Raw genomic sequence first — 288,358 nt, forward strand, 5'->3', positions numbered from 1 at the left:
CCCTGAATGACCTGAACGGAGACTCCCAGGGTTGCAGCCTGCTGTCCTACCACAGGCCTGACCCCAGCACTCCCAACCCCTGCTGACCCCTCCTGCTCTGTTCCAGCCCCTCTTCCCAGGAGTTTTAGGAGGTGGACACAGGGGGTCCTCCTGGGATGGAGGGCAGGGGAGCCGCCCGCTGAGCACCACCTGCATAGGACCTCAAGCTGGCATGGCCCAGACTGTCCAGAGCGGGAACCAGGGCCCTGTCCTGACACTGACCAGGGCTTCAGGCACAGAGTGCTGAGAACTCCTGGGCACCAGCTCCTGAGCCGCATGCTGGTAACACCGGGCTGCTGCTGACCATAAGGACAGGGACAGCACATGTCGGGCAGGAGCAGCCACAGGCCCGCAGCTCCCCAGGGTGCTGATCACCAGGTTGCTCCCTGCAGGGAAAGCGACTCAGCCCTCCCCCAGCACCTCCTTGGTCCTGGGCCCCACACTGCCCCTAGGCTGCCACCTTGGGGCCACAGTCGGTTCTTTTCCCTCAAGGGCCTGTTGTTCTGCCTCTCTGCCCACTTCCCTTGCCCTGGCATGGGGACCACAGTGTCCAGGGCCCTGGTCACCAATACACCTGCTGGCCTCCTCTGCGGGTGGGAACGAGTACACAGCTGTGTCATGTGCAGAGATGCTGTCCAGCAAGACTTGGGTTTTAACTGATTCTGTTATTCCCCTCCCCACTCAGCTTCTCCTCTTTTAAATATCATTGTACATTCTTTTGGAGATTCACAAAGTGCTGTAAAATAACACAATGAATGATGAGTGGGGATCACCCAGCTTCAGCAGTCAAATATTCTTAATTGTATGGAAGATGCCTATGGGTTTCCTTTCTCTGCCTGAGTTCATTCTCCAGATTCCCTAGGGTTAGTGGTCTCCAGATTGCATTTTTCTCCACTCGGGGTGATGTTTTGCTCTCGAGTCAGACTCAGGAGCCGAGGCTGGGGATGGATCCCGGGTGGTACGGTATGGGATGAAGGTGTCCCAGTGGTATCTTCCCCACTATGCCTGCCCTGGGGTTGCTATCAGGGACAGGTCTTGTCCTCCTCCAGCCCCATCTCACTTGGGCTCCTGCTGGGTAATGCCGTCTGCCATGAGGCCCTCACCAGAAGCTGGTGCCCGTGCCACACTCTCGGGCTGGTCAAGCCACAAGCTAAAGTGAACTTTCATTTTCTAAGCAACGCAGCTTCAGGTATTTTGCTATTGCCACACAGAGTGGGCCAGGACTTCCCTCCAACTTCAGCAAAGTGCCCTCCAATGTGCTTGAAGGGTTTCTGAGAAAGCCTCTTCCCAGAGTATCAGGTGCTCCTCATTCCAGATTTCAGCTGAGGTCTCCTGAAAGCCCACTCTGGCTTCCTGTGCCACCTAAACACCCAGGCACTGAGTTCTCTTTTAGGGGTAGCTAGGAGTAAAGGCAGAGGCCAGCTCAGCAGCACTGCTCAGGGCATCTGGGAGTCCGGCAGGACTTCGAGTCCCTCCAGTCAACCTCAAGAGAGGGCACGGGACTCATTTGTGTCCTGAGAGACAGGAGATTGGCAGGTGCAGGGAAACACTGAGTCTGCGAATTAGCTGCCACTTCTTACAGGGCGCTCTGGAGCCGCTCCTGCGTTTCAAGTGAGCCATGGGCCCGCGTGCACGGCTGAGAGCTGTGGCTACATGGCCGCAGAGATCACCTCTGACAGTGGTGCTTAGGGAGCGCAAGGTGAGCCTGCGTGCTAGGGCCCTTCCCACCCACAGCACGTGACCTCAGTACACAGACCAGACCCCTCCAGCCCGCTGCTCCAGCCCTTCCTTGAGAATTACTCTGAGTCCCAGGGCCAAGGGCTCTGCTCCTGTGGTGTTCACACACAGGCACAGCCACATCACCCATGGGACCCAGCGTGGGAGACCAGTGTCACCCACCTGGGCAGGACCTTCCCCAAGAGCAAATCCCACTCACCTCCATCGTGAATCCATTGGATTCTGCCAAATGTGCCTCCTGCCTATGCTACCAACACCTGGTCAGTTGGGCAGTAGACGCACTATTGGTCGCTTGTCACCTCACAGCCCAGAGTGTGCATCCTCAGTGACTGTGATGTCACAGAAGCCTGCCAGCCAACCCCAAGTGGCTCTGCTGTGGCAGGGGGTCAGGGTCCTCAGTCCTGGCTTTATCAAAAGTCACCACAAGTGGGGCCTGTGTTTTCCCCAGGGCCCAAGCGAAGAGGGCAGGGCTCTGGCAAGGGTGCCATGGAACCAGTGGTGCAATCCAGAGCACCTGCCCCTTTGTGTCAGGCTCCCTCTGGGTTCCTGTGGAGCTGTTTGGTGGGACAACTCAAGGGTTGAACTCTGCAGTCCTGATTTTTTTCACTTTTTCCTGAAGTGGCCAGGGCCCCATAGTAAAGGAGAAGTTCCAGTAGGGAAATCATCTAGAAACTTGGAATGCACAGAGGGAAGATAATACAAATCTCTCAGTGCCAAGTATGTGGTGCCATGTATGTGATATAAATTTATAAGGTATTATTGCACATTTCAGAAATATATCACCACACTGTATATTCTAAATGTCTCATACTGTTCTCGGCTCTCTGATTTCTCAAATACGTCTTCTGTGCTGTCAAATATATTTTAAAAGTAAGTATCTTTTTAATGGCCCAAAGTGGGTCACCTCGACAGAACAGGAGAAAAATCACAATTTCTCCTGGTGCTAAGTGCTTTGTACATGCAGAGGTGGCCAGAGAGAGGGAAAAAGGAGACTGCTCTTTTCCAGGTTGTGATGTAGGAGGGGTGAGGTTGACAAGGTGCATGGGCCCAGATGCTACCTGCAAATCTGGCTCCATGGTACCTTCAGGAGGGAAGAGAAAGGGGTGTGGTCTCTGCTGTCGTGGTGGGAGGGGACAGAGGGAAGGGCACAGCGTGTAGCATGGACCCTTGTCTGGGCTATCCTATTTACTCCTCCTCAGGTCCCTGGGTGTGGCATTTTATCTCTGATCTGCCGACCAAGAATCAGGCCCAGGGCCAGGTAATGCACTGAGGGTCATACTGCTTGGGCCTGGAGCCCAGGTGTCTGGGGCTCCACACCCAGCACTGCCAGCAGGGGATGCGAGGTTGGCCCTGTGTGTTTGCCCAGGGTGTGCCTGTGGGAGAGGCTGTTCTGAGTGTCCCTTTGGAGACAGTGGCCCTGTGACCTGAGCTCCTGCCCTAGCCAGCTGTTTGTCATCAGCTCCTACCCTGGCAGCAGCTCAGCCTGCAGGCTTTCCTAAGCATTTGCTTGAGGGGAGAGATGCCAGGGCCCATGCTGTGTCTTTCTTTCGCCAGCTCCCTTCTCTGCCCTTGTACACACAGCTGTCTATCAGAAGGGTGTTGAGTCAAGGCCAAGACCAAGGCTGTATTGCCCTGTTCACCTGTCAATCAGGGGGCCCCTCCCCAGGAAGTACCACCTCTTATCTAGGACATCGGGGTGGTACCATGTAAGCACTTCCATTTTTTCGAAAGCTCATAAAAAGTGAGGAAGGACGGAAGCGCTCTCTCCTCATAGACTCAGGACAAGCAGAGCAGGGTATGATGATTCCCTTCCCTTAGCCCATTCTCCATTAATAAAGCCCTAATGGGCCTGTGTATTTTTCTCACTTTGTAACTAAAGTTTACCACACTGCAGGCTGTGTTTGGGCCTGTATTTAGAATTCTTCTCTAAGTTAAAGGCAAGAGTCTGGAAAATTAATTTAGGCCCAGACCCAGCCCATAACATTCCCAGTCCCAGACTGACCCACTCAGGAGTCGGGTCAGGTCCGTGGATCCCACCATTTTGGGAGACGCCCATGCTTTCACTGGAAGGGTCTCTGCCAGGACATCTTCCCTGCAAGCCTGGGGCCCTGGTCCCATGCTCCCCTCACTGTCCGCAGGAGCTGTTGGGAAGCTGATTTCTCAACCCCTCTGGCCAGGGCTGCCCTCTAGCTCTTGTCTCCAACTCCCAGGCCAGGCCCACAACCTGGAGGTCAGGTTGGTTCTGGCCTGCTGACTGTTAGCAGTGTGGTTTGTTCAGAACCAGTACTGCCCAGGCTGCAGGCGGGAGCCACGGCAGTACTTAGAAAGCCATGGAGTTGTCAGCAGCAACCCTGTTGTGGCTGGAGGCCTCCCTGTGGTTTACGGACTCTGTCTATGGGCGAACCTGGAAGAGAAGGTGGCCCCAGTGATGAATGAGATTTTGTTTTAAAAAAGTTTTATTTGTTTGCAAGGCAGAGTCACAGAGTATGAGAGAGAGAGAGAGAGAGAGAGAGAGAGAGAGAGAGAGAGAAAGAATATCTTCTTTCTGCTGATTCACTCCCCAAATTGTCGAAACAGCCAAGACTGGGACAGACAGAAGCCAGGAACTAGGAACTCCACTCGGGTTTCTCACATGAGTGGCGGGGGCACAAGCACTTGGACCATCTTCCACTGCCTTCCCAAGCACATTAGTAGGGAGCTGGATCAGAAGCATATCAGGTGGGACTGAGACCAGACTCCAATATGGAGTACCAGGGTTGCAAGCAGTGGCATAACATGCTGTGCCATGATGCTGGTCTCACAAGGGAGATTCAGTTCCTCTTTTTTCTGCCAATATTTTATTATATCAATGGCACTACATTTAAATGGCCATGAAGGCCAATTCAATGTAGTTCCCTTGGAATAAAATTCAAGGATTTGAAATGCAAGGGTTCATGGGAGAATGTAATTAAAAGCTGTCTATTTGGGTGCAAAGCTTTTTGAAATCCATGCATAGTTTGTTAATCATACGTACATTTTCCATGAACTGTTTGAAGACCTGTCATCCACAGCAGCGAGCTGGGTGAGGAAGGGCAAGGCTCCTCCCACAAGTGGAGGCCTCCTAGAGGGAATGAGCTGTGGGTCATGGGTCAGCCTCTGTGTCCTGGGGCTGTCATGGAAGGACCTCTTGGGGAGTCAGCAGGGGAGGCTCAGGAGGCTGCTGGGGCAGAGGGCAGGGCTGCAGCGTGAGGGAGAAGCTGACATGGGCAGCAGTGTGCTCAGATGGAGGGGCAGCTTCCTGCTTCTCAGTTCCCACCCCTGATGTCCATCCTCCAGGGGATGACTTCAGTGGAGGGTACAATTCCTGTCCTATGAAACAGCTCCATCCCCTTGTGGTCCTGTCAAATAAAAGAGAACCCAAATAGGAATCTGGGCTGGGCTAACCCAAACACTCTCAATGATGAGATTCTTAATCATTGCCAACAGCAGGAGGCATGTTGGTGCTGACCCGTCCCCACACGTCTTCCTGTTGCATCACCCACTGCCACCTGTACTGCTGGTTTGGTGCCAGTGCCCGGCCATCATCCTCTGCCTCACTCAGGGTGAGCTCGGTTGCTACAGCAACAATACCCTGGGATCTCAGCGGTGTAAAGAAGCACATCCATTTCTCTCTCAGCTTGCAGGCTCTCCCTCACTCAGGCAGGGAGCAGCCTCCCCTTCTCTGCTTCCCTGAGAAACAGGGCTCCTGTCCTGGCCTTTCTGCTTCAGAGGCCCCAGTGGTCAGGAGGGCCTTCCTGGAAAATCATCTGTGTCCCACCCTGTGGGCTGTGACCAGTCAGGGGTATCAGGGCAGCCTGCATCCACATCTGGTTCCAGGTGGGTTCCAGTTGCTGGAAAAACATCCCTGGAGATTTCCTCTGTCTCTGTCCAGAGTCTGAGACCAGCAGGGTGAGGGGTGGCAGCCATTTTGGTGGGAAGATCAGCACGCCAGTGGCGTATGTGGTGGTCTCTGTTCCCGTTTCTCCTTTTGGGGTACTTGCCAAGATTCTATCAAGTATGTGGGCTCAACCAGATGCCCTGGGGACTCTTACCTCTACGAGGCATGTATGGCATCATCCTGGACCCACTGACCAGCACTGGATTCCAGAGGCAAATGGGTCACTCTGGGTCGCTAGCATGGTGCTTGTTTGTGTGACCTTGGGACACCAAAATGGTGCAAACATGTTGATTTGGGGTGATTCTTAGATATAAAATATATTCAGAATTTTGGATACTGACAGCTCGCTCGCTGCTGACTCTGGTGTTTGCCCTGTGTGTGGGTAGATCGGTGTGTCATCACACACTCCCCAACTGCAGTGCTGTCTCTGGTCCACAGCACCAAAAGGTAGCAAAGGTGGTGACCAGGTTCCTTTATCCTGTGCTTCCCCCAACCCCCTTATCTCTGGTTACCAGGTGGTCTCCCCAGCCCCTCTGCAGACTCTGTGCCAAGTATATGGTGGTCCCTGGCTGCACCTGTATTCTCAGAGGACTTTCAAGACTATTGCTCTACAGTGCAATGAGCTCCAACAGAGGCCGTTTCTTGCTGTTGATTCAGTGGTGATGTAGTGCTCTCATGTGCTGGTCTTTTTCTTTTTCTGTTTTAAAAGATTTTATTAATTTTTTTGAGAGGCAGAGTTAGAGAGAGAAGGATAGACAGAGAGAAAGGTCTTCCATCTGCTGGTTCACTCCTCATATGGCCACAATGGCCAGAGTTGAGTAGGTCTGAAGCCAGGAGCCAGGAGATGATTTCTCTGGGTCTCCCATGAGGGTGCAGGGGCCCAAGCACTGGGGTCATCTTCTATTGCTTTCTCAGGCCATAGCAGAGAGCTGGATTGGAAGAGAAGCAGTGGGAACATGAAATGGTGCCTATATGGGATGATAGCACGGCTGGTGGAGGCTTAACCTGCTATGCCACAGTGCTGGCCCCATGGACTGGTCTTAAGTCATGCAGAATGGAGGACAGAAATTCCTTGTGAGGATGGGCTCTTTTACCTCTACCCTACCTCCCTGCTGGAGATGGCGTATGGAAGGCAGGTGTGTTATCAGTAATGATAGAGGTACCATTTGAGGAATGCAGCAATTATAGCCTAGAGTTCAATAGAGGACATGGTAGGGACATGTGCTGTTCTGCTTCAATGCTATAAAACACCAAATACTAAATTTAACACCAACAGAAAATGAGCTATCTCCCACGTTTTCCTGTGCACTATGATTAAGAATTGCATTGTGTGGACATCATCAATGAAACAAAATAATGACCTCTAAGAATGCCACTGGAAGCCAGAGTTCATGGATGGTGTGTATGATAGATGATGTAATGGTCACACATGAGTAATGATGTCACTAATATCAAATAACTTGAGAGGCAAAATATCTATGTTATTTCACTAAATCAGTTTCCAAGGTCAATAGCCGTGGCTCCTGAATGATAACAGTGCTGCTACCTTTTTCTTATTGGAGGGGATGTAAAAATGGTATACTGGACAACAAAGGACATGAAGAGATGGTATGCTCATTGGACAGAAAGCAATTACATCAATATCCATATATACAAATACACCCAGCAATCACCAGAATCCTGAGAGTGAACATCTCCATGTCTCCCAAAATTTTCCTTGTGCCCTTTGGCAAACTTTCTTTGTGCTCCGTCCCACTACTCACTCTCTCGGGGCAGCCACTAGTCTACTTTCTATCATTATACATTAATTTGAATTTCTAGAATTTTCTACTAATAGAATCATTCAGTATGTCCAAATATTTAAATAGATACAAGCTTTTTAAAAAAGATATATTTTATTTATTTGAAAGAGTTACAGAGAGAGGTAGAGACAGAGACAGAGACAGAGAGAGAGAGAGAGAGATATCTTCCTTCTGTTGGTTGACTCCCCAGATGGCCGCAACGGCCAGAGCTGTGCCAATCTGAAGCCAGGAGCCAGGAGCTTCTTCCTGGTCTCCCACATGGGTGCAGGGGCCCATGGACTTGGGCCATCCTCTACTGCTATCCCAGGCCATAGCAGAGAGCTGGATCAGAAGTGGAGCAGCTGGGACTAGAACCGGCACCCATTTAGGATGCTGGTGCTTCAGGCCAGGGCGTTAACTTGCTGTGCCACAGTGCCAGCCCCAACAGAAACTTTTAATATTTTGGGGGTAAATATTGAAGAATGGAATAGCTGCCTCATCTTGCAGCTTTCATTGAATTCCACAAATTTTGGTGAGTTTTTTTTTCTTAAATTGTTTTAATTCATTAAAATACCTTCTAATTTCCCTTTTGATGTATTCTTTGACCAATGGGTTACTCAGAAGTGTGTTATTTAGATTCCAAAAATTTGGTGATGTTCCAGATATCTTTCTATTGTTGATTGCTAATCTGATGGCATGGTAATCACAGAATTCATTCTGTATGACTTAAATACTTGAAAATTTGTTGACACTTGTTTTGTTTTTTGTATTTCCCCACACAGTTACTATTTTCAGTGCTTTTTGGTCCTTTGTGTAAATCTAGATTTCTATATGAATCATTTTTCTTCAGATATCTTTTCCTTCATGTGTGTGAGCAAAGGAGAGAGAAACAATATAAGCTCTCTGATATCTTTTCTTTTAAGGACACTAATCCTATATGAGCAGGGCCCCATATCTATGACCTTATTTAGCCACCAATACCTCTATAAAGACCCTATCTTCAAATGCAGTTATACTGGAGGTTGAGACTCCAATGTATGAGTTTGTGAGTGAGGGGCACAATTCATTCCATAGGAGAAGATGACTTGGAAATATGGAGACAGGGGTGAGGGGTAACTTGGGGGCAACAGAAAGCTGAGGGAAGAGAGGAGTTCATGGAAATGCAAGGCCAACACAATGAGACAATGCGGTCATAATAAAACGGACAGTTCTAGTGCACTGTGTAGGTATTGTGGGCAGCTCTTTACCTGGGTGACCTCTGATTCCTCGTGGCACTGGGTGTGGTCAGCTTGCTTTAGAGTTCAGGAAACAGAGACTTGTGGAAGTTGGATAACCTGACGGAGGTTCCTGCAGCTGCTGAGGAGAGCTGCATTCAAACTGGGCTCCCTTAACCCAGGTGTGCTGTTTTCGCTAGGCTCAGCTGCCTCTCGGTAGGGGTTGCTGCTGAGAAGAGACCTGGCTTGGAAGAGGCTTAGGAAGCATCAGTGAGGCTGTGGGCGTCAGAAGGGAGGCCTTCTGATGTGGGTAGTTGGGAGCTATAGAAGTGTGCCCTGGCCAGTGTAGACCAGCGTGAAGGACATTGGTGCTCTTTGATGTATCTGTTGGGTACTCATGGAAAAGATGACTCCAGGGCTTGGTGTTGTGGTGCAGCAGGCAAAGCTGCCCATTGTGATGCCAGCATCCTGTGACCCAGTGCTGGTTTGAGTCCCAGATGCTCTGCTTCTGATACAGCTTCCTGCTAACACACCTGGGAAAGCAGCAGAAGATGGTTCAAGCACTAGGGACCTTGCACTCACATGGGAGACCCAGATGGAGTTCCAGGCTTCTGACTTGAGGCCCGCCAGGCCTAGCTTCAGTGGTTGCGAGAATTTGGGGAGTGCACGAGTGTGGAAGATCTTTCTGTCTCTCCCTCTCTGTCACCGTCTTTCAAATAAATAAATAAATAAATCTTTAAAAAAAAGAAAGAAAAATGACTCCAACTTCTGTGGTGGGGAGAGGGGGAAGGTCCCCAGCTGTATTTACTCCAGGTTCTTATCTCCATGTGAGATAAAATTCAAATGAAGCAACATGCTCCTGAATAATCACTGGGTCAATGAAGAAATTAAAGCGTATCTTGAGACAAATGAAGTGGAAACTGACATATCAAAATCTGTGGCAGCAGCCAAAACAATTCTTTTTTTTTTTTAAGGATTTATTTATTTATCTGAAGAGTTACACGGAGAGAGAAGATGCAGAGAGAGAGAGAGAGAGAGACATAGAGATAGATACAGGGGCTGGCGCTGTGACTCACTTGGTTAATCCTCTACCTGTGGTACCAGCATCCCATATGGCACCAGGTTCTGGTCCCAGTTACTCCTCTTCTAGTCCAACTCTCTGCTGTGGCCCGGGAGGGCAGTGGAGGATGGCTCAGGTGCTTGGGCCCCTGCACCTGCATGGGAAACCAGGAGGAAGCACCTGGCTCCTGGCTTCAGATCGGCATAGCTCTGGCTGTAGTGGCCATTTTGGGGATGAATCAATGGAAGGAAGACCTTTCTCTCTGTCTCTGTCTCTCACTGTCTAACTCTGTCAAATAAATAAATAAATTTTAAAAAAGAGAGAGAGGTCTCCATCCGATGGCCCACTCCCCAGCTGGCTGCGCTGATCTGAAGCCAGGAGACAGGAACTTCCTCCGGATCTCCCACGTGGTGCAGGGGTTCAAGGACCAGGCCACAGCAGAGAGCCAGATCGGAAGCCAAGCAGCCCGGCCCCGAACCGGTGACTATATGGGATGCCAGCGCCCCAGGCCAGGGCGTTAGCCCTCTGCACCACAACACTAGCCCCAGCCAAAGCAATTCTAAGAGAGAAGTTTAGAGCAAGAAATACCTACAAGAAGAAAGTTTTCAAATAAGCAATCTGTTGTCATAGCTCTAATAACTAGAAATAGGAAAAGAACAGCTAAGCCTAAAGTTAGCAGAGGGGAGATAATAAATATCAGAGAAGCCATAGGGATCAGTAAGAGAATAGGAGAGACCAATAAAACCAAGAGTTGGCTCTTTGAGAAGACAAAACAATTTGACAAATCCTTAGCTAGGCCAGGGAAAAAAGGGGGCTCAAATAAAATCAGAAATGAAAGAGAGAACATTAAAACTGATACCACAAATACACAAAGGATTATAGGAGGTCACTTTATCAATTACACAGCCATACAGAAAAACGGATAGATTCCTAGATACATATAACCCACCAAACTGAATCATGAAGGAATAGAAAAGTTGAGTAGATAAATAATGGGTAAAGAAATTAAATCATTAATAAAAATTCTCTTACCAAAGAAAGCCCAGGACCTGACGCCTTCATTGCTGAATTCTACTAATAATTTATAGTAGAAATCATACCGGTCCTTTTCAAACTTTTCAAAAATATTGCAAAAGAAGCTATACTGTCAAACTTATTTTATGAGGCCAGCATTACTGTAAAACCAAAACCAGACAAGGATACTGCAGTGAAAGAAAATTATAGGCCAATATTCCTGACGAATGTGATTGCAAAAATTCTCAATGAAATACTAGCAAATGGGATTCAATAGTGCATGAAAAGGATCATGGGTCATCACAGAGTGGGACTTATCTCAGAGATGCAAGGATGGTTCAACACAGGGAAGTCTGTAAATATGATATATCACATTAACAGAATTAAGGACAAAAACTGTATTATCACCTTGAAAGATGCAGAAAAAGCATTGGACAGAATTCAGCATTGTTTTAGGATAAAAGCTGTCAACAAGCTAGTGAAAGTGGAAGAAGGACTGTACCACTTCACGATGAAAACCATATATGACCAATCCACAGGTAACATCATACTTAATGGGGAAACATTGAAAGTTTCCCTCTAAGATGAGGAATGAGACAAGGATGCCTAATTGTATCATTATTTGACATAGTAGTAGAAGTCCCAGCCAGAGCAATTAGGCAAGAGAGAAATAAAACGGCAATAAAATCAGAAAGAAAGAAGTTAAATTGTCCTTATTTGCATGTGAAATAATCTTACACGTAGAAAACACTGAATACTCCTCCTCCAATTGTTAGCACCAAAAATAAATTCAGTAAAGTTGCAGGATGAAGAATCAGCAACAAAGACTAGACAAGTTTCTAAACACTGATAACAAACTGTCCAAAAGAGGCATGAAGAAAACTCCATGCACAATAGCTACCAAAAATATGAAAAAATTAATCAGGGGGGTGAAAAACTTGTATAATGGAAATGGAGGAAGACACAAATAAATGGAAAGATATTTTATGACTTTGGATTGGAATAATTAGTAATACTTTTTAAATGTCCATCCTACCCAAACAATCTATAGATTCAATGAAATTCTTATCAAAATTCCAGTAACACTTTTCATAGAAATGGAAGAAACAATCCTGAAATTCATAGGAAACCACAGGAACCTTAAATCCGCAAGCCATCTTGAGCAAACAGAATAAAGCTGGAGGCATCACACTACTTACTCTCAAAATATACAGAATGATATAGTAATCAAGACATTGTACTGGTATAAAAATAGACACAATAGAACATAATAGAGATCCCAGAAACAAGTCAGAATGTTTATGATCAATTTATTTTTTTAAACTTTTATTAAGTAAAAATAATTTCCAAAGTACAGTTTATGGATTACAATGGCTCCCCCCCCATAACTTCCCTCCCACCCGCACCCCTCCCATCTCCCGCTCCCTCTCCCCTTCCATTCACATCAAGATTCATTTTCAATTATTTGATCAATTTATCTGTGAAAAAATTGCCGAGAACACATAATTGAGAAAGGACAGTCTCTTTGATATGGGATGTTGGGACTACTGGATAACCACACGCAGAAATATGAAGTCAGGCTTTTATCTCACAGGACATAAATGTAAGACTTGAAACTGTGAAATCTAATAGAAGGAAACATAGGAAAAAGCTAGTCTGGGCAGTTATTATTTGGGATATGAACCTCAAAGCACAGGTAACAAACGTGAAAGAGACAAGTGGGATTACCTCACACAAGAAAACAATCAACAGAGTAAGGGGAAAACAGTTGAAACCATACATCTAGTAAGGGGTCAATATCAAACAGATAAGGTGCTCATATTAAATAGTAGCCAAATCAATAACTCAGCTGAAAAATGGGCAAAAGATCTGACTAGAAATTTGTCAAAATAAGATGTACAAATAGCTAACATGTGTATGAAAACAAATTCAGCATCTCTATTCATCAGAGAAATGCAGATTAAAACCACCATGAGATGTCATGTCACACCTGTTAGAGTGGCTGCCATAAAAATGAGAAAGATAATATATCGGAGGAGATGTGGAGAAAGAAAGATAATATATCGGAGGAGATGTGGAGAAAGGGAAACACTCATACTCTGTTGGTGGGAATGTAAATTAGTACAACCGCTATGGAAAATAGTATGGTTGTTCCTCAAAAAATTCTGCAACCCACCATTTGCCCACCTTGGCCAAGGCCCGGGCAGCTGCCGAGGCCGGCAGTCTGTGGGGCTCCATTTTGCTTCTCCTTTGGGCTGAAGACTTTTTTTCTTCACCATTTCTTCCCCCAGCCATGGACAGGGCCTCTGGGTCCAGGGACGACAACCACACGAGAACTCTGGGGCAGCTGTGTCGGTTGCAGCATTCAAGTCGCAAGTACTTGATCCGGCACCTGCAGCCTCCCTGGATGCCAAGGGCCGAGCAGCCAGAAGCGCACCTGCACACAGTTGTGGGAGGCGGGCAGCGTCCCGCGGGACAACGGCTGCGCCTGGACGCCCACCCCGTGGGCAGCGCTCCCCGGCGGGACGCTGTGACCCGGAAGTGCTGCTGGCGCGTGACCTGCTGCTCCCGCGCGCCTGGGTTCCAGCCTGAGCGTTGAAGAAACGGCCAGGAGCCGCCAGGAGCTGGTGTCCGAGGCTGGGAAAGACCCCGCCCAGCCAAGGGTCAGGCCCGTGGTGGCCACGCCGTTTTCGGGGACGTGCTGGAACTCTTCGTGATTTTCTGCGGGGGCCCTAGCGGTTCTCCACGGCGGCTTCCGTAAGTTTTCACCTCAGGACTTTCAGTTTTGTTCCTGAGAAACGGGTATTTTCCCCTCCTACAGGGAAGGTTGATGGAGGAAGGAAGGTGTGGAAGAGAGGGAGAGAGGGGGAGAGAGAGTAGGAGACGGGAGGAGAGGAAGGAGGGAGGGAGGGAGGGAGAGTGAGCAAGAACTTTTCCCGCCGGCCCTGAGAACATCTTGTGGCCAGAAGTACCCGTGGCGCCTCAGTGAGAAGAGGCCATCGCCGCCTCTCTTTTCTGAATCGTACTGAAGTGTGACCTGTGCTGCAGTGTGCCTGCGGAATTCACAGGTGTACAGCTGAGGGACTGTCACAGACCCAGCACGCGTGGCACTAGTGTTACGATGAAAGTAAAAACAGAGCCGGCGCCGTGGCTCACTAGGCTAATCCTCCGCCTTGCGGCACCGGCACACCGGGTTCTAGTCCCGGTCGGGGCGCCGGATTCTGTCCCGGTTGCCCCTCTTCCAGGCCAGCTCTCTGCTGTGACCAGGGAGTGCAGTGGAGGATGGCCCAGGTGCTTGGGCCCTACACCCCATGGGAGACCAGAATAAGCACCTGGCTCCTGCCATCAGATCAGCGCGGCGGCCATTGGAGGGCGAACCAACGGCAAAAGGAAGACCTTTCTTTCTGTCTCTCTCTCTGTTCACTCTGTCAAAAAAAAAAAAAAATAATAATAATAATAAAAAAGAAAGTAAAAACAGAACCGTACTGAAACCCAGGACTCCCTCTTGGGCTGTGTTCCACCACTGCTCTGGTCTTCTGATGCCCAGTTTTATTTTTCCCGGATATGTGTGTCTTGCTTTTGTGGGGCAGCGTTATCTTTGTGAGGGTCGTCTGCATTCTTCCAGTGGGTCATGGAAGGCTCGTTCCCGGGGCTCTAGCGTTCCTGCCTCCATGGCCATTGGAGTAGTTCTGTCTGCGTTCTAGTGCAGCTCCTCTGAATGTCTGCAGCAGAGAGCTACCATGATAGGGCCCTGTAGTTATGGTGTGTGTGTGTGTGTGTGTGTGTGTGTTTCTTTTTCAAATCTTGTAATGTCGGCTGGAACCGCGGCTCACTAGGGTAATCCTCTGACTGCGGCGCCAGCACCCTGGGTTCTAGCCCCAGTTGGGGCGCCGGATTTTGTCCCGGTTGCTCCTCTTCCAGTCCAGCTCTGTGCTGTGGCCTGGGCGGGCAGTGGAGGATGGCCCAAGTACTTGGGCCCTGCACCCACTTGGGAGACCAGGAGGAAGCACCTGGCTCCTGGCTTCGGATCAGTGCAGTGCGCCGGCCCTAGCAGCCATTTGGGGGCTGAACCAACGGAAGGAAGACCTTTCTGTCTCTCTTTCACTAACTCTATCTGTCAAAAAAAAAAAAAAGTTTCTAGAAAAACTGGAATTAAAATGTAAGCTTACTTTGATGCAAAACAGTTTTGAAATCCATGCGTCATTTCTTATACACGCTTTACCTGATCTTTTAGAAGCGTCTTTGTACACATGGCTTTCAAAAAGTTTTGCACCAACATAAACTGAGCTTTTATCCCAGTTTCCCGCCAATTTTTGCAGCCCCCTCAGACTTGCTCTCCACTCCTGATGTGTTTCACCAGCCGCGGGTTTTGTCTGTTCTGGAGCGTCCTGTTAGTGGAATGAGACGTCATGTTGCTTCCAGAGCCTGTGGCTCAGCCATGCTTGCTGCTGCACAGAACCCTCGTGTGTTCCCTGTGATGGCTGAGCACCCTGCAGGACGTGAGCAGACCCGTGTTGGCAGCTGGCAACCCCTTCTTACTCTGATGGCCATTTGCATGGTTTCCCGTGTTTGGCTGTGATGAGCAAAGGTGCTGTTATATGTGATCTTGTCCCAGTCTGCCTGTGAATGCACATTTTCATTGTTCTGGGGGAAATGCACCTACCAGTAAGATAGCTGGCTTCTAGAGTAGGTGTAAGGTTTTTGAAGAACTTGCTAAACTGGTTTACAATGTGGTCGTACCATTTTATACTCTCTAAGGTGATGTTTGGGAATTCTGTTTTCTCCCCATCCTTGCCCACATTCAGGGCCATCAGTTGTTTTACACTAGCCATTGTATTGTGTAAGAGCACCCCATGTGGTCTTTTTTTTTTTTTAAGATTTTTTTTATTTATTTGAAAGTCAGAGTTATACAGAGAGGGGAGAAAGAGAGAGAGAGAGAGAGAGAAAGAAAGAAATGTCTTCCATCTGATGGTTCACTCCCCAATTGACCACAATGGCTGGAGCTGCACAGATCCAAAGCCAGAAGCCAGCAGCTTCTTCCAGGTCTCCCATGCGGGTGCAGGGGCCCAAGGACTTGGGCCATCCTCCACTGCTTTCCCAGGCTATAGCAGAGAGCTGGATTGGAAGTGGAGCAGCCGGGTCTCAAACCGGCTCCCATATTGGATGCTGGTGTTTCAGGCCAGGGCATTAACCCACTGTGTCACACTTTCGAGCCCCCCCATGGGGTCTTAATGTGTATTTCTCTAATGACTAATGATGCCCAGCACTTTTATTGTGGCCTGCAAGGAGGGGCTTCTTGTCCATTCACAGCATTCCATCATGAAGTGTCCAAGACTTCTGCTCATATTTTATTTTTAAAATGTTGATTTTAATGGACATACAATATTTATCTTTATTTGTGGGATACAGTATTCTAATTCAGTACTTGTATACAGTATGTAATGACCAAATCAGGGTAATGAGCATTTCTACATCCTTATATATTTTGTTTAGAGCCTTAGAGTTCCTGTCTTCTGGTTCTTTTCAGAACAGTGGGTTACTCTGAACTGCACCTGCTCTCTTGTGGTGTTGAACACTGGAACTTATTCTAACTGTATTCTGATACCTGTTACTCAACCTGTCCCTGCCCTCCTCCTCTCTACCCTTCCTACTTTAATATTCACTATTTTCCTACTGAAGTATGTGATCTTGTCCCAGTCTGCCTGTGGATGTGCATTTTCATTGTTCTGGGGGAAATGCATACTTCCTGCTACTTTGGGCATTTCCTGGCTTGGATGAATATGAATATAGCCACTGTAAACACTTATCACTAGCTTTTTTGCAAATATATATTTTCATTTCTCTTGAGTAAATATCTAGAGATGAATTTCTAGGTTGTATACTAAATGTATGTTTCACTTGAAAAGAAATGGTTAAACCACTTTCCTAGAATGGCTGCTTGGAGTGGGAATTTGGCTTAGTAGGTAAAATACTACATGGGACACCCACGTCCCTAATCGGAGTACCTGGGATTGAGTCCCAGCTCCACTTCTAATTCCAACTTGCTGCTAATGCACACCTTTAGAGGCAGCAGGCTAATGGCTCAGGTAGTTGAATTTCTGTCACCGGGGTGGGAGATTCAGCTTTAGTTCCCAGTTTTAGGCTTCAACCTGGTCCTGCATCTGCTGTTGGGTAATGAACCAGCAAATAGGAGGTCTGTTTCTTTGTCTTTCAAATAAATAAATAAATAATAAACATAAAATCACTGTTGCATTTTGGGTTTGTGGGTGTTTTAGTTGCTTTATATTCTCCCCAAGAATTTTCTTTTTTTCCTGGTAAATGTTTACTATAACGGTTAGTTGTTATTGCTTAGTTTGATCAAGGTCTAGTGTTGCTGAGAAGCATCTCAAAATGGAGTCTAGCATTAAGACATTAACTGTGGAGGTGATAATTGAATTCTGCATGTTGCAATTTGATCTTTAGGGCCAGTCTGACCTATGCATGTCTTCCTTAATTTAAGGAGTTGATTTTTAATAAAGAATTGACTCATAATCATTATAATGAATACAGAGGGACTACAAGCTAAGGGAGCGAGACTGAGGCCTGATAAATCTCCATTTGCAGCAAGGGTCAAGCCAGCATCTGTCTTCTTGTAGTCATATTGTCAGTACTACTGCAGCATCAGGGTGTGGCTGGGGCTTGGGTGATTGCTGCATACGCCTCTTAGATGAGAGGAATGGCACTCGTTGGATCTGGGGCTCAAATCTGAACTTAGCACTGTGAGGTCCCTCGTGCCTGGCCTGGTTGTGCATCTACGGGTACAGTGTCAGCACTTAGCTCACCGCCAGTGTTCGGGCCATGCTGCTCTCTTCTCTTGACTCGATGTCCCCTGGGAGGCAGAGTTCTGGGACTGGGTTGGCAGCTGGTACCAACTTGTAATTTTCTCCAACTTTTTAAGACAGAGTATACATTTGCTACAGAATATGAAATATGCTAACATTCTTGTCGAACACTTTGGGTGTTAATGTGAATTTTTTTACCCTTTGACAGAAAATGTCATGGATATTTTAAGAGGAAAAAGGGAGAAGGGGTATGAATTCCCTCGTGGTGCCATCCTTCTGGAATGACAATATATTCTCATCTTAACTTCCTTACCTGTAACTTTTATCTGAGAACCTTTCCTGTGTCATGTCTGGTAGCTTGTTAGTTTCCAGTAACATATATTTTAGATGAAGTTTTCATCTTTTTGATGACACTGTCATATATTCGATCTTGACTTTGAGTCTACTGTCTCGCATTCTTGCTTGTCCTAATAAAATCTCCTCTGTCTTTTGCCATGGCTCAGCCATCTCTTAAAGTCATGAGTCGGGAAGCTGAGTCTTGCATTAGCTTCTGCTATGTTGATACTTCATACCCATTTCTCTTCCAAAGTTGTGATTTTTGGGTGGAATAAAAATTAAAATATAATCACAATCTCTATCTATGTTCTTCACTTTTCCTCTGGGTCTCTGAAATCTTTCTATGTGCAAATCATTTGCTTTTGATTTTACTTACTTTGAGTAATAGGGGAGAGGTTCATGGTCTGTGAGCTGCATACATATTATAAGACTCCCATCATGCATCAGGTTCATGTTTCAGGGGAGCACATGTCTGTCACAGCAATGCTTGGTCACCTAAGCCTGTCATGTTGGTTACTATTTCCTCAAACAGAGTCCATCACGTTAAAGCACCAAAGGTAAAGTTTTATAAGGATTGGTGAGAAGGTCACAGGAACATTGTATTAGTCTGCTTTTGGTTCCTTTAACTAAAATATCTTCAATTAAAATCTTTTTCTTGGAAAGGCTTGATTTCAGTGTATAATTTGGAGGTCACAGTTCATGATTAGGTGGCCCCATAATCTAGCATCTGATGGAGACTGGTCATGGTGAGTATGGAGGAATAATTATGTGGTGAGCCAGGCAGGTAAGAGAACAGCTGGCTAGAACTTTAATATAATTATTTCTTTGAGAACCACTTCCAAGGGCACACCTCTGTGGCCTAAAACCTCCCACCCAACACACCTCCCAGGTGCCATAATTAGATCAAGTCTGTGTCTTTAATCCATCAACCTTCAATGTTAAGATAGTGGAGTTAATTTAATTTTATTTTTTAAAGATTTATTTATTTATTTGAAAGTCAGAGTTACAGAGAGAAGGAGAGGCAGAGAGAGAGAGAGAGAGAGAAAGGTCTTCCATCCGCTGGTTCACTCCCCAGTTGGTCACAACAGCTGGTGCTGAGCTGATCCGAAGCCAGGAGCCAGGAGCTTCTTCTGGGTCTCCCATGTGGGTACAGGGGCCCAAGGACATGGGCCGTCTTCTACTGCTTTCCCAGGCCATAGCAGAAAGCTATGTAGCCAAGACTAGAACTGGCACCCATATGGGATGCTGGCCCTGCAGGAGGCAACTTTACCCACTACACCACAGCGCTGGCCCTGGTAGTAGAGTTTAGTGCTGTGGCATAATGGGTAAAGCTGCCACCTGTGGCGCCAGCGTCCCACATGGGTGTGGGTTCAAGTACTTGCTGCTCCTCTTCCGATCCAGCTTTCTGCTATGCCCTGAGAAAGCAGTGGAAGATGGCTCAAATCCTTGGGCCCCTGCACCCACATGGGGGACCCAGAGGAAGCTCCTGGCTTTGGATCAGCCCAGCTCTGGTTATTGCAGCCATTTGGGGAGTGAACCCGTGGATGGAAGACCTCTCATGCACTTTCTTACTCTCACTCACTCTGTCTCTGTCTCTGTCTCTGTCTCTGTCTCTGTTTCTCTCTTTCCCTCTGCTTCTCTGTAATTCTACTTTTCAAATAAAACAAATAAATTAAAAAAAAAACAGTAGAGTTTAACCATCTTGTATGAGTTTGGGGAAGACAGGTCTTATTCAACCCATGACAAATATTCAGGAGCCAGTAATTACCTATCTAACTATGTATCTATGTATCTGCATGGAGTGAAAATGTGTACCTCTGAGTAGGTCAGTAGCTCTCAGCAAAAGGAGTGTGTTGGCCGGAAAGAAATCACAAAACAGTTCTGCCATAGTGTCTCCTCTGCAGAGCATTGCTGGCTACCAAGCTCTTTTGGACATGGCAAGTGTTGTTTTCTCTCCAGTTTGTTCAGACTCCTCTGTAAATTCTGGATGTTTCTATTTATCCAGAATGTCTGGTGCTCATCCTCCACAGGCAGAATTGAGAACATACAATTTTAACACTGAAACAGGCCAGAGATTCTTCCTACTTTAATCCTTCTCTTTGTATGCCTGTTCTCTTATCTGTAAAAGTGGACATAATGGTGCCTTTCGCTATTGGAAATCCAATAGGATCATGTATGGAGCGGTACCCAGGATAGATAGTATGTGGCATGTGGCATGTGCACAAATGACTTTGAGCCATAGTCTGTCACATTCTGGCACTGGACACTGATTCATCCTTTCACTTCGAGAATCCTTTTCTTTCTGACTTCCTTCTCTCTTGCTTTACGACAGCTCACTGTCTTTGCAAAGCCCCAGGCTGTGGTTTGTAGAATTCTCCTTGGAAACCACAATAGCATTTACTCATTTCCATCCTATCTTAAACTTTCCATTTTTGCATTAGTTTCACAAAGAGCACTGACAGAAGCTTGTGAATTCCATTTGAAAATTCTCTTTTAACTAGGAATAGAGCTCAAGTTATACAGACTTGAAAGCACTAAGAGACTGTGGGTGCTCTTAAGTTTTCTGAACGAGTTTAAGGCTCTAATTGCTTCATTGTTGTCCAGTCAAATTATTCTCAGTCTGGATACCAGGTTCTTGAAGGAGTGGTTAAAACATCCATAGCCCCTATCTCAGTACTTGTGTTTGATCTCCAGCTCTTACTCCTGGCTCCAGTTTCCTGCCGATGTAGACCTGGGAGGCAGTGGTCTCTCTGTTGGGTTTGGGCCCTGTTTTCATTCTTTTTCTTTTTTTAAAGATTTATTTATTTGAAAGGCAGAGTTAGGGAGCCAGAGAAATATTCTGTTGGTTCATGGCCCAATGGCTGGGGCTGGGCTAGGGCAGACTGGGCTGAAAGCAGGAGCTTCATCTGGTTCTCCCATGTAGGTGGCAGGGGTGCAAGCACTTGGACCATCTTCCACTGATTTCCCAGGTGCATTAGCAGTGAATTGGATTGGAAGTAGAACAGCTGGGATTTGAACTGGTGCCCATATGGGATGATGACATCACAGACAGTGGCTTAACCCACTGTACCACACCAGCCCTTGAGTGATTTTTTCGCACTTTGAATTATTACTGTGTGATTCTTTTACCATCTGAATTATTTCTCAATAGGCAGATCCTGGTGTTTTCTGTAGATAACAGTTTCATTAGCTGAGACAACATGAGTAACTTATTCCACATCTGATTCGCAAGAAGGTTTGAGGTAGCTGTAGCTATATCCTAATCACTTCTCACTGTATTTTAGTTATTTACAATAGCGGGCAATTGCTTGAAGGCAGGGATCAAGCTTCATCCTTAAATTTTCTTTGCCTAGAATGCAGCCTCATAAAAAAATAACAGTAGCCACTATCTGTTGAGCTTCTATTAGGAGCCAACTGCATTATCTTATTTAATCACCACAGCAACCACTGGGATACATGCAGTTACATCTCTTTCTTTATGGATCAGACAATGGCATTGTAGAGAGGTTAGTTAATAGGCTCACATTTCCTACTGTAAAGTGGTAAGGCTGTGGTTCAAATGCCACTGGTCAAACTCCAGGGCCAGGCTCTGAGATGCTGCACTGTTTTATTTTGTGTTTGGGGCATCAAGCACAACTGAATTGAACACCTGACTTCTTCTTTCTCACCAGAGTGCTTAGGTAAGATGGGATCAGATATTTTTTAGAATTATCTTCCTTCTCAAAGCCCACTCTTTCTCTTAAATTTCTGAAATCCAAGTTGTAACATCTAATATATATTTTAAGCTTTACCCAACTGTTTCATCTTTTACTACCATGGAATGATATGACAGCGGAGTGAACCAGTGGATGGAAGACACCCCCCCGCCCCTCCTTCTCTATGTAACTCTGACTTTCAAATAAATAAATAAATATTTAAAAAAAGATTTATTTAAAAAAGAAAAGTCTAGGGTGACATTTTGGGTTACTTCCTTCACTGTCTGCTATCCTTCCGTCCAGTTCTTGTCTGGAATAGGTCATATTCTCTCTCTCTCTCTTTTTTTTCCGGATAGGCAGAGTTAGACAGTGGGGGGGGGGGGTGGAGAAAGGTCTTCCTTTTCCATTGGTTCACCCCCAAAATGGTCGCTATGGCCGGTGTGCTGCGCTGATCCGAAGCCAGGAGCCAGGTACTTCCTCCTGGTCTTCCATGCGGGTGCAGGACCCAAGCACTTGGGCCATCCTCCACTGCCCTCCTGGGCCACAGCAGAGAGCTGGACTGGAAGAGGAGCAACAGGGACAGGATCCAGCGCCCCAACCAGGACTGGAACCTGGGGTGCCGGCTCCGCAGGCTGAGGATTAGCCTAGTGAGCTGCAGTGCTGGCCACCAGCCCTTCTTTTTAAGGCAGGTGTTAATGAGACTTTGGGTAAGGTGCAGGCTGAAGTCCTACACACTTCCATGAGCAAAACACATTTTCATTCTCAGTTTTCTACAATGCTTGAAGGCAGTTGTACTTTGGAGATGGTCTCTCCCGAACACCTGCAGGGTACAGCTTTGGGACTCGGAAATCAGGATTTGGGACTTGGACCAGGATCACTGCCTCTCACACGTGTCCCTAAAGATGCAGTATTTATGGAATAGAGCTGGTTTAAAGGGGGATGCTGAAGTGAAAAATTGAGAAAATAGGCTGTTTTCAGCTGTGCTTGTAAAGCTTGGAAAATCAGGAGCCACATAAAGGATTAACCCAGTCTGTTTCCTGCTGTGCTTTTGCTAGGACAGACTCCCTGTAGGCCTTTCTGCCAGACTTTCATTAACAGAGTCCCCATCACCGACTCGAATCAGGCCCTGACTCTGGTCAGATTGCTTTGCAGGGATTTGTTCTGAGCAGGTTGGTGGCAAACGCTTCACTTTAGACACGGCCAAGAAGGAGAATGTGGTTTTGTTTGGTGGTAAAATGCAATTGCAGCTATTGGGGAAAAAATAGGAAAGGAGAGAGTCTCTGATGTGTGTTTTAGCATGGCATTAGGACCTGTAGAGCTATAGCCTAGAAGTGACTAATTGGCTCCAGTGTAGAAGTCAGGACATGCCCTGACTTAGGTTAAGCTCTAAATAATATGTAGGGAGAAATGACTTGGTTTGGCAGTCTGCAGTGCCGCAATTTGCCCGTAGGGAGAAGGAATTCAAAATTTATTAGTTTCCTATTCAGGCTCTTGATCAGTTATTATGTTATGTTAGTTACCTTTATAAAAACTCCTTTGAAAATAACTTTTTTTTATTTTTATTTTTTGACAGGCAGAGTGGACAGTGAGAGAGAGAGAGACAGAGAGAAAGGTCTTCCTTTTGCTGTTGGTTCACCCTCCAATGGCCGCCGCGACCGGTGCGCTGTGGCTGGCACACCGCGCTGATCCGATGGCAGGAGCCAGGTGCTTCTCCTGGTCTCCCATGGGGTGCAGGGCCCAAGCACTTGGGCCATCCTCCACTGCACTCCCTGGCCACAGCAGAGAGCTGGCCTGGAAGAGAGGCAACCGGGACAGAATCCGGCGCCCCGACCGGGTCTAGAACCTGGTGTGCCAACGCCGCAAGGCGGAGGATTAGCCTAGTGAGCCACGGCGCTGGCCTAAAATAACTATTTTTTTAATCACTCCAATTTTATAAATTAAGACACAGAAGACTTAGCACTACGTCACACGTTTGGTCATGATGGGACCCAGATCTGATATCACAGCCCACGATTTACAAGTGGCAGATCAGTGTTTTTTATACATGGCTTAATCTCAACATAGGATCTGCTTCATTATAAACACACACACACACACACACACACACTCACATACGTGTGCACATGCACGCAGCGAAAGAAATCAATGGCCCACAAGCATCTATGGAGGAAGTGTGATTATAAGGAAGACATCCTTGAGTTTACAGGGAATAAACCTTTCCTGATCAATCTCACTCCCTTTGTTGATAGTTACTGGATATAAAAAGTTGTGAGGAAAGACCTTAATAATGATCTTCTTGAGGGGCCAGCACTGTGGCATAGTGGGTAAGGCTGCCTACTTGTGACGCTAACATCCCATATGGGCACTGATTCAGGTCCTGGCTGCCCTCCTTGCGCAGCTCCCTGTTAATGGCCTGGGAAAGCAATGGAAGATGGCCCAAGTGTTTGGGCCCCTGTTACCCATGTGGGAGACCTGGGTGAAGCTCCTGGCTTTAGTGTGGTCCAGTGCTGGCCATTGCAGCCATCTAGGGAGTGAACCAGCAGATGGACAATCTTTCTGTCTTTCCCTCTCTGTAACTCTTTAAATAGAAAGTCCTAAAACATGACTGGACTAGTAGTTGTGGCAGTGGGCCATTTCTCTTGTACTCTTGCCAGCTATGACCCCTTCCCTTTGCAGGCATTTCCTCCTCCCTCCTGTGACCCTGCTTAGATGTACACACTGGGACTCCATGTAAAGCTCCTGGCTCTGGGTGCACTCCTGAAGGCTGACTGTGTCACAGCTTGTTTCTGTGTTCATGCTACTGACAGAGCCCTTTACATTTTGGAGATCTCTCTCTCTTCCAGCCACTGGAAGGCTGATGATGGCACCAATTTTAAGTCCTGATACAACCCTGACATGTGCCTTGAATCTTTGTGGAGGGGCAAGGGTGGGCTTCTGAGAAGGGTGGGGAGCTAGTGGTGGGTGTGAAGCAGTGCAGGGCAGAAGTGGAGATGAGCAGGTGGCCAAGCTAAGTTTAGGCAGTGAAGTCCAAATAGCAATGATCTGGGGTAAGATGAGAAGGCCCAGACGTTCCTTGACTTGGTTGGGAGAGAGTGACCATCTCATCCAAGTGACAAGGAGACTAGGCCAGCAGCTGCTTTTGTTTCCATCCATTGTGGATCAGAGCAGCCCAACTCAGTGGTTTGAAACAATAAGGATTCAGTTAGCTTGAGAATCTGCAGTAGCTGGAGTGCAGCTGGGCTGAGGGTGGGCGCCTTGGTTTTCCCTTCTATATAGGCCTCTCTACATTCACACCCCATCCTGCAAAAGGTATGTGGGGTTTCCTCACAGCCTGGTGGTGGGGCAATCAGGGTGAGCATTCCAGAGAACCTGGCAAAGCTGCAGGCCTTTGATGGTCTCCCCTTAGGTTGCATCACTTTGTACATTCTATTTATGGAGTCAGTGCAGAGGGCTGTCCCCATTCAAGGGGAGGGAACATGAGCCTTGGTTTAGAATCACATGGTAAGGGCAGCAGGTGAGATGAAAGAGGCTCCTGTGGTCATTTTGGGAAAGTCACCGAGGCCAACAGGAGCTGCAAAGAAGAGAAAGGGGGCAAAATGTGTTCTGGGCTTTCATTTAAGGATTTGTGTCTCACTCTCCCAATGGTTTTTTAATTCCATCCACAAGTGATGGATGGGTGCTGAGGAAGTTCACAGAGAGTGTTTTGTTCTGAGAATATTGAAACTTTTTCTGATAGAGGTAGCTCCATTATTGGCTTATTTTATCCCAGTTACAGCTTTAGTGCAATGGGTGCAATTTGTCTTCTGGTGGACTAGGGAAGTGGAGGTCTCTTCTAGTTGGAGAGACAGCAGAGGAAGGCCTGAAGAATTTGTTCAGAACATTGTGTGTGTGTATGTGTGTGTGTACCTGTACCTTTCAGAAGGTAAGTGGTTACACAAATGAACTGCAGTGCAAAAAGGCTGAGGCACTGTAAACTAAGCCCTGGAGACCAACTCAACAAAGAGAGAGGCTTTTTGACATTTTCTAGTCTCCAGGACAGATTCAGGCCCTGGAGCCCACAAGACAAGAAGAGTGTTTTATGTAGAGCTGTCCAAGGGTTCACCCATGCTTTTGACCCTGATGGGCAGAAGAGGCATCAGGTAACAATTGCTTCCCCTGTGTCATGGGGAGCTGTGGCTCCAGTGGAGACAGGGTGAGGCTAAGACCTTTTAAAATTGCTAACTGGTATTTGATTTTTTAGAAAAATATTTTTAACTTTGAGAAATGGGTGTGTGTGCACATGTGTGTGTACACACACACAAGAGCTCCCAAATGCTGAATGACTCCCCAAATGCCAGCAACAGTTAGAGCTGGGCCAGGCTGAAGCCAGGAGCTAGGAACTCATGCTGGGTTTCCCAGGTGGGTTCAGGGACCCAAATACTTAAACCATCACCTTCTGCCTACCAGGTCCACATTAGCAGGAATCTGGAATCAGTAGTGGACCTGGGACTTGAACCCCGGTACTCAGATATGGGATGTGAATGTCCTAAGTGGCTTAACTGCTAGGCCATATGTCAGACCTTTAGCTGTCATCTCTATAATGTCACTTCTGTTTTTCCTTTAAGATGTAGGAGATAAAGGTGATATAGGAAGGAATCTTTCTAGAGAACCCACTGCCATGGGGATGATAAGCATTCAGTGGATGAGTGGTCATCCAGCCTGATTTAGGGACTAGTACCTTTTCAACAGATGCCATGGTGCAGTGCACTTTGTGAGCTTTCATGGCTGCTGAATGTATCTGAATTGGGAAGGCTGGCACCTGGTTGGGATGAACGTGTGTGTGTTTGGGGGGGTAAATCTCACTTTTTAAGTTGTGATTTTCTTTCTGGATCATAACTACCTGAGAGAGTAGGGTTCTGTGCTTCTCTAAGGATGCAATATTTCTGTCAATGGCCCAACATTCCAAAATCCAAGCATCATTTGAATATAAAATAGTGTTCTAAATTGTAACTGCCTTAGGAGTAGGTACTAATTTCCAGACTTTGTTTTATTTAGTTAAAATGTCAGTCAATCAGACAAGGGTTTTATATTAAAAGTGTTTCAGGTACTGGTGGTGGAAGAATGACCAAGTTTTTGCTTGCAAGTCATGAGCTTATTTTGGTGAGAAATATTTATCAAAATAAATGAAAGCATTTATGTGCAGATGATTTGGAGAATTGATAAGTGCTATGAGGGAAACAAACAGTAAAATAATAGAAATTGATCTAAGTGGTCATCAGGAGGGTCTTTCGGAAGGGTAGCATTTGAAAAGGAAATAGCCATCAGAAGACCATCAGAACGAGACAAGAATGCAAGGACGCTGGCGCTGCAGCTCACTAGGCTAATCCTCTGCCTGTGGCACCGTCATCCTGGGTTCTAGTTCTGGTTGGGGTGCCGGTTCTGTCCTGGTTGCGCCTCTTCCAGTCCAGCTCTCTGCTGTGGCCCAGGAAGGCAGTGGAAGATGGCCCAAGTGCTTGAGCCCTGCACCCGCATGGGAGACCAGGAGGAAGCACCTGGCTCCTGGGTTTGGATTGGTGCAGTGTGCCGGCCATGGTGGCCATTTGGGGGGTGAACCAACGGAAGGAAGACCTTGCTCTCTGTCTCTCTCTAACTCTGCCTGTCAAAAAAAAAGTGCAAAGACATAGCAACTGGGCTATGATATGATATATATATCATACACACACACTTTCTCTATATATATACTTATATATAGTAATGAGTTTGGTTTACTGTAAGAGCAGTGAGGAGTTACTGGAGGGTTTCCACATGCAGGTAGTGAGATGTGGTTTAGTGTTTAGGAATATCACTCTAGCAGTGTGAAGAATGGACTGTAGAAGAACAAGATGGAGGCAGCAGGCTGACCCAGTGGCTTAGTTTAGGATGTAGCAGTGGAGATGGTGAACAGTGATTCAATGTCTGCTGTGTTGTGAAAGCTGAACCAGTGAGATTCACGTGTGGTTTGGGTGTGAACTGGAAGTAAACATGGAAAACTGTTAGCTTTTTGACCCAAGGAGCTGAGTGAATTGTCAGACCATTTTCTGAAAATGGAGAAGTGAAGTTAATGCTTGATTAGGCCAAGTTCAGAGTGGTAAATAGATGTCTTAAGTGAAAGTGTTGATTTGACTGCTGGATGTCTAATTCAAGGTGGAAATCAAGCCTTGAGTTACAGATTCGGGACTTAGCAGCCTAAAGATGGCATTTAAATTATTAGAATGGATAGGATCACCTAGGGGGAGAGGGGAGAGGAATGAAAAAATGGGAAGGCTAAACACAAGCTCTGTGTTTTGCTGACTTTAGAGATCTAGCAACTGCAGAAAGGTTGTGATGATTGGAGGAAATCCAGGCAGATGTGGAGTTCCGGGAACGAGGAGAAGCAAGTCCTTCAAGAAGGACTTCCTGATCAGCCCCCTCCAGTGCTGCTGGTAAGGCTTGCAGAGTGGGAACTGAGCACAAACTCTGTCCGGGCTTAGGTGACCTTGATAAAAGCCTTCTCAGTGGAGTGATGGGGACAGAATGGGATATAGAAAATAGGTAACAGTGGGTGTGGAAATTTTATAGGAAAGTAAACAAAAGAAATAGAGCAGAGCTGGAGGGGAATGCATGATCAAATTAAGTTTCCCTTTTATTTCTAAACAGGAAATATTAATACATGACTTTCCAGGGGAGGAGGCAGAAAGGAGAGACGGAGGGAGGGAGGGAGAAAGAAGATGACAAAGGCACATAGCCAACGCAGTGTATTAGATGTTGTAAGATGAAATTATTTTATTTTTAATTATTTTAATTTTATTTATATATATTCTTTCTCTTTTTGGAAGTGAGGTTGTCAAGAGTGAGAAGGAATCTGTTTCACTAGGGACAGTAGTAGTCATGACTGTGAAAGTTGGATGTTGATGTGAGTTTTGAGGACATAAAACAAAATTAAGACCAGTTAGCATGATTATGGATTTTCTTATGGAATGATTTAGCTCCCAGTGTTAGGCAAATGTATCTTTAAAGTGACAGATAAGCTATTCTTGTTCTTGTGGGCCATAGCTTCTGTCTCTCTCTCTCTTTTTTTTTTTTTATTTTGACAGGCAGAGTGGACAGTGAGAGAGAGAGAGACAGAGAGAAAGCTCTTCCTTTGCCATTGGTTCACCCTCCAATGGCCACCGCGACCAGCGCGCTATGGCCGGCGCACGGCGCTGATCCAATGGCAGGAGCCAGGTGCTTAGTCTGGTCTCCCATGGGGTGCAGGGCCCAAGCACTTGGGCCATCCTCCACTGCACTCCCTGGCCACAGCAGAGAGCTGGACTGGAAGAGGGGCAACCGGGACAGAATCCGGTGCCCTGACCGGGACTAGAACCTGGTGTGCCAGCGCCGCAAGGTGGAGGATTAGCCTAGTGAGCCGCGGCACCGGCCAGCTTCTGTCTCAATATTCAACTCTGCCATTATTGCATAGAAGTAGGCATAGATAATGTAGAAGTGAATGAATGCAGTTGTATTACAATAAAATTTACTCAAAAACTGGCAATCCATTTGGTGCAAGATGATTAATTTCTTCTGGTCTATCTGCTTGAGTGTGCAGGTACAGGCAGAAGATATGGGGTGTCAGTAGTCTCTTCTGCCAGCAAGTATGATGGAGTAAGAAAAGGTGCTAGAAGATCAAGCATGTCTCCAAGAGATCTAGGTAAATGTGTTGTGCCATGGACTGTGAGTGGGTTAAGAGAGAAATGAGGATATGGGGGCAATGATGGAAAACGCAAAGAGGCCAAATCAAGAATTCCAGGTCTCTGTAAGATCAGAGAATGGCAGAGATTGAAGTGCTAGGCTCAGTTTGCTGAAAGTTGGAAGGTGGGGGATGGATAAAGGGAAGTATATGTAATAGAGACTGCTCAGAGGTAGAGTAGTTACTGGTGGTCTGGAAGGCAGGGGAATGGAATGGAACAGGAGGAAAGATTAATGAAATGAAGAAGAGAAGTTGTTGAGTTGAATTAGCAATGTATTTTCCAAGAATGGTGATGTATGAGGATACTTCAAAAAGTTTGCGGAAAATGGAATTAAAAGATAAATTTATCTTGGTGCCAAAATTTTTAAAATTGGAAAAATGAGGTATCTTCAAAAACTTTGTAGAAAATGTGTATTGTGAAAAAACACCAGGTACAGATTGCATTTTTTTCCTCCAAAATAGACATCTTCTGGTATCATCTTCCACAGACTTTTTGAAGTGCCCTTGTGAGTGTTGCTGAAAAGGAAGACAGTGACCTGGACTCTACTGTATTCAGTGAGTGAGGAAGAGTGACCATGTGGTCAGCAGGTGATCGCAACAATGAAGGCAACAAGGGGTAAGTTTGAACTTAGACTTCAGAAGCACCGGGATTTATGAGGGAGGGAGGGGCACTTCACTGGGGAAAATGAGGCTCCTGAGCCCAGCTGCAGGCATGGTGGACAAGGCCACCACGGGGAGGGCTGCAGGATGTTTGCTGTGCACAGTGACAAGCTGGTGTCCTCTCAAGAAAAGGGAAAGGAAGTTCAGCTCAAGACCACACGCTAGGAGAATTTACTGACGGTTGAGTATGAGTTCCAGTGATGGTACAGGCTGTCCTGTCAGCTGGAGAGGAGGTGGCCCCTGAGCATACGTGACAGACAGCTTGGGATGGTGGCTCTGTCCTGGAGGGACCGGGAATGGGTGGGTAGTGTGGCAGTTGGGAGAACAGGGCAATGAAACCTCTGGTCAACTGCCTCCCTTTTCTTTTTTTTTGAAGTGCTTTTAAAGTGCATTTTAAATAGACTTTTTAATTCACAAATAGTTGCATATATATATATATGATGAACAATAGAATTTTTTAAAAATCAAGCTAATGCATACATCCATCATTTCACTGATATATTCTCTTTTTTTATGGTGAGAATGATAATCCACTGTTTCAGAAACATTTAATCTCACAGTGTATTATGAACTGTGGTCATCGTGCAGGGCAGATGCTCACTCTAGCTGATTCCACAGTCTCACTGAAACTTTGAACGCTGCCATCAGTATCGCCTTTTGCCTCATACCCCTCCCCTCCCACCTCTGAGAACCACCTTCCTGCTCTGTTTCTATGAGATCAGCATTTTAAGATTTCACATATGAGGATACTATAAAAAGATCATGGGAAAAGCTTGTTATGAAAAAACATACATGGATTTCAAAATTATTTTGTCTAAAAATAGACTTACCTTTTAATTCTGTTTTTCTGTGAGCTCTTTGAAGTGCACCCTCTCATGAGTGAGATCATACAGTATCTGTCCTTTTGTGCTTGGCTTATTTCACTGGGCATGATGTCCAATTCCTTTTACTATGTGAAATACAATGACCAAATTAAGCTTGTTCAGAAATTTAAATTGAGGTGACTGGAACCATGTTTGAATAATTATAAAGAAATTTTTTAGCAGTTATGGTTAATTAACATTAGTTTACGTCTTTCTTAAATTGAGGAAAATTGTGTCCTCACTGCATTTTGTGACGGGGTTGAAAGTTTTCCAACCTGCAGTGGATTCTTCAGCTTTGGTGCGCAGTAAGTCACACGAGATGTGGTGTGACAGTGCCACCTGACCAAAGGGAGAAAAGTTCGTGGAGTTGCTCCTAACTGTGGCTCTTTGGAACTCCTCTGGGGGAAACTGAACTACGTAGTAGAACATATTCTAGAAATGTCTTTGCACTAAGGTCGAGAGACACGTGTTGGGACCTGGCCTCCTGAGGCTGTTTTCCCTTGGAAGAAGAAAGTCTGATAAATGCAGCAGGGAGAGACCCCATGTGGGGAGGGGTGTCCAGTGACGGGCTGTGGCTGACAACAGTGGAAAGTGAGGGCTGCGTTTTGTGTCCCTGTGATAGTGGGTATATTTTAACTTGATATTTCCTTTGCCAGCAATATGGAAAAGGAGAATAATATCATATGATAATGTCATATAGGACAGTGGGTAATTAGGCCACAGAAATAAAATTTTAATTGTATAATTACATTCTTAAGTTGGACGTTTGCCTTACTTGCTATTTATCTGCATAGGAAATTTATTTAAAAAAAATTTGTTTATTTGAAAGGCAGAAACAGAGAAGGAGGCAAAGGAAGGGAGAGGGGAGAGGGAAAGACCTTCCATCCACTGATTCACTCCCTAAATGGCTGCAATGATCAGGGCTGGACCAGGCAGGAGCCAGGAGCTTCTTCCAGGTCTCCCACCTGGGTGCAGGGGCCCAAGGACTTGGGCCATCTTCTGCTGCTTTCGCAAGTGTATTATCAGGGAGCTGGAACAGAAGTGGAGCAGCTGGGATTCAAACCAGCACCCATATGGGGTGCTGGCACAGCATGCAAAGGCCTAACATTCTATGCCACAGTGCTGAGTCAGGCAAACTTTTATGAGCCATTTTTGTGAACTTTTATATACTTTTTGTGGGATGTGGCTGAGGCACAGTGGAACTTAAAACTGGATGCAAAGCCACATGTTCTACTCAGACACCTGCTACTAGACTCTGATAGAATTTACTGAGAGGTACTAAATCACTTTGACTTTGTAATTCTCTCTCTCTCTCTCTCTCTCTCTCTCTCTCTCTCTCTGTGTGTGTGTGTGTGTGTATCACTGTTGTATGAGGAAAGGATTTCAGAATACTGCCCAAAATAAATGGGAACTGGGTTAAGTCTCTTGGGGGATTCCTGAAGGCAGTAGAATGTGAGGATGATTCTGGAATTGCAGAGGATAGCAGGCTCTTCCCTTAGGACTAGCACTTGTGCTCACATGGGATGCCAGCACCACAGGTGGAGGCTTAGCCTACTATGCTACAGTGCCAGCCCCAGCCCTCCCTTGATTTCTACAATGATCTACTTTCAGTTTAGTTTACACTCATAAGATTAACCCTACACCCTACACTAAGTAAAGAGTTCCACAAATAGAAAACACTATTACTCAATGGTAGAGAAAAGGGCTATAAATAGTCATTGAATCTCAAAATGTCAATTTCACTGCTAGACATTACATTTTTGCTACTGTGTTACCACGGATCATGGAAAACCTGATGTTTGTCAATTTGGGACTGGCTTGTTTCACTAAATATAATTGTTTCCAGTTGCATTCATTTTGTTAAAGACAGGATTTCATTCTTTTTTTACAATTGAGTAGTATTGCATATTACATCTATGACTATATCTATACCACAATTTCTTTATCCAGCCATCAGTTGATGGACATCTGGGTTGATTCCATACCTTAGCTATTGTGAACTGAGCTGCAGTAAACATGGGAGTACAGATAACTCAAATGCTGATTTCATTTCCTTTGGGTAAATTCCCAGAAGTGAGATGGCTGGATCATATGGTAGGCCTATATTCAGATTTTTGAGGTCTATCTCCATCCTGTCTTCCATAGTGGCTGCACCAGTTTATATTCTTGCCAAGAGTGGATTAAGGTACCTTTTCCCACACATCCACACGAGCATTTATTGCTTGTTGATTCTGTATGAAAGCCATTCTAACTGGGGTGAAGTAAAAACTAATTGTGGTTTTGATTTGCGTTTCCCTGATGGCTAGTGATCCTGAGCGTTTTTTCATGTGTCTGTTTGCCATTTGAATTTCCTCTTTTGAAAAATGTCTGTAGAGTCATCCAGTCTGTTCAACTAGATTATTTTGTTGTTGTTGAGTTTCTTGAGCCCATTTAGAGTTGATGACAATCAATTGACCATAAATGTATGCATTTATTGTGGACTCTAAGTTCCATTTCATATATATATATGAAATATATATAATTAAAATAATATATAATATATAAAAATAAATATAATATATATATATATATATCTGTCGTTATGGTAGTACCACAGTGTTTTGATGTTAGGAAATGTGTCTTTTTAAAATTCTTTTTAAATAATTTTTCTTATTTGACATGTAGAGTTATAGACAGTGAGGGAGAGAGAGACAGAGAGAAAGGTCTTCCTTCCATTGGTTCACTCCCCAAATGGCCGCTATGGCCAGTGCTGTGCCAATCTGAAGACAGGAGCCAGGAGCTTCTTCCTGGTCTCCCATGTGGGTACAGGGGCCCAAGCACTTGGGCCATCCTCCACTGCCGTCCCAGGCCACAGCAGAGCTGGACTGGAAGAGGAGCAACCGGAACTAGAACCCAGCACTCACATGGGATGCAGGCCCTGCAGGCAGAGGATTAACCAAGTAATCCACGGCGCCGGCCCCAGGAAATGTGTTTTTTTTTTTTTTTTTTTTTGACAGGCAGAGTGGACAGTGAGAGAGAGAGACAGAGAGAAAGGTCTTCCTTTGCCGTTGGTTCACCCTCCAATGGCCACCGCGGCCGGCGCACTGCGGCCAGTGCACCGCGCTGATCCGATGGCGGCCGGCGCGCTGCGGCCGGCGCACCACGCTGATCCGATGGCAGGAGCCAGGAGCCAGGTGCTTTTCCTGGTCTCCCATGGGGTGCAGGGCCCAAGCACCTGGGCCATCCTCCACTGCACTCCCTGGCCACAGCAGAGGGCTGGCCTGGAAGAGGGGCAACTGGGACAGAATCCGGCGCCCCAACCAGGCCTAGAACCCTGCGTGCCGGCGCCGCTAGGCGGAGGATTAGCCTAGTGAGCCGCAGTGCCGGCCCAGGAAATGTCTTTTAACATTATTCTTCATTTTCTTTTTTTAAAAAGATTTATTTATTTATTTGAAAGTCATAGTTACACAGAGAGAGAAGAGGCCGAGAGAGAGGGCTTCCATCCTCTGGTTCACTCAACAATTGGCCGCAACAGCCAGAGCTGCACCGATCCAAAGCCATGATCCAGGAGCTTCTTCCTCTGGGTCTTCCCATGTGGGTGCAGGGGCCCAAGGCTTTGGGCCATATTCTGTTGTTTTCCCAGGCCATAGGAGAGAACTGATTATCCTTCATTTTCAATATTGTTTTTCTATACTGGGCCCCTTATATTTCCATATGAATTTTACAGTATCTACATCAACTTCTGAAGAAGAGGCAGCTTGAATTTTTGTAGGACTTAAAATGTTTATCTTTCTAAAACTTTGGGGAGTATTATATTAACAATATTACATTTTCCAACTCAGGAACACAATGTGTTTCTCCATTTTTGTAGGTATTTAATTTTTTACAATTATGTTTTGCAGATTTTAGGTTTCTATGTTGAAATCCTTTTGAAAATGTTATTCTTATATTTTGATAGCAATTATAAATGGAATTGTTTTCTTCATTATTTGTTCATTGCTAACAGTAGAAATACAGTTCATTTTGGTGTATTGCTCTTTTATCTTGCAGCCTTGTTGAACATGTTTATTAGTTTCTTATGGATTGCCTAGGATTTTTCTCTACTTAAGATCATGCTGTGTGAGAATACAGATAATTTTACTTCTTTTCCAAAGAAGTTGTCTTTTTTCCCTTTATATTGCGTTTTCAATTACCCTGTCTAAAGCCTACAATATAATGTTGAATAGAAGTGGCGAGAGCAAAAATACTTGTATTTTTCCTGGTCATGGAAGGAAAGCTTTCAGTTTTTACTACTTAGATATCATGGTAGCTGTGGGTTTTTCATATTTATCCATTGTCAAAATTGAGTTTATCTTCCATTCCTAGTTTGTTGAATTTTTTTTTATCACAAAGGGCATTAAGTGTTCTCAAATACTTTTTTCTTTCTATAAAGTTGATCTGTGGATTTGTTTCTTATTCTATTAACATGATTTACTGCATTAATAGATTTTTTTCATGCTAACTACCCTTTCATTCCTGGGATAAATCTGTTGCTCACACACATAATCCTTTTATTATGCTTCTGTATTCTGTTTGGTAGTGTTTTGTTGAGGAATTTTACATTCTCTCTATATTGTTTAAGACTTAATTTATTTAAGAGGTAGGGTTATAGACAGAGAGGGAGAGACAGAGGGAATGGTCTTCCACCCTCTGGTTCACTCCCCAAATGGCCACAACATTTGGAGCTGAGCAATGCAAAGCCAGGAGTCAGGGGCTTCTTCTAAGCCTCCCACGTGGGTGCAGGAGCACAAGCACCTGGGCCATCTTCCACTGCCTTCCCAGACCATAGATGAGAGCTGGGTTAGAAGAGGAGCAGCTGGGACTTGAACTCTCACCCACATGAGATGCTGACACCATAGGCAGTGGTTCTACCCACTATGCCAAAGTGCCAGCCCCTTTTACATCTATATTTATGGGTGATATTTATTTGTAGTTTTATTTGTGATATATTTTATTTTGGCATCAGTGAAATACTGGTATCCTGGAATAAGATGGAATATTTTCCCTTCATCTACATTTTGCAGGGGTTAGTGAATTAATTATCCTATAAATGTTTGGGGGCATCTACCAACAAAGACATCTAGTCCTGGACTTTTCTTCATGGGACTTTTAAATTTAATTATTAATATAGTTTTTTTGTTATAGGTATATTAAGATTTTATATTTCTATTTGAGTAAGTTTTTAGTAGTTGTGTATTTCTATGAATTTATACACTTTATCTAAGTTGTCTAACTTATTAGCATGTGATATTTCCATAGTGTTCTGTAATATTTTGAATTTTTGTAAGGGTGGTAATGTCCCTTTCATTTCTGATCTTTACTAATTTAAGATTTTTTTCTGTTTTCTTTTTCTAATTATGTTTATATGCTTCACTGATTTTTTTTAAGTAATCAACTTTTGGTTTCCTTGGATATCTGAATTTTTTCTATTCTGTTTATGTCAGTTTTAATCTTTATTTTTCCTCCTGTTTGCTTTAGATTTAATTCTCTGTTTAGTTTTTTAAGGTGAAAGTTTAGTTTTATTGATATGATATCTTTATGCTTTAGTATAAACATTTACAGCTATAAAATTTCCTGTGGAAAACAGTAGAGATGTGGGGTTGGCATTGTGATATAGCAGGTAGAGCCACTGCCTGAGATGCCAGCATCCTATACGGGTGCTGGTTCGTGTCCCAGCTGTCCCACTGCTGATCTAGTCCTGGTAATGGTAGCAGAACATGGCCTGAGTACTTGGGCCTGTCACCCGTGTGGGGGACCCAGAAGCTCATTGCATTGGCCTGGCTCTGCCCTGGCTGTCGCAGATACCTGGGGAGTGGACCAGTGGATGGAAGATCTTTTTCTCTCTCTGTTTCTCCCTCTCTGACTCTTTCAATTAAATAATTAAATCTCAGAAAAACAAAAACAGCATAGATGTTCCTCAGCAAACTGAATGTATAACCACCAAATATTCCAGCAAGGAACAACATGATATCAACATTCTGCCAGTGGCTTCTTCCTATTTGTAAGGCGGAGGCTGCAGTAGCTCCTCGCGCTGGTGCGGGTTTTCCCTCCTCGGCTCTGCAGGGCGGGTGCTCCGTCTGGGAGTCGTAGCTGCCTGTCAGGCCCGGCTGTAGTCGCTCTTGCTCTCCCTTGCGCGCCCTTGGGCCAGGCGGGGCGCAGCGTCCCGAGCAGAGGGGGTGACAAAGGGGGCCGCCCCCACCCCTCTCTCCCGTGCCAAGATGTGGATCCAGGTTCGAACCGTGGACAGCTCCCAGACACGCACCATCAAGGACGTTTCTCGTGAAGCTACGATCGAGGAGCTGCGTGAGCGGGTTTGGATATACTTTATTTGACTATGATGCTGGACTGAATATTATTCAGCTACTAGTTTGCCCAGACTCTGATCTTCCTAGCACATCTAAACAGACTGATATACAGGTCAACCCATGTTCTAATAATCCACCTAAAGTCAAGAAAACTTCAAGAGTGGGATCTTCCAGTCAACCATCCACATCAACTCATGTCTATCTTATTGATCCTGGCATTGGACTATATAAGGTAAATGAATTGGTGGGTGCCAGAGATGTCGGCCTTGGTGCTTGGTTTGAAGCACGTATACAGTGTTACTAGAGCTTCTGATGGACATTCACCTGGCAAAATTCCACTGAAGAATGGCAGTTCTTATACAAGGACTAATGGAAATAGAAATCATAATTCCAAAGAGAACATAAACAAATTGGACAGTGTACCCTGTATGTCTACTCTGTTGCTGCTGATGAAGACATTATTTATCATATCCAGTATGATGAATATCCGGAAAGTGGTACTCTAGAAATGAATGTAAAGGATCTTCTACCATGAGCTAGAACCATTTTAAAATGGAATGAACTAAATATTGGTGATGTGGTAATGGTTAATTATAATGTAGAAAATCCAGGAAAAAGACGTTTTTGGTTTGATGTGGAAATTACAACATTGAAGACAATCTCAAGGACCAAAAAGAACTTCGTGTGAAAGTTTTCTTGGGGTAAGACTCTCCTCACTGATGCCATTTAATTAATGAATTAATCAGGGAAGATGAGTTTTAGATGTTGAGCACATATTCCTTTGTTAAAAAAAAAAGATAGCTCTTATTAAAGGTGGAAATTTCATACTGTAGGAGAGAGTATTTTTTAAAAGATTTATTTATGTATGTATTTGAAAGGTACAGTTGCAGACAGGCGGTGGGCGGGGGGGAGGGTCTTCTGTCCGCTGGTTCACTCCCCAGATGGCCAGGTGGCTGAAGCCAGGAGCTTCTTCCAGGTCTCCCAGGCGGGTGCAATGGCCCAGAGACTTGGGCCATCTTCCGCTGCTTTCCCAAGCCATAGCAGAGAGCTGGATCGGAAGTGGAGCAGCTGGGACTCAAACCAGCACCCATATAGCAGGCAGTGGCTTTACCTGCTACACCACAGCACCGGCCTCTGCAGGGTGAATATTTTTATACATTCTTGAGAATTTTTTAAAGTGAGAATGGCTTAATTCTTCATCTCTTTTCAAGTTTGGAGTTATTTGAAACAGTCTTGGAAATGGCTGAGTATTTTATTGGAGAAATCATTACTTATGAAATTCTTATAAATCAAATGAAACATTACATAAGAGCATATTTAAAATTATTATTTGTTTGAAAGATAGTTTGCAAAGAGAGAGAAGAAAAGACAGAGTTCCTGCATCTGCTGGTTCACTCCCCAATGGCTGCAGCGTTCAGGGCTGTGCCAGGCTGAAGCCGGGAGCCAGGAGTCTCCTCCAGATCTCCCACATAGGTGCACAGGCCCAGGGCCCCCTGGCCATCTTCTGCAGCTTTCCCGGGTGCATCGCAGGGAGCTGGATCAGAAGTGGAGCAGCTGGGACTGAAAACAGTGCTCACATGGGATGTTGGCACTGCAGGCCATGATGTAACCTGCTATACCACAGCACTGACCCCTACATAAGAGCATTTTAATAGCCATAATTACTGTTGAAGATCAGTGTTGATGTACTAGAAATGGATGACAACCTAACAGCTATCTGCTGGACTTCTAAGATTAGCTGCAATTTTCCTTCATAGTAATTTTCTTCAACAAACTTAATAGAATTTCAAATGCAAAAAGTCCCATGGACTATTAGATCTTGCTATTTCCATTATTACTTCTTTGAGATGTTTTCCCCATGATACAAAGTCCTAGGCATTGTTTCAGTTACCTTCTTACACTTAGGAAAATACCCCATCTGCCTTTTCTGAATCGAGTTTATTTGCAGAATTATCACTAGTTTACTTTTTAAAAATGAAAATTCCTGTAAAATTGTTTCCAGTTCTTTATTATAAATAATACTTAAGTAATGATCGTGATGTATGCATTTTATGCATATTATTTCTTTATAATTATTTCTTAGGTTTGAGCATTGACCTTGAGTGTCCTCTTTTACATACGAGAAACTTAGATCTTTGTCAAGTTCTGGTTAAATGGATTAGTGATACAAGGTGACACATCTGGGAGTAAGCATCTGCTTATTGTTAAAAATATAAAGCAAAGGAGGTAAACCACAGTCTGCTAGCCACCTGTGTTTGTAAATTTTTTTTAAACACTACAGTTCCTTACTGCCATTAATCATCTATGGCTTTTTGTGCTCAACAGCATTGTTAAATAGTTATGACTTTTTATACTAATCACTATCTGACCCTAATGGAAAAGTTTTGCTGATACCTGAAATAAGGAAAGAGAATGTGAGCTACTGAATGAAACTTGTATTTTAGAAAACAAATTTCAGAACTTTCTATACAGACAAGTGTGAGTCTAATTCTGAATTCTAAACAACTTGACATTTCACGACCAAGAAAAAGAGAAAGCAACCTAAATAAACTGCTGAGCAGGGAACCTTGCAATGCATTTGAGTGTTGGAAGTATAAAAAAGTATGCATGCCCAATAGGAGGGTAACACAGTATACTTAAAAGTACTGAACTAAAAATGTTTGCTATAAAAAAGTTCCCCAAATGATTCTCAAAGTGGGGCACCCTGACTTTAAGGACTAGAACTATGATTTAGTGAAAATTATGGATAGACAAATACTGATTTGATAAAACAATGTGATGGCTATCCAAATAGTAAAACACACTGTTTTATAAAATGCTTTTTATCATTTATGATTTTACTAGAAGTGTTAGGAACATAAGAGCTAAAACAAAAAGTGTGACTTATGGGTGGGATTTTTTCCATAACTAGAAATCTTTTTGCCTTATTAGAAAGAACGGGTAAATACTCACAGTGAAATAACCATGGTAAAGGTATATAGCATTAGAGTTCCATGGTTCTGGAGTCCCATTCACTCTAACTTTTGTCAGACTTAATTTCTACTAATCAGAGGGTTTTGATTTGCATTTCCTTCACTATGAATGGAGTTGAGAACCTTTTCCTGTAGTTATTGCAATTTGAATATCTTTTCTGAGCATCTGATTTCAAACTTTAGTGTGCTGTTTTGTTTTTAACTGAGTAGTCTGTCTTACTAGGTTTTAGAAGTTCCATTTATGGAGACTAGACCATTTCAGTTGTATAAAACAAAAATATCATTTCCAACTCTAGCACTGTGTTTTTTCTTTATGATGTTTGGATATAGTTTTCTTCATTTTAACGTAGTTGAAGTTATTAAAGTTGAAGGGAGTTTTTGTGCTTTTATGTTGTACTTAAGGAACTTTCCTATCCAGAGATCATAAAGATACTCTTTTACTACCCAGGTCATCCTTTCTTGTTCTTTAAGTAGGCCTTATATGAGGGTACTTTGGAAAAATGGAATTAAAAGATAAAGCTTTATGTTAGTTCAAAAAAGTGTAATCCATGTATGTATTTCTTCATAATATGTACTGCTGTTACTTTTTGAAGAGCCCTTACATGCATGAATTTCAAAAATTTTGGGCACCAACATGAATTTTTATTTTAGTTCCATTTCCATGTACTTTTTGAGATACCCTCATATATTCTTAGCTCTGTGTATTTTCATCTGAATTTTCTAGTCATTTTTTCCTCTTACTGGCATCCTAGGAATGCAAGAAGCCTTTGGTCTTGCTTCCAGTAGCTTTACTAGACTTACTAATTTTAATTTAAATCTTAATTGTTTGGGAATATCTACCATTATAATCTGAATTATGACATTTTTGTTTTGTCTTTTCTTCATTTTTGATGTCTTTGTCTTTTTTCACCATTTGGGCCTTCCATACATTGTTGAAAAAAAGTAGGGAGAACTAACATCTTTTTTTACCTCCTGATCTCCAGGACAAAACTTTTAAAATTTTGTCTATAATGTATTTCTTAAAATTCATAAAATAACTTGGTGAATAATTCTTTTCTTGTCTTATAGTAGTTTTGTGTCCCTTTCTTGAATGTTTGGTAGGACTTTTAAGTCCTTTAGGGCTGAATTTTCTTTGTGGGAAAGTTTTCTATGGTTGATTAGATTTCTGCAATGATCATTGGACTATTCCTATTTTCTGTTTTTTTTTTTTTTTTTTTTTTTTTTTAAGATTTATCTATTTTATTTGAAAGGCAATTGCAGAGAGGAAGAGAGGGGGGGGGTCGTCTGTCTGCTGGTTCACTCCCCAAATAGCCACAACATGGTCTGGGCCAGGCAGGAGCCAGGGCTTCATCCGGGTCTCTGATGTGGGTACACAGGCTCAAAGACTTTCCCAGGAGCATTAGTAGGGAGCTGGATCAGAGGCAGGGCAGCCGGGCCTCGGACTGGAGCCCATATGTGATGCCGGCACCACAGGCAGCAGTTTGACCCACTGTGCCACAGTGCTGGCCGCATAATTCCTATTTTTTGAAAAATGTTTTAAATTTTTTAAAAATTTGACAGGCCCAGTGAGACAGAGAGCTCCTATTTGCTTGTTCTCTTCCCAAATGCTCACAACAAACAGAGCTGGACAAGGCCAGCTAGGACCCAGGAACCCATCCAGGTCTCCCATGTGGGTCTCAGGGATCATGTCACTTGAGCCATCACTTGCCCCCTGGGTCTACATTGGCAGTAGGCTGAAATCCGGAGCCAGAGCTGGTGCTACATCGGGCACTCTGATGTGGGAGGTGAGCATTTTAACAGCTATGCCAAACACCTTCCTTTCTTTTTGAACTGGAATTTAATTATCTAGAAATTTGTCCATTGCATCTAAATTTTTAAATTTGCCATAAATGTATTTATTAACCATATATTTTTAGGTGTATGTTATCTACTATGATATTCCTTACTTTATTCCTGAATTTAGTTTGTGACTTTTTGATCAGTCTCATCAGAGGTTTATCACATTTGTTAGATTTTTGCAATGAACTAACCTTCAGCTTTAATCCTCTCTATTGTATTGAAGGTGCGAAGGAAGAAGCAAATAGAGGACATGACTTTTAATCTGCCCTGGAAATTTGATAAGGGAACTTGGAGTTAAAGTTCATGCTTGTTTCTATTTTTAATTTGTGGGTACCAAAAAGTGAATATGCTTGAACTGTGTAATTCTAGTTAGCAAATACCATTTTTAAGTTGTCACTTTTTGTTTGTATTTTAGCTTTGAAGAAAAAGCACAGGTTTGGGGTCTAAATACCTTTTTCAAAACAGTGTGTCCACTTGCTATTATAATAAATATTGTATTTAATACCATGTGAAGTTATATAAGTTTAAATACTCACAAGTAAAGTTGAATTTGAATCCTGTAGCAAGAAAATTTAACCTTACTAAACTGTAAGTATGCTTGCTTTACTTACAGTGTCATTTATATGAGATTTCATTTATTTTCTAAATTGTTGCATACTTATTTATCATGAAGTCTTTTCAGTAATATCCTTATCACTGAATATACCACCATTTTCGCACAGTACATCTTTAGTGTCTGTATAAAGTTATAACTCAGAGTTCACTGTGCTCCAGCAGTGCTGGCCTCCTTGTGTTGCTTAATCATATAAACATGCCCTTGCCTCAGAGCTGTGGTCGTGGTGTTCCCTCTGCCTGGTCCCACAGAAACTCACTTGGCTTGCTTTGTCACTTGTTTCACTCTTTTGCTCCACTGTCACTTCAGAGTGGCCTTTCTTAGTTACCCTCTGTAAGATCACACATTTAGATACTAGGCATAGGTTACCTGAGTTCATGTTTACCCTTTATATCTTCTTTACAGCATTTATTATTACTAGGCTTTTCTCTATTTCTGTTACCCAACTTGTGTTTTCTGATTGCTGTTAAGTGAAAACCACCAAAAATTAGTGACTTAAACAATAAAACATTATTTTATAGCTCTGTAGATCTAAGAAGTCATAAATGAGTTTGGACCTCACTGGACCAAAATCAACAGGGTATGTTCTTATTTAGACTCTTAGAGGAAAATCTGTTTTCTTACCTTTTCAAGCTCTTAGAGGCCCTTTGTATATTCCTTGGCTTTTTGCCTCCTTCATCCATCTTCAAAGACAGAGTGTTACATCTCTTTGACCATTCTTTTGTAATTAGATCTCCCTCAGATTATCTTCTGCTTCCTCTTCCACTTTCAAGGTCCCCTATGATAACGTTGTGCTCACCTGGATAATCCTCCATTGCAAGGTTCTTAAATATATCTGTAAAGTTATTTTTACCATAGAAGATAATATACTCACAGATGTCAGGACATGCAATCCTTTGGAGCCCATTATTCTATCCATCATACCAGCAGAATGTTATTGCATGGATTTTTTTGTTTGTTATGTGCCAGGTACTGTTCTAGGCCCTAGCTGTAATAGGTTTTGGCAAGTACAGAATGTCATAGATTCTGAGAGATTTAGTTTTTTGTTTATTAAAAGCTCTATAAAGTAAATGAGTGGTTAAGACACCAGCATCCCACATTGGAGTATTTTGGTTCAATACCTGACTCTGGCTACTGACTCCAGCTTCCTGTTGATGTAGAGCTGGGACACAACAATAATGGATGGCTGAAGTGATTGTGTTCTTGTCACCATGTGGGAGATATGGATGGCATTTCTGGCTTCTGGCTTTGGCTCAGCCCAGTATTGGTCATTGTTGGTCTTGTGGGTCATCTGATCATGCCATTCAACTTTAACATAGATAATATCCTTGAACTTTTTTAGATCACACAAGGTATTATAAATTCAAATCTGGCAACCTATGAGAAGCCTAGCTTGTACTTCAGTTCTTAGCAGATAATTTTTTCTCCTTATACTTAGCTATAATATTTTTAAAAAAGATTTATTTACTTATTTGAAAGGCAGAGTTACACAGAGAGGGAGAGGCAGAGAGAGAGAAAGAGAGGTCTTCATCTGCTGGTTCATTCCCTGGTTGGTTGCATTGGCTGGAGCTGTGCTGATCTGAAGTCAGGAGACAGGAGCTTCTTCCGGGTTTCCTGCATGGGTACAGGGGCCAAAGGACTTGGGCGGGCCATCTTCCACTGCTTTCCCAAGCCATAGTGGAGAGCTAGATCAGAGGTGGAGCAGCAGGGGACTTGAGCCGGCGCCCATGTGGGATGCTGGCGCTGCAGGTGGCGGCTTTGCCCCCTAAGCCACAGCGCCAGCCCACTTAGCTATAATACTGAAGCAACTATGTTTACTTTATTTCTGTAATCTGCAAGATATTTTATCTTTCATTATCTTTAACTATGAGAACTGTTGGATGTCCCAGCTTTATTTTAGGGTCCTTCTTAGACACCTCATCTCAGACTTTTCTTTCTTAAAATTATATAATGTGTTGTATCATTGTCTTCTATTTGGTGCCCCAGCTTTATTTGGGGATTCTTCAGAGGCCAGTTTCTTTTTTTGGTAAAACCTAAAATAATGTTTTATAATCTTGGTTTATTAGGGCCAATAAAATATATTTCTTGAAGGAATAACTTGAGACTGTATTAACATGTTTTGGTTGTGAAAGATGACTTCATCAGTTTTGTACAGAAGAAATGTCTGTGGTGAGCCCATAACTGAAATGTTGGATAAATAAAAAGTTGGCTTTCAGCTTTGAAAAAAAAACATTATATCAAAGGAAATGGGGTGATTATATATCAGAGATAACCAAAGCCCTGTGTTTATTGCAGCACTGTTTACAGTAACCAAGATGCCCATTGATGGGTGAATGGATAAAAACACGTGGTACATAAACACATTGGAATCTTGTTTAGCCAGAAAAAAAGATTTAAGTTGTGTCACGTGAGGCAACAGATAGACCTGTGTGAAGTGAAATAAACCAGACGGAGAAAGACAAATACCATGTGCCCTTCACTCACTGAGGGAAGTTGATCACATACATGTGAAGAGTAGCATAGGAGTCGTTAGAGTTTAGAAAGAGTAGGGGAAGGCAAGGACAGAGAGAAGGTGGATAAGAGGTACCACAATACATCTCAGGTGGTTAGAAAGTGGTTCTCACGTTCAGTAGCACAATAGGATAATCATAGTCTATGACAATTAATTTTACATTTCAAAATAGGGGTTGAAAAATCCCCAGCACATAGAAATCATGGTATTTGAGGAGATGGAGATGATACTTATCTTAATTTTATTATCATTTTATTATACATTGTACCTGTGTCAAAATATAACACTGTGCTCCATAAGTGCAAATATTATGTGTGTTACAGATAATAAATAAAATGTCTTCAGAGCACTTGTTTTGCTTTTGCTGAATCCCCTAAATTTTAGTATATTGTTTCTTCATTTTCATCTATCTCAAAACATTTTCTAATTTCCCTGTTGATTTTCTCCTTTGATCCGTTGATTATTTAAGAGTGTTTGCTTTAATGCCTATATATTTGTGAATATCCTACATTTCCTTATGTATTGATTCCTAACTTCATCCCGTTCTTATCTCATTCCATTCCATTCCGTATGATTTCCATCCTTCTACGTTTACTAAGACTTGTCTTATTGCCTGACATACAGTCCGTCCTTGAGACTGTCTCATGTTCATTCAGTAAGTACATGCACTCTAAGATTGATGTAGGTCTCTAAGAGGTCTGTTAAGTCTAGCTGGTGGACAGCATTGTTCAAGTCTTCTATATGCTTGTTAATTTTCTTCTAATTCTTTTCAGTATTGAAAGTGGAGGTCTTTGTCTTTATCCATCATTGTGGATATTTATTATTACTTAGAATTGCCTAAGAATCTATAATTATCTCAAAATAAAAGTTTAATTTATTCATTTTTAAAAATATTTTATTTATTTGAGAGGGAGATTTACAGACAGAGGGAGAGAGAGAGAAGTCTTCAATCACTGATTCACTCCCCAAATGGCCACAATGACTGAAGCTGGGCCTATCCAAAATCAGGAGCCAGGAGCTTCTTCCAAGGTCTCCCACGTGGGTGTGGGGACCTAAGCACTTGAGCCATCTTCTACTGCTTTCCCAGGGCATAGCAGAGAGCTGAATCAGAAGAAGGTCAGCTGGGGCACAAACTGGTGCCCATAATGGATGCTGGCGCCACAGGCAGAGGCTTAGCACACTGTGCTATAGCCCTGACCCCTAAAAGTTTAAACTATCTGTACAGGGGCTGGCACTGTGGCACAGCAGGTTAAAGCCCTGGCCGGCAACACTGGCATCCCATATGGGCACAGGTTTGAGTCCTTGCTGCCCCACTTCCAATCCAGCTCCCTGCTAATGCACCTGAGAAAGCAGTGGAGGATGGCCAAGTACCTGGGCCCCTGCATCCATGAGAGAAACCCAGAAGAAGCTTCTGGCTTCAGATCGGCTCAGCTCCAGCCATTCCGGCCATTTGGGGAGTGAACTAGTGGATGGAAGACCTCTCTATCTCTGTCTCTACCTCTCTCTATAACCCTGTCTTTTGTTTAAATAAAATAAATCTTTAAATAATAAAACATCTGTACAAACTTCTAATTGTAATGGAGCTCTGTTATTGGTCCCTTGTTTGGCTTTAGTTATTGGAGACCTCTCCCCACTTAATTCCTCTCAAATTGAAAGCCTTAGCTTTGCTGGTAAATCTAAAAAAAAAAGTTGCATTTAACATCCTGTTCTTGAAGTGTCAAGATGAATCAGTACACAGCAGTACACAGCAGGTGGCAGAGCCTGAGCCCTGGGCATGACCAAGTTGATCTTGGAGGAATTGTTCAAAGGTAGGGATGATTAGGTCTCAGTCTGCAGAGTGGAGTTTCAATTATAAGTCAGTAATAGAGTTAGAAACCAAACTGGTTGAGGTCAATGTGGTTAATAAAAAAATAGCACAGGCACAGTTGAAAGTCAAAAACTAAGAGGGGACAAACAGTGAATGGGAGTCACTGTGTCGGAGAGAGAGCAAGAAGGTGCCAAGGTGCAGATCAGGGGTCCCACCAAGTCAAAGCAAGTGTTCTCTCTGGGAACGTCTGCCAGGCCTGGCGGGGTTCTTCTCCATGCCTTATTTCTGGCTGCTTTTATTCGTGGTCCTCTAGAGGATTTTCCTACCTCTTTAAAGGTGCCCATGACTTCTGGTGGTCAGTGGGCTCCTTATGTGCCTCCAGCAAGAGGACTCCTGCTTTTGGTCACACAAACTGTGCAGGGCCTACAATAAGCTGAGTATTGCGCCATGGAGAGTGTCTGGTGCAGCCTCTGGCCCATAGCATAGACTCAACAGATGTGATTTTCTGTTTGCTCCTCTTAAGTTGTGCTGTGTCTTGTATGCCATTGAAATTACACTGAAATTGCTTACTTATGCACTTATTTATGTGTTTATTGACTGGCTCTGGCAATCCTTGAGATTCCCTTGGGGAAAAAACATGGTGTAATGAAAAGAAGCTACCATTGAGCATGCCTAGCTCTGAAAACTACAATGATTGAGTCAAGTTATGGCACATCTTTGTGTACATATGGTACACACACATAGCCATGCAAACATGTGCACCTGCACGTAGATGCATACACTGGCACCACACACACCAGAGCATGGCTATTGTAATTATTAAGTTTGACATTTGTAAAGCACCAGCACTGGGCCTGGTGATCAAAGAGTGGAAGTTCCTTAATATTTTCTCGCATTTCTCCTTCCATTCCTCTGCCTCGGCTTTTGCACCCTCCCCTCTGTGTGTGTGTGTGTGTGTGTGTGTGTGTGTGTGAGAAAGAGAGAGAGAGAGAGAGAGAGAGAGAGAGAGAGAGAGAGAGACTGAGACTGGCTTTTACTCATTTGGAAAAATAAGCTCAAACATTCTGGAATCCATTGTCCAGAATGAGATTCTGGCTTTAGGCAAGTCAGCCACCAGATTTGATAATTTTGTTCTTGAAGCTAACCATTTCTTGTAGCTAAATTCACCAGATGGAGCAGAGGTAGAAGGATAGGTACAAGAGTGCTCCTGCTCACAAGAGGCTTATTTTGCCCCTTAAGTACACGTGAGTGTTCCTGGTCTCTGCTGCGCAGGAGTCTCAGGCTCCTGTGACCGTGTCATTCCTTTTGCTTTCCCTCCATCCTCATAGAGATGGTGGTTGTGCTGCTGCACCTGGATTTTGTTACCGTGGTTACAGCTACAGTCACTGATGGAGAAGGGGCAGGGAGCTGTATATTTATCAGGGAAAATTATACTGACATTTAAATTGGAAGCATCATCATGGAGTACAGCTGCTGAGGAGTGGGAGTGCATGTGGCCCCTTTGCAACTGGGATGTGGGGAAGACTCTTGTCTCCTTCCGTGTGTGTGTGTGTGTGTTCATGTGTTCATGTGCATATTCATCCCTTAGCCTGTAACATGTTTGGAGATCTGAGATTCTGGTTGGGAATAGGAAAGAGCCTTTTTATTCTTTATTTTTAAATTTATTTTCATCTACTTGAAAGGCAGAGTGAAAGGGAGATGGCGAGAGAAAGATCTTTCATTCTCTGGTTCACTCTCCAAATGCCTGTAACAGCCAAGGGTGGCCACTGCTGAATCCAGGAGCCTGGAACTCCATCAGATTCGCCATGTGGGGGCCAGGGCCCAAATATTTGGTCCTTCTGCTACCTCCCAGATTTGCATTAGCAGGAAGCTGGATGGGAAGCCAAGTAGCCAGGACTTGAACTTGCACTTCTGTGTGGGATGTGAATGTTCCATGCCATGACTTAGCCTGCTGTGCTCACATGCCTGCTTGAAAGCCTTTTCAATGAGTTGAGGGGTCAGTGCTGAATCAGAAGTTTCTCTTCAGATGCTATAAATGATGACAAGACAGTCAGATGTGAGCAGAGAGTGATACCTCTGAAGCTTTAAGGAGTTGAGATGGATAGCCAGATGGACAGAGCTTGGGAGGGAGGCAGCAGTCTGAGGAGGGGGGAGATGGGACAGAGCCTTGGCTAGGTGGGTGCTGGTGTCTACAGTCTGCTGCTGGGCCCTGGGGCCTGGCAGGCTTGTGGGAGGTAGCAGGTGGATTAGCTCAAGGATGCCTATGCTGTCTGGAAAGTGGCAGAAGCAACTATACTACTGACTTCTGTCTTCCCCTCCTTGGCAAAGAAGATAATTTAAGGACAGACTGGTTGTGAATGTTGTCTTTGTGCAGTAGCAGGCTTGAAATATATAAAACATATCCACACAGAAGTGAATTTGCCACTGGAGTTCTTCCTTGTTAGTCAATTAACAAATATCTACTGAGTTCCTACTCCATGCCAGGGCTGAAGGAGCATCAGGCCTGCCGTGCTCTTCTTTGTTCTTAACCTCAGTGTCCTCACCTTAATTCAGCACCTGCACTCAGATCAAGTGCACCCTCCTGAGACAGGCATTAGGACATTCGAGAGGCTAAGAAGCTGTAGGCAGAGCTCTCGGAAAAACCTCTAACTGGCTGTAGGTTTAGACTCTACTTTCCAGCAGGTAGACGGAACAAAGCTCCTTGAAACCTCTGAGCCAGTTCCTAGCTTAGTGCCAAGAGTCCAGGATGGTGCTGATGGAGGATGCCTTGTCCACTTTACCTCATTTTTCTGGTATTGAGTAATCTAAACGGAACCACTTCCATGAATACTTTGGGAGATGAAGAGCTTAAACATTCTGTGTTCTCATTGGTTAGTCTGGAGAGGATGTGTATGTGGCCAGCCATGCATACACGAAACTCCATCCATTTGTGCTTTTACCTCTGTGTGTACATCCAAGTGGGTGCCTGCATGTGTTCAGGTATGCAAATGTGTGTGTGTGTGTGTGCATTACATACAAGAGGACTTCAAATAAGTCCATGGAAAGTGTGTATTATGAAAAAACCTATGAATTTTAACAGTTTTTTTGCACCAAAATAAACTTATCTTTTAATTCTCTTCTTTTCAAGAACTTTCTGAAGTCTCCTCATATGTAAAAGACCTCTCAGTGTAGGCATTTGGAAATCAGAACTTGATTTGAGGGTTGCTGCTGCTTCTCATAAGCTCTGTGATTTGAGCAGGCAACAGTAGCTCCTTGAGCCACATTTTTTTCATATGCACATGGAAATAATTAATCCTATTTATTTATTTTTTATTTATTTATTTTTGACAGGCAGAGTGAACAGTGAGAGAGAGAGACAGAGAGAAAGGTCTTCCTTTGCCATTGGTTCACCCTCCAATGGCTGCCGCGGCCGGCGCACCGCGCTGATCCGAAGCCAGGAGCCAGGTGCTTCTGGTCTCCCATGGGGTGCAGGGCCCAAGCACTTGGGCCATCCTCCACTGCACTCCCGGGCCACAGCAGAGAGCTGGCCTGGAAGAGGGACAACCGGGACAGAATCCAGTGCCCTGACAGGGACTAGAACCCGGGGTGCTGGCACCGCAGGCGGAGGATTAGCCTATTGAGCCATGGCGCCGGCCAGAAATAATTAATCCTATATCACAGGTGTCTTTGGGAGGATTATATGCAATAATCAATATAAAGCATCTGTCAAGTGCCTGGTACCAAAAGGGTGATTAACAAATATTTCAGCTCTCTTTCCTCCCTTTCCATCTCCCAGCTGCAGAAAGGCATGCCTCAGATTTTGTTGTTATTCTCAGCTGGAAAAAATGGCTCTAACTTAGGCATATCAATAGCTTGAATCATAGGCAATTTATAGAGTTTTGTAAAAGCATATTCACCTACTTGTTCTCATATCCATTGGCCACAGCAAAGCAGTCAAAATCATTCTTAAAGAAAATTTTTTAAAAGATTTGTTTATTTGAAAGGCAGAGTTACAGAGAGAAAGGAAGACACAGGGATCTTCCATCCCTTGCTTCACTCCCCAGTTGGCCACAAAAAGCCAGGGCTGGGCCAGGCTGAAGTCAGGAGCTAGGAGCTTCTTTCAGGTCTGCCACATGGGTGGCAGGGATTAAAGTACTTGGACCATCTTCTGCTTTTCCAGAAGCATTAGCAGCTGGATTGGAAATAAAGCAGCTGGGGTTCAAACTGGTGCCCATATGGGATGCCATCTTGGCAGGTGAAGGCTTAACTTCCCCAAATCATTTTAGTTGGTGACATGTGGAAGAAAGAACAAGAAGGCCCAATCCATGATAGCAATGCCTAGGCTCCAGCTCCCAAGGTCTTGGCTTGAACAGAGGAGGATAGGACTGCTCCATATAGAATGACATGCAGACGCAGATAAAGTACCCTCCTTGTCATCCCTTCTTTGTGTTTGGCCACAATTGGTCCCCAAGTCTTGGAATGCCATCCCAAAGAGGAGTGGGGAAATTGCCTCCAGATTTAGCAGTCCTTGATTGTGGTTTCATATCTGAAAGATCAGGGGCTTTGTGTCAGGTGTGAGAGGCTCTGGGGATGCCTTCCTGCTTGGTCTAGAACCTTTTATTACAGCCCTGCCACTGGCAGGTGATGGCTCTACCTGGGCAGGAACCTTGAGCTGGTTCCCTCTGAGAAGTGGCTGACACTACTCTTGCATTGGTGGCTCCTTGTGTTTGGGACTCCCAGTCCACCTAGGATAGGGGTTCATGGCCTGTGTGTTTGTCTTCATCCATTTTGAGCAAGAGCCATGCTGGGATCTGTAGCCATTCTGGCTAGGTTCAAGAGTGGTATAGTTGAATCTAGGGGACAGGGTTAAAGAGCAGAGCTGCAGTTAGACTGTGGAGGGTAGGATTTAGGGGAGACCAAGACTGATGTGCAGTCTCTGGGATTTCTTATAGCTGTGCAGCTTGGCCAGTGTTAAGGTGGGCCAGGGAAGAATGTAGAGGAAGTAATGACCTTGAACATCGATATTACTGAACTGCTGAGATATTTACTGCAAAGGAGCTATATTCATTCCTTATTTATCTGTTGCCACAGGATCACATCGATTCATAAATGTAAGAAGCCAAAGGCCTTTATTTATTCCCTCTTTACCCAACTGAAACAGGCAGCAGCAACCCTGCCCCTATTCCATCCTTAACCTCCTCCAGACATGGGCTGTAGAGAAGTTTCCATGTCTGTCTGTGAGTGTGCAATCCTTAGTCAAACTCAAGTGTCACATTTTTAAAATTTTTTTTCCAAGATCAATTCTTCAAAATTACTTAAAGTTCTTCATTCTGTGGGCCAGCTTGGTTTCCCAGAGGGCTAAGCTGGCATCCCATATTTGGAGTGCTGATTTGAGTCTTGGCTGCTCCACTTCTGATCCAGCTCTCTGCTAATGTGTCTGGGAAAGCAGTCAGAAGATGGCCCAAGGAATTGGGTCCTTGCACCCATGTGGGAAACCTGGATGGAGTTGCAGGCTTCTGGCATTGGCCTGGCACAGTCCCTGCTGGTGTCAAAGTCTGAGTGTTGAAGTCCAGTCAACTGCGCTTGAGTTCCATCAGTAAGAACACTAACCAAATCTTTCTCTTCATTGAATGCAACTTAGTATCTGTCATTGTGGGTAATGATTTTTTTAAGATTTATTTTTATTTGAAAGAATTTCAGAGAGAGATCATTAGATCTTCCATCCACTAGTTTATTCCCCAGCTGGTTGCAATCCTATGGGTTATGATTTTTTTCTCTAGTTTGTTGAGAAGCTGAAATGAAAATTTATTAAAAAGCTTCTATCTGCTGGCTCATTCATAAATGGCTGCAATAGCCAGGGCAGGGCCTGACTGACCAGAGCTAAGAATCCATCTGATTTTTCCAATGAAGCTCTCAGGGACCACAGTACTTGAGCTACCTTTCAGTGTCTTCCCAAGCACTAATTAGCAGAGAGCTAGATCAGAAGCAGAACAGCTGGAACTCAAACTTGTCCTCACATATGGGATGATGGTATTGCAAGAAAGGGCTTAACCCACTATGCCACAATGTCAGCCTTAACTGAAAATTTAAATATTTTCTGCTCAACTTCTTACACACACACACACACAAACACACACACAGACACTTGAAAATGTGGACAACAGAATTAAAAGGTAAGTGTATTTTGGTGTGAAAACATCTTAAATCTATGTCTAGGTGTGGAGGACACGTAAATCTATGAGTGTGCATACACACAGGTGCTTGTACAAAGTTTGTGATATGCAAGAGCTTAACTGTGCGTTTGCTTCTTTGTTGTTTTCATTCTCTATACTTCCTATATTAGGTGGGAATATAGTTTAGGTTAAAACAAATGGGGATGGGATTTAATGGTTTCTGTAAGGTGGAATTCAGGGAATAGAATTGACTCAGATAGAAATAGATTCAAAAGATCAAAATATTATCAACAAATAGCTAAAAGCTCAAAAGCATCATGAGGACACTGACATTTCTTTTCATACCTCTCTGTTGTGTTGCCTCTGGGTTTTTTATTGAGAAGACTTTTTCCCACTGTGACACACATGTCCCCCAGGCACTAACTGGCCTGACCCACAGGCGGCAGAAGTTCTGTCCCAAAAACTCCAACAGGAGTTCTGAAGCTTGATCAGAAAGCTGATTCCCTGACCAGCCCTGACCTCCAACTCTGGTTATCAGGCCTGATTCAGGGTCTGCATTCCCATGGTTTCCCTCCAAATCCCTATAATAACCTGGCTTGGACCAAGGTGAAGCCAGGAGCCAGGAACTGCATCCAGGTCTCTTTCAGGGGTGGCAGGACCCCATCATGTGAGCTATTCCCCAAGATCTGCTGTGGCAGGAAGCTGGAGTTGGGAGCCAAAACTGAGAACTGAACCCAGGCACATGGATGTTTCTTAACCATTAGGCTAAACAGCTGTCCCCAAACAAGGCTCTTTAGACTAAGAGAGAAGGAACTTAGTGCTTGGCAGACAACACAGTCCATGTGATGATTCTGTCTGGTTTTGGCTACAGTAGTCTTCATTACTTTCAGCTTTGCTTTTTGTACTTTCCATAACTTAGGGCAACTATGATCTGAAAATATTACTGAAGTGCAATGCAGAATTAAAGCATTTTGAGAGAGAGAATATGCACATAACTTTTATTGCAGTTTATTGTGATAATTGTTATATTTTCTTACTAGCCATTATTAATCTCTTAATTGTACTTAAATTATAAATTTAACTTTATTAGAGGCATATATATATATGTGAAAAAAACAGTCTTGCATATATAAGTTTGATATTACCCATGCTTTCAGGCATCCATTGGGGGTATTGGGCATTTCCCCTGTAGAACAAGGGAGGCTAAGTGTAATCTGTCATTTTCTGCAACATTTGGACTCTGGACAATGCCTCATGTCTTTGTTTTCTGTCCTGTCATTCCTTAGCCCTTTCTTTCCAGACTGGAAGCTTCAGTGGGAACGTGCTTCCTCTGGGAAACACACAATACATCCAAAATGAGCAATGCTTGTTTGAAACCAAACATGTGGGTTTAAGTATTCCTCCTGCAATCCCACCACCACTACCACCACCATCATCAAGAATATCCATTTCTTGAATACTTAACATGTGCCAGACCCTAGCTAAATGCCTTGAGACAGAATCTCATTGTATCTTCACAATAAAACATTATTCCCCTTTGTCTTCACAATGGGACAGATATCTTTCTTTGCTCTATTTTACAAATAAAAAAGCTGAGGCTGAAGTCACAGTACACAGAACAAAGACTTGAATTGTATTTTCAAGACTCCAGGTCCTATGCTCTCGACTAAGCTCTTTGCCATTCCCCCAAAGCATTGTAATACTAATAATTTACCTAATGTTAACATAATTTTTCCGCTTTCTGAGCACTGTTTCTCAATATACGGCCCATGGACCACTTACATCAAAATCACTTGGGATTGCATGTTAAAAATTCAGATTCCTGGGCCTTATCCAGAAATCCTGTTGGAATCTGTGGGTAGACTGTAATGATGATAGCTCTCATGTGATTGTTTCCAAAGTGTGAGAGCAGTTGTTGAGGGAATTGTAGGATGACCCCTCTTCATGCTTATTTCAATCATTTGGTTACTTCCTCATGACAGTTCTCTCAGCAGCAATAACCTTTGAACTCAATGAGAAAGCGGAACAAAGAGCAGCACTTGGCCAAGGTCAGGATTCTCAATCTGACCTTAAGGTTCAGTTTTGTTTATAGGGAATGAGAAATTTTAGCTCAGCTAGAAAAGCTCCAAGTCAGAGCTGCTAGAATGACTGGCTCATTCCCATCCTCCAGTTCAGATAAATATCTCCTGTTGAATTTATCATCCTTCTTAATTTCTTCATGGTATTTGCCCAAATCTGTAATTATTATTTACTGTAGTCCCTCCTTACCTGTGGTTTAGATTTCTGATGTTTCAGTTACTTATACTCAACAGCAGTCCAAAAATATTAAAGGAAGAATTGTGCAAAGAACCAATTTGTAAGTTTTAAATTGTACACTGCCATGAGTAGTACAATAGGATCTCACACCATCATCCTCTGTCTTGCCTGGGAAGTAAATCATCCCTTTGTCTAGTGTATCCACATTGTATAAACTACCCTCCTGTTAGTCACTGCATAGCCATATTAGTCTCAGTTATGAAAACCTATACAGGTTATTAAACTATCTGAAGTTTCAGGCATCCACTGGGGAAGTCTTGGAACATATCCCCTGAGGATAATTGTGTTAATCCTCTCCTTATCTGATTGGAATGCAGCTTCCCTGAGGGCAGGGGCTTTGACGTTGCTGAGGAGAGTCACCACAGAATCCAGAGACTAGCACACGCCTGACACCTTGTAGATGCAGGGATACTTAGGAGAATGCATCACTCAGCATGGAACACATCATGCTGAGTGATACAAGCCAGTCCCAAAGGGAGAAATACCATATGTTCTCCCTGATCGGTGACAATTGACTGAACACCAAAAAGGAAACCTCCTGAAGTGAAATCTACACTATGAGAAACGGTGACTTGATCAGCATAGCCCTGACTGTTAATGAACAACTTAATACATTATCCCTCTTAGTAGTTTTTTTTTTGTCTGTTATACTTAATATGACTGGTTTAATTCTGTAATTAATACACAGTTATTCTTAAGTGTTGAAATTTAACTGAAATGTGATCCCTGTTAAACATAAGAGTGGGAATAAGAGGGAAGAGATGTACAATTTGGGACATGCTCAAGCTGACTTGCCCCAAATGGTAGAGTTAGAAACATACCAGGGGATTCCAATTCAATCCCATCAAGGTGGCATGTACCAATGCCATCTCACTAGTCCAAGTGATCAATTTCTGTTCACAATTGATCATAATGAAAGGACTAAGAGTCAAAGGGAGCACATAAACAAGTCTAGTACCTGCTAATACTAACCGATAGAATAAATAAAGGGGAGAGTGATCCAACATGCGAAGTGAGATACTCAGCAGACTCATAGAATGGTGGATGTCCTAAACAGCACTCTGGCCTCAGAATCAGCCCTAAAGGCATTCGGATCTGGCTGAAAAGCCCATGAGAGTATTTCAGGCATGGAAAGCCAAGACACTCTGGCAAACAACACAAAACAAAACAAAACAAAACAAAACAAAACCTAAATGAAAGATCTCTGTGAGTGAGATCCCAGTGGAAAGAACAGGTCTTCAAAGAAGGAGGTACCTTTCTCTGAAGGGAGGAGAGAACCTCCACTTTGACTATGAACTTGTCTAAACAAGATAGGAGTCAGAGAACTCAAGGGGCTTCCATAGCCTTGGAAACTCATGACTGGTGCATAGGGAGATTACTGATGCCATAAACAGGAGTGTCAATTGGTAAAGTCAACAACAGGAGTCACTGTGCACTTACTCCTCATGTAGGATCTCTTTCCTTAATGTGCTGTACATTGAGACTTAATGCTATAACGAGTACTCAAACAGTATATATATTTCACTTTGTGTTTCTATGGGGGTGCAAACTGTTGAAATCTTTACTTAATGTATACTAAACTGATCTTCTGTAAAAAAAAAAAGAAGAAGAAATTATCAATTCCCAACTTGACTCTCACTGGGATTAAACATGACAATAGGTCTGATCTGATTTCATCATCATTTAAAAAATCATCTATTATTTTTCACTTTATGTTTCTGTGTGGGAGCAAACTGTTGAAATCTTTACTTAATGTATGCTAAACTGATCTTCTGTATATAAAGAGAATCGAAAATGAATCTTGATGTGAATGGAAGGGGAGAGGGAGTGGGAAAGGGGAGGGTTGCAGGTGGGAGGGACGTTATGGGGGGGGAAGCCATTGTAATCCATAAGCCGTACTTTGGAAATTTATATTCATTAAATAAAAGTTAAAAAAACTAAAAACACAAAAAAACAAGAATGCATCAGTGATTTAGTGGAAGAAGCATGGCAGTGGCAGTCTCTTGATAGTGACCTAAAGGCTGGCACCAGTGTTGTGGACTGAAATGCTTTCTATCATTTGAAGTCAAGCCTCAGCAGCTTCTTGGGAGCATGAGAGTAGGTGCCAGTATCAGTTAGAATAAGCAAGTGCATAGGATCCCCAACAGCACTCTGATCCAAGCAGCTGTTTGAAACAAGTCAGAGGCCACATGGAAGACATGTATTGGAGATTATGGGAAAAATACACCTGACTGGCCTGTGGCAGGCAGGCCCTCGATTTGGGCAGGATTTCCTGGTGCCCATGAGTAGTGTGGGCTATTGATTCTGTTTGGCTATTCGTGTTCTGTTTAGCTGGGTTAGGCCCAGTGGGAAGAGTGAGGAGAGATGAGCCTGAGATGTACTGTTGTCATAGGGGAACTTTCCCAACCTTTAAGGCTTTCACAGGTGCCCTTCTGCCTGAGAGCAGAGTCCTGGGCAAATAAAACAGATTATTTTAGTCTCAACTGTCTAACATCTTCATCTATGTCATGGGTATAAATGTAGAGACAGTGAGCATATGATGATCAGTGTTCTAAGAAACTTGTTCTCAGTTCACGATTGCTGTCCCTGCTGGCTGTGAGGTGGGGAATATTTGGGTGTATTCCTAACCTTGAACCCCATGCTGATGGGCAGGAGGCCTTTTCTACTCTGTTCCTTGAGGCTCTGCACTGAGACATGAGGCACAGGCAATAGTAATATCTTTTACTCTTGATGACACAGGCTCTTGCTCTCCTCCTTTTGAGGTTTCCATGCCTGTGGTTCCTTTTCTGTGGGTGGTGGTGTAAAAGGATTATCTTGGATTAGATCCTGAAACATCTCCCCCAAATGCTGAAATGCTACATCAGGTGTTTCAGTGTCTTCATGTCTCAGCAACAGAATATTGAAAGGTTTGAATTCTGCCTCTAATTTCTGACTATTCTCTGCTTCTAGAAATTTATTTGTGGAGATTTCAGTATAAAATGAATACATGCTCATTAAAATATTTAGAAAATATAGTAAATTAGAGAGACAAAAATAGAATTAGTAACACTACATCCCCAAAGAACTGCTGCTAATATTTTAGCTTTTTACTATCCTACAAATTTATTTTGAACAGCTTTTAAAGGTTTGTGTTTGTTTTACATAGAGTAATCATGGCTGTATACACAATTTTCTATCCCCAGGTATAAAGTTATAATGGTAACACAGCAGCTTTTCCCTGTTATTATAAGCTATTCATAAATATCAATTGTGTGTACACAGTTGCTTTAATCATTTCCTTACTCTTGGACATTTAGGTTGTTTGCAATTATTGAATAATGCTGTGATGAACATCTTTGCGTATAAAACATTTCCCACATCAGGAAATTTTTTTTCTTAGTGTGAATTTCATGGAAATGGAGCCACAGTGTTCATGTTTGTAAATTACCCTTACCAGCAGCTGAAAAGTAACTTGTGCAAATTATAATAAGGTGCCATTTCCACCAGGAACTTGACTGCCACCTACAGGAAAATTGTCTCAATAACTACATCTATCATTCTTGCAAGGAGAGTAGTGCCCCTTGGAGTTGTTCAAAACTCAACCTGTACAACCATAAGTGGCAGACCGATGCAAATATTTATAAGATTCAAAACTCCTTTCCATATTTTCTTTATATATTTGAGAGGCAGGGAGCTCTCATCTGCTGGTTCACTACCAAAATGTCTACAGCAGCTGGGGTTGGGCCAGGGCTGAAGCCAGGGGCTGAGACACAACCCAGGCCTTCCACGTGAGTGCCAGGAATGCAGTTACTTGAACCATCGCCGCTGTCTCTCAAAGTGCACATTAGCAGAAAAATGGAATCAAGAGCCAGAACTGGGAATAAAGCTCAGGTATCCCTATGTGAAATACAGGCATCTTTTCCCCCCCAAAGATTTATTTTATTTGAAAGGAAGAGTTAGAGGAACACACACACACACACACACACACAAAGAGAGGGAGGGAGGGAGAGAGAAGAGAGAGAGTGAGAGATCTTCCATCTGCTGGTTCACTCCCCAGATGGCTGCAGCTGCCAGAGCTCGATCAGACTGAAGCCAGGAGCTTCTTCCTGGTCTCCCATTGGGTGCAGGGGCCCAAGCACTTTGGCCATCCTCAGCTGCTTTCCCCAGGCCGTTAGCAGGAAGCTGAATCAGAAGTAGAGGAACTGGAGCATGAACTGGTGCCCATATGAGATGCTGGCATCATAGATGGTGGTTTTACCTGGTACCCCATGATGCTGGCCCCGGATGCAGGAATCTTAACTTCCAGGCGAAACACTCTCCCCAGTTCTCTTAATGGTAGTGTATGAGTATGCCATTTTACCATGCTTTAGTATGGAAACTTATTTTAATTGTTCTAATTTTTGAGGGACATGGTCCTTTATTTATTTGGATTACTAATGAGGTTTAAAAATCATGATTTTCAGTTTTCTCTAAGGAACACAAACTCTTTTATCAAAGATAGATTTTTCTTTCTTTTCCAACAAAGAAATGTTAAGAGGAAGCTGATAACTGAGGCTAGGACTGGTGCCCAACTAGACAGAAGGTGTGTGTGGCATATGCCCAAGTCTAGGTCTCTGTGGCTGGGAACACACGGAGTTGGCTCTCAGAGTTTCCAATTCTCCCTTCTAAGAAGGATTCCTCCTGCTCTTTGCTGTCACTCTGGATTTATCCAGGGAGCCCTTGGCTGTCCTGTGAGGGGTGCGGAGTGGGAGTGTGCTCTGCATGAACCCACTGGGCGGCGGCTTTTCGGCTCGCTCAGCTGTGTCCCAGAAGCCTGAGGCATGGCAGCGGCACACCAGCACCAAAGTGAGTTCTGTGCTTAGGAGCTGTTCCCTGAGCGGTGGGCCGCCTGCTGAGCTGGCCGGCCACAGCATGCTCGTGAGGCCTTCCTGAGGCCCTCATCCACACTTCTCTACACACTGTGAGGTCTTCTCAGCTAGAGCCCGTGCTTAGGCCTCATCCATCCAAGAAAAGTGTATGAGCTCCACCGTTTCTAAGCAACAGCTCCAGTCCCTGTGCACAGTGGCCAACAAGGTCAAGTGTCCTGTCCTTGTAGAGCTCTTTGTGGCTGGCAAGGCAGAAAACAGACGAGTGGTCAGATAGATGAGTAAGGCAGCGATGTGCTCCTGAGTGAGGAGGGTGGTGGCTGGGGACACAGGAGGCTCTTTTGAGGAGATGGCAGTTGAGCTGAGACCTGAATGACCTTGTAAGTGAAGAAAGAGGCAGCTCATATCTATTGAGACATTACCAGATGTTTTTTGGAGATTATAATTTTATTTATTTATTTTTTGACAGGCAGAGTTAGTGAGAGAGAGAGAGAGAAATGTCTTCCTTCCATTGGTTCATCCTCCAAATGGCCGCTACAGCTGGCATGCTGCACTGATCCGAAGCCAGGAGCCAGGTGCTTCCTCCTGGTCTCCCATGCGGGTGCAGGGCCCAAGCACTTGGGCCATCCTCCACTGCCTTCCTGGGCCACAGCAGAGAGCTGGGTGCAGGGCCCAAGCACTTGGGCCATCCTCCACTGCCTTCCTGGGCCACAGCAGAGAGCTGGACTGGAAGAGGAGCAACAGGGACAGAATCCGGTGCCCCAACAGGGACTAGAACCCAGAGTGCCAGCGCCGCAGGCGGAGGATTAGCCTAGTGAGCTGTGGTCTGGCCTGGAGGGTATAATTTGATTAGTGCATGCTTCAAGGTGTAGGATTGCATCCGATGGTCATAGAGATGAAGGTCCTGCAGCTCATAAGCTTCAGAGCCAAATTTGTGGTCTGTATATGAACAAAATCCTTGTGCCCTTTGCACCAAACCAGATCTGTATAAAAGGGGGGTGATAGGCCTTGGGGCTGAGCAGCCACAGTCCCTGGGTAGTTTGGGCAGTGATGAGAATGAGGACGAGACCAAGATCAAGAATCATTCCCTTCCCTTCTTTCTCCCACCATTTTTTTTTCCATCTGAAGTTCTCTCTGTGTTTTTTTTTTTTTTAAGACTGATTTATTTCTTTGAAAGTCAGAGTTACACACAGAGAGAAAGAGAGGCAGAGAAAGAGAGAGAGAGAGAGAAAGAGAGGCCTTCCATTTGCTGGTTCACTCCCCAGTTGGCCGTAATGGCTGGAGCTGCACTGATCCAAAGCCAGGAGCCAGGAGCCTCTTCTAGGTCTCCCACGTGGGTACATGGGCCCAAGGACTTGGGCTATCTTCTACTGCTTTCCCAGGGCATAGCAGAGAGCTGGATCAGAAGTGGAGCAGCTGGGACTTGCACCAGCATCCATATGGGATGCCGGCACTGCAAGGGGCAGCTTTATCCACTATACCACAGTGCTGGCCCCTCTCTGTGTTTATAATTGGAATATTCCTTGATGGGCAAGGCTAGCATAGTGAATAGAGAGAAAAAACCTGCTGCCTCAGAAAATCTCACATACACCCTCCTCTACCTCCAGAGAAGCCAGCCTCTAATGAGGAGATGCAAGTATGTGACACATTTCTTTTTATCATTTTTAAAATTCTTTTTATTTTAACTTTATTTTTTTATGTGAGTTGTACTATGTTTATCATCTTGGCTATCAATAGACAAAAGCCTCTGTCCCAGATGAACCCAAATTGAAACAAGTGTGGGCCCTTAGGAAGCCCTCATCAGTTCTAGCTGTGTTGAGTCTTCTGGGAGCTGTTTTAGCTACGGCCTGACTCCAGGCTGTGTTGGGTTAGAATTCTGGATGGGGCCTGCGCTGTGGTGTAGCAAGTAAAGCCGCCGCTTGCAGTGCCGGCATCCCATATGGATGCTGGTTCAAGTCCCGGCTGCTCCACTTCTGATCCAGCTCTCTTCTGTGGCCTGGGAAATCAGCAGACGATGACCCAAGTCCTTGGGCCCCTGTACCCACATGGGAGACCCAGAAGAAGCTCCTGGCTTTGGATCAATGCAGCTTGGGCCGTTGTGGCCATTTGGGGAGTGAACCTGTGGATGAAAGACCTCTCTCTCTGTCTCTCTCTGCCTCTGCCTCCCTGTAACTATGCCTTTCAAATAAATAAATAAATCTTAAAAAAAAAAAAAGGAAAAAAAAACTCTTCTGGAGAGGATCAAGGATGAAGTCATCACCTCAGAGCCTGTTTTTTTTTTTTTTTTTCCCTAGTGACCTGTGACATTATTGACATTTTCCAACACTAAATGTATGAAGGAACTAAGCCCCTTTGGACAGGCACTGTGGCCCACACAGGAAACAGACAGCCCTGCGATTTAGTATGTGCAGGCCCAGCAGGATCCAGTAGAAACTTTGACATCTTAATCATGTTCTTACTCAGTCATCCACAGCTAATATATCTTCCTGGCAAAGCAGGTGTCTTCCATAAGGAACACAACGGGGGCAGATTGTTATCGTAAGAGGCTGCCAAAGTCTGCTCTAAATTGTCCCTGAACCACTGATAATAAACCAAATTGCTACAAATAGACATCAGTTTGCAGAAATGTTAGCTGTCCAAGGGATGCCTTTGGCTTGGGGAGCAGAGGCAAATGTGTTACAAGTATCAGGTGTGTAGGAAGGGAACTTGAAGTTAGCTTTTAGGACAGCCATTGGGTCAATTGTGATAGTGAGTTGTGCTGTTCCTTGAGTGTTCCCAAGAGTTTGTCGTCAGCCTCCTCAAATCACAGTTGGTATTTTCAACAGTATGCTCCATTGGACTGGACAGGTTTACTGCTTTGGAATCCTAGGCCATTTGTGAGACTGTTTGAGTTCTCGTGTGAAAAAGACTGATGAGTGAGAAATTTTATCCTGTTTTGCATCAGGGTTGTACAGTGGTGACTGAAGGAATGGAGTGGAATTGGGCCAGAATCATTGCTTTTACTCTGTTTAGTCCAGGGTTCCTTGAGTGTTTGGAGAGCTGGGGCTAGAAAAGAGTAGAACCCTTTCCCAACTGTCTAAATGCAAGACTGTAGTGAGCTAGATGTGGAGCACTGGGCCTCATGGGCAGCAACACACACTCACCTTCCCAGGGGAAGTTTTGGTGGGGACCTTTGAAGGGTCAAGACAGAGAGGAGAAAGTACATACTCTTTTCCCATTGACTGCCTGGGCTTTTGTCTCTTTCCTTTTTAAAGCACAGGCTACTGTTTCAGAGAATTCTTTATTTTATAAAATTTGGAATGTAAACAGAAAGGGAAGAACCAAAGTGTTATTCATAGCCTCACCATCCAAAGATGAGCAATAACACACATTTAAGCCCATTTTCTTTCTGTCTTTCACTCTGCCTGGTTACTTTTACCTAATTATGATTTTTTTACTCACATTTTATTTCACTGTATGTGTTATTACTGATTCTTTATAAACCACTTTAATGGCTACATAATATTCTAACAGATGGGAATAGTATAAATTACTTAGCAGTTGTTGAATGTTCAGATTTTTTTCAGTGCTTATTTTTATAAATGAGAGTACACTAAATATCTCTGAAAATAACTCTTTCTCTGAATTTAAAATATTTCCTGAGGATGCAGTGCTAAAAGCACAATTACTATGTTAAAGTAGGTAAGTATACCCAATACTCTTTTATGTGTTTTCTTCCCCTCCCCCTCTCCCTCTCCCCCTTTCATCATGCTATAGGTTAGGTCTCTAAACTTACTGATCCTACATAGCTGCAATTTTGTACACTGTTACCTAATGTTCTCAGTATAATGCATGGAGTATGTATGGGTGTGTGTGTAACCAAGTTAGTTTCCTGAAAGTCATACAAATAGACAAACCCAGCCCCATTTTCCTAAATTTTGTGTTCCATTAAATGATCCTCACCACTGTAACCACAATAGCAAGGCTTACTAATGATAAGAAATCTGATTGTTATGTTGGAAGATAACTGCGATATTTTTCAAGTGCATTTGAGATCAAAATATACCTGGAAGGGAGTGGGCATTTAGCTTTACACTTAAGATGCCTGTATCCCACTTCAGAGTTTCTGAGTTCAATTCCTGGGCCCAACTCCGGATTCCAGCTTCCCACCAATGTAGACCTTGGGAGGCTGTGCTGATGGCTCAAGGAATCAGGTTTCTATCAACCACATAGGAAATGTGGATTGAGTCCTGCTCCTGGCATGGCCTGCCCCAGCCCCAGCCCCAGCCATTGTGGGAATTTAGGGAGTGAATCAGAGGTGGGAATTCTCTCCACCTCTGTCTCTAAACTTAAAAGGAAAAGTTGCGTGGGAGCTGAATGTGGGAGTTCCTGCTTGCAGGAACAGGCCTGTTACCCACAGACATCTGGGACCTGATGATCAGAGACAGAGCATGGCTTCAGATGGGACACCAGGTGGGGTGAACAGACCCCATCCATGTGAGTTCTCAGCCTCACAGAAGTTTACATGAAACATCAGTTTAAAGAAAACATAAGTTACCCCTCGTTCCATCCTCAGATAATTACGTGGATCTAAAGCTTGTAAATAAGATGCCAAAGTAGCAATTTTGGCAACCTTAATTTCCAGGACACTAGAACTTAGGGAGGCTGTGCTAGAAAAAGGCAAATAAGTGCTGTATTTATTTATATGGCATTTATATCTCATTAGCGCTCTGCTAACATACTTAGAAGTGTATATATACTCATGTTAGAGACCTTTTATATAAATTATTCATTAATTATGTTGTAATTAAAGTTATATTTTTACGTTTTTTAAATACACCATTGACACACATATATAAGGAGAGAGCACACATGCATGCACGCTCACTGAGCTCATGAGAGAGCTGTCCTTTCCTTTCCCTCCAGGCTCACTTAAGGCTTTCCATTTTCTATTGCATTCTGCTTGTGTCTCGGGACTGTTACAAATGCTCGGTAGCTGAGAGTGCACTAAAGAGGATCTAGGTACCTCACTGAGCCTAATCATGGCCTCTACAGTAACAAGAACAATGACAGCTGAATGTCTTGCTTAGGCTGGGTCAGCAGCTGTGCTGAGCATCTCCAAGGATTCTCCGATTTTATCAGCACAGCAACTCTGGGGTTTGGTGTCGTACCCATTTTATAGGCAGACTGACTGAGATCTTGAGGGCTTAAATGACTTACCCAAGCTCATTCATCTAATTGTCAGTGCTCAGGGGTGGGTGTGGCCCAAGGCTGAGGCATGCAGAAAGGAATCACTTGTTTCACATTAAGCCTAGAAACGAAATACTCATCTGCATGGTTTTCAAAACATTTCTGTGTTCCAGTGAATAGATCTTCTGCTTCCATTTCCATGAACTTTTGAAGTACCCATGTGTGACATTCTTGTATTTTTTTTTAAGATTTAGTTATTTATTTATTTGACAGGTAGAGTTATAGACAGTAAGAGAGATAGGAAGGTCTTCCATCCATTGGTTCACTCCCCAAATGGCCACTACAGCCAGTGCTATGAGGAGCCAGGAGCTTCTTCCTGGTCTCCCATGCAGGTGAAGGTGGCCAAGCACTTGGGCCATCCTCCACTGCCCTCCCAGGCCACAGCAGAGAGCTGGACTGGAAGAAGAGCAACCAGGACTAGAACCCAGTGCCCATATGGGATGCTGGTGCCACAGGTGGAGGATTAACCAAGTGAGCCACAGCACCCAGCCCGCATTCTAGTATTTTAAAAGTGAAAAGATAGAGTAGGATGTAAGTTTAGGATTTTTTTTTTTTTACAGGCAGAGTGGACAGTGAGAGAGAGAGACAGAGAGAAAGGTCTTCCTTTGCTGTTGGTTCACCCTCCAATGGCCGCCGCGGGTGGTGCGCTGCAGCCGGCACACCGTGCTGATCCGAAGGCAGGAGCCAGGTGCTTCTCCTGGTCTCCCATGGGGTGCAGGGCCCAAGCACTTGGGCCATCCTCCACTGCACTCCCTGGCCACAGCAGAGAGCTGGCCTGGAAGAGGGGCAACCAGGACAGAATCTGGTGCCCCGACCGGGACTAGAACCCAGTGTGCCGGCGCTGGAAGGCGGAGGATTAGCCTATTGAGCTGCAGCGCCGTAGGATGCTCTTTAGTTGTAGTGAGAGTGGACTGTCATAGCTAGTGACCAGTTGTGTTCTCTGCAAATACTAACAGATGCACCATAATGAGTTGGAGAGGTCCCTTCAGCACCAGAGTTTGGGTCACATCCAGTGCAGGGAAGCTCTGGACAGAGGCTCTGAGCCTGGTTTCTGTGTGGCTGAGGAAAGGGCCATGGAAGAGGCTGCCACCTTGAATGGCCAGCCTTACCCCTGGCATTCCAGGACACAGACCCAGAGCCTGTACTTTCAAATGTTGCACAGCTCATTTTTTAAATAAAGTTTTTATTTAATAAGTATAAATTTCATAGATACAGCTTTTTGGATTATAGCGGTTCTCCCCCCAATACCCGCCCCCATACTTCCACTCGCGTACCACCTCCTACTCCCTGTCCCATCCCATTTTTCACTAAGATTCATTTTTAATTATCTTTATATACAGAAGACCAACTCTAAGTAAAGATTTCAACAGCTTGCACTCACACAGACACACAAAGTATAAAGTACTGTTTGAAGACTAGTTTTACCATTAATTCTCAGTACAACTCATTAAGGACAGAGGTCCTACATGGGGAGCAGGTGCACAGTGACTCTGGCACAGTTCATTTTTTAAAACTGAATTTTGAGGCTTTAGATTTCATAAGGCTGACATTTTTGGCCTGGAAAGCCAATACTTTCCAATGCATTCTTGTTGAGGAATGTGGATGTTTTGTTCAAATCCTAAGCAAAAGTCAATTACAGAGTAAAAGGGAAGGTAAAATATATACAGTTATAAGCCAGAACGTAATGACAGTCATATCACGTGATGGCAGACCTGTAACACTGCTAAGGCTACATGTTGAGGACATTCTCTAGCCTCAAGAACCTACATTTTGTATAAAAGTAAGCTGAGGGACCTGGTGCTGTGGCGTAGTAGGCTTAGCCTCCACCTGTGGTGCTGGCATCCCATATGGGTGCGTTTTTGTCCTGGCTGCTCCTCTTTCAATCCAACTCTCTGCTGATGGCCTGGGAAAGCAATGGAAATGGCCCAGGGGCATGAGCCCCTACACCCCCATGGAAGACCCTGAAGAAGCTCCTGGCTTCAGATCAGCTCAGCTCCGGCCATTGCAGCCATTTGGGGAGTGAACCAGCAGATGGAAGATCTTTTCTCTGTCTCTCCCTTTCTAACTCTACCTCTCAAATAAATTTAAAACATTTTTTTTAAAAAAATGGGAAGCTGAAAATAACTTATGCATCTTAAAAAATTCAGAGAACAGTAGAGTGAATCAAATGGGAGGAGCAGTAGATGTCAGAGGAAATGAAGGTGATAGAAAATAAAGAGGAACTGTTCACAGCACAGCCTGTGGAGGGATGGAGTCTGTGTTGCACTGGGGTTTTGCACTTGCATTATTGGGCTACTGGTGCTCCAGCTCTGCTAAAAGCTCAGGTGCAGGCCCTGAGGGGCACAAAAGATTTGCTCTGGTCAGAGTTTGGTTGCCGTGGTAACAGTACTCTGTGATGGTGGTGGGGCTTTAAGCCGTGACTGGGTCAGAAGGGCTCTGTCCTCCTGAAGGGGCTGATCCCAGTATCACAGGAGTGGCTCAGTCCTTGAAAGAGTGCATTCTTGACAAAAGAGTGACTTTGCCTGACTTTTCCTCACAGGCCCTCCACCCTGTGTAACACCCCGCCAGAGATGGCCCTTCACTGGGAATTCCAGCCTACAGAACCCAAATGAGTGCCTGTTGTTGATAAACTGCCCAGTCTGTGGTGGTCTGTTACAGCAGCAGAACATGGGCTGGGACATGGGCTTCTGCCAGTGTCTGATCCTGCTATCTGTTGAGCTTGGTAGCAGTCCTAACAGTAATTGCTGTTTCCTGAGCACTTACTCCATGCTCGTGGCCTTGCTGCATTAGCTTATTAATCTTTACAGCTTCCTACAAGGTAGATACGTTTTCCACACTTCCAACGCTAGGGAATGAGCCCTAGTTTAGAGGTTTCATTTATCCAGTGGTGACTTCCTGAGTGTTTACTTTGTGCTAGGCAGCCTTCTCAGTGAAGGTGCAGTGCTGAACAAAACGTGCCTGTATGGATTTCCATCCTAGTAGCAACTGCCCGAAGTTACCAGAGGGGAGTTGTGAAGCTGGCTCACGTCATTAGTCACTTCCAATCTGCTTTCCTTTTTCAGCACCACACCCTGACCACATGGCTTCTGACCACTGCACCTGCTTCACAGGGGACTGGCACCTCAGTGTGGAGATGAGCAATGGCGAACACACAGAAGGGCCTGGTGAGTGCCAGCCAGTGTGGCTCACATTCACTTTGTTCTCACATGGCCCTGACCTCTTTCAGCTCTCATACACATGTCCCGAGCAGAAGGTCCAGTGCCTTTGTGTGCTCAAGGATTTAACTTTACCCAGAAGGAAGTCTTGCCTGTGTCCTTGGAGTGTGACCCGTGACAGGATGGTCTCTGTCCACATAGGAGCACTGGGTCCTGCTGCAGAGTCTACAATACAATTTGGGGATGGGGCTAGCCGTGTGAGTCAGTCTCAGTGGGCACTGGCCATGCTAGAAAGAACAGTGATGTGAATGGCGGCTGTCTATCACATAGTGTCCGGTGACCCCAGAGGCACTGAAGACTTAGATCGAGCACATAGACAGTCAGTCATGCCTGTGGGTGGAGACCCGGTGAAATCCCTGAACACCAGAGCTCGAGTGAGCTTCCCTGGTTGACAGTACTCTGCGTCGTCACACACGATCGCCAGGAGAGTGACAGTGTCCTGGCTCCACAGGGGATGGACAGCAGGAAGCTGTGTCCTGGGTGCTTCATCCATTGGCTGAGCCAGTCTGTCCTTTCCCTGCATTAAACCCTAACTGTGAGTCTTTCTGTGAGTCCTTCTGATTCATTATCAAAACTGAGTGGTTTGAGGGAACGCTCGAGCTTGCAGTAGGGGTCAGAATGGAGGGCCATCTTGTGGAATGTTCCCTCAAACTTTGCACCGAACTTCAAACCTTGGGCAGTACACTTCCCAGGTCTATTTTGGGGATATGTTAGATTGAGAAAAACTGAAACCAGTCTGCATAATAGGAGAATGCCCCAGCTTCATGCTGGAATCATTGCTCCAGCAGTGGCCAAAGCAGCCTGTGCCCTGAGAACAGCAATAGCAGGGCAGGGACAAGTTCTGAAACCAGGCCCCAGGGCTTGGGGATCTGTCTCCATCAAGGGTGAACGTGCACCTTAGGGTGTGCAGCTCACACCTCGGGTGATAGCTACTTCTTCCACGGCCTCAGAACGTTTTCCCTCCTTTATGTGATTACTTATTTACATCCTCTGTCATCCTAAAGGGATTGGAAGTAACTTGAATAGATATGTATGTGCTCCAGTGAACTCACTTTCCAAAAAAAAAAGGGGGGGGAGGGAAGTGGCAGAGGAAGAGGGAGGGGAGCAAATGGGAAAGGAGCAAGAAGAAGGAGTTGGGTTGAGATTCACATCCAAAGTGCGCACCATAAACATTGCTTGCATCTATTCATTACGTTGTTTAAAGCCTCCATGTCCTTATTTATGTGCATGTTTGTTTATTTACTTCCTTATTTATTTATTTCTGGCCTACTTACTCTGTCTCTGACATTTCATTGCACTAAGAGCCTTCTACTGTAATAGTTGCTTGCCAGTGTTCTCCTGCATTCCTAATGGTTTTGCCTTACGCTACGATGCTGTGTGATTCATTTCCAGTGGTTCATGATTGTTAGTTCTTCATTATGGGCTACACTTTCTAGCTATGCAAAGTAAACCATTTCTCTACTTAATGCATTTTGCTGTGGATTCTATCTTGATACTAAAATGGGTACTCCTAAGCTATTATCTGTGAACAGCCACTATACCCTTGAGTAACTTTTTAATGGCAAGGTTTCAGTGTCATTTGGTTTTGTTTGTTTCTGATAAAAGCAGTATATATTTGTATTTGTTTTCAATGCAGTCCCGGAAATCTTGAGCTTGACAGAAGAGTTTAAAGTGATTGTGTGTTATCAGAGTTGATGTTTGGTATTTCTCATTCCCACACTAACAGGTCTATCTTGAAGTTCCGGATTTCCTTCATCCATCTTCCCAAGTCTCCACCATCTCTCTCTAATTAACATTCACCTCATCTTCCTTACCTCCATAAATTGTATCACCAGACATCCAAATTATTGCACATTTATGAGTAAAGCAGGGGTCTGTGTTTCCAACGAGCTTCTCAAGGGGGCACTCATGGTGGCTTGGGTGCAGATGGGAGAAGCATTATAGGTCAGCTACACTGTTGGTATATGGGGACGGAGCAGGTTGGCAGATTGGGGACCCCCATCACCACCAAAATGATATAAAGAGCTTTGCTTGGGACACAGAGTTTCCTCCATGTGGCTGTTCCAATGCATTTTGTTTCACTATTGCCCTTCTAGTTGTCTACTAGGGAGCTCTGAGTTGCTCTGTTCTGTTCATCTCTTTCCAAGGTCAGCACACTTGTCTGGGACATGTCCACTGTCACATTGATTTTTAGAACGTGCTTTACTTCATTGGTGTTAGGCTGAGGTCAAAGGCCTCTGCTTCTAGAAGCTGTGGTTCATTTTGGTGGGGTGTTGGGAGAGAATTATTATCTCCGTAGCTGTGTGAGACCCAGGTTTTAAATCAGTTGCTTTCGAGATGCCCTGGCCTACTCAGGCTTATGTGTTTTTTTGTTTGTTTAATCTTCAGCTTAGAGCTTCCCCTGGGTTATCTTAGAACAAATTTTGTTTATCCCTGTTGTTTTGGGCAGTTTATTATCACTCTTACTATTTTGACTTCTGTTTCAATCCAGTTTTATCTCATTTCCATATTCTTGACAATTCAAAAATAATTTTTGGTCCATTGAAAACAATTTATTTCCAAGGCTGCTTCTGGTTTCATTACACTAACGAATCTCTTGGGAAAAAGGTAAACTTATGTTTCTCTTTATGGATGCTTGGAATTTCTTTGATATCAGTCTATTTCTTTCTTATCAGATTGTATTTTTTGATTCTACTGATGACATAAAAGAGATAGTTTAATTCTGTTTTCCCCCATAGAGTATGATTTTAGAGAGTTGCTTTATCTCTTTTTCTCTTAATGATTCACAAAGTCTGCAGGGGCCTCTGTATCCCTCCCTGCCCCCTCTAGTTTTTTCCTTTTGCTATTTACTCATTCTTCACTGCAGAGCCATTTATCCAGGCACAGAAAACTTTCAATTCACTTCTGACCAGGTACAAGTTATAAAAAGAACACCCCTTGCCAAGAAAGGTTGCACATTGAATTTCCTGAATCAGTCACTTTCATTGGCATTTTATTCATCTTGTGCTGCCAGAGGCCACCAAGTGCCTTTTCAAAGTATTCCAGGAGTGGTGGTCTTCAAATGGTAGCTCTTGAGTCTACAGGAAATGGAAATATAACTACTAAATCATTTTTCTGTACTATTGACAAATGAATAAATGATGTAAGTAATGGGCAAAATGTAATTTTGCTCCTGAGTTGTCTCTTTCTCATGCTGTTTATGGGATGAATTGGAAGAGGGTCAATTCTACAAGGTCATGGGGTTTCGTTAAACATATTACTAGGGAGGGTTATAAAGTGAAGATCAGCAAGGCAGAATTCTGGGTTCCTGATCTCCAGGCATCCTTCTGGGATACCCCTGCACCAGAGCCTTTGGGATTTGTTTTGTCTGTGCTCTGTAGGAGGGTCTTCAGCAGAGTCACCACCTCCCTTGCTAACCCTTTTAATCTATGCTGCCTTGGTGGTGACAGAAGAGGTCAGATGCAGTTTGTTTAGGGAGGCGTTGGAATATGTATCAGGAGATGCTGGGAGGCTCTGAGAAACTGTAGATCTTCTACTACTAGCAGGGGGCCAGAGCTCCCCATGGATGACTGGGCTCAGGCCAGTCACCTACCACTGGGTGTTGGAGTAGTCCTTGGTCTTGGTCTCAACCACAATGCAAAGCACTTTCCAGAGAAATATCTAGGGATCATTTTTCCGATGACCCCACCCAATTTTCCACAGATTATGATTCATAAGGATGTCTAAAATTTGGTCAGTAAAAAGAATGTCTTTAATTTCCCATTCAATCTTAGCCTATGAATCTGTGGGATTTTTTAAGTTTATTTTTATTTATTTGAAAGGCAGAATGACAGAGAGTTGGAGAGAGAGAGAGAGAGAGAGAGAAATGTTTGGTTGATTGATTTATTTCATCTGCTAATTTTCTCTCCAAACTGCCTGCAACAGCCAGGGCTGGGCCCGGCTGGGGCTGTGAACTAGGAGCTCCATCTGGGTTTCCCATGTGGATGTTACAGGCACAAGTATGTGAATCATCATCTGTTGCCTCCGGAGTGTTCTTGAGCAGGAAGATGGATTGGAGGTAGAGGCAAGACTTGACCTCAGGCACTCTGATGCAGGATGTGTGTCCTAGGCAGCAGCCTACCCTCTATCACAACACTCATCCCACAAATCTGTGATTCTAATGCAATCTGTTTTTAAAGTTGTCACATACATATTTATCTTTTTAATATTTTACTTTGAAATAATTTCATATTTCTGGAAAAGTTGCAAAGATAACAGAATTCCCGTTTAGCTGTGAAAGAAGAAGGACCTCATCTAATATGTCCATATCCATATGTCCATATCCTAACCTCTAGAACCTGTCACTGTGTCACCTTAAAAGGCAAAAGGGACTTTGTAGCTGTGATTGACTTACGGTTCTAGAGAAGGGGATGCTACTCTGGTTGAACTTGATGACCCACAGTAAGCACAGGGGTCCTGATAAGGGAAAGGGGAGGCTGGGGAGTGCAGGAGGGATTTGGAGATGCTGTGCTGCTGTCTTTGAAGAGGGGACAGGGATATGAGCCAAGCTGGAAGCTGGAGAGGCAAGGAAACAACTTGCTGAATAGGCCGAGAGTTTTACTCTGGGAACAGGAGAGTGTTCTGGACACAGATGGCGGGTGGTGATCATTGCACAGTAATGTACACGTGCTGAATGCCACTGGTAAATTTTTTGTTATGCACATTTCACCAGTTCTCTAAAAAGGAAAGGAAGGGGCTTGCGCTGTGGGGTGTAGTGAGGAAAGCCACTGCCTGCAGTGCCAGCATCCCATATGGGTGCCGGTTCGAGTCCTGGCTGCTCCACTTCCAATCCAGCTCTCTGCTGTGGCCTGGGAAAGCAGTGGAAGATGGCCCAAGTCCTTGGGCTCCTGCACCCACGTGGGAAACCAGGAAGAAGGTCTGGCTCCTGGCTTTGGATCAGCCCAGTTTTTTCTGTTTTGGCCATTTGGGGAGTGAGCCAGCTAATGGGAGACTGACTCTCTCTCTCTCTCTCTCTCTCTCTCTCTCTGTGTGTGTGTGTGTGTGTCTTTGTGCCTCTGCCTTTATGTATCTCTGCCTTTCAAATAAATTAATATGTCTTTAAAAAACATGGGTGGGGGAAACAGATTCTGCCTTAGAGCCTCCAGAGGGAAGATCTTGATTTTAGCCTAGTGATGCTTCTGCCCTGTAGAATGATAATGTGCTTGTGCTGTTAGGTCAGAAAGTTGTGGTCCTTTGTTATAGCACCAATAGCAAACCAGGCCAGTTCCCTTCACTTAGTTTTCCTTAGTGTTAAATCTTTTGTAAACATGCTCTGTGTATTAAAACTAGGAAATTAACATTGGAACGGTCTTGTTAACTAAACTTCAGGTTTCAGGTTTCCCCCAGGTTTTCCACTGGTGTTCTTTACCTGGTCCCCTCATCCAATCCAGGATGCCACCTTGCATTTAGCTTCCATTTACTTTCATTAGTCTGGTCTAAACTGTAACAGTTTCTCCATCTTTTGGTTTTATGAGCTTGGAACTTTTGAAGAGTCCTGGTCTGATGCTTGTGGCATATAATTAATTTAGGTTTATTTTCCTCACGATTAGAGTGAAGTGTGGGTTTGGATGAGAAAACCACAGAAGTGACGTGCTCTTCTCATCATATCACACTAGAGGGTGTCATGTGATATCAATACATTCTATTATCAGTGGTGACAGTGGCTGAGAGTGATGGCACATTTCTCCACTGTGAAGTTCCTGTTCTGCATTTCCAGACTTCCCTCTATAAAGTTGCTGCAGTTTTATTTCACAGTCTCTATTGGTAAAGGTATACGAGATCTTTCAGAGTCACCCGAATTGGGTGTGAATGCCAGATGTGCCACTTCCCAGTTTTACAAAGTTTGAAAATCAATCTCATATCCACGAGCCTCATGCCTTTCTCTGTAAAACTGGAAGAGTGAAAGCTATGGCTGTCATGAGGATGACATGAGATGGCACAGCTAGTTACTGAGGAAATACTCCTTCATCCTCCACAACTTCGCCAGAGTCAGGTTGAGGGGAAAGGGTGGCAGTGGTGGGTATCAGTGATGGACAAGTGATGATAAGGACTGTGCCTGCTGAGAGCTCACCATGTGACAGGAAGGGTGGCCATGTGCATATCACAGCCTGGGCCTGCAGAGCACCGTGAGAGTGCACAGTGTGAGCCTCTTCCCTGGATGTCAGGAAGGTCGCTGGGCACGGTGCTTGGGAGGTACGCAGAGCTCTCTGCTCTTGGGTGCACAGAAGTGTGCTCTCCTTGCTGCACCCTGGAGCACGTCCTAGTCTCCCACACTGGATCACAAGAAGGTGTTTTTCATTTTGAGCCCCATGGATTCAGCAGAGCCTTTGAAATGCCAGTGTAGGTGATGATGGGCCTAGAGGGAGCTGTGTCTGCAGTGGTTTCCTTGTGTCTCTTGTCTGGCGTGTGTCACTAGCCCAGTGTTGGGCATACATGCTCCATGGAAACCTCACGTTTGTGCATGGGGTCCTTCAGCACATGCTAATTGCCTGGGATGAAATCTGTCTTGAAAACTTACATGCATTCAGCCTGTTAAACTTTGCACAAGCATTTCAGAAGGGTATACTGCCTACGTGCATTTCTGATCCCTTCACTTTTTTTTTTTTTTGAAAGGCAGAGTTAGTGAGAGAGAGAGACAGAGAGAAAGGTCTTGCTTTCCATTGGTTCACCCCCCCAAATGGCTGCTATGGCCGGCGCGCTGTGCCAATCTGAAGCCAGGAGCCAGGTGCTTCCTCCTGGTGTCCCATGCGAGTGCAGGGCCCAAGCACTTGGGCCATCCTCCACTGCCCTCCCAGGCCACAGCAGAGAGCTGGACTGGAAGAGGAGCAACCAGGACAGAATCTGGTGCCCCAACTGGGACTAGAACCTGGAGTGCTGGCACCCAGGTAGAGGATTAGCCAAGTGAGCCACAGAGCCAGCCTCCCTTCACTTCTAAAGGAGAGATGAAACTTCCCGAGCCTTGTTGCATTCACAGGCAGTCATTGAAAGAAAACTTGTATATTTAAAAAGTGAAAAGTAAATGAACTCCTGCATACCCATTTCTGAAGTCCAGCAATCACAAGATTTGGGCACCTCTGCTTACTGTGTCCTCCCTCCTGGTTAAGAGTTTTCTGGCTGATATATTTAAGTAAATGCCAGGTATCCTGTCACTTTATACCTATTTTCTTTGGTGTGTATCTTTAAAAATATACAGCTTTTTGGCCGGTTCCATGGCTCAATAGGCTAATCCTCTGCCTGCAGCACTGGCACCCTGGGTTCTAGTCCTGGTCGGGGCGCCAGATTCTGTCCCAGTTGCTCCTCTTCCAGTCCGGCTTGGGAGACCAGGAGGAAGCACCTGGCTCCTGGCTTTGGATCAGTTTGGTGCACTGGCCGCAGCGGCCATTGGGGGGTGAACCAACAGAAAAAAGGAAGACCTTTCTCTCTGTCTCTCTCTCTCTCTCTCACTGTCCATTCTGCCTGTCAAAAAAAAATTATACAGCTTTTCAAACAGAATGACAAATGGATATCAAGCCTACTAAAAACCAATAGTGAACAGGATGGGTGTTCGCTGTAGTGGTTAAACTGTTCTTTAGAATGCCCACATCTCAGACAGCCTAGGTTTGAGTCCAGGCTCTGCTCTCCATAGCAGCTACCTGTTAATGCACATCTGAGAGGGCAGCAGGTGATGGCTCAAGTACTTGAGTCCCTGCTACCCACATGGGAGACCTGAATGGACTTCTAGGCTCCTAGCTTTGACCTGGCTCAGCAGCTCAGCTGTTGCAGGAGTTTGGGGAGTGAAGCAGCAGGTGAGAGATCTCTGTCTCTGCTTTTCAAATAGGAAATCGAGTTAACAAAGCAACAGTAACTTGTTGTTCTCTACTAAGAATGAAGGGTTTGGGAAGGCCCAGTGATTGCCGTTTAAGAATAGGCCCGAGGTTGGCTTCCAGTAGGTATTTGAATTGTAACTTTATCACTTATCTCTTCCCATGGAAAATCACTCTTCAAATCCTGAAGATGTCTCAGTATCCCCTGCACTCATCACAGCTTTGGCAAGAGGAGGTATTCTAGTCAGCAATTGTGTGGCAAACTCAGGCAGTTTGGGGAGGTATATTCTTAGTCCACAAGGAAGATAGGTTCCAGATTGTGAGAGGCCATTCTATAATCTGAATCACAGGAGACTCTGAGGAGGACAAGGTGCTGGTCTCACAACTCCAGAGTCTACTGTTCTTCAGGGACTGACCCATCAAGTCATTGATCTAAACAAGCACAGTGCAATTGAGCAATACAAGGTTAGGCTGATTACATCACAGTGAACAGAAACCAGTTAGTAACATTGCTTTCTGAAATTCCGTGTGTGTTCCAGATATGATGCTAGTGAAATAAAATGGCCAACAAAATTTTTGGTGGGCTGCATAGTATTGCTAGTTTTTGACCTCTGTATAAAGTTTGGAAAAGCTTAAACTATGCTCCTCTCTTCTTATCCAGACAATTGGACAGACAAATGGAGTCCTTAAACAGGTTGTGAGGTCTACTCAATGATACAGTGAGGAGAGTTGTTGCCTGCCCGGGTACCTCAACCTGCACAATCTGCCTCTTCACGTTTCACTGTTGGCTTTGTGATTCTGTGATACCTTGTGATCCATGGCTCAAAAGAGGCTGGGGAACCACTGATCTGGTGGGTGATCACTGGGCATCTAGGAGGAGAGGGCCGTGCTAGGCAGGTCTTCAGTTGTCTCCTCCGTGGAACAGCTGAGGGATGAGGACAGAGGTCCCTTTCCTTTTCTGTGAATCTGGGTAGTCCCGACGTGTGGTAGTGCTGTGACCATCTGAGCAGTGTCCTACCGCATAGCTTCATCACCAGAGGAACAAATGGCTATGTTCCTGACTTGAAGTTTATGTACCAAGAATCCCAGCTCATCTCTCAGCAGCAGGTGAGTATATGATTGGATGTTGCCCAGCTGTGGGCTTCTCATCAGAGCAGGACAGCTAAATGAGTCTACCAGACAATGCCAAGAGTGCTGGCTGTCTGGGGCAAACAGGGAAATCACGGCTTTTCTACACATACACTGATAGTTTCTTTCCTGTACCTTAACAAAGCAACTCAACACAATTAGTGCAAACTACCAAAGGCTCTTGGTTATATGTAGCTAACGGATTCCATTTAAGGAGCAGGTAGCTAATGATGTGAAGCACAGACTGTAAGCCAGAAATCCTGAGGAGCTGCACTGCACATTTGCCTGGTGGGGGAGTGAGTGCACCTGGAAAGGCATCAGTGGACTAGAGCTGTGGTGTCCTCCCCAGTGTTACACAGAGATGCCCTGGAACTAGGAGGACCAGAACTTTGTCCCTTTCATGTTCTCAGCCATTCTTCTCTTCTTTTTTTTTTCATTGTCACTTCCTTTTGTAACTCCCTGACTGTTATGGTCCCAGCCCCATTGTCTTTGGAGCCCACCACAGCTGTGAGCCAAGAACACTTGCAGCAATATCCTGAGTGATCCCTTAGTGATGTTAGTGATTCCTCGGCCGGCGCCGTGGCTCACTAGGGTAATCCTCTGCCTTGCGGCGCCGGCACACTGGGTTCTAGTCCCGGTCGGGGCACCAGATTCTGTCCTGGTTGCTCCTCTTCCAGTCCAGCTCTCTGCTGTGGCCAGGGAGTGCAGTGGAGGATGGCCCAAGTGCTTGGGCCCTGCACCCCATGGGAGACCAGGATAAGTGCCTGGCCCCTGCCATCAGATCAGCGTGGTGCGCTGGCCACAGCGCGCCGGCCACGGTGGCCACTGGAGGGTGAACCAATGGCAAAGGAAGACCTTTCTCTCTGTCTGTCTCTCTCACTGTCCACTCTGTCTGTCAAAAAAAAAAAAAAAGTTAGTGATTCCTTTGGGTGCCTCATTCCTCAACTGCCCATTTGCTGCTGTCTCTTTAACTCTGTTGTGCGTATAGCTTGCTCGTAGAATGTTTATTGCCCAAAGAAAAATCTGTGCAAAAATTCCCTCAGCAACCTTTCAGTCTGTGGGTAGCCAGTCATTCCCTCCATGGAAGAGGTGTGCCATGCTTGCTTGTCTGTTGAAAGAGGGCCTGATGTGAAATAAGAATTCAGTGTGCAAAATAGAGGACACCAGGCAGGCCTTTCTCTGAGCAATGCCTTCAGACCTTTTTCCATTTTGCTAACATGTGTAACCTACTGAGATTTCCACTTTGTCAATTTTTGTACGTTACAGTCTTTGGGGAAATCATTGTTTCCTTTGAGTTTTTCCATAGCATAATTTTATAAGCATACAGGGCATTCCCTTATAATGTAAAATAATATCTATATATAACTGGCTCTATCTCCCTTCTTTGTAATTTTGTTGACTGATGACTTTTGTCTTGATTAGTTTCAGCATGACTTTGTCTCTTTTAATAGTATTTCCAGAGAACCAGGCTTTAGCTGTTCTAATTTTACTATTTTTCCATTTGTGTCAACTTTTGTTTATGTTATTATTCTGTATTATTTCCCATGTTTTCCTAGGATTTTTAAGGGGGATGCTTAACAACATTTTCCCTTTATATTTTTGTGTTGTGGAACTATATAATGTTGTAACAAATGAGATCTGCTATGCTCAGATTCCATAAATTTTACTATTTTAAAAATTATTTTAATTACCTGACAACGTTGTAGTCACTGTATTCTGTATTCTTTTCTTCACCTACTTCGTACATTACAACAGGAAAGTCAGAAGTATGGCTTTATCTTAAGATTGGCTGGGTTGGGGCCGGCGCCGTGGCTCACTAGGATAATTCTTCACCTTGCAGTGCTGGCACACCGGGTTCTAGTCCTGGTCGGGGCTCCGGATTCTGTCCCAGTTGCCCCTCTTCCAGGCCGGCAATCTGCTGTGGCCAGGGAGTACAGTGGAGAATGGCCCAAGGCCTTGGGCCCTGCACCCCATGGGGAGACCAGGATAAGCGCCTGGCTCCTGCCATCGGATCAGCGCGGTGTGCCGGCCGCAATGCGCCGGCCGCGGCAGACATTGGAGGGTGAACCAACGGCAAAGGAAGACCTTTCTCTCTGTCTCTCTCTCTCACTGTCCACTCTGCCTGTCAAAAAAATAAATAAAAGAAATTAAAGAAAAAAAAAGATTGGCTGTGTTGGAATCCCAGTTAATATACTCACCAACATGTGATTTTCTTTGGAGATGGATGGTGAGTACTGGGTGGATAATCAATGGGACTAGCTTTGTGTAAACTATGCTACTATGCTATGCTCAAGATTCTCTGGGTGTTTGGGGCTAGGGTTGAGGGAATTGCCTCCAAATGTGAGAATCTCAACAGGGGTTTTATAGCTGTAGCCATTACTTAGTTACTGCCAGACTCCCATAGTTATTGCTTTTGTTCTTGTTTTTGTTGTTGTTGTTATTAAGATTTAGTTATTTATTTGAAAGGCAAAGTGACTGGGACACACACATACACATCTTCTATTTGCTGATTCACTTCTCAAATGGTCATAACAACCAGGGCTATGCCAAGCCAAAATTAAGAGCCAGGAACTCCATTCTGGGTCTCATGTGAGTGACAGGGGCCTCCATACTTGGACCATCTACCAGAACTTTCCCTGGTGTATTGGCACGGAGGTGGATTGGAAGTGGAGCAGATGGGACTTGAACCTGTGCTCTGATGTGAGATGGCAGCATGACAAGCAATGATTTTAGTTGCTTTACCACAATGCCAGTCCTCTGTTCTTGTTTTTGCTCTGCATTGTATATTTGGCCAGATGCCTGCCTTTGTGGAGCACAATATTTCTCCTCATATGCACGTCATTCTTTCTACTCATGCTATAAATTATTTATCCCATAGACCACTTCACATTTTATACTTTTTCTTTTAGTCTGTTTTTTTGCATGAAGTGTGTTTGTGTGTGTGTGTGTGTGTTATCAAAGATGGTTTGGAATCTCCCAAGGGCTCATGGATTTGAAGCTTGGTCCCCAGTGTTAAGAGGTGGTAGGACCTTAGGGTAATTTACTACCTTAGTCCAAGGAAATAGATTATTGGGGTATCTCCCTTGGAAGAGATTAATCCACTTCTCATGGGACTCCATTTGGTTCCTCTAATACAGCAAGCCTGGCCCTCTCCAGTGTGTGGCTTCTGGTCCCACCCATGTAGTCAGTCAGTCTCTCTCTCTCGCTCACTCTCTCTGAAACACACACTGTCCCATCATGATGCTGTCTACCATGAGGAGAGGCAGCCAGGGCCCTTGCCAGAGATGATGCCATGTTGTTTGGATTTTCAGCCTCCAAAATTGTGAGCCAAATAAACTCCTTTTTTTTTTTTTTTTTTTTTATAAGCTACACAACCTCTGGTACTTTGATAAACACAGCAGAAAATGGCTGAAGACAGAGTGGAACATAAGTATTCTTGATTATCCACAGGTGGTAAAATGCAATAATTTTAAATTCCCTTTCATTGCATGTGAGAAGTTCTTGGATTTTAGTTTATTTCGGTAGCTTCTCTTTTCCCTTTTATTTTTTCATTGAACTTATGATTTAGATTGTTGATTTTTTCCTTGCATTATACTTTTTATTTCAAAATTAATATCATTATTATATCAAAAACCATGCTTACTGTCTGTGTTCACTTTTTCCCTGTGGTATGGGCTTCCTTACCTGCTTATCAAAATACTTCCAAGGCAACATGGCTTTGGTGCAGCCCTTCGCCTCTGGGTAACTGGATGACTGTCTTCACACAGTCATCCCTCAGGACCTGTGGGGCATTAGTTCCAGGACACCCCACACCCCTGCAGATACTAAAATCCATGGAGCCCAGGTCCCTTATATATAACTACCTAATATTTGCATATCACCTACACAGAGCCTTCTGTGTACTCTATATCATCTCTAGATTATCTAGAACACCTAATGCAATGCAAATACTATGTAAATTGTTGTCATACTGTGTTATTTAGCTTATCAGGACAAGAAAGTAAGTTTGTACAGGTTCAGTAAAGATGTAGGATTTTCCTCTGAATATTGTTGATCCGTGATTGGTTGGATCTGCGGATGCAGAACCTGTGGATACCAGGTGCTGACTACACCTTCTCTGGAGAGCCCTGACTAGTACACCCCCCATCTGTATTAATTTACATAAACCTGAATTCCTGTCACTGGGAACCTCTCAGGAAAATACCTTTATGTAGCCTAAGACCCTTGGCATGCCTAGATAGGATACTTTTTCACAAGAAGGGATGGGAATATTGTGCTGTTGCTGTTGGTACTCACCGTTTCTTTGAAGTTCTTGTAATTGTAACTTGGGAGGAAAGCTTGTGTGATCTGCTGTAGGCTCTGCTTAAAAGTCAAGATTGCTTGAATTTTATTTTTCTATCACATGCTAAGGAGATACTTAAAAGTACTTTCATGATGGCAGCATACCTGTGGCCCATTTACTTTATTTATTTTTTGACCCTAAGAAGTATTTGAAAGCTTTGGAACATACCCTGCCCAGCCCTCCTCACTGAGTTTAATCCCTGTGTCCCTGAGTCACTCTCATCTGCTGTCACCAAGGAGATCAATAGTTTGGGTTCCTTGGCTTTTGCCAATGACTGATGAACCCAGCCTCAACCAGAGGACAATACACTATATGTAATACCTGGACATTAATGGACACTGATTTTGAATGAGAACCGAAGGAGAATGGTGCCCTTTGGTCTTTCCCAGGGAAGGGAGGCCATCCCAATACTGGCACACCTTGAAGACTCCCAAGCCAGTGGTTCTCTGTGGTTGGAGTCAGCATCACCTGGGAAACTCAGTAACCACCCATAGGCCCAGGGCCCAAACCCTGTTATGTAACTGGGCCTCTGTGTTCTTTGTTGTTGTCCCCGGTGGCTGTGATAGGCCGTGGAGCCTCGGGTCTGAAAACCACAGCCCTAAATGCTACACATGCTCCGTTCTTTTCTTATTGGCTCTCTGGTGAATTTTACCTTCCCTGTAAGCTTTCCTGATAACCCTCAGAGAGATTCTAATCCTCTTTCTTTTTCTCACCCCAAACATACTAAGACGTTTGTTTGAACCTCTGATTCATCTGCTTCAAAGAACTTCCTTGTTTCTGGGTTTTTCCCATGTGAGTGGCCGAGCCCTGTTCTTGCACCCTCTTTGTCTCCATCCACTCTCCTTTTCCAGCTTCTTAGGCCGCTAGCAGGGGCTCCCGGTGATACCCGACATTCTGTGGTGACTTTGCTGCCCTTATTGACAATTTATTTTCTTTTTTCAATTTTTGTTTCTCCTAAGCTCTGTATGAATGATATCATTATTTGTAACCTTCCACCTGTAGCTCCCACCCCCGCAGTCTAATCTCAAACCAGCAGCTAGAAAGATCTTCTGAAAATACATTCATCCCTGGGTATCCCTGAGGGGTTGGTTTCAGAATCTCCCACGGATACCAAAATGCACAGATGCTCAAGTCCCTCATATGAAGTAACACAGTATTTGCATGTAACCTACGCAATCTTCCCCCTTACTTGAAACCATTTCTAGATTACATAGAATGCCCAATACAAGGTGAAGGCCATGCACGTGGTTGTCTTACCGTATTGTGTAGGGAATAATGCCAAGAAAATACATCTGTGTATGTTGAGTCCAGGTGCAATATTTTTACTGAATAGTTTGCTCATGGTTGCTTTGACCTGTGGATGCAGACCCAGTGAAGGTGGTTACCCATGAGAAGTCCAGATCCCATCCCTGTCGTGAGTTCATCTGATGTCCAGTGTATTTCTTTCCCCATCCTGCAGTACTTTCCCACCTGTGCGGTGGATGCTGTGATGTGTTGCTCCAGTCCCTCCTCAGGACTAGAATGTGTTTCTTCCAGCTGTCAGGCCCCTGTAGGAAAATATTCTACTGACAGAGAAAGCAACTGCTCCCAAGCCCGTGCCCCTTCCTGGGCAGCCTGCATCTGACAACTGGTGGATGAGTGGGCCTAGAGTCCCAGCCCCCCACTTCAGTGGGGGTGATGAGGATGGGACATCCCTGGGAGCTCCCCAGTGACCTAGCTGAGTCCTCTGTGGAGACCAGGTCATGGTCTCCTCCTTTGGTTCAACCCTGTGTCTTCTCTCTTTTTATTTATATATGTTGATCCCTAGAGTACTCCTCATAGAAAGCTCTTGCAGAATCCTCTCATTCTCAGAGTCTGCCTCATAGGGACCTGCATCACTTGGACACTTCCTCAAGTCCCTGTCCACCTTGTGTGGCTGGAACAGTGCTTAGCATGATAGCACCTGGAGTCTTTAGGGGGGTTCTTCCTCCTTCCATCATGCATATCATGATGGCTGCTTCCTTGCTTTGTGTCTGTGGTCAAAAGCCCCCTCATCATGGCCTCCTTACATAAAATGAAAACCTTGTGCTCATGACCTTATTTTATTTCCCACAATTCCCAAAACCATCTGACATAAATACTTTCTGGTTTATTATGTCTTCGCCTACTAGTATGTAAGTTCCGTGGGGGATATTTTGTTTCTTACTTTCCCCAGTGTCTGGTACAGAGTAGAAACCAAATAAATATTTGTTGAAGGACTGGATAATGAGTAAATTCTATTTGATTTTGATTCCCTGTTCTAAGTCTGCAATGACTGTCTCCTCTTATGTGTTCTCTTGTTTGGTTGCAGCCAGATGGCTGGGATTTCCAATGAGTGGGAACACACTCTGTAGTACCAGAGGACTTCACAAAGTTCTTGAAAAATGGATTTTTTTTTGACAGGCAGAGTTAGACAGTGGGAGAGAGAGACAGAGAGAAAGGTCTTCCTTCCATTGATTCACCCCCCAAATGGCCGCTACAGCTGGCGCACTGTGCCTATCTGAAGCCAGCAGCCAGGTGCTTCCTCCTGGTCTCCCATGTGGGTGCAGGGCCCAAGCACTTGGGCCATCCTCCACTGCCTTCCCAGGCCACAGCAGAGAGCTGGATTGGAAGAGGAGCAACCGGGACAGAACCTGGCACCCCAACCGGGACTAGAACCTGGGGTACTGGCACTGCAGGTGGAGGATTAGCCTAGTGAGCCACAGCACTGGGCAGAAAAATGGAATTTAAAGATGAATTTGTTTTGGTATGAAAAAAATTGAAACCATGCATGGATTTTTTTGGACGAAAAATAAACCTACCTTTTAATTCCATTTTCTGTGAACTTTAAAAATTATTTGAGAAGTAGAGAGGCAGACTCTGTCTTTCCCTCCCCCCTGAAGTACATGGAGTTAGGAGGGTCCTACCTACTGCTTTGCTCTTCAAATGCCTGCAACAGTTGGGGCTGGGCTTGGGCAGAAACTGGGACCTAAGAATTTTTTTAAAAGATTTTGGGTATTTATTTGAGAGAGAGAGTTACAGACAGTGAAAGGGAGAGACAGAGAAAAAGGTCTTCTGTCTGCTGGGTCACTCCCCAGCTTGCCGCAATGGCCGGAGCTGTGCCGATCTGAAGCCAGGAGCCAGGTGCCTTCTCCTGGTCTCCCACATGGGTGCAGGGGCCCAAAGACTTGGGCCATCCTCCACTGCTTTCCCAGGCCACAGCAGAGAGCTGGATTTCAAGAGGAGCAGCCAGGACTAGAACCTGTGCCCATATGGGATGCTGGCACCGCAGGTGGAGGATTCACCTGTGCACCATGGCGCTGGCCCCGGGAACCTAAGACTTTAATCCAGGTCTCTCATGTTAATGGCAGGATCCTGATTATTTAGGCTGTTAGCTACTGTCTCCCAGGGTTTGCGTTATCAGGAAGCTGGAAGTTGAGAGCCAGAGATAAGTATAGAACCTGAGTGTTATGATATGGGACATGGGTGTCTTAATCCTTAGCCCAAACACTCACCTCCCCCCCAATGCACGTTTTGAGGTACCTTCATATATTCCTGACTAGCTGATGTAGCAGTTGGTGGTACATGAAAAGGAGATAGGAGATTGAAAGAATTCCTAGAAAATGCCCATTTTCCCACAAGGGAGTTGGAAATAATCTTCTGACTTCTTTTCTTGCTTCTTCTGTGCTCTATTTGAACTGTCATATTTCAAAGCACTGGAGACTGACCTGTGTGTCTGTGACCCCTTTGTCTTGAACCTTGTCACTATCATGTGTGAATCACAAGGGGAGGTACAACGCGGTATTCCATGGTGATCAATAGCCCTTTGCTGGGCCATAGCATTAGAAACTCTCACTTCAGGGGACCAGTTAGTTTACTTGATTGTGGATTCATGCAAAGATACTGTTCTGTTCTGTAAAGTGTTAAAATCCCCATTCCTTAAAAACAAATGAATGCAAAGCCCTTATTTCAATTAAGAGAAATGAAAACGACTAAGTCCTGAATTTGGACTTACCTTGTTATTAAGGTTTTCTTTTTTAAAATTTTTCCCATATAGGAATATGAGGTGTGGGTATCCTTTTCTGTTGAGGATGAATTCAACAGAAGTCATTCAGCCTGATATTGGGAAGTTATTAATTGTGAAGGGCTCTTTGTAGACCCTACTGGATAACCCAGGTGAACAGGCAGGGACTGATAGAATTAACTGATAAGAATCTATCAGCACATGGGACCAGCATTTTGTTTTTTATTTATTTATTTATTTTGACAGAGTGGACAGTGAGAGAGAGAGAGAGAGAGAGACAGAAAAAGGTCTTCCTTTTACCGTTGGTTCACCCTCCAATGGCTGCCATGGCTGGTGTGCTGATTCGAAGCCAGGAGCCCGATGCTTCTCCTGGTCTCCCATGAGGGTGCAGGGCCCAAGCACTTGGGCCATCCTCAACTGCACTCCTGGGCCATAGCAAAGAGATGGCCTGGAAGAGGGGTAACCAGGACAGAATCCAGTGCCCTGACCGGGACTAGAACCCGGTGTGCCAGCGCCGCAGGCAGAGGATTAGCCTATTGAGCTGCGGCGCCGGCCAGGGACCAGCATTTTGGCACAGTGGGTTAATCTGCCTCCTGAAATGACAGCATCCCCTGGCTGTTCTCCTTCTGATCGAGCTCCCTGCTAATGCACCTGGGAAAGCAGCAGAGGATGACCCAAGTACTTGGACCCTGCAACCCTCATAGGAGACCTGGAAGAAGTTCCAGGCTCCTGGCTTCAACCTGGCTCCTCCCTGACCATTGGGACCATTTAGGGGGTGAATTAGCAGATGGAAGATCTCTCTTTCTCTCTGTCTTTCCCCCCCTCTCTCTCTGTAACTCTACCTTTCAAATAAATAAATAAATCTTAAAAAAAAGCAACTATCAGCACAGATCCAAGAACACGGGGCATTATGTATAAATATCCACCAGAGTAGCTGTTACTTCTTATTGGAGAAAAATGAGAATCCTGTGTGCCACTTGAAGAAAAATGAGAATCCTGTGTGCCATAGTCCAGAAGGTGGTGACAAACACCTTTAAGGGATGATTGATTCTTAAATGTGAAAGGGCCCTATGCGGGTAGCAGTTTGTGAGAAAATCCTCTAATTGGATGGTTTAAGAGCAGAGCCCAGCCTGTGTCCAGCAGGCCAACCCCTTTGAGAAGGTCAGGCATTCACAGTCTGCATATTTTTCTCTCCTGTCCAGAGTGTCAGGAAGAACTTGGGCATGGGAATCCGGCATGACTGCCTTTGAGTTCTTGGCTTTGCTGTTTATGAGCTGTGTGGCCCTGAGCATGGTATTTAACCTTGGTTTTGCTCAATATAATTTAAGATTAGTAAGCCCTCTGTCATCAGGCTTTGTGGATGAGCTGAAATAACGTTCAGTGTGTTCCCTGTTGTCAGGTCTGCATAGCTCCTGTTTGTAATGAAGAAGGGGGCTGTTCTGGGTGATGCCGGCCCCTGGCTTGGCAGGGCAAGGGATGAATGGGCCAAGTACTGATGTGGCAGCCCTGCCTCTGCCCTCTTCACTGACCTTACCTGGGGACCTGTGAGCTAGAGTTTCTTGGTCATTCAGATACCACAGCTTGGCAAGCCATTACCTCCCAGGAGGTGGGGATAGGTTTGTGTGCAATGTTATTCCTTTGGAAGGAGGAGAAAGGGAGATACTGAGGCAGGTTAAGGTTAACGTCTTTAAAATGGACAATAAATGTGCTGCAGAGCCAGAGTAGGAGGAAAATGCATGCCAAATGAACAAAGAATTCTTAGAGGTCTGAAGAGTGGAAGTTTAGTCTCCCAAATAGGACATTTTACCGCCTTGGGAAATTGGATTTGTTACCCTTTGGGACAGTGAAATTCCTGGATAACTTAGCAGGGTGTCTAGAATGTGGGCTCCCCTTGAATGATGCTTTTGAGCAGCAGGGCTCTTGCAGTGGGGCCATGTTGCCATGGAAACCCAGAAGCTGGAAGTTCCTCCATGCCTCCCAGAGGATGTCAGTTACATCCAGAAACTTGGGGAGCATAATGAACACAGACACTTGTCATTTTTCTAGGCGCCATCTAACATTCTATGTATTTAAAATATGCCTGTGGAAAGAAAAGCCTGTGGTTAAGTTGAGATGTTTATTTTAAGAGAATTCCCTTGTGTGGCTTTGACAGGGCAGACTTCTTCCCATCTTTGCATCTTTGCATTAAAGGAGAAAGTGAAGCCTTCCAGTGGTAAGTGGAAACACAGTTAGGAGATTCACTTATGGGGGTCCATTCAGGCCGTTACATCACTGCAGTGCTTTGTGGTCCTCCTGGTCCCCTCACATCACGATTCTCAGTCCGGGTCCTGGAAAGCTATGGAACAGTGCACCCACCCTTTTTGACCGATCAGCACATTTGTCTTAATTGAGCAGCGCAGGAAAGAAACCTTCATTAAACAGCACTCTCTTCAAATGTCAGTTGTTGAGAACTAAGAATCATACTTTTCTGCTTAGATCAATTTGCTATCTGAGGCCAGCTGTTAGGATCTGACTCTGAGAACACAAATCGAAAGTCTGCATAGAAAGCAGTCACGAGGAAGCTGGTTCAAGATCAGTTATTGCTGTTCATTTTCAGTTGAATGTATGTGTGATGGTTAATTTTAGGTGTTAACTTGGCTGGTTTAAGGAATACATAGAAACCTGGAGAAGTGTTGTTTTAGCATGTGAGTCTGAGTGGAGTAGGCAGGAAGACCCAGCCTCCATGCAGGTGGGCATGGGGGTCTGAAGAGACTAAATGGGTAGGCGATCTGGTCTCTCTCAGAAACAGCTGGGGCAAGCTCAGCTCCCACTTTGAAGGGCAGCTGCTAGTCTCTGGACTGAAGGCTTTTTCAGACGAGGCTGGGGATTGATAAGGTCAGGCACGTGCCAAGAGGTGAAAGAGCATATCTCATCAAGTTTGTCTTTGTCTAACCCTTTACACAGCCAAATGACAACTGAAAATCCAGTTTCCCTAGTTGAGAATCAAAGACCATGTCTCTTTGACTTCTTAGTTTAGGGCAACCTATTCTTTTTACTTTGCTTTTAAATGTCAAATCCTAAGTAGGTCAACAGAAATTAGCGTGTCGTTAGTTCTGTTAAGCTTGGTTCATGAAAATACAGCAAACTTTACTACATTTGGTTTTCAGGAATATTTGAAAATTGCATTCTATGGAGTGGATCTGGTTGCATCTAGTAATTGTCATATCTCTGCTTGCGGCAGAGAAGCTAACAGTATTGACATAGAAAGGCACAGATATTACTTGGCTTCCCTGATTGAATTGGGGGCAGTAATTACACAGATCCCCAAGTATGTATAACATGTGGCCCTGGACAAAGATTATTTTAGGAAACATCTTCTTGGTATACTTACTGGGATTATGGTAATTAGCACAATAAAAACAGGAAAGAGCAAGCTGAGTCTGAGATCTGTCCCTACACAGCTCTTTCCTCCAATATCATATACACTGCAGATGGGGGGCTGGCAGAATCATTACACACATCAAGTGTATTAAAGCAAGAAGTGTGGCACAGTGGTCAGAATTTAAGACTTCACATGGGCTTTGCACTAATTGCTAGTCTGTTTCTGGCAAAAGTCACTTAAGCAGTTTTCTCACCTCATATGTTATTAGAAAGCCAAACTGAATGAACACAAGGTTTCTTTTTGTTTCTACAGGAACATAGTCTGCTATGTGGCCTGCATGGACTGTGCAAATTTCTCTCTCCTTGACGGGCAGGAAAGGCACAATTCCCTGGTCAGCAAGAATTGTGTTACACCTTCCCAGCCCTCAACTCCCAGCCCAATCATGAGGGCTCCAGAAGACTAGAACATTTGCCCTACTTTTGCAGTGTCAGCAAGAGTCTAAACATCTAAAACAGCCTTTGAGATGTGTCCCACATCAGAGTGCCTGGGTTCAACTACTGGGTCTAACTCCTGCCTCCAGCTTTCTTGCTAACGTGCACTCTGGGAGAAAGTGGTGATGGTCTAAGTGACTGGGCTCCTACCGCCATGTGGATTGAGCTACCAACTCTGGGCCTTGGCCCTGGCCAGAGTAACCAAAAGTGTTGCAGGACACAGGCAAGAGGGGTGCACAGAAACAGGGGCAGAGGATCTGAAGCAGTTTGCAAGTGCCTGGTCTCCTGAGCCTGCTTCTCAGAGGATGTTCCAGAAAAGCTTCTTTTGCCACATTTGCTCATGGGGGCCAGACCTCCACAGACAAGGAAACTTCAAGAAACCAGCGTGAGTCAGGATGTTTAAAAATTATTTTTTATTCATTCATTTATTCAAAAGGAGAGAGAGAGAGAGAGACAGAAACCAACCATGTACTAATGTATTGCTCAAATGTCTGCTACAGCCAAGGGCTGGGAAAGGTTGAAACCAAGAGCCCAGCACTCAATCCAGGTCTCCTGTGGGGGTGGCAGTGATCCAGCTACTTGAGCCCCCACCTGCTGCCTCCCAGGGCGTGCATTAGCAGGGATCTGGAATTGGAAGCAGAGCCAGCACATGTACCCAGGCACTCCAGGAGTCAGAGGTTTGAATGCAGTGTATGAAAATGGGAGTTGTTTGAGCAGGAGTAGCTCTCTGGCTCCCCTTTTTCTACATCCTGGACACTCCTTTCATCCTTGCTATAAAAGTCCTGGCAAACTGCTTCTTGGGAAGGCAGCTTCTTTTCTGTAGAGAGCTACACTTTCTCACTGTCTCCTTGTCACAAGTAAGTAAAGCTTTCCACTGAGCAACTCCCACTTGAGGCTGATTATTTGGTGACACGCCAAGTGAATTGACCTCTTGTGTCCACTAACACCAGTCCTATTCATTGTGGGCATCTGGGGAGTGAACCAGTGGACAGCATCCATCCCTCTCTCTCTCTAATAAATATATGAAAACTATTTGAAGGTAAGCATCTCTCTCTAGAACCAACAGCAAGGGTTGCCCGGGGAGTGCACTTCACCGGCATGCTCCCCTACACTTTCCTGCATGAGAAGTAGAGATGACAATGACCCGATGGTGGCCTCAGTGGTGTTTATAGGATTGTAAAGTTGTAAATCTGGCAAATGGGAATAGCTTACAGTCTCTTAAATTTTTTAATATACTACTTTATATAAAATTAGAACTTTGAAAAGAACACAGCCTTGGTCACCTTCCCTGTGAGCTCTACTAATGATCATAATTTCATAGAGAAATTCCTCTTCTCTGGGCGGTGCCTCATCTGACTTGAGGCCCTCTGCAGCAGAGGGTGAAATTACCACAATGACAAGCCTCCTCATGGCTCTAACCCCAAGTGGACCCTTCGAAGGGTCCTGGATTGCGTCTGAGTCTGTTATCTCTGCAGGGAGACCAGCTGTCTTCAGAATTGCTATCTTCAGAATTGCGGCCCCATCATGTCATTGTGAAACTGCTGTTAGTAATCTCACCAGCATTTCCCAGATTTGTTTCAGATAAGCTTGAACACGTGCGACTCCCTGGCTTCTAGTGTTATTTAGAGAATTGGAGGACTTAAAGCACTTATTTTCTTCAACTCATTTCTCATCATAATACACCAATATCACAGTGTTTTTATTCTCCATTTCATTTTTATATGATCCTATTAGTTGGGGGAAACCCAAGTGATATTTTTCTTTACTGTGGCCTCGTCTCCTCTTTGCCTTTGTTAGAACTCAGGGATTATATACCTGTCACTAAATCAGAATTCAGCCATTCGCTTAAACAATTTTCAGTGGATTTCACTAGGGTTGGAGTAAAGACAGCTCCTTCTGCTCCATATAAATGATATTTACAACCTGTCTCTCTGTCTCTTCGGAGAGCAGTGATGCTCCTCCTTGGTTATTGAGGCTGGTAGCTAGGTTATCAGGGAACTGTCCATGTGGTACTCCTGGTGTTTTGGGCTGTGTTTATCAAAGTTAAAGTGAGACTTTGGATGGAGTGGAGAATGAGTCAGTGTTTAAGCGTGAAGCAGCATGGCCCTGCCATGACTCCTGCATGACTCAGCAGAAGCTTGGTTCAGGCATGTGGCAGTCATAATTCCCAGGTTTGGGGCTGCAAATGTCATTAGATTATCAGGTGAAACCAACACTGCATGCTACCGTGGAGCGGGTGATGCTGAAGGAACTCTTGGAGAAGTGGCTGCTTCAGGAGCATTGCTGCCCTACATTGCTTGCTTCTGTGGGGCCCCTCAGTAATGATATCCAGCCTAGCAAAGTATACTTTATGCATTCATGGTTATTTAAGTAATGCAGATTCCCTCCCCCAATGCACTCATATAATCAAAGGCCCCGTTCTTCTGTTTAATTTGACAAAGCACTCACTGACAGTTTGTAGTACTAGGAATGGTGAGAGGAATAGAGGTGAGACAGTTCCTGTGCATGTGGTGTCTGAGTTGAGTGGATTTGGTGAGGGACATGCTGTGACATAGTGACAGGGTCGGGGTGGGGGAGGGAGTCAGGGCTGAGACTGGGGAAATGACCAGCTGGGGGATTTTCCTCTCTAAGCAGGTGACTTCTACTGCACAAAAGCTGTTCCAGTACAATTCCTTTATAAAAGGGAACTTCAGAAAGTTTGTGGAAAGAGCATTTAGCCTAGCAGTTACAGATACCCATGGCTCTCTTCAGGAGGTCTGGGTTCAAGTCCTGCCTGTGTATCCTGACTCTAGTTAGTGCATGTGATGGCTCAAGTCAGGTCCCTGTCAACCACATGGGAGACCTAGCTTGAGTTCTGGCTCCTGGTTTTGACCTGGCAAGTCCAGCCCTGGCCATTGCAAGAAGTTAGGGAGTGAACCAGCAGATGGGAGCTCTCTCTTTCTCTCAAACAAAATGAGATGCCCTTGGATCCATTTTGCTTCCTGTCTTTCCTTCACACGAGGTATCCTTTCTGTCAGGGAATGATGCTGTTTCTGGCCTCCAAACATACCAAGTTAATACTTCTGCCATGAATATTCTGAATTCTCAGCTTTTCTTATCAGCAAAGAAAAAGCAATTTACTCCATAGGGCCTGATATCACTCTGGGATGCGTCATCACCATCTCTAGCTTGGACTACACCAGTACTCAAGCTTACTTCCTCACTGCTTCTTGCCCTGCTTCTCCTGTTTAATTTGTGACACTATAGTCAAAATAACTTATGTAATACCTAAGCCGGATCATGCCACTGTTTAAAAGCCATGAAATGACATAATTTCATTTATAGCAAAGGCCTCAAGTAATGGGCACCTACATAGTCCAGCCATGGTGACCTCTCAGACCTGACGTCATCGTGCCCAGAGGCAGGAAATAAGTTTAGTAAAGTGTAGAGGTGGGAGAGGTGGGAATTGTAGCGGGCTGAGGATGCTGAGGAATTTCTGATTCTAGGCCCAAGTTGGGCAGCATCTGTTCAGTTCCTGTGGCTGCCGTCTTTGAATGTGGGCATTCTGTATCACATGGTCTCTTTTTTTTTAATGTTTAAAGATCCATTTATTTACTTGAGAGGGAGAGTTACAGACGGGGAGACTCAGAGAGCTCTTCTACCTGCTGATTCACTCCCCAGATTGCTGTAAGGACCAGAGCTGGGCTAAGCCAGGAGTCAGGCACTTCCTCTGGGTCTCCCATGAGGGTGCAGGGGCCCAAACACTTGGGCCATCCAACTTCTACTGCTTTCTCAGGCCATCAACAGAGAGCTGGATTGGAAGTGGAGCAGCTGGGACTGGAACTGGCACCCACATGGGACATGGCACCAAAGGGGGATGCTTAACATACTACAGCATAGTGCTGGCTCCTCTTCTTTTTGGTTATGTTAAATCTCTTGAATATTAAATGTTGGTAGTAACTTTCCCTGATGGTTTTCCTGCTTCCAGTTATCTGTACACTCTGTGTCCTTGCTTCCTGCTAGTGCTCACTCAGTGGCTGCCTCCATAACGTGGCCTGCTCAGACCGCTGTACTTTAAATTTCATCTGCACCCTTCCCCATCCTCCTTCCGCAAGCATTCCTGGTTCCCTCCTACCTTGCTCAACATTTTCTTCCTAAGCACAGAAAATGCCCCTTTCCAGTGGCTATTTTTTCACTTACTTACTAGAATTATGGTAGTAAATAAATCCTCCCCCAGTGGCCAACTAGAATGTAAGGTCTATGTGAATAGGAATTTTATTATATTTGTTCCCTGTTGTATCCCAAACACACTGAGCGGGGTCTAGAAGATTCATTCTTGTTGAATGAATGAACCCAGCAGTTCTACACCTTCTCTCTGAGTATTGGTCCCAGGTACTGGGAGATTCTGACTCTTCAATCTGAGAAGGAGTAGCCAATGGAGTTATAAACCATTTGCTGGTTTTGCTGGAATGCTCTAGGGTGTGTTTTGTTATTTTCTGTAGAATTTAGATAAGATTGAAAAAATGACTCTTCTGGTCCCCCACATCCTCCCCTACACTGTACAAGAAAAGAGGTGCTTCCGAATTTGGGGACAGCCTGATTCTTGACCAATAACTTGCACCACATGGGGAAAGGCTCTGACTGTTCTGTCTGGGGGCACTGCCATGCTGCTTTTGGGGTCAGTATCCTTTGCCAACAGAATTAGGACTTTTTATAGTTGAGTGGGGGTGTGAATGTGTGGTGGCTGTTCACAGTGCCGTTTCCTAAGATACAATCTTACACCAAGGACTGGGAGTGGATGGAGTGCTTAGTTCAGTAAGACTGAATTTCCGATGTCCATCCTTGTGTTATCCTGTCATATTTTATTTTTTATGCTCTTACTAACTCATTATGGGTACAGATTCACCTGCAGTGCTATGTCCTGTTACGTCTTATTCATGTTCACAACATCATACTGAGGCATATTACATCTTTAAGCTTATCACCTTTACTTGAGGCATTCTCGATGTTCAATCACCTGCACACCTGTGAAGTGGACAAGTTAATATGTGGCATATAGGTGTCACCCAGAAAGCATTTCACAGTCAAAATCATGTCCATCAGTCCCAGAGGTTCTCTTGTGTTTGCTTGCAACTCCGCCTACCACTTCTCTGACCCTCTAAGGATCTTCTTTCTGTTGTTGTAAATTTGTTTTCATCTTTTGGAATTTAACGTCAGCGGAATCAGGAAGTATGCACTATTTTTGGTATAGTTTCATTTCTTTTTTTTTCTAAAAGATTATTTATTTATTTGAAAGAGTTACAGACAGTGAGAAGGTAAGACAGAGAGAAAGGTCCTCTGTCTGCTGGTTCACTCCCCAAATGGCCACAATGGCCAGAGCTGTGCCGATCCGAAGCCAGGGGCCAGGAGCTTCCTCAGGTCTCCCACATGGGTGCAGGGGCCCAAGGACTTGGGCCATCCTCCATTGCCTTCTCAGGCCACAGCAGAAAGTTGGGTCAGAAGTGGAGCAGCTGAGACTTGAACTGGCACCTATATGGGATGCTGGCACTGCAGGTGGAGGATTAACCTACTGTACCACAGCACCAGCCCCTGATATGGTTTCTTTCATCTACTCTAATCAGTATGATTTTCTCCATTTTTATTCTTGAGTACCATCCCATCATGTGGACAGTTAGCGGTTTCTTTATCCGATTGCACATTTGTGTTACTTCAGTTGTTGCCTACCTCAAACAAAGCTACTATTCATATTAACACACAAGTCTTTGTGTGGACATAAGCTTTTATTTCTCTTGGGTGAATGCCTTAAAGTGGAATGGTAGGTATGTGGTTAATTTTTTATGAAACTGGCCACTTATTTTATAAAATATTTGTGCCATTAGATTTCTGCTGTCCTGCCTCCTTGCCAACAATCTTTTACTTTTAGAGCTTCTAATAGGTTATACAGTGGAATCTTACTGGGGTTTTGATTTTCCATTCCCTAATGATTATTTTTTTTTTTTTTATTTTTGACAGGCAGAGTGGACAGTGAGAGAGAGAGACAGAGAGAGAAAGGTCTTCCTTTACCGTTGGTTCACCCTCCAATGGCCGCCGCTGCAGCCGGCGCACCGTGCTGATCCGATGGCAGGAGCCAGGATCCAGGTGCTTTTTCCTGGTCTCCCATGGGGTGCAGGGCCCAAGCACCTGGGCCATCCTCCACTGCACTCCCTGGCCATAGCAGAGAGCTGGCCTGGAAGAGGGGCAACCGGGACAGAATCCGGCGCCCCAACCGGGACTAGAACCCGGTGTGCCGGCGCCGCAAGGTGGAGGATTAGCCTATTGAGCCATGGCGCCGGCCCCCTAATGATTATTGATGTTGAGTTAATGGGTGATCTCTAATGGATATGCACTTACTTATGATCCATGAATCTATTTGGTAAAATACTCCTTCAACTACCTGGCCTATTTACATTGTATTATCTTCTCTTAATTATTTTAGAGTTCTTTCTGTGTTTTGTTTATAAGTTCTTTATCAGATATATACTTTACAACTATTTTTTTCCCTATCTGGTTTGTCTTTTAATTTTCTTAATGTCTTTGGAAAAGTAGAAATTCCTAATTTTAAAGAAACCTAATTTATCATTTTTATTTATATTTTGGATTGTAGTTTTTGTTTGTAGGCAAAGAAATCTTTGCCTAACTCAAGGTCACAAACATTTTCTGCATGTTTTTGTTTAGAATTTTTGCAGTTTTGGTTCTACATTTTGGTTTGATAAATTTTGAGTTAATTTTAGTATAAGGTGGGAGGTTTGGGTTTAATCTCTTTCGCTCTCATTTTCCACACACACACGTTCACATGTTCCAATTGTTCTTCATCTTTGTCAGAAATCAGTTAATTATATATGTATAGGTCTATTTCTAGACTCATTATTATGTTCAGCTGACTTATTCGTCTAATTTTGTTCTCTTATAGTTTAGTTTTTTGGGAGGGTAATCTGTGTCCTTTCTATTTCCATATGAATTTTAGAACAGTTTGTCAATTTCTATTTTTAAATAGCTTGCTGGGATTTTGATTGGAAGTACATTGAATCTATAAATTCACTTAGCACTAATTGACATTTGAAGAATATGGAATATTCCAATCCAAGGCATAGTATTATCTCTCAGTTACTTAGATTTTAATTTTTTTTTAGTTTGCAGTGCACAGATTTTATAGATATCTTGCTAAGTTTCTCCAAAAATTTCATTTTTATTATAGTGTATATTGTATCTTAATTTCAGTTTCCACTTGATTGTTGCTAAGACATAATAATGCTCTTGATTTTTGTAAACTAACTTTTTATCCTGCAATGCTATTTAACTTACTTATTAATTACAGGTGCTTCTGTGTAGATTCCATAGAATTTCCTACATGAACCATAACATCTCTGGCTAGTAAAGACAGAATCTACCTCAAGATGTTGTTAATGTCGTTTTCTTGATCTACTGAACTACCTAGAGCCTCTTGTATACTGGGAAGTGATCTGAAAATAGTTGTTCTCTTCTGCTTTGGTTGCTTTTCATTTCCTTAACTGCCTATTGCATCAGCTGGAAATCTTAGCACTATGGGGAAAGTGGACATCCTTACTTTGTTCCTGATTTTAGACACAGTTCTTTATTTTCAACAAGAATGATAGTACCTGCAGGTTTTTAGTATATTTCCTGCTCATATTGAAAACATTTCTATTCTACTTTGCTGAGAGTTTTATTAGGGTTGAATGCTGATTCTTTTTTTATTTTTAATTTCATTTAAATTTATTTGAGATGTAGAGTTACAGAGAGAGTGAGAGATAGAAAGAAAGGTCTTCCATCTGCTAGTTCACTCCCCAAATGGTCGCAAGGGCTGGGGCTGGGCTGATCTGAAGCCAGGAGCCAAGAGCATCTTCTGGGTCTCCCATGTGAGTGGCAGGGGCCCAAGCACTTGGACCTCCTCTAGTGCTTTCCCAGACCACTAGCAGGGAGCTGGATCAGAAGAGGAGCAGCCAGGACATGAACCAGCATCCATAGAGGATGCCGGTGCTGCAGACAGTTTAGCCTACTATGCCACAGTGCTGGTCCCTGAATGCTGATTCTTGTCAAATGCTTTTTCTGTATGTATTGAGTGATTTTTTAAAAGTCTGTTATATCGTGAATAACAGTGATGTCATATATATAGATCTTGTATACTTGGGATAAACTTCATTTGGTCATAACGTGTTTTCTTGTATGCCATTTAAAAAATTCATTAATATGGAAGGCAAGGAATGAACCAGAGAGAGAGAGAGAAAGGGAGATCTTCCATTCACTGGTTTACTCCCCCAGTGGCCACAATAGCCAGGGCTGTGCCATGCTGAAGCCAGGAGCTAGGAACTCTGTGTCTCACATATGAGTGGCAGGATTCCAAGTTCTTGGATCATCTTTTGATGTCTTCCAAGGTGCATCAGTAGGAGGATGGATTGGAAATGGAGCAGCTCAGACTCAAAATAGAATTGAAATGCTGGCACTTCAAGCAGTGGCTTTAACCCACTGTGCCATAGTACCAGCCCCTTTTTGCCTATCATTGTATGTACTTTGCTTAAATTTTTGTTAATAATTTTGAATATTAAGGCTATTGGTCTGCAGCTTTTGTTTTCCTTTTAATATCTCTATGTGGTTTTGAGGTCAAAGTAATGCTGACCTCATAGAAAGTGATAGGCAGTATTTCCTTTAATTTTCTGGAATAGGTTATGCAAAACTGTTATAATTTCTTCTTTGAGATTTTGATAAAATTCATGGAATCATCAGTTCTTGGAATTTTTTTGTGTGTGAAGGATTTTTAATTTTCCTGTATATTGAGTTTCTTTAATAAATATATAGTTTTTCAAAATGCATATTTCTTTTGTGAGCTTTGGTAGTTGTGTCTTTCAAGGACTTTCTCTCGTCTGTTTAGGTCATTGGTTTCCTTGACATTAGCATGTTAAAATATTCTGTTATTATCCCTTTAATGTAGGAGTGTGCAGGGTTTGAGTGATGTCACCATTCCCTATTCTGAAATTGGTGATTTGTGTCTCCTTCCCCTATGTATTCTCAGGCCAGTATCACCAGAGGATTATCAATTTTATTGACTTTCTTAGGGACACTTGTAGGTTTTTCCTCTATTGTTCTTCAGTATTCATTGATTTCACCTTAAGTTTCATCATTTTATTTCTTTGCTTTTGATTTATTTTTCTTTTTCTAGTTTTTTTTTAACATAGAATTTGTTGTCATTGAATTAAGAACTTTCTTTTTCTAAAAAAAGTCAGCATTTAATGATAAACTACCCCTCAATACTGCTTTAACTGAACCCACAATTTTTTTTTTTTGACAGGCAGAGTGGACAGTGAGAGAGAGACAGAGAGAAAGGTCTTCCTTTGCCGTTGGTTCACCCTCCAATGGCCGCCACAGCTGGTGTGCTGCTGCCAGCGCACCGCGCTGATCCTATGGCAGGAGCCAGGTACTTATCCTGGTCTCCCATGGGGTGCAGGGCCCAAGCACTTGGGCCATCCTCCACTGCACTCCCTGGCCACAGCAGAGAGCTGGCCTGGAAGAGGGGCAACCGGGACAGAATCCGGTGCCCCGACCGGGACTAGAACCCGGTGTGCCAGTGCCGCAAGGTGGAGGATTAGCCTAGTGAGCCGCAGCGCCAGCCTTGAACCCACAAATTTTTATAAAAATGAATGTTATTGTGTATTTCTAAGGTATACAACATGATATGGGATGCATTTGATAATGAAAAGGTTGCTCTGGTGAAGCAGATTAAAATATCCATTCTGTCTTGTAGTTACCTGTGTTTTTTGTTTTACTGGCAAGAGCAGTTAAAATCCATTCATTTAGCATGAATCCCCAATACAGGACACTTTAGTTACCTGTAGTCCTGGCTAGGATTTGGATGTAGTTTGAGTGTCTTCACGTATCTTGTCTTGAGGCTTCACGTATTGAAATTCAGTCCCCACTGTACAGTATTAAAAGGGTGGAAACTCAGCCTGAGTGTGGTGTCTGGTGGTAAGGCCTGGAGGAGATTGTTGGATTAGTGGAGCTCATTGGGGCAGGGCAGGGATGCGGTCCTGGTGGCTTTACCTGGAGAGGAGGTCGGACACAGAGCTATGTGCTCCCTGTCCCTTGCCCTGTGCTTCCCCAGGTGGCCTTGGGACTGACTGCAGGAAGACGTCACCATATATGACCCTTCGACCGTGCACCTCCATCACCTCTTTATCATGTGGCCTGTGTCAGGTATTTCCTTGTCATAATGTGAAGGTGACTGGCATGTCCTTGTGCTGTGCATTAGCTCTCTAGAATTGTCCATCCTGGGTTTGCTGCTTTGTGTCTTTTTTTTTTTTTTTTTTTTGACAGGCAGAGTGGACAATGAGAGAGAAAGACAGAGAGAAAGGTGTTCCTTTTTCCATTGGTTCACCCCACAATGGCCGCTGCTGCCGGCGCACTGCGCTGATCTGAAGCCAGGAGCCAGGTGCTTCTCCTGGTCTCCCATGCAGGTACAGGGCCCAAGGATTTGGGCCATCCCCCACTGCACTGCTGGGCCACAGCAGAGAGCTGGACTGGGAGAGGAGCAACCGTCACTAGAACCCGGCATTTTTTGTTTTGTTTTGTTTTTTCATTTGTTTGTTTGTTTGTTTTTAGCAGTTTTATTTTTAATGTCTTTAGACACCACCATACTGTTTCCTGTAATAGTTATAATTTGAAATACTTTGTTTCCATTGATGTTCAGTTCAAAATGATAATTTCCCATTTTGATTCCTTGTTTGATTTAAAAAGCACAATTCAGAGAGAGAACTAAATGAAAATGAGCAAAAAAATGCTTCCCTTTGCTATGAGCTACCAATGTGACCTCAACCAGATTACCATATGCTCTCACAAGCTGTGTGCATGGCTCTGGCACATCCTTGTTTCTCCTTGATGGCTCTGCTCAGAGACCTTTGTTGAGAATCATCTCCACTCTATTTGCCCTGGTGAACTTTGGAATCATGTCAGCAAGTTCCCCTCAAAACCAATCAGTTTTATAAGAATAAAATTAAGCCCATGCCTTATTCAAATACTTAATACAGTATGTATTAAGCTTCTGTATTTCAAGAATGTTTTTTTAAATTTGAGCAATGTCTTAGAGTTATTTTTTCATATAATTTTTTATGTTTGTCTTCCTAGGGTATTTATAATTTTATTCCTTATATATTACTTATGTAATTTTTAGAAACTATTCATGGATAAGTAAGTAGATTTACATGAACTCACTTTGAGGGATCAATGCTTAGAACATCATTAGGGAACTCATTAGTGTACCATAAATTCAGCATTCGCAGCATTCTTTTTTGTTTTAAGTGTTCTTATTTTTAGTTTCGGACAACAATGCACTGTAGAACCATAATGGATAGCTCTTGTGTACTTTCACCTTCTCCAGTGATAGCATCTCCCACAGCCACAGTATGTCCTATGCAAATCATATTGGTACAACTGAAGTAGACACCCTTTTGGGATTCACAATCAGTATTCCTTTAAAAAATGAAATATGGGGCCCAGTGCTGTGGCACAGCAGGTTAAGCTGCAGCCTATGATGCCAGCATCCGATGTGAGCATTAGTTTGAGTCCCAGCTACTTCACTTCTGATCTAGCTCCCTGCTGTTGCACCTGGGAAAGCAGGGGAAGATGGCCCAAGTGCTTGGACCCCTGCTGCCCTGCTACGCATATGGGAGACTCAGAGTTTCTGGCTGTTGGCTTTGGCCTGGCTGAGCCCTGGGCATTGTGGCCATTTGGGAAGTGAACCAACAGATGGAAGGTTTCCCCCTCTTCCACTTTCTGTCATTCATTCACCCAATCACTCTGCCTTTCTTTAAAAAAATGAAATATAGATGGATGTTTGGCATAGTGGTTATATACTGAATTCCTGGGTTCAATAGCCAACTCTGACTCCTGACTTCAGCTTCCTGCCAATGCAGACCCTGGGGGGCAGCATTGGTTCCAGACTCCTGGTCATTGGAAACATTTGGGGAGTGAACTCACAGATTGGAGCTCTCTCTGTCTCTCAAATAAATAAATACCTAGAGAATAGAGTGAACTGGAAAGAACATAACAGGAGGCAACATGAGGGGTGTTTGGCATGCTATGCTTATCACAACAGTTTAGAACTACTTGAGATGGCTGCATCCCATATTAGGCTGGGGTCAAGTCCTGGCTCTGCCCTTGATTCCAGTTTTGTACTGATTTGCACACTGAGAGGCAGCAAGTGATGGCTCAAGTGTTTTGAGTCCTTGCCACCCATGGGAGATAGAATTCTGGCTTCTGTCTGGCCCAGCTCCAATTTTGGAGGGCATTTGGAGAGTGAACCAATGGATAGGAGCTCTGTCTGTTTCTTTGCCTTTCAAATAAAATGAAAATAAATCAATTAATAAAAATTGTGAAAAGAAGACTTTATGAATAATATGGGTATTAGGTATGTTTTATGAAAGCTTTTTTTCACTCTTGCTGGGTTAGGATATAAAATGTCAGGTCTGTGCCCAAAAAGCTCAAAAAATATTGTGCTGGACCTTTATCAATTGTAATAAACTTCCCCAGTGTCTGCATAGATTTAGAATGAGGGCACATCTTTGCCTTTGGAAAGGAATCAAAAATAGGACTCTTTGTTATTTAAAAGGCATGAACCCTCGGGAAGGGGGGAAGTTACTTCCTGGCCACAAACCCCTGCATCATGTCACATGCCTCACCAAGTGTTATTTAGATGTCAAGTTTCACTGTAACAGTGTTTTCTGCTCCAAATGTTTTATACACTGGGCAATTAGGATAATTATTTCAGAATATATTAATTTCAGAATTGGAGTATCAGTGAGGCAGTTTCAACAGAGAATTGGGTACCTGGCCATTGTTGGGCAGGTCTTTCTGATTCTGAAATTCACATTTTTGCATTTAACCATGGTATGATGGAACTGATGCCTTCTCTGCTTTCCATGTGTGAGAATTAAAGGATAAATAGTCCTTGATTCGCCCTTCTTGTGGCTCCTAGTGGGGAAGGTGTTTCTTAGGTATGAAATAATGGCACTCTGTATTACTATGGGCATGCTAAAAGGATTTGGGTGGAGCATGGTGTAGGGCATCTGGGGAGAACATGTGGTGACCTCATGGGCAGCCAAGTGGCCCCTGTCCTGAGACTTGAAGGCCATGGAGGGATGCTCGGTGGATGAGATGTGGAAGGCAAACTGACAAGGAGAGAACTGTGTGATACACACAGCAACCAGAGGTGGTGGTGTTGGAAAATACGAGGACACAGATTTTCCTTCTCTTCTTTGGTGCATTTTTGGGTAGGGTGGGGAAATATTTGAAGAAAACACATAATTCTTGCAGAGGCAAAATGTAAGAAAGCCCTGGAGATCAGAAGAGAAGGGGGGCTGAGGGAGGGACTGCCCTTTGAAGCCTCTTAACAGAGCTCTGTAATTAGCACTGGGCAGGAACAAAGGCAGATCCAGGGGTGCAGAGAACCCATAAGCCTCAAAAATCTGAAAAGCGAATCAACTCATCATCATCAAGTACTTCATTGGGCGCCTGCCAAGTCCGCACACAGAGTTCTGTTCCTCATGGCAGAAATACATGCCACTGAGTTTGCATTCACTCTGCTGCCTCAGTCAGTTGTTTCACAGCCAGCATAAATCAATAGCAACCACCCGGGGCGCAGTGATTGTTGGAGGTTCAGCTCACAATGAAGACAGAACAAACCCCAAACCACAGGCATACCCACTGCCTGGACCCACAGGCATTGCTGAGGCCTGGGGAGCCAGGGAGCCATTCCAGCCCTCTGAGAGGGCCTGGGTTTGGAATAATAAATAGTTATTCACTGTTTAATCCTTCACCACCTGCATCATCTGAAAACCTCAGGCAGTAAAGGGCAGCTTGTTTGGGGCTGGTGTGGGTCTATGTGCACCCAGAGCACAGAGTATGTGGATCTAATGATCTGCCAGCTGACAGAGGGGCCCAGCCAGACACCATCTGACTATGGTGGCCACTAGAGAGCCTCTTCCTCTTCACCCTCTCCTGGAACCCAACCCTCCTCAAACATGGGATTAGAAGTTTTTGTAAAGAAACACCAAAGACTTTGATTCTAGAGAGTATTGTTTTTACAGAATTGCTGGAGGAGAGCTTGCAAATGCATAGGATCTAAAAATACTAGACAAATCCTCTTTTGGCAATGTCTTTGGGGAAATAGTGTCCCCTGCCCCCAGATGCTGGTGGTAGGTTGAGGACCTGGGAGAAGGAGCGCAGAGCTAGAGGTGACCAACAGCTTCTACTAGCCCTCAGTCACCAGGACTCCAGAACTGGAGGGCTTAACACTTCGCCCCTGGGAAGTTGACCCCGGCTAAGGCAGTACTGAGGAGAGGTTTCCCTGCACAGCGCCTGAGGCTGCAGATGGGTACCTGGGAGCACACAGAGCATCACTGAACAGGAGCCTGCCCCTGCAGCATCTGGGAGAAGGAATGGTAGGGCCAAGTCAGAGAAATTGAAGGCTTCGGTGAGTCCCTCATCTCTGTTTGGTAATGTGCTCTTAGATCTCACTACCCAATCTTGAGTTGTTGTCATTTCCCTCTCCAAGGGTCAGCCCCATAAAGTGACTTAATTGATTCTTTGCTTTGTCTTGTCTGGAGAGCCATTCCTCTAAAATGAAGTTTAGTTTTTTTTTGAGAGGCAAGGAGAGACAGAGGGAGAAAGACATCAGTCCTGTCTGCTGATTCACTCCCCAAATGCCTAAAACAGGCAGGACTGGGTGGAAGCTGGGAGCTGGAACTCCATCCAGGTCTCTCACCTGAGTAACAGGGACCCAACTACTTGTGCCACCTTGAGGCTTTCTAGGATGCTCATTAGCAGGAAGCTGAAATCAGGAGCAGAGCTCAGACTCAAACCCTGGTACTGCAGGGTGGGATGTGAGCCTCTTGACTGATGCCTCAACCACCAGGCTACCTATCCATCACTACGACTGGAGAATCTTAATATAGTCTGGGGTGAGGGTTTCTTCATGAATAGCACAAATATTTTTTTTATAGCACAAATATTAGAGTCTGGGATCTTCAAAACCTTGGGTTTTGAAATCCATAAGCCTCTGTTTAGAGGCTTTAATTTGGTATCACTTTTCTCAATGAAGCAATGATGCCGCTGATTGAAGGCCATGGAAAGTGTAAGGAGTGCAAATACCTGGGGAGAAAATTTCTCCAAATACATCCACGACACTTATTTGACAGAAAGTAAGCTTCTATCTGCTTGGATTCCCTCAAGCTAATTACAGTGTTTTAAAATTCCTTGTAATAAGACATGAAAAAAGAAATGAGATGTAAATAGTAAAATAAAACAATTGATGATTTTCTGGTTACATGGGTGCTTAGAAAATCTAAAGCAATCAATTCAAGCACTATTATTGTAGTCCAAAATGTAGAACAGTGCATGATAAAAATAATACATCTGTGTATATAAAAATCAGTATGCACAGTTGTGATTGTAGTGACCTCAAAATCTTTAGTCCTCCATTTTACAGAATATCCTATCATAAACTTGTTTCTCTGTTGTAGGGTGTTCTAAATACTATCTTCACAGTTGATGGTTTTTTTTTCAATAGAATTCTTAAAATCAATGGTTTTTTTCACTCCAACCATGATCGATAAGATGTGAAAAACAAAAAAATAAAGTCCGTCCATGGTAACAGATAACATGATGATCTACTGTCTCTAACTGAGGGTTTTGGGCCCTCATTTTTCCTGTCATCTATCATATGGCATACATAATATTGTCATCCTTATTTTCCTAAAAAGAATATTTACTATCAAAGACGTAAAAGAATCTTGACTAAATTTCCATGCGACCACCATCATGCAGTCAACACAGCAGAATCTAATAGATACCTACACTTTGAAAGCAAACAAAGAGCAAACTTCTGTATAGTCGAACATAACAAGATCAAGAGGAAAAGGACATGTTTGTGTCAAGTCTAACAAGGAGAAAAGATGAAGAGCTTATTCAAATGCACAAGCACTCTCAAGAATGCAGTGTTTTACTGTGTGAGGGATGTGAACAAAAAAGAGCATCTACAATTAGCCAAGGATTGATTGGAAGGTGTCCATCATTTTTAGTATTCAAAGAATCGCTAATGTGCGCTACCTTTAGAAGTCATTTTGTAGATGCTAAGCAAAGTGAAAAATTATGATAATGGAACTTAAAGTTGGTTGGTATATGGTCCTATTGACATGATTATTCATGACTGGTAAGGCTTGAAATGGGAAGAACTCCTTTCAACAACGTTGTGGAAATATTTAGTGAGAGACATAAAGGTCTTCACATTTTTCTTGACCCAACAGTTTCAAACTCTGTGAATTTATGGCAGTTTTTTTCCAGGATAAAAACTCCACATTTGCACAGATAAGTTTGTTGCAGCAAAAGAAGGGTGTGGTTAGTTAGTGTGTACACTGACAGGTCTGCTCTTGGACTTGCTCATTGACAAGTCTCTTAACTACCTGGTGACCTTGGGTAAATGATGTGACTAAACTGTGTCCCAGTTTCTTCATGTGGATAATCATGATGGGGCCTAAATTGAGAATTGTGGTGAGGATCAAATGAGTTAACAAATAGAGATTAACTTTAAAATGTGTGGAACATTGTTAAGCACTCTCTATAACAATGATTACAACAAAAATGTGTTTAAGAGATCAACTTAACTACTCAACAATAGGAGAATTGTTTAAACATTATATTACTCTGACATGATGCCGCTTCATAAAACCATTAATATAGTATTTTAATGACTCTAAGACAGAAAAACAAGGTTATGGTAGATTATTGAGCATAATGAAGGGCAAAAATTTCAAAGGTTCCTAAGGTTACAACCATGGAAAATATGCATGAAGGAAGGAAGAGGAAAAGTATCTGTTAGTGTAGGGTAGTTGGATCTGGGTAGTTTGCAGAGAAGTTCCTTTCTTCTTGTGTCACCTTTTTTAATTTTAAAAAAGTAAGCTATGCCATAATGAAACCAATTCCAATTCCTTTTTTTTTTTTTTTTACAGGAAGAGTTAGTGAGAGAGAGAGAGAGACAGAAAGGTCTTCCTTCCATTGGTTCACCCCCAAAATGGCTGCTACGGCTGGCATGCTGCACCGATCCGAAACCAGGAGCCACTTTCTTCTTCCTAGTCTCCCATGCGGGTGCAGGGCCCAAGCACTTGGCCATCCTCCACTGCCTTCCCAGGCCACAGCAGACAGCTGGACTGGAAGAGGAGCAACCGGGACAGAATCTGGTGCCCCAACCGGGACTAGAACCCTTGGTGCCAGTGCTACAGGTGGAGGATTAGCCAAGTGAGCTGGGGTGCTGGCCACCAATTCCTTCTAAACACTGCCTTTGGGTTTGGCTACTCCGGTGTGCTAAATTGAGAACTGGGGATGAGGTCATTTGTGGAACCTCAGGGGTTGCAGATGCCAGACTCGGCAGCAATAGCAGGGGGTGCACATTGGCATGCCCTCCAAGCCCCAGTCCATTCAGTAAGTGGCTCCAGCCCACTCTGCATGGCTCTGGCCCCTGCTGTGGGAGGCAGGTGATCCCGTCCAGCCAGATAATCTCTGTGAGATTCTTTGTTCCATTTTTTCTGTTGTTTTCTTTTTTTATTAAAGATTATGATGACTTTTTTAAAAAAAATACATTGATTTACATTATACATAATATACACTATTAAGGTGTAATTGGCCCACAAAAATCTGCCCATACTGAATGTGCAGAAGCTGGTGAGTTTAGAAAGATGCCCATGACTGCTACTACTACTTCATCAAGGTAATAACCTTGTCCATCACTTCTGAAAGTTTCCTCCTGCACCACTGCCCCCTTTTATTTGTTTTATTGTGGTAAGGACAAGAGACAGAAATGGGGCATTGTTGTTTAACAGGCATAATGGTTTCAATTTTGCAAGAGGAATAAGTCCTAGAGAGCTTCTGTATGTCATAGTGCCTAGAGTGAATGCACATGTAGCTACTTGAGGGGGACTTGGCTTTATCTGAGAAGATGCTAAGGGCCTCAGCATATGCTGCCGTTAGATGGTCCAGGGCAAACATTTGAACAGCACTTCCTGAGGAAGAATTGAGCAGTGAGATGACTGAGTTGCTGGTAATCTGGCCAGCTCTTGCCCTTGCAGGGATGAGCCTGTACCAGAATGAGACTAGAAAAGGTGGACTAGTTTATAAGAGTATTAAAGGGGAAGATAATCTGGGATCTTTATCCAAATGCTGGTGCCTTGGATGGTAATGGTCCTGTACTGGTATGATATTTAGATTCTGGCCTTCCAGAGATACTCGGACTCTAGGCAGAAAGGTATGGCTTGAGGCCAGATCACTTCTTTGCTTTGCCACTAAGGTGATGTCTGTGCATCATAGCAAATACACTGCAGTGGTGGTCTTTGTGTTTACTGCTTGATGTGTTAGGAACAACACTCATGGGTCCAACAAGACTGATTGTATTGGCTCATTCATTTTCTTAAGTAATATTTGAGGTCGACTGTGGGTCAGACACTATTCTAGGCTCTGGGGATATGTTGAGGGCAACAACCAATCCATGCCCTCAGGAAGACAGTGTTCACTCTGTACAGATGGCAATGAATAGGTTGGCAATGGCACATATCATTTCATGTGCCTGAGACTACAAAGAAAAATAAAGCAGGAGAGGATGGAGAGTGACAAGTGTAAGAGGGCCACTTCAGATAGAGTGGGGAAGACTTCAAGGGAGTTACATTTGGTCAATGGGCTAACTGCAAGGAGGAAGTGAGATCTGAGAGCTACATGAAACATAACAGGAAATTTTTTTGCCTCTACATAAATATACCTAGAATCCAGACACTTCTCCCAGTCTTCACTGCCAACTCTCTGGACCAAATCACCATTAATATCTAATCCTCCATCACAATTGGTCTGTTCTCAACACAGCCTCTAGGGTGTGTTTTTAGAACTCAAAAGTTGTACGGTGCAATTTTAGTGCTGAAAGTCATGAATGACTTCCCATATCGTTTACAGTCAAACTTCAAGTTCTTAGCATAGCCTTCAAGGTCTGATGTGAGCTGTGTTTGTCTCCTGTGGCTCTGTGAAGTAGGATGAGTGCTCTGCACAGTGTGGGCTAAGGCCTTTCACTCCAATTATCATCCTAAACCTGGAGGAACAGAGCCTTCTGTTGCTTCCTTGGGCCCATTGTTGACTCTGGACAGCTCCAGGGAGGCTGGAGACAGTGGAGACTGTAATAAGAGCTGAGGTCTAAGAGGGATTCCTATCTCACAATCCCACTCCTAGAAAACAATGAGAGAATTTGGTCAATGGCAAGGGCTGAAATCTATTGTGTTTAGGTAACTAAAATACACATCACCAATCTGGATGTTTTGACAGTGAACTTTATCTGCGGATTGATGTTGCATTCATTTTGCTAGTTCTGACATCAGATGGAGACCAGGTAAAGAACAGGTAAAACACAGTATTCTGGAGGCTGGGCCTAGAAGGGGCACACATCACTTTCTACCTAATTCCAATGGCCAGAGCTGATCATAAACCCCTCCTGGATACAAAAGGATAGGTAGATATTTGCCTGTGTGCCAGGAAGAGAAAGGTTTGGATGTCCTGCCACACCTGGAAGAGCTGGCTCCTGCGCATGAGCTGGGTCTCAGTGTTGAGAATTCCAGGCAGATGAAATGACATGACAGGCTGTGTTCACTCTTCTGGCAGAACTTGGGCCTTAGTCAGCACACCTAATGCTATGGCTTAAAATGCTATCTATACTCGGGTACCCCAGGCATTTTTATCTCCAATTCAGACCCCCTTCTGAACTCCACACTTGAATGTTGTTATCCAGCTGTCCACTGCAACTCTCTGGGTACTTAATGTATCATTCAAAAGTAATACTTCCAAAATGAAACTCCTAAATTCTTCCCTGTGTCTCCAAATTTCCTAATCTCAATGAAAAACAATTGCATTATGCCAGATACTCAGGACATGGCTTCTTCATTTATTTAGCTCTTTGCTAACATTTCTAGCTCATCAACAAGTTCCTTTGGTTCTATCATCAAAACAGCAGCATTTTCCATAGATTTTCCTTCTCTTTGCTAATGCCACCTTTGACTTAACCACCATCATCTTTTGCCTGGAGTTTTGCAATGTCCTACTGGTAGATTTCCCAGCTTTGTTCCTTGTCTCTTGTTCCTAGACATTCAAATTTCTATGATACTGACAGATCTCTCAGTAGAATCTTCTGAAAAAAGAAATCCCATTTTCAGAGGTCCATGGTCCCCAGAACTTTTCCAGGACCACTTCCATTCTCTTTTGAGGTACCCAGACCTGCAGGCTCTGTGTGGAAGATTTTCACTAAGCCCTTGGTCTGAGTAGCTTGGAAGCCAGTGTCAACTGGATCAAGTCTTTTTAATTCAAGGCGTATTTTAGGAATGGAGCACATCTTGGAGCTGTCTGGATACCTGTTGTCAAAATCTACCATCAGAATGTAAAATTCACACTATACAAACTAGTGTTCAGAGTACAGAAGGTTTATTGGACAAAGAATAGGTGGTCGTGAGCAGAACAGAGACATACAGAAATGAATCGGACAGTGCCCCTGCCCTGTCATCTCTTCCACATGGACAGCCACAATTCACCTCAGAGGAGAACAATTAGACTCAAGAGGTCCCGTCAGATGCAGAGGCTCACAGGGCACAGCTGGACTGGTCTGGCCCCCAGGGCCAGAGAGGGGCAGTGCCTCCAGTCTATGTCAATAGCTGGAAAGGGGTGAGGTAGGGACGAGGATGATGCTTTTCCTTTGGAATAGACAGGGAAACTGAGCCCTCCGGGGAGCCAGGGAGTGTATGTAGAGGTGGCCCAGAGAGGGGCAGGGCAGCATAGCCCTGTCTCAGTGGAGGTGGTGCGAGCTGTGGCAGTTCCCCTGATGACCCAGAAGCTGTGCAGGCAGGGCGGGTGGAGCTGGCAGGTGAGCAGCAACTGGGCACAGGTGTAGCCTGGTGCTGATACAGGTGGCTAGAGCACCACAAGGCCTTGTTGCAGGTGCTGCGTATGAAGGGCTTAGTGTAATGCATGGCGGCTCTGCAGCTGCAGAGGACAGGCAAAGACACTGGTGCACTCGGGTAGCTGTAGCTCTAGTGAGGCTGGGAATCCCTCAGCTGCACAGTGCACATGTAGAGGACTCGGCTGGCACTGACGAAGCTTGTGGTGGAGGGAGGAGTGTAAGTAGAGGCCTTGGGGGGCAGGAGGCATGACCTTTGGAAAGGAGGGCCAAGGTGGGGGGACCATGGTGGCATCTTAAGTGGCAACTGTGAAGAGGAGAGAAGTTAAAATCACCACTTCCTTCCCTTTTTCTCACTGCTAATGTTACCCCTTTCTAGGCCTTATTTTTTTAAAGATTTGTTTATTTATTTGAAAGTCAGAGTTACACAGAGAGAGGAGAGGCAGAGAGAGAGAGAGGTCCTCCTCCGATGGTCCACTCCCCAATTGGCTGCAATGGCTGGAGCTGCACTGATCCAAAGCCAGGAAGCTCCTCCAGGTCTCCCAGGCAGGTGCAGGGGCTCAAGGACTTGGGCCATCCTCCACTGATTTTCCAGGCCACAGCAGAGAGCCGGATCAGAAGAGGAGCAGCCAGAACTAGAACTGGTGCCCATATGGGATGCTGGTGCCCCAGGCCAGGGTGTTAATCCACTGCGCCACAGCGCCGGCTCCCTTTCTAGGGCTTTGACTGATCTTACCTCCAAAATGAAAACTGGTTTCAGACCAGGTCTGCCAGATTCCATAAAGATGCTCCTGGGCCACCTTCCATAGAACTCAGCAAGACTAGGGGCAACCTGCCCTTGCCCCTGAGTCCTCTACCCGGCCTGCTCAGAGCCTGAGTGATGTCCTCCCTCTTCACTTCCCTATCCTCTGTGCACCAACAGCAATCAGTTTCCAAGTCAGTTTCCTTCTTTTCGTCATCTCAGCCTCCCTGTCCCACACTGGGGACTGCCTGGCTCCTCCCCTTGGGCCACGCCTGAGCCTGGGGGATTCTCCAGACACCACCTGGAAAGCATCCCTTCTCTGCAGACATCTCTGCCTCTTGACTTCATCCCTGGGATTTCCCCAGAACCCCACTAGCCCAATTCCCTCCACACCTGTAGGCCTCTCCATCTTCCCCCACTACAGAACCCCTCTTTGGGATGCCTCAGACACCTTCCCTCTCAGCTCACCAGGGCCCCTGTGTCCTGCCGCCTGCCCTGATATGAGGCACTGATCTTTACTTCTCCCTGTCCTCTCCTAGTCCACGTTACACATACCAGGACAGCTGGGCTACCTTTGCCAAACTGTACCTTGGCATCCCCCTTTCAATATATGATTGGCATCTCTGTTTCCCTTCTTTCCTACCTCCTCAGCTCGCTGCCCTGCCCCCATTCACAGTAGGCCCTTGCACCTGTTTTTGGGTCTGTTTCCCAAACAGCTTCTCTGGTCCCCTCTGTCTGTAAGCCCACTCCTCGTCCAGGCATCTCTGCTCGCCAATCCTGCCACAGCATCTGAGGGTCCCCTCCTACTCCCCTTTATTACCAAAGGAGCCCTGCATCCCCCTTGGCCAGACACGTGGATCCCACCTTCCCCTTCCTTGCCACACAGCACACTCACCCTAGTGGTTCCAGCCTACACCCCCGGCTTTAGCCCCAACTCAGGCTCCTACATCCCTCCTAGGCCCCATACCTGGTGCATGGCCTCTCAGTCTGCAGGGGCTGCCATAGTCCTGGGGCTTTTCTTGGCAAGTGCACCCTAATGCCTATTTTAAACTTGAAGGTATCCTTGGAAAGATAGAGCAGCCATGCCTCGTAAGCTAGGTTTATATTGATGGCGTTTTCTAGAATGGGGATTTGAACCAAGACTCAAAAGGAGTCACAGAGGTCTGTGTTCCCTTGAGCTCACCCGCGCGCCCCTTAACTTGAATGTCCCTTTTTCATTTGACTCAGAATCGAGAGCACTTTCTGGTCTTGTTTTATTCTGTGGCTGAGATAGAACAACTTGTTCAAGTGTCTTGGGATATGTTTAATTAGATTAAGAGGCAAACAAGAAGTCACAGGTGAATGAGTGGATCACAAGTCATTACTGGGGCCACAGGAGCAGGGTTCATCTGAAAAGAAAGGAAAAGAGAAAGAGTAGGCCAGTAGGTCCATAGAGCACACGTGACCAAGTGGAAAATGGATGGGGGATCGTAGACAAAGGGGAGAGGGATAAAACAGAGCCCTGGCCAGAAGGGAGAAATGGGGACACAATTCTCAAAGCAGTAACCTGGGTGTAGACTCAGAATTCAGACTGGTGCAGCATCCATGCTTCCTTGTCAGTGAAACCCTTAAGCCCTTTAATATTGCACTCAGGTTGGTTGTTCGGAAGCAGCAAGGTGGGAGCTAGGGCCTGCAGCTGCTCGTCTCCCTGTTTCAGTTGTCATCTCGAGCAGGCACCTGAGGGACAGGAGCCAAGAAAGAAAAGGCCCTTCATTTCCTGCCCAGTGTTCAGTGCTGCACAAGCATTTTGTCATCGATTCTTTAACAGCCTGTAGGGAGGAATTATTACTCGTATTTCAAAGGAGGGGGAAATGTGATCTGGTGACATCAATCACATTGTTCATAGCCAAGGGATCTGCAGAGTTATACGTTTACACCTGGTGTTTGTGACATCTCAGCCTGTGCTCTTGGATGTAGCACTGTCCTCTCAACCATGAAAGCTGGACTGCAGGACAGTCCATATCTGAGTGATGGACAAGTGATGCTCGAGGGCAGGAACCACTTGCTTTCATTTCTGTATTAGGAGCATCCGTTACAGAACTTTGAAGATGCATGGTAAAAATACATAGAACCGGGCCAGCATTGTGGCCAGTGGCTTAATGATTGTAATGTGAGTATCCCATATTGGAATATTCATTTGCATTCCAGCTACTCTGCTTCCAATTCAGCTCCCTGCTTCCACGCCTGGGAAGTCAGAGAATGATGACTCAAGTACTCAAGTCCTCCGCCATCCATGTTGGAGACTTGGATGGAGTTCCATGCTCCTGGCCATTTGAGGAGTGAGACAGCAGATGGAAGATCTCGCTCTCTTGCTCGCGCTGTTAACTCTTTCTCATGCTGTCACTCTGCCTTTCAAATATGTAAACCTTTTTAAAAGCTAATTGTCTGAAATGGGCTATTCAACAGCTATCTTTTTTTTTTTATTATTTATTTGAAAGTCAGAGTTAGAGAAGGAGAGGCAGAAATAGAGGTCTTCTCTCCGCTGATTTTCTCCCCAGTTAGCCGCAGTGGCCAGAGCTGCACTGATTTGAAGCCAGGAGCCAGGTGCTTCTTTCCAGTCTCCCAGGCAGGTACAGGGGCCCAAGGAATTGGGCCATCTTCTACTATTTTCTCAGGCCATAGCAGAGAGCTGGATTGGAAATGGAGAAGCCGGGACTCGAACTTGCATCCATATGGGATGCCAACACTGTAGGCAGTGGCTTTACCAGCTATACCACAGTGCTGGCCCCAACTGTTATCTTTTAAATAATCACATAAAGCAATCTGAGCTTCTATGACACTAGGAAAAAGAGGTTGGTGCCTCCATTTTTATCAAGAAACTTTTACTTCATTGAGCCTCCCAATATCATTCTGCACTGTATACTGTATATAATTCCAACCACCTACCCCTTACACATATACTTCAGATGGCCAGGCTTGCTTGCTTTCAGGGAAAATTACCAGGCTTGTTTTCACTATAACTGATATTTCTCTGAGCATCAACTTCCATTGTCTTGGTAACTTCACCTCTCCTGCTGGGCTTTGTGTCCATAAAGGCACAGGAGGCTGGGGGCAAGGCTGTGGCTGGTTGTAGGAAAGCTCATTGTGTTACACTAAAGAGTCACTGTTGGGAAGGAACTAGCTGTGTGCTTTAGTATCCACGATCATCCACAAGGCATCCCTCCTCTATCTTAGAGGAAGAAAAGGAGCAGCCTACTGGAATACCAGCCTTAAAGAAGTGCTTCATGGTGCTGTGAAAATACACAGGGGAGCCACACAGAATGCAGCATCTGACCTTGACTCCAGGGCAAATGGTACTAATGTGAGCTCAATGCCATTTCACTGGGCCTGGGAAAAATGCAAAGCCCTTTGTCCTATGCCTTCTGAGCAAAGCTACTGAGCCACTATTCCTGCTTTGGAAACTGAAGATGGCCAAGCACTTTGCACCAGTATCTGAGTTCTCAGGGTCTGCAGGTGTCTCCCTTGGCTAGGTGGCTTGAGGGGAAATTACCCCACCTCTAGTCCTTTTCCCACAAGCAGGTGCCATAGAAGATGGGTTTCTCTTTTGCATCCAACAGTGTTTCAGGGCACCATGACCTCTTCTCAGGAGAGTTCTATGCAGTTTCCTCCTCTTAACCCACAGTCTCCCCTTTCTCTAGAGACCAAGTCCCCTTTCTTCAGGAGTCAAGCCTCCATACAATATTCTCAAAACGTGTTCCCAGGACCAACAACATCAGCGTCATGTGGGAACTTGCAAGAGATGGAGATCTCAGTCTGTACCCCAGACCTGTTGAATCAGAAACCCTGGGAGTGGATCCCAGTGAAATTCTGAGGCACTTTAAGGTTTGAGATCCACTGCTTTTGGCCCCAAAAGAAGCTCATTTTGTTGTATTGAGGATTTCACAGTAAAGGAGGAGGCTGGCATTCAGTTTTTATGGCAAAATCTCTTTGCACCAGTCATCCCCATGCCACCTCTGCCAGCAGCGTCAACTCCATCGTTTGATCTTCCTTTAGTTCTGAAGAGCTTTCGACTGAGCCTCACCCTTTGATGCTCCCTCTGCTTTGCTTCTCTTTGAGAAATTCATTCTCATTGTAGGTGAACTTTGACACCTCTTCACTGTATTGGCAGGTCCTTGACAGACTGTAAACATAAGGGACTTGTCTTTGAGGCAGGATGTGCAGGATTAGTCTAGACAAGGGCAGGAGTGACAGTACCTACAGAGAGATGAGGAAGGAAGATGACCCAGCTTGGGCTGTAACTTGTCCCCTACTTGCGGACAGTGGAGTGAATGTATATTCAGGGTCCATGCGGGGTTAATCCAGAAACAGGTGGTTGCACCTGTTTAGGGTGGGGAGCAGTAATGTTGCCAGATCTGGGGACTGGACCCCTGGAGCTCAGCTTTCCTGGGCAGAGGGACATGGAGAAGATCATGGTTGACAATGGACGCTTAGGAAGGGCAGGCAGCAAGGAGTTTGGACCAAGGTGGCTGTCATGGGAAGCTGCAGAGGACAGTGTTCTGGAAGGGCGTCCACAGCAATGGTCATGTGGTGTGAAAGTAACTGAATTTTAGAGGAAAAGTCAGTATCAAAAGATACTGCAGATTTTACAATGACCATGTCAGAGGGCTTGAAGCCTGTGAGAATTGAGATGGTCAATAGTATTATGAGCCCAGGTTAATAGGAAAAGGGCTGTAGTCAGCAGGTATTCCAGCATGCCTCGGCCTTTATGTGCAAGCCCTTTGTGCCTGGGGACAGCCTTCACTAGCCCACATTCCTTTACCTGTGGATGGGGCCACTTGGTGACAACCCATAGCCTCTCTTATTGCAGAACCCATTTATGGCTTCCATTTGTGATGGAAGCAGAGCTAGATAGCTGGTGCTGGGATTCTTCTTATTTGCACATTCAGTGTGTGAGGTTAGAGGAGTTTGATGTTCATTTCATTCTCCAGTGTGACTGCTGACATGATGAAAGACGTATCTGTCTGGACCCAAGCAGTCTCTTTAGCAGGAATACCCAGCTGCTTCAGAGGTTCATCTGTGGACCTTTTTCTAAAACTGATGGGTGATTTCTGTAGGTGACAAAAGGCCCGAAGGCCTCATTGTTGGTCATAATAGCTACACACTCACACACACACACACACACACACACACACACACACCCTGAGGACCAGTGTCTCTCAATTAGTGTTAATGGTTGATTATTTTCAGAGGCCTCATTCCATCCATCTCATCTGGATGACCTTGCTCCATACTGTGAGATGGGTTTCATGTGGGGCATGTAAGGAACTAAGCCCAAAACAGATTTTAAAAGATGATACATACCATGTGGAGAATAATCTTAGCTATCTTAAACATTTGTGAGTTCACATACAGGCTTGACAGTTACATTGCCTATGACTGCGTTTTCAGAGGGTGATAAACTACCCAAGAATGGGGGAATCAAAGAGTTCTTTGTCTTCCTTAGGTTATCCTCATGACTCCTGGGGCCACAGCTAGTGCAGGAGTTTTGCGGTATTGATGATACAGGAGACACATGCCTTTTAAGAAAGGAGGAAGAACTTCAGTTGTACACCATTTTCCGAGTGAGTACTGGATGTTGTGGATGTTGGGTTCCACAATAGGGCTGCATATTCTTTTGACAGTTTTCCAACACTATGTCCCATCCTGTTGAGTGTGGATGGGTTTGTGACTACTTCACCAAGAGAGCAGGCACAAGGGATGCTGTGTGACTTCTGAGGCTAGATCAAGGGAGCCAAGCAGCTTCTGCCTGGTTTTCTGGAATTCTCACCCCTGGAACCCTGAGCCTCTGTGTGATAAGTCTGACTACTTTACAGTGTTTTAATGGAGAGGTCACATTTAGGTGCCCTGAGCCCACCTTCTACACCTTTGAGATAAATCTAGCCAAGCCATTTGTAACAAGTCCATGCATTCAAGTCTTACTGGCTGGGCACCTAAACCTTGTGGAGTGGATATGAACCATCCTTGATCTGCCCAACCCAGATTTCTGACCTACTGAATCTGAGAGAATAATAAAATGATATTCTGTGCCACTGAACTTTGAGGGGGTTGTTGTGTAGCAGTAAATAAGTAGAACAGTAGGTAAGACTGGAATTAACATAGTAACAATAGCTACATATGGTACTATTCTTGTTCTACATATGGCAAAATAGGTCAAGCCAAAGTATTTCTAGTTAGCTTCAGGGGTGGGGGAATGGAGTAATAGTGATATCAAGATAAGTGTATCTTTATTTGAAGACAACCATGTGTCTCCTTGGGGAAGTACCCCAGAGAATTTTCAGGTTGGGGACTGGTCACCCAGGCATAACTGGCTGGTTGGTTTCAGGTGAACCATGTATGTGTCAGCATTCATGACCTCATTGGAGATCATTAAGCTGTCCAGTTCCCACTGAGACCCTGTGGACAGGAATGGTTTTGGTGTAGTAGGTTGTTAACAAGGAATTACTACCACAATAGTGCTGTAGAACATGCCTGTCCTCCCCCCAGTGGTTTAATGAAAAAGCGTTGATTTATCTCATGAGTCTAGCACAGAGATCTGAAGGAGAAGTCGTGAGGACTTTGCTGTTACCTGCAGTATCACCACTTGAGCTGTGCAGGGGGTTGTCCTGCTGCCGGGGCATCCCCATGTCAGTGCTTCAGCCACCAAGGGGGAAATTGCTGCTGCTGATGGTGCCTCTGATAGTGAGCTGAGAGTGCTAAAAGATGCTGGAGTAACAGCCACAGCTCTGCTCCAGGTGCCAGAACTGGAAGCAGGAAGAGTCCTTTCTTTCCTTTACCTATTTCTAGTGTCCTTCCCTTGACTCAGTGTTGGCCCAAAACTAACAGGAAGGAGGGACAAGGGATTCTGGGCAATGTAGTTTTTGAACTGCCTGCTCTAGAATCGCACAGCACAGGGAGGTGGGTGGGGAGTGGTTCCAGGGCTAAGAAACAGTAGGCAAATGACTGACACACTTAGGAATCTTAATTCTTGAAAACTTTAAGAGAATCTTTCAAAATATTGTTGACAAATCACAATAAATTAGAACTCTTTTTGCTAAGAAAAATATAATCCTGGGCCAATGTTGTGGCACAATGGATTAAACCACTGTCTGCAACACCAGCATCCCATGTAGGAGCCCCAGTTTGAGTCCCAGCTGCTCTGGGACTTGGGGCCAGGCCACCCACATGGGAGTTCCTGGCTCGTGACTTTGGCCTGGCCCAGCCCTGGCTATTGGGACCATTTGGGGAATGAACCAACAGGTGGATGATGTCTTTCTCTGTATGTCTCTCCCTCTCTGTCACTCCACTTTTCAAATACATAAATCTTTAAAAAGTATATAATCTGAATGCAAGACAACTTAAGCAAAAGCAAATTTGGACACCTAAAGCTGAATACTCAAAAAAAAAAAAAAAAGCTAGATATACAGGATTAAGTGAAGTCTTCAGCACTTAGTTTCTCTCCATCTCTACTTTCTCACTCTATTTTCTTTCTTTTTTGCTTTCCCATTCTTAGGCAGGATCTCTTATATGGTAACAAGACTCTCAGTAGATTTGGTACAATAACTTCATAGCCACAAAAATAATGGGGGGGGGGAGGTGGGCATTTGGCTTTAGCAGTTAAGACTCTGGTTAAGATACCAGTAAAGATGCCTGCATCCCATGTCAAAGTACTTGGGTTTGATTTCTGACTCTTAACAAGCAATTCCAGCTCACTGCAGACCTTGTGGGTTGAGGTGGGTGGAGAGACAGCAGATGATGGCTCAACTAGTTGGTTCCCTGCACCTTTGTGGGAGATCTGGGCTGAGTCCCAGGCTTCTGAGTTCTGGCTCCAGTCTGGCTCAGCCCTGGCTTTTGTGGGCCTTTGGGGAGTGAACTAGCCAATGGAAACTTTCTTTCTCTCCCTCCCTCACTCTCTGATTCTCTCTCAAATAAATAAATCAAATTTTACAATTAATAGGGATTCTTCCTCTCCCTTTCAGTTCTTCCACCCACATTCTTGAGCCAGTACTGATTGGTTCTGAAATGCCATGTGCTAGATTGTGCTAGGTTCAGCCACTTAAATATAGCTGGAGTTCAAGGATTGGATCCTGCTAGCTTCAAGGTTGGGGTAAACTCCCTCCCAGGATCTCTCAACTCTGAGAGGACTGACAGACTCAACCAGGAACTTTGACAGCTGACACACATACTCATCATGAGAAAATCTCTTGTTCCTAGTCAGACCTTTGTAGCTTTTTCACCTGAGTGGAGCTCCCCAGCTCAGCACAACAGGACTCCGGGGACTTCTGAGCACTGAGAATTTCACTTCTTAGGGAATCTCAGTTGCCTTCCTGGAGTCCATCCCCTTTCTGAGAGAGCCCCTCATTTCCCAGCCTTGCAGGAATCACCCTACACCAGCTTCAGCTGTGGGCTCCGAACACCTGGAGCCAATCAGTACTCCCTACCTTAGGGCCCTGTTCTGTGTTCATGGACTATGTAGGGAGCTCAGGAATCCCAGAGAAAGCTGGGGCATGGATTCTCTTTGCTGTGCTTGAATAGTAGTAGAGAACATTGCTATTGTTAAATCCACTATTGCATCCATTGCTGGTACTACCATTACTGTGATTACAAAAAACAGTGACTCTTGTAGAATTATGCTATGTATAAATAAATATATATGTACACATGTTCTTTATATATATTGCCTCACTTAGGAAAACAACCCTGTAGGGTAGAGGTCATTACTGTTCTCATTTTAAAGAAAAAAATTTGAACCAGAGAAGTTAAGTACTTGCCCAAGGTCACAGAGGTAAAATGCTGTGGTTTGGATTTAAAACAAGGTACACACGTTCTGCTTTGTGAAACTTGTAACTGGGGAAGACCTAAGTGGAAGTCTGAAGGTAGTGGGAGGCCACCATGTGGCACTGAGGTGTGCACAGATGGAGAGGAACCAAAGGTGCTGTCTTGCATGTCCAGTATCAAGTTCTTCCTGCAGCCAGAAATACCTAATTCTGCTCTTGTAAGTTACATGAATCAGTGGATTTTTCTGTATGACTTCAACCCTTGTGAGACAGGTTTCTTTGCCTTCCAACTGAACGAAACCACATGCAGAAGCTGGTTCCAGGGAGCAGAGGTTGACAGTGCTGGACACTGATGTGGCATTGACTGAGCTGACATGTGGAGAGGGGTAATGAGAGGAAAGCCTCCACTGCCGGCAGCAGGATTAACACTACTGGTTATGCTGCAGTGCGTTAACTGCTCAATTGCCCCCTGTTGGTTTTTGATATTCAGACCACTTATCTTTCAAGCTGTAGCATTAGGGGTCTTGGAGAAAATTAGGATGTTGAAGTTGGCCACTTGTTACAGCCTCCAGGAAGGCCTGCTCCAGTTATCTAATGATATGTACCAAACTGCTCTGAAACGCAGCAGCTTAAAACACACATTTATTATGAGCATTCACAGTATGTGGGGTGCCTGGGCTCACTCAGTGGTCAGTGCCTGGAGTCCATCATGTTGCCGTCCACTGATGGACTAAGAAAACTCAGCTGGGTTGGACGTGCAGACTGGTGCTCTCACAGGGCAGGGAGTTGATGTGGGTGGTTTTCTGGGAATTGTTAAGCTGTTGACCTGAGTGCCTTCAGGTGGCATCTGTAATCATGGAAGCTGATTATTTTGGGTTAAGATTTATTTATTTTACAGACAGAGTGACAGAGAGAGAGAGAGAGAGATCATTCATTCATTCACTGGTTCATTCCCCAAATGTCTACAGCAGGCTGGGGCTAGTCCATGCTAAAGCCAGGAGCCCAGAACTCCATCTGTGTCTCCCATATGGGTGGGATGGGCCTAAGCACTTGAGCTATATACCACTGCTTTTCCAGGTACAACGGAGTGAACTGGATTGGAAGTGGAGCAACTGGGACTCAAAACAGAAGTTTGACATGAGATTCTGGTGTTGCAGGCTGAACCCATGGAGCCACAACCCTGGGCCCTAAGCTCTGTTTTAAGAGGGTGTGTCCTGGGGCCAGCACTGCCTGCAGTGCTGGCATCCCATATGGATGCTGGTTCAAGTCCCGGCTGCTCCACTTCCAATCCAGCTCTCTGCTATGGCCTGAGAAAGCAGTGGAAGATGGCCCAAGTGCCTGGGCCCCTGCACCCGTGTGAGAGACCCAGAAGAAGCTCCTGGCTTCTGGCTCCTGGCTTCAGATTGGCACAGCTCTGGCAGTTGTGGCCAATTGGGGAGTGAACCAACAGATGGAAGACCTCTCTCTCTCTCTCTCTCTCTCTGCCTTTCCTTCTCTCTCTGGGTAACTCTTTCAAATAAATAAATCTTTAAAAAAAAAAAAAGGGCATATCCCAAGCATTCAAAAGGCCTGGATTTTAAGCTAGCATTCTGTCACTTATGACAGAGTCAGATGAACCCATTAGTTTTCAGAGGAAAGGGTCACAGAAGGGCAGGCTTGCTGGGAGGTACAGCTTTCTGGGATCAGCACGGTGCGCCAGCCACAGCGCACCATCCGCAGTGACCAACGTAAAAAGGAAGAACTTTCTCTCTGTCTCTCTCTCTTGCTGTCCACTCTGCCTGTCCAAAAAAAAAAAAATGCCAGAAAGAATTCAACTTTCCTTGGACTGCCACGGGCCCTGGGGAACACAAACAGAGGGACTGACTCTACTGGATGCAGATCTTTATCCCTGTTCCTCCCTGGTAGCAGGAAGAGCAACACCTGCTGAGCCTTGCACCGACCACCCAAAGCAAGTCAAGGGGATTCTAAGAGAGGAAAACCTCTTGACGTGGTGGGGGTGCACAGGTGAGATTGATGTTTATCAACCCAGATTGGCTTAGAGCAGCACCATTTATACTCTCCCAGATACCAGTCTGCTGGAGTGAATGAACCTGCCTCTTACCTCAGGTGTGTATGTGACCTGGGGCACCTCAGATGTATTCCACTGTGGCCCAGGGAGCAGCCACTGGAGGGAAAGTTTTCTTAGGGAAATAGCACACATGGGAGAGGGGGACCCCACCCAGGCCAGCACATCTCAAGCTGTTGTTTGCAGGGCGTCTGCTAACAATTCATTGGCCAAGAGCTGAGCACCTTCAGAGCACTGGGTATTCCCATTCCCAAGAAGGTTGGCCATGGATGTTTTGAATAACATTAGAAGCCTGAGCCGTATTGGGTTCAACTGCTACCTGTGGCATCCTATATGAGCACTGGTTCAAATTTGGCTGTTCTTCTGATCCAGCTCCCTGCTAATGTGCCTGGAAAAGCAGTGTTGAGTGGCCCAAGTACTGGGGCTCCTGCCACCCACATGGGAGACCCAGATGGAGTTCCAGGGTCCTGTGTCAGCCTGGCCCAGCCTCGGCTGTTGCAGCCATTTGGGGAGTGAACCAACAGATGGAAGATCTCTTTTTGTCCCCCCCTCCACCTCTAATTCTGCCTTTCAAATAAATAAATCTTAAAATAATCGAAATTCTGTGCCTGCAGAATCTTACCTGGGTGTGTCTGGCATAAAAGGGAGAAGTTTGGGTGTGCCTGTAAAGTGTTAGCCATCCTTGTCATGGAGCAGCAGCATAACACATGGTTGGGATTTTCTGTTATTTTTCACATTTCATACACTTATGATGTCATGTTTTCATAATCAGAACACACATGACAGAGAAAATGCCTTCTGAGAAGCCTTGTCCTTCTCAGCTGAGGGAAACAAGAACAAGACAGCCTCGATGGAGGGGATGAGGGCTGGGACTTTGGTTTTTCATCCCAGTGGTTTGCAAAGGAAAAGTGAATGCTGCAAAACCCACCTTGTTTTCTAAGCTTGTTCAATTCTGTGGTCAGGGCAGAGGCTAAAGAGCTGCTGTTTATAAGACGTTGACTTTTATTCAGGGCCGAGTGACAGGAAACTTTTGGTGGAATGGATGTGCATGCTCCATCCTGTTAAGAAGGCGATGAGTGCCTGGGTCAAGGATGCTCACTGTCTTCTCGGATTCCTCTGCTCTCCCTGTCCCCATCTGCAAAATGCCAAGGCTGAGTGCAGTGATCGGTGAGGTCCCTTGCAGATGTCACTTCCAGTAATTCCAACATTCCTCTAGCAGCTTGGTTATCTCCAGATCTAACAGGTTAAAAGACGCACCCCAAAGGAAGAGTTCTAATTCCCTCCCTGGCCTCGTGCTGACGTCTTTATGGTAGCTCACACAGAAGCACATGTGGGAGTTTCTTTTATTATGTTTCCCAGTTGCACAAATATTAATAGGTATTGTGGAAATTTAAAAACACAAACAGGATGGGCGTTTGATGTGGCACTTGAGATGCTCGCTGTTCCGGAGCCCTCGTCCCCTATAGGAAGGCCTGGGGTGGAGTGCCCATTCCGCTTCTGATTCTGTCTTCCCACTAGTGCACAGTAGGCATTAATGGGAGGAATCGGTGATGGCTGAAGTGCTTGGGTCCCTGCTACCCATGTGGGAGTCCTGAATTGAGTTCTAGGCTCCTAGCTTCAGCTTGACCCAGCCCCTGCTGTTGCATGCTTATAAGGACTGAACCAGTGATGAAAGTTCTCTCCGTCTGTCTCTCTGCCTTTCAAATAAAAATTAAATATTAAACAAAATTAAGGGCTTATCCTCCATCTGCCTTAAAAAAATAAAAATACAGAGAAAAAATTTACTTATAATTCCACCACTGTTAACTTTTTTTTTTTTTTTTGACAGGCAGAGTTAGACAGTGAGAGAGAGAGAGAGAGAGAGAGAAAGAGAAAGAACAGTCTTCTTTCCATTGGTTCACTCCCCAAATGGCCGCCACAGCTGGCGTGCTGCCCTGATACGAAGCCAGGAACCAGGTGCTTCCTCCTGGTCTCCCATGGGGGTGCAGGGCCCAAGCACTTGGGCCATCCTCCACTCCCTTCCTGGGCCACAGCAGAGAGCTGGACTGGAAGAGGAACAACCAGGACAGAATCCGGCACCCCAATGGGGACTAGAACATGGAGAACTGGTGCCACAGCTGGAGGATTAGCCTAGTGAGCCACAGCGCCGGCCCACTGTTAGCTTTTATAATACATTTCCAGTATTTTTCCATTGCATGTGTACCAGAACTATCTTGAACAACTATTTATTTATTTGAAAGGCAGAAAATGAGAGAGAAATAAATCCACTGGTTCACTCCTTAAGTGCTTGCAACTTCTGGGCATGGGCCAGGCTGAAGCCAGAAACCAGTAACCTATCCTGGTCTCCCGTATTAGCGGCAGGAATTTGAACCATCATCTGCTGCTTCCAAGGTGTGTTTGCAGGGGGATGGATCAGAAGTGGGTAGCCAGGACTCTAATAAGCACTCTAATAATCAGTTGCTGATCTCTCAAGTGGTGGCTGAACCTGCTGTGCCACAGTGCCCTCCCCTGAACTGACCTCATTTTTATTTTTGCTTTATAAGTTGTGACATTTCCTGTACAATTATCTTCTAATCTATTATTTTAATAATTACTAAACTAATATTTTTAATAATTATTAAACTAATAACTTCTAAACTAACATTTTAATAATTTCATAATAATAACATTATTAAATGAGATTTAATAATTTAAAAAATTTTCTTCATGGATTATAGTAGCAGTAACCCATTTTTGACCTTTATGTGTTTTCAGTGTGGGGAATGGATGAAGAGTTTGAACATCCTGGGTTTAAATACTGGATCTAGGATTCCTTACAGAGTGTGTGACTGGCCAGAGGTCCTGACACCTTTAAGACTCAAATGGAAACACAGCATCTACTATCTATGGAAGATTTCTTGTGAAGATGAAATAATACTGGTTATGACACAGGTCAGTGTCCCAGTCATGCATCCCATGCTTGCTCCCCACCCTGTCTTCTGCCTTCATTAGCAGCTTCACTTTCCACAGAGGACCCTCCAACTCTCTCTGTGGAACCAGAAAAGGAAGGCTGCAAACACTTGGCAATTAGATCATAGTATTTCTGATTTGAGTAAAAGATATGTACACATACATACACACACATATGTATAAGCCTGTATATATACTTATAAAAGGTAAATATATACACACACACACACACATATATATATATATATATATTCATTCTTGTGAGGTGATTGCTCTTGTCCCCAAGCTGGGTACAATACAGCATGAGTTAACCAGGTGTTTGGGTATCCCCAGCACCAGACAACCCTGTGAAGTCAGCTAGGGGCCATATGCCCTTTGCATTTCTCTGTGGAGAGGACATGCAGTAGATGAGGGTACCCAGAGCACCCACGGATCCTTGTATTAGGGACTCTTGTGTCCCTAGCTGCTCAGCCTCCAAATGATCCATCCTTTATATTAACAATACCATGTAGGGCAGCCTAGAACATGTTTGATCCCTAGGCCCCTGTCCCTTAGAGGCTGATGGTGACATGAAGGACAAGCTGTCCCCTGTAAAGGAGGGAGGTTTACAGAAACAGAGCTCCTTTAAGATAATTTCTTACAAGTATAATTACCCTTTTAAGTTTGGGCAGCTTTAAGGCTTTAATAAATATACACTATTTTGCCCTCAGAATGATTTCAGAAATTTACACTCTGTTTTCATGTGTTTTTACCAAAATTAGGATAAAATACATAGCTAAATTCCACTATTATGATTCTAAAATTAATATTTACATGCTTATTGAAAGAGCACCCAATTTTTTAAAAAATCCAGTGCATTTTTCTACAAAATGAGCTCTGCATCATTATTTTTAATGCAAGCTAGCATTCCATGGTATCATAGTGTTTGATGTAGTCAGGTATTTATTAATTAGTTTAGATAAATTATTTTGTTGTTTGCTAAATTTTACAGTGAGTCTTGAACATATATCTTCATAAATTTGTTCAATTATACTGTCAGTATAAATTTTAGAAATGAACTTGCAGAGTTAAAGGATAGTCAAGGGGCTGGTGTTGTGACGCAGTGCGGTAAGCCACTACTGGCATCACACACTGGAATGCTGGATTGAGTCCTGGCTACTCATCCAGCTTCCTGCTAATGTGCCAAGGGAGGCAGCAGCAGAAGGCGAAGATGGCCTAGGTGTTTGGGCCCCCCACCAGCCATGTGAGAGATCTGCATAGAGTTCCTGGCTCTCAGCTATACCCTGGCCCACACTTCACTTCTGTGGCCATTTGAGGAGTGAACCAGTGGATACAAGATCTCCCTCTCTCTCTCTCTCCCTGCCTTTCAAATAATTTTTTTTTAAATAATCTTTAAAGAATAAAAATAGGCTGGTGCCGTGGCTCACTAGGCTAATCCTCTGCCTGTGACGCCGGTACCCCGGGTTCTAGTCCAGTCGGGGTGCTGGATTCTGTCCCGGTTGCTCCTCTTCCAGTCCAGCTCTCTGCTGTGGCCCAGGAGGGCAGTGGAGGATGGCCCAAGTGCTTAGGCCTTGCACCCACATGGGAGACCAGGAGGAAGCACCTGGCTCCTGGCTTCGGATTGGTGCAGTGCGCCGGCCATAGCAGCCATTTGTGGGGTGAACCAAGGGAAGGAAGACCTTTCTCTCTGTCTCTCTCTCTCTAACTCTGCCTGTCAAAACAAACAAACAGAATAAAAATAAAGGATAGGCAGTCTTAGGACTTTCTGTTTTAAATCTACTCATTATCAGATCACTCCTAAAAAGGTTATGCTAACTTTGCCTCCTGCTAGGAGTAACCGATTCTGAATGACATTGATGACATTGATTATTGTTATTTTTAGCTTTGCTTTTTTTTTTTTTGGATCAAAAGATACAATGTTTAACATTTAAATGTCTATATTGCTATTTTTTCTATATTATATTCCTTAACCTGTTGATAAATTTGGTATCTTTTGTTTACAAGCCATTAACATTGGTCTCCTTGGGGATTTCCTATATTTTTTTCTTCTTTTTTAACTCAGATTCTGTTTGGTTTGCTGTGTATACTATTAATATTGCATTAATAAGTATGTATTATGAATAATAGCACATATTAGTATATTGCTATGTATTAGATTATTTTTCATATGTATTTTAATTTCACGAGTTTTTCATGTGACTCTTACCTGTCCTTTAGATGCCAAGCTCAGAATGTTCTTATCTCTAGATTACAGTTTTTAAAATTGTATTTCCATTATTTGAATCTTGATTTTCTCTGGAATCATTTAGATGGAAGCTAGAGATCAGAACCTAATTTTGGGGGGCATTTAATTGACTAATTTTATTGAAATAAAGATGTGTCTGTTTATGTTGAAAAAAAAAGTTCTCGTTGGCACTTTGCTGGGGACAGCACCTTTGAAATTAAGGTCGTGGTGCTGCTACTCAAACAGGCAGATCACAGTGCCAGCCTCCTTCTCAGCACAGGCCATGAGGATGGCAGATGGGGAGTCCTCTGTGCTTCGCAGAAGCTCCCACTTGTGCTCGGGCTTCTCGATCCTCCTGGGAATGCCAACTCTACCCCTAGCTCTTCAAATCTGGAGGGAAGTTTCTTCATTCAACAATTATTGAGGTTCTGACTGACTCTTTAGTGTTAAAAAGGAGTATCTCAGGTGCCCTGCCCTGAGATAGTTTACCACGGAGAAGGTATCATCTCCACCAGCTCACATCCCAGTGCAGGCAATAGGTATATGACTGACAGCACTGACTGGCACTCATCATCAGGGCCAAACTGTAATAGCTGCACACAACTGTGGGGTGCATCAGTACAAACCCCCCAAAACAGGGAAGGAAGAAACTGTGTGATAAATGGAACATTCTTCCATTGGATGAATCTAGGTCTGCAGTGGAGACATGCTGAAAATGAGGGCGATCAGCAGGGCAGCATCGTGCAGAAGCACTCCGTAATTCCCTAGCTCCTTTGGTCCCTTCACTACAGTGAAGATATCATTCAGGAACACAAAATACAGCGTCCAGGTGAAAGGCACCAGCAGAGCCTCTCTGTGGCCCTGCCCCCACCCCCATTGTGTTGAATGGTTAATCAGAATCTAGTTTCATTTTGTCCAAATTTAGCCAGTTTTCCTGTCACCAATTATAATAAATAATACATTGTTTATACATATGAGATTTGCCTGTATCGTAGACTACGTTTCATTTTGTCTGCTTTAGAAATCTGAGCTCAGGATGGCCCAGGTGCTTGGGCCCTGCACCCCATGGGAGACCAGGAAAAGCACCTGGCTCCTGGCTCCTGCCATCGGATCAGCGGGGTGTGCTGGCTGCAGCGCGCCAGCCGCGGCGGCCATTGGAGGGTGAACCAACGGCAAAAGGAAGACCTTTCTCTCTGTCTCTCTCTCTCACTGTCCACTCTGCCTGTCAAAAAAAAAAAATTATGATGAATTTATAGATTAATGTAGGAGAAAATGACATTTTTGCAATTGTGTTTTTCCTTCCAGGAACATGTGAGGTCCTAAAATTACATTCGTTAGACATGTGTCATTTCTTTCAGGTAAGTCTTGTTAAATTTATATTAGGCCATGCTATTTATTGCATAATATCAAAATAACTTGATTCTTAATAGCACCAGTTTGTGAGTATTGATATAAAAGCGTTTTCTTTTGTAAAGATTACTTTTGTAACCTAAAATGATTCTTAATTGTCGTCATACATTTTAACATGCTATTTTCAATTTTTATTTCTTTTTTAAATTAAAAAAATGTTAAGGTAAACACATTTCATGTATTTCATGGATACAGATTTAGGAACACAGTGGTACTTTCCAAGCATGCTCCCACCCTTCTTCCTCCTTCTTTTTTTATTTCCTCTCTTAATTTTTATAATGATATATTTTCGATAAGTGAATAGTTCAGCAAAAATACGAATTACACAAACGCTATTCCTCAACAGTAGAGACAAGGGATGTAGACAATTATTAAATCTTAACATGTCAGTTTCACTCCTACACATTACATTTTTGGTACAGAAATGTACACAGATCTGGTAAAATATATGATATTTGTCCTTTTGGGACTGGCTTATTTCACTAAGTATAATGGTTTCCAGTTGCATCCACTTTGTTACAAAAGGCAGGATATCATCCTTTTTATGGCTGAGTAGTATTTCCTAGTGTATATGTACAACAGTTTCTTTATCCAGTCATCAGTTGATAGACATCTGGGTTAATTCCTAGTAAGCAATCATACTTGCAAACCATGATGATTTGGGTCATTTTAGCTTCTAATTATACATTTTTCCCCTTTGAGGCATTAGGTAGAGGTTCTAGGACAAAAAAAATTCTGGTGATGCTAGGGTTCCTTCTTCCTTCTTGATTTATTAGCATGCTTCAAAATATGAACAACATTTTCTATGGATTCTGATTTTTTCATTGACATTTACCTAGTACTTTCCCAGAATCTACTAAGAGATTCATGCATTTTTTCTTCCTCTTATGTGATGAGTTAAATAACGTATATTTCTATTAAATTATTGTTGAATTTCCAGATAAAGTCTTTATTATTTTTTGACTCTGTTTTATATTATGCCACAGGATTCAATTTTATCAGACTTGGTTTATGATGTTACAATTTACAGCCATTTCAGCATTTTACTCCTCCTCTTCTTTCTCTTCCTCCTCATGCATGAATAAGCATGATCAGACATAAGCTGAATGCATAAAATATCTTAAAATGTACTTACATAATTTTTACCTTTAACATTATTCTTAAGGTATGTGTCATTATTTTACTTCAGGAAAATGATTTAGAACAGTTAAGTGTCCGAGTCATAAAATATTTCTTTGCAATAGAGCAAGAATTTTAATGTAATTCCAATTAATTTCTAAGCCTCTGATTTTAATCATTTCATGTATCCTTTATTTTTAGTGGAAAGATTGATACATAGATTATTTCTTAGTGCTCTCTTTGTCACATTTTATTATCAGGGTTGGGCTCATCTAGTAAAACAAGTTGAAATGCTTTCAGTCTTTTGAAATGTTATTAAATATTTTAAATATTAAATTAAAAATTTCCCCTGTATCTGAAAATATGTTTACTTAATTGTTCCAGAAGTGTGTATTTTCATTTTTCCTGTATCAAACTTGCTTGTTTTTACACATTTTATTGGCTTTGTAAAAGAAAAAGTACTCTATATATCAGTTATAGTGTTTTTCTCAGTTTGATTTGGTTTAAGAATTATGTCTTAGCTTCTTGGATTAAATACCCATCTCAATAACTCTCTAATATGATCATGAGACCAAACAAAGCTCATGTTTTTATCCTTCTTCCAATGTCCTACTGAAAAGACCTTACTCCTGTAGCAGGGATAAATGCGCACAGTCAATAAAGCACAAAATATGTAAGAAATTCAGTAATCAAGGGAGCATGTGACAGTAGGGAAGGGTTAGTGAGTAGGAAGGAAAGCCCTCTAGGAGTTTAGAGGAAGGATTCTACCCTACCTTACACAACTGAGCATGGACTACAGATTAAATGCATTAAGCCATGACAGAAATGTTCTCACAAGTACCACAAGATCTTTGACAATTCATTTGTCCAGCGAACAGTATAAACAATGAGAAAAGTGAACTCAAGAAAACAGAAATTGAAAAAAATACATTAGTAAATTTTAAAGATTAAAAATATTTGAGAACAACAAAAATCCCACGGATAAAACAATGATCACTAAACTAAATTAAAATTTCAGCAGAAGTAGTGGGTATTACATAACCAAACCAAACAAACAAGAAACAAAACACAAAGGATAGAACTACATATCTAGCCTAATGTTTTGTTACTCCTATGCCAAATATCCTCATTCCTCTCCCCTGGGCCCTCTGCAGATTACTTATGTAACTTGATAATACTTTGCCTGTCTGACGAATGCCTCTCTGTCACAGACAGGCACTTGATGTACTTTGGTCAGCAAAAAGTGAGTGAGTGGACTTAATGAGTATGATGCTGAACCGGGACTTTGACCACCTGTTGGGCCCCACTCTCTTCTCTTTGCTTCTCTCTGAAGACAGTCATGGAAAACCATATGGGGCTGCTCATTCAGCCCAGGGCCTATCTACAAGTAACCTGGGGCAGCTGATGCCCACATAGCACAAGGGAAATAGAATCCTTTCTTATTAGAAGCACTGAAATGTCAGGATTGTTTGTTATCACAATGTTTGGTAGTCAGCTGGCTGATTCCACAAGCTTGAGTAATTATCCCAAATTCGGGGGGGAAGCATAAGAATGAGTGAATATGAATTTTAAAGATAAAACTTGAAAGACAGGTGGGATAAGAATCCAGAACACATGGGGAAGGAGTTCAAAAGCATATTGTGATTAAATTGGAAGCACAAGAAGGGCATGAGTCGATCAGGGAATGATTACATTCTATAGAACAGTAAATATTTCTGTTGTGAAATGTGTCACTATTGTTCCCTTATTTTTTATTCAATGCAACTTTGCAGATTTCTTCTTTCAATTCCAGGACATTTTTTCTGATTACCTCTGATCCTGAAGTGTGTAGAACAATGAGTGATACCAAGTTAGTTCTTTTTGAAGCATCTAAAGGAAAATGACTATTTTTCATGATAATTCATCTCCTTTCTGTCTTATTGGTCCCTTGTTCCTGGCAGAAAACCAAAGGCCCCTGCTCTGTCCTGAATGTGCACCCCCCCTACACACAAGTTCCCCTCATGGTTCCCATGTTGGAAGTTAATTGCCGATGTTGTAGTGTGAAGAGGTGGGCCCTTAGGGTGTGGTTAAGTCCTGACAGTGAGGCCCTCACAGATGATGGACTGCAGGGGTTGAGGGAGTGGGCGCTGCCTTTCCCTCCGCTGAGGGCACAGCAGTGAGGCATCGTCCTGCAAGCCCGCGGCAGCCCTCACTGGACACGCCAAACCTGCACTGCCCTCACCGGTGCTCCCCATGCTCCAGCACTGGGAGGAGTGAATTTCTATTTTTTGTGAATCACCCACCCTCGGGCATTTTGTTAGACCAGCACAAGCAGACGAAGCCATCCTTGGTTTTCTGAGTTGGAAGGGGTATGGGAAGATAGCTTCAGAGCCTTGACTTTCTCCAGAGAAACAGGCAGGTTCTCTCTCTCTCTCTCTCTTTTTTGACAGGCAGAGTTAGACAGTAAGAGAGAGAGAGAGAGAGAGAGAGAGAGAGAAAGGTCTTCCTTTTGCTGTTGGTTCACCCTCCAATGGCCGCCGCGACTGGCGCTCTGAGTCCAGCGCACCACACTGATCTGAAAGCCAGGAGCCAGGTGCTTCTCCTGGTCTCCCATGGGATGTAGGGCCCAAACACTTGGGCCATCCTCCACTGCACTCTCGGGCCACAGCAGAGAGCTGGCCTGGAAGAGGGGCAACCGGGACAGAATCCAGTGCCCCGACCGGGACTAGAACCCGGTGTGACGGCGCCGCAAGGCAGAGGATTAGCCTATTGAGCCACGTCACCGTATGAAACAGGCAGGCTCTTCTTCACTCCCTGCTGTTGAGGCAGGAAAAGGGAAAGCTCATCCAGTGAACTGTGGCTGAGAAATCAGTTCTTTTGCTTTCTGTAGATCTGTTGTAATACATATTTAAAAACTAGTTATTTAAAAGTAAAATCCAAGGCATACTGGAGTTCTTGTTTCTCTTATTTCAAAGTGTAGCATGGTCTGTGCTGTGGTGTAGCAGCACCTCCTGCAGTGCTAGCATCCCACGTGGGCACCGGTTTGAGACCTGGCTGCTCCACTTCCAATTGATTTCCCTGTTAACATGCCTGGGAAAGCAGCAAAAGATGCCCCAAGTGCTTGGACCCCTGCCACCCACGTGGGAGACCTGGATGAAGCTCCTGGGTCCTGGCTTCCGACTGCCCCAGCTCCAGCCTTTGCGGCCATTTGGGGAATGAACAAGTGGATGGAAGACCCCCCTCTCTCTGTCTCTCTCTCTAACTCTGCCTGTGGGGAGCAATCCGGACTAGACTAAGTTACTCGAATTAAGACTTATTCTATGCATCTGCTCTCCCACAATGTGGCGTTGGGAGAGAAGTAAACAGCTTCTACACAGGTGCCTCCAGTTCAGCCAATAAACTGTAGGACTTGTTCCTGATTGGAGAGCAGCGTACTCGGCGTGTGGGCAGCCGAGTTGGGATTGGCGGAGGAGGACTATAAAGGAGGAGAGAGACGGCATGCACCGGGAACATCTATGGGGAACATCTAAGGGAACCCGTGCAGCCCCTGAGAGAACCGGCCGGCGGTGTGCCGCTCCCCTGCGGAAGTGGGGAATGTGGCCAGGGGGAACTGCCCTTCCACGGAGGTGGAAGGGATAGTAGCCAACCCGGGAAGAACCAGCAGCGAACCCGGGGAGGGCCGAGCAGACGAAAGAACAGCGCAGGGTCCTGTGTTGCTCCTCCACGAAGAAGGGGAGCGACACTGCCCTTCAAGTAAATAAATAAATCTTAAAAAAAAAAAAAGACAATGTGTCATACACCATCATCTCTCAGTTGATAAGGAGAAAAAGAGCACTTGAGTTTTAAGATAAAAACACATTTTCTCCTAAGTAGCAAGCATTTGAGGGTGCTTCAAAAACTTCATGGAGGGCCCAGCACTGTGGCGTATTGGGCTAAGCCTCTACCTGCTGTGCCAGCATTCCATATGGGTGCCCATTCATGTCCCAGCTGTTCTTCTTCTGATACAGCTCTCTGCTGATAGCCTGGGAAAGCAGTGGAAGACAGCCTAAATGCTTGAGTGATCAGAAATCTGTGAGTGATCAGAACCTGTCACTCCAGCCTCTGCCTCACAGGCAACAGTTGATGACTTGGGGAGAGAGAGCTCCGACAGTGAAATGACAGTGAAATTGCAGACAATGCAGCAATGCCTGGTTAGCCACCCCCCAAATACCCATAGGATGAACACAGATGACCTCGAGGTAATAACCCACATGAGGTCATCCCATCCGCACTCAGTGAGAATCCCCATGTTTGTGGCAGTCCCCAGGCACCCCAGGCTCTCAGGGCAGGCACTAGACCCCATCCCACCTGCATGTTTGCCGTTAATATAGGAGCAGACACAGAATTCAGACCCTGGATTCCAACACCTGTAAAAAGTCTTCTGCTAACCAAGGGCTGAGGATATGCTTGTATCTTTCCAGAGAATGTGAGACAGCCCATTTGGGTAGCAGCCAGAAACATCAAGCCTGCAACTGACAGTCAACCAGAACCAGCTGAACAAGACTGAGAGCACGCCTTGTTAGCGGACGCACCTCCCCTATCATCCTACCCTGAGGAACTGCCCATAGCCACATCCATTACTGTTTTATACCCACTAGCTCTGGTCAGCCACTCAAACGGCCCACAGCCTGTGTGCAGTCATGCTATTCCTGATTACCATTGTTCCTCATTCCTACCCCTTCTGAGCAAGCACTCCTGTGGTCTCCTGTTTTGAGCGCTGGTTAGTCAACGACGGGTAAGATCCCCTGGGGGACGACCTAAGACAGGCACAGCCGCATACGGAGACCACATCGAAACGGGGTCAACAATGGTATGGCCAAGATTCATGCCTCCCGTTGCTCAAAAATAAACGAAAAGGGGGGAATATTGTGGAATGAGGTGAGAAGGTCATGCCAAGATGGCTGCTGGCAAGTGAGTGTCAGTTACTCAGGAATGGCTTTGAAATCCACCTGGCAAGGGAGCCTGCCTGGTAACAGGCTGTGATTGGATGGCTTTGGAAACCACATGGCAACAGGTTGTGATTGGTTAGGGCATAAACCGCCCCTTGACCAGATTGGCTGCCTTAGCTATTTAAGCTGCTGTACCAACTGAAATAAATGAGTCTGCAGGCTGCTCACCTCTGGCCTGCTTTCACCCATCTCTGGGGGTCTGTGTGGTGACTCCATGCCTCTTGCCCCCACCATGCTCCTCCTCTCAGAACGAATCCAAAGCAACACCTTCCTACTGTTTACATGTCTCAGTTGGACATCGCTGTGCTTGAAATCAGACTCCTCCTTGATAAGGTGTTAAATGGAAGAATCTATGAGAAGAAAACTGAGAAGAAATTTGGGGAAATATCTAGCAAGCTAATGCTCTGGTTTTATTTTACTTTGTAAGATTTATTTTCTTTATTTGAAAGATTGCAATGGAGATCGGGAGAGACAGAGAAAGAGATCTTCCATCCACTGATTCAGTCCCTAAATGGCTACAATGGCAGGGGCTGTATGAGGCCAGAGCCAGGAACCCAGAAACAGAGCTTCATCTGTGTCTGACATCACAGCAGGTACCCAAACATTTGGGCCATCTTCCACTGCCTTCCCAGGGGCATTAGTAGGAAGCTGGATTGGAAGTGGAGCAGCTTCGTCATGAACTGGCACTCTGATATGGGATGCCCATGTCGCAAGTGGTGGCTTATCCCATTATACCACAGTGCCAGCACTAAACTAATGCTCTGTTAAGGGCAAGGTTTTCCTTTCTGAAAATGAACTGAACTTTGATTTGATGTAGGATATATGATATTGAAATCTGAGGAATGGTCTCCAAAGATGATCAGGCCCTAATAGTTGGAACCTGTGAAGGCAGTCTTACATGGAAGAGGGAAATTCACACATGTGATTGAATTAAGGGTCTGGTGTTGGGCAGATTGTCCTGGATGTTCCTGGTGGGTCTTTGGAAGAGAAAGGTGGAAGGAAACTCTACAATAGATGAGGAGAAAACAATGCCATGCTAGAAGCAGAGATTGGAGTGGTGCATTTTGAAGGTGGAAGTTAGGGCCCAAACCAAGAAATATATGTGACCCTTAGGAGGAGCAGCAAAAGTCATTAGGGAGCATGTGGCCTCACCAGCACCTTGACTTCAATCCAGTGAGACTCACCACTCAGACCTCTGGTCTCTAGAACTGTAAGATAATACATTGCTGCTGCATTAAGCTACCAAATATATGCTGATTTCTTACAGTAGCCTTAGGAAGCTAATACTGATAGTACCTGGCAAAATTGTTGTAGTTTCTGAATTGCCCTACATATTGGAAGACTCTGCTCTGAAAAAAAAAAATCCACAAAATTTTGTTCAATGTGCAACATTTGGTTTATTAGATTTTTATTTATTTATTTACTTTGAGAGGCACATAGAAAAAGAGAAATCTTCCATCAGCTGGTTGACTCCCTAAATGTCCACAAGGTGCTGAGCAAGAGTTAAAGTCAGGAGCCAAGAACTCAATCCTGGTTCCCCATGGGTGGCAGGATATACAATTATTTAAGCCATCACTACTGCTTCCCAGGGTCTCTATTTACAGGAAGCCGGAGTCAGGTGCTGGGGCCTGGGAATCCACCACAGGTATGTGATTGGAACCCCAGGTATGCTTACCCCTAGCCAAACATCCACCCCCAGTGAGTTTCTGTAGACCTAAATGTGCCCTAGGCACTATTCATTTGTGGAAATTATTTGGGATGAAGACTAGGAATGAAACCTTTCAGTTTTTTAAGGATTGAACTGTGGCCGCCTCGAGGTTGTTGATGTTTTAACCTGGAGTGGCTGTGAATGCAACCTTCTTTGTGGTGGGGTCTGGTTAGATGATATAATTAAGATAATGCCAGAGTGGGCTCTAATCCAACTGGACTGGCATCTTTAGAAAAGGGGGATTTTTGGATATGGAGGCAGACACATACAGGGGAGGATGAGACAAAGACACAGGACGACACGGTCTGCAGACGGGGAGCACCTGAGGCTGCCCGAGCTAGGAGAGGGGCAAAGAACAAGTTCCCCTCACAGCTCTCCAGGATCCAGCCCTGCAGACACCTTGCTCTCCACCTCTGAGCCTCCAGAGCTGGGATAGTGCACATTACACCCCTGATGCTCCAGCCCGTGGTCTGTGGGACTTTGTTTGGGGAACCCTAGGAAATGAGTACACAGCTATCACCAAGGTTTGGGCATTGCTGCTTTTTTTTTTTTTTTAAACAAAACTCCCATGTGCTACTGCATTCTCATGCCCTCTCATTCATTACTCCTATAGGCTACAGTCAAGCCTTCCCACTAGGAGTTGTTTTAATCAGGTTTTGTTTTATTTTTTTGAGTTTACATTTAAATTTTAAATGAATGAATTTCTAGGTAGCTAATTCTATGTTTACATTGGCAAACTGCCTTACTTAAAAATCTGAGTAACTCTCTGTCCCTTGCTATGCTTCTTTTATTCTTTCTCAGCTACAATCATAAAGCCCACATTTCATGGAACATGGCGTGGACAGGATTGCTAAATGGATTGGGATGGTCTTGAGTTTCCAGGACCCAAGGAGAGCAGAGTTCTGCAGATAATCTGGAGATCAGGAAAGACTGGGTAGAGAGTGGGAAAGTTCTTCACCCCTACCCCCAGTTCCCATTCATCTGTAAATGAGTCCAGAGGCCAGAACCCAAGTGTGCTTTTCCACTTTAAGTGGCTGAGGGCTCCCTGAGGGTTAATGCTCTTTCTGTGCTTAAGCATAACAATGCAAACCAAAGATTTCACTCCTTGGAGGTCTTGAATACAGCTGCTTGCATAGTAGCTGAAGGGATGCAGGGTTCCTGATAGGGACTTCTCTCTGGCTTATGCATCTTGAGTCTGTTCACATGCCCTTTTCTCATCAGACACCTACCTTCTAGGGAACTGGGCAGGGCAAGAGAGTGGGTGTGAAAGCACAGTGCTCAGATCTGTTTCCTCCCTGTGCGGTGTTGAATGGAGTCAGGTCCCAGGACCACCAGTCAGGGCAAGGCTACCTGCAAGGGCTGGCTTTCCTTTAGTCCTAGGCTTGGAGAGTTTATTTCTGACATGGGAGCTGGTGAGATGATCATGGATGCAGTGGAGCTGAGCTAGCGCGTGAAGGAGAGGTGCGTCTTAATTTGGTTTCTCTGACTTGGAGAATTTGTAGATCAGAATATTGTAAAGTTATTGCCACCAGTTTTAGTCACACCTATTGCTGAGAAGTGACATTTGGGTAGAGTTTTGTAAGGTGTCCAGCGCGTAACAAATCTTCCCAGGCAGACGAATCAATTAATTCACAGGCTTTTATTGGGGTTCTGCTCCCGGGCGAGGTTCCTGGGTCCCAATAGAGCAACAGAGCGGGGGTGGGGGGGTGGGGGGGTGGGGAAGTCGTGCTTCAGAGATTGGGAGAGCTCCTTTTATAGATTCAGGGCATGGGGGTTAAAGGTTGAGGCAGGTCTGATCCTCATTGGTTGACCTTTAGGCACCAGCAGTGACCTTGACAAGGACTTTCTTCCCTGCAAGTACAGGTAGGAACTTTACATTCCCGGAAGTATAGGCCTTCCTTCCATGCGGATCCCAAAGCTACCAAGTTTCAAGACTAATTTGATGGGAATTTAGAACAGAGAAATAGTCACATCACCTTGCTAATTCTACCACTACTCAGAAGTCAGAAAATCATAATAGGTAATCATTCTCTAAGAGTTTACTGTGTGCAGATCCTATTCTATGCATTTTTTCCTGCAATAATTCATTTAATCCACAGAAGAACCTTTTACAGTGAGAAATAGAGTGGAAGGTTCGAGTAATCACTGAGCCAGCACATCAGAAGCAAACATGTTTTAACAACTTGGCAAATAGGAAAATGATGTTCACTTGGCTTTAAATGCTGGGAACTGGTTTAGAATATGTTTAGAATATGCTGAGAAAGAAGCCTGCAGAGAGCGCTCTCCCTGCCTGCTGGGGAGAATACTCCCTAGAAGTTGCTTCAGGACCTGAAACACTGTTACATGTTTCCCACACCTAGAACTCTGAGTGTGTGTGTGTGTGTGTGTGTGTGTGTCTGTGTGTTTGAATCTATTCATGATTAGTATTATAACAAGTTTGTTTTGCTGTTTGTTTTTTATATTGAACCTCTTTGTGTCAGTAGGATGATTGGTTGATTGATTAGTTCATTATTTGTTGATTGAACACACCTGCTGTGTACCAGACCCTGGGCTAGGCACTGAGGACACACAGAGAACCATGTTCTTTGCACTAAAAATATTTATGATCTAGCTCAATTTTGACTGTGCCTGCTACAATATTGAGGCAAAAACCAACATTTAAATTACCCAGAAAAAAACTAAAAAGGAAAGGTGGGACTAAAGGGGAAACAGAATCTTTTAGGTGAAGTGACTCCCTAAACCCCAGAAATTAGGGGTAGGTTTTGCATCCCAGTGGGTTAAGCCACCACTGGGGATGCCTGCATTCTATATCAGAGTACCAGTGGAAGTCCAGGCTACTACGCCTCTAATCCAGTTCCCTACTAATCCTTGGGAAGCAGTAGATGATAGCCCAAGTAACATGGGTCTCTGCCACCCAAGTGGGAGATCTGGATGGAATTCCTGGCTCCTGGCTTCAGCCTGGCTTAGCACTGGCTGTTGTAGCCATTTAAAGAGTGAACCAGCAGATGGAAGATCTCTCTCTCTCTCCACCCACACTTTCTTTCTGGTATTCTGCCTTTCAAACAAATATTACAAAACAAACCCAGAATTCAGGACAAGGGGCTAACCTTGGTCTGTGCCAATCTCAACTGTTCTTTCTTCTATTTCCTTCTCCCTCTTCAGAACGAATAGGTGCCAGTAGTCCCCAGTTAGCCTGGCTGGAGGAATCCCCTAAAATCATGCTGGGGGGAGCAGAGGCTGTGCCTGTCCATTGGTCACAGACTTCATCCTCAGCTGTAACCATTTGTTTGCATGAATGCAGTGGGGAGATTTGTCTTTGTATTTTTTTAATTTTTTAAAAAGATTTTTGTCTCCGTCCTCCACTGAAATAAAAAGGTCAACCAAGGATCATGAACAAATCATGCCTGGAGTGGTGGAGAGAAAGCAAAGGGAGAGGCAGTGCTTTGTCTATGGATCAGCCTGTTTAGGACAGAGCTAAAAAACATTTTGTTTCAAGCCAAGTTTTGTGCATTTGTCAATAAAACCAGGCTTGGAAAGGGCAGAAATCAGCCCTGCTTGTCACAAAGTCCCCCATGGGTAAGAATCCATGCCTAGCAAAGGGGCTTGCAGATGGCAGTGTTCTTCATCCTAATAATAGTCCTGCTCTGGCCACCTGGAGCTGGGCCTCAGCAGACCCGGTGGTGAGGACTTAAATACAAGGTATGGCCCCAGGATGCTGCAGTACGTGAGTGAGGAGTGCACAAGGACAGGAGGGAGTTGATGTAGGATGCGTTGGTGAGCAGGCTGCTTTCACGGGCAAGTGGAGAAGTCAGAGTTTCCCAGAAAGTGCGTGGAAACTTTCACATTAGTTTTCTTAGGGATGTGGGGAGCTCACAGCTGGGCAGTGCCAGGAATTTGTAGTTCAATAGTTTAGTTCTCAGAGTGGTTGGGAACATTGGTTATGGTGAGATCAGAATCTTTGCATACAGATATGCTTGCTGGAACCTTCAAACATAGAGCAAGTGAACTTCACGATGCAGCAGCCTCCCTTGCTTATGGAGAGCCTGGACTGTGTTTAGGCCCTGACAATGCTCTGCAGGGCTAAGCAAGGCCCTTGCAGCTCAAGGATGGAGGACAGGAGCAGCAAAAATAGAATGTTCCCTTCAGCCATTAGGACCCAATGGGGCCTCCAGATTCTCCCAGGCTTGGGGTATATCTTTTATCTTGTGCAGTGAAATAAAAGGAAAAGACTGAAGTGAACTGGGAGGAAAAAAGAGGACTCATTGGGTGTGAAGACAGTTGTGGAAGATGGAATTCTGTTCAGCTTAGCAGGTGAAGAAAGAGGTGCGATTGAGACCTGATGTGTCCAGGGCTCCGTGACTTGGGGCCTGCATGGTCTACTTGTGTAAAGCTGTTGTTGAAACACTGCTTATACTGCAAGATACAACAGCACCCCTGATTGTCAAATAGCCACATCCTAGGTGGGAGGGTGTGTGCTCAATGGGGCACATGTGGGAAGCTCTTTCCCCATCCTCTCCCACACTTTTAATATTTTCCCAAATTGCTTGATGTCAACCGTGCTGTAATTTAATCTTCTTGAAATTAGCATGTTTCACTTTGTTTTCTTTGCTCACTGTTTTGAAGACAGCCTGGTTAAATCCTTCCCACTCATGAAATCGCTAGTCAAAATATTTTAGGAAGGAAGCAGAAGCATTCATTGTTTGCCTTATTAAAAATTAACACAGGCAGATGGAGAAAGACTACAACGAGTGTGCTTGTCTTAGTCCTACTTGTAGTCTGTCCCTGTCCTCATCTGGCACATGAAGTCTCAACTCATTATTCTCACCCCACAAGGTTGCAGGAATACAGGAATGAGACTGAGGTTAAAATATCTTAGGGTCACACCAGGGAAGGAAGTGGAGTCAGAGCTGGAGCTGGAGATGTTTGGGCCAGACCCATGTTGCCCCTGAAGCACTGTAATAGGGCAAGAAGAAGGTGTCTGTTTCTTGTGCATAACATAGTGAGAAAACTTGCCTGCTCTGAACTCCAAGCAGCACTTCCCAAAGAGAGCAGAAACTGTTTCTGCATTTCTGGATACTCTGCCCTCCAGTTATTTTTGAGTCTCTTGCCTATGAACTCCCTTGGATTCTTTGAGTCAGCCAGGCATCCGTGTCTGTGAGCACTCTTTGAGTCCTTCCCCTGTGCCAGATGCTCTCTTGGGTGAGAATAACTTGCTTCCTGCCCTCTTCGAGGCCGCAATTTTGTGGGGATGTGCTCCAAAAGAATCTTTGGCAGTAGGGGAAGTCCTCTGATGAGGCCAGTGTTCTGGGGATCCATGGGAGGGGCACCTGGTGGCCTAAATTATTCAGACAGCTATGTTTGGGAGCACAGCTTTCATCCTTACCTCTAGCAGTTTTCCACTCCAGGGACAAACAGCCCTAGGAAGGGGGAAAGCCTGGTGGTAAACAAACCTTCTTTCTCTAGCCAGGGTTGGGTAAGCTGCCTCGGGTCGCTCCTCACTTAGAACAGCAGTCTCAAAAGTGGGTCACAGCTGAGAGCCGTGAAGTGAAATGTTTTGTAGGGAGATCAATCATGAGAAGAAACAAGTGGTCCTTATGGTTTCACTGTAACCTACAACTTTTGATCAGAGGGGCCATTCTCCATTTTTTATTATCTGAGACAGCATTTAAAATAATGTTTAATGTTTTTGTTCAAAAGCAGAGTGTTGGGGATAAAAGTAAGGGGAAGGGTGGGGTAGTGGAAAGATTATCCATTCTCTGGTTCACTTCTCAAATACATGCAACCTCCAGGGCTGGGATGGGCCAAGCCAAAGCCAGGAACCAGGCACTCCATCCAGGTCTCCTACTTGGTTTGCAGGTGTCCAGTTACTTAAGCTATCACCTGCCGCTTTCTAGGGTGTACCTTAGCAGGAAGCTGGATCAGAGTGGGGCTTGATCTTAGGCCCTCTGATATGTGAAATGGGCATCCCAAGTAGCAGTTTAACCCTGGGTTAACCCACTGTGCCCAAATGCCAACCTCAAGGACAACATTGCTTTTAGGTGCAGTATTATGTCAGGCATCTCAGCTCTGATTGGGTTGTAATGTGTTTCCACATTGCAGACAAAGAACTTGAGACAGCAATTTGTTGACTTACTCAAGGTCACACTGCTTACCAACGTCTCGACTGAGGGGTGGAAGAATGTGCAGGATCTCATGGGGCCAAGAGCAGGGTGAAACCTAAGACAAGCCAGAGCCCACTGAAATTGACTGCAGCTCAAACTGTATTGCCTACAAACACCAAGGAGGCACTGTGCTGCCATGGGTTGTAGTTGTTGAGCAGAGCATGATGCAGTTGTTATGAGCATAATAGCAGGATCCCTAGAGTGTGGGGAAAGGTGGCAAGAAGAGGTGGAGACTTGATCCCACAAAGTCTGCTTCCATCAGAGAAATATGGACTCAGGCTTGCCGTTCTGCTGGGTCAGCAGGATGGGGAGTGCAGTGAAACTCAACAGGACAAGGGGGCTTGGCCAAATATTCAGAGCAGGGAGTCAATACCAGGGCACAAACCTGGGGTGTCTGGTCCTTCTGTCTGCCACAGGCCCACTAGGAATGAATCTAGCTCACCTGTTCACAGTGAGGAGTCTCTAAACAGACAGCCATGCCTTCCCAGAAATTCATTTTAATCTTTTAGATGTGAAGCACAACTTGAACTTTCCATTCTGCCATGGAAGCAGGCTGGGGCAGATTACAGGTGCCGGGCCCTGAACTGTTGTGAGGCAGAGCTCAGCATCCCCTTGTAGGCAATGACCTTGGCTGGCCACTGCTTGATGGTTGGGATCCCTTGTGGCACAGTCTCCCATGGCAGGGGCTCTCCCTCTCTCAGACCCTCTGCTTTACCAGAGCCATGGCCTCAGTGCCCCTCTGGGTTCCTCACGGTAAGCCAGAAAACACAGATTTGCAGTTGGCTGTTTTATACCCTGTCAAGCTCCCCAACAAGTCTGCTCTACATCTCTAATCAATAGGCTGAGCTGTAGCACCACTTCCCAGCTGTGGTGGACCATGGGCTGTGAAAGGCTCACTCTAGGACTTGGAGTCTGTCACTCAGGTGTAGCCACATAGACCTAAAAATCAGGGAAAGACACTGAGAAATGATGAGAAACAGGGGCTGTGAGCCTGCCTGAACCCCAAGGCTCTAGTTCTCTGCCTGCTCTGCCCCTCCTGTGTGTGGACACCAGGGAGGACCCCACAGACCCTAGTCCAGGGACATGCTGGACCTCCCGGCATTGCAGGGATGTCCCTGTGCCAAGCAGAGAATGCGCTCCAAGACTGCCTTGGAGAACTGGCCCCCCTGTCATTGGCTTATGTTGTCTTCAGATGAAATTCCTCTCTAGTCGCAGCTTCTCTCCACGCTCCTCTCCTCTGTGGCAGTGAGTCCCAAATACTCACTTACCCTGTGTGTGTCCTTCAGGCCCTTGCTGCCATTGCTCACATTGTCCCCACTGCTTGGAAGCCTACACATTGCCATTTCTTGAAATTGCCCTTCCTTCAGAGAGCAGCCTTCACAATAAAACTTTCTTCTATGCCTCCCAGGAGACCAGGAACTTATTGTCTTTCCTGCTCATAAATCTCTGCAATAGCTTTTATTATGCCCCTTCTGAGAGTTGGCTTTCTTTTCCCTCTAGGAGTCTCTCTCCTTAGATCAGGAGCTCCTGGAGGGCAGGGGCAACACTGATTTATTGTGCGTCCTGCCCAGGGCACTCATGGTGGCGTCCCCACACAGAAGGACCCAGTAGGTATCTCGAGACTGCAATGATAACCTACAGTCTGTTTTCCTCAAGCAACTTCCCAGGCTGCAGCCAGGGCATCACTAATTTCATGCTAGTGATCTCTCAAAACCTTCTTTTTCCTCACGTGGAAGGTAGGATTATAATTACTTGATGAAAGATAATGGCAGAATCTAGATGTCTGCCTACTTGATCCCAGTCCCCATATACTCCCCACTTGGACAAAAGAGCATAGGAAGGACCTACGTACCATAGGGAAAAACCCAGGATACAGTGTGCACTTTGCTTTTTTTTTTTAAGATTTATTTATTTATTTGAAAGAGTTACAGAAAGGCAGAGGTGAGAGAGAGAGGCAAAGAGAGACAGAGAGATCTTCCCTCCACTCGTTCACTCTCCAAATGGCCACAAAGGCCAGAGTTGGGCCAATCCAAAGCCAGGAGCCAGGAGCCTCCTCTGGGTCTCCCACATGGGTGCGGGGGTCCAAGGGCTTGGGCTGTCTTCTGCTGCTTTCCCAGGCCATAGCAGAGAGCTGGATCAGAAGTGGAGCAGCTGGGTCTCAAACTGGCACCCATATGGGATGCTGGCACTGTAACACTCGCTATGCCACAGCGCTGGCCCCAGGAACACAGAATTTCCAGAGCTTGCTGATCAACAAGGAATTCTGCTGGTCCCTCCACTCTGTTTATATTGAGCCTCATTTGTGTGCTTTGCCCCGATGCTAACTAACCTCAATACTTTAGCCATCTATGTAGTATTCTGCTGTGTGATTATATCTGCATTTATTCAGCTCATTACTAATTAAGATGGCCCAAGCACTGGGACCGTCTTCTACTGCTTTCCCAGGCCGTAGCAGAGAGCTTGATCAGAAGTGGAGCAGCTGGGACTCGAAACGGCACCCATATGGGATGTCAGCACTGCAGGTGGCAGCTTTACCTGCTATGCCGGCCCCTGTGGGCTTCTTGCAGAGGTTACACTTCCAGGTGCCCCTGTGGGTCCTACATATGGACTGAGCAGGGGAGCTGTCCTCTGTCCAAAATCAAGTTAGAGGCAGCCTTTAGAGGCTTATTGCAAAGGGTTTTTTTTCTTCAAAGTCTCTTGACTCTCCCTGGTCTTACCAAGACAAGGTGGGAGATTGTCACAGGTTCTACCTTGCTTACTAGATTCAGGGAACAAGACTCCTCTCTCCCCCACCAAAGGAGGCTTTTCTGAGTCTGGTTTTGTTAATGCACTGTTCAGTTGTTCCACCAGGTTTCCTTTCCTGCTGGACCAGCCTATTTCACTAATTCCATCTTCCTGAGTGTGCCCTTTTATCTTCCACACACTTCAGAGTTCCTCCATGCTGGTGAAATATTATGCATGCAGCTGTTTGGGGGGATTCCATCTTTGTAAACCCATTATTTGAATAACAACATCATGGCCTGAATTAGGCAGAAACAGAGTGGAAACATTATATACTGATGTTGGTATCAGACTTTTCCTTCTACCTGGGAGCCATTTTCCTTTGAGCATCAGTCATAAGATAGAGATGATCTTACCTACCCCAGATGGCTGCTTGAACATCAGATACCATGGGGTGTGTTCAGATCCTGCCACAGAGCCAGTGTTTGGCTCAATGGGTTAAGCTGCCTCCTACATCCATCAGAGTGCCTGGGATGGAATCCTGTTTCAGCTCCCAGTCCAGCTTCCTGCTAATGTGCCTGGGAGATAATTGATGATTCAAGGATTTGAATCCTTCCCAGCTATGTGGGAGACCTGGATGGATTCCTAGCTCCTTGATTTGGCCTGTCCCAGGCTCAGCTCTTGTGGACCTTTGGAGAGTGAACCAATGAATGGAAAATCTCAATTCTCTCTCTCCTTCTCCCTCCCTTTCTCCCTCTCTCTCTCTCCCTCCCTCCCCCCCCCTTTCACTATGCCTTTCAAATAAATAATGGTTTAAAAATCCTATCACAGTAAGTGGTTTAAAATAGGTCTTTGGTAGATGTTGGTACACTTTTAATTCTCTCTTGAAGGTTAACCCAAGATCCTTTCCCCATTTGACTACCTGAAACTTTTCCTAGGATGGAAGACTTGGGATTCAGGCTTGGCCAACATTACCTCATCACTTTTCTGTGAGCAAGAGAAGAACAGTGTCCAGTGCAGTGCAGTTATTGAGGATATGGGTTCTGGAGTCGGTTCTCCATAGCTGTGTTTCTGAATCTGCACAGATATATATCCAGGGTCCAGATGCCAAGCTTCTCCCTCATCCATTTGCCTATGGACATAATATTTCAGTGGTCATAATAGTATTCAGTCCACATAACTCTGCAGATTAAAGAAGAACATGTGTGTGAAATGGAAGTATAGATTTGATACTACACAATAAGTGCTGCAAACTACTTATACTTGAGTAAAAAACACTTTCAGTGGAAGTGAATAATGAAATTCATAGCAACCAACCATGGAGTGAATTTGCTTGTCATCAAGATAATCAAGAAGAAATAGTGACCAAAATACTCTGCTCCATTTGCAGACTTCTGGAATGCTAGGACTGGCAGGGCCTTTGGAATTCTAACACATCAGTATTTCCCACATTGTGATCCACAATGATTCATCAGTTTTCTAGGGAAAATAATACCCTGTGATCAAAAGAAGTCTGGCAGACATGACATTCAAATCCTTCCCATGCTTTGGAGTTTTAAGTCCACATTAGAATGTTAAAAGCTATGCAACTCCATAGTTTGATAAACTCATTTACAATTGTTTAGCCAGTCTTCACCCAACCTTACTTGACAATAAAACCGCATAGTTTACTGAGCACCATTTGAGTTATCTAATGCTACACAACAGATTGCCCCCACATTTAGTGGTTTCAGGTAACAGTGAAGATGTGTATTTCAAAATCCCATGTATTTCCTGTGCTGGAAGGTGGAAGATGCTGTCGCAGTTGGTGCTGTCTGGGGTGCCACTTCTCTCTCATATGATTTCTTGTTTCCAGATGGTTTTCTTACAAAGGTGTGCTCAAGACAGTGTTTCAGTAGGGCCAACAACAGAACCATTAGGCAGCCAAAGGCCTAACTCCTGAAAGTTGGACAACAGCACTTCTGTTGCATAATATCAGGTAAAACAAGTCACAAGGCCAGGCTGGAATCCAGGGATGTGAACACTTCTGTTCCTCTTGGTGGGAGGCCGAAGTCGCATTGCAGAAGGTCACTGAGAGTGGTACAAGGAAGTGCCATGGCCATCTTGGAGTACAATCTACTACTACACAAGGAACATTTTTTGAAACACAGTTTAGGAAATGCTAATATAGAACAAGTCCCACATTTTCTGGGTTTAGATACTGAGATTCTTGGGCATAGATTGGTTTTCCCAAGGATACATAGCTGGTAATCCACAGAGCTGAGGTTACGCTCTGGTCCTCAGACTCCAAGTTTTCTCACTTTACCATGTTGTTCCAGAGGATGACTGATTCTGAATGATTTCAGTGTTGTCCAAACACTTCCTCCCTAAATTTTCAGGGTCCAAGAACTTGTTGTTGGCCTTCTAAGCCAGTCTGGTTTGACTGTTAAAACAGGAATAACTCAATCCACCAGGGACTTGCTTCCTGTCTGTCCCTTCCATTTAGGATAGGTTCTGGTCAAACTTGGTGGTTTTGAATGGCATGTGCAAGGTGAGCTGTCTCTCAGAAACCTCTCGTGAGAACCACGTAAGCAGGTTTGCCAATACTTTTGCTGTGTTTCCTGGGTCTCTATTGAGTCCAGCATGTTTACAATCCACAGTCAGATCTTCACCTAATCCCCCATGTCTCTTAAACCACAATCCACCCCGGGCTAGTCACATCAGTGAATTTACTTAATGCTTATCTGAAATGGCAACTTATCCTAAACATGCCTTTCATGTTATTAAAATGTTTAAAAGCAAATCCAGAAATAATAACCCCTCTATGAATTTTCCCTGAACTGATCAAGACAAGCATGAAAACCTAACCTGATTTTTATGTCTACAAATTCTGTTCAAGCCCCTTCTACTTAATTTTTATGAAGACCCCTTATTTTGCATGCTCTGTGAGATTTTTATTGACTCTACTCAAAGCATGTTTGGGGCTTGGACATTTTCTACCTAAGTACAGTCTTCTGTTTATGTATAATGTGTTTGAATTTTATTTTATTTTATTTTAATGCCAGCACTATGACTTAGTCTTGGATTCTGTGCTTTCCAATGGAGGAAGACGCATCTGAATTGCTCTTTGCAGAAGCCCAAAGTCACATCTGCTGCCGCAGTGCCTGGGGAATACTTGGTGACAACAGCTTGGTCAATGTCTCCATGACACGGACCCCTAGCCACATTGCTTAAACATTTGCATGAACTTGACTTTAAATGTCCTAGCTTGCTTTGCTCAGGAAAAGACACATTAAACAAAGGCACGCTTTGCAGACAGGACACGAGACTGTGGCTTTGTATTCCTTTTGTATTAATGTTTATTGTGAACAGAACCCAGCCTCTCTCTAGATGGCATTTTCTGCTCATGTGTCACAGCGTGACAGGCTCTGAAGGCTGCATCTCCTTCCCATTCTTAGCTCATTACAAGGTGGGGTGAACAGAAGGATGAAGGGTTTTGTGGCTGTGATTTATACATGAGGAACAGAGGTAGATGTTAAGTCCCTCGCCTGATATTTAAATCTAAGGCTACCAGGGAACTAAACAGGAGAAAGAAAATAACAGGTGATGTTATAAACACAGCCAGTATCAAATAAACTTTGAAAGATCTCTCTGGAAATGCTGTTAAAATGCAGCTCAACTCTTTGTTTATTTGGTTGATTTTCTCTGAGGCTGAGGGTGCAAGAAGCAGGAAAATAAATACATCATGTGATGCCTGTGTTGGAGAACTACAGAGAGGCAGGTTAACTGATGAAGTTCAAGTGTCAAGGAGAAAATCCCCTTTGAGCCACTTTAGATCTCGGGAGGTGCCAATCTTCCTGGGCCCTGATATTAAAGTCCTCTTAGTGTGAAACTAGGTCCAGTTGGCAGAAGAGAGCAGCAAATGACATTTTGGAGGCTGGCCTAATCTGATGAACAATTAAATCACATTTCCCTGAAATCTGCCTTTCCAAATATTGTCTGTGCTCATGTCAAGATGGAAAGTCACTTTGTGCAAGCATGTTGGTTTAGAAATGAAATGTCCTCTAACATAAATTGAAGCAATTTCTCTGTTCATCAGGTCACCTTTCTAGAATTCTCCAAGAGTCACCTGCAGCCACAGTCTTCCATTTAAGCATCTGCCCTCACATCCACCCACTCCACTCCCTACCTTTCTTTCTACTTATTGACTCACCAGAATTAGTAACTCATTTTGGTGCTATTTCTGCTGTAGGGTTACCCAAGTTAATATGTATGTAACTGTGGCTGACTCATCATTCACTGGAGTTTGAAACATCAGAAGCAAAGAGTTAAGGGAATGGAGAAGCAGGCAGCAAGGTCATTGCAGTCTCCTACCAAGCAAGCTTTCTTTTCCCTGGGGACTGGGACCAGTTTCCTGTGAAAATGTCAGGTATCATGGAAGTGAGTTCATGAAGGAACTAAGATCAAAATGCTCCAATGTGTTCTTTTAGAAAATGAGAACATTATAGGAGAGATGTGTGCAGTCCTCAGAGAGGAAGGGTTGTTCAGAGGTGTGTGTGCGGTGGTGGTGGGGCAGGTAGATTAATGCAGAAGACTGTCACAGCCTAGGTATTCACTGTAGGGACAAGAGCCACTAAGCCAATTCATCTCAAGACAACCCTGGGAGCATTTGTGGGGAGGTCGGATAGTTAAAATGAGGGTTCATGAATCATTGATATAAGATTTTTTTAAAGTCAGCTTTGCTAACACTGAAATGGAACCATCCAACTTTGTCACTAGAGTGAGCAGTCTCTTAAAGGCCAGTTCCTCTGATGGACTGCATGCTGGGGAGATACCATAACTTGTATCTGAAGCTATATCATGCATATTTTCTCCTACCCAAGCAAAAGTAGAGTCAACTCCTCAGTAAGTAATAAAGTAGTACATGTTTTGTTTAAAAATATCTTTTTAGAGCTCCTGATTCTGGAATGTGGAATAGGTATTTCTCTATTGCTCCCACTAATGATCACTGAAAAAATTGGCTATTATTTAGAAAACAAGGATAAGAATACTGAAAGGTATAGAAATGAAGGCAGACCAACTAGGGACTTTAGCACCCAAGAAATCACACAGTGGTGAATTTCCTGGCTTTTCTGTGTTCTTACATATTTCAGACTGAGAACTCAAGAAGCCAGCATTTCAGAAGTCCCAACAAGTGTAGACAAAATAAGCCATAACCAAAGCCTGCTTTCTCTTGTCAAAGAATCAAGAAAAGTACAGCCAAGCAAGACAGAAATCACTTAGTCAACAGTCATTGGATTGCACATAAAGACCCTAGTTAGTCCCACCCTATCACAAGACAAGGCCAAGTGTGGAGCCTACACTTCCAGCTTCTTGATTCAGAAACGAAGAACCGCAGCACCCTCCTTGGGATGGTGTCAAGGCCCAATAGGGAACTTAGATTTTTCATCTTCACTTGTCTTTAGAGAGACCTGGCTTGTTGTCAGTGGAGGCCATATGGAACTCCTGTGTGTTCACCCCAAAGCAAGCCACTCATTGCAGTAATGAGACACCTCTCCTCCTTTGTACTGGGGTAGTGTCCTAGGAAGCATACCAGAGCCTTCTAGGACACTTTTGTTTTGTTTTACTTACGATGCAGGGAGGCACCATGGTGAATCTAGAGGAAGGAAAGAGGATGTGTGTGTGTGTGTGTGTGTGTGTGTGTGTCGAGAAAAAGATGAGCAAGTGCATGAGCAAGACCAAGTCAGAACTAGAGATGTGTAGAGCAGCATGTAAGAAAAGAACTACACTAACATATGAGGGCTCTTGGAAAATGAATCTAATGAGAAAACTATGCATGGAAATTTTAAAAAAAAAGTGTTCTGTAGCAAAACAAATGAAACATCTGGGTATACTTCCAACAAAATATGCAAAATCTCTATGTGGATCACCACAAAGCTCCTAAAAAAGTCTCAAGGAAGAACTAAACATTTGGAGACACATTCTATGGTCATGGATTGGAAGACTCAATCTAGCCCAGATATCTGTATTTCTTCACTGAATAGACCAACACAGTCTTAATCAAAATCCTATCAATGTGGCCAGCACTGTGGTGTAGCAGGTGCTGACATTCCATATAGACGTTGCTTTGAGTCCTGGCTGCTCCTCTTCCAATCTAGCTCTCTACTCTGGCCTGGGAAGCAGTAGATGGTGGCCCAAGTGCTTGGGCCCCTACCATCCGTATGGGAGAATCAGATGAAGGTCAGGGCTCCTGGCTTCAGATCAGCACAGTTCCAGCTGTTGTGGCCAATTGGGGAGTGAGTCAGCAGATGGAAGACCTCTCTCTTGCTCTCTCACTCTTCCTCTTCTTCTCTGTGTAACTCTTTGAAATAAATAAATCTTCAAAAAATCCTATCAAGATGTTTTACAGTTACCAAACTGATTTTAAAATGTATGTGGGGATGAAGATACCCTGAAGATCCCACTGCCCATAATTGAAGATGAACACACTGGAGGACTGACGTGTCACAGCTTCACTAACTTATGAGACAGCCAATCATGGCAATGTGGGATTAGTGAGTGTCAGAATGGTAACCCCGGAAGAGACCTTCACGAATACAGACTTTTGACAAGAAAGCAAAGTGATACAATGGAGAAAGTCTTCTTAAGAAAGAACACCAGCTTTGTGAAATCTCCATTCCAGGGAGGGCAAAGGACTGTCCAAAGGCAGGTGGCTTTCAATGGAGACAGATGCCTGCGGGTCACCCTGCACATGGCTGACCAGGGGTGGATGGTTCGAGGCCATAGGCACCAGGAAAGTCTCTAGGTGTGCGTTCCCATTAGTAACACTGTTTAGGGCATGCGCCTGGACAGGTGGACTGCCTGCACATCTCTGAGTACACTGTGGTCCACCCAGGAAGCCAGGGCAGAGCAGGGAGCACAGGACAGCCTTGACCTGGACAGGGGCCTTCCCATCCACTTTGGCTGCCCTGTAGCAACCTTGCCTGCAAGCTCATCATCGGGCTCACATCTTCCCCCAGATAAGGAGCAGAAGAAGCAGGTGAAGACTCCAAAATATGGCCTTATGGTTCCCAGGAACAAGAGGACCAGCCCTGAGCACTGGAGAACAGGAGCAGGCTCAGGACTGGCCCATGGCTGTGGCTCTCCAGCCTGGAGAGATGAGTCATCAGCACAGTAGCCACTTGTCACCCTCTATCTTGTCAGCTTCTGGCCTCAGCGTGATTCTGCAAAAAGCACCCTGTGGGGACCAGCGATTCTGAGCCCTTGGGGTCCTGCCACTGACACAGCCATGGCTCATTCAAGAACGGAGTAGAGTGGTCACTCCAAACCAGACTCAACAGCTAGAGAATCCTGGGCCTTCCAGACCCAGGGGAAAATGGCTATGGCCTAACCTGCCCCATTGGGATGACCCAGGTGGCTTCTGATGAACAGGGCCTAGTCGCCTTTTGGAGGTCGTGTGGGTTGAGGAAGAGGCTACAAGTGTCAGGGACCCTTGGAGAACTGGGATGCTCTCTCTGCCCAAGGTAGGGTTCCAGACTCCTTCCCTGTGGAGCCTCCAGGCCAGGAGCCTCTGAGCCAGGAGTCTCTTCTCCCAACGTCAGGGGACACATTCTCCATGCTAATGACCCCTAGTGACAGCATGACCTGGAGAAGCTGAACCCACTGTGACAGCAGCCCAGGAGGCCTGAGCTGCCAGAGGGCATGTGGGCATCTGGCCAGCCAGGTGTGCCACCAGGACAACCTGGACATTCTGGGGCTGCCTCCACCCACTGGCATCCTGGTCTGTGGTCAGAAGTGCCCTGGGGGTCCTCTCACGGGCTCAGGCCATGAGATGCTGGATTGTGAGAAGGGGCAGAGAGGATGGAAGCAAAGAGGGAAGAAGAGTGGGAACCTGGTGCCCACACACCCAGGACAGTGCACAGAGGTGATCATGGGCCTGGTCCCTTGATTGGGCCCACACTCCTGAACTGTCCCAAAGGCCACATGTACCCAGCCATTGCTGCTCCTCCAGTGCTCTCCTGGTCCACGCTGGGCACAGGTCAATCTCAGGAACTGATGGAGCACCCTGAGCCAGGTCTCTGCCTGCATCTGGAGGCTGTGGCACCTCCAGCCTCTTGCAGGGACCCTGTGTGGCAGCTCGGCTCCAGGGGTCACAAAATCAAATACATTCTGAAATAAACAATTTAGTATACAATCAACAAGGGGGCAGAAGTTCCCGGGTTCCCTCACAAAGGCCAGAGGGGTATGTGGCAGCCCACAGGAGCCTGGGTCTGTGTCCTATCTCATCTCCTGCTCTGAGGGTGCCCATAGCAACTGTGGCAGTGGGTTGGATCCTTGGCTGAGATAGGCTAGGGTGAGGCCACTCAGGGAGTGGGAGAGGAGCTCCAGAGAGGAACCTTGTCAATCAGGGAGTCCACTGGGCATAGAGAAGCTAGATTCTGGCCGAGTTGAGCTAGGGTGAGGCTGTTCAGGGAGGTGGAGAGGAGCTCCAGAGAGGAGCCTTGTCCATGGGGGAGGCTGCTGTGCTCAGACAGGCTAGGCTTCTGGCCCGTCTGAGCTGGACACCTGGTGGGCTCTTCTTCCCCTCCAGGTGCCCACACACATCCAGCTCCTCCATGGAATGGGCAGCAAGGAGGCCTCGAGCCAGGGAGGGCACACAGGCCTGGTCTCCCAGTGCAGAGCTGGCTCCTGCAGGCTCCAGCCCGTGAGTGTCCCCAGAGTGCATGGGGCTCCCAAGCAGGGTAGGCGTCTTCAGCCCTGCTCCCAGGGCTGGCACAGCCTGCATGGGCCCGGGATCCAGGGGCTCTGAGGCAGGTGGGGGAAGGGCCCTGAGATCCTGCTGGCCACCCAGCTCCAGGGGCCAGAAATCAGCGCCTTTGACAGGCGGGCTGAGATGTGGGAGGCCCCCCCATTGGGACAGGTCTCCCCTGCTATGCAAGCTCTGTGGGGCCAAGAGGCCCGGGCCACGCAGAGACTCTGAGGGCTTCACAGACAAGGCTGGGGATGAGGGCTCCGGGGAGGCACCCTCTTTAACGGCCTCCCTCATCATGCTCTTCAAAAATCGTCACCAGCAGGAGGAATCACAGGTTTCGCAGCAGCTTTGGCCAGGGAGATGCAGGGCACTCAGCAGCCTGGTCTTTCTCCTCTTCCTCCTCCTCCTCTTCCTCTTACTTCTCCTCCAGGCCGCTGTAGTACTCCTCGTCGTCAGAGTCGGAGTCATCATCTTTGAAGGTCACGTTGAGTTTGGTCAGGGAAGTCCAGCGCTGGAGGGGGCCTAGCTCATCTACCCAGGAGCACTGTGGGCCCGAGAGGCTGGTGGTGCCCCCTGACCCTGAGGCCCCCATGGAGGAGCCTGGGACATGGGGCTGGGTGCTGCTCTTGCCATGACTGCCCTTCTCCTCCTTGGCGTGTTGCTTGAAGTCGGGCTGAACGGCAGATCCGAGAGGACTGGTCCCCTCGGGGACAGAAGCTGAAGCCCATGCTGGCTCCTGGGGAGTTGCAGCAGCGGGGTGGCACCCTTTGCTCTCCTCAATGATGGTCTTGCGCTTGAGGGACACTGATGGGGGAGCGTGCTCCTGAGAGCCAGGTGGCACCTACAGGGCCGGGCTGCCATCTTCCATTGGTTTTGCTGGAAGAACAGATGGGTTTTGCTTCTGTATGGCCACCATCTGGCCTGCAGGGTGCCTGCCCTGACGTGACCCTTGGGGTCCCCATCACTTGGTGTGACGCTCAGGACACCTCCAGCCTTCTGGCCACAAAAGGAAAAGTGCTTGCAGCCTGGGCCATGGGAATGACGGGGACACTTCTGGTTCTTCCTGCAAGGCCCCACATGCTGGACACTCCTTGAGCCCCCCTCCTCACTCTCTCATCTCTGGGGACCGCTGGCACCAACTCAGGACCCCATCACCTACCCCACCTGAAATCCTGGGCCCTAACAGTGCATTGGCTGAGTTACCCGCATCTGAGTCCCTCCTGAATTGTAGGAAGGGAACTGAGCCTAAGATGATGGGGGTGAGAGCTGGGCTGTGGGGCAGACATGGAGTCTGGTTCAGGCCCTCAGGGACAGGGAATGCAGTTTCTAAAGAGGTGGCAGGAGTGCCCTGTGTTATCTGCCCCTGGGCCACTGTGCCTTTCCTGGTGAGATTGGGCTGTCACTGCTTCTGTCCCATGAGCACCAGGGTAGGCAGTACCTAGAAGCACAGTGGGGCCTCCCCAGTGCCTGAACAACCTGCACCTGGGCCCCCACTGCCAGCCTCTAGAGCTGGGACAGACCCATCTCTGCTCTTCATGGGGACCCAGGCGCTCAGGTCCTTGATGGCAGCAGCAGCAGCAGGGACGAGTACGGGGACCCCTGCCCACCAGAGCCCAGAGGCCAGTGCTGCTCCGGATCCCACTGACTTCTGTTGGCCCAAGGCTAGGACTGCAGAGCCCACACTCAGCTGCACTTGGGTTCTGCCGTGGGGGCCCCCAGCGCCTGCCTCTGCACCCACCCTGCTCACAGGAGTGGACTCAGCCCCCACAACTGGGCTCAGGGCACCTGGGCCTTCCAGGGGTCCTCAGATGGCTGAAGGAGATCCAGTGCCAGCTGGACCATCCCGCAGGAGGATCCAGGGAAGCTGCCCGAGGCCCCACCAGGCCATGCTGTCAGAAGCTCCTGAAAGCAGAACTGCTGAGCCTGGGGAGGTCAAGGAGGACTAGGAAGAGGTGAGACCCTGGGCAGGGCTGCCAGGGCTGGCACTCCCACTACTGACTCCCCCAAGGGAGCATGGGACGGGGCCGTGTGCTGGACTCACCTTCGGGAGGCAGGAGGCACTGGAGCTTCCCCAGCTCACGCATGGAGGCCTGCAGCTGCCTGATGACCGCATCCTCGCTCAGTGACCAGGCCTGCTTCAGGGTCACCTGCAGGAACTCCCGGATGTGGTCCCTGGACATCTTCAGCAGGCGCTCTAGACATGGGGGCGGGCATCAGGCTAGGTGGAGCCCTAGGGATGGTGCAGCCACCATGGCTGCTCCAATCCTTGTTCCTGCTCCAAACCCTGACCCTGGCCCTGTCCCCCACTTGCTGGCCCTGAGGCTCAGCCTCAGCTTGGACCACCCCCAGCAGGACAGGGCCTGCCTGGTCTGCACAGCAGGCTCCCTCTTGTGTCTGCTGGGCCTGGGGAAGCTCAGCCCTGCTCAGAGTCACAGGACACCAGGTCAAGAGAGCCAGGCACTGGGAAAGGAACACATGCAGGAACTCCTGGATGTGGTCCCGGGGCATCTTCAACACGGGCTCTGGACATGGTGGTGGGTGTCAGGCTGGGAGGCGTCATAGGGATGGTGCAGCCATGGTGGCTGCTCCATCCCTGTCCCTGCACCAGACATGGTCTGCAGACCCCCTTGGACACCCATGAGTGTCAAGCCCTAGAGGAGACTGATCAGGGGCCACTTTTCCTGGGCAATGACCTTGGCCACTTCTCCCAGTGGACTTTGGAGTTTTTGGGGTTGGAAATGAAATGGGATTTGCAATGCCCCCTAAGCTGACCAAGAACTCAGAAAACTCGTCCCTCCCCCAGGTTCTGCTCACCCAGGCCAAGTATGAGACCCCCCCAAGTCCTCCATCCCCAGCACCATGGCCTCTGATGGCCCTGAGGACTTACTTCGATGGACCTTGAGGACAGTGTATGCCATGATGGTGAGTACGTGCGTGCCCTCAAGGATGTAGATGTCCCACATCCTAAGTGCCAGGGGGAACGGCAACTGGGGACAGAGGCATTGGAGGACCCCGTGTGTCAGGGCCTCAGCAGGGCCCACAGTGGGTGAGTGTGCAGTGTTACAGGGCATCCTAGCTGTGCCCTAGAAGCCCAGAGAGAAAGAGCACCAAGACCTATCCAGGACCCCGGAGCCACCCAGACTGCTCTGCACACTTTGAAAGCCACACTGGAGATGCCAGACACACCAGGGACCTGGGGGATGGGTCAGCCCTTGGGCTGTGCTGACACCAGCCTCTGCCACTGGGGGTCCATGAATCTCCTGCCTCTCACTGCAGGGCTCTGGCCTTTGCCAGGCTCTCAGGATGGGTCCTGGTGGGACCTGTCCCCTCCTTGCTGTCCCTGAGGCTCAGCCTCAGCTTGGACCACCCTCAGCAGGACAGGGCCTGCCTGGTCTGCACAGCAGGCTCCCTCCTGTGTCTGTTGGGGCTGGGGGAGCTCAGAGTCAGAGGCCACCAGGTCAACAGAGCCAGGTACTGGGGCAGGAGCTTCCCTGGGCAAGGGGTCCCCGGGGCACTTACCCCATCCAGGAAGCCCTGGATGCACCAGTGCACGGTGTAGTCCTCCAGGTACACACCCTCCTTCTCCTAAGAAGAGGCAGAGGGGACTCAGGGCCCAGGGCCCAGGGCCCAGGCCTGACTCCCTCTAATCTGTGCCCTGTGGCAGAGCCCCTGGGTGCAGGAAGCCCAGCAGCAGGTACATCCCCTCTCCCAGCCATGCAGATTCCTGAAGGGACACAGGTCCCTCAGTCCACTCTGCCCTGGGGACAGCGTTTCCCTTCAATCTACGCAAACTCTGGGGGACCAAGTGCAGGAAATCAAACCAGCACCCAAGCTGCCGCAGTCTCCAGTAACGAAGAAAAGCCTTGGTGAGGACGTAGCTTCCCCTGGCCCAGGAAGCAGTCAGGACCCCTCTCTGTCCTCCCCTGCCTGAACGCAGAGCCCCGAGAGGAGAAAGGAGATGTTTACTTACCAGGTGTTTCTCCAGGGAGAGGAGCACGCGATGCATGATATCTCTCAGGTGGTGCTGGAATCGCTCCAGTTTTGGGGAGTCTGGTGTGTAGAAATCTGAGTAATAGCAACCCCCCAGCCCTCATTCAGGGTGTATTCCCAAGAAAGCTGGAGAGCCAAAGGCTTGGGGTGGGGTCTTTCTGAACACGGAGGGTCAGGGGAGGCTCTAACAGGCAGGGGAGCATCAGGGGAAGGGGGGTACAGCTGACAGCCCAGGGCAGTGTGCCTTAGTTGACTGCTGGGCTGACTGCAGTCACACTGGGTGCCTAAGGGCCATCTGGTCACTTGAGGTGTGGAGGGGTCACCATAGAATGGATGCTCCTTCTGCAGGTGTGTGGCTCACTGGGTGGAAGTCTCGGTAGAGAGATGTAAAGCAGTAAGGCCAGTACGGACCTAAGGGTCATTTGTCAAAGACAAGGCACAGGACCTTTGTGTGATGGGAAGTGAGGGGTATGGCTTGGTATTGGGCCCTCTGCCGGCCCTGGCTTCTAAGGAAGTATTCTGAGGGAGACTGCCCTATGCACGCAGCAGCCAGCGAGGGACAATGTCCCAGTCACTTGTCTGCATGCCCATCCCTGCACTTGCACGGACCACGCCCACCACACCCATCACCCACCATGCATCATCGCGTGCTGGCTGTCCTCCATGAGCTGGACTAGGGCCCAGAAAGCATCCTCTTCACTCAGCCACATCAGCAGCAGGGCTGCCACATGGCTTAGGCCTTGGCTGTAGCCCAATTCCTGGAAGAACACAAAACACATCAGAGGGACTTCCCCAGCTGGGATGATCTCACATGGCAAAGGTGACCTCTCCTGGGAGGGCTGAGCGTTACTACCAGGCCCCACTGCTGCCCCTTGGGTGTCAGGATCTCAGGGACTGGAGCACATGCCAGCTCTCAAAGTTCCTGGAGAGAATCCTGCAGGGACTGAGCGCAGCCTGTGCAGGGTTAAGAAGAGGTATGAGCCCCACCCCAGATGTCAGGAAGGGGAAGACTGTTGTGGGAGTGCAGACTGCACACCCGTGATGGCCTCTGGAGCTCTCTGCTGCACAGGTGCCCTGCTGGGCCCCACTGCAGATGTGAGGAAGAAGCACCATAGTAAGGCCTGCCTGGGCCAGAACAGAGCCCAGCCCAGGAGAAGGCTTCCGTTCTGCCCCCAGAATTGAGGTTGGGGCCAAGGAGGCCATGAGCCTGAACTCTACCCCTCAGTCTCTGCCTTGTGGATTAGAGAGGCCCCCTCAACACAGGCTGGGATCTCTGTGGCCAAGGGTGCCCTGCAGGGACTGCCGGGATAGCACCTGCGATATGATCCCAGAATATTCACGGGGTTGTACATCGAATATGTGAGGAGCACCTCGAATAAGGAGCGTTGTCTGGAAGAGAAAGGACAGAGGCTATCCGTGTGGCTCTGCCTAACACAGCCTGACAGCTACACGCAGGGCCCGTGATACTCTGCTCATGAGCAGTGACATCATCAGGGCACCTGCGTGTTGTCCACCGTGTGGGTGAGTGCTGCCTGCAGGGACACTAACATCTCCCATGGTGCAGTCACGTGCAGTTTCATTTCCCCAGGTGGGTGTTCATTGCACAGGTGAGCGTCCCACTGTGGGAGGTGCAGTCCCGTGGGTCTAAGCTGTGGAGAGTCAGCCTCCCATGCACGTTCATTCTGGTAGGGAGCAGCTCCTGTGGCCTATGTGTTCCCCATGAGCCTCTGTGGCCAAACTCCCCACCTCCCCCAGCCCGTGGCCACCACTGCCCTGTTGTGTGTCCCAGGGTTTGGCCTCTTGCAGACGTCCTGTGAGTGGATCACAGCACGTGTATCCTTTGAGGGACGCGTCCTCTCTTAGCAGAATGCACCTGAGATGCATCCAGGTGAGCCCAGGGCCGAGTCTCGTCCTGCCTCTCACTGAATCCCATTCTCGGATTCAGCTGTGACACGGGTTGCTTATCCGTGTCCCCACTGAGCATCATGCAGGCTAGTCCTGTGTCCAGTGACTGTGAACACAACCCTGAATCTTGCGTGAGGGTTTTCTGTGCACTCAGCTGTTCTGGTGGTTGTTTACATGTGCGTGTGTGCTGGGGGTTCGTGTGGAATGTGTGTGTTTCTCATTGTGAGAAATGGCCCTGGGTGCTGCCGGGGGCCTGGGCGCTGTGCTCTGTTCCTGCAATGAACCAGAGTGGTGCTCACCTCACATTGTCCCCAGCACCCGGGGTCCTCAGTGGTCTTAGTTCCCCCATTCTCACAGCTGTGCACTGGTGCCCCGTTGTGCTTTAGGTGCTAAGTGTGTGTTCATGCGTTGAGTAGAATTGTGTGTGCCGTCATGCAGGGGCCCTCCTGAGCCTTGGCCCATGTCAGGGCAGGGAACCCTGATTTGCTTTCTTGTTATTTAGATTTACAAACTTCATTTTATATATTTTGTAAATACTGTCTCCCCTTGTGTTCCTTTTCATTTCATTCTCACCAAAGTGTCTTTGGGAAAGCAAACTGTTCAGTATAAATAGAAGGCCATGGATCCATTTTTTTCTGTCCTAGAGCAATTACGCTTTAGGTTTGAGCCCAAGTCTCTCCTAGGACCCCATGTGTACCAGGACCCTTGTACCTCCCTCCCCCGGGACCCCTGCAGCCCAGAGGCCTCACTTGGCTCCGTATCGCTCTCGAAACATGATGTGACTTCTGAACGTGCGTGCTACCTCTTCATCGATCTGTTGGACTTGATCTGAGCACAACCTGGCCCGTTCCTTCATCTCCTGCAGGGCAGGGCCGAGGGGGAGGGGGCAGCCTCAGGATGAGCCAACCCCCACTGCCACACAAGCACCCCAAATCCACATCAGCCCTTCTGGTTGGCAGGGAGAGTTTTTCTGGGGGCAGCTCATTCCCCTGATCCAGGGAAGGTCAGGGGTTCCCCACTCACCTTAGGGCCCACGCCACCCCCAGTGCCCAGCAGAGGGGCCACTGCGGACCCGCTACAGTCAGCCTGAGGCCAGGGCCTCTGCCAATGTCCTTCTGTGCTACCTCTGCCTTCCCAGAGCAGGAGAGACTGAATCAGGCCTCCGAGCCTCCTCACTGGGCTCTCAGGCCCCACAGGACAGGAGTCAGCCTCACCCTGACCAGTCTTCAGGGCTGCCCCCTGCAGGAGAGCCCCAGCTCCATCAAGAGAGTGGACACCCTTCTTGGACTTGGAGCTGGCCCCAGGGGCAGCCCCCACTTGAAGACTTGGGGGAGGGCGGGGCTGGTGGCTCAGTTGCTCCTTGCTCCCTGATGTCAGCCAGGGAGGTGACAGTCAGCCCGGGGCCAGCCCTCTGATGGATCAGCCCTCATTCCCAGAAGCAGTTGAGAGCTGACTCTGATGGATGGAACCAGCAGGCCAGGTGGGGGCTGGGTGAGCTGAGGCCAGGCCAGGCATGAGAAGGCCCAGGTGAGGGCAGGGCCCGGTGAGCATAAGAAACACGCAAGCAGGTGTGGGGAGGGCCGTTTGGGACAGAGCCAGCTGAGGGCCCTAGCTCACAGGACTTCCACCTCATTCCAGGCCTTCTCTATGCATTCAGAACCCAGCACAATGGCACTGGGCAGTCCTGGGCCTAGAGGCAAGGCGGAACCACAGGGATGAGGGCTGTGGCCCTGACCGGATCCTTGTGTCCAGGCCCATTTGTGTGTGGGGAGACATGGAGGAGGCCTCTGGGGAGACATGGATGAGGCAGAGGGGAGGGCCGGGTGGGGGCCCCAACCAAATGACCACTCCTCCTTGGCATTACTTGTCCACCACGCGGGAGCCTCGGGCTCCTGACCAGGCCTGAGCAGGTTGGGCTGCCTCGGGTTGCGTGCAGAGCCATACCTCGAATTTGCCAGGGTTCTGGGCCTTCCTGGTATCCACGGAGAGCATCATGGCCCACACCTTGCCGCGCACCTGGGTGGGGATGCCTTTCTCAATTCTCCGGTGGAACTACAGGAGAGAGGAGGGTCTGGTGAGACCCGCCTCAGGCCCTCTGTCAGGGGGAGCGCAGGGTGATACAGCAGGAAGGGGAGCCCTGGGCTCTGTGCTGTGTCCCCAGATCTGCCTGGACCTGGGCCTCCTGACCCAACAGTGAGAGGGGGGCCGAGGGCTCAGTGCAGTCTCTGTTGTGTGCTCACTGCCCCCACAGGGCACCAGGAACTGTGCCTGCCCTGCATCTGGGAGTGGCCCTGGGGGAGACTTTGGATCTTCTGCGACAGTGTCCTGGGTGTAAGGGCATTGGGCTGAGATGACCTGTGTCCTTTCAGGGCAGGACAGTTGTGTCTGAGAGGCACAGCGATGGGCACCATCCATTGTAGCTCCACCCCCAGTGGTCCCCAGGGGCCCTCAGGTCCAGGCACCTTCTCGCTGCTGCGGTACTTGGTGAAATTTCGCAGCATCTTGTTCCATTTTTGCAGTCGGCGGCCCTCCTGATGTTTACACTGGGAATGGAGACAGGATGGTGTGAGCCCAGCAGTGTCCTCTGGAGAGGCCACAGATGCAGCTCAGGAGCCTGTGGACAACTCAGCTGGGAGGAGCCAGCAAAGGGGCAGACCACAGCACCCAGACCTTCCAACTAGGGGAGCCTCAGGGGCTTGGGCTCTGCCCACAGGACAAGCCATCCTCAAGCCAGTCCCATCTCATCCAGCAAGTGGGCCATAGTGGCCCACAGGCGGGGACCCCAGAGCTGCAGGCCTACACTGGGGCATGTGGGCCTCAACAGATCTCCTGGGGACTGCTGTCCCTGGAGGACCATATGGCACTCCCCTAACCACTGCCCATACCCAGAGGCCTGCTAGTTCTGCCTCCTAGTTGAAGAGTCCATGGCCAAGGTCAGCTTACCCCTTGCATTGCCAGGCATCCAGGCCTGGGTGGCTTCTGCTTACTGAAAGGCAAGAGAGACAACACCATGAGAATGGGCACTGAACCTCGCACGGTCCACTTCCCAGCAAGGCTGGGACAGGACCTGTGTCCTCCTCACCCTGCTGAGGCACAGCCCAGGGCACAGAGAAGTGCAGGGAGGGGGCAGCCATGCTGCAGGCAGACACCCAGCAGGGGCTGGACTGTGAGCACAGGGAGCCCAGGGCCAGGCAGGAGCCCTTGCTGCCAGTGCTGTGAGTGTGCAGCTGGGGCTCAAGGCACCTGGGACCACCACACCCCCAGGGTCCCCTGCACCCACCCTCCCCACCATGTACTGGCCACCTGAGTTGCCTGATTCCCACCTCACCCTCCTCTGTCAGCCCGAACTGTGGCCATCTCTCCACCACTCGGCTCCTGCTTTTTCTCCAGGTTCTGGCACAACATGGAGGCAGAAACCCCTATACCCGAGCTAAGTTGGGCTACTGAGTCACGCCAGAGATGGCCTGAGATGGATCCATGCCTCTAGGTCACCGGAGCCCACCTTCCAGCCATGGGGCCTCTCTCTCTGACATCTGTGGGAACAGCCTCCAAGTCTGCCTCCTGCCCCCAGGCCCACTCCTCCCAGCATAGACCCAGGGGCCGGGCCCTCCGCTGCAAACCCCTCTGCCCTGGTCTGTACTGGGGAAGCCTGCAGGCAGGTTCGGAGCCTTGAGGTCACACCCCTGGCCGTCCCTCAGGCCAGTTCTTTAAGCCTTTAGCTTGGCTCCTGAGACCCAAGTACCTCCTGGACAACTGCCCACCTTCTAGGATGGTGCTCCAACCCTGTGGACATAGCTCTGGAATGCTGATGGCCTGGTTGTGTCCCCTAGGAGCAGGGCAGGACCCTCAAGCCACCCCCTCTACTTAGCATGAACAGAGGCCTCAGAAGCAGAGTGCCCCGTGTTTGCCCCATGTCCAGCTCTGTCTCTGCCTACAGTTTTTTTTTTTTTTTTGACAGGCAGAGTGGACAGTGAGAGAGAGAGACAGAGAGAAAGGTCTTCCTTTTGCCGTTGGTTCACCCTCCAATGGCTGCTGTGGCCAGCGCGCTGCAGCCAGCGCACTGCGCTGATCCGATGGCAGGAGCCAGGTGCTTATCCTGGTCTCCCATGGGGTGCAGGGCCCAAGGACTTGGGCCATCCTCCACTGCACTCCCTGGCCACAGCAGAGAGCTGGCCTGGAAGAGTGGCAACCGGGACAGAATCCGGTGCCCCGACTGGGACTAGAACCCAGTGTGCCGGCACCGCAAGGCAGAGGATTAGCCTAGTGAGCCGTGGCACCGGCCCCTGCCTTCAGTTTTGATTCACTCACTGGGTCATCAGCTCTGGCCACACGCTGACCAGTGCCTGTACTGTGACAACAGATTGGATCAAGGAGGGGGCCTGGGGACAGGTGTGCTACCTAATGGCAGGGTTTCTGACCCTGGTCCCTCCCCTGGGTGTATCATAGTGCAATGGACTCACTGCAGGAATCTAAGTTTGTCTGGGACGAGCGCTCCACTCTCATCATCCTCTTCTCCCAGATGAAACTGGGCCTCTTTATGGGGACCCTGCAGGGAGAGTGGACCCAGGTGAGAAGCCTGGGTCTCAGTCACTGGGGGACCTGAGCCACCCTCCCCATGTCCCCAGGGAGGCAGGGTCTGGCTCTCACAGGCACAGTACTTGAGGCAGGGCCCCACCTCCTCCCCCAGCACCCTGGCCCGTACCTGCTCATGTTTCATGATGATCGCTGCTTGCTCCTGGCCCCTGCTGGACCTCAGGGTGTCCATATCCAATCTGTAAGACACACACACTTGTGCGCTAGCACAGGGAGCCCACGGGAACTGCTGCCCTGAGGGCTGTCCCCCTGGTCAGAGGGGGGACAGTCACACAGCCAGGTGGGCGGGTACCTGGTGGTCGGGTCCCAGGAGGATGACTTGTGCAGAGCACAGGGACTAGGGATGGTTGGGGAAGGACAGCCCCCACATTGTCTCCCCTGCCCTCAGAAAGGATGCTCCTCCCCCAGCCTGGCATCCATGTGTACTCCAGGGAGTCCAAGTCTAAGGGTCTCCCTGGCCTGCTCCCAGCCCCCGCATCTCTAGGGCTCTCAGAGGTGGACTCACTGCCCCACCTGACACCAGCTGATCTGACACAGACTCACACCAAGGCCCATTCGACACTGATGCCCAGCAGAATGGGAGGAATGAGACGACTGTATACACGCTTTGCACACAGGGGCCCACTGAGAGCTCAGCCACATCACTCATGGAACCTGGCATGGGAGACCAGTGCCACCCACCTGGCGTGACCTTCCCCACGTCACAGGTCATGCAGAGAGCAAGTCCCACGCACCTCCATCGAGAATCCATTCAATTCTATCAAATGTGCCTCCTGCCTACACTACCAACAGCTGGTCAGTTGGGCAGTAGATGCATTACTGACCACTGGTTGCCGACAACCCAGAGTGCACAGTTCTCACTGACTGTGACATAATGGGGCTGCCAGCCAATCCCAAGTGATGCACAGCTGTGGCATGGGTCAGGGTCCTCATATCGGCTTCATCAAAAGTCACCAAAAATGGAGCCTGTGTTCTCCCTAGGCCCGAGGTGAAGAGGGCAGGGCTCTGGCAGAACTGCCCCAGAACCAGGGGTGCCAGGGCCTTCTGCCGCCTGCCATAACGGTCCCAAGTCCCAGGCAACCTGCACCTTCTGCCCCTCCTTTATTCCTCTGCAATGTTATTGCAGCACAACTGTGAAGGTCTCTATTTGAACACTAGGTGGCACAGCGAGCCCCACATAGACCTGTTCCCACACTCGGGGGCTGCCCCTGCAATGACCTGAATGGAGACTCCCAGGGCTGCAGCCTCCTGTCCTACCACAGGCCCCACCCCAGCACTCCCAACCCCTGCTAACCCCCCCTGCTCTGTTCCAGCCCCTCTTCCCAGGAGTTGTAGGAGGTGGACACGGGGTCCTCCTGGGATGGAGGGCAGGGAAGCCACCCGCTGAGCACCACCTGCATAGGACCTCAAGCCAGTGTGGCCGACTGTCCAGAGCAGGAGCCAGGGCCCTGTCCTGACACTGACCAGGGCTTCAGGCACAGAGCGCTGAGAACTCCTGGGCACCAGCTCCTGAGCCGCATGCTGGTAACACCTGGCTGTCTTCTACTGTGGGGTGCGCATGTATTTCTCTATGCATCATACATGTGTGCCCAAGATGGGTGTGCTCCAGGCCTCCCCTGGGACTAGAAGCTCCGTGCCTGAAGCACCCGGTCCTTGTCACTGTCACCTCATGGCATGCAGGCTACCCCTCATGGCATGCAGGCCCTCAACTCCACACCGAATGTATGAGAATGCCATGTTTTTCAATTTATTGGTATTTATTTGCATTCTACTGTTTGCTAGCAAGTCTGCAGGGCAGGGAGACTAAAGAGAAACTGCCCATGTCCGTGACCTTCAGGTGATGAGGCAAGCAAGGTTGCTGTGAGGACTAGAAAGAAACTGACAGGCAGGACAACGCCATGGCCGCGTGGCTTTAAGGGGTGCAGGGAGGCCTCCTGCCCCCGTGTCTGGGGAGAAGTTTCTCCAGGGGTTGGTGAGTGCTGCGTCAAGGTAGGGCAGGACAGCAGAGGGGGACACCTGCATGGGTTCCTGGGCACAGGAGGGGCTCCTTACAATGAGGAAGTGGAACAGAGAGTGCTGTGGTGCATGTGCAGGGGATGGGGACGCTGGACTCTGTGGTACCGGGCAGGCTGCAGATGAGACTTGGGTTGTCACTGCCCTGACCATGATGGGGTGAGCAGGAGAGGCTGTCCTGGGGCCTGAGGCAGGGCAGGGAGGGGCTGGAGACAGGTGCATCTTTTTTTCCTTATCCACCTCCAGGGTCCTGACAGAGGAGATGGCCAACAGGTGGGATCGTCACCTGACAGTAGGGGACAGAAGCCACGTTGCAGAGGTGAGTTCATCCCTCTCCCCGGGCGTCCTCCATGCTGGGCCAGGTTGGCAGGGGCTGTGCAGCCAGCTGCCTTGTCACCCAGAGCAGGATTCATCCAGGAGCCTCCTGAACCCATCAGCCTGGGGCCATCGTCTCAGCCTTACCAGTGAGTACTGTACTGAGGGCAACAGGAGTTCTTGAAGGAGTGTAGATTCCTGCCTTGCCATGGGGCTGTGCCCACTGCAAGCCCACCTCCACTGTACCAAAGCAGCCCAGCAAGGCTTGGTGGGAAAATGGGGGGACACTTGGTGCCATCTCAGTGTAGCCTGCATGCCATGAGGTGACAGTGACAAGGACCGGGTGCTTCAGGCGTGGAGCTTCTAGTCCCGGGGGAGGCCTGGAGCACACCCATCTTGGGCACACACGTGTGATGCACACAGAGAAATACATGCGCACCCCACAGTAGAAGACAGCTCCCCCTCCCCGGAGTAGGCAGTGAGGAAGCAGCAGGAAGGCAGCCTAAGCTGGAACCCTTGAGGCTGGGCCAACCCTGCTGGGGTCCCTGGGCTCTGCAGAGCCCGTGGTGACCATGAGCAGCCCAGGGGCTGGAAGGGCTGAGCTGCTGCTGGCAGTGACCCCTGCATCCCTCAGGGGTGTGTGTCCCGGAGAACAGCACCCCGGGGAGCTGCGGGCCTGTGACTGTTCCTGACCAATGCGTGCTGTCCCTGTCCTTATGGTCAGCAGCAGCTCGGTGTTACCAGCATGCGGCTCAGGAGCTGGTGCCCAGGAGTTCTCAGTGCTCTGTGACTGAAGCCCTGGTCAGTGTCAGAACAGGGCCCTGGCTCCTGCTCTGGAAAGTCTGGGCCACACCGGCTTGAGGTCCTATGCAGGTGGTGCTCAGCGGGCGGCTCCCCTGCCCTCCATCCCAGGAGGACCCCCTGTGTCCACCTCCTACAACTCCTGGGAAGAGGGGCTGGAACAGAGCAGGGGGGGTTAGCAGGGGTTGGGAGTGCTGGGGTGGGGCCTGTGGTAGGACAGGAGGCTGCAGCCCTGGGAGTCTCCGTTCAGGTCATTGCAGGGGGAGCCCCGAGTGTGGGGACCTCAGGAAGAAGGACTGGTCATGATGGGGCTCCCTGTGCCACCTTGTGTTCATAGAAAAAGGCCTTCACAGTTGTGCTGCAATAACATTGCAGAGGAATAAAGGAGGGGCAGAAGGTGCAGGTTGCCTGGGACTTGGGACCGTTATGGCAGGCGGCAGAAGGCCCTGGCACCCCTGGTTCTGGGGCAGTTCTGCCAGAGCCCTGCCCTCTTCACCTGGGCCCTGGGGAGAACACAGGCCCCACTTCTGGTGACCTCAGCCAGGGCTGAGGACCCTGACCCATGCCACAACAGAGCCACTTGGGATTGACTGGCAGGCTTCTGTGATGTTACGGTCACTGAGGATGCGCACTCTGGGCTGGGAGGCGACTAGTGTCCAGTAGTGCATCTACTGCCCAACTGACCAGCTGTTGGTAGCGTAGGCAGGAGGCACATTTGATAGAATTGAATGGATTCTCGACGGATGTGAGTGGGACTGGATCTCTGCATGACCTGTGACGTGGGGAAGGTCACGCCAGGTGGGTGGCACTGGTCTCCCATGCCAGGTTCCATGAGTGATGTGGCTGAGCTCTCAGTGGGCCCCTGTGTGCAAAGCATGTATACAGTCATCCCATTCCTCCCGCTGTGCTGGGCATCAGTGTCGAATGGGCCTTGGTGTGATTCTGTGTCAGACACGGGTTCAAAACTAGGTGTCAGATCAGCTGGTATTAGGTGGGGCAGTGAGTTCGCCTCTGAGAGCCCCAGAGATGCGGGGACTGGGAGCGGGCCAGGGAGACCCTTAGACTTGGACTCCCTGGAGTACACATGGATGCCAGGCTGGGGGAGGAGCATCCTTTCTGAGGGCAGGGGAGACAATGTGGGGGCTGTCCTTCCCCAACCATCCCTAGTCCCTGTGCTCTGCATAAGTCATCCTCCTGGGACCCAGCTGACCAGGGGGACAGCCCTCAGGGCAGCAGTTCCCGAGGGCTCCCTGTGCTGGCTCACATGTGCATGTGTGTATTACAGATTGGATATGGACACCTTGAGGTCCGGCAGAGCCCCGGAGCGAGCAGTGATCATCATGAAGTATGAGAAGGTATCGGCCTGGGTGCTGGGGGAGGACGTGGGACCCTGCCTCAAGTACTGTGCCTGTGAGAGCCAGACCCCACCTCCCTGGGGACAAGGGGAGAGGGGGCAGGCTGCTCAGGTCCCCCAGTGACTGACACCCGGGCTTCTCATCTGGGTCCCCTCTCGGCTGCAGGGACACCAAGGAGCGGCACTGTTGGAGCCTGAAGAAGAGGACAATGAAGGCGGCTGAATTGTCCCAGACAGGCTTCGGTTCCTGCAGTGAGTCCTCCACACCCCAGCCCACCCCAAGGCAGGGACTGGGGTCAGAAACCCCAACATGAGGTGCCACACCTGTCCCCAGGCCCCCATCTTGAGCCCAGCTGTGGTCACAGGCAGGCACTGGTCAGCAGTTAGCCAGAGCCTAGTGTCCCTGTGACTGAGGACTACAGGCAGGGACAGAGCTGGACGTGGGGCAACCACTGGGTACTCTTACTCTGAGGTCTCTGTTTCTGTTAAGTAGAGGGGGTGGTTTCAGGGTCCCCATGCTCCCAGGCAACACAGCCTGGCCATCAGCATTCCAGAGCTGCGGCCACAGGGTTGGGGCACCAGCCTGGCATCTGGCAGTTGTCCAGGAGGTGCCTGGGTCTAGGGTCCAGGCTCAAGGCTTTTGAAGACCTAGTCTGAGGGATGGCCAGGGGTGTGGTCTCTGAGGCTCTGAACCTGCTTGTGGGTTCCCATAGTACAGACCACAGGGAGGCTGCAGCTGAGGGCCCTGCCCCCGGGTCTGTGCTTGGAGGAGTGGGGCCTGGGGGCAGGAGGCAGACTTGGAGGCTGTTCCCACAGTTGTCGGGGAGAGAGGCCCCATGGCTGGCAGGTGGGCTCCAGTGACCTAGGGGGATGGAGCCATCTCGGGCCATCTTTGGCATGACTCAGCAGCCCACCTTAGCATGAGGATAGGGGTTTCCGGCTCATGCTGTGCCAGAACTTGGAGAATAACAGGAGCAGAGTGGTGGAGAGATGGCCACAGTCTGGGCTGACAGAGGAGGGGTAGGTGTGGAGCCAGCACCTCAGGCTGCCAGTGCACAGGGGAGGGGGGGGCAGGGGGGAACCCTGGGAGGTGTGGTGGTCCCAGGTGCCTGGAGCCCCAGGTGCACACTCACAGCACTGAGCATCTCTCAGGCAGGCCACCTGGACTCAGTTCCAGGGTGACTTCTTGGGGAGAGTTGATGTGGGGACACTGCTCCGTCCCCCCGGGCAGCCTGGCCCTGCTCAGGACAGCAACCCCCAACCGCTGTGGGGGTGCTGCCACACACCCAGGAAGGTGGACCTCTGACAGGCCTGGAGACCCCCACTGGCAGCAAGGGCCCCTGCCTGGCCCTGGGCTCCCTGTGCTCATGGTCACCAGCCCCTCCCTTCCCGTCTCAGTCCCCTAGGCTGAGAAGTTGAGGCTGGTACTTCCCTGGCCCATTAGGGAGGTAGAGGTGCTGGTTGTGGTCCTGTCCTCACCTCTCCACCTCCCTTGCTTTCCAGTGAGCAGAAGTTGCCCCAAGACAGCACCCTGGGGGCAAAGGTAAGGACAAGTCCTTGGCCATGGGCCAGTCATCTGGGAAGCAGAGCTGGGTGGAGGGGGCATGTGGGGCTCGGCAATGGTTAGTGGGAGTACCATAAGGCCCTGTGATGGAATACTTACATGGCACCTGCTAACATCTTAACATACTTGCCTGTGCCAGAACTGAGCCACAGCTCAGGGGCATCTGCCTGTCGGCCGCCCTGACTTATTGGCATGCTAGGGAGTGACCTGGCTGGAGCTCAGGGCTCTGCCTTTACAACAGGGCAGCTCGGATCAGAGGCCAGGCTGCCGACTCTCCCCAGACAGAATATCTGGGGCTCACGGTCTGTGCCTTTTCTGGCTCCTTCCTTTGAGCACACACAGAGCTCCTGAGCTGCATCTGAGAGCCACTCTCAGAGCCTGAAGCTGGGCTCATGCCATCCTATCTCATTTTTCAGTGTAAACAGGTGCGCAGGATCCAGAAATGGATCAAGATGATAAAGAACCACAGCAAATATTGTGGCAGCGAGAAGGTACCGTGGAGCTGAGGGCCCCTCGGGAACACTGAGAGCTGAGTTGGGGCTTGAGCAGTGCCCATTCCTGTGCCAGGCACCACCTGCCTCTCAAATGCCCAGGGGCAACTGTCCAGCCCTTAGAGACACAGGTCATCTGCACCCCTTCCCCATACACACAGGACACTGTCCTGGTAGAAAATCTGAAGTCACTGCTGAAGACAATCCCGGATGCAGGGCAGGTTTCCAGGTGCCCTGTAGGGGGCAGTCAGTGCAGGGCAGAGCCGGTGCCCCTGAGCCCTTGGCCCCCAGTCACTGTGGGTCATAAGGCCCCCATCTGGGCAGATCCTCCCTCTGCCAATACACAGGGAGCCCCTGGCTTCTCCCTCCTGCTGTCTCACCCTGCAGTCCCTCCCTGAACGGCCATGTTCACCACTCACCAGAGCCTCCTCTCTCCTGTAGTTTCAGCACAGAATTTATAAGGGGATCCCTGCCCAGGTGCGCGGGAAGGTGTGGGCCGTGATGCTGGAGGTGGACAAGAAGAAGGCCCAGAATCTGGGCAAATACGCGGTACGGCTCTGCACTCAGCCCAAGGGGGCTCAAGCTGCTCGGGTCTGGTTAGGAGCCTGAGTCTCCGTGGAGGACCGTCCCTCACTTTGCCCTCGGGAGCCTCCTCCCCATCCTGCCTTCCTCTCTCTAGATCCTAGTCAGTGCCTCCTCCACGTCTCCTCAGACTCAGCTGGGACTGGACATGTATGTTTTGTGCCAGAGGCTTTAACCTGCTCTCTGCTGAACTCACCTGGGCAGCTTGGCATAAGGCCAGAAGAGAGGAATTGCTGTGCCCATGATGGGTGGGGGTCTCCCAGTATATCACAATGGTGTGAGGTCGGGAGCCCCACAGGCTCTGTGCTAACAGGGCCTGCCCTTCGCTGGCCCTGCCTTCACATGCAATCGCACCCCTGGCATTGCCCTTGCCTGGAGTGGCTGGTCCGATGGTCAGACAGCTCTCAATGCTTCCGGGAAAGGAGGGAGCAAGGACTGGTGTGAGCAGAGGGCTGGCAACTGCAGCTGACTCTCGTGTCCCTGGCTGCCATCAGGGAGCAGGGCCCAGCTGTGTGGCCCACCCTGCCTCCCCCAAGTCTGCAGTTTGGGGCTACCCTGGGAGCTGGGCCTGGAGACAGTCATTGCCCAGACTCAGCTCCAAGCCAAGGGTGGCTTCCAACGTCTAGATGGAGATGGGCCCCTCCTGCACGGGGCAGCATGGAGCAGTGGTCAGGCTCTGGCTGACTCCTGGAGGGCAGGGCCTGAGATGCCAGCGAGGAGGATCAGAAGCCTGGCTGGGGTCAGACCACGTCTATGCTGAGAGCTGAGGGCAGGCAGGGGTAGTGCACAGGGACCTTTCAGAGCCCCTGTCTGATACTGACCATCGGGGTCCCAGTGGCCCCCTCAGCAGGGATGCTGGCAAGGGGGTGACATGGATGCTGAGGCAAGTAGGGAGCCCATGACCCCCCCTCAATGTGGGACCCAGAAGGGAATGAGCTCCCTGCAGGGAACTCTCCCTGTCAGCCAGAAGAGCTGACGTGGACGTGAGGTCCTTGTGTGGCAATGGGGCTTTTGCTAGTCCTGAGGCTGGCCCCTCCCCCTTGTCCTCCCCATCCTGCCTTCCTCTCCCTAGATCCTAGTCAGTGCCTCCTCCACGTCTCCTCAGACTCAGCTGGGACTGGACATGTGTGTTTTGTGCTAGAGGCTTTAACCTGCTCTCTGCTGAAGATGAAAAGAGCAGGCCAGACTGGGCGCCAGACACTTCCATCACATCGACTCCGCCATCACATGGGCTTTCAGAAACCACCTGATGTTCCAGGAATGTTACGGAATGAAGTGAGGCCTCTGGGCTGGGGAGGACCCGGGGGTGGGAGGAGCAAGGGTCCTGGGGCACATGGGGTCCCTAGGGAAGACTTGGGTGCAAACCTGAAACAGTTCACTTAGCACAGAAAACAAAATTGCCTTTTATATATTATATAAACTTTTTTATATTATATAAACTTTCCCAAAGACACTGTGGAGAGAATGAAATGAAAAGAAACACAAGGGGAGACAATATTAGCAATCTACCTTATTAAGGTATTATTTCCAGAATATTCAAGGAGCCCTTCAACTCAGTAAGAAGGAAGCAGTGGGCAGCCTCCTAGTACCCCAGGGACACAGGCTCAGGAGGGCCCCTTCATGATGGCACACACAATTCTACTCAATGCATGAACACATGCTTAGCACCTAAACCACAACGGGGCACCAGTGCACAGCTGTGAGAATGGGGGAACTAAAACCACCGAGGACACCGGGTGCTGGGCAGAACGTGAGGCGAGCGCCACTCTGGTTCATTGCAGGAACAGAGCACAGTGGCCCAGGCCCCCGGCAGCACCCAGGGCCATTTCTCACAATGAGAGACACACACCTTCCACACAAACCCCCAGCACACACGCACATGTACACAAGCACCAGAACAGCTGAGTGCATAAAACCCTCACGCAAGATTCAGGGTTATGTTCACAGTCACTGGACGCAGGACTACCCTGCACGATGCTCAGTGGGGACACAGATAAGCAACCCGTGTCACAGCTGAATCCGAGAACAGGATTCAGTGAGAGGCAGGATGAGGCTCGGCCCTGGGCACACCTGGATGCATCTCAGGTGCATTCTGCTAAGAGAGGAAGCATCCCTCAAAGGCTACACGTGCTGTGATCCACTCACAGGACGTCTGCAAGAGGCCAAACCCTGGGACACACAACAGGGCAGTGGTGGCCATGGGCTGGGGGAGGTGGGAAGTTTGGCCACAGGGGCTCATGGGGAACACATAGGCCACAGGAGCTGCTCCCTACCAGGCTGAACGTGCATGGGAGGCTGACTCTCCACAGCTTAGACCCACGGGACTGCACCTCCCACAGTGGGACGCTCACCTGTGCAACGAACACCCACCTGGGGAGATGAAACTGCACGTCACTGCACCCTGGGAGATGTTAGTGTCCCTGCAGGCAGTGCTCACCCACATGGTGGACAACACACAGGTGCCCTGATGACATCACTGCTCATGAGCAGAGTGTCACAGGCCCTGCGTATGGCTGTCATACTCTGTTAGGCATAGCCACACTGAGAGCCTCAGCAGCACAGGACGCACAGCCTCTGTCCTCTCTCTTCCAGCCAACGCACCTTATTCCAAGTGCTCATGGCCTATTCTGTTTACAATCCCGTGAGTATTCTGGGATCATATCGCAGGTGCTATCCCGGCAGTCCTTGTAGGGCACCCTTGGTCACAGAGATCCCAGCCTGTGTTGAGGGGGCCTCTCTCATCCACAGCTCTGGGACAGAGGTGTAGAGGCCAGGCTCTGGGCCTCCTTGGACCCAACCTCAAGTTCTGTGAGGAGAAAGGCAGCCTTCTCCTAGGCTGGCCTCCAGACCCCAGGAGCTTGGCTGAGTTGGGACACCCCTCCCAGGACTAGCATTCCACACAGTGGGGTGTGGGGCGAAGGCAGGACAGATTAGGTGTATGACTTTGCTCATCAAAGTTGGGTCTGGGTCCCACTGATGCCATTACACCCACCAGACATGTGGTTGGACCCATGGGCCTGAATCCCACTCCACACAGCACCACTGCCACAACCACCCACTCAGACCTTTCCCATGCATGGAGCAGGTGCAGGGCTCCATGGGTGACCCAGCAAGGCCTGGACATCCCCATCCCCTGACCTGCCACTGGCCAACCCTGCCTGGTGCCCTGGTTCCCAGGGGGCCTGGCACTCAGGAAGCCCAGGCCTGTACCCATGACAGAGGCACACCTCCTATTTTGGTCCTGGTAGCACTTCCTGGCTTACTTCTTCCTCATGTGAGAAAGGGCCACCACGTCACCTGCAGAGCTCAGGGGTCCAGAAGCTTCCATGGGCATGGGTCTGGATTCCCACAGCAACCTGACCCATCCTGACATCTTGTAGGTAACAGGTCCCCATACTTCAGGTCTCCCCGCTGTGCTGCCTAAGCTCAGGCCCTGCAGGATTCCCTCCAGGAACTTGGAGAACTTCGATGGGCTCCAATTCTTGGGCTGCTGACACCAAATGGCAGGATTCAGACACAGGGGCTCCCTCCCCAATCTTCCTAGACCCTTCAGTGGGTGACCTTGATCTCCCTGAGAGGTGGGCCATCCCAGGATATTATTCTTGCCAGGGGAGGTCTAAAGGTATTCTGGGATCTTGCAGGAGGTGGGCTACAGCCAGGGCCTGAGCCATGTGGTGGCGCTTCTGCTCATGTATATGCCCAAGGAGGACTCTTTCTGGGCCCTGGTCCAGCTCATGGAAAACAGTAAGCACACGATGCACGGTAGGTGGATGGCGTGTGAGGCCCAGTGCATGCAAGTCCATGCACAGCCCTCACTGGCTCCTGAATGTGCAGGACAGTGTCCCTGTTGGCGGGGGGGGGTGCTCTCCCTAGAAGCCAGGGCTGGCAGAGGCCTCCCACACTGAGCCAGCCCCCTTCTTTCACCACCATCCAAAGGCCCAGCAGCTTGGCCATGGCCATCCTGGGTGTGGGAACCTTCAGAACAAGGGGTCCTGTCCTTGTCCAGTGACTCAGGTTGTTTCTGGCTCTTCTGCCTCACACTTCTCTACGCAGACTCTCAAGCAGAGAGCCACACCCAGGGAACTTACAGAAGGCAGCATCCCCTGTACAGTCACCCCTTCATCGCTCCTGAGTCTTGGAATGGTCAGGAGGCACCCAGTTTGACAGCATTCACCCCAGCAGTATCCAGGGGGCAGCCTGGCCTGGGCTGCACACAGTCACCCACCTGCACCCACCTCCCAAGCAGGTCCTCTGCCCTGGACACATTCATTCCCACCTGCCCCTGGTCGAGCCTCCTCTGATTCTCAGTGCTCAGAAAGACCCCACCCTGGCCTTGGGCTCTCCAGCCTTCCTAGGAGGAGGCTCTAACATGGGGATGTGGCTGATACTATTCGGGTTTCTACAAACCGAACACCCCAAAACTGGAGCGATTCCAGCACCACCTGAGAGATATCATGCATCGCGTGCTCCCCTCCCTGGAGAAACACCTGGTAAGTAAACATCTCCTTTCTCCCCTTGGGGGCTCTGTGCTCAGGGAGGGGAGGACAGAGAGGGGTCCTGACTGCTTCCTGGGCCAGGGGAGGCTACGTCCTCACCAAGGCTTTTCTTGGTTACTGGGGGCTACGGCAGCTTGGGTGCTGGTTTGATTTCCTGCACTTGGTCCCCCAGAGTTTGCGTAGATTGAAGGGAAACGCTGTCCCCAGGGCAGAGTGGACTGAGGGACCTGTGTCCCTTCAGGAATCTGCATGGCTGGGAGAGGGGATGCACCTGCTGCTGGGCTTCCTGCACCCAGGGGCTCTGCCACAGGGCACAGATTAGAGGGAGTCAGGCCTGGGCCCTGGGCCCTGGGCCCTGAGCCCCCTCTGCCTCTTCTTAGGAGAAGGAGGGTGTGTACCTGGAGGACTACACCGTGCACTGGTGCATCCAGGGCTTCCTGGATGGGGTAAGTGCCCCGGGGACCCCTTGCCCAGGGAAGCTCCTGCCCAGTATCTGGCTCTCTTGTCCTGGTGGCCTATGACTCTGATCAGGGCTGAGCACCCCCAGCCCCAGCAGACATAGGAGGGAGCCTGCTGTGCAGACCAGGCAGGCCCTGCCCTGCTAAAGGTGGTCCAAGCTGAGGCTGAGCCTCAGGGACAGCAAGGAGGGGACAGGTCCCACCAGGACCCATCCTGAGAGCCTGGCAAAGGCCAGAGCCCTACAGTGAGAGGCAGAAGATCCATAGACCTTGGGTGGCACAGGCTGGTGTCAGCACAGCCCAAGGGCTGACCCATCCCCCAGGTCCCTGGTGTGTCTGGTATCTCCAGTGTGGCTTCCAAAGTGTGCAGACCCCCAGGGTCCAAGACAGGACATGGTCATCCTCTCTGGGTCTGGTTCCCTGAGTGGGCGGGGATGTGGCTGTGAGGAATGGCCTTACCTCCCAATGAAACCAGTCCCCCACCCTCACCTCCCCTCCCAGGAGCAGCTCTGGCCTTCTTGTGTGATGCAGCCTCCTGGAGTCTCCCTCTGTCCTAGGATAGTGACACTGCACACCCACCCCTGTGGGCCCTGCTGAGGCCCTGATGGGCAGGGTCCTCCAATGCCTCTGTCCCCCAGGTGCTGTTTCCCCCAGCTCTGAGGATGTGGGACATCTATATCCTTGAGGGTGAGCACGTGCTCACCACCATGGCATACACGGCCCTCAAGATCCATCACAGTGAGTCCTCAGGGCCCACAGAGGCCCAGGTGCTGGGGACGGAGGAGCTGGGGGTCCCCCTGCCTGTCTCTCATGAGCAGGGCTTGAGGGAGGCATGAGGGGGTTTGCGAGTCCTGGGTTCTCTTCAGGAGGGCACTGAGAATCCCCTGTTGCATCCCCAATCCCAGGCCCCCACAGACCACAAGGAGAAGTGGCCAGGGTCCTTGCCCAGGAAATTGGCCCCTGAGCAGTCCCTCCAGTGCTTGGCTTGACACCCAAGGGTGTCCAAGGGTGTCTGCAGCCCATGTCTGGTGCTGGGACAGGGCTTGGAGCAGCCATGGTGGCTGCACCATCTCTAGGGCCCCTCCTAGCCTGACACCCGCCCCCATGTCTAGAGTGCCTGCTGAAGATGTCCAGGGACCACATCCATGGGTTTCTGCAGCTGACCCTGAAGCAGGCCTGGTCACTGAGTGAGGATGCGGTCATCAGGCAGCTGCGGGCCTCCATGCGTGAGCTGGGGAAGCTCCAGTGCCTCTTGCCTCCTGAAGGTGAGTCCAGCACACGGCCCCATCCCATGCTCCCTTGGGGGAGTCAGTAGTGGGAGTGCCAGCCCTGGCAGCCCTGCCCAGGGTCTCACCTCTTCCTTGTCCTCCATGTCCTCCCCGGGCTCAGCAGTTCTGCTTTCAGAAGCTCTGACAGCATGGCCTGGTGGGGCGTCAGGCAGCTGCCCTGATTCCTCCTGTGGGGGACGGCTCTCCCCCAATGACTCTGGGGCTGGGATGTGGAGCTGTCCTAGGGCTCTGTGGCTCTGGCTCCTCAGCTGACCTCCACTCTGTAGTGGATTTGAGGCCCCGCCTTGAGCTACCCTGCCCAGGTCTGGAGCAGGTACCCTGGCTCAGTGTCCCCAGGAGCCTGGAGCACAGCTGGACTCCCACTCCAGCAAGATGAGAAGTGGCCCTGCCTGCCCAGGGTGCATCTCCCTGACTGACCCCACACAGGCTCCTGGCACAATGACCACAGCTGTCTGCACACAGGACCCTCCTAGGACAGGGGTGGGTGGGGCTCCCACCTGCATGTGGGCAGGGCTAGAGGAAGGTGGGGCTGTGGGAGACCCTGCACAGTGAAGGCCAAAGCCAGCCAGCACTGCATCCCCTTCAAACATCTGAGGATCCCTAGAAGGCCCAGGTGCCCTGAGCCCAGTTGTGGGGGCTGAGTCCACTCCTGTGAGCAGGGTGGGCACAGAGGCAGGCACTGCAGGCCCCCACAGCAGAACCCAAGTGCAGCTGAGTGTGGGCTCTGCAGTCCTAGCCTCGGGCCAACTGAAGTCAGTGGAACCTGGAGCAGCGCTGGCCTCTGGGCTCTGGTGGGGAGGGGTCCCCGTACTCGTCCCTGCTGCTGCTGCTGCTATCAAGGACCTGAGTGCCTGGGTCCCCATGAAGAGCAGAGATGGGTTTGTCCCAGCTCTAGAGGCTGGCAGTGGGGACCCAGGTGCAGGCTGTTGAGGCACTGGGGAGGCCCCACTGTGCTTCCAGGTTCTGCCTCCCCTGGGAGCTTGTGGGACAGAAGCGGTGCTGTCTCACCAGGAAAGGGACAGTGGCCCAGGGTCAGAGGACACAGGGCACCCCTGTCACCTCTTTAGAAACTGCATTCTTGTCCCCAAGGGCCTGAATCAGACCCCATGTCTGCCCCACAGCCCAGCTCTCACCCCCATCATCTTAGGCTCAGTTCCTTTCCAGCCATTTAGGAGGGACTCAGATGCGGGTAACTCAGCCAATGCACTGATAGGGCACAGGAGGTCAGGTGGGGTAGGTGATGGGGTCCTGAGTTGGTGCCTCGATCCCCAGAGAGAGTGAGGTGGGGAGGGCAGGGCCATCCACCCTGTGGGCCTGTGCAGGAGGAGCCGGAGCTGTCCCAGGGCTCCCCTGGCCCAGGCTGCACACACCGCCCCTCTGGGGCCAGCAGCCTGGGAGAGTCCTCAGTGTCACATGGGATGATGGGGACCCCAGGGTGAGGTCGAGGCAGGCACCCTGCAGGTCAGATGGGGGCTGTGGAGAAGCAAACCGCGTCTCTTCTTCTTCCAGCCAAGGCCATCGAACGGTGTGGCAGGCCCCTGGGGCAGGCACGCGTCCCCCAGAAGCATGTTCCTGCCCCCAGTGCCATGAAGGCCAAGATCGCCATTCAGGACACAGTGGCAGTGTGGGAGCAGACCAGGGGTCCCGCTGCCCGTGCAGTGATGATCCATCCTCCAGAAAGCTTTGGCCTCCGCATTGCCGTGAGGGAAGGCATCGAGGAGGAGGAGAGCTGCGAAGGCAGCCCAGAGCCCCTCGGCCTGGGCTCCCCTGTGTGGACCGCAGAGTCTCCACGTGTGGCCAGCCCCACGGAGACTCCAGAGAGCTCATGGGGGAGGGGAGGGCTGTGCCAGTGTGCCAGTCTCCCTAACCTGAGCGGGCCAGGACAGAGGGAGGACGACTCTTCTGATGCTGGCAGCCGGGAGGGCCTGTGGATGTGGGCTCCTCCACAGGCCTTGGAGCCCCTGGAACCAGGGCCCATGCAGCCCGTCCCAGCCTGGGGGCCATGGCTGAAGACTCCCCACTACTGGCATGGCAGCCCCATGCACTCTGGACAGTCATGGGCTGGAGCCGGCCAGAGCCAGCCCTGGGCTGGGAGACCAGGCCCGTGTGCCCTCCCTGGCCCGAGGCCTCCTTACCTCCTACTCCATGGGGCACCTGGATGATGGGTGCCTCCTAGAAGAGAGGCCGAGCCCACCACGTGTCCTGCCCAGGCTGGGCAGCAGCCTTCCGTGTGTCTTCACGGCATCCTATACACTTGATTGAGCCCCGACCCCCCAGGCTCTTCCTGGGGCCAGGATACCCCGTTACTGCAAGACAACAGCAGTGCTGGGAGCCACTGTACTAACCCCTGCCCCCTGCCCCTGCCACCCTCAGGTGGTGCTGACCCTGTATTAAATGGTTACAAGGAAACGTGTTTGCTCCAGTTTGTGACCCTGGTGTCCATCGGGGTCTGGGTCAGGGTGGGAGAGCAGCAGCTGTGAGTGCCCGTGACCTCTGGGACAGATCGGCACAATAGGAACAGTCGTGGTGGGAGGGCCTGAGTCACCTCTATGCTCTCGTAGACCTGGGCAGCCGTGTGCAGCATCCCTGGCTTGCCCCCACATGTCTCTCCCTTCTGTCCTGTATATTCTGGAACCCAGCTCCTCTTCACCCTGACACCGGGAGAGGGCCCCCAGCATGCTCGGCTGGGTCCTAGGGGGATGCCAGCAGGGCCTTTCTGTACTGCTGAGCCCTGGTGTCTGCACTGAGTTGCTGGGGGGAGGGCTGCCATGGGTGCTGTGGGCTGGCCCCGCTTGCCCCAGGCCCGGCCCTGGTCTAGTACAGCGACCTGCTTTGAGCCCATCCCCTCTGCCCCCACCTGTCCCAGCTCCCCATGGCCTCCTGTGCCACAGCTGTCTGCTGCTGCCTGCAGAGCTGGCTGCCTGGTGACTCCAGGTGCCCTCAGGGATGGGGACGGGGCCTTTCTCTGTGCTCTTCTGGGTCTGTAGGTCAGAGCCCTCGGGTCCCAGCCAGGCCCACCTGAGCCCGCATTCTGATGAGGGAGAGATGTGGCCTTTGCCCCCTAGAACGTGAGCCCTGGCCCCGGCCTCAGCTGTGCTGGATGGGAGTGTGCGTCTGTACCACACCCCGTTTGTGAGCACAAGGCAGAGGCTGCATCACAGAGACGTGGACTCGCTCTGTGTGTCTGGCCCCACCTGCTTCTCCTGTCACAGGTGCTCAGGGCAGGGGCCCAGCCTTCTTCCACGCTGTGTGGTGTCTCCCGAGGCCATGGCTGAGGCTATTGCTACTGTCTCTGGGAATCAGCCAGCCCTGGGAGGCACGGTCTGTTCCCAGTTCTTCAGGGGCTCACGCGTCAGAGCATCAAGAATACAAAAGGTGAAAGTCACAGTTAGTGAACGCGGCTCTGGGGTGAACAGACAGCAAATAGACAAAATGCAGAGTCCAAGAAAATATGGTTAAAACTCACCCTGCCCCCACCCAGACACAAAGCAACCTTCCACATCCTCTTGTCCATCTCACAAAGGCCAAGCAGGTCAGGTGAGAGTGAGAGGGCTGCAATCCCACCTGCAGGAGGCTTGCAGGGGACACAAGGTGTCCAGGTTTTGTCCAGCGTCCAGCATGGTGGGGGAGAGGAAAACCTAGAGAGAGACAGACCTGATTCCACAGCGCCTCTGCCACTGGACAGCTGAGCCATTGGCAAAGTCCCTTCACCTTCCTAGCTTCCATTTGCTGTCCTGTGAAATGTCAGTGACAGCAGCACCTGGAGCAGGCATCCTAGAGACACACAGGCTGGTGTTGTGGCACAGCGGGTTAAGCCGCTGCCTGCGATGCCAGCTTCTGTGCTGGTCCGAGTGGCCGCTCTTCTGCTTCCAACCCAGCCCCCTGGGAATGCGCCTGGGAAGACATCAATGATGGCCAGAGTACTTGGGCCCCTGCCTCCCAAGTGGGAGACCTGGATGGAGCTCCAGGTTCCTAGCTTCAGCCGTTGTGGCCATTTGGGGAGTGAACCATGAAATGGAAGGTTTCTCTCTGCCTCTCCCTCCCTCCCTCCCTCCCTCTCTCCCTCTGTCACTTTCAAATAAATAAAAATATTTTTAAAAATTAAATTTTAACAATGTTTATTATAGTGTTTGTCCTAATACATGATGCTATGTATCCAAAAAGCAAAGGATCCTTAAGGGAAAATAAAGTGGTAGAGGAAGAAGTGGAATTGTGCCCGGGGTCAGAAAGGGAAGTCTCGCAGAGCTGGGGAGGCCTGGGCAGGGCCTTAGGGAGCATGCTATCGTGTGTGCAGATGGTAGGAGGAGAGTGCTGGGGGGTTAGGGGTAAAACACCATCAGATGTCCACGTATCGCTCCTCTCCCCCATCATTAAGACCCCATAAGGGAAAGAAAATGGCAAAATCTGTGCTAGGAGATAGCCAGGGTCCCAGCTCCCAGATTCTGAGAGCACACAGTGACATGGAGCCACACCCAGGCTGGAGAGAGACCCTGTGCAGGTAGAACAGCACTCACTAAGGAGCTGCTCTAGACAGAGACTCCCCCAGCACTTCAAGGTCAAGGGGAGGGGCTCTCACAGTGTCTAGCAGCCCTGCTGCCACTGCTCTGTAGGTGCCCTGGTTCTGCCTGCTGTGTGCTCCTGGCTTTGGCCTGGCCCAGCTCTGGCCAACATGGCCATTTGGGATCTCTCTCTCTCTCTCTCTCTTTTTCTCTCTCTCTGTCTCCCTCTCTCTCCACCCCTCTATTTCAAATCATTTTTAAATACATAAAAATCAGCCTTACATTCCCAGGTAGTAGGTATGATTTTTGTCCCATTTTACAAACAAGCAGAGACAGATGAAACAACTTGCTCAAGGTCACAGCTGAGCAATGGCACTGGGATGGGGCCCGGATGGCTGCCACTTGAGCTGAGCGTTTGGTTTGCACGTTGGGGAGTTTGCTCTTGGAGGTGCACAGGAGAGAGGGACCCAGCTCTCACGGGGCTCCCATTGGCAAGGACTTTCATGTATTCATTCATGCGTCTATGCCTTACACAGCCTCATTATCTTGAAAACCACATCCTGCTGCCCGCCCTGCATGCGCAGTGCAGACTTCGGAGTGAATTCCAAGTGTGACCCTCTCAAAGGCTGACACCATCGATCAAGCAGCCGGGGTGTCACCAGATTTAAGCCTTTTGCATGGTCTACATCAGTCCCTTTGGCTTCCCCAGGACTGAAGCCCCTCTCCCTGGACAAGAGCCCTGTGTCTTGGCCTCAGGGCTTCTTTGCTCCCTGGAGGGGACTAAGGGGTGGGTTCCCCTCCAGCTCTGACTGCCTCTCAGGGGATCTGGGCTGTTTCTTCCCCAAGGCTACTCCAGGTGTAACTGCAGGAGGTTCTTGTCTTTGCACAACAGAGTTGGGGGTAGGGGGTGTGAGGCAGTGTAGCAGCAAGCAGCCAGGCATGTTTCATGAATCGAATACACCTGCCAGGCCAGGCAGGCATCTGGGGAAGAACTGAGGGCCTGGTTTGCATTCAGACGGCAGTTTTCATAGAACATGGGTGTGGGCCCCTGTTTCTCCTCCCTGCTCCCTCTCCAGGATATTGCTGGGTGGAGGGCTTCCTGGGTGTAGAATTCCTAAAATTCCCCCCAGGATCTTCTCAGCAGGGCACTACTGGACCCGATAGCTCTCTGGGTATAGGGCGGGAAATGGTCCCCTAAGCCGAAACCCACCCAACAAAGCAGTGCTTTAGGTATGGACTTCCTGGACAGGCACAGAGGTTTCCATTTTCTTGAAAAATTCCCACTTTCTTCAGCCTCTCACACACATAGGCTAATGTCTATCTAGCTACCAACACAAGGTTGCTTGTATTTATTTATTTTTTAACCAGCATCAGAGCGACTTGGAGCCCCCATCCCATGCTGGCTGGGTTGATCCCAGCTGATGGCCTCAGAGCTGTAGCAGAGACAGCAGGCCCTGCCAGCCCCCACTCCCCCACACCTCCACACCTGAGGCTCTGAGCTCCACTCTAGCACTGCCCCCTGAGCCATGCCAGCTTGCACTTCCTGAGTAAAACAAATGGAGGCCCTTGTTTCAAGCCATCGCCCTGGGAAAGTTGGTTACATGAAACAGATGACCAGAACACAGGCAGCCATAAGTGCTAATGTTCCTGTGGGAGACCCCTTGCCCAGGCATCCAACAGAATGAGACTCCCATCCCTTCACAAGGACCTTAATAAGTGACAACAGGAAGGCAAGAACTTCAGCAGGGTCACTAATCTGTCCAGAAAGACAACCAATGCTATGGCCACACAGGCACTCACCTGAAGGGGGAAAAGCCATCAGCATTCCAGAGAGCATCCTGGAAGTCTGAACCAACACATGAAGTGGGGTGGGGGGCAGAACTGGAAAAGAAAGAAGAGATTGAATTAACAGTATTCACAGGCTGTATGGTCGTGCACCTCAAAAACTTAAGGAAATAAAAACATTCTGGGGAAAAGACCAAGGGCACAGCTAGTTAAAAAAAAAAAAAAAGTAGAGCTTTGTGCCCTCCCCTCCTCACCAGAATTAGACTGGGACCTGTCACTGAATCTCACAAGTACCAGGCAATGCTGTCAGCCCAAGAGCTGGACTCACTACTCCTGAGACTAAACCTCGCTGTTTGGTCACACAGAGGGCTCAGCTGCAGTGCTCTGGGGCTGCACAGCCCAGATCCCAGCCCCACTCACAGTCCCATGGCCCTGGGTGTGTTATTTAAAGTCTCGTGCCTCAGTTCCCTCAAATGGAAGTGTTACTAACCACACCAAATGCACATGGTTATGAAAAGAAGTCAACAGTCGTTTCTAGAGGCCAGTGCTGTGTGGTATAGCAGGTAAAGCCACCAGCTGCAACATCAGCATCCCATATGGGCTCCGGTTCAAGTCCTGGCTGCTCCACTTCCCACCCAGCTCTCTGCTATGGCCTGGGAAAGCAGTGGAAGATGGCCCAAGTACTTTGGGTCCCTGCACCCGCATGGCAGACCTAGTAGAATCTCCTGGCTCCTGGCTTTGGATCAGCCCAGGTCCGGCTATTGGGGCCATTGGGGAGTGAACCAGCAGATGAAAGATTCTCTCTCCCTCTCTCTATGTAACTCTGCCTTTCAAATAAACAAATAAACTGTTGTTTCTATGTAAAGTTATCAAACCAGTGACTGCAGATCATATATGTAATTATTAGTCATTGATGTTAGTTGGGGTTCTCCAGGGAAACAACCCATAGAAGATACACCAGGGGACTTCAAACAGTTATTTTGGTGCAAAACATTTCAAAATCTATGAAGAGTTTTTTCATAATAGGCATTTTTCATGAGCTTTTTGAAGAGTCCTCCTATGCATAGATTTAAAATATTTTTGCACTACAATAAACATCATTTAATTCTGATTTCCACAAATTTTTTGAATAGCTTTGTATACAAAAGGAGAGATATTATGAAGAACTGGTTCCCAAGAAATGTGAGGCTACGAAGTCCCTCCATCTGCAGTCTGCACGCTGAAGTCACAGGAAAGCCAGCTGTTGTAACTGAATCTGAGTCCAAGGCCTGTGAACCAAGGCAGCCAGTGGTGTTAATTCCAGGTCCAGGGCAGGAGAAAGTGAGGTTAGATGTCCCAATTCGATGATGAGGCAGGAGACGGGGGTAAAGTCCTTTCTCAGCGTTTTGGTCTGTTTGGGCCATCAATGGGTTAGGAGACGCCACTCACCCTGGGGAGGGGTTCTACATCACTGAGCCCCCTGACTCACACAAACTCATCCAGAAACACTCTCATAACACACCTACACATTATGGTTTGTTTTATTTTATTTTAAGATTTATTTGTTTACTTGAAAGGCAGAGTTACACAGAGAGGAAGAGACAGAGAGACAGAGATCTTCCATTCACTGGTTCACTCCCCAAATGGCTGCACCATCCAGGCCTGGGCCAAGCTGAAGCCAGGAGCCAGGAGCTTCTTCCAGGTCACCCACATGGGTGGCAAGGCCCCAAGTACTTGGGCCATCTTCTGCCACTTTTCCAGGCCATCAGCAGGGAGCTGGATCAGGAGTAGCAGAAATGCACATTGGCACTCACATGGGATGTCGGTATAGCAGGCGGTGGCCTCATCCACTACACCACAATGCCAGCCCCTAGACATCATGTTTAGGGTACCCCATGTCCCAGTCACAGCTCCTCAGCACAGATGTTACTATTGGAACACACTCCCAGGCTGCAATCCCAGCATGGCTCAGGAAGAGGGTAGTTGTTTTCTTCTAATCACAAACACTTTGTAATCAAACTATATGTAAATATAACTATGTGTAGAAAAATGTATAGAAAAATTTCATAAAATGTTAAGCTTTCTGAATTAGGCATTTTTTTTCTTATTAAGGTTACCAAAAATATCCATTATGCTATAGGTATTAAAATTTAAAATATACATAATCTACATTTAAGCACTCCAATTCAATAAATCTAAATGTTTAAAAATTAGTTAATACAAAGTGATTGATTCCAGCATGGCTTATAATAATGAAAAATAACCTAAAATGACTATCGGTAGTAGACTGGTTAAATAAATGATAGTACATTAGAATGTGTTACAGACATTAAAAAAAATGTGACATAATTTTTGTGCTACTACATGGAAAGTGCTGTAATTTACATTGATATAAAAAGTTTCAAAGTGATGTACATAATATTCTACCCTTTTGTAAAAATTAAAAATAGTGTGTATACATTACATATGTGTTCACGTGTGTGTTGTGGCTTACATGGATGTACAACACTCTGGAGTATACTCTAACAAATAGGCACATGTTCTCATGGCAGGGCACCCTGACCCAGCAGAAGGGCAGGAAGCAGTCTTAACCATCACCATATGTCATGCTGTTCATTTTGAATGTTGTGCCTTAAGCTGACAGTACCTACATAACAATAAGTATTTTGTAAAAGACATATGCAGGACCTAAATAATGAAAATCATAAAATTCAATCTCCCTGGTGAAAATCAAAGAAATGATGGTGCAGGTGTTGTGGCACAGCAGGTTAAACTGCCACTTGGATGCCCGCCTCCCACATCAGAATGCGTGGGATCAAGTCCCACCTCGGCTTCTGATCCAGTTTCTCACTAACGTGCACCCTTAGGAGGCAGCAGATGACTGTCTCAAGTACTTGAGCTCCTGCCACCCAGGTGGGAGATCCAGACAGAGTTCTTGGCTCTTCTTGACTTTGTCCTGACACACCCTGGCTGTTGCAGGCATCTGGGGAAGTGAACCAGTGGATGGAAGTTCTCTCTCTCACTCACTCACTCTTGGTTGCTAGACCTTTCAAATAAATAAAAACAATTTTTTTAAAAAAGCAAAACTATAGCATCATAAACTATTTGTCCATAAAAATGACAAGGCCCTTTTTTGTTTTTGTTTTTTATAAGATAAACAGTTTGCTCTCATGTTCACAAAGTGACCGAGAAGGGCAGCCTTGTGTGCGGCTAGTGGTAGGTAATCACTCTCAACACTGGCAAAGCAATTAACTCATGGTTCTGGATGAGCAGCCCACTTCTAGAAACCTATCCTAAGGAATTAACTAAAGTCGAGGCAAAGATTTATGTACAAATGTTAAATCCATATGACTAAATAATGTAGAGCCATTAAAGTAATGTTTTTGAAATACATATAGATTATATATTATACATATAACAAAATGGATATCGTGCTTCTGGATTTTTTCCACGGCAGTAATACTTTTTTAAGTTTATTAAGCATATTTTTCAAGATGAAAGCAATACTTGAACATTTGAAATAATGGATATTATAGGAGAACCTCAGGAGATAACATGAAATAAATGAGTAGTATTCAAAGTTATGGGTGCATTTCCATCCTGGTTTCTCATATATTTTAATGCAAGGGTTGTTTTGCTTGTGTCATGGCACCAGGAGATTTTATCCATTACTTTAGCCTCCCTAGTCCCTTCTGAATGTGCAGCAGGTGGGAATCATAGCAGAGTGAAGAATCATAAGCTTATTCTATTAATAGAGACACTGGAGTGGGCTCTGCCCCTTGTCAAGTCTAATGATAAAAAGGACACCCGTGGTCCCCAGAACAGCCCTGCCCTCTCAGCACCTTCCAGGACTGTGGGGCTGAGAGCCTGGGAACCACACTTCCAGGACTCCCCTGCCTGCAGGACTTGTGTGAGATGCAGCTACTGTGAGGTTGCAATGACAGCCGGAAGGCAGAAGTGGGGGAGGAGCCACGATCTCCTCCCATGGCAGCCACAGGTGTCACCAAGTGGCAGATATGGGGCTGTGCCAACAGCTTCCAGGGTTCATCCCAGCTACCACTCATGTACCCACTGCCAGCTGCTGAGACAGTCTCTGATCTCCTGGAGAGCAGCTCTCTGAGCCTGCCCAGAGCCCCTAGAAGTCAGCAGCACCTCCTGAGCCCAGCCTCCTGCCCAGCTCTTCCTCCTAGTTTCCTGAATCCACTCCTTTCTGATTAAAACTCCTGGATGGTTGCTCTGTCCCTAACTCCTGGCTGATGAGCCTTCCAAATCCAGGCCTCTGGTGTCTCACCAGAAAAAGACAAGTGGGATGGGACCAGCATTGCAGCACAGTGGGTTAAGCCTCAGCCTGTGGATGCCAGCATCCCATATGAGCATTGGTCTGAGTCCCAGGTGCTCCATTTCCAATCCAGCTCCCTGCTAATGTACCTGAGAAGGCAGCAGGTGGTGGCCAAGTGCTTGGGCCCCTGCTGCCATGTGGGAGACCTGGATGGAGTTCCCATCTCCTGCTTCAGCCTGGCCCAGCTGGCTATTTGAGGAGTGAACCAGTGGATGGAAGATTGCTTCTTATCTCTCCCTCTATCTATCTGTCACTCTGCTTTTCATATGGAGTCCCAGGAGGGCCAGGCCCAGCCACCAGACTGGATTGCTGGGCTCTGAGCATGGAGTCCCATCGGCTCCAACTTATGAGCCTCCAGTGGTAGCAACACCTGGCTGAGCAATGGTGTTTATGACTGGAGTCTAACTCCTAATCTGTGTGCTTCAAGGGTGTTCCTCATGGCTGAAATTTAAACACAAAACATTGATTTTGCTATTTTCCAAACACGTGAATTATTTAAGCACCATGGGGCTATACCTAGAACTAGAGCAAAAGACTCCCTCTCATTTCTTCCAGAAGCTTCCTCCCCACTGTGCCAGGGAGAGAACAGTGCAGAAAGATGGCTGGGTCATGATGTGCCACAAGTACCATCAATGCCACCTTCAGCTCCTCGTGAACAACCATGAGGAGCTTCATCTGTCCCAGAGCTACTGGGCATTGTGCCCTCTGCACCACATGGAGCTTAGAGTGGACTGAGACCCAGGGAGGCCAGCATCTCTGATGAGATGTGTAGGCTCCAGCGTGTGTCCGGACAGGAGAGAACACGTACGGTGATGGGAGACATACTTTGTTAGTTACAATCCTTCTGCTGCCTTCTGCGAAAAATATACTCCCAAAGACTCCATTGGTCTTTTTTTTAAGATTTTTATTTATCTATTTGACAGAGTCACAGAGAGAGAGAGAGAGAGAAAGAGAGAGAGAGAGAAAGGTCTTCACTTCCCAAGTGGTCGCAACAGCTGGAGCTGCACCGGTCTGAAGCCAGGAGCCAGGTGCCTTTTCCCAGTCTCCCATGTGGGTGCAGGGGCCCAAGAACTTGGGCCATCCTCCACTGCTTTTACAGGCCACAGCAGAGAGCTGGACTGGAAGAGGAGCAACTGGGACTAGAACCCGGCACCCATATGGGATGCCGGTGCTGCAGGTGGAGGATTAACTTAGTGAGCCATGGCGCCAGCCCCAAAGACCCCACTGTTAACTGAAAGGATATTGTGTGTGAGGACCCAAGATTGCAGAAACCAGAGAATAAGAGGTAAGCTGCTCTGTTAAGACCACATAGGACAAAAGGAGAAGGAAAAGGAAGAGAGAGAGAGAGAGAGAGAGAGAGAGAGAGAGAGAGAGGAAGAGAGAGAGGGAGAGGGAAGGAGGGTGAGGGGGGAGGGAAGGAGGGTGAGGGAGAGAGGGGGGGGAGGGAGAGAGGGAAGAGAGAGGGAGAGGGAGGGAGGGTGAGGGGAGAGGGAGAGAGAGAGAGAGAGAGAGAGAGAGAGAGAGGAGAGCAGCCAGCTCTAGAGGAAAGTCACTGACACTCCACTGCCCACCTGTCTCATGCCCAGCTTGGCCTCTTCCAGAGTTCACTAATGACTTTGTCTTGCCTCTCCACCCACACCCCGCCAGCAAAAGGCCTTCTTTGTGCAGTAGATCCTTGGGCTGCTGTGAGTGGACACCAGACAGGAGTGGAGAAAGTTAACAGATGCTTGTAGGTGAACAGAGAAGAAGAGGTGAAGGCTTGCTGTGAGGGCAGAGGGAGTCAACGAGCAGGCAGCAGTGAGGGTTCGGTGATAAGAAGTCCAGCCAAGGTTGCTGTGCAAATATCAAACTCTGTATGGTTTTCTCCAGGAGCTGCAGGGAGGGCGAAAAAAGGCCAATTTGAACAGCATCTCCAGGGACCACGCCCCTCCGTGGGCTTGCAGAAACACAAGCAAAGAATGCAGATTAGGCTGTGAGTGACGCTGTGTCCCTTTCTCCACAATATTGCTTTGGGGATAAACCTGGGGTGGCTCCATACAGGTTACAAAAATCCTCCCAGATGTCCGCTCAGAGGTGTAGGGGGAGTCCTCTGTGCCCTCTGAGCCACATGGGACGGAAAGCATGCACGATGCACCTGGAAACTCACACACACACACATACATGGTGCACACAAATCCCCGGGCAATGCAGACTCAGGTCAGTGTCCACACACTGGGGCCACCCCACCCCCAGCCTCAGACTCACATAGTCAGGTCCAGACCCAGGTCACGTGATGCCCAGACTTCCACAGGCACATGGAAGCCCTGAGAGGCCTGCAGCCCCTGCAGCCACTGGGAGATGTGCTCCATTGCCTCCACCCCTCCCCACCCCGGTGCTGAGGCAGTGCGAGGATTCCTAGGAGGGAAGTCCCGTGTGGCCCAAGGATGAACTCTGTGGCCCTCAGCAGAGTGGTGGATGGGGAGAAATGGACGCTGAAGGTGGGTGAACAGAGGATCTGGCACTGCCCTAGAAGAGAGAATCAGAGGCGCACCTGCAACAGGGTGGGTTCTGGGCGCACGTTATAGGTCAGATGGAACCAATGGCTCAGTGGCTGCTTCAAAGCATCCAGAAGGGAAGTGAGCTGGGTGGCACTTGGGACTGTGTCTGGGGCCTCGGGCATCACTCACTGGGAGGGGTTACAACAGGGAAGGGGGTGCAGGGTGCCAGAATGGCCCTATTGGTTATGCAAACTGGGGACTCAAATTACCCTGAGCACTAGTTCCTGGGGACACATAGTCTCCAGCCAAGACAGGGGGGCTGCAGCCCATAGCCTGAACCCCAGCGGGCTCTCAGAGTCCCTTCCCAGGCACCTGGCCCTCATAGGAGAACACAGAGGCCAGAGGCCAGAAGAGCAGGGAGCCCCCTGGAGGCCAGAGGAGCTAAGACCCCCTGAGGGTGGCCTCAGGTGTTCCTGCCCCACCCCAGTTCTGCAGTCTCCAGCTGTCAGGGGTACCGTGAATCGCAATGGTCTCACCACACAACCCTGGACCTCCCTTCAGAATCAGCCCTGTCAGGAATCAGAAGAGCCCTTCTGAAGCCGATGTCAGCCTGTTCCTCAGCACCAACCACCCCCCACCACCACCTCTGCTTTGGACCAGAGCCGGGTATGACAGCATCCTACCCCTGCAATGGCCTCTACCCTCAAAAGTGCAATCACTTTACTTGCCCAGTGGCTTCTCAGCAGGGACTGAGCCATTCCCAGAAGCCCCTGGGCAGCACAGACACACAGTCTCAGGCAATGCTCTCCTGGGCAGGCACTTCACCGAGGCTGAAGGGGGGCTGGCAAAGGCTAAACTGGCAGCAGGCAGCATTTCCAGCATGCAGTCTCTCCCATGAAGGTGGAGAAGGAACTCCTTCCCTCAGCGGCCCAACTTCCGGGAGCCAGGGGCGACTCCAGCAGAAACCACGACCTCGTGTGGAGGACATGCTGGAGAAGCCCCCAGGGCCCTGGTGCACTGGATTCTTCCTGTGAGAACCTCATTCCTCTCTGTTCCGTGTCTCCCAGTCCACCTCCTGCCTCCGAGTCCCCTCCACACGGGGACTGCAGGGGACAGCGTCCATGGAGCTGCTGGGAACTGCACGTCCACACCTGTATCCAGGCATCTGTAGGGGGAGCTGCCATGTTCTTGCCTGATCCCTCCTACCTAGACCACTCTGGGCCATTGAGACTCTTCCCTGGAACTGGGGTCTTAGAAGCCCATTCATTTTTAGTGGCTGAGATCGCAGGCAGAAAGCTCAGGCACTGTCCATGTCCATCGTGGAGAACAGAGCCAAAGAAAGGAACGCAGGGAGCTGGTGCCCAGGGAAGAACAGGAACCAGAGGTGGGTGCCCAGCCTCTCCCGAGGGTTCCCGAGGCCACTACAGCCAAGCCTCCCCAGGGATCCTTCCAATACAGCCCTGTTTTGCATAAGCAGGCTCCAGCCCAGTTCTTCCCTCAAAACCCAGAGGATGTGGGTGCATAGGGCAGGGGGGCAGGGGTGAAACAAAGCTGAGGTCAAGAGTGTGAAGCTCTCAAATGCCACCCAGAGCTCAGCCACTCCCCCCACCAAGGCGTCAGTGGGTGTTGCTGAGCCAACCACCCATACATGTGGCATTGCAGGAGCTGAACAGAAGCAGATGCTGCCAGGGACATGGGCCACAAGGTCAGCAGGACTGGCTGGGGCAGCTGCCTGGGGTACAGGGAAGAGGGAACAGAGTCAGGCAGGGGGTGGAGAATTAACAAGGGAAGAGATTAGAGCATTTTAAGGAAAACCTCATTTTCAACCATGCTCCCCAAGAAAAGGGGGCTGGTGGATCAACGGAGGTGACGTCGGCAGTGCAGACTGAGGATGGTGATTCGGGAGCTCCGACCAGACAGCACTGTCTCTGCAGGAAAAACCAAGCTGGAACTGGAAAGATCAGTGCTGACTCTGCATTTGTCTCCACTGTGAGATACCATGTCCAATATTGCCACGATAATTCAGCTGATGGAAGTAAAATGATTCCATCTCTTGACAACAGGTTTATGACTCCTCTATTTTTAAAAACAAGCTAAATATTTTATTTCTTTCAAAGAAAAATGTGATTTTTTTTTCCTTACCAGCCACAATAACTTAAATGAGTGACACCCTTCAGTGCATATATGTATCGTGTTTTTCTCTTTTTGAATAGCTAATACATATATATGACTGTCTTAGAAAACAGAGCACAGAGGGGTGGGTGGTAAAAAGTGAATCTTCCCCTCTCCCACTCTGCATTTAAAGCACTGATACTGGGGTTGGCATCCAGCACCATGGCTAGGACACCACTTGGGATACCCACATCCCAGATCAGAACATCTGGGTCCGAGTCCCAGCTCCATTCTCAATTCTAGCTTCCTGGAAGGCAGCCGGCAATGGCTCCACTAGTTGGGAGAGCTGGATTGAGTTCTGGGATCCTGGTTTTCAGCCTGGCCCATCCCTGGCTGCTGTGGGCATTTGAGGAGTAAACTAATAGTTAGGATCTCTCTCTCTCTCTCTCTCTCTCTCTCTCTCTCTCTCTCACTGCATTTCAATAAAATTTAAAATAAAAATTCAGGAGCTACATGGCATAGCAGATTAAGCTACCACCTGTGAGCTAGCAGATAGATCTCTTTCTATCCTTCTCTCTCTAACTCTGCTTTTCAAATAAATAAATATATCTTTAAAAAAAAAAGTAAAAAATTTTGAAGCCATGGTCCCGAGTCTCTTGCTGCTCCCTCCAGAGGTGGCCGTAGATGCACAGTGACCTAGTTGTGCAGCCCTCCTTCTGTATACACTGTACCACTCCTTGCTCTTCCCCTGAATACGGCATGAGAGTGTTTTCTCTCTGTGTGGGTAGACTGCCTCTCATTTTGAAATATTCCATGGGGGCCGGCACTGTGGCACAGTAGGCTAAGCTTCTGCCTGCAGAGCTGGCGCCTCATATGGTGCGAGTCCTGGCTACTCCACTTCTGATCCAGCTCTCTGCTATGGCCTGGGAAAGCAGTAGAAGATGGCCCAAGTCCTTGGGCCCCTGCACCCACATGGGAGACTGGGAAGAAGCTCCTGGCTCCTGGCTTTGGATCAGCGCAGCTCCAGCTGTTTCGACCATGCAGTGAATGAACAGATGGGAGACCTCTCTCTCTTTGTCTCTCCCTCTCTATAACTCTGCCTCTCAAATAAGTAAGTAAATCTTTAAAAAATAAAAGAAGTGACTCCTTGGTATTTCTGTGTATTATTTTCTTTACCGTATTTTACTTGATAAGATCCCAATGGACGGACTTTTATATAGCTTGCATTCTTTTACTAGAATAATCAGGGCTGTAGTAAATGATGTTATGCTTTTCATGGGGATACACCTAGGACAAATTCCCATAATCGAAACTTCTAAGGTAGAGTGAATGGAGCAGGCTTTGGGCACAGTACTTATGTCACCACTTGGGAAACACACATCCCCTAGCAAAGTGCCTGGTTCAAGTCCTGGCTGCTCTACTTCAGGTCCAACTCCCTGTTAATGTGCCTGAGAAAGCAATGGAAGGTAGCCCAAATCCTTGGGCTCTTTCCACCCACATAGGAAACCAAAATGGAGTTCTGGGCCCCTGCTGTTTACAGCTGTTTGGAGCATGAAACAGCAGTTAGAACATCTCTATCTCTCCCTCTCTCTGTCATTCTGCCTTTCAAATAAATAATTTTTTTTTTTTTTTACAAAAAGCATTCACATGCCGGAAGTTCCTCTCCAATGGGATCACACTGCCAGGCAGTGGAACTTTTATCTATGGGGGTCCCAGTGCAAGGTCATCACATCACTGGGAGCCTCACCCTCGAAATGAGGAATGTAGTCCTGGTGGCACCTGGTTAGTTCCCCAGAGAGGGCTTGTTATCAAGAGAGCAAGCCAGGGCCTTGAATCCCTCAGTCTTCCCAGCTGGCCGGGTCTCTCTTCTGCACCTGCTGCCACCACTCTGATACCATCTGCCGTGAGCCCTGCACCAGAGGCTGAACAGATGGGGTCACCTGATCCTGCCCTTTCAGCTTCCAACATGAGCCAAAAAACTTCTCATTATACATTTCTCAGCTTCAGGAATTTTTTAATAGCAACAACAAACAGACTGAGACACTTTGTTAATGGTACCTTTATCCATGAAAAAATCATTTTATTTATCAGTCACATTTATCCATCTTTTCTCTTTACGACTGCTGGATTCTGTGAAATCCTTTCAAATGCCTTTTCTACTTTAAGATTGAAAAGGTATCTTCATGTTTACTTTTGGTTATTTCATTTTTTCATTTGTAAAATATTTTAGTACTCAATATATCGAGAATTTTTTTTTTTTTTGCTTTAAAGAGAGAGGTAGAAATTCAACTTCATTTTTTTCCAGGTTATTACCTGAGTCAGTGCCTAAGTAACTACAGCTTCCACATGGCACTAGGAGGCTCTTTGCAAGCTCTCCCCTGAGGCAGCCGTATTAGGCTCTTGCAATGCTTACCATTCCTCTCTGCAATGCTGAATGAATTACGCCAACAGGCAGCTCCAGACGTCTGAGGCTCTCCTCTACCTGTTTACTAGCCATTTCTAAAGATGCAGGGAGTGAGATGATAACTCAGGCCATCTTCCTGATGGGCAGAGACTGTCCACCAGCCAGAGAAAGGATGAAGCCCTCTCCCGCACACCCTCACTGCACCCTGTGCTGGCTGTGCAGGCTGGAGGGGCAGTCACACTGAGACAAGGAGCAGCAGGCTTCCTTTCCCCATGCAACTGAATCCAGCAATGCTGATTCCCAGCCATGTAAGCCAGAGGTCTCAGTGGGTCTGGTGTTCAACTGTCCACCTGTGCTACAAGACGGCAGCAATAGACATGGGATGGGCTTAAAGGATCCAGCAGATGATGAGCATGGCTTCTGGGGTGGGGAAGGAAGGAGCACCTGGAGCCTCAGCTTCTAAAGAGAGAGGCAAGCAAGAAACACGGCCACCCAAAGAGAGAAGGAAGCAGCGGTGTGCAGGTTGTCCCACCTGAGCGATTGCAAACACAGGAGCATCACACACTGATCAACTTTTGAGTCCTTTATTGCCCGAGATCATGCCCCAAAGAACTCTTGACCCCAAGGCTCAAAGAAACAGGGTTTATAAAGGCAAAACCCACAAAGTTGGGGGAGGGGGAATGCATGGTTACTACGGTCAAGCTGACCTAAGGCCTTTGGGAAGTATCAATTACAACCTTGACAACAAATTGCAATGTTAACATTAATCCAGGTGCATCCTATTTGTTTTATGCTTAAGGAATCATACTAGGGAGCTTCTATGCTCTGCCAAGTGGGATGCAGTGAACTATTATTGCCTGAGTACTGCTATTGTCTAGTTTTAGATAATAGTTTCAGACCAGAATATCACAGTGGAGGGGGTGCTTTCTCAAGATGGAATCTCAGGTGCTCGAAAACAGAGTCTCTACTGTCAAGGTGTTACTTCAAGGGTAGCAGGAAAAATATATTCATAAACTGCAGGCTTCAGCTTCTCACTTAAATTAAGAGAAACACAGGGTCTGCAAACCAAGAGACACAGGGACAGGGACCTGGTTAAGAGAAGAAAAGTGTTAACAAATTGCAGAGGAGAAAATCAGTGAAGAGGAAGAAAAGCTCAAGAGCTCATCTCTCAATGCTGAGAAGAATAAAGCTATAAACATACAGCAACTGCTGATGCTGTGGAATGAAGGGTACAGGGTTGGGGGCACTGCACCTGAGGGGTGGGGGCACAGGGCAGATAAGCAGTCATCAGAGAGACAGAGTGCTCTCCAACAGGCAAACAATATTCATGAAAAGGAGCGACAACAAACTCTTCTGGCAAGTCTAAATGTAACAAGAATAAAGAGAATCCTGTATGCATGAATCAGGGGACAAACAGCATGGGGAGGGAGTGGAAGTGGGGGTGGGAGTAGGGGAAATGCAGACTTTCCCTGGATGACCGGTGTCTCCCTGGCAGAACACCAGACTTAAATGCACTGGAGCTGATCCAGAGACAAAGGAAACCAGGAAATCTGGTAGTGAATAATGAGATTCTGTAAGTACAGATTGGTCTAAATATTTGTTGTAGAGCTCAGAGTTGTGGCGCTGTGGGACAAGTCACCACTGGTGATGTCAGCATCCCATATCAGAGTGCTGCTTTGAGTCCTGGCTGCTCAGCTTCTGATCCAGCACCCTGCCAGGGCACCTAAGAAGACAGCAGAAGATGGCTTAAATGTTTGGGTCCCTGCAGGCCACATGGGAGACCCAATGGTGCTCCAGGCTCCTGGCTTCAGCCGGGCTCATTACTGACTGTGCAGCCATTTGGGGAATGACCCAGCAGAAGGGAGCTTGCTTGCTCTCTCTCTCTCACCCTTTCAAATAAGTAGATCTTCAAAAAATTGTTGTAAATATGGTTCTAAGAAATACCAAAATCTATTATTAAACAGGATGGGGGCTGGTGCTATGGTGTAGAGGGTAAAGCTGCTGCCTGCAGTGCCAGCATCCCATATGGGTGCAGGTTCAAGACTTGGCTGCCCCTCTTCCAATCTAGCTCTCTGCTGAAAGGAGCGGCCAAGAGCCGCCATAAAATGGCCTTAATAAAACAGTCCTGGGAAATGGGGAGTAAACTAAGTTCACAGAGAAAGCAGATAGCTACTACCCAGAGATAAGGGCTACTACCCAGAGATAAGGGTGACAGAACATCCTGGTATGCACCTAAGCCCCCTCCCCTGTGCTTGTTCAAGCTTAACAAAGAAACCGTGAGGCACGTAGGGCACGTAGCCATCCCTTTCTGCTCTTCAAGGACAACCTCCCCTTGTCCAAGCTTAGACACGTAGGGCACGTAGCCCCCGTTTCTCCTCCTCCTCGACGACCTCCTCCCATTGTAGTTACCCAATAAACTTACGCCACCCTATGGTATGTTAATTTTGTGGTTTTGCCCCTTAAAAGCTGTGTGAGATAGCTGCTCGGGGCTCCTCTCTCTTGCTCGCTGCTTGCAGCAGTAGAGGGCCCATTTGCACAAATGAAATAAAATTACCTCCTGTTCTATTGCATCGTCTGGTCTGGAGTCTGTGTTTCTGGGGTCGTCACAAGAGGACACTGCTTTTGGGGTTCTACACTGCTGTGACCTGGGAAAGCAGCAGAAGATGGCCCAAGTGCTTGGGCTCCTGCACCCATGTGGGAGACCCAGAAGAACTCCTGGCTCCTGGCTTCAGATAGCTAAACTGCAGCCATTGCAGCCATTTCAGGAGTGAACCAGTGAATAGAAGACCTCTCTCTCTCTCTCATTCTCTCTGCCTCTGCTTCTCTGTTACTCTTTCAAATAAATAAATAAATCTTGAGAAAAAACCAGGAGGTAAAAATGAATAAAACATGATATCATAAAGTTTTTTTGAAGAATATGAAACTTAAGGGAAAGGAAATGTGTGTTCTTATATTTAATTTTTCATGCTGATGATTAAAGGAAACTATAGTAAGGGTTTTTTTTTTAAGTTTTTATTTATTTAATTAAAGTGACAGAGAGAGAGGAAGAGTGAGAGGAAGAGGGAGAGAGAGATTGATTTCCATTTATTGGCTCACTCCCTAAATGCCTGTAACAGTCAGAACTGGGCCAGGACAAAGCCAGGAGCCAGGACTCAAGTATTTGGACCATCCTCTGTGGCTCCCCTACTCATATTAACAGGAAGCCAAAAGGAAAGCAGAGGTCAGACTGGATCCCAGGCACTACCATATGAGATGCAGGCCTCCCAGGGAGCAGCCAAACCAGCCGCACCACAAGGCCTACCTCCCAATGAGGCATTTTCACTTAAATCCTTTCAGTTGTAGAATTCAAAAGGCATTTTGAATCTGTAAATCATGACAAGGGAAAGAGAGAATCAAATAAGACAGTACATGTAGCAAAGGAATAGGAGTGGGAAGACTTTTGGCAAAGCAAAAACAAAATGAAAAAAATTAGGTTGAATGAACCTGACAAGTATAAATCACTAAATTACCATCCTAAACCAAGAAGACCACTTGCTCTCTGCCTCGAAAGTGTAGTTTCAAGCTGTTTTCAAAACTGTACAACAAAGTAACACAGAAAGGCTAGGACTGGCCCAGGGTCCCCCAGCCAGCAGGATCAGAGGTGTGACGCTTCTATTTCTACACCAGCATGAATCCAGACATAAATTCCCAACCTGCTCGATTGCCACCAACGTACATTCCGAGGCAACACAAATGGTTAACCTGAATGAAGACAATTATCCTGCCTTTGGTGGCAGTACATTCTATAAGGATGCGCTGATATTCAGGAAAAAAGTTTATACACCAAATAACATAGCCTCAAATAGAATGAAGCAAAATCTGTTGGGAATAAAAGAGACTTTCAAAAATGCGACATTACATTCTGTTACATTCTGCACCACTTAACGTCTGTAAAAGACAAAATAGAAGAGTTAAAGAAATGAAGCTCTCAAGTCTTAGTCTTCAAACTGTCCAAGGAGCAGCCAGGGGGAGGGCCAAGGAAAGACAACAGAAGGCCAAGCTCAGACCCCTCCCTGCCTGGGTCACTTGTCCCTGACCTTGCCTTTTGGTGAGGACAGCCATGAGACAGCAGTGGGGCCCAGTTCTGTGTTGTATTTTACAAACCCCATGACACCACTCTGAAAGCCAGGTCCAACCTCGGGAGAGGTCAGAATTTAGCTTTAGTGTCTCTTTGTATCCAGCAAGACCCCAGAAACCCCTGCAGCCCGCACGCAGGGGAGAGACGTGTGGCTGGGTGCACATTCTGAGCTCACCACGCAAAGGCTTTTGTGCTGAAATTCTGTTAGCAAATTTCCATATCCCAGTTGTCAATCAGCGATTGATAAGTAATTGGAAGGTAATGTGTTTTGATTTTTTTTTAGCTAAAGAAGCTCAAAAACAACAGTGTTCTTTGGAACAGTTTTTAAAATGAGTTAAGACTTTTTTTGTTTTTCTAAGGTTTGGGGGAGGGTATGCATATTCGAGAAATATTTTAAGAGGCATATATTGTTTTCAGCAGGAAAATCATGTAACAATGAAACATTTCAGACATCTGTTTTCAAAATGCACTCTTCCTTAGCACAGCCTTTTGTCAGAAAGCAGTTTCTCACTTGTTAAATTATTATCTTTGCCTTAAACAGACAGATTAAATGTGTTTGTTTCTTTAAAAATACCTGCTTGGATGAAAGGAAGTCATCGATTTTGGGATATCTTACTTTTAAAGAAAAAGATTTATTTATTTACTTAGAGATCTTCCAGCCATTGGGTCACTACCCAAATGGCACAACAGCCAGGGCTGGGCCAGGCTGAAGTCAGGAGCCTGGAACTCCATCCAGGCCTCCCACATGGGTATAGGGGCCCAAGCACTTGAGACATTTTTCTGCTTTCCCAGGTGCATTAGCTGGAAGGTGAATCAGAAGTGGAGCAGGCAGGACTCAACCCTGTGCCTCTGTGTTGCAGGCTGGGGCTTAGCCTGCTACACCACTTCGCTGGCCCTGGACCTTCCTTCTGATGGGAAGACAATGTGTCTCTCTGAAGCTGAGGAATCTTTGAAACCCTTGCTGGAGACACCCGGCTGTCTTCCAGGAAGGGCAACCCTTTGCCCTCTACCAGGGGCAGAAGAGCCCATCGGCTTTCTATCTGCTGCCAATGACCCTTCTGGACACACCTTAGTTGGGGTGTGTCCTTACCTGAGAAGAGATAATGGAAGGCTTTCACACCTGGTGTAACCCCTGACTACTCCTGCTCCCTTTTACTCCCCCAGCAGCCCCTGTTCTCTCTGTGGCTGCACTGATGCAGTTTCCTGCCCTGCACCCCATGAAACAGCGGGGTTTTAAAAATCACTATTAAAGAAGTGATGGGCTGTTGACAGACCGTCTTCTCTAGTGCATTAGAGTGGTTCAGCATTCATGCACACACATGCATGTATACACACATGCACACTCATGCATATGCATATACACACGTGTGCACACACACATACGCACATCCATGTGCACATGTACATGCTCAAGCACACACGCACACATATGCACGTGTGCACGCGCTCTCACACCCACACGGTGCATTGGGCAGTGAATTGCTGTCTATCCTGGTCTAACAGGAAACACCTCGGAAACACCCATCTTCCGTCCAACGACAGAGCAAACCTTCCCTATCAAAGAATCTATTCTGAAACTTGTTTCTTCAAATATAGGACAGATCTTACCTGCCTTCAAATACGTTTTACTGACAAAGAAATGCCCTTTTACTCTGTCAAGATAGGGCTTTCTGTATAAATTCAAAGACTGTTGCCATTAAAGGAAAAATAAATGTCCCTTATGATGGGTGGCATTTGGTTTTTCACTATACAAAACAAAATCTCTGAATGTTTTATGTATTCTAATAGATTTATGTTAAAGCTTATGGGGCTTAGTCGTGGCTGAGAAAGTGACAAACGCTTATTTTGGGGGCCTGATGGTTCAGGCTCACGAGGCCCTGCTGTCCTGAGGCTTTGCTGCCTGCAGGCAGTGTTCCAAGGGCAGCAGGTGCACCTGGCACCTTCTGCTTCCCAGGCCCGAGTGGGGAAGACCCACCTGGTGCTGAGAGAAGCATCGCTCTCCTGCTTTGCTTTGTGTACTAGTGCTCACCTCATTAGGATCATCTTCTATCTCGGATCATTTTGCAAGAATCTTTATAATCCTCTTTTCCATTTGGGAGGAATGAGTTTTGTTAAAGCCAGAACATTATCTTCACATCGACCTTGCCGGGAGCAGGTAAACTATGATGCATCACAACAGCCTAGAAGCTGATAAAGGCAGGGTGGAGAAGTGTCAACCCTCCTGCCTGGAAAATTCCACGCAGAAGTGAAAATGTAAGATAGGAAATACAAGCAGAGAAAGTGAGCACACCTGCACAACGTTAAAAATAGTGAAGACAGAGAATGAGAGGCAGAGGATTTTTTAATAGAAAATTACATTTTTTAAAAGTCCATATATATGTACTTAGAAATATAAAGGCATAAATGAACAACACTGATCCAAAATTAAGTGAGAAAATCTGACAACATTAACATACAGGGAAAAAATGTGAAAATATTGCTAAAAATTTAAGTTCACTTAAGATCTTGGATATAAATCATTTTCCCAGTAAGTCTATTCTTTTTAAACACTTATTGTATTTTGAAGGGCAGAGAGACATACACACAGAAAGACAGTGAAAGAGAGAGAGAGATTGAGAATATCTTCCATCCACTGGCTTATTCCCCAAATGGCCATAACAGCTAGGGCTGGGCCAGGCCAAAGCCAGGAGACAGGAACTCCATCAGGGTCTCCCACATGGGTACAGAGGCCCAAGTACTTGGGCCATCTTCTGTTGCTTTTTCAGATGTATTAGCAGGGAGCTGGATAAAAGAGGAGTAGCCAGAGCTTGAAACAGTGCTAGAATGTGGGATGCAGGTCTCTGAAACATCATTTAATCTGCTGCATCAGGCTAAACCCTGCCTTCAAATCTCTTAAGAAAAATTCTACTGGGCTGGTGTTGTGGCATAGAGGATTAGGCCACTGCCTGTGATACCAGCATCCTTATGGGCTCTAGTTTATATCCTGGCTGCTCCACTTGTGATCCAGCTTCCTGCTAATGTGCCCGGGGAAGGCAGCAGGAGATGCCCCCAAGTGCTTGGGCCCCTGGCACCCATATGGGAGACCTAGATGAAGCTCCTGTTTCCTATCTGTGGCCTGGCCCAGCCTTGGATGTTGCAGCCATTTGAGGAGTGAACCAGTGGATGGAAGATCTCTCTCTCTCTCTCTCTCTCTCTCTCTCTCTCTGTGTGTGTCTGTAATTCTGCCTTTCAAATAAATCTTTTTTAAAAAATTTGTCAGTTACAAAGCCGAGAAAGGAGCACAAAACAAAGAAACCCCATAAAATAACTGGAAATATAAATGAGATGATTTGTAAACTTGAATCTATTATACAGTCAACTAAAGCTTCTAGTGTCTCTCAGTATCACGCTAGCTCACTGTCTAGCAAGCCTGCCTCAAGACCTCTTTCCCTTCAAGGGAAAAGCTATTTCACTGGACTCACCGCTGACGACCGAGGAAGAGTGGGGCTTTGTCAAGGTAGATGTTAACTTTAGCATACTGACACGTTGTAAATGACTTTTATCTGGTAGGAAGAATTTATCCCGGATGAAAAGAGGATGGAGGGTTCGGCTGTGTGGATCTGCACACTCACTCCAGCAGCACATCACTGCTGGCTCGCTTAGGCTGGCAGACCCTCCTCCGCCCCGGCTCTCTGGTTCCACTGCTGCCTCCTTGCATGCTTTTCACCAGTCTTTGACTCTGAATGTGAGGCTGTGACCCTGAACTCTTCACATGCGACTATTTCACTGTCTAGCAATTCTGAAAGATTTGCTCCATTTGATGACACGACATGTCCTTTCCCAGTCCCACCCTCTGGCCTCACCACCTGGACCCAAATTTATGCTGGAGGTTGTCTCCTGCTCATCTCTGTCTGCTAAGCTAAATGTCAGCTATCAGGGAGCCTCTCCCGACAACCCCCAGACACAGATGCACACACACACACGCTTGTGTGCACCCACACGCTCACACATCTCTGTAACACACAGTGTCCTCTCTAGGTTTTGTGGGCCCAACCAGAAATAGAGCCATAAAGGATGGATGAGGGTGGGCCCCATGGGCATGTACAGAGGCTCAGGCAAACACCTGGCCCTTCCCCTGTGAAGGGTGTAACCCAGCTCCTCCTGGGCACTGCATGCCCGGCAGAAAGAAAAACCCTGATGTTTCCTCCTTGGAAAATCTTCACTCCTCAGGATCCAGGTGCACACCCACAGAGACGATGGTGCCGTCACCACTCAGTATAGCACAGAGTCAGGGGCACAGTCTCCAGAGCCATACCCTGCGGGTTCAACTCCCGGCTCTGCTGCTACACCTACCAGCCATGTGACCCTGTGGGACTTAAGCTCTCTGAGTGGCCATGCTCTGCCCAGTGTGACATCACTGGTTGTCCTGTCCCTGTCCCTGTGGGCCTTTATAGACGCATGACAACTGCTCTGGTTCTGAGAAAGCCCTGGCAGGCGAGGGGGTGACACGTGAGCACCGCTGTGGTGCTGTGGGCTGTACTCCAACACCATGCGAGCCTCCTGGGCTCATCTCTGGGGGTCTACCCAGCTAGGTGGGAAGAGCTTAGGGCCGCAGCCACAGAGGTAAGTCCGTGTGTTCACATTTCAAGCACAGGGGAACAGCCGTGACTCTGGCGTGCCTGGCCCAGTCCCCGGGACAATGGGCACTGGACCCCTGTCCCTCTGCCTCTGCTGTCCCCACCCTCCTCACTGCCAGTCCCAGCCTTAGCCGCACGGTTCAGTGAAATCTCGGATGCTTCCCCTGCTTCTGTGATGCCTTTAGAAGATCTTAAATAACACAATCACCCCAGACTTTATTGCAGAAATGGTGTTTTCAACAGGATCCACACAAAATCACAGCACCTGTGAGACCTTGAGGTGAGGGGCCTTCTGGGAAATATCACGTTAGGATCTGGAATAGAAGGGAAGAGGTCCACGGACGGCATCCAGGCCAGCAAAAGTTTTGCCTAAAAAAAATTTTGAGGAAAATTAGATTTATTGGGCATTGATTTTTGCCATTCAAAATTTAAAACCTCTTTCAAAGCAATTTTAACTTTTTAAAAAAGATTCATTTATTTCAAAGGCAGAGTTACAGAGAGAGGTGGAGACACAGAGATCTTCCATCTGCTGATTCACTCCCCAGATGCACACAAAGGCCGAGGATGGAGCAGGCAGAAGCCAGGAGCCAGGAGCTCCATCTGGGTCTCCCGTGTAGGGTGAGAAGAAACACCTGTAGGCAGCCTTGCAGCAGACACAGATCACAGGGCAGAAGCTGCACCTGGGAAGCAGGTGGCTCAGTGTTCCTTGAGGCAGCTCAGCCAGGGGAAATGTGGAGTATGAGGCTTGGAGGCTGGGACAAGCCTGGGACACCCCTCAGCTTTCCGGCCACCACGGAGGTGCAGAGCCGGGACAGACCAAGCCCCTGCGGTTTCCCATGGGTACCTGAGACAACAGAGGAAAGTATTCAGTGGCTCCTACTCTGCCGGATGCTAGCTTACAGCTCGGACAAAAGACTATGCGTGGACACATACATTTTGTTTAAATTTGGCTCTGCCAAATCCACTGAATGGCCCTTGCTGACCCCACGGTGCTTTCAGCTGGACGTCTGGCAGGATAAGTGGCCTTTCTGTACCTGTTCCAACTTGGTTAGTCCATCTGTCACATGGAGTGCAGCCTGAGACCATGCACCGGCTCAGCCCCTACAGGTGCCTCCCTCTTGATGCAGTTCCACCCTCACCCTATGGTTCTCTTCCCTCCTGAGTGACAGCGGCTGGAGGAATGTTTGTCTAACCCCATCAGCTCCCAGCAGCACTCAGCTCTGCTAGGACCAGGCAAGGCAAGGCATGGGAGCCACGGCCCTGGCCACTCCTCTGTAGCTGAGACAACACTGACATCTTGTGGTCTGCAATTCCACCTGCCCCAAGCATCACAGGGCAGTGCAGAACCAGCTCTGCCAGGGGCAGTGGCTCCCAGCACAGGCTCAAGCCAGTCAGCTAATACTCAGGTGTGATACTAGGGGCATTAACAAGCATCGCATAATTATTGTGCAAGATGGGCAAAGCACCACTCTGGATGTGTTTAATGGCTGTGGTGGGAAAGAGGAGGCAGGGTCCTGCAGCCCAAGGATGAGAAGTGCTGTGGGGTCCAAAATCTAAAGAATGCTTGGGAGTTGTCCCAAAGGCAAGGTGGTAACACGCAAGTCCACATTCCCAGGCCTTGCACAGCAGACTCAGTACAGAGAGGAGGGCTTAGCCTGGGACCTCCAGCACAAGAGAAGGGTGTGCATGGTTGGTTTGGGGAGAGCCCAGAGTGGGGGGGCCCAGAGAAGGTGAGAAGTGGACGCTATTGGAAAGGCAGAGAGCCTCGAATGCCAGACCAAGGATACCAGCTTTGCTCAGTTGCTGGGCATCACGTGATCCAGATGTATTTAAGAGGAAGTAACCAGAACAGTGCGAGCAGGACAAGGCTGGGAGGACATTCACCCTGCAGTCCTCGGGGGCCTCACAGCACAGCAAGGGCCTGCAGCTTCATCAGCCCCTCAGAGAACAATGAGCCCACAGTGTTGGAGGGTCAAGGTCAAGGCTAAGGTGGCTGTCAGGCTCCATGGAGGGAGAAACAATCCAACACCAAGACTCCTGCGTGATTTCATCCACCGCCTCTCACACGGGGACCTGTGAACTCACAACTCTCTCATCACATCACTCAGGGACAACCTGGCTCCATCATGCTTGCTATCACTTGAGCATGCAGTGGGTTTTCCGGGAGTGACTTGGTGCAGAATAGAGCTGAGCATTGACAGTGCAGGTGAACGCTTTATCCTATCGAATCTGCTGCTATGATTACAGAGGCAGAGGGGAGAGCCCTGCTGTCCTCCGCCAGCCAGGCATTAGGGGAAGGAGCAAAAACCTAAAGCAATGCCATGCTTATGAAATTTTTGCATGAGAAAATAGTTATTAAAAAGGCTTGTAGGGAGAAGTAATGGGCTTATTTTATTTTTACTGAGTTCATAAATAAATACACAGGAAATGCCTCTACTCTAATTTCTAACGTGGTAAATATTAACAGAACTCACATAAACAAAACTTTTGGTGGGCGCCAGTAAATTTTAAGAGTGTAAAGAGAGGGGCCAGAACTGTGGCCTAATAGGTTAAGCCTCTGCATGTGGCACTGGCATTCCCTTTGGGTGCCGGTTCTAGTCCCAGCTGCTCCACTTCCGATCCAGCTCTGTGCTATGGCCTGGGAAACCAGTAGAAGATGGCCCAAGTCCTTAGGCCCCTGCATACACTTGGGAGACCCAGAGGAAGCTCCTGGCTCTGGATGGGCACAGCTGCAGCCATTGCAGCTTTCTGGGGAGTGAACCAGTGGGTGGAAGACTGATCTCTCTGTCTCTACCTCTCTCTGTTACTCTTCAAATAAATAAAATAAATATTTTTATAAAAAAAGAGAGATCAAAGTGGAGTAAGACAAATCCCCCAGTCCACTTATGGTTTCCTGGGGACATGGAGAAGCAGCAGGTCTGCCTGGGACATCAGGAAATTCCCCACGGACGATGTGACATTTGACTTGGGTCCTGCAGGAGGAGAAAGGGTTTATGGGGTGAAGGAGGGGGGAGAGAGAGGCTTCCAAAGCTCACAAGTGAGAAAACACATGACGTGATTAGGGAGCTGAGTAGGCCAATGGAGGTGCGTGTGTGCGTGTGTGTGGGCATGCATGTGTGAGTTTGTATGTGGGTGTGCACATGCATGCATGTGTTTGCCTGTGTGTGCAAGCTTGTGTCTTTGCATGTGTGTCTGTGAACATGGCTATGGATGTGCACGCATGTGCTGAAGGGACTTCAAAAAGTTCATGGAAAATAAGTTAAAAGATAAGTTTGTTTTCGTGCAAAAAAAATTGAAACCCATGCATACAAGAAGTCCTCAAAAGGTTCATGAAAATTGCATACTAAGAAAGCACTGCAGGGACTTCAAAAACTTTTTACACCAAAGCAAACTTGTCTTTTGATTTCATTTTCCCACCAACTCTGTGAAGTACCCATGTGTGTGCATGTCTGGGCATCCGTGCACTGAGTACCTTGCGTGCTTGTGTGTGTGCACACGGGCTTTGATATGTGTGACCATGTGTGGTGTGGGGAGCAACTGGGAGCAACTCGGACTAGACTAAGTTACTGGAATTAAGACTTATTCTATGCATCTGCTCTCCCACAATATGGCGCTGGGAGAGGAGGAAACAGCTTCTACACAGCTGCCTCCAGTTCAACCAATAAACTGTAGGACCTGCTCCTGATTGGAGGAGAGCAGCGTACTCAGCATGTGGGTAGCAGAGTTGGGATTGGTGGAAGAGGACTATAAAGGAGGAGAGAGACAACATGCACCAGGAACATCTATGAGGAACACCTGAGCAGCCCCCGAGAGAGCTGGCCGGCGGTGTGCCGCTCCCCTGCGGAAGTGGGGAAAGTGGCAGGGGGAACCGCCCTTCCACAGAGGTGGAAGGGACGGTAGCCAACCCAGGAAGAACCAGCAGCAAACCCGGGGAGGGCCGAGCAGACAAAAGAACAGCGCAGGGTCCTGTGTCGTTCCTCCACGAAGAGGGGGAGCGACATAATGGTGCCGTGACTCGGATATGAAGCCTAGGCAGGGTTCAGTGTCGCTCCTCCATGAAGAGGGGGAGCAACAGTGTGGGACATGCTTCCAGATGCATTTTGTGCACATGTGTGCTTATGTGACAGCCTAAGGGTTATGGGGCAACAATGTATCTCTTGGACAGAGACAGTAAGAAGCAGGAGAGAAAATGATTGTCCAAGATATTTTATTTTTATTTGGTCGACACAAAAACCTTGCCACCTATGTGGGGTTGCACCCATTTGACAGAAAGGTAAGTGAACTGGCCAGGGACACACCAGGAATGGCGGACACAGCCCTGGTTCAGACCAATCTTCTCCACAGTCCCCTCTGCAGGAAGCTGGTGCTGGGCAAATGAGGAGCCTGGAAGCCCAGCTCTGTGCTGGAGCCTCGCCGACCCCGAGTGCCCTCATTCCATAGGGAGAACACTGGTGAGTGTTTATTTGTGTGGACAGTCCCTCCAGCATGCACCAGGGCAACCCTGCCCCTCTGCCATTAGACAGAAGAAAATACGTGTGCCAGCACTTTCCCAGCCTTTCAGAGAGCCCATAGCAAAACACAGGTCCAGTCTGTAGAGGGCCTAGTGGGAGATGAACTGGGAGGCAGGGGTGAGGACACCGGGAAACCCCCAGACCCCTTCCTGCTCATGGAGGCTGCTGGGGGCTTGACTGAGCTCTGCACATGAGGCTCTGCCACGCTCACTGCCGGGGCCCTCTGACTCTCCTCTCTGTGTCTGCTCCACTGAACAGTGCTGCTGCCAGCCCAGCCCAGCCCAGCCCGCAGCCATTCACCAAGTCCAGCAGGAGCCCCCCATGGCCTAGCAAGGAGTAGCAAGTATTTCCCATGCCAGGTGCTGTTACAAGGCCTTCAGTGGGAGGGGTCTCCAAACTGCTCATGGAAGTGGAGTTAAAAGTCAATTTGAAAATGAACCTTGATGTGAATGGAATGGGAGAGGGAGCAGGAGATGGGAGGGGTACAGGTGGGAGGGAAGTTATGGGATGGGGGAAGCCATTGTAATCCATAAACTGTACTTTGGAAATTTATATTTACTAAATAAGAGTTTTTTAAAAAAGATAATTTGAATGCAAAAAAAATTGAAATCCAAGCATACGACAAATCTTCCAAAAGTTCACAGAAAATGTCTGTTATAAAAGATGATGCGTGGATTTCAAAATGTATTGCACTAAAATGAACTGATTATTTTTCCCTTATTTTATTTGAGAGCCTGAGAGATGAAGGAAGGAAGGAAGGGAGGGTGGGAGGGATCATTCATCTTCTGGTTCATTCCCAAAATGTTCTCTGCAATGCTCAGGGCTGGGCTGGGGCTGGGGCTGAAGCTGGGAGCCGCAAACTCAATCTGGATCTCCTTTGTAGATGGCAGGAATCCAATTGGTTGAGCCAACACCTGCTGCCTCCCAGGGTCTGCATTGGCAGGAAGCCAGACTTGGGAGCTGGAGCTGAGAATTGCACTCAGGCACTCCCATACAGGGTGTGGGCCAAATGTTGCCCCTAGACTGACTTTTTTTAAAAAAAGATTTATTTACTTATTTGAAAGAGTTACATAGAGAGCTCTTCCATCCACTAGCTCACTCCCCAGATGGCCACAAAGGACAAGGCTGAGCCAGGTCATGAAGCCAGGAACCAGGAGCTTCCTCCATGTCTCCCATGTAGGTAGCAGGGGTCCAAGCCCCTGGGCCATCCTCCGCTGCCCTTCCCAAGCCATTAGCAGGGAGCTGGATTGGAAGTGGAGCAGCCAAAATGCCAGTCATACACTTATCTTTTAGTTTCATTTTTCTGCCAACTTGCTAAGATGCCTTCATATTCTGCCACTTCTTAATATCATGTTTCCCATATTCTATAGAATATAGGATAAAATTATATCCTATAGCACATATTACACATTTCATGTATATTTACTCTTTTTTTAAGATTTATTTATTTATTTGAAAGTCAGAGTTACACAGAGAGAGGAGAGGCAGAGAGAGGTAGAGACAGAGAGAGAGGTCTTCCATCTGCTGGTTCACTCCCCAGTTGGCCACAATGGCCAGAGCTGTGCTGATCTGAAGCCAGGAAGCAGAAGCTTCTTCCAGGCCTGCCACGCAGGTGCAGGGGCCCAAGGAGTTGGGCCATCTTCTACTGCTTTCCCAGGCCATAGCAGAGAGCTGGATCGGAAGTGGAATAGCCGGGACTTGAACCGGTGCCCATATGGGCTGTGCCACAGTGCTGGCCCTGTATATTTACTTTTTACACCATCTATGCTATCTGTTCCATGGTGCCTTACTTGATGTTTTCAGTGCAGTGCTTGGAGGCCCTTTTTTATCAGCCCATATTTCAGATGAGAATACTGAGGCCCAGAAGGTATGGGTAACATCCAGTAACAGTGACAGACAGAATGCAAACCTACCTCTGCCTGCAACTCAGACTTGTGCTCTTTCCTCTGTGTCAGCTCTCCTGGCTGGTCTCATTCAGGGTCACCACCAGGACATGGCCTGTGGCTGCAGGACCTCAGCCATTCTCTCCACATCCCCGCTGCACACCGTTCCTGACCCAGCGGGTCCTGGTCACCTCCCCATTCTTCAAGGCCTGAGTGTGGTGGTGGCACTGACACCCTGAAAAAATCCCAATCAGTTAACATTCAGCCAACAGTAGCTCCTTTGAAATAAAAGATTATGGAGCCCTTAAAATCATATTTTATGGCCATAGAATTAAATGTATGTGTGTAAAACAAATAATAAAGGGCAGAGTTTTAACATGCATAGCACATGATCAGAAATGAGAAAAAAAGAAGTCCGTGGAGAAAAAGCCAGAAAGGAAAGTCACCAACTGCTAGCCATGGTTATTTCTGGATGATGGGCTACTGCTTGTCTGTTTTGTTCTTCTTTTGACTTTTCTGTATCTCACAATTTTCCATAAAAGCCATGCATCGCTTTGCAAAGAAGGGCAAAAACACTGAAAGCCCGGCTTTGGCTTGCACCCTGCACAGTTGCCCATTTCCTGTGCACTTCAAAGGGTGTGGGGCTGCAGGGTGGCCGTGTTCTCATTCCACAGAGCCTGCCAGGCACCTGGGGGTGGGAGGAGCGAGCACCAGGAAAAACCCAATGACCCGCGTGGGCAGCTGGGTCTGCTGCCCCTGCCCTGCAGTTCTTCCCTCTCCTTTCACCTGAATTCCCCAGGACACAGCACCGCAGCAGCCTGAGTCCGAGCCTCCCCGCCCCAGCCGGTCTGCGGCACTCAGCAGCACAGCCTCCGAATGGCCAGGTGGCCTGAAAGGAGCCCACTGGAGGCACCAAAAATCCCCCCACAGCCCCTATTGGCCTGAGTGCAGGGGTCCCAGAGGACGGGACCCAGAGCGTGGGAAAGCAGGACTGTCCCTTCCTCTCCTCATCCCCTGTTGTCACCCAGGACCACCAGCGACACCATAGCTCCTACATTTGTCCTCCCACAAAGTCAGTCGACGTTTCCCAAGGGGCACAGCCCATCAGCTCCTGTGGGGGCTCAGCAAGTTCCGCTGCAGGAGAGAGACACCTGGACACCAGGCGGCACTCTGGAGCCATCTGGACCTTGTCAGGTGGGACAACAGGTGGCAGAGGGCGGAGGCAGCTCCTGTCCCTGGGGTGGGCTGTGCCTGAGCAGGTGTGTCTGAGCTGGGTGTCTGCAAATTGAGCACAGAAAAGGTGGGAGAAAAGAGCATTTTGTGCAAAGCCCGAGCCAAAGAGCAAACACAAAAGGAGAGCGGTGGGGGTCCCTGGCCAGAGGAGGTAAGATGCTTAGCCTCCTCTGCTGCTAGTACTGAGGGGGTAGGAAACCTCTTTTCTGCAAATGAGGCCAGCTGGGTGTAGAAGCAGAGGAGCACTTGGAGAGTCGTGTAGGGCACAAGAGAGAGTGAGGGCAGAAAGTCCCCTGGGGCATTGTCCCAGACATTAGTTACCTATTAATTCTGCCCAGGTGCAGAAATGGAAACTCTCACATCACCTGGATATCCCAGGCCCTCCCTCTGCTGACCCAGCCCTGTCAGAGAACCTGACCTGAGCCACCAGTGGGTCCCATGCTCCAGCGCCGGGCACTAGGAACCAGAGAAAGTTAATTCCACTTCCTGGGGGCACTGGGCTGTGACCTGCTAGCTACAGGTCTGATTTGCCAGACTAACTAGAGCATGGAGGAGCTATTCTGCAGGAAATGAGGCAAATGGTGCAGAAGAAAGAGAGCAGAGAGGTCACCAGCAAGGACTGGATGGGGCTCTGCAGTGCCCCAGGCTCCCCTTCCACTCCTGAAGCCCAACCCTAGCCTTAAGTTTGCATTCCATGAGGAGGGAAAACATGATTGATTGATTCATTTTCTCTCTCTCTCTCTCTCAGTTAAGTTTCCATTGCTTGCACCCAAAAAATCCTAAGGTATGTTAAACTTTTTGCTCAACTTCCAGCCTGAACTAAGTTGGTGTAGTGAGACTGCACAGAGCCGAGTGTATGTGAAGACTGTTTAAATCATGACATCAACAGGTGACACGGGCTGCTCTGCCAATTAGCCAGGCTCCATCACTCACAGCCAGGCCCCCTCACATACCCTCCCGAGGCATCTGTGAGCTTCACCAGGGGAATGCCACCATCCCCAAGCAGATGTTGGGGCAGCCGGGGAAAGCAAACACCAACAGGGCCTCTTCTGCATGAGGAGGGGATGGACAACTCTGGTCACTGAGTGACTGCCTTGGCCCCTACCCCAACCAAGAGGGTAGTTGGGTAACTGGCACTGCTGAGCTCCCACCTGGGATCCTCCGAGGCCTGGGGATCCCAACACATCACCACCTCTGTGGGCAGGAAGCTGAAGTCAATACCAGCAGCAGCCCTGCCAGAGACGGAAAAAAGATGGCAGAAACTCCCGAACAGGTGCAGCTCCCCCCTTTGCTCCTCCCACATCACTCAGAAGCCATTTCCTCTTCCAATGAGAAACCTCTCTATTCTCACTATGTCTGCCAAGTTCAGTTGCTTCGTTCTGCATTTGAAAAAAAAAAAAGCTTAGTTCCGATTTTTGATCTGTTCCAGATTTTCCGATTTCAGCGCAGCTGTATACTGGTTGGCCCTGTAAAGAGAACAGGAAGGGTGCTCCTCCAAGCCTCACCCTGGCACAGCTCAGCATCAGCACCTTCTGGAAACAGGTGCCAGACTACACAAGTGGTGTAGCCTTTCCCAGGAGGACAGAACTCTGCTAGGTCTGACCCAAACTTGCATCCCAGCTGTGCTGGTTGAACAGGGTGTCTGTATGCAGCCCAGAGGGTGGGCGCTCAGAGAAGCCCATTCCTCTCTGCAAAAGCTCGCTGCAGCCCCAATCTCCCACCCACTCCATGCGAGCCAGGAAAAGAGGCTGCCCCCACTCATGGAGCAGACCACAGGGCTGCTACAGATCTTCTCCCTTTGACACATCCCAGAGAGTCAACACATCTTCAGACATAAATGTCCTTCTTCCCTGGGCTGGAAAAGCCCCCTCCTATTCTAACAGAAGTCCTGCTTTCCTTTCCCTGACAAAACACTGTATTTGCAGCAAAACTAATACACACAAGCATTTCTTCTCTCTCTCTCTTTTTCTCTCTCTCTCTCCCCCCACTACTCCTTCTTGCTTGAAGACCCCTAACTAGCATCAGATCCCAGCAGAACACAAATATCTGAGTATAAACATGACATTAAAAAGACTCTAACACCCTGAGCTAGAGTAGTTTCCCTGGTTTGTCAATTTTTATCGGTAAATACCCTAGAGATTGTTGTTATGGAAAGAGATTATAAGGAAATTAGCCCAGAGAGGAAGGAACATAGATAATTGTGATTCCAAATTAATTTATCCTATGGATGCTCTAACCAATGCTCTGGGTCAGTGGTTCCACTCAAGCTTCTGGGGTGGCTTACTTGAAACCTGCACTCAGCCCCGGCCCATGTGAAATCAAGTGGAAGTGCCAGGATTTCCTTGTGATCACTTCCTTGGAGAAAATGACTCAAACATCAGGGAGACAGGAATGAAAGAGTGGATTTCTCAGGTGTGACTTGCTCAGCCATACCCTGCATCTGCCTCCCCGGGGGCACAGATAGCTGTCTTTGATGAGGACTGGAGAAACACACTGGACTAGCTGCACCTGGCCTGCAACTTCATCAGCGCACTGTGGTGGCTCCCCTGGGCTGACTGGAGTGACAAAAGTGACTGCCACCTCTGAAGTGGGCTCCCTGATGCTGGGGGCTGACAGGCACAGCAGTGTCTCAGCCTTCAGTGTGCATCTGCACCCCCTCGAGGGCTCTCCCCGACCCAGAGTCTCTGACTCAGGAGGTGCCCACAGAGTCTGAGAATTCACACTTCTGACCAGTTCCTTGGTGATGCTGCTGTGTTGGCTCAGGGTCCACAATTAAAGGAACACAGAGCGATACCAGAAAGGAATAAATGAAGCAGGGGCTCTCACCCTCAGAGATGAGGGAGGGGCAGTTGCAGTGGGGAGCAGCGAGTCTAAGCAATTTCATCACAATGATTTGTCCCATGGGGATAGTTCTCAGCGGTCAAATGTTCTTGGGGTCCCCAGAGCTGAAAGAGATTGGCAGACTACCAAAGCCTTACTTGATCTGTTTGCTTGACCAATAAACAAAGACAAAACAGCTTAGTGACCACTACAAAGGAGATTCCTGGCGCCTCGCCCAGCTCCCAGTGCTGTGCTCTTCACACACATGGAGTCACTGCACTGCAAGGGGGTCCGGCTTTACTTTCAGAAGAACCAAGGACAGCACCACAAGGATGCACTGTGACTCCCTTCCGCATCCCTCCCAAGGGGACCTGCAAGCTTGGGGCTGAGGGTGCATGGAGAAGGGGTCGGCCCACACTTGCCAGGGACGCCTGACAGCAACCCCCGAGGACCCACAGCGCTCTGCATGCTGCTGAACCAGCGAGTGAGCAAGGAAGGGGGCAGCGGCCCAGGCTGCGCCACGCGGCCCTGATCACCCTGGCTGCTGCCTGACAGTGTGAAGGCGGAGCATGTCTGCAGCAGTGGAGTTTCATGTAAAGGGGCTTCACAAAGTTTGTGGACAATGGGAATTGAAGAGAAGTTTATTCTGGAGTGAGAAATCCTGAAATCCGTGAATACTTTTTTCTTTTTTTTGAAAAATATTTGTTTATTTTATTTGAAAGTCAGAGCTGCAGAGAGAGAGAGGGAGAGACACACACACAGAGATCACTCATCAGCTAGTTCATTCCCCAGTTGGCCACAACAGCCAAGGCGGGGCCAGGCCAAAGCCAGGAGCAAGGAGTTTCATCAAAGTCTTGCATGTGGGTGCAGGGGCCCAAGCACTTGGGCCATCTTCTGCTGCTTTCCCAGGCCATTAGCAGAGAAAATTCTTAGGGTCAGTATTAGTGTTATGACAATGCTTTACACCAAGGAGAAAGTGGATGGCTTTTCCCCAACAAGATTAAATATACCTAATTAGTCACATACTTGTAGATTGGCACCCACCATCAAAATCATTTATCCAAATGTATCCTTCTGAGTTGATGCAGCAGAAAACTTAAAGGGCGACATGGAAAGATCATTAGAAAACACAGTTCAAGCATCAGCAAGGCCATCATCCCCAAGGAGAGACATCAGGTATCTGGAATCTAGCTATGATTAATTTTCAAATGTGTGCCTAAGCACGCAAATGTAATATAACCGTAACCAAGTTAGCAACACAGTGACTACTGTGTGAGACAAAGAGGAAAGAGGCACAGTGCTGCAGCCTGACTGACCAGCACTGCAAACCTGTCTGGATGTCCCAAGGACATCCCTGGGACCCCGGGGACCAGGAACCAGCAGGCTGGCTCTGCCCAGAAACCAAGAGTGCACCTGGGTATTTGGAAGTGACTGTGTGGGGGGACCAGGTTCTCTGTGATGCACTGAGTAAAACGAGTCAAATACAAAGGGGACATTGGAACATTCAAAGAAAATGCGGGGCTTTTATGGGAAAAGTGCCATGCTGGGGACATAATTCGGTGAAAGGCTGTACTGATATCTTCGAATAGCACAGTTACAGGAAATCCATTCCAATAAAGCCTCACCCAGTAGGAGGCATTTTGATATTTCAGGCATTTTGATATTTCAGGCACAACTCTAAGCAATTAAGCTCATTTAAATTGCAGATTTGGTATTTTCCTTCATTTTCAGATTTTTACTTGTTAAAATATCTAGAAATTTCCCTAATATCTATATAAATACAATGAACAGTAGCCTATATGTCTAAAAATATTGCACAAATAAAAACACGACTCCAAAAGAAAAAAAATGCTAGGTGGTCCCAATTACTATGAACATTCTGAATGATGTAACTCTGTAATCCTTTGTTAATGCCTTAAATCATGTGCAACTATACCAATCAACTCCTTAGGCCAAGCTCTCCTTAAAAAATTTGATATGCAAACCATGAACAGCCAAATACATCACTTTGCATACATCACTAAACTTTCTCTTCCACAACAGGAAACTCAACCAACCCCAGAAAACGTCCCCCTCCAGACTGAAAACCCTCATGTCAACATCTTCACCATGATCACAAAGCTAAGACAATAAGCGACCCAAGTTCCTGTGGAGACGCATTTGGCGCAGCGCTGATTTACAGACGCAGATCTGCGGTGAGCTCCGACTCCTCAGCAGAGCCAGGGCCTCGCTTCCACCTCTCACTTAACACTGACTAAGGAGCAGATCAGCAGGATACTCGCAGTTTTTAAAGGAAACTGCAGGCCAATACTTCATGTTGTGTGCAAGCAATTCAGATATTTTTCTCTTAGAGACATTATGCTTCATAATAATATTGATGAGCCTATCTTCTGCTGAGATTAAGGCTCAACAAAGGTACAGAGAAGTTAAACTGACAGGCTTAACATTTCTGTAAGTTCTTCAGGGAGGAAAAAAGAGCAGGAAAGACGTCAGAATAAATCAATGACTGGAGTCAACAGATGGTTATGTAATGGACAATAAAGACATTTCCCTCAGCCTAGGGAGTTAAAAACAAATTTGAAATTTAAACTCATTAAGAGTCCATATCAACTTCTAAATCAACCGAAAATCTACTAATTCATTAGACTGTTTTACTTTGGGGAAATCAAGAATGATAGTATCCTATATGCAATATGGGGTCAGCTTTCTTTCTCCATTGAAATGGAAGACCACCCATGTGCCCACTCTTAGCTGCAGCCATTGTGGCCCCCTCTGTGGACAAGGAAGTATTAGCTGCTATGTCCGAGGGAGGACTCATCTGCACTATGTGAGGGACCCGCTGCACTGCGGGGCCTCTCCTGTGGAAGCGCTGCTGCGCAAGGCTGAGAGCCTACTGCGGCGCTGAGCACTTTTTACCAAATCTAACAATGATTTCTATCTACCGAACAGCACAGTCACTGGATGACTGGTGCTCTGACAGGTAAGGGAAGACTGCATCCAATGGCAGCACACACTTCCTTTGAAATTCCCACTCAAGCACTTGCTGCTGTTCCTCTCTCACAAAGGGACAGCCAAGTCCACCATCTTAAAGACACGCGTCACAAAGGAATCCCTAGAAATTTGAATGAGTCACTTTCTTGGCTTCATTCTTTCCAGTACATTTTTGGCCCCCGGAGCAAAACAAAAATTGGTCATATATGGTGATCTGTCTGAAAACAATTCATGCTGATTAAAGCAGCTGCAGAGGTACACCCTAAATGTGGCATGATGTGAAGGACAGGAAGACACGTTCACTACACTGTCTGACAAGCGGCCTGCAGGATGGTTAAGTTCATGCACATGGTTGCCTGGAGGTCCCACAGCTGCCTTCTGCAGCACAATGGAATAAATAAGCATAGTGCCTTTGAAACACCATTTAATAAAACACAATTCCTATCTTGAATTCTGTTCTCCTTCCCAAATCTACTCTTCAAGAAATTCTCAATTAAATGTACACCAACCAAAATGGGAAACCTAGGAAACCCAGAAGAACTAAACCATTATGAAGTCTAGCTTTCTCAAATGCATAATTTTTAAATTTATAATTATTCTTAAAATATTTTCACTTGTTTTGCTACAGAAAATAAGTTTTAAATCCCTATGTATGGGATATTTACACCCCATCCAAGTTTTGGGCAAATATTTCAAGTCCATTATTCCAGTCTTCAGATATTGGCAGAAAGTCAATAAACATAAACATTATAATAAAGACTTAATTCATGATACATGCTGTGGAACCTTTAAAAAGCTACATGAATCCATAAGCCTATGGAGTTCAACACTGAATCAAATTCCTGCACTAACATATGTTACAATTTCAAGACATAGCTCACTCTCCAAAATTTACCCAGTAGCAATGTGAACACACACAAAGGGGCGGTGGTGAAGAATTCCTGTGTGTGAGAAATTAAAATTCCAGCAGAGAAACATGCTTTATATTCTCGGTTTATGTGATGCTCCAGAAAGAGGCCAATACACTTGGCACACACTAGCCTACCTTTACCATTCTCATGGAGAAGTCGGAGGACAAATACTCCAAGGCTTATCTGCTCTGTGTCATCGCCAGCACAGCTGACACGTGCACAGCATGCACCACACTCAAGAGCGAAGATCCATGTAGTAAAATGAACATGAGCAGCTCTGAATGACAACCAAGAGTCAAACAAATGTGAACTTGCCTCTAGCAGGGACAAAAGCACAGAAAGAAACCTAAGACAGAAGAGTTCTTGGGGCCAGTGTGCCTCACAAGTACTCCTATGAAGTTCACTGTGTGGGTCCATTCCACAAATACCAGGAAAAATACATGATTTCGCCAGTGCTGCGGCTCACTAGGCTAATCCTCCACCTTGCGGCGCCGGCACACCGGGTTCTAGTCCCGGTCAGGGCACCGGATTCTGTCCCGGTTGCCACTCTTCCAGGCCAGCTCTCTGCTGTGGCCAGGGAGTGCAGTGGAGGATGGCCCAGGTACTTGGGCCCTGCACCCCAAGGGAGACCAGGAGAAGTATCTGGCTCCTGCCATCGGATCAGCGCTGTGCGCCTGCTGCAGCACGCCGGCCATGGCGGCCATTGGAAGGTGAACCAACGGCAAAGGAAGATCTTTCTCTCTGTCTCTCTCTCACTGTCCACTCTGCCTGTCAAAAAAAAAAAAATACATGATTTCCATTACTGATGGACATCCAGTCAAAAAAAAAAAAAAAAAGAATTTTGGGGCCAGCACTGTAGCATGCTAGGCTAAGCCTCTGCCTGCAGTGCCAGCATCCCATATGGTGCTGGTTCATGTCCCGGCTGCTTGCCTTCCAATCCAGCTCTCTGCTAGAGGCCTGGGAAAGCAGTGGAAGATGTCCCAAGTGGTTGGGCCCCCTGCGCCCACATGGGAAACCTAGAAGAAGTTCCTGACTCCTGGCTTTGGATCAGCTCAGCTCCAGCTGTTGCAGCCATTTGGGGGAGTGAAGCAGCAGATGGAAGACCTCTCTCTCTCTTTCTGCCTACTCTACTTTTCAAATAAATGTTTTTTTAAAGACAATCACAACTGAAAATTATGCAAAGATATGTTTAAAATAAACAAATCATCTAGTTGTTCTTTTTAAGCTAAATGTCCAAGACTTCTAAAGTCCCTGGGCATTTTATGATAAATCAATGAATAAAAGAAGAGGGTACTAAAATCATCACATAATTGATTCAACAGATGCTCCTTGGGGTTCCCAGAAAAAGATCACACCAAAGTGATCACAAACCTTAGGAGGATTAGTGGGAAAATAGGGCAGGACCATATCAAGGAAACCAAAATCTACCAGAGGGAAAAAGTAATCAGGGAGAAGAGTGGCAGCAAATAGCTGATTGAGTGGGTATTTGTTTTCCCTTTTCACCTTCAAAGAGAGTAAGAAATTCTTGTCTCAAGTTAAAAGTCTAAAAATACCAGTGACAGAGACGAGCACTGTGGTGCAGAGGATTAAGCTGCCACTTGATGCCAGCATCCTGTATCAGAGCATCCGCTGGAGCCTGATCCAGCTCCCTGAGAATGTGCCTGGGAAGGCAATGGATGGCAGTTCAAGTGCTTGGGCTTCTGCCTCCGAGCTGGGAGACCCAGATGGACTTTCTGCCTCCTGGCTTTGGTATGGCCCAGACCTGGCTGTTGCAGTCATTTGGGGAGTGAACCAGTGGATGAAGATCTCTCTCTCTCTCTCTTTCTCTCTCTCCCCCCAACCTCTTAGTCTTGCCTTTTAAATAAGTAATCTTTAAAAATAAATATATCAGCAAAATTTTAAAATTGTGGTTTTCCCTAATGTCTATCTCTATCAAGGAAAAAAAAGGTATAAATGTGCTAGCAGCTTAAGGCATAAAAAGGTATGATTTTCCAATGCAGATAGTAAAGAATTGATTATTAACCAAACCACCAGAAAGGCTCACTGTGACCTGCACTGAATGTCCCATCTGCACTCTTCTGAGTGCTCACGTTACTCAGCTGACCACTGCTCATCTGAGAAATAACTGGAAACACAGCAGAGTCAGAAAGACACACTGATCATATAAGTGTAAGAAGCCTTCATTTCAAATATTAAAGAGTGAGAGAAATGACCAAGAATAATAAAGTGTTGAGTCTTTTAACAGAGAGGAGTTCAACTGAATAGTTAGGCAAATAAAAGCTTAAACTTTGTCTTAATTACATTAAATAAATCAGTGGCTTTTATTTACTAAATAAATAATGTCGCTTTGTACTTTTATCTTTTTAATGGTGTAATTTTCCTATCCCCAAATAAATATTTTGGTTTGTTATTTGAGAACTTGGTTTAGAAAATCAATTCCTGTACCACGAAGCAAAACATCTCTTTTAAGAATAAAAAGTGACTGTAATGCAAGAACCAAGGAAATCACTTGCTGTGCATACGTGGAAGACTATGTGGAAGTGGTTAGCCACTGAGGACTGGAGTGCCGCTACCTGCCGGCAAGCTGGACAAGCTGCTTCTTAAGCTCTTGATATCAAGCAGAACAGATGTGTGTTTTAATGGCTGTTACATTATAATTTCCCCAAACTCCAAGCACTCATCTGTGTTAATTTAAAGGCAAAGATGCTAACAATTCATCATGTCGACATCTACTACTGCTTCAAAGGCCATAAAAAAGAAAAAGAAGTCCTTACACATCTTTAGAATGAATACTAAATATAAAGAGGAAAAGATCTCAAATTCCCAAGACCAATAAGGCTAATAGAAAGGAATATCAAAGATTACTTTAGCAGGGTGAGGTGGAGTTTGCCAAGTAGATGAAGACCTTCTGGGTAGCAGGCCAGCACATGCTAGGCACAGAGGCTAATGATAATAATAGTAATAATAAACAGCTTATTCTAGTCACTTCAAATTGTCAGACTGAATTTGGAGAACCCAGTGTTGGTAGGAAAACAGGGCCAGCTCATTGAGGGATTGATGGCCATTAACTGATGGCTGACACTGGTGAATTTTACGTTACCAGAGAAACTGTAACATACAATGTGTTTTAGAATGAACACCCTGGGGTAGTCAGTGAGGAATGTGCCCAGAGAGGATGAGCTTCTGAAGCAGCACAGCCAGGTAGCAGCTACTGCTAACAGCCCAAGAGATAAACTTTAAGGTTCTAAAATTAGGATACTGGGTACAGAAAACAGGAGAGGACTGAAAGGTTTGAAGGTAGGGCAGACAAGATGAAGTACTGTCCTACATTCATTCAAAATGAAACAAATGCCTCTGGAGAAGTTGCCCAGCAGCCCACAAGACCAGAAGGCAAAAGAAAGCCCCCCTAACACACACACACACACACGCACACACACACACTGGAGGGTTTCAGTGAACTCCCTGCAGTCACCAATGAACAGAGCTCTTGGTGCGCTACCCTCGCAGCCTGTGCAGGGGCTGGTGACTGAGACTTCAGATTCCATCCCCAGACTTAAAGAGCCAGGTACCTCTGGCTGGACTCGACAACCTCAAGTCTTACTTTAGTTGAACACACAACTTCAACACACCTGAGAACTCTCAGAGTACATGGTTACGTGTCAAGGTCAAATGGGCAGATGTGCAAAGGCCTGGTAGTCATCTATAATAAGAATCTTAAATGTCTATTTGGGGCTGCTTACAGAGACAACCAGAGCCCATGAACTTCTCACAGGCACGTTCCAGGTTTTATTCATTTTTGTCTTGCCTGGTATCCTGCACATAGTGGGTATTAAATATTTGCTAGATAAATGAATGAATATTTGTTGCATATTTAAGAATTTCTTGTTTAGCCATAAAATTATCAAAGTGATGCTTTCCTATTAGATCAGTGATAAAGTATTAATCATTAAATAGTAACCAGTCTAAAAACAACACTGATGAACAATCTGATAACAGGGCGGAGGCGATTTTATCTGGTAAGTTTGCAGTTAACCTGATTATTCATGTATTTTAAAATTTGGTAAATTATTTATTCAAGAGGCAGAGTCAGAAACAAACAGAAAGAGCTCCTATGAACTGGTTCACTCTCCAAATGCCCACAATGATGGGATGGGAAGGAAGGGGAGGGTTAAGAGTCTGGAATTCAGTCTTCAAAGAAGGAGGTGCCTTTCTCTGAAGGGAGGAGAGAACCTCCACTTTGACTATGACCTTGTCTAAACAAGATAAGAATTGGAGAACTCAGAGGGCTTCCATAGCCTTGGAAACTCATGACTGGAGCATAGGGAGATTACTGATGCCATAGACAGGAGTGTCAATTGGTAAAGTCAACAACAGGAGTCACTGTGCACCTACTCCTCATGTAGGATCTCTGTCCTTAATGTGCTGTGCATTGAGATTTAATGCTATAACGAGTACTCAAACAATATATTTCACTTTGTGTTTCTATGGGGGTGCAAACTATTGAAATCTTTACTTAATGCATACTAAACTGATCCTCTGTAAAAAAAAAAAAAAAGAAAAAAAGAAAGAAACTATCAACTCCCAACTTGACTCTCACTGGGATTAAACATGACAATAGGTCTGATCTGATTTCATCATCATTTAAAAAAATCATCTATTATTTTTCACTTTATGTTTCTGTGTGGGAGCAAACTGTTGAAATCCTTACTTAATGTATACTAAGCTGATCTTCTGTATATTAAGATAATTGAAAATGAATCTTGATGTGAATGGAAGGGGAGAGGGAGTGGGAAAGGGGAGGGTTGTGGGTGGGAGGGACGGTATGGGGGGGAAGCCATTGTAATCCATAATTCGTACTTTGGAAATTTATATTCATTAAATAAAAGTTAAAAAAAAAAAGAGTCTGAATTCAATCCAGGTCTGCCATATGGATGGTAGGAACCCAACTACTTGAACTACTACCACCACTGTCTTCCCAGGGTCTGTGTTAGCAGGAAATGACCAGAAGCTGGGTCTGGATCTATGTATATCAAGCCTAGGTAGTTTGATATGAGATACAGGCATCATAACCAGTGTTTTAAATGCCAGGCCAAATGCCTACCCTGATTATCTGTGTTTAAAAGGACAGAAGGAAGGACAAATCTATGCAAATCTACACTGGGCTCAGTATACCATCCTTTGGCTGTCGGTAGACCACTCTGCTTCCACTGGCAGGCTCTGACTGCCAAGTCTTATTTTCTTTCTCAGTATGTCTCTCCACCTCTTAAATGGCTGCCAACAAATGTTATAGGGAATAACTCTTTTCCACCATTTTTCACTATCTTCCATCGCAAACTGAATTTTTTGTGTCCACAAGCTGTTCAGAGGAAATGCTCAAATACACCCCACAAATCTCTGAGGAAGATTCTACAGTATATGACTGAGACAGTGTCAAGAAAGACATTTAAGGGCCAGTGCTGTGGAGTAGTAGGTTAAGCTTCCACCTGTGGCGTTGGCATCCCATATGGGTGCTGGTTTGTCCCAGCTGTTCCACTTCTGATCCCACTCCCTGCTGATGGCCTGGGAAAGTAGCAGAAGGATGCCTAAGTGCTTGGGCTCCTGCACCATGTGGGAGACCCGCAAGAAGCTCCTGGCTCCTGGCTTTGGATGTGGCCACTGGGGAGTGAACCAGCAGATGGAAGACCTCTCTCTCTGTCATTCTCTCTTTCTCTGTAACTCAGCCTCTCAAATTTTTCAGTATAGTATAAGAAATGTGACAACCAAGACTGAGATAATAATTTTCAACTTTCTCCATGGCTTAAGCTAGAGTTTCAAAATTCAACATTTTACACAAACTATACTTCAGGACTTTCACTGTAACATGTTTTAATCCCATAAATTACTAAATATTGGCAATAAAGAATGACATTGCATCTCCACATTCCCCTCATCGTGAGCATATTTAAGGTATGTTGGGTTTCTGCTAACAAAGAATACTGCTAAAAAATAATATTTTTTAAAGAGTAACTTTTTTAATGGGAAAAGAAAATCATTGTAAATATAGTAAGTCATTTTGAAAATGATGTCATTAAAATTAATCCCACTGATCCCAAAAGCCCAAGGAACAGAAGAAAAAATCAGAGAATATGCCCAATATTTAATAATTACCATTTAAATAATTAAATATATAACAATTTATTTAACTCAATACAACTCAGCAAAACTACTTTTCCAGTAAATCCTGGATTAAACATCTGAATTCTACCTTAAAATTAGCTTTAGGGGCCAGCACTCTAAGGCAGCTGGTAAAGCTACCATCTATGACACTAGCATTCCACATGGGCACTGGTTTGAGTCCTGGCTGCTCCACTTCTGATCCAGCTCTCTGTGAATGAACCTGGGAAAGCAACAGAGGATCTGCACTCATGTGGGAGACCCAAAAGAAGCTCCTGTCTCCTGGATTTGGCCTGGCTCAGTCCCAATCATTACAGCCATTTGGAGAGTGAACCATACATGGAAAATTTATGTCTCTTTCTCTGTAACCCTACTTTTCAAATAAATAAGATAAATGTTTTTAAAAACTAGCTTTAGGAGCTAACACTGTGGCATAGCAGGTAAAGCCACTGACTGCAATGTCAGCATCCCATATGGGCACCAGTTTGAGTCCCGGCTACTCCACTTCTGATCCAGCTCTCGGCTATGGCCTGGGAAAGCAGTGGAAGATGGTTCAAGTCTTTGGGCCCTTGCACCTGCATGGAAGACCTGGAAGAAGCTCCTGGCTCCTGGCTCTTGGCTTCAGGTTGGCTCAGCTCCAGCTGTTGTGGCCAACTGGGGAGTGAACCAGTGGAATGGAAGACTTTCACTTTCTCTCTCTCTCTCTTTCTGCCTCTGGCTTTCTGTAACTCCGCCTTTCAAATAAATAAATCTTAAAAACAACAACAACAACAACAACTAGCTTTAACACTAACTTCCACTCTCCCTAAACACACATCTGTGTTCCAGCCACTATCAGATAATTACTATTGCCCATCTGTATATTCCTACTTGTTCTTTATTGGTCCTGCTCTTTTACATGGAAAGTCATCGCGTTTCAATCCGCAAATCTCTCATCCTGGAAGCTTTTCAGGATGCTTTTGCAGAAGGGGATCTGGGACTAGCTGTCAGAAGTCCTAAATTTAAAATGCTAGCTGAGCTACTAATTACAGAAATTTTAATATGCCATTTACTTTCCCTGGATATTATTGCCTCAAAGCATTTAGCGAGGTGGTTCCTATAGTAACAGATAACAGGGAAAGCTGAAGTCTGAGTTTGTTATGGGTGGCAGGCTGGATAAATTATCTTTATTTCACCCATGATCAAATATTTCACCCACGATTGTTGCTGTGGATTTGTTTCTGGGAGGAGGAGCATGGTGGGGGCAAGAGGTGCGGAGTCACCACACAGACCCTGGGAATTGGGTGAAAGCAGGCCTGAGGCAAGCAGCCTGCAGACTCGTTTATTTCAGATGCTACAGTAGCTTATATAGCCAAGGCAGCCAATCTGGTCAAGGGGTGGTCTATGCCCTAACCAATCACACCCTGTTGCCGGCCAGTTTCCAAAGCCATCCAATCACAGTCTGTTGCCAGGCAGTTTCTGTTGTCAGTGGCCATCTTGTCATGGCCTTCTCATTCCACCACATTTCCCCCTTTTTGTTTATTTTTGAGCAATGGGAGGTATGATTCTTGGCCATACCATTATTGACTCCATTTCCATGTGGACTCCATAAGCAGCTGTGCCTGTCTTAGGTTGTCCCCCAGGGGATCTTACCTGTCATTGACCAGCACTCAAAATAGGAGACCACAGGAGTACTTGCTCAGATGAGGGTAGGAATGAGGAACAATGGTAATCAGGATGGCATGACTGCACACAGGCTGTGGGCCGTTTGAGTGGCTGACCAGAACTAGTGGGTATAAAACAGTAATGGATGTGGCTATGGGCAGTTTCTCAGGGTAGCATGATAGGGCAGGTGCATCCACTAACAAGGCGGACTCTGTCTTGTTCAGCTGGTTCTGGTTGGCTGTCAGTTGCAGGCTTGATGTTTTTGGCTGGTACCCAAATGGGCTGTCCTGCATTCTCTGGAAAGACACAAGCATATTGGAACCAGTCCCATGTCTTAGAACCTTGACCACAAGAGGTTTTTCTTGTAGTGATTTGCAGTGTCTTTTTTTTTTCCATGTGGGGAGCAGCTCGGACTAGACTAAGTTACTGGAATTAAGACTTATTCTATGCATCTGCTCTCCTCTGTGGGGAGCAGCCCGGACTAGACTAAGTTACTGGAATTAAGACTTATTCTATGCATCTGCTCTCCTCTGTGGGGAGCAGCCCGGACTGGACTAAGTTACTGGAATTAAGACTTATTCTATGCATCTGCTCTCCCACAATATGGCGCTGGGAGAGAAGTAAACAGCTTCCGCACAGCTGCCTCCAGTTCAGCTAATAAACTGTAGGACTTGCTCCTGATTGGAGGAGAGCAGCGTACTCGGCGTGTGGGCAGCCGAGTTAGGATTGGCGGAGGAGGACTATAAAGGAGGAGAGAGACGGCATGCACCGGGAACATCTATGGGGAACATCTAAGGGAACCCGTGCAGCCCCCGAGAGAACCGGCCGGCGGTGTGCCGCTCCCCTGCGGAAGTGGGGAATGCGGCCAGGGGGAACTGCCCTTCCACGGAGGTGGAAGGGATAGTAGCCAACCCGGGAAGAACCAGCAGCAAACCCGGGGAAGGCCGAGCAGACAAAAGAACAGCGCAGGGTCCTGTGTCGTTCCTCCACGAAGAGGGGGAGCGACATAATGGTGCCGTGACTCGGATATGAAGCCTAGGCAGGGTTTAGTGTCGTTCCTCCACGAAGAGGGGGAGCGACATTCCACAGGCAGAGTGGATAGTGAGAGAGAGAGACAGAGAGAAAGGTCTTCCTTTGCTGTTGGTTCACCCTCCAATGGCCGCCATGGCTGGCACGCTGCGGCTGTCGCACTGCACTGATCCAAAAGCAGGAGCCAGGTGCTGGTCTCCCATGGGGTGCAGGGCCCAAGCACTTGGGCCATCCTCCACTGCCTTCCCGGGCCACAGCAGAGAGCTGGCCTGGAAGAGGGGCAACCAGAAAGAATCTGGCGCCCCGACTCGGACTAGAACCCAGTGTGCCAGCACCGCTAGGTGGAGGATTAGCCTATTGAGCCGCAGCACCAGCCTGCAGTGTCTTGATAGGCATCCGAACTGGTGCTTTTCTTCTCCTTTGCTCCTCTGATCAAGTCAGCACACACCTTCTCCAGGGACTTGATGTTGCGGCTGGTCAGGGTGATCCTAATTTGGTGAATGGCCACCTCTGGTTCCACAGGCGTCTTCCATGCACGCTGTTTTTCACCATTAGCAGGGTGCTGGAACAGAAGTGGAGCAGTCGGATCTCAAACCAGCACCCATATCAGATGCTGTGCTTCAGGCCAGGGTGTTAACCCACTGCGCCATAGCGCTGGCCCCGAACACTCCTTCTACCAATTTTGTCCTCCTGGACCTATCAGATGTTAGCAGAATGCTAGTTCATGAGCCTGCTGTGTGTTCTTCCTCTGTTCTCACTCTGTCTGCTTCTTCCCTTCTTCTTTTAATTTATGGGTGGTGGGCTGGAGAAATTATCTTTATTTCACCCATGATCAAATATTTCACCCACGATGATTATATTTCATAGGTATTAGGGTTGTTTTAAACCAGTCACTTTTGGCTAGGGAAGAGGTAGACTAATACCCAGTTTCCAGAATAATGAGGCTGAAGGAATCACAGAGGGTTATAAAGACTTCCACGGAGAATGGCAAAATGGAACTTCTCAGCCACATACTTGGCAATACAGCCAAAGGTGCAAACTATTGTGTGGGGAAAAAAGAGAAACACAGAAAGCCCAAATCTCCATCTGGGAACAGGAGTGGGGAACATCTGACCCATGGGCCACATAAAGCAAGCAGAATCACTTGGTCTAGCCCTGCCAAGGCAGCTGTAGGCAGAACTTGAAATTCACAAATCTGTAGCAGCCTGAGTTTAAGTTGATCATATTGTATGGCCCACAAACGATGCTATCAATATCCAAATAGGCCTTGGCAGAAAAACGTTTCCCACTCCTGATACAGAAACAAGAGTCACAATCTTTTACTTTGCAACTATCTCCAAGCAGATCCATTTCCACATCTGATATTACATCATCTCTGTGGGCATCTTTTGCTTTCTACGTATTCAAACACTGCCTTCACCTTCTCATCCAGCTCCTTGTTTCAACTAGACTTCCACACCCTTTGAAGCTTCTGCAAGTTGCAGCACTTCGAATCAATGCATTACCACTTCATTTTAAATGTACTTGTGAATGGAACTCTGGTTTGTCTGCATAGTTCCCTCCCCAGTTCTACTTCAAGAGCCTAAAAATTGGGGATGAGACAGGATCACTGAACTTCTGTTGAATAATTTCTTACATTCCTACCTTGTACCGAGCATACAAATAAATACTTAATAGATAAAAATAAACAAAATAACTCATAGATTTTGAAAGCTAGTAGCTGAGTTTTATAAACTTGTTTGCTGATTGCATAAAACATTATATTTCCCTTTTCATGTATGATGCTAGGATGCATTGCTAAATACAAGTGGGGAAAAAGGCTGGCTTAGTAGGCATTTTCTTAACAAGAAATAGACGTCTATTACCTGGCTCCATATAATAAAATGAGATGACTGACTAGACAATGATTCTCTGGCTTAAGCATATCTCAAACTAAGTTCTGAAGAACTCAGATTAAATGACAGTCAGGTTATTCATTAGTCCTAAATCATTTTTATAGAACATTTTTGAAAAACACCAAGAAAGTATGGAATGCGAGACTCTCTACATTTTAGGAGAAATCATTCCCTATTTCTTTTTTAATATATATATATATATTGGTGTATATTTTTGTTTATTTTTACTTTGCAATCTTTTGTATATATATATATATGTGTATATATATATATATACATACACACACACACACTTATATATATATATATACACACACATTGGATAGGCAGAATTAGACAGTGAGGGAGAGAGACAGAGAAAGGTCTTCCTTTTTCCCTTGGTTCACCCCCCAAGTGGCCGCTATGGCTAGCATGTTGTGGGTGGCGTACTGTGCCAATCTGAAGCCAGGAGCCAGGTGCTCCTCCTGGTCTCCCATGCGGGTGCAGGGCCCAAGGATCTGGGCCATCCTCTGCTGCACTCCTGGGCCACAGCAGAGAGCTGGACTGTAGGAGGGGTAACTGAGACAAAATCTGGCGCCCCAACAGAACCTGGGGTGCCAGCACCGCAGGTGGAGGATTAGCCTAGTGAGCCATGGCACCAGCCAACTATTTCTAAACCACAATCTTTACTGCCTATATCTTCCCATTCATTATTTCCTGATACCGTCAACATTCATTTGACTAAATATTAAAACATACTTTGAAAGTTTCAGCAAAAAAAGAACTTTGCTGACATAATATATTTTTTTAACTTTTATTTAATGAATATAAATTTCCAAAGTACAGTTTATGGATTACAATGGCTTCCCCCCCATAATGTCCCTCCCACCCACAACCCTCCCCTTTCCCACTCCCTCTCCCCTTCCATTCACATCAAGATTCATTTTCAATTCTCTTTATATACAGAAGATCAGTTTAGCATACATTAAGTAAAGATTTCAACAGTTTGCTCCCACACAGAAACATAAAGTGAAAAATACTGTTTGAGTACTAGTTATAGCATTAAATCTCAATGTACAGCACACTAAGGACAAAGATCCTACATGAGGAGTAAGTGCACAGTGAGTCCTGTTGTTGACCTAACAAATTGACACTCTTGTTTATGGCATCAGTAATCACCCTAGGCTCTTGTCATGAGCTGCCAAGGCTATGGAAGCCCCCTGAGTTCACGGACTCTGATCATTTTTAGACAAGGCCATGGTCAAAGTGGAAGTCCTCTCCTCCCTTCAGAGGAAGGTACCTCCTTCTTTGATGACCCATTCTTTCCAGGATCTCACTCGTGGAGATCTTTCATTTAGGTTTTTTTTTTTTTTTTGACAGAGTGTCTTGGCTTTCCATGCCTGAAATACTCTCATGGGCTTTTCAGCCAGATTCACATGCCTTAAGGGCTGATTCTGAGGCCAGAGTGCTGTTTAGGACATCTGCCATTCTATGGGTCTGCTGTGTATCTCACTTCCCATGTTGGATCGTTCTCTCCCTTTTTTATTCTATCAGCTAGTATTTGCAGACACTAGTCTTGTACATTGTACATCTGTGATCCCTTTGGTTCTTAGTCCTATCATTATGATCCATTGTGAACAGAAATTGATCACTGGGACTAGTGAGATGGCATTGGTACATGCCACCTTGATGGGATTGAATTGGAATCCCCTGGTATGTTTCTAACTCTACCGTTTGAGATAAGTCAGCTTGAGCATGTCCCGAATTGCACATCTCTTCCCTCTCTTATTCCCACTCTTATATTTAACAGCGATCACTTTTCAGTTAAGTTTCAGCACTTAAGAAGAATTGTGTATTGATTACAGTATTCAACCAAAAGTATTAAGTAGAACAAACAAACAAAAAATACTAAGAGGGATAACATATTAAATTGCTCATCAACAGTCAGGGTGAGGGCTGATCAAGTCACCGTTTCTCATAGTGTTCATTTCACTTTAACAGGTTTCCTTTTTGGTGCTCAGTTAGTTGTCACCTATCAGGGAGAACAAGTGGTATTTGTCCCTTTGGTATTGGCTTATTTCACTCAGCATAATGTTTTCCAAATTCCTAACAGGGATCACTTTTCAGTTAAAATTTAAACACCTAAGAACAATTGTGTGTTAATTACAGAGTTCAACCAATGGTACTAGAACAAAAAAAAAATACTAAAATGGATAAAGTATTACATTGTACATCAGCCGTCAGGACAAGAGCTGATCAAGTCACTGTTTCTCATAGTGTCCATTTCACTTCAACAAGTTTAACATAATATATTTTTAAAATGTGGCATGTTGTTGAGGTGCAACAGCTGCATATGGGACTTCTGTTTATTGTAGGGCTTCTACAAATATTACTCTCATAGATACACGCAATGACAGGAGAGAAGACATTCAAATAAAATGAGCTACAGTGTGAAGAATGGAAGTTATTAAAGGCACATTCACTTGTGCAGGACATACAAGTGAAGCTTTAGAAAGCAGCATATTCACATCTAAGAGACTAGAAAAACAACAACTTGCCTAAGAACAAAACTAAAAGCAATAAGCAGATTCAAAATTATTAGTGATTAAGAGTAAGAGCAAACAAAACATCAATAGCAAATGACAGGAGAGGAGGGTGAGAGCATTTGTTACTCACAGGAATTCTTCTCCAGGGAGTCTGGGTGTATTTGTCAGCGTAAGTGCAAAAAATCTTTAGATTTTTGGTGGCAGTTACACCGAGTTGCCTGAACAAAAACACACATTTTTACATTGGTTTCATTCTGCATACACACACAAAGTCATTAGGGGCTCTCTTAGGGGGTAAAAAAAAAACAAACCAAGAAAAAAGTTACACATTACAAAATGGTTCTTAACTTTTATAGCAAATATCAGTCTTTACTCAGTAGTCTCTCATCTTATTCAGGGACTGGATTTGAGTCAGCCAGTGAGAGCAGAATTTCAAACAGTCCAACTACCCTCGGCAATCTCTTAAATTGTTTAAAAGCATATTATATAAAATTCACACAGTGTGTACTTATGTGCTAAAAATATATACAGTATTATGTGTATATATAAATATATAGTGATACACAGTATATAAAGAATACAAATGCAAATTTTATAGTTTTCTAAATGATTATATTGCTATGTAGTCATTATTGTACACTCTCCTTGAATGCATTTTTGATGGGAATCTACTTGCTACTAAATACCACCAATCCATAAGTCAGACTACCTATTTATATGTGCAATGTTGCCAAGTCTCTTTAATGATGTGTTCTCTTGGCCAGCGCTGCAGCTCAATAGGTTAATCCTCAGCCTGTGGTGCTGGCACACTGGGTTCTAGTCCCAGTCGGGGTGCTGGTTCTGTCCCAGTTGCTCCTCTTCCTGTCCAGCTCTCTGCTGTAGCCCGGGAAGGCCCTGCACCCGCATGGGAGACCAGGATAAGCACCTGGCTCCTCGCTTTGGATCAGCGCAGCACACCAGCTGCAGCGGCCATTGAGGGATGAACCAACGGAAAAGGAAGACCTTTCCCTCTGTCTCTATCTCATTGTCCAGTCTGCCTGTCAAAAAAAATGATGTGTTCTCTTTACTGGACAATAATTTTTTGAAGCATCTCTACCCTTTGACAAGACCACAAGACCATCTGTCCCTCTCAATTCTCAAATGAATTCTCTATATGTGATGCCTCTCAAAGTATACTCAGTTATACAACACACAGTGTACATACTGTGTAAACTTTGGTGCTTTCAAATCATCATCAAATACAATGAAAAGATGGAAAATGAGAATTCACTGTTATGTAAAGCTGAAATGTAACCAAATTATTTGTTAGGCAACCCCACTGAAGGTAAATATACTTTCTCATAGAAAAACCTAAGCAATCCTTGATTACTACATCAAGTTGAAATTACACATTCCTATTTTTAAAGTATTTACCAATATTAAAAATTTTCGCAATTGTACTCAGATTATTCCAATCTCCTATGGAAAATAAAATCCAATTATAAACAAAAATCTCTACATTACACAGTTTCCATCTTAAGCTGAAACCAAACTCACTACTACAAATGCAAGTCAACTAAGTCTCTTGGAATTCATTGTATTAGGACTTAATTTGTAACATATAGGGGAGGTATGTAAAGAGGAGAAGAAGTATAAAACACGAATCAGAATGCAGGTTCATGACTTATTGCATCCTGATTATGACAATTCCAGAGATAATATCCTTTTTGCTAACATGTGGAGAGTAATATTTGAGTTATACTAGACATTTGAATCTTCCATAATTGGAAAAACCTAGTTTTTAGTAACACTTCAATAGATGTAAACCAACTGCCCAAATCACTCCTTCTCCACCTGCTTTCTGTAATAGCTGACAGATTGTATTCACATGATATTCTTTGAGGAAGTACATTTTTCCTCTTGTTCCAAGGAAATAGATCTTGATTACTCTGAACCAATGTATGCTTAGGAAGGGATAAGGAACTCAAATGTAGCTAATAAAACAGGAGGAAAGTCTGAGGGATTTCTGAGAAATAGTATGTCCATTTTGAACACAAGTATTAAACAGATCTACTAGGGAAAATGGGTTCTGCACCCACCTTTGGGTATTACCCTGTGAGAATATGACACCTACAGCTAAAAAGACTTTCTACAAAGGAAGAGAAAGCCACAAGGATTCTAGAAAAGCCAATCTAGAACTTCAACCATTAACCAAATGACCAATAAGTAACCATGGAAATGGATGGGACCTATACACTTTCTTGTTATTTTAGTTTACAAATGTTCTTGTACCTTAAGTCACTTTTAGTTAGGGATTTAAAACATTCTAAGACATGCATTGATTTATGCTGGGTCATTTGGAACAAGCCATTAAATAAGAGTTAGTAATTATCCCACACCCCTGGGCCAGGCATTAGGCCATGGTTCATTTAACTCCCACAACCCTCTAGCATCAGTATTTTTATTATTTCCATTTACAGGAAAGGCTCAAGAGAGATTATATACCTTCCTTAAGAGAACACAGCTATGTTTCAAAAGCAAGATTCGAACCAAAGTCTAGCATGGGTTTTCAAAGATACTTCTAGCCTATTTAACCTGAGTTTCACTTTCTATGACTCCATAATTAAAATTATACACTAGTAATTTCACAAAATTATGCTGGTTTCAATGTACAAATACATCTAAATTATTATTTAATTAGTGTTCTGAGGAGAAAATAACAAGAATCCTTAGCATTTTGGAATAAGATTTGAATAGTCAAACCTCTCTACCTTTCAGTTAAATTCTCAGAGCATTGTAATATAATTTTATATCAGCTTGCATCACGTAAACATGAATTCAACACTTTATACTGTCATTTTATTTTTCCAAAAGTTTGCATGCAAACATAGGTTACAGTTGAATGTATACCTTTCCCACCAAGACTACTCAATGGGCCATCAAAGAAGGAGGTACCTTTCTCTGAAGAGAGGAAAGAACTTCCACATTGATTATGGCCTTGTCTAAATAAGGTTGGAGTTTGTGAACTCAAGAGGCTTCCATAGCTTTGGCAGCTCATGACAAGAGCTTCGGGTGATTACAGACATTGTAAATAAGAGTGTCAATTGTTAAATCAGCAACGGGAGTCACTGTACATTTGCTCCCCATGTAGGATCTCTGTCCTTAATGTGTTGTACTAAACAAATTAATGGTAAAATTACTAGTCAAACAGTACTTTATACTTTGTGTACCTGTGTGGGTGCAAACTGTTGAAATGTTTACTTAGTATATACCAAGTTGATCTTGATGAAGAATGGGGTGGGAGAGGGAGAGGGAGTGGGAAATAGGATGGTTGCGGGTGGGAGGGAGGTTATGGGGGGAAAAATTCAAAGGTTGTACTTTTGAAATTTATATTTATTAAATAAAAGTTTAAAAAAAGAATGTATACCTTATAAATGACAAGAAAGCATAGAAGTATAGAACTGGAAGGAGAAAACTTTGAAATCATCAAGAAAACCTTTGCATTCTGGATAAAGCACTAAAGAGGTAACAGAATTTGCCAAAGTCATTAAAAAATTAATATTAGAGATAAGAAATGTAATCTGACTCCTATTAATGGCTTTTCTTGTGCCTTTTCCCCCATTTACAAAATGTAACCTAAAGATGTAAAGAAAGAAATTTTAAATAGAAGGGCAATTTTATTTTTGATCATGTGAAAATGCTATTACATTTCGGCCAATGCCGTGGCTCACTAGGCTAATCCTCCACCTTGTGGCGCCGGCACACCGGGTTCTAGCCCCAGTCGGGGCGCCGGATTCTGTCCCGGTTGCCCCTCTTCCAGGCCAGCTCCCTGCTGTGGCCAGGGAGTGCAGTGGAGGATGGCCCAAGTGCTTGGGCCCTGCACCCCAAGGGAGACCAGGATAAGTACCTGGCTCCTGCCATTGGATCAGCGCAGTGCACCGGCTGCAGTGCTGGCTACGGCAGCCATTGGAGGGTGAACCAACAGCGAAGGTAAACCTTTCTCTCTGTCTCTCTCTCTCTCACTGTCCACTCTGTCAAAAAATAAAAAAAAAATGCTATTACAAATCTCTACTTTCAATAGTTTATAACTTTTAAATTCTTCTGATTTGAACAAGTGATTTTCTAGAGTTTCAGAGGTAAACATTATACCTTTATAATCTTCCTGAATGACTTCCAATGCCCTACTGCAAAAAGGACATGTTTCTCCTTAAAACTCATTTAATCAGACGTCTGCTTCAGCACGTCACTGCTGTTAATGACTAGCAGTAAATCCTCTCCAGCCCTGTAAATCTATGGAGACAAACTGTACCAACATTAGTCTCTAGAATCAAGAACAGGAACTGCCAAGTTTCACAAAGTTTGCTGTGCATGTGAGGCCACAATTCCCCTTCAGTTTATTTAAATGAGCTCATTTTTCTGTTTTCTCTAATTTTTCATGTATCCTCCAAGACAGAGTCTTTCAACCTACTAGTAGTTACTTTAAAGCATGTCACAGGGTCCAGTGTTGTGGTGTAAGGGGTAAAGCTTCTGTGTGCAATGCTGGCATCCCATGTGAATACCAGTTCTTGTCCTGACTGCTCTACTTCCTATCCAGCTCCCTGGGATATGCCTGGGAATATGCCTGGAAAGATGGTCCAAGTGCTTGGGCCCATGCACCCACATGGGAGAACTAGATGAAGTTCCTGGCAACTGGCTTGGCTTCAGCATAGAGCAGCACTGGCTGTTGCAGCCATTTAGGGAGTGAACAAGTGGATGGAAGATTCTCTCTCTCTCTCTCTCTCTCTCTCTCTCTCTCTCTTTCCCTGCTCCCTTTTCTGTAACTCTGCCATTCAAATAAATTAATAAATCTTTAAAAGAAAAAACTATGTCACAAGGTTTATTACAATTTATCTAACTATAATTTTAAAAAGAATGTCTAAGGGTTCATTTGTAGATGATAAAACATTCAATACTTCTGACTTCCTTCAGTTTATTCCTTATCTGCTACCTTAAACTTTTACAATTTAGTCTAAATATATTCTCAAAAATAGCAACTCAAATTTTTTAAGTAAAAATTATTTTAATTTCAGAACTTAAAAGATTTCTAAATTCCAACATTCAAATGATATATAATTGCATCAGATAAAATAATGAGCAGTAAATTTTCTCCAATCAATGGTTCAGAGGTTTAGCCAACTTAATTTCTCTAAAGACGATTTCATTACACCACTTATTCATTTAAATTTTTGCTACCTATTCTTGAGTTATTTTCCAATTTCTCTCTCAAGTATTTGCAATGCATTAAGTAATTTTTAGACAGATAACTATGTGGCATACTTTTTAAGATGTTAAAGGACTGAAAATGTACTTTTGTTTATAGATAAAACTATCTGGAAATTAATTACGAGGATTATGACCTGTTTTTGAAGTGTACTAGACCTAACAATTTCTTGTGCTCTGTAATACATTTTTTGCAAAAGTTGAAGCTAACTTAATTTCCTAATTTACATATTTACTTTCTCCCTAAAAACTGGATTATTTCTTAGTTTATAGCTTTTTGTTTTGTTTTTGAGATGCAGAGAGACATAGAAAAATGGACACATAGAGGAAGCTTCCATCTACTGGTTCACTCCCCAAATGTGTGCAATGGCTGGGGATGGACTGGACCCACATCTGGGAGCTGGGAACACAATGAGGGTCTTCCACACAGGAGGCAGGACCCTAACTGAGCCATCTCTGCTGCCTCGCATGGTATATACTGACAGGAAACTAAGTCCAGAATTGAATCATGGTGTTCCAGTGTAAGATGCAGGAGTCTTAACTGCTAGGCTAAACACCTGCTCCCTTGTCTTTACCACTGAGACATAAACATTAGGTCTTATTATTCCCCTTTTTAATTCTGTATCGGTAGGACTTCAATCTGAAATATTAGATGTTCTTCACTTGGACTCACACATTTTCTTTGTATTCTTAATCATAATAGCTGAAATAACTACATGGCCTCAGCAGCTCAGAGGGGAGTATCATATATACTTTATGTTCTAAGTGAGATTAACCCCTCATATGGCTGAATTGTTTCATTGTTCCAAGATATTTTTTGATGACTAATAAAGATCTTCTTGATGGTTATGATTTTTCTGATTTACGTTCTTTTTATCCTAGCTTTTTAAATTATTGCAAGCTAAACTAAATTAAATTCAAGACAGTATATATACTGTTTTTACATGGGATTAACATTGAATATTGTTCAAAGATTCAGACAAACTCTAAGGGATCACTCAACATCACCCACAGGGAATAAATATTTGATAGCTATCCCGATGCCTAAGCCTGAATACTCAGTCTCATTTTGCTCACAGAGAAAGGAAATGTCCTGTTCTCAACTTCCCAGGATTTGTTTCTTTAACCTTATCTCTAAAGCAAAGTCGTCTACCCTGTATTAGTAAATGAACATATTTGGTAAATTTATAAATCCCCAAAACAGATGCCACTGAAAATGGAACAACAAAGAATTTTTAACACTGAACACTTAATATTTAGAATGAAGGTTACAGCACATACTTTTGTTAGAATGCATATAATCTACAAATAATGCAATAGTGAAAGTATGAGAGCCAAAAATAAAGTCAAACTTGAATTCTGGATCACAGTCTTATGAAAAGGATGTATTTCCCAGTTTGAAAAGTCTCCATTTTATATATTACACTATCATACTTACAAGCTGATGTTCTAATAGTTGGATTTTTTCATCTTTTTTCTTTCTTTCTTCTTTAAGTTGTTTAATTTCATTTAATTAATCTTCATTCTGAAATATTAAAAAAATTTAAGATAAGGCATTTAAAATACCTTATTAAAGAGCACTACATCAATGACAAAGACTAGAAAATGATCTATTTGTTCATTTAAGGGGAAAAATCTTTTATTAAAAAGAATGTCATAGGAGGCCGGTGTTGTGGTATAGTGTTTTAAGCCACTCCCTGCGATGCCAGCATCCCACATGGGTGCTGGTTCAAGTTCCGCTGCTTCACTTCCAATCCAGCTCCCCGATGATGTGCCCAGGAAAACAGCAGAGGAAGGACCAAGTCCTTGGGCCCTTGCACCATACAGAAGACCTGGATGGAGTTCCAGGCTTCTGAGTTCAGCCTGGCCCAGTTCCAGCCATTGCAGCCATCTGGAGAGTGAGCCATCTGATGAAGTTCTCTATCTCTGTCTCTCCCTCTCTCTCTCTCTGTAACTCTGCCTTTCAAATAAATAAATCTAAAGAAAGAATAAAACAAAATCATCATTTAATGGTCTAATGGAGTCTGACATGTAAACGATGAACAGCAACAGAAGTAAAGGCTAACATTCACTCAGTAATTATTGGGTGTTAGAAACTATGCACTTGAAAGTATTTAGGCACTTGATCTTAACTGTGTCACTTGAGGTATACACCATTATCTCCTTTTACACATGAGGAAACTGGGATCCTGGTCATAGAATCAATCTGTCACATACAGAACTGTAACTTTAGCTAACATTTCAAAGGATGTCTCTCAGAGAAAATGAAGGGCACAACAGACAGAGGAAATAGTATAATTAAAGACACAGTAGAATTTCATGGCTGGTTCAGCAATCAGCAAAGAGATAAATATGCCTGAAGAGTAATAAACGTGATGAGTTGACCATGAACCACTTTCCTGAACAGCGCTGCCTGAGTCAAAGAGAAAAAAATAGTCTGTCAAGTTCATCAACGAGAAATGCCCAATACTGTGAAATGGAAACCTATGTCAAGCTAAACAGGAATCTGGTCACCTTTACAAGTGTGAAGTATCATTACCCTACAGGCAGCCCATTTTGAGTACTTCTCTTCACTTATCCAGAACTTCTCTTCACTTATTCAGAATAGGAAGTAGTTTAAGCAAGGGATTAGATTTTTTATATATAGATGATACACCACATCTTTCCAGGCAGAGAAACATGCAAGCAAATAATGGCAATGGTGTAGTTACTAAGCAAAGTTATGTCATCTTCTCCAGACACACAGGGAATAACCTCAAAAAATGCAGTCTCTAAACAAAAGATCAGAAACAGACATCCTACAAAGGTGTTAACATGTCATAAAATATTTTAAAATGTTATGGACAGTATAATTGGGAAAGACAGCTTTTATATCACTAAAAAAAAAGACCTGAAAGAGTTTAAGAATTCTAAAAATTCATAAATTAGACAAAAGATGGATTACAGATCATAAAAGACCCATTTTCAAGGATTTATCTAGAATATGTTTAAATTCTGTAGCAAACTTACTAAGAAATCATAAATGTATTTCTTATATAAAACTTTCATCATCTATACAATTAATTTTCTGATTAAAGCCTTGTGAAACCTATGCAAACATGACAAAAGTTTTATATCGCAATTCTACCAGAAGCTAGCTCAAACACCTAAGATCACTGTCAAGATTCCAACAAATAGTTCTCACAAACACATGTAATCTGAAAAATGCTCTATTTGACTTGTTTTAGAAAAACAAAATACTGGAAGCACTTATTTTACAGATATTAAATTGGAGGGGGGTTATCATTGTGATTAAGAAGATTAGAGAAAAAATGTAGCAACTCAATAGACAAAGCAACCAACCTTTCTAGACAAACATATGCCTATATGTATAAAATCACAAAAATATCTGCAATTCTGATTCGGTTACTCCACTTCTAGGAATCTATGCTGAAGAAATGATTCTAAGTGTGAAAAGATCAACAAGATACTACCTGAAAGTTTACAAGTTTACAACTGTCCCATAAGGGAACAAGTGAAACCCAATAGAGCAAACTGATGGAACACTACATAGCCAACATTCCTATAGTTGTGGATTCTACCCACGTTACAGAAATGGACTCAAAATATGAGATCAAAATACAATGTGGTAAGAATATTAATAGACAAAATTTACGCAGCACTTACTACATGCAGGCACTGCTGTAAGACTATACATAAAGATGGGCAGGGGAGGACATGTCAGGAAATGCGTGACTCCAGTGGGGTCTTAAAGGAATGAGCAGAAGGTTCTGAGGACGCAGCAGGAAGGGATTCTGAATGCTCTACAAAAATACAGAGGGGAAGACAAGCAGAGCACATCTGGGGAAATAGAAGCAGTGATGTGGTCACACAAAGGCTGGTGACGAGTGAGGCACAAGTAGGTTTGTGAACCAGGCAAGGGCCACACAGCACAGAGGGCTATAACGATGGGGCACAGACTTAGCCAGGGAGTGGTAGATTTACATTTCAGACAGCACTGACAGCATTTGGAGAACAAATTTGACAACAAAAGCAACAAAACTGGGCTAGGAACGTGTCATCAAAATACTCTATTATTCCAGATGACAGAAGGAATCTAACTGAAAAGAGTGATAACAGAGATGGAAGTGGGGAAATCAAAGTGTGGAGATTTTGACAATTCACGGCATGAGAGAGAAAGGCACAGAGGAGCAGTCAAGACACTCCTATTTACTACTTTAGGGACACGGTGAAAAACTGTGCCACCAAAAGAAATGGCGAGTACAGAAGGACACAGATGTTCAAAGAGGAATATGTGTGAGTTTTAAATACATTGTTGGAGGTAGCTGCAGATAGTGTAGGAATGTCTAGTGGGCAGATGGATCACCAAGTAAGAAAGAAAGAAAATTTATATGTTATCAGGTATATATGTCACATGTGAAATCATGACAGTAAAAATTACAGAGGAATGAAATAAAGTTATAAACTTAATATTCAAAGGCAGGAGAAATCTACATAAGAAACACAGGGAAAACATGAGCCTAATAAAGTTAATCTAATTTTTAGTATTTTCTAGTATCTTTCAACATTGTGATAAATGAGATACGCAGTGAAACTTAATTGCCACTTTAATTTTTCTTGGAAGCTGTATGTAAAAATTGTAAAAAGTGATGATTTTTGGAAAAGGATTCTGAATCAATACTAATTATCCAACGGACAAATTCAAATTAGACAACACAGGGATTTTAACTTAACAAAGTAGCAAAAGTTAAGGGCAAGTCTCAAGAAAGCAAATTTCAGGGCTGGTGCTGTAGTACATCAGGTTAACAGCACTGCCTGTAGTACTGGCATCCCCCTATGGGAGCAGGTTCAAGTCCTGGCTGCTGTACTTCTGATCCAGCTCCCTAATACACCTGGGAAGGCAGTAAAAACAGTGCAAGTACTTGGGCCATTCCCACTCACATGGGAGACCTGGATGAAGCTCCTAGTCCAGTCCTGGCTAAAGAGGCCATTTGGGGAGTGAACCAGGAGATGGAAGTCTTGCTCTCCCCCTCTCTAACTCTGCCTTTTAAATAAATAAATACATCTTTTAAAAAATGCAAATCCCTAAGTTTTTATATGTACACTTGAAATACTCCAGAAAGTAAATCTCTAAATTTTCAACATCCTTATTATTAAACACTTTCATTGTTATAGCTTTATTATTTTAATATTCAAAACATTTGAAATATTTAGCCTGATTACCTTACATATTTGATCACCATCTTCTGGTTCTGGACTGGATGGCAATTATAGTTGAATGTCATGTAATGAACCACTTCCATCATGCTGTCAGAAAGAAGGGAGAAAAACACCCCATTAGTACCCTAACTACAGACACTCAGTTCAACCTGAATTTTCCCAAACTAAATGCTAGCATGGCAAAGAACAAATAGGATATAAGAAGTTATTACTCTCCTTTTCATCTCTGTGCTGGCAGAAGGAAATGTGGAAGAAGGAAAAGGAAGTTGGGAGAAGATGAACCTGTGAGAATAAGTAACAGACACAGTGTAAGTGAATGAGGGAGACACTCACTGAATGTTTTAGACTGGGAAAAGGGATATGGAAAATTTCAAAGAATTTTAAGACTTTCACAGTTAAGAAAAATATAAAGTAAAAAATTGAATCTGCTTTGGTTTAGGTGTTTTTAGTGTAACAGAGTCAGAAACAGTCATATTAAATAATACACCAGGCTGGGCCACAAAATCCCTTGACTAAAATACTAGATACATGAGAACACCCTTTTCAGGATCTGTTTATGTCAAGTCTGAGAACAGACATGGTGCTAGAAATCAGAAGAGCGGCTGATGCAGGGAGAGGGGGAACATGAGGGAACTTACCAGGAAGCTGGAAATGTTCCGTCTACACTGACTGGTGAGCACGTAAACCACATGCATGGACATTTCAGGGTCTACAGTTAAGACTGGTACATCTGGGGCATGCGCTCAGCCTAGCAGTTATGCTATTAGTTAAAATGCCTGCATCCCGTATTTGAGTACCTGAGTTTGATAACCAAACTTCTGGGGCAGGCAACAGTAATGTCTCAACTGATTAGTTCCTGCCACCCCCATGAGAGACAGGGACTGAATTACCAACTCTGAGCTTTGGCCCCAGCTTAGGCCATTGTGGACAGTTGGGGAACAACACAGACAAAAACTCTCTCACTTTCTCTCTCTCCCCCTCTCTTTTCCTCTCTGCCTCTCAGATGAATGCAAAAGACTGGTACACCTGGCACTGGACAGCAGGAACTCCACAGAATCATGGACAACACTTACACTGCTTTGCATTAGTTTTAGGAAGTATATAACAGAACAGGAAAAATGAAAAATCAGTCTTAGAGGCAGAAGAAAAGAAAAAAGGGGCCCAACACAACAGAAAATATCAGGAAGACAGTCAACCACCAGGACTCAGGAAAGTGATTCCATGAACCTGTATGGCGATTCCAGGGGCCACAGCTGAGCAGCACTTACTTGCTGCTAAATAGCACTGCAAAGACTGAAAAATAAATGATGACCAATGACCAGGTCGGAAACCAGCCTCTGGCAGGAACACACTCGAAAGAGATCTGAACAGCACGGCACAGCAAGGCTTTGGAAGCAGAAGTGCCACTGAAACCACAATCCAAAGGCAGCTGGTTAAACCTAGCGGTCTGAAACTCAGTATTCTCCACAGGTTTTAAACAAGATCTAGAATCTCATAACACTGTTCAAGTGTTTAAGACATGATTCAAACTTACTCAACACCTAGGGAGAAACCTCAATTCACGCACAGCAGACACCAATGGCAAAATGACACAGAAGTTAGTTAATAGGAAAAGATTTTAAGAGAGAGCACCAAAAAATCTCCAAAAAGTAAGGGCAAACACCTGAGGGGGGGGGGAGAGTCTTATGAAGGAAAAGCACATTTAAAGAAAAATGAAGGCTGTCATCGCGGCTCAATAGGCTAATCCTCCGCCTGTGGCACCGGCACACTGGATTCTAGTCCCTGTCAGGGCGCCAGATTCTGTCTGGTTGCCCCTCTTCCAGGCCAGCTCTCTGCTGTGGCCAGGGAGTGCAGTGGAGGATGGCCCAAGTGCTTGGGCCCTGCACCCCATGGGAGACCAGGAGAAGCACCTGGCTCCTGCCTTCAGATCAGCGCAGTGCGCCAGCCACAGTGCACCGGCTGCGGCAGCCATTGGAGGGTGAACCAATGGCAAAGGAAGACCTTTCTCTGTTGCTCCCCCTCTTCGTGGACCCTGCACTGTTCTTTTGTCTGCTCGGCCCTTCCCGGGTTTGCTGCTGGTTCTTCCCGGGTTGGCTGCCAATCCTTCCACCTCCGTGGAAGGGCGGCTCCCCCTGCCACTTTCCCCACTTCCACAGGGGAGTGGCACACCGCCGGCCGGCTCTCTTGGGGGCTGCTCAGATGTTATCCAGATGTTCCCCTTAGATGTTCCCCATGCATGTTGTCTTTCTCCTCCTTTATAGTCCTCTTCCACCAATCCCAACTCTGCTATCCTCACGCCGAGTACGCTGCTCTCCTCCAATCAGGAGCAGGTCCTGCTATTTATTGGTTGAACTGGAGGCAGCTGCATAGAAGCTGTTTATTCCTCTCCCAGCGCCATATTGTGGGAGAGCAGATGCATAGAATAAGTCTTAATTCCAGTAACTTAGTCTAGTCCAAGTTGCTCCCCACATTTCTCTCTGTCTCTCTCTCTCACTGTCCACTCTGCCTGTCAAAACAAACGAACAAAAAAAAGCAGAATGAAATGGAAATTTTAGAACTGGAAAGATTCAATAACCACAATTTTTAAAAATACGAGATCAATCTAAATACCAATATTTGAGATAACAGGTTTAACTTGGCCACAGATCAACAGAAACCAATCAATCTGAATGATAAACAGAAAAAAGATTGATGAAAAGAAATTAACATAGTCCATTCAAGGATCTGTGGGACAATTAATAGATTTTACTTTCTTGTCATTAAAGTCACAGAAGGAAGGGTGTAGGGCAGAAAAGATATTTGAATAAATAAAACTGAACTTATCCCAAATTTGGTAAAAGATATGAACCTACAGATTTAAGAAACTCGATTTAAAAGAACAGAAAAAGGGCATGCTGGGGCTGGCATTTGGCACAGCAATTAAGACACTGCTCGGAACACAATACCTGCATCCCATAGATGAGTACCTGGGTTCAAGTCCCAGCTTGGCTTCTAATTCCAAGTTGCTGCAAATGCCCACTCCAAGAGGCAGCAGGTGTTGGCTCAAGTACTTGGACCCCTGGCACCCACATGGGAGACCTGGACTGAGTTCCTGACTCCTGGCTCTCTGGTTCTGGCCTGACCCAGTACCAGCGGTTGCAGTCACTTGGGAAATCAAACAGTAGATGGATGATCTCTGTCTCTGTCTCTGCCTGTCCAATAAAAATATATGTCCATATCCATATCGGAGCAAGTAAGTTTTTGTTCAGGCTCCACCCTCAATTTCAGGTTTTCACTCTTGCACAACCTAAAAGGCAGCAGGTGATTGGTTCAAGTGGTTGGGTCCTGCCCCCAACATGGGAGAACTGAGCGTGAACTAGTAGATGGGAGAACTCTGTATGTCTGTCTGTCTCTCTTTCTGTCTCTGCTTTTCAAATAAACTTTTAAAAAAAGAAAATAAATGTGCTCTCCAAATATAAGGCAAGTTAACTAAAAATCAGTAACAGAAGGATAATCTCTAACCATTTGAAAAGTAAACAGCTCTAAATTATCCATGGATAAATGTCAAAGTGAGTAAGAAAATATTTTGAACTGCAGGAAAATGAAGACATCATGTTTGAAAATTTGTGGGATGCAACAGTGCTTAGAGGCAAAATTGTGGTACAGATGGCTTCCATTGAAACAAAAATCAAATCAGTAACTGGTGCAAAGTAAAGCTAGAAAAAACAGAAAGAAAACAATGCAGTGGAAATTAATTAAAAATAGAGAAATCAATGAAACTAATAAATATTCCTGTGAAAAACTGCCAAAAGGCAAAAAAAGATGGAAGGTTTATTTTTCTGCGAATTGCTAGAATTATACCATATAATTGGATGCAAAAAGATACAGAATGTTTCAACAACTTCCAGTGTAAAAATAGTTTTCAGTAGTTTCAGTGTCAAAAAAAAAAAAAGATGGAAAGTACAAATCAAGACATATATCAGGAATGAAAGCAGGAATATTACTACTGACATTTAAGATGGTAAGAGTAAATAAGGTAGTAATACTGTTAATGGCTCCATGTATACAAATTTGACAACTTATATAAAATGGAGAAATTCCTTAATAACCATAAACTCTCCAAACTCTTCAAAAATGAAGTAGATGACCTAAGCAAACCTATTGACTACTAATGAAAATGAATCCATAATTTAAAACTTCCCATGAAACAAATACCTAAGGCTTTAGATATTTTATCAGCAAGTTCTTCCAACATTTAAAGGATCAACATGTATCAGTTTGATACATTCTCTTAAAGAAAATAAAAATCAACCCAATTAAATTAGAAATTAATTAAATCAAATGACTAACATTATCCTGATCTTAACAAATATATAAAAGACCACAGCTTAACATCCCTCACAAAGATACAAAAGTCCTTAATAAATGTATCTGAGACTCAATTTCATCAATATATAAAAATGAAACATCCTCAACAAATGAGGTTGATCCTAGAAAAGCAAGGCTCGTTCAGTGGTCAAAAAGCAATATAATTTACCACATCAAGAAATAAAACATAATTATCTCAATAGATACTGATAAAGTTCCTAACAAAATTCAACATCTAGTCATGATATAAATATGATTGATAATAAACAGATAATGGCTCAAGTACTCGGGTTCCTGCCTCCCATATGAGAGACTCAGCTTGAGTTTACTTAGCTTGAGTTTCACGCTCCTGGCTTCAGTCTGACCCACTCCTACTGTTGTGAGCACTTGAGGAGTAAACTAGGAGATGGAAGATGGGTACCTCTCTCTCTCTCTCTCTCTCTCTCTCTCTCTCTCCAATAAAGTGAAATTAAACTTAAAATAACAAAGCTAAAAAAAAACTACTCTAGCATCATATTTAATGGTAAAAGACAATATTCTACCTCTAAGACTAGGAACAAGATACTCCTATTCAGTAGTTACTGGAGTTTCTAGTCACCATAACAGCAAGGCAAGTAAAAATAAAAGACAAATAGGAAAAAACAAAGAAAACTGTTTTCACTCAGATGCTAAAATTTTTGGTGCAGATAATCCCAAAGTATAAAACTACTAGAATCAATACAGATATCCATCAACTGATGACTGGATAAAGAAAATGTGATATATGTGTGTGTGTGTGTGTGTGTACACTATGAAATGGTGCTCAGCCATAAAAAAGAATGAGATCCTGCCTTTCACAACAGAATGGATGCAACTAGAAACCATCATGCTTAGTGTACTAAGCCAGTCTGAAAAAGACAAATATCATGTTTTCTCTGATATGTGGCTGTTAATATAGAATATCAAAAATTTATAGGAATGAAACAAACATCTTGTGATATGATTGTTGCTTTTAGCCCTTGTTTATACTATTGTAGAACTCTGGTCTTCCTATTTTTTACTTGTTGAATATTATGGTTAGTGTGAATTAAGCCTATGACTACAGAGTGGATTGAAAGCATGCATCTGCAAAGATTAAAGAAAAAAATAAAGGAAGGAGGGGACTGATTGAGGGAAAAGTGGAGGGAGGGAAGTATGTTTACCTTCTTAGAACTGTACCTATGTAATACATAACATCTATTCTCTTTATATTAACAAAAAGAATTTTAAACTACTAGAATACATGAGATTAAGAAAGTCAAAGGATATGAGAGCAATATACAAAAATCAACTACTGGGGGTGAGCATTGTGGTGTAGCAGGTAAAGCCTCCGCCTGCTATGCTGGTGTCACACATGGGTGGTGGTTTGAGTCCTGGCTGCTCCACTTCCAATCCGGCTCCCTGCTAATGTGCCTGGGAAAGCAGCGGAAGATGGTCTAAGTCCTTGGGCCCCTGTACCCACATGGGAGACCAGGAAGAAGCTCCCAACTCCTGGCTTCAGACTGGCCTAGCTCCAGCTGTTGTGGCCATTTGGGGAGTGAACTGGTGGAAGCTCTCTACCTTCCCCATTTCCCTCCATCTCTCTGTAAACTCTGCCTTTCAAATAAACAAATGAATTTTAAAAATCAACTATTTTTGTGACAAGGAACTACTGGAAATTAATTTTTAAAAGCTGCCATTTTTAATAATCCAAAGTACAAACAATATATATATATGTATATATATTTATACATACACATGCATATATATGAAAGAAATCAGAAGGAATTAAATGGAGAGCTATCCTCTTCTTCACAACTGTGAGTCTCAATATCAATGGATTCAAAGGCTCACTATTGTTGGAGACAACTCCTAAATTCCACTACAGATTCCAACAGCATTTTCTTTTTGTAGAAACAAAAAATTACTTCTAAAATTTAATATATTTTTATTTTTAACTGACATGTAGTAATCATACATATTTTTGGGGTACAGTGTGACATTGCTATGAGTGCATAAATGTGTATAAAATGATCAGAGTAATTGGCATACCTATTACCTCATTTCTTTGTGTAAGTCCCAGCTCAAATAGGGGAAAAACTATTTCTATCAAAGCACAAGAGTTTTAAGGATTGTGAATATAATCATTAACTGAATTGATTAATAAAACCACCCTCCCAAATAACTTTGACATTGAGCACTGACTGTGCTGTCTATTAAACCTGGACTAAGATAAAAGTGTCCAATCACATCAAAATTACTGAACAGTTTGAGAAATGCTTCTTTAAGCATTAGGGTGAAAAAAAAATCATGAAATGGGAAAGCAAAGATTCTCTTTTTAAAGATTACTGAAGAAATAACTTCATGTATGCAATTTTTATGCTTCACATGACATAAAGGAGCCAACATTTATCCAGTGCCAGGCACTGTGTAAACATTTTGCATAAATATTTTTAATAAATGCACAGAAGCAAAAATCACATGAAAAATTTCACACCAACTGAAAAAAAGTTAAGTTTTCTGATTTTCCAAGTATTCTAGGCATCTTTACTGAGTAAAGCATCTTAGCAATTTCTAGGACTTTTACTCTTTGAATTCTAAATGCAATTAGAATGCTAACACATTCATTAATATTAAAGATGGACAAACCTTCCTCTAGTCTAAGGACAGTAGAGGACTACTGTCAGAAAACCACTTTACACTCTTCTTTTTCAACATAGAATTAAGGCATTCTTTTGTTCTAATGATGTAACTTCCACGCATTAACTTGTCGGAAAACCCTGTAACAAACTCCCTCTTACACAAGTGGTTCTTTTCCATTAGTTTGCAAAAACTGAGATCTTCCTATGAGTTCCAGAGCAGCTGCAATGGACATGGACAGTTGAGATGACTAACAAAGCAGTCTGGCAGTGTGGCCCGATCCCTGCTGACAAGCATCATCAGTGATGTCAACAAAGCTGCCTTGTGTTTCAGAGAGGAGACCACACAACCACTAGAGGCCTCACAGCAAAGGGAGCAGAGCGAGAAGAGAGAGGTCTTCTTTTCCTTTTCTAAAGGTTTTTTTTTTCTTTTTTAAAAAATTTATTTATTTTTAAAGGCAGAGTTACAGAGAGGCAGAGAGAGAGAGAGAGAGAGAGAGAGACAGACAGACAGAAAGAGACAGAGAGAGAGAGTCTTCCATCCACTCACTGGTTCACTCCCCAGTTAGCTGCAATGGCCTGTGCTTAGTCCATCCAAAGCCAGGAGCTAGGAGCTTCTTTCATTGTGATTTTTAAAAAAGATTTATTTTATTTATTTGACAGACAGAGTTACAGAGAGAGGTAGAGACAGAGAGAGAGGTCTTCCATCTGCTGGTTCACTCCCCAGATGGCGGCAATGGCCAGAGCTGCGCCAATCTGAAGCCAGGAACCTCTGAATCTCCCAAGTGGGTGCAGGGGCCCAAGGACTTGATCCATCCTCTACTGCTATCCCAGGCCATAGCAGAGAGCTGGATTGGAAGAGGAGCAGCTGGGACTAGAACTGGCACCCATATGGAATGCTGGTGCTTCAGACCAGGGCTTTAACCTGCTGTGCCACAGTGAAGGCCCCTCATTGTGATTTTGATTTGCATTTCCATCATGGCTAGTGATATTCAGCATTTTTTTCATATATTTGCTAGTCATTGGAACTTCTTCTTCCATCCTTTTTATACAGCTCTAAAAATATATTCTTTCTTTCTCTGCAGGTATTACAGAATTCTGATGTGGAGTTCATTTTCTCTCAGCAGACTAAAGCTGCCTTTCCACCAGCATCAGGCTTCCATTATTTTGCCTGCAAAGCAGGTGTCAGACATATCATTTTTGATATGGATGAATAATCACAACACATCATACCACATACATTCAAGAATGTGAACGAAAATTCAAATTTTGATTATTATTATTTACCTATGGGATTTTAAATCTAGTGAGTCAAGCTACATTTAAGAGGATTTTAAAAATCCAGACTTTTATATCATACAGCCTGATTTTCAATAAGCACTTCAGAGAAGAGGTGATCACAATAGTAGGGCAAAGGAATTTTAGAGCAAAAGCCAAAAATATCCACGTGGCATTCAAACTGATTAGAATGTTGTTAATTAAACCTAAATATTTAGTTTGTACATATGTGAATCTGGACTCATTTTCTTGAGGCTTATTTTCAGTTGGTTGGTTGGTTGGCTGTGTGGTTTCTGTTGTGGTGCTGGGCTTTTTTTTTGTTTTTAGATTTTTGTTTTTTGGTCACTTACCAGGAAGTTTTTTTTTCACCCCCACAGGCAGAGTGGATAGTGAGAGAGACAGAGAGAAAGGTCTTCCTTTTGCCGTTGGTTCACCCTCCAATGGCCGCCGCACCACGCTGATCCGAAGGCAGGAGCCAGGTGCTTCTCCTGGTCTCCCATGGGGTGCAGGGCCCAAGCACTTGGGCCATCCTCCACTGACTTCCAGGGCCACAGCAGAGAGCTGGCCTGGAAGAGGGGCAACAAGGAAAGAATCCGGCACCCCAACCGGGACTAGAACCCGGTGTGCCAGCGCTGACAAGGTGGAGGATTAGCCTACTGAGCCGCGGCGCTGGCCACCTACCCATTCCTTATACTTTCCCTTTAGAGGCATAATTATAACCAGCTCCATCTATCTTCGACAAACAGACTTATAATCACTTATTGGTTATTCCTCAGTAAGTCATATGGCCTTAGTAATTGTCACAATTCTAATTCAAACCCCATGAAGTTTTATAGGAGCCACTACTCTAATAATCCCTCACGGCCTTACTTCCTCTCTACTATTCTGCCTAGCTAATTCTAACTAACATTCATAGCCAAACTATATTATTAGCCCGGGGGCTTCAAACCATCCTGCCACTAATAGCAGCATGATGATTACTTGCCAGCCTAACTTAGCCCTACCACCTACCATCAACTTATTAGGAGAGCTTCTCATCATCCTTTTCATGATTTAATCTCAGTATTATTTTAATAGGGACTAATGTTCTAATTACAGCACTCTACTCCCTCTACATTTTATCAACCACTCAAAGAGGCAAATTTACATATCATAGAAACAACCTTTCCCCAACATTCACTTGAGAAAATACTTTGATAATTCTTCACCTAGCCCCACTTGTCCTCTTAGCTATTAATCCAAAAATCATCTTAGGCCCAATATTCTGTAAATATAGTTTAACAAAAACATTAGATTGTGAGTCTAATAATAGGAGATTGCACCTCCTTATCTACCGAGAATGTCTGCAAGAACTGCTAATTCATGCTCCCATGTCTAACCCCATGGCTTTCTCAACTTTTAAAGGATAGAAGTAATCCGTTGGTCTTAGGAACCAAAAAATTGGTGCAACTCCAAATAAAAGTAATTAACTTATTCTCCACCTCTGTAGCTGTATCAATTATTATTTTAGTCCTCCCTATTGTGGCCTCTTTCACTAACATTTTTAATAATACTATCTTTTTTACGTAAAAACTTCGGTATCCTACACATTTATCATTAGCCTTATCCCAACACTAATCTTTATTGAAACAAATCAAGAAATAATAGTATCCAACTGACACTGAATAACAATTCACACCTTAAAATTAACAACCAGCTTTAAATTAGATTACTTCTCTATACTATTCACCCCAATTGCACTATTTGTTACATGGTCTATCATAGAATTTTCCATATGATATATACACTCAGACCCTAAAATCAACCAATTCTTTAAATACCTACTCATATTTCTTATTACTATACTAATTTTAGTCACCGCTAATAATATATTTCAGCTATTTATTGGATGGGAGGGAGTGGGAATCATATCATTTCTCCTCATCGGCTGATGACACGGGCGAACAGATGCCAATACTGCAGCCTTACAAGCAATCTTATACAACCGCATTGGAGATATTGGCTTTATTATAGCCTTAGCCTGATTTGCTATTAACCTCAACACATGAGAACTCCAACAAATATTTATTTTAGACAATAACATTACAATCCTCCCACTAATTATTCACAGCCTCAATGATGAACAAGACATCCAAAAAACAGGAGGCCTGTACAAAACACTACCTTTAACATCTTCCGCTCTTACAATTGGCAGTTTAGCTCTCACAGGTATACCATTCCTAACAGGCTTTTACTCAAAAGATCTAATTATTGAATCAGCAAACACGTCTAATACCAACGCCTGAGCCCTTATCATCACTCTTATTGCCACATCCCTAACAGCTGTCTATAGCACTCGAATTATCTTCTTTGCTCTTCTAGGTCAACCCTGCTACCCAGTCCTTATTATTATTAATGAAGACAACCCCTCACTCATCAACTCCATTAAATGCCTCCCATTAGGAAGTATTTTCAAAGGATTTTTAATTTGCAACCTCATTCAGCCAAATAATATCCCCCAAATAACCATGCCCCTATATATAAAAATAGCCACCTTATTTGTTACCATTCGAGGGTATATGCCATAGAACTTAATCAACTAAGCCTTCACCTAAAAATGAGCACACAATCTACCTCATTCAACTTCTCAAACATACTAGGATTTTTCCCTACAACAATACACCACCTAATACCCTACCTTAATCTTTCAGCGAGCCAACACAGTAGCCACACTACTCTTAGATATGTCATGAACTGAAAAAGCAATCCCCAAAACTATTTTAGGCATTCAAATTTCCACATCAACTTCCTTATCTACACAAAAAGGCCTCATCAAATTCTATTCTTTATCTTTCCTAATCTCTCTGCTCTTAGCCTTATTCATTTTAGCCTTACCCCAGTGAGTAATCTCAATAACAATAAAAATACTAACAAATAAAGATCAACCAGCAACAACATTAATCAGCTCCTATAGCTATACAATGCTGCTACCCCTATAGAATCCTCCCGGATTAATCCTACCTCGTCCCCTTCAAAAACCACCCAATCCCCCATATTTTTAAAATCAACCACAATCTCAACCCCATCACTTAACATCATAAACATAATTAATCCTACGTCTAACATCACCCCCAACACTAACATACTCAAAATCATAACATTCGATCCTCAAGTCTCAGGATACTCCTCAGTTGCCATCGCAGTAGTATACCCAAAAACTACCAACATTCCTCCCAAATAAATCAAAAATATTATTAAGCCTAAAAATGAACCACCAAAACTTAAAATAGTTCTGCAGCCTACTCCACCACTAACAATCAACCCAAGCCCTCCATAAATTGGTGATGGCTTAGAAGAAAACCCAACAAACCCCATCACAAACATTACACTTAATAAAAACACTACGTATGTCATAGTTCTTACATGGACTTGAACCATGACTAATGACATGAAAAATCATCGTTGTTTTCAACTATAAGAACCTAATGACCAACATTCGCAAAACCCACCCCCTATTAAAAATTGTTAACCACTCCCTAATTGACCTTCCTGCTCCATCAAACATCTCTGCCTGATGAAACTTTGGCTCTCTACTAGGCCTGTGCCTTATAATTCAAATTTTCACTGGCCTATTCTTAGCCATACACTACACCTCTGACACAACAACAGCATTCTCATCAGTAACCCATATTTGCCGAGATGTTAACTATGGCTGACTTATCCGATACCTCCACGCTAACGGAGCATCTATATTCTTTATTTGCCTCTACATACACGTAGGCCGCGGAATCTACTATGGATCATACACATACCTAGAGACCTGAAACATTGGCATTATTCTATTATTCTAAGAAATAGCAACAGCATTCATAGACTATGTCCTCCCATGAGGACAAATATCATTTTGGGGAGCAACCGTAATCACTAACCTCCTATCAGCAATCCCATATATCGGAACAACCTTAGTTGAATGGATCTGAGGAGGCTTTTCAGCAGACAAAGCCAAACTCACCTGCTTTTTCGCATTTCATTTGATTCTACCATTTATTATCACAGCCCTAGTCATAATTCACTTACTCTTTTTTCACAAAACCAGCTCTAACAACCCGTTAGGAATCCCCTCCAACTCAGACAAAATCCCCTTTCATCCTTATTACACAATTAAAGATGCCCAAGGATTTCTCATACTAATTTTACTTCTCCTTCTTCTAGCCCTATTCTCCCCTGACTTACTTGGAGATCCAGATAACTATACTCCTGCTAATCCCCTTAACACTCCTCCTCACATTAAGCCTGAGTGGTATTTCTTATTTGCCTATGCCATCCTACGCTCTATGCCAAACAAACTGAGAGGAGTGCTAGCACTAGTCATTTCAATCCTAGTCCTAGCTATTATTCTTCTACTCCACATTTCTAAACAACACAGCATAATATTTCGACCCATCAGCCAGATCCTGTTCTGAGTTCTCATCGCAGACCTCCTCACACTTACATGAATTGGAGGACAACAAGTAGAACACCCATTTATTACTATCAGCCAAGTAGCATCCATTCTTTACTTCTCCGCTATTCTTATCCTCATACCCCTCGCAAGCCTAATCGAAAACAAAATCCTCAAATGAAGGTCCCAGTAGTATAAATATTACTCTGGCCTTGTAAGCCAGGAATGGAGATAGTTCTCCCTGAGACATCAGAGAAGAGGCTCCTGCCCCACCATCAGCACCCAAAGCTGATATTCTACTTAAACTACCCTCTGTCTAGTACTTGAACAAAATTCAAGTGCCTTGTCAGTATCAATAAAACTTTCTTACTTCCTATGTATTTCGTGCATTAGTGCTCCTCCGCATTAGCATGTATTAGTACCATAAGTTCATAAAGTACATAGGACATCCTATGTTTCATCGTACATTAACCTACTTGCCCTATGCATATAAGCTTGTACATACTGCTTAACAGAACATACCACATTCATTCCAACCTGCACATACAATTACTCTCAACACGAATATCCATAACAACTTCAATTGAATTATCAACATAGCACATCCATTCCATTACTGGACATAGACCATCTTAGTCAAATCATTTCTCATCCATATGACTATCCCCTTCCCTTAGGAATCCCATGATCTACCATCCTCCGTGAAACCAACAACCCGCCCACCAAGGATCCCTCTTCTCGCTCCGGGCCCATAAAACTTGGGGGTTTCTAATATGAAACTATAACTGGCATCTGGTTCTAACTTTAGGGCCATTAAACCTAAAATTGCCCACACGCTCCTCTTAAATAAGATAATCTCGATGGAGTAATGACTAATCAGCCCATGCTCACACATAACTGTGATGTCATGCATTTGGTATTTTTAATTTTTTGGGTATGCTTGGACTCAACATGGCCGCGGTGGGCCCTGACCCGGGACACTTATTGTAGACGAGCACCTAATGAAGACCCTCCATCCTCATAATTATGAGCCGGGTCTATCCTTCCATGCTTGATGGACATAAGAAAATTTCACCACACCCATGTGTACACACGTACATGTACGCTTACGCACGTACACGCACGTACACGTATACATGAGTTGTTCTTACATAATTGAATATACCTGCAATGCTCCCCTTACCATTAAGTAAATTCATTGCCCTAAAACAATAATACAGTTATACATACTTCGATTCCTGCCAAACCCAAAGAACAAGAGTCATCGCATAACACTTAAATTATTTAACCCTGCAAATTACTGAGAGTCTCAACTAAAAATACCTCTAGCCAAAGTCTCGATTAAAGCAATTAAATTTTTAACAAAATTTTTAGGCTTAATGAACTAGATATTTCAATTTTTTTTTTTCAATTTAAAAAGCACCTTCACAATACTGACATAGCACTCTACATTTTATTTCCCTTTTGATGGGCTAGGCCCGTCAAGACTAAAATTAGAGTCTCAACTAAAAATACCTCTAACCCAGGCCTAAGTGAAAAGTTAATGTAGCTTAACAGTAAAGCAAAGCACTGAAAATGCTTAGATGAGCTTTCTAGCTCCATGAACATAAAGGTTTGGTCCCAGCCTTTTTATTGTTTTGTGGCAAATTTACACATGCAAGACTCCTCATACCGTGAGAATGCCCTTAGTATCAACCCAGATCAAGAGGAGCAGGCATTAGGCACACCAAGCAGTAGCTCACAGTGCCTTGCTTAACCACGCCCCCAAGGGCAGCAGTGATAAAAATTTAGCAATGAATGTAAGTTTGACTTTAAGGAATGGTAAATTTCATGCCAGCCACCACGGTCATACGATTAACCCGAATTAATAAACACCCAGTGTAAAGCGTGATTAGAAATAAGCAAAAATAAAATCAAATAGCAACTAAGCTGTAAAAAGTAATAGTTGTAAATGAAAATAATCAATGAAAGTGATTTTACAACCTTCGAACTCGTGATAGCTAAGATCCAAACTGGGATTAGATACCTCACTATGCTTAGCCCTAAACCTCAATAATTCCATAACAAAATTATTCACCAGAGAACTACAAGCCAGAGCTTAAAACTCAAAGGACTTGGCGGTGCTTTATACCCACCTAGAGGAGCCTGTTCTATAATCGATAAACCCCGATAAACTTTACCACTCTTTGCCAACTCAGCCTCTACACCACCATCTTCAGCGAACCCTAAAAAGGAACAAAAGTAAGCTTAATTACTCCCATAAAAATGTTAGGTCAAGGTGTAGCCTATAGAGTGGGAAGCAATGGGCTACATTTTCAACCAAAGGAGGATTTAGTAGTAAATTAAGAATAGAGAGCTTAATTGAACCAGGCCATGAAGCATGCACACACTGCCCATCGCTCTCCTCAAATACTAAACATTTATTATCCATAATTACAAAATAAATAGGTGTAAGAGGAGATAAGTCGTAACAAGGTAAGCATACTGGAAAGTGGGCTTGGATATTTCAGAGTGTAGCTTAACTCAAAGCACTTGGCTTACACCCAAGAGATTTCATTTACTGACCACTCTGAGCCAACACTAGCCCTATATAACTTACACAAAACTAAAATAATCCATTAAACAAACCATTTACCTTACATTTAAAGTATAGGAGATAGAAATTTATATTCAGGCGCTATAGAGAAAGTACCGTAAGGGAAAGATGAAAGAACTATTAATAGCACAAAAAAGCAGAGATTACTACTCTTATCTTTTGCATAATTAATTAGCTAGAAAACCCTTAGCAAAAAGAATTTTAGTTAAAAACCCTGAAGCCAGATGAGCTATCTATGGGCAGTTATAAGAATGAACCCGTCCATGTAGCAAAATGGTGGGAAGACTTGTAGATAGAGGTGAAAAGCCAACCAAGCCTGGTGATAGCTAGTTGTCCAGGACAGAATTTTAGTTCAACTTTAAATTTTCCAAAAGGACATCCAACCCTAATGAAAATCTAAATGTTAGTCTAAAGAGGGACAGCTCTTTAGAAATAGGATACAACCTTTTATAAAGAGTAAGTCATTTTACAATCCATAGCTGGCTTAAAAGCAGCCATTAATTAGGAAAGCGTTAAAGCTCAACAATCAAAAATAACTTAATCAAAATATTCAAAATGAACTCTTATAAATCTCAACTGAACTAATCCATAAATCTATAGAAGAAATAATGCTAATATGAGTAACAAGAACAATATTCTCCTTGCACAAGCTTATATCAGATCAGATGCCCACTGATAGTTAAAAATTATAAGAGAAAAACTCACAAATTGATGCTCTATTAACTTTTACTGTTAACCCAACACAGGTGTGCAGCACAGGAAAGATTAAAAGAAGGAAAAGGAACTCAGCAAACCCTAACCCTGCCTGTTTACCAAAAACATCACCTCTAGCATTACTAGTATTAGAGGCACTGCCTGCCCAGTGACGTACGTTCAACGGCCGCGGTATCCTGACCGTGCAAAGGTAGCATAATCACTTGTTCCTTAATTGGGGACTAGCATGAATGGCAACACGAGGGTTAAACTGTCTCTTTCTTCCAATCAGTGAAATTGACCTCCCCGTGAAGAGGCGGGGATAAAATAATAAGACGAGAAGACCCTATGGAGCTTTAATTATTTAACCCAACACTTCCTTTATTCTACTCTACAATGAGCCTAACCAAGGAAATCCCTGGGTTAAAAATTTTGGTTGGGGTGACCTCGGAGTATAAATCAACCTCCGAATGATTTTAGCCTAGACCCAACAAGTCAAAGCAATTATAATCATAAATTGACCCCAATAATTTGATCAATGGAACAAGTTACCCTAGGGATAACAGCGCAATCCTATTTTAGAGTTCCCATCGACAATAGGGTTTACGACCTAGATGCCGGATCAGGACATCCCAATGGTGCAACCGCTATTAAAGGTTCATTTGTTAAATGATTAAAGTCCTTCGTGATCTGAGTTCAGACCGGAGAAATCCAGGTTGGTTTCTATCGATTAAGTATTTCTCCCAGTACGAAAGGACAAGAGAAATAGGGCCTACTGCTCTGCAGAGCTCTAAGTTTAAAAGATGAAATAATCTTAATCTAGTACACTTAGCCATCATACCACCCAAGAACAGGGTTTGTTAAGGTGGCAGAGCCTGGTAATTGCATAAAACTTAAAACTTTATAATCAGAGGTTCAATTCCTCTCCTTAACAACATATTCCTAATTAATGGTCTCCTACTGATCCTGCCTGTACTTTTAGCCATAGCATTCCTCACCTTAGTCGAACGAAAAATCTTAGGGTACATACAACTACGTAAAGGCCCAAACATTGTAGGTCCATACGGCCTTCTTCAACCAATTCCAGATGCCATTAAACTATTTCTCAAAGAACTCCTAGGACCCCTTACATCTTCATCTCTCCTCTTCATTATTACCCCAACCTTAGCACTGTCCCTAGCTCTCTCAATGTGACTACCCATCTCCATACCATATCCCTTAATCAACCTAAACATAGGAGTACTATTTATCCTAGAAACCTCTAGCCTAGCAGTTTACCCAGTCCTCTGATCAGGATGAGCATCCAACTCAAAATATGCATTATTTGGAGCCCTCCAGGCAGTAGCACAAGCTATCTCTTAGGAAGTAATGTTAGCGATTATTCTCCTGTGTATTCTTCTAATAAATGGCTCATTTACATTATCATCCCTAATCACAACACAAGAATATATATGAATCCTACTACCAGCATGACCACTTGCCATAATATGATTTATCTCGACCCTAGCAGAAACAAATTGAGCCCCCTTTGATTTAAGTGAAGGTGAATCCCAACTTGTCTCAGGATTCAAGGTAGAATATGCAGGCGGCCCATTTGCTCTTTTCTTTTTAGCTGAATATACTAATATTATCCTTATAAATGCCCTTACAGCCATCCTATTCCTAGGCTCATTTCACAGCCACACTAACCCAGAAGTGTTCACAGTTAACTTTGCTGTAAAACCCCTCCTACTAACAATATCATTCTTAGGAATTCGAGCATCCTACCCTCGATTTCATTACAACAGACTCATATACCTCCTATGAAAAAGCTTCCTACCTCTCACACTAGCTCTATGTATATGACACATCTCCATGCCCATCATACTTTCAAGCATTCCCCCTCACATACAGAAATATGTCTGACAAAAGAGTTACTTTGATAGAGTAAATAATAGAGGTTTAAGCCCTCTTATTTCTAGAACTATAGGCCTTGAACGTACACCTAAGAACTCAAAATTCTTCATGCTACCTGATACACCAAATTCTATAGTAAGGTCAGCTAAATAAGCTATTGGGCCCTTACCCCAAAAATGTTGGTTTATATCCTTCCTGTACTAATTAACCCCCTCATCCTAACTATCATTTTATTCACCCTATTCCTAGGCACGATAATCACAGTATTTAGCTCCCACTGACTAACTATATGAATCGGATTAGAAATAAACATACTAGCCATCATTCCAATTTTAATTCACAAAGCCACACCATGATCAACAGAAGCCACAACTAAGTATTTCTTAACACAAGCCACGGCATCAATAATCTTAATAATAGCTATTACACTTAATATCCTTGACTCCGGACAATGAACCCTAATTAATCCACAGAATCAACTTACTCCAGTCCTAATTACACTGGCACTAATCATTAAACTAGGAATAGCCCCCTTCCACTTCTGAGTACCAGAGGTCACCCAAGGAGTTCCCCTAAAATCAGGCCTCATTCTTCAAACATGACAAAAACTGGCACCCCTATACCAAATCTCCCCATCAATTAATCCAACTATAATAATATCAGTAGCCATTCTATCAATTATAGTTGGCGGTTGAGGTGGACTAAACCAAACCCAACTACGAAAAATCCTAGCATACTCTTCAATTACCCACATAGGATGAATAGCAGCTATCATCACATTTAACCCAAATACTATAGTCCTAAACCTAATTATCTATATCCTGCTAACAATTCCCATATTCACAATATTTATTTATCACACAAACACAACAACCCTTTCACTATCACAAATATGAAATAAGACCCCACTAATAGTCTCAGCCATCCTAGTTACCTTAATATCACTAGGAGGCTTACCTCCACTAAGAGGTTTTATTCCTAAATGAATTATCATTCAAGAATTAACAAAAAATGGCAATATCATCATACCAACCATAATAGCTATATTGGCTCTTCTAAACTTACACTTCTATTTGCGCCTCATCTACTCTTCCTCACTAACAATGTTCCCAACAACCTAAAAATAAAATGACAATTTGAGTCAATGAAATGCATACTATTCATAGCTCCACTAATTATTCTATTGTCAATACTCCTTCCCCTAACACCACTATTTTCAGTGTTAAACTAAGCCCAGGAGGAGTTTGGGTTACACAGACCAAGAGCCTTCAAAGCTCTAAGGAAGTAAGTTATACTTAACTCCTGCTTAAGGACTGCAAATCAACTTCACATCTTCTGAACGCAAATCAGGTGCCTTAATTAAACCAAGTCCCCCTAGAATGGTGGGATCCAGCCCCATGAAATTTTAGTTAACAGCTAAATACTCTAATCAACTGTCTTCAATCTACTTCTCCCGCCCTAAGTAAAAAAATGGCGGGAGAAGCCCAGGCAGAATTGAAGCTGCTTCTTTGAATTTGCAATTCAACATGAAAATTTCACCTCAGGGCTTTGTAAAAAGAGGGCTCAACCTCTGTCTTTAGATCTACAGTCTAATGCTCACTCAGCCACTTTATCCCTACTTATGTTCATTAACCGTTGATTATTCTCTACCAATCATAAAGACATCAGAACTCTATACCTTTTATTCGGGGCCTGAACTAGAATAGTAGGGACAGCCCTCAGTCTATTGATTTGAGCAGAATTAGGCCAACCAGGAACCTTACTTGGAGATGACCAAATTCATAATGTAATCATCACCGCACATACCTTTGTAATAATTTTCTTCATAGTAATACCTATCATGATTGGAGGTTTTGGAAACTGACTAGTCCCATTAATAATTGGGGCCCCTGATATAGCTTTTCCCTGTGTAAACAATATAAGCTTTTGACTCCTCCCACCGTCTTTTCTTCTGCTTGCTTCATCAATAGTAGAAACCGGTGCAGGCACAGGCTGAACTGTTTACCCACCATTAGCTGGTAACTCAGCGCATGCAGGAGCCTCAGTTGATCTAACTATGTTCTCTCTTCACTTAGCTGGTGTATCCTCTAATTATGAAGGGGCAAAGAGTAATTTTACAGTCGAGAGGGCTAGCAGTCAGCACCTTCAAAGTTACCAGCACTTTTGGACATGTGCCTCTTGATGGGATGAACTGAGAATGGAGCAGCATGGATGCTGTGCCTTTTCTGTCAACAATGCAGAACCTGAATCCAATCTTGTTGCTACAACAGACAAACCCAAATGGAGGAGCAGTCTGCAGAATAGCAGCTCTATAATATTACACAGTGTCTGTCAAGGTCACCAAAGCCAAGGGAAAACTAAAAGGTCAGCTGCAGACTGAGGCAAGCTAGAGACATGATACCTAAGTGCACTATATGATTCTAAAATGGGGATTTTTGCAAAAAAGGATGCTACCGGAACAAACGGCAAGACCGTTCGTTAACAGTCCCTGGGGGTTATATGCTAGTGATATATCAGTGTGGATTTTCTGATTTTGATGACTTCCCTGTGGTTCTACCACAGAATATCCTTACTGGTAGGAAACGCACACTTAAGTGTTTCAAAGTGGTGCAGGCGACTCACTTCAATATACTCAAGAAAAACATTATTGAAACTGTGCTTGGAATGTCATTGTAAGAATGAGAATGTCTCCAAAAATGTAATAGAAAGATAAGTAAAACAAATTTTCTTCCCTTCACAAAATGTATTCACAAAAAGAGAAGTATCAAATTTATCAATCAAATATTGAAAGCATTCCTGTCAACTTCAAGAGCAAGACAGGAATAATTCAATATTTCACTCAAATTCTCAGCCAGTGCATGAGGCCAAGAAAAATACAATCAATGGAAAGGAAAAACATAACTATCATTACTGCAGATGGTATGCTTATTTACATAAAAATTTCCCCCAAAATCTATGGATAAATTATTAGAGTAATAATTTTATCAAAGCTGCTGGATTCAAATAGAATACACAAGTCTATTTCATGTCTGTACATCAAAACAGTCCACTAGAAAATGGTAGCACTTGTAACAACAACAAAATCTTCAAGTATCAGATATAAATATAACAAAACAATACCAGTCTTTTATGGAAAAAAGTATAAAATCTCACTGAAAAACTTATTTAAAAACAACACCAATACTTACATACCACATTCTTGGATACAAATTCCAAGTACTATAAGATGACAATTCTCCCTGACATTGATCTCTTGGTTTAATGCTATGCCCATCAAAATCCCAAAAGTGTTTGTCACAGGACTCAAGAAAGTAATTCCAGCATTTTAGGGAAAAGCAAAGGACTAAGAATAGTCAGGACACTGCTGAGGAAGACTAAGATAGGACATTATGATGATGTAAAGGTAAACAGCACTTAGACTGTATACTTTGGCACCAAGACAGTGTTCTATATGATGAATACCTGATTTTTTAAAGAGCAGGCAGTGAGTATTAGAGGGCAAGGAAGGGACTCAATACTTTCAACTCCAAACCCACTGATTATCAGATGAAAACAAATGGAAGCAGATCTTTACCTCACAACTTAGGTATGCCAAAATCAGTTCTAAGGTTTCTTGAGACTGAACTGTCAAAACTCAGAAAGACAAAATAATTCTTAGAAAAGACTAGAGAATATTTTTATGACCACAGGGAAAGAAAGAATTTCTCAAAACAAGTATTTCTAAAAGCACAAACTGAAAAAGAAAAAGTCTGATAAGTTCAACTGCATTAGACTTAAGAACCTCTAGTCTTCAAAAGCACACCAGAGTGAAAAAGCAGGCTACAGAATCCAGGAAGACACTTATAACATATGTATCCAACAAAGCACTTACATTTAGAATATGCAAAAACCTCTAAATCTCTTACACACAAAGACATGACAAGGTAACAAACATTCCACAAACATACAAAGAGCTTCAGCTTTATTGGTATTTAGAGAAATGCAAATTAAAACCACAATTAAATATTCCTATTTTCTATTCACATGACAAAAATGAAGAAGTTGAGTAATAGTAAGTCTGCACAGATGTGGAAGAGTAGGCAACAACATCTACTACTCAAGGCAAATAAAAGAATTTGGTCTTTCTAAAGTAGAATATTTCCATGCCTCATGACTCAGAAATCCCACTCCTAATTAGACACCACAGAGGAACTTTTGTATATGTATACTATGCCAATGTCCATAGCAACTGTATTTATCAGAGCAAACTGGAAACAACAGAAAAATGGACATCAAAAGTATAATGGACAAATGCCATGTTTGTTTATAGGAGAGAACACCAACAGAAATGAAGAATGATGAGGGAGAGCTACATATTTACATGATGAACTGTAAAGAAAATGGGGAATTAAAGAGGCTGCACAAAAGTACTATATAACTTCACTTAAATGAAGTTCAAAGAGAGGCAAAACTAATATTCATAGTGGTACAATTAAAGATGGCAAAACTCAGAGAAAAAGCAAAGGAGAACTCTAGGTTTCGGTAAAAGGAGGCACTGCAATAAGGAGGAACACACAGGGAGTTATTAATGTCTCATTTCTTAACCTGGCTGGCAAGCACAAAGTCGATTCACACTACTCATTAAGTCAGATTTTGTGTTCCAAAGACACTCCTTATGTACATTGCATAAACTCTTCTTTCCCTGTAGTGACGAGAAGACTGTGGGGATACAGGAGCACGAGTGCACTGGATTTTCTGTGGCTTTCTGTCACCACATGGCAATCATTCAGCAACTCCTAAACTTGCAGGGTTCCTACCCAGGATGCTGCCACTTTCTATATCCCATCCACCCATCACCATCAATATGCATGCATGCACACACAGGGGGAGAACCAGACAATCAGGGAGGGGAAAAATTATTGGTTTAGTCTGACCATTGAAGGTGAGAGGGACTGATGAAACAAAATATTTATATAACACATTTGACAGTTCAAAAAACACTAACATATATATATATATATATATATATATAATATAGTCCTTTTTTTCTCCAAACCAAATATCCTGAAGTAGACAAGGCATGCACAAATTACAGGGATCAAATATTTTGCAAAATAAATAAAATGACAGAAGGAGTTGTCAGAATGTTCTTCCCTTACTCTACTTTACAGTCTTCATTTCCTACTCCAAAGTCAAAAGATACTGGATGTGGTAACAGGATAAAAGCAAACATGGAAAATTTTGAACAGAGATGGAGAAAAATGGATGGGCAGAATCACTTTGGAAAACTGTCTATAATATCTACTAAAGCTCACTATTTGTATACCAATGACTAACCAGCAATCCCATTCAGATAATACATTACAGCAAAAACTCATACACAGGTTCACCAAAAGACATATGCTAGAGTATTATGAATGGGATAGCAGTACCAAAAAATGGAAACTCAAGTCCGAATGCCAATTGACTGTAGAACAGATGAGATAAATTTTGGTATATTCACACAATGGAATGGATACTCCAAAGCTTGAGAATGAATGTGAAAAATGGATGGCATAAATACATGCCAAGTAAAAGAAGTTACATCTGAGTAAATACACCATATGAATTCAGTTCAGTTCAAATTCAAATACAAGCAAATTCATCTATGGTTTCCAAAGTCGGGTGGTCAGCATTAGCAACCAGGGGGCTTCTGCTCTGTTTCTTGCTGGGTGCTGTCCACACAGGTATTTTCACTTTGTGAAAATTTATTGACAGACACATTTCAGAATTACATCCCTTGTAACTGGAAATCATGATGCTTAGTGAAATAAGCCAGTCCCCAAAAGACAAATACCCTGTCTCCTCTGACATGTGGTAATTCAAACAGAATACACACAAAAAAGTATGAGTGAAATAAACACTTTGTGACTTTACAGTTGTCTTTAGTCTTTTTTACACCCCTGTGGAACTGTGGTCTTTCTACTTTTTAGTTGTTGCATATTATGGTTATTGGTGCTTAAGCCTATGATTATAGAGTGTACTGAAATTACGTATTTGCAAAAATTAAAGGAAAAAAGGAAGGAGGGGCATTAAGGGAGGGAAAAGAGGAAGGGAGGGAAGTATAGTTATCTTCTTAGAATTGTACCTATGAAATATATGAAATCTGTTCTCTTTGTATTAATAATTTTTTTTTTTTAAAAAAAGGAAGCTGAATCAGAAGGGGAGTAGGACTCAAGCCCAAACACTCCAAGATGGAATGCAGGTGTCCGAAGCCTCTGCTTAACCCCTGCAGTACAACGCAGTGACCTCTCAATCCTTTAACAAATTACTTTTCTGTATTAAAAAAAGATTTATACTCCTTTCTATATGTACATTATGCTTCAATAAAAAGTTTGTGAAACGGGGAAGGAAATTAAAATAAGGAGATAAGATACCACTAACACCTGGTTTGTTCATTATGTTCCCACATTGTTCAGATCAGGATTAAAATTTTTACTGCAATTCTCTAAATTGAACAATATGCAAAGATACTAAGATAAATTAATTCAAAAGCTCTGGTTGTAAAATGTACTCTGCCTTGACATGTAACTGGGTGACCCTGAGAAAAAATTATATCAGTCTTAGTTTTCTGACCACTAAATTGGGATTACCAGAGAGTAAACTGGGTCTATTTTGATTTTTGAAATTGCACCTATTCATTATCAACTTTCATCATTAATATATGGAGATTCAACATAATCACAATTATCTCAATTAAAAAAACTTGAAAGTTTATCAACAGGTGAACGGATAAAGGTACTCAGATGTAGAATGGAATGTTGCCCAGCAATAAAAAGGATCTCAGCTGTCCTTCCTATCTCACAGCAGTGATGTGATATGTGGAATTTAGTATCCAAAAGTACCACACTGTAAAAGTGTAACAAAGGCAAAATAAAAATTTGTCATTTTTAAAATTTTTTGTGCAGGGAGTACTTTGCTCAAGTGACTTCCTAAATACCAGACTACCTAATAAAGATCTGTAGACTGGATTTGGTGAAAGGATCAAGTGGTGGTTAAGAGTTTGGAAGCTACTCTTACACCCTCCTAGCCCTGCTCTCCCTACATCTTCTAGAACACGACTGTATACAACAGGTCTGAGTCATACCCATGGGGATGAAAAAAAAAATTCTGGCTTTATCACCAATTTGCTTCCTGAGACTCATCTTCTTCAACTATGACATGAAGATAATACCAGCTGTTTTTCAAAGATTGGAGATGAACCTAGAAAAATGTCCCAAATGTAATACCTAACCTCTATAAAAAATTAATATATACAACTCTGTGAAACACATAATGCACGTAAATGAATACTAAAATTCAACTACTTTCGAAAGCAACTGGACTTAACAATTTAGCCTAAAACATGGATATCTGCAATATCCCCGAAATTCTAAGATTAAGTCATTCTTTCTGCTATTCATTTTCCAAAGAAATTCCTTCAAGCAGTATTTTCAAAATACCAATGTGGCCAAGGCACCATCCAGCTTAGGGCTGTCAACAGAATAATGTCCAAGCCCCTGCTGTGGCACAAGGCCCTTTTCAATTTGTCCTAAGCCTATCTATCACTCCTACCTCTTCTCTAGCACCTTCCACAGTAACATAGCCAATGATTAAGTGGTCTTTGAATAGGATATATGCCACAAATAATCTTTTATTTTCAGCAACAGTAAATGTGTACTGTAAAAAGTTAGAAATTATAGAATGTAGATTAATTTTAAAACAAACAAAAAGATATCATCACCCATACATCACACATAGGACATAGCATATCTTTCTGAGATAGATATGTATAGATATGTGATCATAAGGCACATACTGTCTTATAACCTGTTATCTTCACTTGACAATTTCCAATTTTCCATTTCAGCAAATTTCATCTAATTAAAAATTCCCCTTCTGACCCAAAATGTCCTTTATAGCTGACCTGTCCAAGCCAATATTTAATTCAGAATCTCACAATCTATCTAGTCCTTTACATTTCTTAACATTTTTAAAAAATTATTTATTTGGGAGGCAAGGAGGACAGAGCAAGGGTGAGAGGGAGAGACAGAAATGTCTACCAACAGATGAGAGACCAAAGCATGAAGCCAAGAACTCAATCCAGGTCTTGCACACAGGTGGCAGAAATCTAACTACCTGAGCCATAACTAGTAACTTCCAGAGGCTGCATGAGCAGGATTCAGGATCTGGAGCCAGGAGACAAACTAGACACTCCCAGTGGAATACTGATGTCCTAAACAGCATCTTAACCACTAGTCTTCACCCATACCCCTTCCTTATACTCACTCACATTTCAAGATGGTTATCTCACCTACCCCCATCATCTTTTCACCACTTACAATATTTATTTAACAACGACAACAAAGAATCATTACACATTTGAAGAGATTCCAAAATAAAGATAAACCAAAGAACAAAAAACTAAATGATTCTTTAATAAGAAAGATAGTGTTGGGCATTGAGTAGCTTAAATCACAACTTGGGGTGCTCACATCCCATACCAGAACGCCTGGGATTAAGTCTCACCTTGATTCTGATCCAACCTCCTGTTAATGTGCCTGGGAGGCAGTAAATGATGGCTCAAGTACTTGGGCTCCTGCCACCCACATGGGAGACCCAGATAGAGCTCCCAGCTCCTGCCTGGCTCAGCCTTAGTTGTTGTAGGCATTTGAGGGAGTAAATCAGCAGATGGAAGGTTTCTCCCTCTCTCTGTGTCGCTCTATCTTTCAAATAAATAAATAAAAAGATTCTTAAAAAGTAATACTTGAATATTAATTAGGAATGGTACATAATGAAGAGTTCACTTTAAGATTTATTTATTGGAAAAGAAGAGAGATGGGGCTGGCACTGTGGTGCAATGGGTTACAGCACCGGCCTGCAGAGCCTGCATCCCATATAACCACTGGTTCCTGTCCCAGATGCCCCACTTCCAATTAAGCTACTTATTGATGCGCTTGGGAAAGCAATGGAGGACGGACCAAGTCTTTAGGCCCTGCACCCACATGAGAGACCTGGAAGAGGCTCCTAGCTCCTGCTTCAGCCTGACCATTGTGGCCATTTGGGGAGTGAAACAGTAGATGGAGAATCGCTATCTCTCCCTCTCTCTCTCCTTCTTTCAAATAAATTTTTAAAAATAAATGAAAGAAAGAAAGAAAGAAAGAAAGAAAGAAAGAAAGAAAGAAAGAAAGGGAGGAAGAAAGAAGAAAGGTAGAGTGAGAGAGATGGATCTTCCATCCACTGGTTCACTCCCCAAATGCTCACAACAGAGACTGAAGCCAGAATCCAGGAACTCCATCTGGGTCTCCCATGTGAGAGGCAGGAACTTAAATCCTTGGATCATTATCTGCTGTTTCCTACACACATTAGCAGGGAGCTGGACTAGAAGCAGAGTAGCCAGTACTCAAAACAGGTACTCTGGTATGGGATGTGGGTTTCCCAAGCTGTGGGGAGAAACTCGGACTAGACTAAGTTACTCGAATTAAGACTTATTCTATGCATCTGCTCTCCCACAATATGGTGCTGAGAAGGGAGTAAACAGTTTCTACACAGCTGCCTCTCACCAATTTGATTGACGGAGCTGCAGGAGCTGATCTTGCTCCTGATTGGAGGAGAGCAGCGTACTCGGCGTGTGGGTAGCAGAGTTGGGGTTGGTGGAAGAGGACTATAAAGGAGGAGAGAGACTACATGCACCAGGAACACCTGAGGAACATCTGAGCAGCCCCCGAGAGAGCTGGCCGGCGGTGTGCCCTCCCCCGCGGAAGTGGGGAAAGTGGCAGGGGGAACCGCCCTTCCACGGAGGTGGAAGGGATGGCAGCCAACCCGGGAAGAACCAGCAGCAAACCCGGGGAGGGCTGAGCAGACAAAAGAACAATGCAGAGTCTTGTGTCGTTCCTCCACGAAGAGGGGGAGCGACACCAAGCAGTGGCTTAATTCACTGCACTGCAACACCTGCCCCAATGAAGAGTTCTTGAATACTTAATCTAATATTGCCAAAGAAAATGATAAATTGTCGCTCCCCGTCTTCATGGAGGAGCGACACTAGACCCTGCCTGGGCTTCCTATCCGAGTCACAGCACCATTATGTCGCTCCCCGTCTTCATGGAGGAACGACACAGGACCCTGCGCTGTTCTTTTGTCTGCTCAGCCCTCCCCGGGTTTGCTGCTGGTTCTTCCCGGGTTGGCTACCGACCCTTCCACCTCCGTGGAAGGGCAGTTCCCCCTAGCCACTTTCCCCACTTCCGCAGGGGAGCGGCACACCGCCGGCCAGCTCTCTCGGGGGCTGCACAGGTGTTCCTTCAGATAGATGTTCCCCTTAGATGTTCCTGGTGCATGTTGTCTCTCTCCTCCTTTATAGTCCTCTTCTACCAATCCCAACTCTGCTACCCACATGCCGAGTACGCTGCTCTCCTCCAATCAGGAGCAGGTCCTACAGTTTATTGGTTGAACTGGAGGCAGCTGTGTAGAAGCTGTATCTCCCTTCTCAGCGCCATATTGTGGGAGAGCAGATGCATAGAATAAGTCTTAATTCCAGTAACTTAGTCTAGTCTGGGTTGCTCCCCACAATAAATATAATTTAAAAATAAATAGTTAAATAATTAAAAATGAAGCTGGGAGGCAGGCACTGTGGTCCACCAGGTTAAGCCACCACTTGGAGTGCCCACATTGCATACCAGTGTACCTGTTTTGTGTACTGGCTTCTCTGCTTCTAGTCCAGCTTCCTGTGAATGCATAATCTGGGAGGTACCAAATGATGGTTAAAGTACTTAGATCCCTACTACTGATATGGGAGACCTGGGAGGAATTCCTGGCTGCTAGTTTCAGCCTGGCCCAGTTGTGGCTGTTGTGGGGATTTTGGGAGTGAATCAGTGAATAGAAGATGTCACTCCCTCACCCCCTTTCTCCCTCTCTCTGGGGAGTGAACCAGTGAATACAGGATGTCTCTCTCTCTCTCTCACTGTGGCTTTCAAATAAATATTTTAAAAAATACAAAGCTGGAATATAAAGTGTAAGAAATGTATAAGAAATTGTAATCAAATCCAAAGAGAAAAATGTGAAAGAAAATGTAACAGGTTATGAGATTCAGTTTACGGGCAGGCTCTGTGGCGTAGTGGGTAAAGCTACCACTTGCAGTGCCAGCATGCCATTTGGGCACCAGTTTGACTCCCGGCTGCTACTCTTCCAATCCAGCCCTCTGCTATGGCCTGGGAAAGCAGTAGAAGATGGCCCGAGACCTTGGGCCCCTGCACCCTTGTAGGAGACTGAGAAGAGGCTCCTGGTTCCCAGCTTTGGATAGGCACAGCTCCTGAAGTTACAGCCATCTGAGGAGTGACCCAGCAGATGGAAAACCTCTCTCTCTCTCTCTCTCTCTCTCTCTCTCTGCCTCTGCCTCTGCCTCTCCTTCTCTCTGTGTGTAACTTTGACTTTCAAGTAAATAAATAAATCTTTTTAAGAAAGATTCAGTTCAGAAGTTCTAGTTTTGACTACAAAAATTCTAGAAAGAATATAAAAATGAGGGAAAAAATAATAATAACAGAAATAGCTTAAGAAAGTTTCACACTACTTGATTCTTCAAAAAGCTCACTAACTGACCAAACATCAAGTGGAAAACAAATAACTCCAACAAATCTCAAATCTCAGGACATCACTGTAAAACTGCAGAATGCCAAAAAATAAAAGATTAAAAACATCCCAGATGGAGAAAAGCAGGCAAAACACAATGTAAATTAGAACACAATGTCGTGGGCTTCCCAATGGCTAAAAAGAATCTTAGGAAAGCAATACCTTCAAATTTCTAAGAAAGATTTTTCACTTCTACCCCAGCTAAACTATTAATCATATGTAACATGAGAGTAGAATACAGAGATTTACTATAATACAATAACTAAGAAAGTACACCATCCACCCAGTTTCTCTTGGGAAGTTAAAAATACACTTCAGGAAAACTGAGGATATGCTTCAGGGAATAAATAAGTAAGAAACAAAATATGCTTCCCAGGAAATAATGGGTCCAATTCCAATTACAGCAAAAGGAAGTCCCTGTGTGGTGGACAGTAACCTACTACCAGTAACCTACTCAGATTACAGAAAGTTGACTGAGGCCTGGGTGTGTGTGTGTGGGTGGGTGTGTTAGTGTGTGAGTGAGAGACTACCTTTCAGTAAGCCCTTGAGATGGCATAATAATTTTTTTTAAAAACTATGTATATGTGCCACATAATTTTTTTAATTTAGTAAAATTAAAAAGGAAAACAATTAAAATGAATGAATGAAATATTGGATTCATTCTTCATTCAGCTTTTAACTTCTGTTAGTATTTGGGAAACTTTAAAGATTCTCTAGAAACAATTCCACAGTTTCCTTCTCTTTCTTTCTTTCTTTTGACAGGCAGAGTTAGTGAGAAAGAGACAGAGAGAAAGGTCTTACTTCCATTGGTTCACCCCCCAAATGGCTGCCATGGCTGGTGCTGCGCAGATCTGAAGCCAGGAGCCAGGTGCTTCCTCCTGGTCTCCCATGTGGGTGCAGGGCCCAAGCCCTTGGGCCATCCTCCACTGCCTTCCTAGGCCATAGCAGAGAGCTGCACTGGAAGAGGAGCAACTGGGACAGAACTGGCACCCCAACCTGGACTAGAACCCAGGGTGCCGGCGCCACAAGTGGAGGATTAGCCAAGTGAGCTGTGGCGCCAGCCAGTTTCCTTCACTTTCTTTTTCCCACAGCTTAAACCAAAACTAGGGTCAGTGTGTACTACCTAAATTTTTGGAGTTCATAATGACAGTGAAAAAAAAAATCAATAGAATTACAACTTCATGTAAAGTACCTCAAAAAGCATTTTTTCATTTTTTATTTAATAATTAATCATTGGTTCCCGATTTACCCATTTCCTCCTCAATTATGCAATTTCTTTCATTTTGACAGGTGCTCTGATCTCATAGATGATATTTAATCATGCTTCTCATGACTCAGGGCCATGACACCCAGATACAAAAGATGCTACTGACATAGCTAGCACAATGAGTGGCGCACAATAGATATTCAACACATTTTAACTATTCCTCACCCTTTCTTACCCCATTCCTTTGATGCTGGCTCCTAATCAGAAAACCTTTTCCCCAAACCTACCAGCAGAGAAACACTAGAGACCAAATCCTGACTCCAAGTTTGTAGTTATATTAATTGTAGCCTTGTACACCCCCCATATTTCATTCATCAGAGGAGTCCAAGTATCCCAGATCTGAGAAGGTGACTCAACCTTCTTGTTCCCATCTTAGCCCAGAAAAGTAGTCCAATATCCACAAGAATGGAGAGAAGTGGTGTGGAAAACCCATATCCAAGTAATACGAACCAATTTATATGACTTGGCCAAAATACTTACACTTACCATAGTTATTAATGCAAAACCCATTTTTTATACTTCATCTAGACTTTACCATAGAGATAGTATGAGATTTGGTTTTGGCAGCCACCTGCATGAAACTAAAACATACAACCTGAGGAAGGTGACTCAGAAAGAAAACTGACCAGCAGAGAGAAGTCAGGTTGTCTGTCATAATCATAATTTGAAGCTAAATGTGGCTAGCACACAAATTACAAATACAGATATACAACCAAAAAGAGTAGCCACAATTTAAAACTAATACTTTATTACTTGGTTTTCTTCCATGCATCTGACCTTACCTTTAAGCATTAAACACTTCAATAAAAAAGGTGCTCATCACTCTGAAGCTAGGTTCTACTATGAGCTCACTGTGTGACTTCAGGTAAGTCACATTGCCATTGTCAAGCTAGATTTTTCTTGAAAGAGAGAGAGAGAGGGAGGGAGGGAGGGAGGGATGGAGAAGACTGCGGAAAATTCAACTTAAAGGCCTCAAAGAATAATTATACATTATCATTATGTAAATTGAAATTGCTCTTTGTTTCCCACCTAGTTGAAATGATAGCACTCACTGATTACTGAATGCCATCTATGTCTCATGTATTACGTTGCTCAATTTACAACTACTAGTTCTAAGTTTCCTCAACAACCTGATAATATTGGCACTATAAAAATAAGGCAACAGAGGCAGACTGGCTTCCTGAGTATCATGCATCTCATACATGCTAGGTACTGTGTAGTGAGACCAACACATATAAATTCCCATGTTTTTTCCTCCAACAAGTTTGCATTAAGTACTATTTACAAGCATTGTTTTCATAGAAAGACCATTTTTTTTTAAACAAAGACAAGTCAATCCACTTTGCAATCAAAATGTCAGCACTCAAAATGCTGGCTCTGCACTCACCTGATGCAGCAGAGGTTTCAGTTTGAGTAACTGAGTTTTCACAGCGGTGCAATCCTGGACCATGTGCCACAGGGTCATCTCATCCAGTGTCACTGTATTTTCTGGTTCTTCTGAGCCTGGAAAAAGGGGGTCCCTCCATAGCTTTCAAAATGACCCAAAGGAGATTCTCTATAGGGAGAGCCTCTGCAAGGGCAGAAGGTGGAGGAAAAATATATGGTTTCAGAACATACGAATAATAAACTGATTAAATTATTGCAACCATCATCGTAACTCATTTAGCATTACCCAAAAGTCACTCAGCCAGTGACTGTTTGCACTGGGCGGTGCAATTACCATACACAGCCATCAAAGAATAATCCCCTTCATCCACTCCCTCCGCCTCAACCCCTCTCTCTGTGCACTTTTACCTACAGACTGAATTAACTTTCCTCTTTGAGAACCAGAATGCAAACAAAATACTCTGGGAAGGGCAAAAATGTGGAACAACTATGCTTCTTTCTCTTTCTAGCAGTGACCACCTGCTCTCTCGTTTTTGACTCGGCGTCTCAGCAGCACACCTTGGCAGCCCCTAACCATGCATACGCTTACACTCCCATTTCTTGGGTCCTAGTATGCAACAAATCTCATTCCAAGATGGAGAGAGAGCCAAGGGCCAAGATTACTGGGAGCTACTGGCAGAGACCAGCAAGGAGGAGCTGAGACAGCCAAAGGCTCTACATCTTAAGGGAAAGGGATTTATGAATATTCCATTTGGAGTGACAGAGAGGATAGAGATCGCACCTCTAAACAGTAGAGTAGTAAGGTGAGAATGCTAAGAGAGGAGATAGGAAGTTTACAGTTAGGCAGATAGGCAGGGTATGAGCCCTGTGTGGAGGTTGTCTCTCAGCAACAATGCTGGGTACGCACAAGAGCTCAGTTCTCAGAAAGGTACAGGATGCTGCTTGCAATGGTGTAGGCAGAAGTGTAAAGAAAAAGTCTTACCATCTAGCTTACTTGCCTAAGACTTCTTGTTTAGTGAGATGTGGGGGGGGGGGAGGGAAGAAGGGAGGAAAGAAGGAATCAGAAAGAAAGAAGGCTGGTGCTCACTAGGCTAATCCTCTACCTGTGGCGCCATTACCCCAGGTTCTAGTCCTGGTTGGGGCACTGGATTCTGTCCCAGTTGCTCCTCTTCCAGTCCAGCTCTCTGCTGTGGCCTGGGAGTGCAGTGGAGGATGGCCCAAGTCTTTGGGCCCTGCACCCACATGGGAGACCAGGAGGAAGCACCTGGCTCCTGGCTTCGGATCGGCGCAGCGCCGATTTGGGGAGTGAACCAATAGAAGGAAGACCTTTCTCACTGTCTGTCTCTCTCTCATTGTCTAACGCTACCTGTCAAAAAAAAAAAAAAAAAGGTTCATAGAGAGAACGAGAAGCATAGAGAGGGAGAGAGGTCTTCCATCTGCTGATTCACTCCCCAATTGGCCACAACGGCCAGAGCTGCGCCCATCTGAAGCCAGGAGCCAGTAGCTTCTCCCAGGTTTCCCACACAGATGCAGGGGTTTAAGGACTTGGGCCATCTTCCACTGCTTTCCCAGGCCATAGCAGAGAGATGGATCAGAAGTGGAGGTGCTGGGACTTGAACCTGCTCCCATATGGGATGCCAGCACTGCAGGTGGTGGCTTTACCAACTACACCACAGTGCCATCCTCCCAAAAAATTGTTTTATGAAACAGGATATGGTGTATCCTGGGGAATATTTTGTCTACACTTGATAATAAATTGTATTCCACTGTTTTGTGTTCTATGAAAGTCAGTAAGATCTGGAAGGTTGATGGTGTTTCCTGATTTTCTACAGTCTTGCTGATTTTGTCTACTAATTCTGTTATTGAGAAAGTTGTATTGGAATGTTTATAATCATGAATTTTTTGTTTCTCATTTAAATCCCTCCAATTTTTTCGTCATATATTCGTACTTGTTTTTATGTGTACAAACATTTAGGATTATAATATTTTCTTGGAGCACTGACTCTTTCATTGTGTTTTATGTCTCCTTATATACGGTAATTTTTTTGTTTTGGTGTTTTCTTTGACTATTATTGATATAACTGCTACAGCTTTTATTTGAATAGTGTTTTCATGATACAGTTCTCCATCCTTTTGAACTTAATCTACCTATAACATTATATTTGAAGTTAGTTTCTTATAGGCACGTGTGTGTGTGTGTGTGTGTGTCTACAAAATTCACTCTGTCATTTGATTGGTATATTTAAGCCATTTACATTTAGTGCTTTGGTTGGATTTAGGTCTTTCATTTTTTGTTTTATATTTCCTCACTCTGTTTTATGTTCTTCTGTTTTTTTTTTTCTTTTTGTGGGTTTGAATTTTCTTACTGTTCCATTTGCATTTAGGCCTTTTGTTGTTTTGTTTTATTTTTTTTTTATCTTTTATTTAATGAATATAAATTTCCAAAGTACGACTCATGTGTTACAATGGCTTCCCCCCCATACCGTCCCTCCCACCCACAACCCTCCCCTTTCCCACTCCCTCTCCCCTTCCATTCACATCAAGATTCATTTTCGATTATCTTAATATACAGAAGATCAGCTTAGTATACCTTAAGTAAGTATTTCAACAGTTTGCTCCCACACAGAAACATAAAGTGAAAAATAATAGATGATTTTTTTTAAATGATGATGAAATCAGATCAGACCTATTGTCATGTTTAATCCCAGTGAGAGTCAAGTTGGGAATTGATAATTTCTTTCTTTCTTTTTTTTTTTTTTTTTTTTTTTTTTTTTTTACAGAAGATCGGTTTAGTGTACATTAAGTAAAGATTTCAGTCGTTTGCACCCCCATAGAAACACAAAGTGAAATATACTGTTTGAGTACTCGTTATAGCATTAAGCCTCAGTGTACAGCACGTTAAGGACAGAGATCCTACATGAGGAGTAAGTGCACAGTGACTCCTGTTGTTGACTTTACCAATTGACACTCCTGTTTATGGCATCAGTAATCTCCCTATGCACCAGTCATGAGTTTCCAAGGCTATGGAAGCCCCTTGAGTTCTCCGACTCTTATCTTGTTTAGACACGACTGAAATGTGATCCCTGTTTAACATAAGAGTGGGAATAAGAGAGGGAAGAGATGTATAATTTGGGGCATGCTCGGGCTGACTTGCCCCAATTGGTAGAGTTGGAAACATACCAGGGGATTCCAATTCAATCCCATCAAGGTGGCATGTGCCAATGCCATCTCACTACTCCAAGTGATCAATTTCAGTTCACAATTGATCATAATGAAAGGACTAAGAGTCAAAGGGAGTACATAAACAAGTCTAGTATCTGCTAACACCAACCGATAGAATAAATAAAGGGGAGAGTGATCCAACAAGGGAAGTGAGATACTCAGCAGACTCATAGAATGGCGGATGTCCTAAATAGCACTCTGGCCTCAGAATCAGCCCTAAAGGCACTCGGATCTGGCTGAAAAGCCCATGAGAGTATTTCAGGCATGGAAAGCCAAGACACTCTGGCAAAAAGATCTCTGTGAGTGAGATCCCAGTGGAAAGAACAGGTCTTCAAAGAGGGAGGTGCCTTTCTCTGAAGGGAGGAGAGAACCTCCACTTTGACTATGACCGTGTTTTGTTTTATATTCTTCACTCTATTTTATGTTCTGTTTCTACTTTCCTTGTTTTGACTTGGAATTCTTTTAGGGTTTCATTTGGATGTATCTGTTGTGATTTTTACTATAATTCTTTGATGCTTTATGGTGGTTGCTTTGGTGGTCACAGTATGCATACTTAGCTCTTCACAATGTACTAAAAATCAGTAATTTACCATTTCAAGTGGAATATAAACATCGTGCCACCATTTAGTTCCCTTTACTCAGATTAAAAACTCTCTGAGACTATGTAATTTTCACCTTCAGCTACCCACTAATGAGGAGAGCATTCTATTATGTATAGATTTGATTGCTTTCAGGATTTTTTTTCTTGGTCTCTAGTTTTCAGAAGTTTGATTGTGATGTGGTCTGATTATGAGTTTCTTTAGCTTTTTTCCTGTTTGGGGTCCCCTGTGCTGAAACAGGGAGACCCACGTCAGGAGCCTGGTCCAAAGGCTGAGCACCAGGGAGCCTAGCGCAGCTCTGTGGGGGCAGGCGGCCTGGCTGGGGCTGAGAAAGCAGGCTGGGGAGGGGCGGGCGGCCTGGCTGGACTGGCAGGAATGGGACAGGCAGGGGTCCCTAGGATCAGGCTCGTCCAAGTCCAAGGTGACAGCTGAGCGGGCAAAACCAAGCCAACTGGGGCCCGAGGGGGGCTTTGCACCGTGGGCAGAGACCACGGCAGGGCTGAGTCCTGTGCACAGGCCCCGGAGCCTCCCCCTCCTCCCCTGGGAGCTATGGGAGCTGTGGGTGCTGAGGGCGGGGCGGGGTGGGGGGCTGCAGCTGCAGGCCCCAGGGTGTCCTGGGGGACAACGACCAGGACGTGGGCCGTGGTTTGGGAGTGGAAATTAGAGGGGCCCCCGTCCAGGCCACCCTCTGCGTGCATGGGGACCCCACCCATGCCTTAGGGACCCCAGGCCTGCCTGGGAGTGCGAAGCGGCACTCACCTGTTCCCGGTGAGCGGCATCCTGACATGGGATGTTGTGGAGGAGATGATGTAGGACATGCGCAGGACAGGGCTGGGGGAAGCAGCGAGCTGAGGGGCAGCACCCCCTGGCGCCCATGCCTTCCTCCTCCTCCTCCCTGCCTCGTCCTCCTCAGTGCCCCTGCGTCCTGGGCCGCGGACTCTGGCAGGCTGGAAGGCTGTGCACAGCCAGAGCTGCCTCCCTCTCCCCTGCGCGGAGGCCGGGGCCTGCCTGCAGGGGCGGCTGTTTCCCTGCGTCCCCGGGCGGGTCTGCTCCGCGGTGCCTGGCAGCACCTGGACTTTGGGTGAATTACTGGAGGATTCTGAGGCCTATGAGATGGGACCCATGGAGGACAGAGCGCCCCGAATGCATCCTCCCCTGTCCCCAAGGCAACGATGCCCCCAAAACACCTACAGCAGCACACAGCACACACGCCTTGTACAGACCACACACACACGTATACACACACACACCTACTACAGACCACACAAACATGTATACACACACCTACTACATACCACACACACATGTATACACACACACCTACTACAGACCACACAAACATGTTTACATACACACACGCTTTCTACATACCACACACACGTATACACACACACACCTACTGCATACCACACACACAAGTATACACACACACACCTACTGCAGACCACACACACACATATACACACACACACCTTCAAAACCACACACACTCATTCCACATACACACACATACCCCCCACACCTACTAAATACCACACAGACGCGTATACACACACACCTTGCACACCACACACACACATACCCCACACACACCTACTAAAGACCACACACACACGTATACATGCACACCCTGAACACCACACACACTCATTCCACATACCACACATACACATACCCCACACACACCTACTACAGACCACACACACATGTATACACACACACCCTCCACAACACACACACTCATTCCATATACCACACATACACACTCATTACACATACCAACATACACATACCACATACACATCACATACCACACACACACCGTACACACATACACACCATACTCACACATTCCACATATCACACATAGACATACCCCATACACACCTACTACAGACTACACACAGCCTGCACACCACACACACTCATTCCACATACCACTCATGCACATACTCCACACACACCTACTACAGACTACACACACACACATATACACACACACCCTCCACACCACACACATTCATTCCACATACCACATATACACATACCCCACACACACCTACTACAGAGCACACACACACATATACAAACACACCCTCCACACCACACACACTCATTCCCCATATCACACATACACATACCCCACACACACCTACTACAGACCACACACATCTACACACACATACACACACCATATACACTCATTACACATACCAACATACACATACCACATACACATCACGTACCACACACACACTGCACAAACACACATACCATACTCACACATTCCACATACCACACACACCACGTACAACACACACATACCATACACACACACTGCATACTGCACATACTCATCCCACATATATCCACACACACATATTAAACACATGCCACATACACATGTACTACACACATATATATACCACACACATTCCCCATACACCACACACCCACTCCACACATACTACACACACCACACATCCCACACATACATGTACTATGTACAGATTGCATGTACCACACACATGCTGCACATACCATGTGGTGGAATGAGAAGGTCATGCCAAGATGGCTGCTGGGAAGCGAGCATCAGTTACTCAGGAATGGCTTCCAAAACCACATGGCAATGGGGCCAGCTTGGCAACAGCCTGTGATTGGTTAGGGCATAAACCACCCCTTGACTGGATTGGCTGCCTTGGCTATATAAGCTGCTGTACCAACTGAAGTAAACGAGTCTGCGGGCTGCTCCCCTCTCACCTGCTTTCACCCGACTCCTGAGGTCTGTGTGGTGACTCCGCGCCTCTTGCCCCCACCACGCTCCTCCTCTCAGAATGAATCCACAACAACATCACCACACATATATACCACACACACAACACACATACACCACAGACATAAAACACCACACACAGATTACAGACACACATGAACCACACACAGCATAGAGACAACATACAGACCACAGACACACACATGTCACGCATGCCACATACCATATACAAAGATCACACATACACACAGAGAGTACATAGATACAAACCGCACACACTGCAGACCACACACATCACACGGAACACAGACACACACCAAAAAGAGACACCATATACACACACCCCACAACAAACCTCAGACACACAGAACACATATACATAGGCCACACACACACATCACACACACCATACAGACACATAGCAACACACGCTTCACACAAACCAAAACACACACTCCACAGGGTCAACTTTGTGTTATGGGTATTTTACCTCTATATATAGAAAAAAAAAAAAAACCGTATGCTCCTAAAACCACAAGCCCCTCCCCCGAATCTCCATGTATGGGTTGGGGAGCCAAGCAAGCAGTAGCTGGAAACCCATGCTGGGCTTTTGCTGAGGATCTCAGACAAGTTGCTTAACTGCTTGGAGCCCTCTCCCGGGCAACAGAGTACAGAGCATGACGGAGCCAGAGAAACCTGCCCTCCGCAGAGTGGGCAGCGAGTCTGCTCCTCTAGCAGTGGCCACCCCTACCTGGAGCTCAGCCACGGAGGCCTGCTCCTGGGGTCAGATCAGCAGCCGGGGCAGCTTCCCCGCAGGAGTGCCTGGGAGCCAGCTCGGCTCTGCTAGCGCCTCCTGGGACCGGGACTGGGAGGGCACTCACTTTTCCAGGTTGAAGTAGAGGTCAAAGTACTGACTGCATGCTTGCCCCCTTTTGTACCATTGGCGGGCAAGGTTCCCATCTTTGGGCTCCTGGAGGCTTCTGGAGCCAAGGCCAAGTGCATGAAGAGCTGTCCAGCCAGGGTCACAGCGTTGGAGGCTCCCCACACCAAACGGTGTTAGGGGAAGTACCAGTAACAGCAGGAAGAAGAGTGGGGAGCCAGGCACCTGGGAACCATGGCTCCCCATTTTCTTGGCTCTCCCTAGGACCCCCTTGGGTTGCTATGGCCATCTCAGCCACCTCCACCTGCTCCCCAGGGACCTGGCCACCCCTGCCTGGCACCAATGTGCTCTGCATCCTCCTTGTGGCACCTGCTCAGAGCACAGCAACAGGGGTAGCCGCTGGCTCCTGGGCCACCTGCTGCCAGCTGCCCGCACGGCCCTTGCCCCACCCAGCAGGCAGAACTCCCAGGGGTTATGACTGATGGGGGGTTGACATGGTGACTTTGTGCCCTGCGGCTCTGCTCAGGGCCCTGCACGTGGCAATGGCAAGTGGGAGCTGTAGGGTCTTTGGAGGGGGTGGGAGACCAGGTGCCCAGTGTCCCCACTCCAGCCCCTCCTGGGTGGCCCTCAGAACACTGAGAGGGAGCCAGGCTTTCGCCGACCATGAGAGGGCAGCTGGCTGGTAGCTGGGAGGGGGAGTGGCTGGCAGGAGAGTGGGTGGGGTCCCTGAGTTTTTTTTAACAGGAGTGAGATACTCAAGATTCTTTCCTAGTAAATCTAAAATAGACGTCTCAGAATGCACAGCACTACATGACATGGCTCGGCCAGCATCGGGCGTGGGCACTGGGAGTTTGGTGCTTGGCTTTCTGTGCTGTGCAGTGTCTGAAACCACGGCCTGTCTGCCATCAGAGGCGTTCACCACTGAGGGGGTCCAGCCTCCTTCCCAGCAGCACCAAGGGCTCTCGGCTCCGCCTTCTTCAGGACGCTTGGCCGGTCAGGTTTTTCTATCTGTGCCTATTAAATGTACATTTTAAAAATGTATTTTATTTGGAAGGGGGAGGAAGGAAAGGAGGGGAGGAGGGAGAGCATGTGATATCTCCTGGTTCACTCCCAAAATGGCCGCACAGGCTGGGCGGGGCCAGGTGGAAGCCAGGAACCAGGAGCTCCATCAGGGTCTCCCAGGATGGTGACAATGGCCAAGCCCTGGGGCACCTGGGGCTGTTCTCCCAGGTGCCTTTGTAGGGAGGGGGCCAGGAGTGGAGCATCAGGGACTCCAAGTACTTTGTCCTTGGGCTTCCCCATCTTCACAGGCGGCCGCCCCTTGGAAGTTCTTAATTTTAATGCAGCTGAACAGTGCTCATCTCCCAGCAGGGGCCGCAGGGACAGGACACCTGCAGGTCCTGGGAATCTGCCACGCAGCCCTGTGGCCTTGTGCTGTGCTGCACATGTGGGAGCCTGCACTGCAGAGAGGGGCACAGGCTTTGGGGGCCACTGTGCATACAAGCAAGGTGGGGGCAAACTCTGGGGGGCTGCTGTCCCAGGTGGGCACCACCACCTTCACATGGACTCTGCTCACCCCTGACCTGGTGCCATGCCCAGCCCAGAAGGGGCCCCAGGACATGAGGCCCCCCTGTGGAGGCCCCAATATCCAGGGCCCTGCCAGCTGGCTGCCAGGAAGCCTCCTTCACCCGAGTCAGAGGTGCGGGCCCAGAACACCCCAGTGGGGAGTGGGGCTGCAGGCGTCCCCTGGCCCAGGGCTGGCATCTGAGTGGATGCTGGGAACCAGGCACGCACCCACCCTCACCACTTTGGGGGCTCCAGCGGGACTAACAGGAGCTGCCAACAGGCTGCGCAAGGCAGGAGCCCTCAGCCCATGTCCTTCAGAAATCTTACACCTTTATTTTAAAATTTTTAATGATTCTAAGATTAATATCTCAAGGGTCCTGGCAACTATTTAGCCACAGCGGCCCCCATGGGCATCCTGGTTCTCAGCATCCCCTCTGGAGGGCCAGGGAGCCTAGAGCCACCTTGGAGACCTGGACCAGCCTCTGAGGCCGGAATAGAGCTGCCTCAGTGAAGAACCCACACCTCCCAGCCTTAGGGGAAGAGCAGCGCTTCCTCTGCCTGGTGCCAGGTCTCTCTGCCGAGAGACGCCCCTGCTTTCTGCTGGCCTGGGTGCCCTGCACATGAAGTCCCCAGTGTCACAGCCCTCTGTAAAGCTATATGCGCTGGCTGGTGCCATGGCTCACTAGGCTAATCCTCCACCTGTGGTGCTGGCACCCCAGGTTCTAGTCCCAGTTGGGGTGCCAGATTCTGTCCCAGTTGCCCCTCTTCCAGTCCAGCTCTCTGCTATGGCCTGGGAAGGCAGTGGAGGATGGCCCAAGTGCTTGGGCCCTGCACCCACATGGGAGACCAGGAGAAGCACCTGGCTCCTGGCTTCAGATCGGCACAGCGCTGGCTGTAGCGGCCATTTGGGGGGTGAACCAATGGAAGGAAGACCTCTCTCTCTCTCTCTCTCTCTCTGTCTTACTCTACCTGTCAAAAAAATTAATGAAAACACCTAAAGGTGCTTTGTGTTATTTTACATTTGGAAACTGCTCTGCATATTCCGAAGAGCTAAGGTAGCTGCTTCCTCAGGCCCAAGAAAGGATCAATGGTATTTGCTACCAGGGATTCGCTAAAAGGGCCACAAACAATGGCAACAGCCAAAAAGAAATGATTCAGCTAATGGCCATCTATCCCAGCAAGGTTAGCTGGAAAAAGCTAGGTTTTGAGGCTGGAGCAGGGATGGTAGGAGAGGAGACACAGAGAGTGATGAGAAAACAGGCACAGGCACAAAGCAGAGTCTGCTGAGACATCAAGAAATTGTACAAGCACTGATCACCGGCCAGTGAGCAGCGTTCTGTTTAAGGGACAACTCCAGCCAGATGTACGTGTGGTGAGGGCCCACAGACTCCAGGACCTTGGACTATGAGTTAGATTACACTCTGTGGGGGCAGGTGTTTGGCCGCTGCTTGGGGCATATGTGTTCCATATTAGAGTGACTTGATCGTGTCCCAGCTCTGCCCCTCATTCCAGCTTCCTGCTAATGCACATCCCCGGAGGTAGCAGGTCACAGTTCAAGCACCTGTGTCCCTGCCATATGTGTGGGAGACTCGGATTGAATTCCTGGCTCCTGGCTTTAGCCTTGCTGGGTCTGCCCTGGCCTCAGCTGCCACAGGCATTTGGAGAGGGGACAGCAAATGGGAGATCTCATTGTCTGTCTCCCCTCCACCCCCCCATCTCCCTTGGCTTTCCTTAAACAAACTTTAAAATTAAATTTAAGAAAAATTATGTGGATATGAAGACATTGGAGATGAAAGCAAAACTAAATGCTCTAGTCATCCTCTGGTGTAGATTTTATGGTTTGAAAGTAAGGAAAGTTTTAAATGAAGATTTCTTTGCCCTAGAATTATCTGAAAATGGAACGCACTCCAAGACTGGGTCTCAGGCCGGGATTCCACAGGAATAGCTATGCTGCCCTCCTCAAAATATCCCAGGAGGAGGAAAGGTTAGGTGCTGTGGTGGGAGGAAGGGTCATGGCTGAAAAAACTACAGCAGTTTCCAATGTTTTTGGACCCTAGACCAAAAAGAAATCTAACCCAAGGAGAAAACTCCTGACAATGGCTTCTACCGAGCAGCTTTATGCAAACAGAGCGCTAGCTCACTAAGATGGTATGTGCTCAGCTTGATGAAAACAGACTGCCAGTTAATTAATCTGGTACCTACTCAGCCTGCTGGACAGGCTCCTGCTCACAAGATGCGTTCACATCACGGCGTCCTTACCTCCTCTTCCTTCTCTTCCTCGCTGTCCACAATACTGCCGCGATCGCTGCCCACAGAACCTTCTGTCCAGAAGAGAGGTCGGGATTAATGGCACGGTCACCAGAGATGTCCTCTGCTTCACGGAAAAATGCAAGCCACCGCGCAAGGGCATCCGAGATTCTGACAAAGCCGTCTATACTCATCTGCTGCAATCGAAAGTGTCACGACATCTACATGGTCTCAATGTTATTTCCCTACCAGATGCTTCCTTACCAAGAAAATAAACTGGTCTGTGTCTTCCAAAGCATCATAAAAAACCAAGATGGCCTAGGAATCGGACAGATGAAGGATGACTGACAGACTTGCTACTACATGCTGGGAGTAGGCCTGGACTGGGGTCTGGACCAGCGGAAACAGAGACTACAAAGGACATTACCGGCAAAATCTGAATACGAATAAAGATGATGTAGCAGTATGACGGCCAGAAAAATGTCCTGTTTTTGACAACTACCCTAGGTTAGGTAAGAGAATATCTTTGTTTTTAGAAAACACAGAAATGGGGCCAGCACTGTGGCTCAGCAAGTTAAGCCATTGCTTGTGAAGCCAGCACCCCACACTGGAGTGCTGGTTCGGGTCTGGATACTCTGCTTCCAATACAGCTCCCTGCTAACGTGTCTCAAAGGGCACAGGAAGATGGCCCAAGTACTTTCACTCCTGCCACCCATGTGGGAGACCCAGATGGAGTTCCTGGATCCTGGCTTCAGTCTGGCCCAGACCTAGCTGCTATGGCCATTTGGGAGGAGTGAACCAGCAGACAGAAAATCTCTGCCACTCTGATTTTCAAATAAATAAAACAAATTAAATAAACTAACACTTAAGAGTAATGGGGCATGATGTGTCTCAATCAGGACCTGAGAGACATTTATGTTCACATGGGGAGAATGATAAAATAAAGGTAGCATGTCAACAACTTAGAATCCCAGGTGATGGAGGAAGCTCCTGGCTCCAGATCGGCCCAGCCCCAGCTGTTGAGGCCATTTGGGGAGTGAACCAGCAAATGGAAGACCTCTCTCTCTGTCTCTCCCTCTGTATGTAACTCTGCCTCTCAAATTAAAAAAAAAAAAAAACATAAAAAAAGAATTCTGGTTGAATGGTAAATGGGAATTCTTTACACATTTCTTACAACTTGGTGCAATATTGGAGATGACTGAAAGGCAACAAGTCAAGCAAGATAGGGCAGCTGAGAGCACCCAAGGCACCCATGGCAGAACAGCACCTTCGCTGGACAGCTCCCCCACATCTTCCTGCTCCATGAACAGCTTTGAGCCAATCAGGTAAGGCAGAGGTCGATCCAGGTACAGGTTCTGTCAATAGGAATGGGAAAATAAACCACTGCATATGGACATACAAAAATAAAACAGATTTTCTCTTGCCTTTTTAATTCCATCAGATTACTCCAAACAAGTGACAGAAACAAACATTACTGGGGCCGATGCTGTGGCACAGTGGGTTAACACCATGGTCTGAAGCACCAGCATCCCATATAGGCACCAGTTCAAGACCTGGCTGCTCCACTTCCGATCCAGCTCTCTGCTATGGCCTGGGAAAGCAGTAGAAGATGGCCCAAGTCCTTGGGCCCCTGCACCAGCGTGGGAACCTAGAGGAGGCTCCTGGCTCCTGGCTTCAGACCGGAATAGCTCTGGCCATTGTAGCCACCTGGAGAGCAAACCAGAGGATGGAAGACACCTCCCTCTCTCTCTCTCTCTCTCTCCCCCTCCCTCCCTCCCTCTCTCTGCCTCGGCTTCTGCCTCTCTCTAACTCTTTCAAGTAAATAAAGAAAATAAAAAAAGAAAAAACAGAAAAGAAATCAAACCAAGGCATTCCAAAATGGAATGCAGACATCAAAGTAGTGTTAACACTACACCCACATGCTTCCTCTCCATCAGACATTTTAAAAAAGGCTAATTCTCTATGATCTATTCCAGAAGATAGTGGAAGGAATACTAATTCGATGATGCTAAAAATACTCTAATATCAAAACAAAGTAAAAACATATACCAAAAAACTCCAGACCAGTATCTCTCACGAACATGCATAGCAACGTCCTCACTAAAATATTCACAAATTGAAGCCAATAACATTTATAAAGAATCATACACCAAGGCTGGCACCACCGCTTGCAGTGCTGCCATCCCTTATGGGTGCCGGTTTGAGTCCCATTTGAATTGCTGCTCCGATTCTGATCCAGCTCTCTGCTATGGCCTGGG

General features: G+C 45.9%; 1 protein-coding gene and 2 long non-coding RNA genes across 13 annotated transcripts; 2 read left to right on the forward strand and 1 right to left on the reverse strand.

Moving 5' to 3' along the window:
- The first annotated feature begins 12,817 nt into the window (after nucleotides 1–12,817).
- On the forward strand, nucleotides 12,818–172,042 carry LOC149122106 (uncharacterized). Of its 9 annotated transcripts, none has more exons than XR_016221092.1 (16): nucleotides 12,818–13,518; nucleotides 27,929–28,053; nucleotides 29,196–29,297; nucleotides 29,825–29,952; nucleotides 68,529–68,630; nucleotides 117,079–117,196; nucleotides 125,208–125,384; nucleotides 128,932–128,984; nucleotides 148,757–156,395; nucleotides 157,247–157,365; nucleotides 167,191–167,263; nucleotides 169,346–169,415; nucleotides 169,581–169,666; nucleotides 170,918–170,957; nucleotides 171,395–171,469; nucleotides 171,911–172,038. It is a non-coding gene; the product is annotated as an uncharacterized LOC149122106 (long non-coding RNA). The 9 variants fall into 9 exon arrangements; XR_016221088.1 differs by lacking the exon at nucleotides 27,929–28,053 and adding an exon at nucleotides 147,568–148,286 and having other exon boundaries at nucleotides 171,911–172,037; XR_016221089.1 differs by lacking the exon at nucleotides 27,929–28,053 and adding an exon at nucleotides 147,568–147,690 and having other exon boundaries at nucleotides 171,911–172,037.
- Nucleotides 172,043–172,290: 248 nt separating this feature from the next.
- On the forward strand, nucleotides 172,291–180,684 carry LOC108175963 (uncharacterized). The gene is made up of 6 exons (XM_051830703.3): nucleotides 172,291–173,326; nucleotides 175,693–176,541; nucleotides 176,928–176,993; nucleotides 177,644–177,743; nucleotides 178,118–178,270; nucleotides 179,804–180,684. Exons 2-6 carry the CDS (start codon nucleotides 176,506–176,508, stop codon nucleotides 180,454–180,456), a joined length of 1,008 nt encoding a protein of 335 aa, XP_051686663.3. The 5' UTR covers nucleotides 172,291–173,326; nucleotides 175,693–176,505; the 3' UTR covers nucleotides 180,457–180,684.
- Nucleotides 180,685–232,007: 51,323 nt separating this feature from the next.
- LOC149122107 (uncharacterized) lies at nucleotides 232,008–259,257 on the reverse strand. 3 transcript variants are annotated; one of them, XR_016221097.1, is made up of 5 exons: nucleotides 258,658–259,257; nucleotides 257,492–257,581; nucleotides 242,679–242,762; nucleotides 238,894–238,980; nucleotides 232,008–232,435 (listed from the first exon to the last, which is right to left on the reverse strand). It is a non-coding gene; the product is annotated as an uncharacterized LOC149122107 (long non-coding RNA). The 3 variants fall into 3 exon arrangements; XR_016221098.1 differs by lacking the exon at nucleotides 258,658–259,257 and having other exon boundaries at nucleotides 257,537–258,079; XR_016221096.1 differs by lacking the exon at nucleotides 258,658–259,257 and having other exon boundaries at nucleotides 257,492–258,079.
- Nucleotides 259,258–288,358: the final 29,101 nt, after the last annotated feature.

This window comes from Oryctolagus cuniculus, chromosome 15 (assembly GCF_051225735.1).
Source record: "Oryctolagus cuniculus isolate XC-2025 breed Fujian yellow rabbit chromosome 15, ASM5122573v1, whole genome shotgun sequence".
Classification (NCBI taxonomy): Eukaryota; Metazoa; Chordata; class Mammalia; order Lagomorpha; family Leporidae; genus Oryctolagus; species Oryctolagus cuniculus.

Coding starts and splice junctions, on each gene's coding strand:
- LOC108175963 (XM_051830703.3), top strand. CDS start 176,506: ATGCATCGCGTGCTCCCCTCCCTGGAGAAACACCTG. Junction 176,542..176,927: donor CCTCCCTGGAGAAACACCTG/GTAAGTAAACAT, acceptor GCCTCTTCTTAG/GAGAAGGAGGGTGTGTACCT. Junction 177,744..178,117: donor GGCCCTCAAGATCCATCACA/GTGAGTCCTCAG, acceptor CCCCATGTCTAG/AGTGCCTGCTGAAGATGTCC.